At 54.9% G+C, this 288358-nt stretch overlaps 1 protein-coding gene across 5 annotated transcripts; it reads left to right on the top strand.

Moving 5' to 3' along the window:
• The first annotated feature begins 98094 nt into the window (after positions 1 to 98094).
• Positions 98095 to 273814, top strand: LOC144947085 (neuroligin-4, X-linked-like). 5 transcript variants are annotated; one of them, XM_078876270.1, is made up of 6 exons: positions 98095 to 100426; positions 162390 to 162449; positions 170032 to 170181; positions 238647 to 238832; positions 259062 to 259851; positions 268832 to 273814. In XM_078876270.1, the coding sequence occupies exons 1-6, from the start codon at positions 99901 to 99903 to the stop codon at positions 269730 to 269732; spliced, it is 2613 nt and encodes an 870-aa protein (XP_078732396.1). In that variant the 5' UTR covers positions 98095 to 99900; the 3' UTR covers positions 269733 to 273814. The 5 variants fall into 5 exon arrangements, with proteins under 5 accessions (XP_078732396.1, XP_078732394.1, XP_078732398.1 ...); XM_078876268.1 differs by having other exon boundaries at positions 238647 to 238859; XM_078876272.1 differs by lacking the exon at positions 162390 to 162449.
• The last annotated feature ends 14544 nt before the right edge of the window (positions 273815 to 288358 follow it).

Below are 288358 nucleotides of genomic sequence, written 5' to 3'. Positions count from 1 at the left end.
AGTCACGAGAGCTTCAAATCTAGAATTAGTCTGTAATTCTCCATGTTGTGCGATGCTCAGCTGAGGGTTCACGTACTTCGTCATCGTCCATGGTTCTGATCCGTACGTCACAGCAGCTGGTGGTGCGCACCGCTTGGAAATGTTCTTCTCGGACACATTGTTGTGTTGCTCTTAGTGATGAAACGTCGTTTTCTCTTCATTTCGATCCTCACTCCTTTCGGTAATTGCCCTGGGAATACTAATTTTGGTTGTCCTATGAACATACTCGGCAGCACCATGTGAATAGGGGCCGTTCATAAATGACGTCACGCGATTTTGGACGATTTTTGACTCCCCCCCCCCTTCGTCACACGGCGTCACAAAAAGCTAAACCCCCTCAAATATGACGTCACAAAGCTCTGCCCCCCTCCCCCCAAATAAAACATGCTTCAAATCGCTTTAAACTATTGTCATTGTAGTGCGTATTTAATGTGGCGCTGCACTCTGATGTTGTAGGAGAAAACATTTATTAAAAAGTCTATTTAATTAAGCAGAACGTGTTGTCGATATTTATTTAAAGTTGCGCATTTTGATGTGACGTCCCATTTCTCAACCCCCGCCCCTCGTTACACATCGTCACAAATGTCTACCCCCCCCACCCTAGGGGCGTGACGTCATTTATGGACTGCCCCATATGGAATGTCCACCACTGGCTGAGAGCTGTAAACGGGAGATGAGCACCACCCCCAATGCCCCTTTGAGCAGCAGGATACCACTCCGACTTTACATCTCATACTCTTCCACAATTCGTAGAATTGAGTCTAGTTCACTAAAAAAAGAAAGTCCATATACGTCTTATCTTATTCTATATTTATAGAACGCCTGAGCTCAAGGCGCTCTATAGCAGAGTTAAAATGCGGCAACGAAAACCGCGTGATGTCGATGGCGAGGGGCAGTCCGAGGTGCGAGGGTGGAGGAATGAGTGACCGCAGCAGCGGGCGCGTGGGGGTCACGGAAGGGATCCAGGGGAGGGACGGAGCCTCTGGGCAGTTTCGCTCAATGGGACAGTTGATTCCAGTGGAGGGGTGCAAGGAGGGAGACAGATCGAATTCGAGATTGGGCACAGGGAGATTGAGGGACAGAGACAGAGAGAGACAGAGAGAGACAGAGAGACAGAGAGACAGAGAGAGACAGAGAGAGACAGAGAGAAAGAGAGAGACAGAGAGAGAGACAGAGAGAGACAAAGAGAGACAGAGAGAGACAGAGAGAGACAGAGAGGATTGGGAATGAGGACCATGAGGAGAGGGACGTCAACATTCGAGATGAGCAACTCACGGCCACCTCCTCTCTGTGCCGGCCCGCGCGTCCACGGACCCTCACGGACCACATGGACCCACGCGGACCCACGCGCGCGTTTGACGGACGCGCCGCTATCGACGGGCGAGCGACCCCGTGACCTTCACGGTGAATAAAGCGGACGGATTAAACACGCCGACCTCGCCGGACTCGGCACGCGGGGCTTGTAGAGGTCACGGGGACGCGGCACTCGGCCCTGGGGTTGAGAGGTCACGGGTTCCTTGATAAGAGTTATTGACCCGCGCTCCGTGTGACCAGCGCGCCCAGCCCATCGCGTCGCTCATCGTCTGACGGAGTGGTCCCGTGGGGGGGGGGGGGGAGAATAAAAACACCCCCCCTCGCCACCCCAAAAAATACCGCGCTTATTTAATTTACGACCGCGCAGAAAGGACCCAGGGCGATTAACCCGCGGGTTTGCGACGGCACCGCGCTACCCAAACATCAACAGCGGCGATTCAACGCAACGCCCCCTGACATTTCAAGCCAGCGTCGCCAATTGAGAGGAAAGCGACGCATCTCGTGCTGAGACCGCGGAGCAAACTAACCGCTGTGTTGATAGGACGCGTGAGATGGGAGCATGGCATTTGTGGGAGATTTAACTGTGGCGAATTCACGGGAAATCGCGTAGTCAAAGTGTGGGCACGCCCCCCCCCCTCACCCCCCCCTCACCCCCCCCATCTTCCTCCTGGACATCTGAGCAGCGTGTGAGAGTTGGACAAATCGCCTCTATCGAGGGCCTCTCTGGAGCTCCCTCGAGTGGAGGCCGTTCTGCCACTCGTGGTGTACGCGAGCACTTGGGGCGCTGCGCTTGTCGAGTTGGATTGTGAGTGGATGTTGGTGCCTCGTATATAAACGGTGCCCCCCCCGATGCCCCCCTTCCCCCCCCCCCTGTATGTCGCTCCGTGAACTCTCGAGCGAGTTCCACGCGGCACTGCACGGGTGTTGGGCCAGCGACCACCCCCACCTCCCCAACCCCCCCCCCCGCCGCACAACACGCGCAACATGGAACAGTCTGCTGCCTTTGCTGTCTGTAGCTGACCTCGTGGAATGTTCCACATGTTCACCGTGGAGGGGGCGGGGGGGGGGGGTTAGCTGACAAGATGCACGTCGCTGTTCCGTTGTTCCACGTGCAGTTTAAATTTAGCTGCGAGTTTTTTCACTTTAAATTCGGACGGAGAAGGTCACGTTAATTGACTGCGATGCCGGGCTTGTTTTCATTTTAACGAGCACATGCACAGCAACGTTTGGTCAGTGATCTTGGGCAAGCGGGGTAGTGGGGGGCGGGAATCCCCTACGCCGTTCCACTGCGCCCATGACCCGCTCGCTCGGGGGATGCCTCGCGGGAGATGTCCCTGCGTCTCTGCCTGCTCTGAGTTGTGGACCGGCTGCATGCGGCTCCGAGCGCAGTCTGGCGCTGGGGACCGCACAAGAGCGACGCGCTGTGTGACGGGCGCCGCACGGCGATTCGATGCGACTCGGTGACGGGAAAAGTTCGTTTTAGAGAGCGGAGTTCATCACTCGCTCGCTGGCTCAGCTTCGCGGTGCTGCACCGGTGTGGACATGCGCAGTGCCCCTTTCCCCGTGGCCAGAGCCGCGTATAACTTTGTCCACCACGACAAGAGTCGGAGAGGATTCCTGCTCACCGTCGATGCATTGGTGCTCGTCACCTTGCGCAGAGCAGCCCAGCAGAGCCAGTGGTGGACAATTGCAACATTGCCCACAGGTGCGGCCCCTGTCTCGTGGTGCCGGGCGGGTCGCGCGCACGCAAGAGGAGGCGGCCGCCGCTCACGGTTATCCCACGGGATCCTGCGCCCGTGGGATTTCCTGATTACAATCAGGTGCGCGTCGCATCGGACTGCGGCCCTGATTACATCATCACAATGCTGCTAATCGCCTGATTGGTGGGAGAGAGCGTGCGTTGCGTTGCCCAGGGTGTCCCTGGGTAATTGGCTCGGCCGCTACGATTTATAAAGCGGCCGTGGACATACTGAGCGAGGTGCCTTCTCGTGTCGGAGAGGAGCGGCAGTAGTCGCGTGCCGTCTGGGGTCTGGGTCTCTCTCTCTCTCTCTCCTCTGGGTCTCTCTCTCCCCTCTGGGGTTTCTCTGTCTCTCTCTCCCTCCTCTGGGGTCTTTCTCTCTCTCTCCCTCTGGGGGTCTCTCCCTCCTCTAGGTTCTCTCTCTGCCCTCTGGTGTCATCTCTCCTCTGAGTCCGCCGCTTCCTACACGCGACGCACAAAATAATAATCGTCAGCGTCGTGGTGGGGGAAGTAGCAGCGTAAAAAGCCGACAATTCACGTCCGTGATTTAACTACGCCACCACCTGTAATCCTATTGTTATTTGTAGACATTCCATCGGCCCACACGGCTTTTTGCGAGTGCACAAGTTCAGCCACATTGGTTCAATGGGAGTACGGTCTGGGCTGGCTTGAATCGATGACGAGAACTCCCAGATGTTCTGCAGGCAAGGGGGCCCTCGGCTCGACACGGGTCCTTGTTGGACGCAGCGCTCGAATACGCAACATAAACTGGTCACGGGGCGTGCGGCGGTGTTGAGTGACGCTGTCGGCGAAGATTGCGGGACGTGGCAGCCCCGAAGTTACAAGCAAAGAAAGCGCACAACACCCCCCCCCCCACAGCCTTGAATAGACTATTGAGGCAAGCGCTGTTAGCGAGCGCCTATGGTGGGTGGCCAACACCACGTCCGGCCATCTCTCTCCTACTCAGTTGAGGCCGAGTGGACGCACTGGAGGCCAAGGTGCTTGTTCAGATATTCGTCGCTGTTAATGATCGCCTGGATTGTAGCGCGCTCACCACTGCCACCACTGCCACCGCTCCCCAGAATCTACACGGAGCGCGTGCACGCTGCAAAGGAGATATTCTGTCATTGCCGAGTGGACCACGCCAGCCGGGGCATTACCGCCATGCACACGTAGCGATCGCGAATCAAACCACTGAATAAAAATTCCAGCCGTGCGGCGGCGATTTTAGCATCGGTTACAATTTAGCGAGTAACATCAGCAGTAGTAGTAACATCATCCTCAGCAGCATCCTCATCAGCAGCAGTAGCAACATCATCATTATCATCAGCAGCAGTAGCAACATCATCATTATCATCAGCAGCAGTAGCAACATCATCATTATCATCAGCAGCAGTAGCAACATCATCATCAGCATCATCATCAGCAGCAGTAGCAACATCATCATTATCAGCATCATCATCATCAGCAGCATCGTGTATCCGCAGATGAATGAAATCCCCCTCGTGCCTGCATCGTTATCATCGACATCATCATCGCTCATGGTTCCGCGTGACGACAGTGGGGGATAACATCGGTGGCTAATGCTGGTGGAGGGTGACGTTGACGACGGGAGCGAGGAGGCGAGGCTAATGAGGGTCCAAGTCGGTGTCGTCCAGGACGTCGGCGGAACTTCCTCCGCGCGTGCGCCGCCGGTTAATTCATTGCCGGGGCAGCTTTTATTTATTTATATTTATTATTGTTATAATTGTAAAAAAACAAAAAACCCAAAATCGGTGGCTCTTAATAAGTTATATTGGTTTGTTAATGAAGCAATTGATACTGGACCGAGTCAATAAGAGCACAGAGGTGCGGGCAGCAGGATGGGGGGGGGAGTCTAATTGCTACCGGTATCGATCTCTCCGCTGCGGCTGCGCCTCCTGAGGGAAGAGGAGCCGCTCGCAATGGGGGAGGGGGGGGGGGTCGTGCCATGGGTTGGCTGGAGATTTCGGGACTTTATATTCCACGCGGTGGGATGTTAAGTCACACACGACGACGATGGCCATGGTGGTGACGATGGGGAGAGCCGTCGCCTGGCTTCACGGTCTGACAGAGAATTGGGGACGAACCGGTGAAATATTTCCGTGCCCAGTACGCCACGGCATCACGTATACGCGTAGCCGTGTTTGTGATGATTCACGTTGCCCACCCGTTCCGGTCTCGACCAGCGGACCCCCCCCCCCCCCCCCCAACGGGAACTGTGAAGCCCCCTGCAGGAGCGCTCATTGCAGCCGGGACGCGCTACGGCCGCCGTCGCCACTGCCGCTCCCAATCACCGCTCTCACCGACTGAGCGCGGAGTTGTCGGGAATGGAGGTGGCGGAGACATCGCGTAAACAGCCTTCCGCAGTCCCAACTCCACTCGCGGCGCGGTGCTGGAGCCCGCGGCGGTGGAGGAGGCTGCCAACTCCTCTCCGGGTCTCCAGGTGATGACGCGCGCAGGTGGATCGATTGAGAAACGGGAATGCGCTTATTCATCATCCACGCCTTCTCAAATGGAGACCCAAAGACTCGCATAGAGACCCAAAGGGACACGCACAGATTCGCATCGAGAAACACACAGACTCGCACAGAGACCCATAGACATCAACGGATTCCTGAATCTGTCTGTATAAAGCTTAGAGTGTTCACCCCCTTGCATGCGATGCCTTTACATGGGTTTCCACAATAGAAAAAAAAAACATGCACCCATCAAAGAGAGTTGTCCAAACATTCCCAATGCAGGACCCTCCTGAGAAGAGTCTTGAGACTCAGTGAGGCTTTCCTGGGTAAACAAAAGGGATAACGCACACACACACAGAAAGACAAAGCAACATTTCCACCGTATCGCCTGAATAGACTGTTGGGGCAAGTGCTGTTAGCGAGCACCTATGAAGGCTGGCACGACACACGAGGGGGTGGGTGGCCAGCACCACGCCCGGTCGCCTTTGTCTTCCCAGTAGCCATGTTTTTACGCACCGCACCAGGTACTCATTTGAGACTGAGTCGACCTAGGGGAGGCCCAGAACCGGACCAGATAATCGTCACTGGTGTCGGCCGTGAGCAGGAACCAAACCCGGGTCGCCCGATTCGTAGCGCAGCGCGCTAACCGCTCCACTACCGCTCCCCACACACGCACACGCACGCGCACACATACATGCGCACACACATACGCACACACACGCATACGCACACACACATGTGTATGTGTGTAACGCTGCGAACAGCATTTCACCGTTCCCAGCTCTGAATGAAATGAATAGAGGATGGCTGAACTGAGAGGCCCTTTATTTAGTGAGGAGCGGCTGCGATCGATGCCGCTGATCAATAATTGTAATTACTGCATTCCCCAAAGTGTTCATTATTTCATAGTTCTACTTGGCAATTTCGCACCCGCTGCATGCGGCCTTCACATTTAAATAACCACAATTCGGCCTCTTCCCCGACCTAAAACAGCCACCGGGCAGCATCCACACATAGCGCCAGGCACTACCAGGCAGCACCAGGCACTACCAGGCAGCACCAGGGACCACCACGAGTCACCAGGCAGTACCAGGGCCCACCAGGCAAGACCAGGCAGTGCCAGACAGTACCAGGAGGCACCAGGCAGTACCAGGGACTACCAGGCAAGACCAGGCAGTGCCAGACAGTACCAGGGACCACCACGAGTCACCAGACAGTACCAGGGCCCACCAGGCAAGACCAGGCGCCACTGGTAGACCGCCAGAATGCACCAGGCAGTGCCCGGGCCCACCAGGAGGCACCAGGCGTTACCAGTGACCACCACGAGTGGCCAGGTAGCCGGCAGCGCAGTAAGAGCTGAGCAGCGCTCCCTCCTGCCAACGTCTCCACCGCTCCGCAGCTCTGTCCACTGCGAGGAGGCGAAGGCCTCCCCATGCCGCGTGACGGATAGCGACCGATCGTGGTCGGTGCGAGTTGATGAGAGTGGGGAGCCTAGCGGAGTACGGTACAACCAACGGTGGATATCCTCCGTAACCGCCTCTCCCATGAGCAGCGTCTCCGCACCTGTCGCTGTACGCGGGGCCTCCCGTTAATTGTCGGGTTGCGTGCCGCGTGTGTTCTTCGGGGTGATGTCCGACGTTTCGTTCCATGGGCTTGGAGCTCCTCGACACGTGTTATTGTATTTTGACCTCTTGTTTGCCCAGGAAAGCCTCACCAGGTTAGCATAGTAGGTGAGGAGGGAGGGGGGGGAGCGATGGCTGTTGCTGCTGTGTGTTTTACCAATTCGGTAATATTTCGGTGTTGTCATTGTTTCTCATTTTGACAAATGTGGACCATGGCGCTGTGCACACAGCGGCCTACTCTTGCGCGCGACGTCACGGGATCGTCAACGTCCACCGTGAAGCAGGACGGCACGTAGTGTTTGTGTTTGAATTCATCGTTGTCAACAATACACCCGCAGTGTTAATCGGGGCGGCCGCTGAGCTCGAACCGCGTGAGTCGCTGTAACAAGCCGCTCGGCCCACGCGGCTGTTGAACGCAGCGCCGGTTACAAACGCCCCCCGTGACAAAGCACAGCAGCAGCAGAAGCAGCAGTAGAAGAATAAGCAGTAGCAGCAGCAGCATCAGAATAAGCAGTAGCATCAGAAGCAGTGTCAGAATAAGCAGCAGCAGAAGCAGCATCAGCATCAGAATAAGCAGCAGCATCAGAATATTCTCAGGTTTTTTCGGTAAAGTCACGTAGGTAAAAACATTAAAATTAATGAAAGTAAAATAAAACAAAACAAAAATAAAATTTACGACGTTTCGGAGGCAACACAAGTCTCCGTCATCAGGTGGGACCGTCACAGCCGAATTAGCTGCATCAAGTGAAGCAATGATTCAAGATGTAATCCCTTATAAGCAAGTTGAAGGGAGGTGGAGAGGGGGGGGAGAGCTTATCAGGCTGTGGTAGCCAATGAATGGAAACGTATCGGGAGGGAGGAGGAGCGGTGATCAAAGACTGCACGCAGTGCTCAACACAATGAATGGAGACGTGTCGGGACGGAGGGCGAGCGGCGATCAAAGACTGCACGCAGTGCTCAACACAATGAATGGAGACGCGCCGGGACGGAGGGCGAGCGGTGATCAAAGACATCACGTAGTGCTCAACACAATGAATGGAAACGTGGCGAGCGGTGATCAAAGAACAATGAAGAGATTACTGTTAAACACTGTGGATGTTAACACTCGGTGAAGTAAATTAAAATAGTGCCTGTCAGATAAGATGGTCCAAAAAGTGTAATTAAGTCTTTTTTGCGTGGTTAATAACATCTTTCCAGTGATTACTGAGTTTGTACCCATCATCACGGTTGAAATTATGTCTGTGTTTGTATATTTGTATGGCTTCGTGTACAAACCTTTGATGGTAGCCCGGAGGTTTGCAGAGAACCTTGGTCTCGGAAAAGACAATTTCATGAGAGCCCGCCGAGTTGTAGCAATGATCGGCAACGGCCGAAGAATCAGTTCTGCCGTGTTTCAGATCTGACTTGTGCTCGCGGACACGATCAGCAACATGACGTTTTGTTTCTCCAATGTAGCAATCACCACAAATGCAACTCAATTTGTAGACTCCAGGATACTGTAAGTCAGGAACGACATCCTTCACAGATGGAATCAGATCACGGATTTTATGCACTGTACTGAATCGGACTTGGATCTTATGTTTGTTTAGAATTTTGGAGATCTTTTTGGTCACGCCTGCTATGTATGGTAACGTGATAGTTTTGGTCGGAGTTTCATGTGGTTGTTTCTGTGTGGTGGGAGAGACAGCTTGGCGGATAGTGCGGTCAGAGTATCCGTTCATCCTGAGGGCCCGATGTACATGTCTTAATTCATCAGTCAGGTGGTGTTGGTCAGAAATGCCATGAGCTCTGTGGTATAGCGTTTTGATGAGAGAATTCTTTTGAGATGGGTGGTGGTGGGAATCCGGTTTCAAGTAGGAATTTGTGTGGGTGGCTTTCCTGTAGACAGAATGTCCCAAGGATCCGTCAAGCCTCCTCTTAAACAGAATATCCAAGAATGGTAGTTTACCGTCTTTCTCCACTTCCATGGTGAATCTGATAGATGGGTGTCTAGAATTGATGTGGTCAAAGAAGTGGTTCAATTCTGGGAGGCCATGTGGCCAGATGACGAAAGTGTCATCCACATATCTCTTCCACAGGGAAGGACGCAGGGTGGATGTCTGGATGGCGTCTGATTCAAACTTTTCCATGAACATGTTGGCTATAACTGGTGACAAGGGGGAGCCCATAGGGGTACCCTCATTCTGTTTGTAGAAGGTGCCATTCCAGGTAAAATAGGTGTTGGTGAGGCAATGCCTAACCAGCACAGGTACATCAGAATTCAATCCATGTTGGACTAAGTCCTCAATTATTGTTAGGGTGTCCGGTACTGGGACTTTGGTAAACACAGATACTACATCAAAGCTGACGAGGATGTCATCAGGAGATAGTACCATGTCCTTAACCATAGAGACTAATTGGGTTGAGTTGAGTACTGCCGAAGAGGTCTTGCCTGTGAAGGGGAGCAGAGTATCTGATAGAAAACGGGCTAGTTTGTACGTCGGAGAGTTTATCGTCGACACGATGGGTCGTAGCGGGGTGCCTTCTTTATGGATTTTGGGAAGACCATAGAGTCTGGGAGGTCTTGCCGCCGATGGTTTTAGAGAGGGACGTTTGCTTGGTTCGATTAGGGAAGTCGAACTCGTGATGATACTGTTGGTTTTTGTCGTTAGGCTTTTAGTGGGATCATTTTTAATTTTGGAGTAACTCCCATCATTAAGCAGGTCCAGGATTTTGTTGTTGTATGAATCTTTATCCATGATGACCGTGGCATTGCCCTTGTCTGCCGAGAGGATGACTATATCATCTCTCTTTTTTAAATTCGCGAGTTCAGAGCGTTCGTTTTTGCTGATGTTACTAGTGGGTTTCTTAGCATTCTTAAGAATAGTAGCTATTTCAGCTCTTGCTACATCCGCATGGATGTGTCCTATGCCTCTGAGGGCTACATCAATCTGAGAAATCATATCCTCTACTGGTATATATTTAGGGGTGACGGCGAAATTTAGTCCTTTGGCCAGTACCGTTTTTAGATTGTCAGAAATTGGAATGTTACTCTGATTAATCACGGTCTTGTTAACATCCAGCTTTGCGATGTGTGGCTCTGGTTTCTTTTTAGATAGGAGGTTGAATTTAGAAATCAGGTTAGCTTTGCATTTGGCTGACATTGAGTCAGCAGAAGCAGAAGTCATGTTATCAACGTGGTTCCAATCAGAAGGTGACATTTTTTGTGTTAACATTAGATGTGTTTGTAAGAGAGTCTTGTCTAAATTATCGAGTTCAGATCGGAGTAACCTTATTCTCTCCGAGATTAGTGATAGGCTAGCTTTTCAACCTCCTATCTAAAAAGAAACCAGAGCCACACATCGCAAAGCTGGATGTTAACAAGACCGTGATTAATCAGAGTAACATTCCAATTTCTGACAATCTAAAAATGGTACTGGCCAAAGGACTAAATTTCGCCGTCACCCCTAAATATATACCAGTAGAGGATATGATTTCTCAGATTGATGTAGCCCTCAGAGGCATAGGACACATCCATGCGGATGTAGCAAGAGCTGAAATAGCTACTATTCTTAAGAATGCTAAGAAACCCACTAGTAACATCAGCAAAAACGAACGCTCTGAACTCGCGAATTTAAAAAAGAGAGATGATATAGTCATCCTCTCGGCAGACAAGGGCAATGCCACGGTCATCATGGATAAAGATTCATACAACAACAAAATCCTGGACCTGCTTAATGATGGGAGTTACTCCAAAATTAAAAATGATCCCACTAAAAGCCTAACGACAAAAACCAACAGTATCATCACGAGTTCGACTTCCCTAATCGAACCAAGCAAACGTCCCTCTCTAAAACCATCGGCGGCAAGACCTCCCAGACTCTATGGTCTTCCCAAAATCCATAAAGAAGGCACCCCGCTACGACCCATCGTGTCGACGATAAACTCTCCGACGTACAAACTAGCCCGTTTTCTATCAGATACTCTGCTCCCCTTCACAGGCAAGACCTCTTCGGCAGTACTCAACTCAACCCAATTAGTCTCTATGGTTAAGGACATGGTACTATCTCCTGATGACATCCTCGTCAGCTTTGATGTAGTATCTTTGTTTACCAAAGTCCCAGTACCGGACACCCTAACAATAATTGAGGACTTAGTCCAACATGGATTGAATTCTGATGTACCTGTGCTGGTTAGGCATTGCCTCACCAACACCTATTTTACCTGGAATGGCACCTTCTACAAACAGAATGAGGGTACCCCTATGGGCTCCCCCTTGTCACCAGTTATAGCCAACATGTTCATGGAAAAGTTTGAATCAGACGCCATCCAGACATCCACCCTGCGTCCTTCCCTGTGGAAGAGATATGTGGATGACACTTTCGTCATCTGGCCACATGGCCTCCCAGAATTGAACCACTTCTTTGACCACATCAATTCTAGACACCCATCTATCAGATTCACCATGGAAGTGGAGAAAGACGGTAAACTACCATTCTTGGATATTCTGTTTAAGAGGAGGCTTGACGGATCCTTGGGACATTCTGTCTACAGGAAAGCCACCCACACAAATTCCTACTTGAAACCGGATTCCCACCACCACCCATCTCAAAAGAATTCTCTCATCAAAACGCTATACCACAGAGCTCATGGCATTTCTGACCAACACCACCTGACTGATGAATTAAGACATGTACATCGGGCCCTCAGGATGAACGGATACTCTGACCGCACTATCCGCCAAGCTGTCTCTCCCACCACACAGAAACAACCACATGAAACTCCGACCAAAACTATCACGTTACCATACATAGCAGGCGTGACCAAAAAGATCTCCAAAATTCTAAACAAACATAAGATCCAAGTCCGATTCAGTACAGTGCATAAAATCCGTGATCTGATTCCATCTGTGAAGGATGTCGTTCCTGACTTACAGTATCCTGGAGTCTACAAATTGAGTTGCATTTGTGGTGATTGCTACATTGGAGAAACAAAACGTCATGTTGCTGATCGTGTCCGCGAGCACAAGTCAGATCTGAAACACGGCAGAACTGATTCTTCGGCCGTTGCCGATCATTGCTACAACTCGGCGGGCTCTCATGAAATTGTCTTTTCCGAGACCAAGGTTCTCTGCAAACCTCCGGGCTACCATCAAAGGTTTGTACACGAAGCCATACAAATATACAAACACAGACATAATTTCAACCGTGATGATGGGTACAAACTCAGTAATCACTGGAAAGATGTTATTAACCACGCAAAAAAGACTTAATTACACTTTTTGGACCATCTTATCTGACAGGCACTATTTTAATTTACTTCACCGAGTGTTAACATCCACAGTGTTTAACAGTAATCTCTTCATTGTTCTTTGATCACCGCTCGCCACGTTTCCATTCATTGTGTTGAGCACTACGTGATGTCTTTGATCACCGCTCGCCCTCCGTCCCGGCGCGTCTCCATTCATTGTGTTGAGCACTGCGTGCAGTCTTTGATCGCCGCTCGCCCTCCGTCCCGACACGTCTCCATTCATTGTGTTGAGCACTGCGTGCAGTCTTTGATCACCGCTCCTCCTCCCTCCCGATACGTTTCCATTCATTGGCTACCACAGCCTGATAAGCTCTCCCCCCCCTCTCCACCTCCCTTCAACTTGCTTATAAGGGATTACATCTTGAATCATTGCTTCACTTGATGCAGCTAATTCGGCTGTGACGGTCCCACCTGATGACGGAGACTTGTGTTGCCTCCGAAACGTCGTGAATTTTATTTTTGTTTTGTTTTATTTTACTTTCATTAATTTTAATGTTTTTACCTACGTGACTTTACCGAAAAAACCTGAGAATATGAATCATTGCAGTCACGAAAGCTTCAAATCAAGAAGCATCAGAATAAGCAACAGCATCATCAGAAGAAGCAGCAGAAGCAGCAGCAGAAGAATAAGCAGAAGCAGCATCAGCCGCATCAGAATAAGCAACAGCATCATCAGAAGAAGCAGCAGAAGCAGCATCAGCATCATCATAATAAGCAGCTGCAGAAGCAGCATCAGATTAAGCAGCATCTGAATAAGCAGCATCAGCAGTGTGCAGTGTCCAGAGTTTCCTTCCCACCGACGACCCCCCCCCAAGCGCCGCCCTAACTACCCCATCAGAGGCCCCGCCACGCGGCCACCGTGCCCGCTGGACTCGCACCCCCCCTCACCCCCCGACTCGCTCCCGATGCTCGACCACCGCTCGCCGGCTACCGGCACGCGGGCCGTGCCTGGCCCGCGTCCATGATGATCGGCGGCCGTAATTTGGCAGGGGGCGTGCGGGCGGCCTCGGCGTGTGGCCGTGGGCGTCCATTGATTAGCCCTGCGCTGACCCGCGAAGCCAAAGGGAGCGAACACAACGCAAAGAATGCTCGCGACTCCGCAGTGGTACAGATAACGGCTCAATCAATGCGGCCAATTATACAGACAGGCACACGCTCACACATACGGCCAATTATATATGCACACACATGCACACACACGACCAATTATATACATGCACACACACATGCACATGACCAATTACACACACACACATGCGCACGCGGACAGCCAATTACAGACATAGACACGCGCGCACGGCCAATTACGCACACACAGACACAGATCGCCCGTACAGCCTCGCACAGACTGTTAACAGACTTCAGAGGAGCGCCTATTATGGTCGGCATACGCGGGGGTCGGTGGCCAGCACCACGCCCGGCCCCCTTTTTCTCCCCAGTGCTGATGTTAACGCACCGCCACCAGGTACTCATTTAAGGCTGAGTCGACCTAGCGGAAGCCCAGGACCGGTTCGATTAATTTACACTGTTATTGGTCGTGCACACACACGCGCACGCACGTGAAAGCTATTGTGCGCAAACGTGACAGACATCAAGTGAGTCACACACGCACGCAGCCAATTAGCTACACATACACGTGACAGTGACAGACAGTGACGTTATGGCAAGCTTCGGGGCCACTTCCTGGAGTCGTGGAGTTCTTCCATTACGAGTACATTTCATAAAAGCTTGTTTAAAAAAAATGTTTTTTGTTAAAATATTACTTATTTGGGTTCCGTGTTAAAGTGAGAGTTCGTGTCGCGTTGCAATTTCTCCTCCGTTGAATGAGCGCAGACCACAGCGCGCACAGCAAGAGCTCTTGGCCCAGCGATCCAGAAGACCGCCAGCTCAGGTGGTGGTCAAATGACGACATTGCCACACATTCAGCTGAGCGCTTTCGTGCGTGCAACTCTGCGCACGTCTGCGTGCTGTTACGTCCGTTTGTCTCCAGCCTGCATTAGCTCGTCTGTTGTGGTGGAAGTTTCTCAGCATTTACAGATGAGAATGAGCCACTCCCGTCAATCCACTGCTGGATGAGGGCATCTCCCCACACACCCTGCGAGTCGTGGGGAATCGCGCCCCTCGCTCTACAGCGCCGGTCTGCGGAAGTGCCCCACATTGTAGGTTGAGAAGTATCTAGAAGAACCCCCCCTCCCCCAAACACTCAGAGCTACTCACAGATAGATTCAGGAATCTATGTCAGCCGTGGAGCGAGCGGTTACGGCTCATCCCGTGACCCCCTTAGTGGCACGGGGAAGTCTACAGGGCCGATGCTGCGCCGTTCCCTGGCCAAGGCGCGTGAACTTTGCTTGGCAGGCAACAGCCGGGCCCCGGGGTGACTTTGCGGGCGGTCAGGCGGCAGGCAGCGCCGCGGTCTCCTCGCGAGGATTTTCTCCGAGTTCCCGAGCCTCCGATTCCGCGGTGTTAATGAAACGGTTCACCCTCCATTGCGCTTTTGGCGCTTTTCGCCGATTTACCGGCCCGTGCCACCTCGCCACCGCTCCTCCGCGAGGCTCTCCGCGACTGGGCTCGCGCCCGTTGCGCGGCGATCGACGGCGAGGCGACACCGCAAGCGCCCTCGAGATCCCGCGCGTCCCTCTTGACAGCAGTCGTTTTGCCGACGCGAGGCCGCTCCCGTTCCTTACCCCCCGTGACCCCGCGACGATCGTTCCCGTCCGCTGTGGTGCCCGCGCTGGCTTACACCGGGCGCCATTGGCTCGGTGAAATCGAACGCCGCTTTGTGTGCGAATCGGGACCCTAGGATGGAATGCGCATCGCGCATCTCAACAATCATTATTTCCTCCATTTCCGAATGAAAACACAACGCTCACGTGGATGCCACTTGACATTTATTCCACCGCGACGCAGATGCGCGCAGATCCGAGATGTCCTCGTTGGCTTTGCCCCTCGCGCCGCGGACAGCGTGGAGCGTGCGCGCCCACGGAGAAGAAAATCCACCGAGCAGCGGTCCCGATAATTGAGACTCGGTGCGCTGCTGCTGCTGCTGCTGCTGAGGCTGAGGCCGTCGTGCAACAGCCGCCAGGAGCAAAGCAAGGAGCCAGGAATCGCACGATAAATCCACGCGTGCGCAACGGCCTCTTCCCCAACAGCGGAACGCAACGGGGAATCCCAGCGTGCCGTGCTTGCGCCGCTGACTACATCACCGACTCCATCGAATGTCACGGTTATAATCCACCCGCGTTGAACGCGTGTGGCACAGGCTCGAGATTCGAACGCGGCCGGCCATCCGGGGTGAATGCCGCGGGTGGATTTTTTATAACCGTGACATTCGGGTTCACCGTCTGCTTCTTTTTAAAAATAAAAAAAGAGTCTGCCATTGCGTGACGACGTCACGGTCCAACATTTTCCACATTTCAAAAATGACACCGCAAATCGCTCCATTGAGATATGCGCGTGACCAACATTGACAGAACCCTCCGGAAAATAGAGACTCGGTGAGGCTTCCCTGGGCGAACAAGCGCCTAAACGGCATAGGGACAATAATGTCAACAACAATAAGAGCAATATCAACAACATTAACGCAGTGTTCGTGCACAAGTGACGCCGCCGCGTCGCCGTGCGGGAAGTGGCTGCTTCGCTCGCGCCGTCTCCGTTGCAGGGGTCCGGCCGCGTCGTGGGGAGATTAATTAGCGAGCTGGAGGCCAGGACGAGCTCCACGAGTAATCTCCCTTCCCGTCCGCGGCGTTGTTTCAACTTTATAAGCGAGGCGGTGCCGAGCTGTCGTGTTAGCACGCGTCTCACCGGCTGGGCCTGCCACGGTCACCCCCAGTCACTGCGGCATTACTCCCTCCCCTCCCTCTCCTTCCCTTCCTCCCTCCCCACCCTCTCCTCCCCTCCCTCTTCCTCCCTCCTTTTTAATTGTTGTTTATTTTTTTATTTTTCCCCCCCGTTTTTTTAACGATCAGACGAGAAAGATGCTCGGTCTTTCGGCACTTTGCTTCGTTCATCATGTCATTTTTTTGCTTATGTGCTCCCTTTTTTAATCAAAGATATAACGCGGGTTTCCCGTGTAACATTAGTCCCATTGTGTGTTACTCTGTTCATAGACACCAACAAGAACACAAATCACCCTCAAAAACCCATCACCAGATCCCCTGCTGCTGCGCTACCAGCACCATAGCTGCGAAGGCACCTGCCTGACCTCCCCCCCTCCCCTCCCTCACCTCTCTCTCCTTCCCTCCCCTCCCTCTCCTCCCCTCCCTCCCTCTCCCTCCCTCTCCTTCCCTCCCTCCCTCTTCTTCCCTCCCTCCCTTCCTCTCGCTTTGCTCGCTCGATCGCCCTCGCTCGGTGGCGGTGTGGACGCGGCTGCCCGTGAAGCATCGGTCACTAAGCGGCTCTCCATTCCCACAGCCCGAGCAGTCGTCGTCGTAACACATGGCTGCGATTTGGCAATCAGTCAGGGGGTGGGGAAACCCGGTAGTCCACGGGGATGTACCCGGCCCACCGCCGCACTTTTGGAACGGCCGGGCACGTGGCATTTATCCATCGCCGCACTAATCGGGTACCGGGGGGGGGTATTTTTTGACCTACCAACACCACTGTCACTGCCTGCTGTCTTTTTTTTTTAATGATAACTTTGCTTTAGGTAAACCCCCACCTCTCGCTCACTCTCTCGCTCACTCTCTCGCTCACTATCTCGCTCGCTCACTCTCTCGCTCACTCTCTCGCTCACTATCTCGCTCACTCTCTCGCTCACTCTAGTTCTGCACGCAGCCCTTCTCGCAGTCCGACGGCCTCCGACGGGTAGCTCATAACTGCATGCAGAGCTCCCCGTCATCTGCCACTGAGTACACGGCCTCCTACATCGCCCACTGATCCTTGAAGGCCGGCACGGCGTGGGTCAGCCGCGCATGGCGGAACTCCAGCCACACCCTGGCTCCGACCAGAGCGCGGAAGATGCCCAGGCTGCTGGCCGGACGTTTCCCCTCCAGGGCCACCTTCCTCGCCCTGTATATGGCGAGCTTGGCACAGCCGACGAGCACGTTGACCAGCCCCTGAAGATGTTGGGGTCCGTCGCCCTTTTGGTATCCAAAGATGAGGACCGTCGGGGAGAAGTGGAGGCTGAACCTTAGGAGGATGTTTCTCAGGACCTTGAACAACAAGTTCAGGCTCTTGCACTCCACGTATTGGTGCGCCACCGTCTCCACTTTACCGCAGAACCGGCACTCCGGTGACGTATCGGTGAAGCGCGCCAGGGAGGCGTTGGTGGTGACGGTGCCGTGGGCGATGCTCCAGCTGAGGTCACCGATGCGGTTGTACGTCGGGCTGGAGTAGAGTTGCCTCCAGCGAGGCCTCTCCGGAGAGATGCAGGGCAGGGCTTTCCTCCAGGCATGGTCCTTGTGGCTCCTCAGGGTGTCCTGTTGGTGAAACCGGACCATGTAGGAGTAGAGCACCTTCCTCTTTACATTTGCGAAGGCCACCTCCGGTAGGTTTTCCAGCCGGCACAGGTTGTGATCCGCCTTCGCTTGTCGGCATTGGCGATGCAGTGGCACGACGGAGAGCTCCGGTGGAGGGGGACCGAGAGGGGCCTCGTCATCCCCAACGCCGATGGGGGGCGTTCTCCCATCCCCTTGGCTTCGGCCAGGATCCGGGCAGCCACCCGGAGCGACTGCAGCCCCTTGTCTTTGCGGCCATGTCTGCTGGTCCGAGCCACCGGGCCCATGTTCCAGGCTCCACCAGATCTCCCATCCTGGTGAGCCGCGCATTGGTGAGGCGCCTCTCCGTGCCGGGGGTGGCGGTGGTGGATGGCAGCTTTGTCTGCGGGCTCCTGAGGATCGGTTCGAAGACCAGATCTTCGGCCGATCGCGGTTGGTTTAGCCTCCTGACGGCGAGGGAGCTCCACGTCTGCAGGACGCTCCTGTAGAAAGGTGGCAGCTGCCCCAGTGGGAGGCCCTGCAGGTCCAAGTAGAATAGTTGTTTGGAGCACTGCAGACCCCCCAGCTGTTTCAGGAGGAAGGAGGCCGTGACGCTCCAGGCCGGTGCAGGGGCGGCGTGCAGGAACTTTTGTGCGGCCTGCAGTCGGAAGGTGGCCAGCTGACAGCTGACTCCGCACGCACTCCAGCCCGTGACCACCCTCGTTCAGTGGCAGGGCCAGGACCCTAGCCGCGACCCGGTGTCGTCCGCCCGACCAGAAGAAGTCGAGGACTCGCTTCTGAAGCGCGTTGACGAGGCGCATGGGGGGGGGGGTGCAGGGAGAAGAGTCGGTGCCACAGCATGGACGTCACCAGCTGGTTCACCACCAACGTCTCTGTCGCTGCTGTCATTGCAAGGGCCTGTCTATGGGTGTACACGCCGAGGTTTCCGTGTGGCCTTTCGGAGCTACGTGGGAGAATCCCCCCCCCCCGCGCGCTGTGCCGGCCGTCGCTTACACCGCAACCTTCCCCGGACATACGCAAATTCGGTCATCACACGCTGCACGCACCTGCTGATTGGTAAACACAAAATTGCGCACCGTGGTAGCCGCGATGACTGGCACCTTCAGCAGTCTTGCGCTGGTCGGTGCCGCTGATTTTGGGGACCGTCGAAGCCGACGTGGAGATGTTCGCTGAAGGAATCCGAGGGAGCGATGGTACCTCATCATCATCGCGGCACCATCGCACGCCTCTCTGCGCCGTGCGCGACAAATCTCACCAGGGGCCTCGCTCGCCAGACACTCCATCCCGTCGGACCTATCTCGTAGGGTCTAACTGAAGGAAATTAATTAAATCGAATAAAACTGAAATACTGTGAAATATTCCGCGGAAGCTATAAGGTATGATTAACATTGCTATTAAAGGCGATAATGGCTATTACGCAGCCGCGGTTGTAATGGTGGCAGCTATTAAAGGTTTAACCCTCTTTGAGAGTCGGTGAATAACGAGCCGCCCGGCCAAAATGAAATGCGACGGGCGGTGAGATGCGACGAATTCTTTGGGGGCGATCTTCTCTCTCTCGTCCCCGTCGCCCGTGAACGGCGCAGACGATTCTCGCGGTCGCAGAGTCGCCCGGGCCGCGACCGACACAGGGGTGGTGGTGGGTGGTGGGGGTTGAGGGTGGTGTGGGTTGGGGGTGGTGGGGGTTGAGGGTGGTGGGGGTTGAGGGTGGTGGGGGTTGTGGGTGGTGGGGGTGGTGGGGGTTGAGGGTGGTGGGGGTTGAGGGTGGTGGGGGTTGAGGGTGGTGGGGGGTTGTGGGTGGTGGGGGTTGAGGGTGGTGGGGGTTGTGGATGGTGGGGGTGGAGGGGGTTGAGGGTGGTGGGGGTTGAGGGTGGTGGTGGGGGTGGTGGGGGGTGGTGTGGGTTGGGGGTGGTGGGGGTTGAGGGTGGTGGGGGTTGAGGGTGGTGGGGGTGGTGGGGGTTGAGGGTGGTGGGGGTTGAGGGTGGTGGGGGTTGAGGGTGGTGGTGGGGGTGGTGGGGGGTGGTGTGGGTTGGGAGTGGTGGGGGTTGAGGGTGGTGGGGGTTGAGGGTGGTGGGGATTGTGGGTGGTGGGGGTGGAGGGGGTTGAGGGTGGTGGGGGTTGAGGGTGGTGGGGGGTTGTGGGTGGTGGGGGTTGAGGGTGGTGGGGGGTTGTGGGTGGTGGGGGTGGTGGGGGTGGTGGGAGTTGAGGGTGGTGGTGGTTGAGGGTGGTGGGGGTTGGGGGTGGTGGGGGTTGAGGTTGGTGGGGGTTGAGGGTGGTGGGGGTTGAGGGTGGTGGGGGTGGTGGGGGTTGAGGGTGGTGGGGGTGGTGGGGGTTGAGGGTGGTGGGGGTTGGGGGTGGTGGGGGTTGAGGGTGGTGGGGGTTGAGGGTGGTGTGGGTTGAGGGTGGTGGGGGTTGAGGGTGGTGGGGGTTGAGGGTCGTGTTAATGACCACGAGGGGTAAATGAAGCGACTCGCATTGCCGGGTTCCATCGCGACTTCTCTTCATTTTCCAAACTCCACCGTGGGATTTGCGACGCTCGTCAGCGTTGTGCCGCGCCGGCTCCGTTCGCCGTATCGTTATTGTCGACAACATCGTTACTTTCGCAGCAGCAGCAGTAGCAGCAACAACAACAACAGCAGCATTGACAACATCAACAACAGCGAACACCAACAAAAAAAACCCCCAAACTGTCGGAGCAATAACATTTGTGTAACATGCTCTCCGGCATATTAAACTGCGCCCCTATCCCGTGCTCCTCGTTCCGCCACGCGCGTTATGGGCAATGCTTGTTGCATGATAATGACGAAGCCTCGCAGAGGCATCATCTCGCGATGATTTAACGGACGCGGATTAGATGAGCGCGGCTTTGACAGCTTCACGGCCGAGGAGTGTCCCCGGCGCACAGCTCGTTACCCATTACGGCCGTGTCCGAGTGGCACAACAGCGGTAATCGCTCATTAGTCGCGCGTTTAAGAGCCGCGGTCGGGCGGGCGGTCGGGCTGGCGGGCGGGGCGAGCGCCTAAACACGGCGCCTGTGAGCGCGCTTTGAAACAGCGGCGGGTATCTTCACTGCCGCAATCTCACAGACCCCCCCCCCCCCCCATGCCTCCCCGCCCCGTCACGGGCAGCCCACACCGCACAGCCGGGTAGCTCTGATAAATGCCAATTTTTTTTAAAGAGCTTTATAGCTCATAGGATTCCTCCGGTATCAATGAATATTCTGATTAATCTGATCTCCCCAGCGCTCTGCTGATCGCTTAAAAGATGGGGCGTTTGATGCAGCACGTTCTACTGGACATCTGTGAAAACTTCCCGACACGGATGTTCAACTTCTGTGCGTATGTTGAACTTATTTCGCACTGTACGTAGCCAACCGTGCTAATTGGCGGTATTAAAGAGATGCATAGTTAATTGGATTCCTGCAGTATAAATTAATATTCTGACTCTGATCTAACAAAAAATTGTTTACGCTTATTTATACACAGTAAAGAGTCTCAATAATCTTGCTCAGGAGGGTCCTGCCAATTGTTTGCAGTGGAGGCGGTGATGTTGCTGCTGTATCCCGATTATAAATTCGTCCCAGAGACTCCCACAAAGGCTCGTATGGAGACACATCGACTCACACGGCGACAAATGGACTAATACAAACCCATAGTTATCGATGAGAGAGCCCAGCACTGGTGCATAATCATTACCACCACGAGTTACCTGCCGGTTCATATTGTCTTTTAGACACGAAAGACTTACACAAATATCCATAGAACAGCAAAGACCCAGAGACTCACACAAAGGTCCATAGACTCGCACAGACCCAGAGACTCACACAAAGATCCATAGACTCGCACAGACCCAGAGACTCACGCAAAGATCCATAGACTCGCACAGACCCAGAGACTCACGCAAAGATCCATAGACTCGCACAGATCCAGAGACTCACACAAAGATCCATAGACTCGCACAGACCCAGAGACTCACACAAAGATCCATAGACTCGCACAGACCCAGAGACTCACACAAAGATCCATAGACTCGCACAGACCCAGAGACTCACACAAAGATCTATAGACTCGCACAGACCCAGAGACTCACGCAAAGATCCATAGACTCGCACAGACCCAGAGACTCACGCAAAGATCCATAGACTCGCACAGATCCAGAGACTCACACAAAGATCCATAGACTCGCACAGACCCAGAGACTCACACAAAGATCCATAGACTCGCACAGACCCAGAGACTCACACAAAGATCCATAGACTCGCACAGACCCAGAGACTCACACAAAGATCCATAGACTCGCACAGACCCAGAGACTCACACAAAGACCCATAGACTCGCACAGACCCAGAGACTCACACAAAGATCCATAGACTCGCACAGATCCAGAGACTCACACAAAGATACATAGACTCGCACAGACCCAGAGACTCACACAAAGATCCATAGACTCGCACAGAGACCCAGAGACTCACACAAAAATCCATAGACTCGCACAGACCCAGAGACTCACACAAAGATCTATAGACTCGCACAGACCCAGAGACTCACACAAAGATACATAGACTCGCACAGACCCAGAGACTCACACAAAGATCCATAGACTCGCACAGAGACCCAGAGACTCACACAAAAATCCATAGACTCGCACAGACCCAGAGACTCACACAAAGATCCATAGACTCGCACAGACCCAGAGACTCACACAAAGATCCATAAACTCGCACAAACCCAGAGACTCACACAAAAATCCATAGACTCGCACAGACCCAGAGACTCACACACAGATCATAGACTCGCACAGACTCAAAGACTCACACAAAGATCCATAGACTCGCACAGAGACCCAGAGACTCACACAAATATCCATAGACTTGCACAGAGACCCAGAGACTCACACAAAGATCCATAGACTCGCACAGACCCAGAGACTCACACAAAAATCCATAGACTCGCACAGACCCAGAGACTCACACACAGATCATAGACTCGCACAGACTCAAAGACTCACACAAAGATCCATAGACTCGCACAGAGACCCAGAGACTCACACAAAAATCCATAGACTCGCACAGACCCAGAGACTCACACAAAGATCCATAGACTCGCACAGACCCAGAGACTCACACAAAGACTCATAGACTCGCACAGACCCAGAGACTCACACAAAGATCCATAGACTCGCACAGATCCAGAGACTCACACAAAGATCCATAGACTCGCACAGACCCAGAGACTCACACAAAGATCCATAGACTCGCACAGACCCAGAGACTCACACAAAGATCATAGACTCGTACAGACCCAAAGACTCACACAAAGATCCATAGACTCGCACAAAGACCCAGAGACTCACACAAAGATCCATAGACTCGCACAGACCCAGAGACTCAAACAAATATCCATAGACTCGCACAGACCCAGAGACTCACACAAAGATCCATAGACTCGCACAGAGACCCAGAGACTCACACAAAGATCCATAGACTCGCACAGACCCAGAGACTCACACAAAGATCCATAGACTCGCACAGACCCAGAGACTCACACAAAGATCCATAGACTCGCACAGAGACCCAGAGACTCACACAAATATCCATAGACTAAAATCCATAGACTCGCACAGACCCAGAGACTCACACATGGACCTATAGACTCGCACAGAAATTGCCCAGCAATGGAAAGTGGCCATCATTGGCGCCCAGTCATTCCCACCACTCGTTGCGTTTTAATTAATTTGCCGTTTCATTTTTTCGCGGGCGTCACTCGAGACTGGGGGGCTCGTGACGTGGCCGAGCGGGCCCAGCGCAAAGGTCCGTGTCCCGGGGGTTCGTGGCCCGGGGTTCGTGTCCCCGGGGTTCGTGTCCCGGGGTTCGTGTCCCGGGGTTCGTGTCCCGGGGTTCGTGTCCCGGGGTTCGTGTCGCGGGGTTCGTGTCTCGCGCGACGCCGAGGAGCTAGTGGAGGATTCCCGGCAGCAGCAGCAGCGGCAGCTCGATGGGATGGAGGGGGCGTGGGATTATGCCTTCAATTATTAACGCAGTATTTATTAGAGGCACATCCATTATTGAAATGGCGCTTTAACTTTTCCCCGTCATCTCGCTTTGCGCGCGCGGATGACAGTCCCGCATCCCTCCCAATCACCGCATTACCGCCCTTCGTCGTAGCTAACAAAGCAAATGCAAAGATCCCCCGTCCGGCCTTTAACATGCTGTCGGGGCGAGCACCTCTCTGAAGGCTGGAATAACACACGAGGGTGTGGGTGTCCAGCACCACGGCCGCCTGCTTGTGTCTGCCCAGCGCTTTCACACCGCACCAGGTACTCATTTAAGGCTGAGTCGCTATGGGGGATACAGAGGATTGGGTCAAATATTCGCCACTGGTATTGACCGTTAGTGGAAATCGAATTCGGGTCGCTGGGTTCGTAGCGCAGTGCTCTAACCACTCCGCGACCGCTGCCCCACTCACACTCTCGATTCTGTCTCACGACCAATAACGGTGGTGGCGAATATATGAACCAGTTCTGGGCCTCCCCTAGGTTGACTCAGCCTCAAATAACTACCCGGTGCGGTGTGTAAACATTCAGCACTGGGGAGACAAAGGTGGTCGGGCGTGGTGCTGCCACCCAATGTGTGCCGTGCCGGCCTTCATAAGTGTTCGCTCACAGCACTTGTCCAAACAGTCTGTTCAAGGCTATACGGGGGATTTTTTTATCTTTGCGAGTGCGAATGTTCGTCGGTCCGTCTGTCTACCGTGCAGCTGTCGATCTGTGCCGTGGCCTCGCTCGGCTCATTGCTGAGCAGTGGAGAGGGAGGTGGCACGGGTCGCCACAGCCACCACGAAAGCCATACTGGATGCGGTGTGCCGGGTGCGGAAATATTTTCCACGTGGCCAGCTCAGACGGACCCGGCCGGTCCCCCGGGAATAAATGAGAGGTGGGAATGGGTGAGCGGCGAGGGCAGTGGAAGTGAGCGGCGCTTGCTAATGAGATGGCGCGGTGCGTGCTGAGCCAGGTCTGGCACCGTCTCAGAAGATGGATCGGTGGGGAGATGTGCGTCTGAGTCTTGCGCTTCATTAGATTGTGAAGATCGCGCCTTAATGGACAGGGCTGCGGCAGGGCAAGAGCTTTGAGCTGACACCGGGGGGAGAGGGAGGGCAGCGATGCGAGAGCCTCGCCTTGTCTTGATATCGCTGCAGCCTCCACTTGATTCGGTCCTTTTGATGGTAATTGATTTAAAACCATTATATTCCATTGTACTCTATCTCTGACCTTTCACCTGACAGCTTGTTTATATCTGAAAAGCGATAACGCGCCGTAAATTGCTTGATGCGCTATCTCAAATGTAATTTATCGGCACCAGGGGGTGGCAGGGATTTCGATGCAACGGAGCGAATTAAAAACAAAAATAAAACTACCGGCCCCCCAAAATATTCATGAGCGGCGGAGGAGGGGTGGTGGGGGGGCTGCAGGGCGTTGCAGTGGTAACAGTCGCGCCTCGCAGCACACAGGACCCCGGGTTCGATCCCCGACCCGGGGTGTCGTTCTGCGTGGAGTTTGGATGTTCTCCCTGTGTTCTGCACGAGCTTGCTCCGGTTTCTCTGCTTTCCTCCCATAGCTAGAAAAAACAAAGACCCCCTCCACGCAATGTGTAATCGGTATTGGCCAAAACAAAACAAAAACCCCATCGCAATGCTGAAAAACTTCCTGCAAATTGCTCCACTGGGATAACGCAGCAGCAGCAGCAGCATCAGCAGCATCAGCAGCAGCAGCATCAGCAGCAGCATCGCCGCCGCCGGGCGACCGCACGGCGCCGAGAGGGAGGCGGCCTGCGTGCCTTTGGGCCACGCGAGGCCGCGACCGGTCGCGCGGTGCGTGGCCGGAGGCCGTCGGCGTGCCGTGCCATACCGTGCTGTGCTGTGCCATTCCGTGCCATACCGTGCCGCCCCGTGCAGTGCTATGCCGTGCCGATTCTCGGCGGGGCCCACCGTTGGTGCGAGAGACGCGGCCGCTCCAGCCAGGGCTTTGTGACAACATCTGAATTCGGGCCCAATGTCCATCGGTTAGAAATACAACGGCGCATTGTGCGCAGTGTATGAATATGAAACAGCGCGTGGCAAAACACATGGGCCGCGGTCGCTTATTACGGCGACTGTGGCTATATTTTTAAAATGTGGTCACATTTCAAAAGCAATTAATCACTCTGGCAGCAGCATTGCATCACTCGGGCTGCAGTACATCACCTCCGGGTCCTGTACACGGCGATTTGATATTAATTTTCAAATTCAAATCTTCATTTTCAGCTCCAATAATAGGGGAGGCAGATCTCGGGGGGGGGGGGGGGGGGGGCGGGTGGGTGGGGGTGTGGAGGGGGATGTTAATAAGCAGTGGAGGAGAAGGAGGTGCCGCTGACAGCAAGCGGTGGCCCAGCTGCCCCGGAATTCACGGCTGGCAGGTGGTCACGTGGCGGCTTGGACTATGGGTTGGTGGATCACGCCATGATGGGAGCCGCCGAGCCACATGTGTTTTGCTTGTTTGTTATCAAGTCTGATCAATGCCCGCACGCGTAGCCGTCTCGTGATCTCGGCGCCGCGTTACCGCAGCGTCAGCAACAAACGCTCCCTACGACCGACGGCCCCTTAAATGCCACCCGATCTCATCAGATCTCAGAAAAGCTAAGCAGCCTTGAGCCTGGTCAATACCTGGATGCTTGACCACCAGGGCTTGCCAGGTGTGGGAGCAGCGTGAAAGGACCCGAGCGAGGGCAGCGCCGTCACTCCCCGCGAATACTGAGGGCTCCCTCCGGGGTTTCCAGTATCCTCCCACACGAAGCCGAACTCTCATTGGTGGCACAAAGCGCGTCCAAAATCAGCCTCGAGTGTCCGCGGGGGCTTTGCTGGGTTAATAATCGGCGTCGTTGTCACTTTCTCACCCCCCACCACCACCACCGCCACCCCACACCGTTGCGTTGCGTCCTCAAAGCTGCAGAGGGGCAGTAAAACGATAGTAAAGGTGATAAATGAAAATGAGCCCAAATGCTCGGTGACAGCCTCCACCTTGGGGCCAGTGAGGGCCCATGTCCCCCCCCCGCCCGCCGCCACATCCACCCCTCCGCGTGTGTGCGTGTGTGAGCCCCCCACCTACCCACCCAGCACCCCACCCACCCAGCCCCCCACCCACCCAGCCACCCACCGAGCCGCGTGCGCGCGCGTTTGGTGAGAGGGGCGGCCGGGAGATGTTTCTTCCCGTGAGCGTTTGAAGAGGCAAAGAGGAGGATGAGGGGTGGGGGGCCTTATCTGTGAGTTCAGTGTCCCAAATGGTGGGGGGCCTCACGGCGAAACGGAGAGATGCCGCGATCGCCACGCGGCGCGGCAGCGATCTCCGACCACGGCATTACACGCAGATACCGGCAAATACGTCATCTCTGCTTATCGCTAAAGGCGCACCGAAAATTTCATAAATATTAATGGGCAAATACTTTATGGGTCATTCCTTATTCTAAGCCATGCGAGGGCTCGCTGTTCAATCATTGCGGGGAATGGAAAGGGCTTGATGCGGGGCCGATAGCCTCCTTTCCTCCACGATTTACATTTTGTTTAGGATTTAAACATTGACCGACTAATGAAAGCCGAGCATCGTCAGATTTATTCTCGAGGCAGCTCGTGATGCCGCCACGTGGTGGGGGGGGGGGGGGGCTGGAGGCGTCCTGCCTTCACCGGCGTCCTCCCCTCGTTACTGACAAGCGCCGCTTTGCTTCTGTTTGACGATGTTAAGGCGGCGGCGCTGCGCGCTGCGCCGTGCTCCTCGCGGCGCGCGTGCAGGAGACGACGCGGGTCCGATCCGCACGCTGCCCACGGAGCGGCGAACCCCAAAGTTCGATTCCTCGCCAGGGCCAACCAACAGCGGCGGCGAGTGAATCAAACGAAGCCGTCCCGGTATCTCACCGCTTCGCCGAACCCACGCTGACCAGTGCGGGGAAGTATGGTCAAGCGACCCCCGTCGACTGACACGGCCGTCATCCAGCAGCACATTGACCAAGGCCTGTCAAGGAAGCACTGATGATTGTGTAGCACATGCGACACGTGACGCAAGTCAGCGCTAGGCTCCGTGTATGTCAAGAGACAGAACAGGCTCGGCTCGCGTGTTTATTAATGTGAGTCCGCTGTCAATCACTCGCGTCGCCATGGAGACGCCGGGCAGTGATCCCAGCGGCAGCAGCAGCAGCAGCTGACGACCCCAGCTGAGAGACGCCTCCAGACAACGGTGCCCGGCAGTTCATCCTCGTAATGGTCAATCACCCTCTGGGAAAGTCGCGGCATCGGGAGCCCTTGACCCAGCAGTCCTTTCGACAACGGTGCTCTTAGCGATGTCAACGACAATGATGATGGTGATGATTGTCACATTGGAAACAACTTCTGAAAGGCACCGCATAGGTATTCGCAGTTGCGCTCGAGTATAGCTCACCGATGTCCGACGTTTCGCTCCACGTGCTGGGTGGCAGCCTCGTTGGGGAATGAACGTCGGAGGTCGCGCCGAACGAGACGCGGTGCGAACCGAGATCGGGCGCGTTCGGGGCGATTGTTCCATCGCAGTCGAGGTCGGTGACTCGTGTGGCTCACGGATGGCGCAGGTCCACCGGACCCAGCGGGGTCGATGAAATCCCATGGCTCGTGGTGGCCTTGTTGTGCCATCGCACCACCTCGGCCAAGCTCAAATCCCAGCAGTAAACCGGCCGGATAAACGACGTTTCAGGTGGCCCGAGTGCGCTGTGGCTCGGCTCCACGCGCGGCTGTCTGGGACGATGCCGACTGCCCTGTTGCTGTTGCCCAAGGAGTGGGGTGGGGTGCTGTGTGACCACGGCCATTCGAGGTCACTGCGGGTCTCCTGTGTACGCAGCTGCTGCTGCTGCTGCTGGAACGTTGGCAGTGAGGTGGTGGTGGTGGTGGTGGCATCATCAACGGCTTTAGCCGTGATGGCATCTCGACAGTCTGGATCTGTGGTAGGCTGTGAGTAGGTGGGTGGCACGCGTTGACGTTGACGTTGAGTCGGCAGCTCTGGGAGTCCTCTCCCCTCCGAGCTAGGGAGGCGGCCGCGTCTCCGTGCCGGGGTCGCTGCTTGACCCTCGGGGCCGGGCGCGCGCGTTCCGACCCTCGCTCGCGACATCGAAGCGCGTCCCGCGCGGCGGTGCCGTGACGTCGAGGAGGCGTGCGTGGCCCTTTAATAGAATTGACTTTGTGCGTTTTTAGGGAACACGAGGAGGGGGGGGGGAGTGGAGGGAGTGGGGTGGGGGTGCGAGGTGGAGTCAACATGGAGCGGGGTGGCCCTGTTTGCCAGCAATGGTCGCGCAGTATTACCGTAAAACAACGCGACTGCTTTCTGTCGACGCGGAGGAGAGGAGCTGTAGGAGCTGTAGGAGGAGGCGGAATGGCTGCATCCGGGATGGCCCGGGCGGTCTGCGCGATGCGGCGCGCATTTTCAATGAACGCGCTCGTGCAAGGGTCGACTGCCCCGGCAGCAGCAGCCCGTTCTAGACGGGGCACGGGGTACCCGCACGCCTTGTTCTGGGGACGCTGAGAGCCCTCACTTTTGCAGGGGACGACTCCTTGGGAAACGTGCGATGGGTGGAGGTCTGGAGGTTTGTTACGGCACTGCCTCCGCGCTTCGATCAATTGCTGGCAGCATCGTAGCCGAGGTGTGTGCGTGTCCATCCGTGGGTCTCTGTGTGAGTCTATGGGTCTCTGTGTCAGTCTATGGCTCTCTTTGTGAGTCTATGGGTATCTGTGTCAGTCTATGGGTCTCTGTGTCAGTCTATGGCTCTCTTTGTGAGTCTATGGCTGTCTGTGTGAATCTATGGGTCTCTGTGTGAGTCTATGGGTCTCTGTGTCAGTCTATAGGTCTTTGTGTTAGTCTATGGGTCTCTGTGTCAGTCTATGGGTCTCTGTGTGAGTCTGTGGGTCTCTGTGTCAGTCTATGGGTCTTTATGTGAGTCTATGGGTCTCTGTGTGAGTCTGTCGGTCTCTGTGTGAGTCTATGGGTCTCTGTGTGAGTCTGTGGGTCTTTGTGTTAGTCTATGGGTCTCTGTGTCAGTCTATGGCTCTCTTTGTGAGTCTATGGGTCTCTGTGTGAGTCTATGGGTTTCTGTGTGAGTCTATGGGTCTCTGTGTCAGTCTATGGGTCTCTTTGTGAGTCTATGGGTCTCTGTGTGAGTCTGTGGGTCTATGTGTGAGTCTATGGGTCTCTTTGTGAGTCTATGGGTCTCTTTGTGAGTCTATGGGTCTTTGTGTTAGTCTATGGGTCTCTGTGTCAGTCTATGGCTCTCTTTGTGAGTCTATGGGTCTCTGCAAGGGTCGTTATCTCAAACCAGGCACCACACTGTTACACCACTAAACGTGCACAGCCAAGGGGTTCTTGCGTGTGCACGTTTAGCTCACAGTTAGTACCACATAAACTACATTATTTTATTTTACCAGTTAAGGCCTGGCCACAAATTATAGCCCAACGAAGTGGCTTATCACGTGGACATTTATAGCAGCCAAACACTCTAAACGTGTGACGTTGATTCTAAATGTGGAGGGGAATAAACCGGAGGGCTCGGACACAAATCCACGCGATCACGGCGAGAGAGAGAGAGAGACACCGCAACCTCCAAATATACAGCAGCAGGCATCGTCAGGGTCGGCATCTAACCCACGAGGTAGTTAACATCTCCTAGCCACCGAGATGATGATTATGAGAGAGAGAGAGAGACACCGCAACCTCCAAATATACAGCAGCAGCAGGCATCGTCAGGGTCGGTATCGAACCCACGAGGTAGTTAACATCTCCTAGCCACCGAGATGATGATTATGAGAGAGAGAGAGACACCGCAACCTCCAAATATACAGCAGCAGGCATCGTCAGGTCGGCATCGCACGCACGACCCCCTCTCTCACACGAGGCGAGGCAGTTAACATCTCCTGGCCACCGTGCCGCCACCGGATGGATGCACGCGCTGCCCGCGGCCCAGCGGCGTCCCCACGATGGAGCCTCCCTGAGACCCACGCGCTCCCGGGGCTCGGGTGGCGCCAAGGCCGACACGAAGGCGCCTCCCCCCCGCCCCATCGTCGCGGATTTAGGATAGGCGGGTGGTGGTGGGGGAGGGGGGAGGGAACATTTTATTATGGCGGACTTCAATTTTCCAGGAATTGATTGGGAGCTGATTGAATCTCGGACTAAAGGGGAGGAGGAGAGGTGAGAGGGAGGGAGGGAGGAGGGTTTGAGGCAGCGTGAGGTCCGGGGGCGAGGTTTATGGAGATGAATCAGAATCGTGTTTTTTTTTTTCAAAGCAATTTGTAGATAGCCCAGCGTGGCGGGGCGCGCCGTATCGGATCGAGTCCCCGGCAAGGGACGCGCGCGGCACGGGCAGCGGAGAAGCGCAGGAGGAGAATGCGCTCCGAGGCGACGGTCCTGGCGCCGGGTCGACCACAGCAAACTCATCCCTCTAGAATTGCGCGTTGTGTTCAGTCTGTTCACCTTCCCCCGCACCTCCGATGTGCACGGTTGCCTACGTACGGTGCGAAAGACGTTCGTGCCATGACTGTCAATCACAATGTTTTTTTTTTAATCTCAGAGCTGGAATGTAGCCAAATTAAGTGCAACCCCAAATTTCAAGTGATGGATATGTGTTGGTGACCGTATGCAAACGATGCAGGTAATAATTCGCCAAATGATCCTCATGGCGGTACCCCGGGGTACCAAATAATACAAAATGGCCGAGGCAATTAAATATTTTATTTCTGGGACGCACAATTTTTTCTTCCAGGGGTGTACTTCACTCCGCGATTGGGGTACAAATACGAAATCAGTGCTACTCGACGATGTCGAAACGCCAAACATCAGCATAAAAAATATCCGTTATCGAAAAATTAAACTGGAAACTCATCCCTCTAGAATTGCGCGTTGTGTTCAGTCTGTTGACCTTCCCCCGGTTGCCTACGTACGGTGCGAAAGACGTTCGTGCCATGCGACTGCCAGGTGCCGAGACGCGCGATGGTGCCACCCCTGTCCGGGGCTCCCAGCTCCCTCCCTCGTCGCTGCCCCTCATCTCGACCCCGCTGCCGCCACTCCCGTGACTGGTTGCCGCTGCCTCCATCCCTGAACATGCCTGAACATGCCTGAACATGCCTAAACATCCCTGAACATGCCTGAACGCCTCTTAACCCTGCGTTGTCCTCTCCCAAACGTCGCTCTTCACCCCCCAATCAATACAAAGCTCCCGCTCCTCCCTGCGATCTCATAAGGCCAAGCGTCACCCTGGTCAGAATCACCCTCGCTGGTTGAAATTCCTCCCGTAATGTGGATGTGGCTTTTTTATTATTTGTGCCCCGAATTTCTAATCGCGAGATTTGCCGTACTTTGCTCTTGTCATTGTGGTGACCCGGGCGACTTACTCCCGCAAATGCGACTCGCCCTAGTCTCTCGCGAGTTCTTCGCCCAGAAAAATAAAATGAAATGTTAAAGAAACCTGAGACGCGTCTGAGATGTAGCTCCATTTAGATGCTTTGCAGATGTCACGTTGTGTTAAGGAGAGTGTGGAAGGCCAGGAAAAGCCTGAGCACGCGTGACGACGAGCGGCAATGGCAGTGCTGTCAGGCTGAGCAGCACGGGAATCCTGGGGAGGGGGGGGGGCGGTCAGGTTTGTGAGGTCAAAGCCCTGAGCAGCCCAGGTGACAATAACATCGTCGCCATCGTCGCCCTGTTGTGCTTGTGCTGTGACCAGCTCATCGCACGAGAAGCCACTGCCCGTTACGCGCATCACGCACGAGGCACGGACGCTGCACGTGAAGCAGCTTGTGATGCCATCGCATGGATGACCAGACTCAACGCGTGGCCATAGAGTTCTGTCGGTTGCTTTTCAAATAGCACACAACAGAGAGAGGGAGAGAGAGAGAGATGGTGCAGAGTCGGTGCAGCGTTGATGCAGCATCAGTGCTGTTGTCATAGCGACCTTCGTTTGGCTCCTGGGTACCGGAGAGAATGCAGCCGTAAGAAGCCGGGTCGCGGAGCGATGGAGCGCAGGTGCAGCCGATGCTGGCAGGGATCAAGAATGCAATTGACCCTCGGGGCTACGGGGCAGCGCGCGGGATGGATTTTCCTCGACGCGGTGCGAGAGGCGGAGAGGAAACGGCGCCGGACGGCCAAGGTTGGTGGAGATCACGTGGGAATCTTCGACGAAGGTGGCTCCGCGTGGCCGCCGCCACCGCCCGTTCGAGAAGACCGCGATCACCGGAGCCCGATGATCGGTGATCGCCCGCGATCAGTGGCCGAGACTCAGCAGCCGGTGGCCGGTGGCGATGAAGCGCGTGACCACTCGACGATTAAAATCGATTGTTGTTGAAATTTTCGTGTCGTCTCGCAAATTTTCGTGAAGGTCATTTCGGCGACACGTCATGAGCCAAAGTATCCACTGGGATACTCTCGCAGAGCAGTAAATAATCACGTGTTAGAGGAAGGTCCGCAGAAGTGGATATTATGGAGCTACCTCTGAGACCCCCTCCTTCAAGAGACCTCTGGTTCACACAGTAGAAGGGAGCACTTTACTATCCATGTTGCGTGACTGTCAATCACAATGTTTATTAAATCTCAGAGCTGGAATGTAGCCAAATTAAGTGCAACACCAAATTTCCAGTGATAGATATGTGTTGGTGACCGTATGCAAACGATGCAGGTAATAATTCGCCAAATGATCCTCATGGCGGTACCCCGGGGTACCAAATAATACTAAATGGCCGAGGCAATTAAATATTTTATTTCTGGGACACTATTTTTTCCAGGGGTGTACTTCACTCCGCGACTGGGGTACCAATCCGAAATCAGTGCTACTCGGCGATGTCGAAACGCCAAACATCAGCATAAAAAAATATCCGTTATCGAAAAATTAACCTTTGAATAGTGCATCGTGTACAGCTCGTCGAGATGAGTCAATTGCCGCATCGCCGATCATCAAAAGACTCAAAATGACTGCGTCACGGACATGATGCGAGAGCCGGGGTGCTCTGGTACCCCGGGGTACCGCCATAAGGTTCAAATGTAGCGATGCAACTCAACGATTGATAATTGTTTTCGTATAGTTTCTGTCCCCCCTCATTCATCTTGTCTGTTGTTTTTGTGTTGTTGTCTTCTGTGTGTGCATCGTTTTTTGATCCGTCACGTTCACTGCCAATCGAGACTTGATGCAAAGTCTCGCGGCCCGCACTTGATTTCACGCTCATTGACGAGACAAGTACTAACGGTAACAAAAAACGAAATGAGGCGACGACGAAGAATAATGTTCTTAACTCAAACCGTGACCCGCGGACTGTGACAGTCCACGGAATGGCTGTAGGGGGGGGGGTGTAGTTTTTTTTCATTAACGAGCTCCGCCTGAGCGCCGTGCTGAGTGCAGCAGCCAAACCTCGGCGGAGATCGTCCATTAACAGCACGATCAAGACTCCTCACTGCCAGCGCTAATGTCCTTCTCACCTCTCTCCTGTCAGCGGCTCCGTTGCGCGCGCCGCGCTGAAAGCCGCGAGTCGGTAATTCGCGTCGTGCCGAGCGTGTGAATCGGCCGGCTGAAAGAAGTCTGCGGGGAAGTGGGGCTGAAAGCAATGGAGTTGATGGCCGTCAGAAAGGGTCAAACGTCCTTTTTTTGGAACCCTTCAGAAGTAAGCGGGCTTCTACTTAGGAGGAGAGTATGTCGGAACACATCATGCAGAACCGTTGCCTTGCCAGAGTGGCATTAATATTGGAACGTCCTTCTGCCGGGCGCTAGTCCACCGCAGGTTTCGTGCGCACCGCTGGAGTTTCTGAGTGGATTGCCGGTGCGCTCCGCTTCGCCAGCTTCCACTTTGTGTTTTCAGTGGAAGTCTCATCGTGCAGGAGCCACTGATGCGTCTTGGCAGTGATCGCTCGCAGAGGAGCGGCGCGGGACTGAGAGGTGCTCACGCACGGAAATACTCGGAGCTGCGCGGACCTGTCCGATGACCGATGCCGGCAGTGTCGAGATCGGCCCGTGTGGGAGGTGGCCGTGGTTGGGTTTATCGCGTCACGTGGCTCTTGCCTACGAAGCCGCCGCGCATTGTGTGGAGGTGTTTGTTATCGGTGACGAGCGGCAGCTGTGTCAGGACGTGGTGGATGGAGCACGCCTGTGGTCCCGCGCTTTGCACGCGAGGATGGGTGGAAGTCATGGATTCGTGAAACTCTTAAACACGTGTTGGGCTGCAAGATAGCTGGAAGTATTATCTCCTCATTCACGTGGGTATGCCGGTGTGCATCCACATGAAGCCAAACACTCATTCAGTTGTATCGGCCAAACATCCTAAATTGCAGGACCTTGTTGAAAAACTATGCTTAAGACTCAGGCTCTCCTGGATCAACAAAGGACACGGTCGTTCGTGTCACGATGGCACTAAAATCATTGGGCAGCAGGGTGATGGCGCCGTGGTTACGCGCGTGCCTCACAGCAAGTAGGTCCCGGGTTTGATACCTGACTCGGGCACCTTTCTGCGTAGAGCTTTATGCCCTCCGCGCAGACTCGCAGCCGCGTGTCCCGTTCATGCATGTAACGTCCATTACAAATGAAGTGGCAGACGTAGAGACGACGTAGAGGCGACGGAGAGACGATGGAGAGATGACGGGGAGGCGACGGAGAGACACGCGCATGCTCCCTCCAACTCTCTTGGCCAGCGCGAGGGATCAAATTCCGAGCGATCCGTCACCTGGCTGTCACCGCACTCTACACGTGCCTGCCCGGGCCCATCTGTCGGGTTATTAGTCTGCGAATGCGCCACCGTGGTGCCCCCCCCCCCCCATTCACGCGGACGAGCTGTTAAGAGAGTGTCGCTCTTTTAACAATCGAGTTCACGCGTGATTTCTTGACAATCGTCTAAAAAAACACGATTTTTGGCAGCTTTCAGGACTTTGGGTTGGAGTACAAAGTTTAAGGCTTCAATCACGGGCGTCATTAGCATCACGCGGTAATTTTTTAAACATTTGTTTAATTGGCAGTTACGGGATAAAGTTGGATACTTTGGGCAACCGGCTTACAGGATATGTAATTTATAACCGTGTCCGGGCATGTTTAATGGCCGCTGCCAAAGTTACACTTCCGCGATTGTTTATAATTAATTTTTGTTCAGAGGCGATTCCAAGGTGAGCGATGGCAAGTCGGCCAGGAAGCGGCGAGCGGCAGGGCCCTGCACCCGGAGCGACTGCGACGGCGTCTCGCTGCCCGAGGCGCCACGCGTCCCACGAGGTGCCACAAATCCCCATCGCGCCACGCGTCCCCGCGCCGCACGCCCTAACCCCATCCCGACTACGCGAAGCGCTGTGAGGCCCTCAGGAAAAGAAAAGGTTCCGTGCCTGCCCCCTGAGATGAGCACTCTTCCCACCGGGAAATGAAAACCGGAGGCAGTTGTTCCGGCGGATGTTTACTCCCAATGGATCTCGCGGTTCCCTTCGTCAAAGCTCATTCCCATACGGAGCTGTGAGATGCAAGCGAGCGTCCTGTCGTCAGAAGAACCGACTCAATGATCCATTGCTGTGCTGCCACGTCGGGGTCACTTTGCGTCGCCAGCCTATGACACCTGACATCCCAGGTAGTCTCCAATACAATTGATAACCGAACTAAACTCCGCTTAACTTCAGAGACATGCCGAGCGTGGGCGCATTCAGAATTATTAAAAGTTTATGAATTAAGGTCTTCCGATACCGTGGGGAATTTTGGGGTTTAATGTCCATACTCTTTGGTTTTTTCGGCAAAGTCACGTAGGTAAAAAAAAATAATAAATAAAATCAGGACGTTTTGGGCGCAACACAAGCTGTCACTAAGTTGTTCCCACCTGAAGAAGGACGCTTATTTTGCGCCCGAAACGTCGTGATTTAATTCATTTAATTGTTTTACCTACGTAACTTTACCGAAAAAAAAAAGAGTATGAATCCTTGCAGTCACGAAAATTTCAATTCTAGAATTCAATGTCCATACTTCTCCATGCCGGTCGGTACGCTTCAGCTATCACTCGCCACTGATGTTAGTCGGGAAATCAAACGTGGCGTCGCTGCGGTCTTAGCACAGTCCATTAACCACTACGCCACCGCTCCACTGACCACGATCGGAACCTCCGAGTTTGCGAAAAGCGTGCGGTGCGTACTCACTGTGCGCAGACAGACACACTCCGTGGTCCGCGTGTGTGTGTGCCTGTGTGAACCTTACTCATCAATAAATGATCAAACCGGTGGAGATCTCGGGTTACCGATCGCTGTATAAATACAAACAGAATATGGAAGATCAAGCGGCGCGGGCTTCGTTTAAACTGTGGCCTCGGAGTCTGGCGGGGATCGGGAGTGCATTATTTAGACCCCCGCCCCCCCCCCCCCCCCACAGCCGCAGGAGCCGCGGTCCCGGCTCGGGGAGTTGGATAAAAGTTGCATGAGCCGGGCCGCCGTGCAGGTTGAGAGACGAGCCTCAAACTCTCCGCGGCTGCCGCTCGTGGCCTCTGAACCGCCACGATGGCAGCGACGACGACGACGACAACGACGACGATGATGATGATGATCCATAACATAGGTTTTTTTGTGGTTAAATTACGTAAATATGAATGTGTCGTTAAACCCGCCACCACCCGACGCAGCCAATTGGTAAGGTTTGCCACGTCAACAAAGAATGGCCACTTGTGAGTCAATCATGTGCGCGACATCATGATGGTGATGATGGTGGTGGTGCGTTGTGTTGGATGGAGCGCCTTCCTTTACGTCAGGGCGTCTTGCAGCGCATTACGCTACATCTCAGCATCTCAGGACATTTTAAAGGAGCCACCTCCAGTGGCAGCGCAGACGCGGGGGTGCACATCTCACGGATAACGTTTAACTCGCGTGCCGAGGGTTGTCTGCGCTATCCACGCTGCCTCTTCTCCAGGATGTCTGCAGCATCACCGGAGAGGCCACGGGGTTGCCAAGCTTCACCCGAGATGAAAGAGGAGACGGACACACGGCCACTGAGACTCGCGCGACACGTCTGAGCCATGGCATGTCAGCGGAGACCCACATGGTGGAGGGAGGCCTTCACCCAGTGGTAGATTTACCTTGGCCTGTGATGATGACGCTTTAAAATTGTTAACCGACCGGGGGTGGTTCGGGGGTAGAGCGAGTGGCTCGCAATCGTCGGTGGTGAACTCAGTCGATCATCAGCACCCTCCGGCGTCTATAAAATAGGCGCACGCTTTGCGCGTAAATCAACAGTGGTCGTCTCCTGGTGGGAACGCCGCCCTTGCCATAGAAACGTGGAATTTCCACCTCTGACTCGGGGCTGTAAACGGCGGCGAGCACTGCGAGCGGCAAGTCGCTGCCGCGGCGTCGTCGACAGCTCCCGCCTGCGGCTGCCACAACTTAGTCACCGATGCCTCCTGCTGCCTGCGAGTCGCTCATTGTCCTCCACGCGGGGAGAGGCGCGGGGTTGGGGGTGGGGGTTGGGGGTGGGGGTTGGGGGTGGGGGTTGGGGGTGGGGGTTGGGGGTGGAGGTTGGGGGGTGGGGGTTGTGGGTGGGGGTTGTGGGGTGGGGGTTGGGGGTGGGGGTTGGGGGTGGGGGTTGGGGGTGGTGGGTGGGGGTTGGGGGTGGGGGTTGGGGGTGGGGGTTGGGGGTGGGGGTTGGGGGTGGGGGTTGTGGGTGGGGGTTGTGGGGTGGGGGTTGGGGGTGGGGGTTGGGGGTGGGGGTTGGGGGTGGTGGGTGGGGGTTGGGGGTGGGGGTTGGGGGTGGGGGTTGTGGGTGGGGGTTAGGGGTGGGGGTTGGGGGTTGGGGGTGGGGGTTGGGGGGTGGAGGTTGTGGGTGGGGGTTGTGGGTGGGGGTTGTGGGTTGGGGGGTGGAGGTTGGGGGGTGGGGGTTGTGGGTGGGGGTTGTGGGGTGGGGGTTGGGGGTTGGGGGTGGGGGTTGGGGGTGGTGGGTGGGGGTTGGGGGTGGGGGTTGGGGGTGGGGGTTGTGGGTGGGGGTTAGGGGTGGGGGTTGGGGGGTGGGGGTTGGGGGTGGGGGTTGGGGGGTGGGGGTTGTGGGTGGGGGTTAGGGGTGGGGGTTGTGGGTGGGGGTTGTGGGTGGGGGTTGGGGGTGGGGGTTGGGGGTGGGGGTGGTGGGTGGGGGTTGGGGGTGGGGGTTGGGGGTGGGGGTTGTGGGTGGGGGTTGGGGGTGGGGGTTGTGGGTGAGGGTTGGGGGTGGGGGTTGGGGGGTGGGGGTTGTGGGTGGGGGTTGTGCGTGGGGGTTGGGGGTGGGGGTTGGGGGGTGGGGGTTGTGGGTGGGGGTTGTGGGTGGGGGTTGGGGGTGGGGGTTGGGGGGTGGGGGTTGTGGGTGGGGGTTGGGGGTGGGGGTTGTGGGTGGGGGGTTGTGGGTGGGGGTTGTGGGTGGGGGGTGGGGGGTTGGGGGGTGGGGGTTGTGGGTGGGGGGTGGGGGTTGTGGGTGGGGGTTGGGGGGTGGGGGTTGTGGGTGAGGGTTGGGGGTGGGGGTTGGGGGGTGGGGGTTGTGGGTGGGGGTTGTGCGTGGGGGTTGGGGGTGGGGGTTGGGGGGTGGGGGTTGTGGGTGGGGGTTGTGGGTAGGGGTTGGGGGTGGGGGTTGTGGGGTGGGGGTTGGAGGTGGGGGTTGGGGTTGGGGGTGGTGGGTGGGGGTTGGGGGTGGGGGTTGGGGGTTGTGGGTGGGGGTTAGGGGTGGGGGTTGGGGGGTGGGGGTTGGGGGTGGGGGTTGGGGGTGGGGGTGGAGGGTGGGGGTTGGGGGTGGGGGTTGTGGGTGGGGGTTGTGGGTGGGGGTTTGGGGTGGGGGTTGTGGGTGGGGGTTGGGGGTGGGGGTTGGGGGTGGAGGGTGGGGGTTGGGGGTTGGGGGTGGGGGTTGTGGGTGGGGGTTGTGGGTGGGGGTTGGGGGTGGGGGTTGTGGGTGGGGGTTGTGGGTGGGGGTTTGGGGTGGAGGTTGGGGGCTGGGGGCTGGGGGGTGTGAATATCTTTTATTTAAATTTTTTTATTCACTTTCTTTTTATTATTATAATTTTTCTATCTACGTGACCTTACCGAAAGAAACAAACAATATGAATTCCTGCAGTCACGAACGTGTTAAGTCAACATCTCCGAGTGTTCACGCCGCCCGCGTCGGCGCTGCTCCGGGGAGCGTGAATGCCAGGAGCGGTGTGCCCCCGGCCTGCCCCGGGGAAAATCCCTCGGCCTGACCCCCGCGTGCTCCCCAAAGACAAACGCCAGGAGAGTTCGGGCCTCCGCCCGTTCCAAAAAACCGCGATGCGGCCTCCGTCACTCGCACGGGGATTCCGCACCACACGAGGGAGTTCTCACAAACAGCGGCAGCAGGGCAAAGCAACCTCCTTCCTGGCCCCGCATCGTAGCGCGCGAGTTCCATTTTATGTTTGCAGCGTCATTTGTAAAAGTTCCATCTCCCAGAGGTAGCGCGTAAAGAGTAAGGCCGTTTCCAGCCAATGAATGAGTGGATATGCTACGCGTGGCAAGAGACTGGAGCATCTGGAGAGAAACCACGCGTGCGACGATGCAACACTCTATCCCGTTCATAATCAACGTTTTTGGGTCAGATCGCGTTATTTATAAACGTGTCGTACCCCTCCACCACCCGACACGGCCAATCAGCAAAAAGGTGTCACGTTCACAAAAGACAAATGGTTCACTACTTTAGCCCACCGGTGTGTTGAAGAGTGAATCCAAAACATTTACAGTTTTTGAGTACGACGTTTCGCTGGTAATTACATCCAGCATCATCGGGCAATTCGCGAAAGCCTACGTGTTAAAAACTCTATCCCGTACCAATGGGACAGGTGGAGATTAGTCCACAGGTGCTGTACCGCCTTCTCCCGGCGAACCAGGATTCGGCCCCTCTTCGAGTGCGCGCGCGACCTTTGTGCGGTGATCCACCAATCCGCACCGCTGTCTCCACAGCGCTGCGTCACAGGCAGCCCACGGTGCGGCGCGGCCACCGCCCGACGTGCATGCCACGTGATCGCCACACGGCACGTGCTATCTTCTCGGTCTTGTTCAGGCCACCAACGCAATGGAGCTGAACGCGTGGCCGTAGCTCGCTTAGGCCAGCAGTTGACAAAACGGACTCGAGAATCGAACTCGGTTTTGCTGGGTTCGTAGCGAAGTGCCCTAACCGCTGCTCTACCCCCCCCCCCCAAGGCTGCATGACCACGCGGCCCACGTGGGCTTCGTGAGTGAGCGGCCCCTCACGCTTCGCTTGGTCGGCTTCTCATCTCGTCCGCGTGGGAGCTCCTCTCGCTCTCTCTCTCTCTTCCTGCGCTGGATTTCGGAGCCCTCCGATGGGTCTCGCGTTTGTCCGCTCCGGATTTGTGCGAAATGAACTGGGTGTCTGTTTTTTTTGCTCGCCAACAAAAGATGGCCAAATGCCATGTTTGCATTCGTGTCATCCTAATCCGGCGTGGAGACAGCTTTACAATTGTGAACCCACACCGCCTACACCACACACACACACAGCCACTCAGCCACTCAACCACCTACACGCATGCACAATCGACAAATACATTCAAGCATACGTACGCCCACGCATACGTTACACCCACCCACTGGAAAATCCACTCAACCACACAAAGACGCAGACACACGCCTAAACACATGCGCGAATCGTACGCCCACGAGGCCTCATCCACACACCCACATAATGACTTACCTGCACAATCACCCATACATACACACACACATTCCCCACTATAGCCTCAACAGATTGATGGGGCAAGTGCCGTTAGCGAGCACCACACGAGGCGGTCTTTGTCTCCCTAGTGGCGATGTTTACACACCACACCAGGTACTCATTTGAGGCTACGCCGACACCCACACACTCATCCACAAACCTACACGCGCAGACACACACACACAGACACCCACCCACACCCACGCACTTCCATTGCTGGAGAATTCAAGCCACGTTCCCGATGACCAAAGCAACGCTGCGTCAATACCAACGGAAGGAGAGGGCCGCGTGCGAAAACCCGCGTAGCCTTAAACAACAACAACAGAAAAACCACCCCAGAAAATTAGAAACCCCGGCGCCAAGTTTGTAAACAAAGCAAACCGCATCGAGCGCGAGCGGAGAGCAGAGAGAGCGAATGCGGTTTTAATGAAATTCGCATCTCGCCTGCGCCGAAAAGGTCGCCACGCCTCGTCTCTGGGCCCCTTGGCGCCGGGGTGCGAGACCCCCGCGTCTGGGGGGGGGGGTTTGACCCCCGCGTCGGGGGGGGGGTTGACCCCCGCGTCGGGGGGGGGGGTTTGACCCCCACGCTGGGGGCAGCAGTGGCCCCGTCCACTCGAACAGCAGCCGAGAAGGAGCAGCTGCCACACAACAAAGACAAAGATCCCCCGTGTAGCCTTAACAGACTATTGGGGGCAAGTGCCGTTAGCGAGTAGTAGCACCTATGGAGTGCCGGCACGGCACACGAGGGCGTGGGTGACCAGCACCACGCCCGACCACCTTTGCCTCTCCAGTGGGAGCGATGTTTTTTTACGCATCGCTCCCACGACAGCATCAGAAGCAGCAGCGTTCATGGCGGGCGATTTTAAGAGGCGCAGCTTCTGAGCCGGGAGAGAGGGCATGCGTGGAGTCATCTCTTCATTTGGCGTCGTGGTTGCTGCGTCGTGTGCGAGCGGGCGTACGCCCAGGAGAGCCACAATTTAGCTGGGTGGGTTTCAAAGAGGAGAGAGATGTGTTGGGTTTTTGGGGGTTGTCGTCGTCGTCGTTGTTGTTGAATCGCAAACAGACTGGATATGGTACCTTCGTGCGCTCTCTGTCAAGGAAAATAAAAGCCAAACGAGAAGTGCCTCGCAATGTGTGGATTCCCAGCGGCGACCTATTCTCCGCTCCGTTATGTCGACTCATTAATCTGTGCAGCAGCAGCAGCAGCAGTAGGAGCAGCAGCAGCAGCAAGCAGCAGGAGCAACGCGGATATGATTATCGCGATTCCTCCGCTCTCCTCGTCCCTGCTGCCTCTTCTCATATCTCTCTCGCACCTGATCATGAAAAAATAAGCGTTTCTTTTCTGCTGCTGCTCTATTTGCATATGGGGGTTTCTGGCCTGCCCGCGCTCCTGCAATGACAAAGACGCCCCGTGTCGCCTTTAATAAGCTGTTGGTGCGAAGGGTTGTTCGCGAGCCGACACGGTACCCGGAGGTGGTGTTGGGGTGGCCATCACCACGCCAGATCATTTTTGTCTCGTGCAGTGGCGATGTTTACGCATAGCGCCAGGTCCTTATTTGGGGCTGAGTCGACCTAAGCGTCGCTGGTGTTGGTGGCCGTGAGCGCGTGGCTCGTACCTGCCACGTCGGGTCGGTGACCGCGACATGACCGCTCCCCCACCCACCCCCCGCACGCCCCAGAGGAGTTGTTCCTTTGTTTTTTGTTCCCTGGCGTCCGGTTAATTTCGCTCCAACGCCGACCGGCCGGCCGGCGGTGGGCGCCGAGAGCCCCGGGGGAGATTCGTGGGATTCGGGGCCAATCCCCTGGGGTCAGCGCAGTCGGGGAACCTGTGGCGACAGCTCTCTATGAAGGGCCATCTCGTAGTCGTCATGTGCAGTGCGGCTGTCTTGTTATTGTGGTCGCCTTTCGAGAGACAAACGACGAAACCATTCCGCAGCGATCTCGGCTTTCCGACGGAAGTCGTTCGCCGTGACACGGAGACACCCCCCCGGCCTGGAAGTCTGGGCCCTTCTCGACGGCAGTGACGTGCGGTGAGGTCAATGGCTGGGGAGGTACAGAAATGACATTCATAACACAGATCAGTGGGAAAATCTTCATATGTATTTGATTTGATTTTTTTTTTACTTTTCGTAACAGCTATTTTCATTGGCGTATGACAGATGAGGCTCTGCCTCCCCTGCCTCCCCTGAACGCACGTCTCTGCTGGACGGTGCCGTGCGGCTAACGGCACGCGCGCACCAAAGATCTCGTCGGCCTTGCGCAGACCACCAGCTCAAAAGAACTGAGGGCGTGGCCGGGGGCATTGCTGCCGTTTCGACCGCTGGGCTCGACGAGTCAGGGACTCAGGGTCGCAACCTCTGGGAAGGGTCGAGACGAGCGGAGCGCAGCATCCCGCTGACGGGAGGACTGCGTGAGTGACGCGTCACCGTGGGCGGTGTGACGTCTTCGTCGTCGTCATCGTCGTATCAAAAATAAGAATGGATTGAACCATACTCTTAGGTTTTTTCGGTAAAGTCACGTAGGTAAAAAATAAAATTAAAATTTATAAAAGTAATAATAGAAACAAAATAAAGTAATACAGTAAATCTAGCTGTGACGGTCCCACCTGATGACGGAGACTTGTGTTGCCTCCGAAACGTCGTGATTTATTATTTTATTTTGTTTCTATCATTACTTTTATTAATTGTAATTTTATTTTTTACCTAGGTGACTTTACCGAAAAAACCCTAAGAGTATGAATCCTTGCAGTCACGAAAGCTTCAAATCTAGAATGTATTGAATCCTTTCTGGCCATACAACAGGAGTTGTGTGAAGATGTCCCAAACACCATACAGAAACCCTTTTTCAAGGACTCCAGTCTGCATCAACCACGCACGGTACTTGTGGTGAACACGCAAACGAAACATGCGCTGATGATTATACCATACAAGTTGTCTTGGCCTACGCTGGAGACGGCCTTCTCTATGGCCTCGTCTCACCAGTGTCACACCAGTGAACAGTAACAAAGACAATCCACGTTTCAGAGCGTTCATAGCTCGACTCCTTGCAAATGGTATCATCTATTTGGTGTTTGAACATCTCAATACCTCCCGGTATATTGCCAGAAAAGGTAGAGCCTATTCTTACTTTTCATTTTTTGATACTGGCACACAAAAAAAAGGTCCCATGCAATCATCATCATCATCACCCCCATCGGGCACCTTCTAAGAAGCTAGACGTTGAATGTCCCTGCGGAGACTTGACGCATCTCGCACGACGGCCACCTCGACGGGAGAACGAGGCTGGCCACGAGGTCGTTCTAACGGGCCCCTGACACACGTGGCCCTCGTTCGGCTGAATTTCGTCCGAGCCCGAGTGCTGTCCAGCTCCTCGCGTGAACATCGAGGCCTCGTCGGCTACTCCCACCCCCTGCTCACAGCCCTACAGCAGAGCCAGCGGCGGCAATCTACATCCGTATGGCGGAGATGGGTCTATCCCTAGCGACACAGCTGTTGATTTCCCCACTAAATTGATGGTTATTTAGATTTGAAGTTTTCGTGACTGCAGGAATCCATACTCTTTGGTTCTTTCGGTAAAGTCACGTAGGTAGAAAATAAATAAAATCCCGACGTTTCGGGCCCAACACAAGTGCCAGTCGTCAGGTGGAAACAACCACATCAATAAACAATTGCTGGGGCCCATCCCGGCACCGCGCAGAGCGTGCAGCCTGCTCCCCCTCCCTCCATCCATCTATCCCCCTCCTCCCTCCATCCCCCTCCTCCCTCCCTCCATCCCTCCTCCTCCGCCCGCCCTCTCCCTCCTCCCTCTCCCTGCTCCCTCTCCTTCCCTCCCTCCCCCTCCCTCCCCCTCCTCCGACCCCCTCTCCCTCCTCCCTCTCCCGACAGCTCACAGACTCCCGTGCCCTGCGCTGTTTACTTATTCATTTGCGCATGGCCGAGGGAGGGGAGGAAGGGGGGGATGACCTAGGGAGGCGAGGGGGGAGGAGGGAGGGAAGGAGGGGAGTGAAGGGAATAAAGAAATAACGATGGCGGGAGTGAAGGGAGGGAGTGAAGGGAGGGAGTGAAGAAATTGAAGGAGGGGGTGAGGAAGGGAGGAAAGGAATGAAGGCGGATGGCAGTGGCCGTAGCGGAGTGAGTGAGTGAAGGAAGGTTGGCTGGACGGGGCGGGTGATGGGCTGCGTGGAGCTGCCGGGGCTCACTCTGTCGCCAGCCACCCCCCCCCCCCGTGCTCCCTGAGAGGCGTGGAGCACGAGGTGAGGCGGCCTCCGTGAGCTTAGACTCGTACCCTGAGTCTCCCCAACACCCCCTCCCCCTTCTATCCCTCCCCCTCCATCCCACACCCCTCCCCCTTCCACCCCCCCCCCCATCGCCCCCTCTATCCCACACCCCCTCCCCCTTCAATCCCTCCACCCCACACCCCTCCCCCTTCTCCCCCCACCGCATCCTCCATCCCACACCCCCTCCATTCCACACTCCCTCCCCCTTCTATCCCTCCCCCTCCATCCCACACCCCCCCACCCTCCATCCCACACCCCTCCCCCTTCTCCCCCCCCCCCCCACCACCACCGCCCCCTAGCATTCACCGGCGCGTCAGCCCTGTTTATAACTCCGCTCGGGAGGGGGAGAGAGGCCATGCACGGATTCCCATTTCAAACTAATTTTCAGGTGTCACTTGGAACCGAAAGGTGTTTGCATATTGGCTGTGAAGCAGCCCCAGGTTTGTTATGATGACTGCCCCTGCCGCTGCCTGCAACCCAACCTCACCGCCAATGCGCACGGATCATGCCCAGCCGCTCGGCAGATGAGCAGGCCTGAGCCTGACTCGTCCATGCGGGCAACAATGCCCGGACACACCCAGGCGATGTCGCCTCGGGCTGCGAGCTGTCCAGGAGGTGGCATCACAGCGGTCGATAACACTGTGTAACACATTTTTGTTTGTTCCTGGGTAGTAAGTGTTATTTCCGCATGCTTATGCCTCACAAGTACAGAAAATGGCGATTATTCCCCACAAACTTTGCTTTTGTGACCAGGACAGTGATATTTTGAAATGTACCTATTTTCCAGAACATTCCAGATAGATTCAGTGCTGAGTAAACTTGGTACAATTTCTAGAACATTCTAGAACTTCCCAGTAATATAAATAGTAGTATAAATACAGGGGCCTTAAGGCCACCAGTTCAGTTTAGTTCCAGCTGCCTAAGTGGATACATATCTGCATTTTCCTGAGATGGCATCAAGAGGCTGCAAGCATCCGGCAGATGCAATTTGCTATGTCTGCGGCCCATTTATCAAGACAAGAGCGAAAAAGTACGCTGTGGAAGCATCTGCTAAGATGTGTGAGGCCTACAAGGCATATTTCGGTATGCCTGTCGGGGATAAAGACAAACCCTGGGCATCTAATTTCACCTGCGGGCAATGCAAAAAAGTTTTTAATTTTAAAATGTTTTGCAATTTTCAATGTTATTGAAAAAATATATCATATATGAAAAATGTTGCGAGAATCTCTTACACATTAGTCATGGGTGAAATAAATATATTTTTGTAGGATGGTACAGAGGGGAAAAGAGAGCCATGAAGTTCGCTATCCCAAGAATTTGGCGAGAACCCACTGTCCACTCAAGCAACTGCTACTTCTGCATGGTGGACCCTTCCAAACGTCGGACGGGCAAGAATGCACCTGCTATCATGTATCCGGACCTTCCTTCATCCATCACCCCGGTGCCACACTGCCATGAGCTCCCCGTACCCTCTCCTCTGGAGAGAGAGCAGCCGTCTTTAGAAGAGAGCAGCAAGTCAGAGAGCGAGGAAGACGTTGTAGATCCAGATGACAATTTCAGAGGTGGAGCTGAGGCGAGAAACCCATGCTACCCCAACCAAAAAGACCTTAACGACTTGATCAGAGATCTTGGTCTCACCAAGTCCAATGCCGAGCTTTTGACGTCTAGGCTCAAGCAGTGGAACTTGTTGGATCAAAGTGTGCAAGTCGTAGATCAGAGGAGGCGTCACCAACCTTTTTGCAGCTTCTTCACCCGTCAAGATGGACTCTGCTTTTGCTACAATGTGACCAGTCTGTTCGAGGCAATCGGAATCGCCTGCAACCAGAATTAGTGGCGCCTCTTCATTGACAGCTCATCCAGGAGCCTCAAAAGCCGTACTGCTCCATAATGGTAACACTCACTCGGTACACCTCAAAGAGGATTACAACAGCATCAAGACCTTGCTGGACGCCTTGAAGTATGATGAGTACGGCTGGGAGGTCATCGGAGACTTCAAATTGTGGCATTCCTGATGGGTCTCCAAGGCGGTTTTACCAAGTTTCCCTGCTATCTTTGCCTTTGGGACAGCAGGGACACCAAGGCGCACTACCACAGGCGGGACTGGCCACAGCGGACCGAGTTCTCTGTGGGGAGGAACGTCAAGTGGGAGCCACTGGTGGACCACCGGAAGGTGCTGATGCCACCACTGCACATCAAATTGGGCCTTAGGAAACAATTTGTCAGAGCTGTAGATAAGGAATTGGCAGCCTCCAAGTACCTTCAAGACGTCTTCCCTAAGCTGTCTGAAGCAAAGGTCAAAGCCAGTGTCTTTGTCGGACCACAAATAAAGAAGATCCTGGAGTGCAATGAATTCCCCAAGAAGCTCACTAGTAAAGAGAAAGCGGCTTGGAACAGCTTTGTCGCAGTGGTTTGTGGCTTCCTTGGCAATCACAAGGTCGAAAACTACGTGGAGCTGGTTGAGACTCTGATGAAGAACTACGGCACAATGGGCTGTAGGATGTCCCTCATCTTGATAAATTCAAGGATAACATGGGAGCGTACTCGGAAGAGCAAGGCGAGAGCTTCCACCAGGATATACTGGACTTTGAACGCCGCTACCAAGGACAGTATAACGAGAACATAATGGGAGACTACATTTGGGGGCTGACTCGTGAAAGTGATTTCCAGTAAAATCGTGAATCTAGAAACACTATTCATTTCTAAATCTCTTGTCGTAATTTTTATATTACTTTAATATAAATACATGTTCATTTTTATTAATGTTGTTTTTCCTGACTCTATATGAACGAAAAGACACATTCGCCCGTTTTCTCATTGAAAATAGTGACATTTCCAAATATCATTGTCCTGGTCACAAAAGCAAAGTTTGCAAGGGATAATAATAGCCATTTTTTCTACTTTCTAGGCACAAGCAATTACGAAAATACCCCTACTACCCATGAAAAAATATTGTGTCACATAGTATTATTATTAAATCCGTTTATGCAGAGATGTGAGTCTTGCAACCGCATCGTGTCCGCATGAAATGTATCTGCGTTCACCTGTCTCCAACTACGTGAAGTCAAACTCTCAGCATGGACCAAGCATCACAATGTAACAGCAAGACCCTCCTGGAAAGGAGAGTCAGCGAGGTTTTCCTGGTTAAAGGGCATTGTTGGTATTGCCACATTTCACCCACCCACTCAATTATATTTTCTGGAGCGCAGTCCCGAACAACTCTGGCAGAAATGTATCCTTAGTGTCGTGGTCGTTTGAAGACGCGCATCTGCGTGTGAGACACAACGACAAAGATCCCCCGTATAGCCCACGCACACTTGCGGCAAGTGAAGTTAGCGAGCAGCAACGATTTTCAAACACCGCACCAGCTACTCACGCAATGTTCCAGTCGAATTAGGGCAGGAGGCCCAGGACTGGTTCAAGAAAATCGTCACCGGTGTTGGTGGCCGGTGAGCGGGAATCGAACTCGCATGGGGTGGTCCGTTGGCCCGCTTGCCACTGTGTGTGCGTGCGTGTGGCACGCGTGTCTCGTGCAAAGCGCCCCGCTGTGTACACTACTGTACCGTGTGCATTGCTGTGTGCTCAGGAATTAACTTTGGCCACAGAGCGGTCGCTTCAGACGTCATGTAAATGTGCGTGTGCTTCAGTGGAGCACAAAATTAGCATTGCTTGGGTCCGATGTAAATTATTGCGCTGCTGGCAGATTAGCAAGGAAAATGTTTGGAGCAGGAAATTACCGCGGCTTATAAATTATGAAGGCTCTCTGCAGGTGAATTGTTTAAGCTGCCTCCAGTTAATTTAACATGTGCGTCTCCGCTATCATTAATCAGCCGGGGCTAAAGATGACTTTGAATTATTAGTGCTGTTTCGCACAGATAAACCCGCCAAAGTGGTGAATATTAGAATCGGCCGTTGGAGATTGGTCATTGCTTCCTGGGTAATTGTGCAATGGAATATATATATGGGGAGAGAGTTGTGGGCACGGTGGTAGTGGGGTGGGAGGCTGTGGGCACAGAGCTGGAATATATCGTGCGTGCCACTGCCTTGGATCTGACGACTTGACATCAATGCCACATACACAGGTGTGTGTGGCATTGCACGTACGAAAGCTCCCAGCCTTATCCAGACCACCAACTCAAAGAGTTGAGAACACGTGGCCACCCCAACCACAGGCAACAGTGAAACGGTGACGCGACTCTAGACTGGGTTGGCCCTCTCGACTCGTCACAGTGCAGTCAGTCATGTCATGTTCACTGCTGCCGCATGCCATCTGCTGCAGTGACTCTTTGCCTCGCGGTCCGCCCCCATTTGGGACGGCCCCACGTTTTCTCGACTCGTCGAGTCCAGCGGTCGAAACGTCAGCAATGCCCGGCCGCACCCTCAGTTCTTTTGAGCTGGTGGTCTGCGCAAGGCCGACGAGATCTTTGGTGCGCGCGTGCCGTTAGCCGCACGGTACTGTCGAGAAGGGCGAATGACTTCAGACGGAAAACCGGGATCGCTGCGGAAGGATGTCGTCGTTTGTGTCTCGATTAAAGTAACGAAGACACTCGACTCGTAAAGTAAAATAAAAACACACACGCGCACGCATTGCAGCGATGGATTTTTTGTCTCTTTCATTTAATTTCAAGCTCCTAGTGACCTTAATGACACCCTCGACAAACAGAAATGAGCGAGTGCGTGCGTGGGAAGTGGAATTTACCGGCTGGGTTTAATTCGGCATGAGTGATATTGCAAATGCGATCGATATCGGTGATTTAATTAGTGACGTTATGCGGTGTGCAGAGAGAGAGATGGAGAGAGAGTGAGTGAGTGAGAGGTGGAGAGAGAGTGAGTGAGTGAGAGATGGAGAGAGTGAGTGAGTGAGAGCTAAGGAGAAATGGAGAGAGAAACTTTTACTTTTAAACAACTTTTATTGCCGCCAGCAGCAACAGCACTGGAGGCGATTCCGATACGAAATACACAGTCACCAGCAAACATAACAAACACTATAAATCCTCGCCCTGTGGCGCTAAATGCGCCACAGCACGTGGTCATTGTGCGCGCCACGGTGACGAGCGAGCGCTTCAGAAGGTGAACACGAGGGTGCCGTAAACGCTGGTACAGAGAGGGGCTTGTCCGGCTCCCCAGCGTTCGAGGAAGACATGCACATCACCGGCATGTGTGTGGTACATGGCGGGCTCCAGCCGGAGCCGCGCCTAAAGCAGGCCCCTGAACACTGGAAGCACAGAGCAGCCGTCAATATCATATTCCAGCGTCTTTTTAAATCCTTTATTAAAATTTTTATATTAAGTTCGCTTGCTTGCTTGCTTGCGTGCTTGCTTGCTTGCTTACGACCGTGCAAATCTTTCGGTCGTTTTTTAACACACTTCCCGTGATCCAATCGAGCTGATATTTTGCACACAGACTCGTTGTGCGAGACAATTAATGTTCGTGAAAAAGAAAATTCAAAAATTTTACACTTTTAGGCAAACATTTTTTATTTTACATTTATTCAAATAGAACTCATTCATGGCTTTGGTTGAACGTCACAGTGTAGGAGCCCAGAGCGTAACACCTCCACAGGCCGTGGCGGAGTAGCGCAGTTGGTAGTGCCCTCGCTTCCCATGCCAAAGGTCGCGGGATCGATCCCCGCGTCCTCCACAGGTGAATATATTTTTTTATCCTTTATATTAAGTTCGCTTGCTTGCTTAGGACCGTGCAAATCTTTCGCTCGTTTTTTAACCCACTTCCCGTGATCCAATCGAGCTGACATTTTCCACACAGACTCGTTGTGTGTGACAATTAATTTTCGTGAAAATTTTTTTCCAAAATTTTACACTGTTTAGGGAAAACAAATTAAATATTTAATTACCAATTGCTTAATACTGGCAGACAATCATCTGACCCATAGGTGGCAGCCATCTCAAGCCAGAGGACGAGAAGACTCTAGCCGCCACGCATATAAAGGATTTATAGTGAAAAACCTTGTTTTTACGGGTTTATTTGTTCCTCGTTCTGTACACCGCCATCTTCGCCTGAGCACAGGCGAAGTTGGCGAGGTCATGGCGCTTGTTAGCCAGGTAAGGCACCCCGAGAGAGAGATAGAGAGAGTGAGAGCCAGAGAGATGGAGAGAGAGTGTGAGAGCTAGAGAAAGAGGCTTTTTGACTTTTAAACAACTTTTATTGCCGCCAGCAGCAACAGCACTGGAGGCGATTTCGATTCGAAATCCACAAAGTCACCAGCAAACAAATGAAATATAAACGCTACAAATCCACGCGCTGTGGCGCTACAAGCACCGCGCACAACACGAAATAAAAGTCACGTGGTGGTGGTGGTCATCGCGCACGCCACGGTGACGAGCGAGCGCTTCAGAAGGTGAACACGAGGGTGCCGTCCACGCTGCTACAGAGAGGGGCTTTTTCGGCTCTCCAGCGTTAGAGAAAGAGAGAGCGAGAGAGATGGAGAAAGAGTGAGTCACAGCCACTCTCCCCCTTGACTCAGCAGCTTCTTTCATCATCGGATCTGTCCGGTCACGGCAGATGCGGCGCTTAACGAGGTAATGAATATTAATTACGGTAAATACGAAATCCAATTAGTCACAGTTTCAACAGCAACAACAAAAAAAGACCTGAACGGAAAGTTGTTTTATTCCCCCGAGTCCATTGTGGAGTGGTCACAGTTTGCCGGGGTCAAAATGACGTCGGGGTCAAAGTGATGCCGGGGTCAAGGTGACGTCGGGGTCAAGGTGATGCCGGGGTCAAAGTTTGTCGGGGTCAAGGTGACGCCGGGGTCAAGGTGATGTCGGGGTCAAGGTGATGCCGGGGTCAAAGTTTGTCGGGGTCAAGGTGATGCCGGGGTCAAGGTGACGCCGGGGTCAAGGTGACGTCGGGGTCAAGGTGACGTCGGGGTAAAGGTGATGCCGGGGTCAAAGTTTGTCGGGGTCAAGGTGATGCCGGGGTCAAGGTGACGCCGGGGTCAAGGTGACGTCGGGGTCAAGGTGACGTCAGGTCAAAGTTTGTCGGGGTCAAGGTGATGCCGGGGTCAAAGTGTGTCGGGGTCAAGGTGACGCCGGGGTCAAGGTAACGTCGGGGTCAAGGTGACGTCGGGTCAAAGTTTGTCGGGGTCAAGGTGATGCCGGGGTCAAAGTGTGTCGGGGTCAAGGTGACGCCGGGGTCAAGGTCACGTCGGGGTCAAGGTGACACGAGATCGTGGGTGCGCCGTTCGTGCGGACGGCGACTCGCCGTTTTGCTCGTGCACTTTATTGGATTGCCGGTAAGGAATATTCGCGTGGAGCCATTCCCCTGGACTTGTTTTAGGTCGCGATTGCTGTTTTCAGACGCTGTGAGGATTTGCCGAATTGATTTGCTGCGAGCCAAACAAAAAAAAATCAACCGCGACGGCGTCATCCCCGGCTCGCGCGACGCGGCCACATCTCCAGAGTCCCGAGGGCACGGGTGGTCTCAACCGCGGGTGTCTTTGTCTTACTCTGCGCCGTCTCTCTATCTCTCTTGCGCGGACAATGCGACGTGAAAGCCCCTCTGTTGATTTTCCGTCTCAGAGGACTGAGAGGAGGCATTTGATTAAAAAAAAAACCCACCCAAAACCTCGGCAGCACGCAGGAGGGCCGCTCGTCATTTACCAGCTGCTCACGCGAGACCGCCTTCCCGCACGAGTCGTCTGATGGAATCGCGTTCTTTCACTCGGTCATATCTCGTACAGAGCGTGCAAAGTGCCCGCACGGCGCGCCCGTGGCCTGCTTCAAGACGGCGGACCACGGCTGGGGGGGAGGGGGCTACTCACGTCGAGGGTGAAATGTAATAAAATGTTATGTCGTCCTGCAAATGAACGTGTTGCGTTCTCTCGCACGTCGGGGAAAGCCACCCCGAGCCCAGGGCCCTTGCGGGCCGTGTCCAGGCGGCCTGTCCGCGCGCCCAGGGGTGCTCGTGAAGACCACGAGGGTTCGGATGCGCGGGCGTTCGATCCGTTGCGGGCGTCCGATCCATCCGCCGCGCCGACAGCCGCGGCACGCGCCGTCCCCGGCCCGACAACAGCGCGGCGCTCCCAGGAGCGATGGCTTCGCTGTTTTTGTCGCTTCCTCTAGAAACCGTGAGCGCGCGCACGGCCTCCGAGCTCGGCGCCAAGTCCTCTGGTGGCCTCAACTCGCGGATAACAAAAACAACATTTGAATCGCGCAACGAGGAGATGTCACAGAGCCCCCACTGATGAGAGCGCTGAACGAGTCTCCTCCTGTAAACGTGGCGTCGGACTCCGTGTCCACTGCAGCCAGATGCAGCACCCGCTCTCACTGTGGCTGTGACCCTAACGTGGCCCTGAGACGTGACACTCAGCTGGCCATGAGACCAAGATCCGCTATGGAACTGGATGTATGTATCATCATGGGACCTCCTTTTCCAGTGTTAAAATATAAAAATAGGTTTTCCATTTTTTTTCTGGCAACAAAACAGGCGTTAAGATCTTATGGGTGTGTGTATGTCAAACTTCTTTTTCACCGTATGTAGCCAACCGTGTTAATCAGCGGTGCGGATCTGGGAACCAGACTCGCGTAGAACCGATTCCCTGTCTGACTGTGGCCCCAGGAACCGAGCTCCACTCTGGAACGGGAAACTGGACCCGCGTCTGAATTAGGCGCGGCGATAAACCTCTGCGAGCGGTCCACAACACGCACACGCGCACACGCGAAATGTTACCAACGTTGCCAAGCGCCGGCTTGCGCTTATTGTGCAACCAGTCGATGCATCTCGCTCTGCGCTGCTTGATTTTATCGGACCTTTATTATTAAACGCAGCGCCGCGATGTAAATTACGCTGCCGCTGCTGTCAGGAGTTCAATACCAGCCAGCGCTTTATCCCGCGCGGCCCGTCACGCTGCCGGCTGGGCCCTCGCCAACGCGGACACCACCGAAGGTGCCGGGCAGGGTGCGGGCCGGCAGGTTGCGGCTCACTCCCGCACTCGCTCGGGGCCCAGGCTGCTCTCGCCCACGTCTCGAGCGCTCCGCCTGAGCGCAGACTCCTGGTTCGAGATCCCTCCATGCTCTCTGATCTTGCGCGGTTCCCCTTGCATCGATGCTCTCCGCGGATCTATCTTGAAATCGTCAAACAAAAGGCCTCCCCCTTCTTCTGTATATCCTGGCCCTCTTCGCCAGCGTCCTTCGGCCCCTGGACGATATCACTCACGTCCTTTACCCCTTTCGCTGAATGTTTGCACTCAGACGTCTCTGCTGCTGCTGCTGATCTGGCTCTAACGCGCCATGCCTCATCACTATCGCTTTCCGTCCAACTTGTGTGTACTCAGCACTCGGCAAAAGTACCGCGTGTGCGTTCGCCTAAATCGATACAGATCCGTTCACCCTCGATGGGCGCCTCGCAGCGGCTCCGGGCAGCGAGCGGAGCCAGCCGAGGCGGGGGGCTTCAGCCGTGCGGGGCCGCGGCCGTGCCACGATTCGCGTGAAGTTCGCGGCTGTCGCAAACGAACGCGGCGCGCGGCGCGAGGCAGCGGCCCCCCACGTTGCGCGGGGCCCCGCGACGGACGTCGGCTGCTGCGCGGCGCGACGTCGCCCACGATTCGCGTCAACGCCGCCGCCGCTGCTGCTGCTGCTGCTGCCTGGCGGTGACGGCTCTGCACGTGGCCTGTGGTCCAGCACTGCGGAGGCAATGCGCAGGGCTGGTGGGTCGCACAAAGGTTGCGAAACTTCCTTCCCGTGGGCGTCGGGGAGGGCGCCACATCTGGGCTCTCCACGACAAGGCAGTACGGCAAACAGAAATGAGGACTCCACTTAACATATAGAGGCACGCAGAGCTTGGGGTATTGTTGGCACCGGCTCCTGGCGTGGCTGCCTTCCCGCCTGTCCGCAGTTTCTCGTCGCGCCTCTGAGTCGTTCTCTCTTTCTCGTGACAGCAGCGAGCGCCAACACGGCGCGGCGCGTTACAAGTTGACATCATCATCGTTGTGGTTGCTGCCGCTGTTGTTGGAGGTACGCGGCTTCAGCAGCGCCGCACAGAGGGTCCAGGTTGCCCGCGGCAGAGTTCCACGTGGGGGCAACCTTGTTAGATCATCCATACGCCCGGGGTGAGGCCCTCTGTTGTGTGAAGCTCGGGAAAATGTCGCCCCCCCCTTCCCCTCCACCGCCCCCCACAGCCACGACTCCGTTCGGCAGTGCATTGTAAGTGACTCCTTTCTCGAATGACTGCAGGCATCTCGTGGCACATTGACACCCCGAGCAGCCGAGTCTCACGCACCCCGCCGTGCTCGTATCGCGAGGGTGCCGATCGACTTGCTGGACGGCGGCTGCCCGCACGGGAGTGGACACCGGTTGACATCTGCACGGCGGATGAACCAAACTCAGGAGGTGGTCGCCTTGTCCCGTGACCCCCCCGACCCGCCGTGCCCCCCCCCCCCCGCCGTGCGCGCTGTGGAAGTGGAGAGGGTCGCGTCTGGGGGCCGTCACGGGCGCGCTCACAGCGTGCGGAATGTAGCGCAGACGACAACAAAAAACCCCGAGCCGAGTCATCTTTTTTTCTGTCGTCGTTGTAAACGACTGTGCAGCTCATCTCCATTCGCGAGTTCCTCGGTGGTGGTGCGCGTCGAGACTTTTGAGTCATTTCCGCACAAATCTTGGCACGGCGCGCGGACGTCAAGAGAGGCGCCACTGAAGCTCGTTAGGGCGATAAACCAGAGGGGGGGGGGGGGTGGAGAGGCAGAGCCGCTCACGAGGAGCGCGCCACGCGACGAGACGGCTCTGTCCTCGGGTGCCTCTCTGAAACGACGGCACGACAAACGACGCGTCCGCGGTGAGCGCTTCTGATTTTGCTCGCATCGCATTCGCTGCAAAATGTAAAATATCTAAGGTTTCACCCCCCCCCCACCCGCCAACTCCGTGCAAGCGCGGCGGTGTCACACGCGGAAAAAAAGTGCCCCGATTTTGTTCCTTTTCGGTAAATAATTGCCGCGTCTCCGGCGCGAGCGAGCGGATGAGAGCGCCAAGTGTCGCGGCTAAATCACGACGCCGTGACACGGGAATCCCGGTTTATCTCGCCCAGAGAGACGGCCCCGCGCACGCCGAGATCGCCTCCTTTGTCCTCACTCACACGGGACGAGCGGGGAGGAGGAGGAGGAAGGCCGCGATCCGTCAAGATGCATTACAATGACAAGGGGCCTCTGGGACAAGGCGCTGGGATTAGTTGATCGCAGAGTGACTGTTGGCACGGCGAGGAGGGCCCGCCGTGTCGCGCCGCCTCTGGCGCAGAATCCTCTGCGTTGTCGCGCGGGCTCCGGCGTGGTGGTGGTGGGGGGGGGGGGTCCCCCACGAGGGATGGAGTTGGCCGCCGATCGAGCCGCGTTTTAAAGACGCGCGCTTCACTGATGGCTATTTGGTAGCGGGTTTTTTTTTTTGGACGATTGGCGATGTTTAATCACACTAAACAAACCTCACCCACCCCACCCCACCCCCCCAGGCTTCCGATGCGTTTAGATGAATTTAAATATCTCGCGGGGCCGGCTCGCAGCTCGTGAATTCGCAAGGTTATCACGAAGCGGGCGTTGGAGGAGGCTATTCGCACACTCCATTTTACCGCGGTGAATTTGACAACGTCCTTTGATCTCGTTTCCAAGGGAACCGCTGAATAATTTAATCACCTGTATACATTTTTTACGTTATTCACACCGCGATCGCGGTGCTCATTATTCATGTAAACTGCACCACACGGGGAATCGCGTGTGGGCACAGAGGAACTACCGTGTGGCTGGGGGGGGGGCAAATCGGCCTCCGAGAGGTCCACGACCACCATCTCAAGCCCGTCGCCGAAACGTAGCTCATCGTCGTCGTCGTCGTCGTCAGCAGCAATGCTCCATCCACCGCTGGATAAAGGCCTCCTCCTCAAGCCACACCGCCATCTCTCACCGCCACAGAGCGATGGGGAAATCGGCTCGCTGAGTGACTCGTTGCATCGAGGATCGCGAGAGATGGCGACGACTCGGGGAGGCCCTCATCCAGCAGTGGATAGACCATTACTGCTGGCGCTGCTGCTACTGCTGACGATGATGATGATGGGAATTCACCACAACAAATGACGGAAGATCCTACGCCAAGAGATGCCATTCAGCTCTGAAAATGCTAAAGTGTCCCGCCTCCCAACCGCAGAGACGCGCGCGCTGCGCTCGGCCTCCAGCGCAGCGTTCGCCGATCGTCGTCGTGTGCACGCGCACGCGGAGGAGAGTCGCGCGCGCGGCCGCCTGAGAGTCGATCGCGACTCGAGCTCGCTGGAGCCGAGCGGAGCGGCGCGTCTCGGCGTGGGGCCGCTCCTGTGACCCCACGACCCCCCCCCCCACCCCCGCCCCGCCCCCCCGCCCGCCGGTGGCTGTCCCGCTGCGCGACAGCCACCGGCCCTCGTGTGTTCCTCGGTGGTTGTTGTTGTTGTTTTGGGCGAAAGATTCGTATCCCTCGGACGATGTCCGACACACAGCACATTTTTTTCAACCTGCCTAATACGATTTCAAACCGGGTTATCCGAGCGGGATTGTGCGTGGGGGGAGGGGGTGAAGATGTATTTATTCTCTGTTTTGCGCAATCTCCGGCGGCCCGGGTCGAGCCCACGGCTCGCACCGGGCGCCGCCGGGGTTTGAGCAACCGTGGAGGAGACGTTCAGTTGACGCCGCCCGCCCGAGGGCTGCGAGCAAGCGCCTGGGGCGCGTTGAGGAGGGAGCGGGGGGTGGAGACGGGGGGGGGTAGGAGGAGGTGGAGAGACCCCGGGCCCAGGCCGACGGAGGCCGCAACCGTGGCGCGTCCCTCACCCCCGAGTCGCGCAGTGGCGGCGGTGGCGGCAGCGGCGGCGGTGGCGGCAGCGGCGGCGCTCCGCTCGTCTTGACGCAGTCACGGGGGAACTGCGTCAGGCGACGGTTGTGGCTGGTTTTTGTGTTTTTTTGCGATTAATTCCATTCGCTTCGTTGCCACACCGTTTTTTTGGGTTTCCTTTTGTCATTCTTGGAGTTGCCACGTCACCATCGCGAATGACGCGATCCCAGCTCTCGACGTCTCCCCCACGGCTGCGTGGGAGCGAGTCGGCATCATGGGACCTCCTTTGCCAACACCAAAATATGAGAATTGGTTTTCCCTTTTTTTCTGGCAACATAACAGGTGTTGAGATGTTAAAACACCAAACTGAAACCTTTTACAAGGAATCATGTCTGCATTGACCACAATACTTATGATCAGAATGTAAACAAAAAACGTCCTCTGCTAATATATGCATTGCCTTTGAAACTGATTGGTCCACACCAGAGACAGCTTTCTTTTGAGCCTAGTCTCAAAACGGTGTTAGACCAGAGGACGCAAAAATAACAAAAACCCACGACGTTTCGATCGCAACACAAGCAGACTTAAAGCTTTCGTGAATGCAGGAATTCATATTCTTTGCCTCTTTCGGTACGATCGAAGCGTCGTAGTTTTTTTGTTATTTTGCTATTTTCTCTGAACCGATCTACGTGACTTTACCGAAAGACCCAAGGAATATGAATTCTTGCAGTCACGAAAGCTTAACGTCAAGATTTGCACGGGGGATCTTTGTCTTTGGCGAAGGCCGCCCAATCCTCCGGTAATCTTCTCGTCCCGCTTGAGTCTTCTGCTCGTACAGGACGCGTGCATTCGGCGCTGCTGCATGAGTCGCCTCGGATAAAACTCATTTCCGCTCAGAGGGAGACATCAACATAGCGATCAACCTCTTATCAGTGCCCTACCTTATCACAGACCAATTCAGACCTTATTGGCCACCCCGTACTTTTATAAATCCCAACGTTAATGCTACAAAGTCCCATCACAAGGGAGAAACACAAACAAATAGAGGTATTTTGTTTCGGCTCGTATTGAAACGGCTGTACGCCGTATGGACCTGAAAACTCAATTTCCCTGTTCCAGAATACGGGCCAAATCGTACGGGTTGACCGCTATGCACACGCGTGAAATATTTCAATTCCAAAAAAAGCGTGCTTCATCTATGCATGCGAGTTTTTGTGTAAGCAAACATTTGACGATGCGATTTGTCCGGAAACCAAAGGAATGAGCGCGCAATGCCCGCAGACGGTCCCGTCTCGAGTTGGAGTCCCGTCGCCGACTTCCGCACAACCCTCGACGCGCACAAAATCGCGAGCGGCGATCTCGAGGAGATGGACACGAGACAACGGAACGGCTCTGCCACGTGTGGCGAGACGGGCGATGTCTCGCACCTTGTTTCCGGTGGTCTCTAAAGGCTCAGCTGTTTCGCCTGCCCCCCCCCCCCCCACACTTCCCACGTATGACCCAGTGAATTATGGACGTTTCCTAACTCCGTGCATGGCGCACTGGGATCCTTGGATGAATTGCGCCGTATAAATGTCAATTATCATCATCATCATTATTATTATTACGGGCACCTCGGAATATTCTGACAGAAAACAATTTGCGCGCTGTCCGTCAGGAGCCCCCCCCCACCTCCCCCCGCCGCTGACTTCCTCCTCCGTTTGGTTTGCGGTGGGAGCAGCAAGAAGGACGCGGCTCTTCTTCGTCTCGGGGAGCCGCGACTCAAATGAAGGCGCAGGGAAGACGCGCGACGGACGGCTGCGGGAACGCCGCTCGCGGCGTCGTTCCTCCAGGGGGGAGCCCTTTTGCTTAACCTCCTCCTGCCCCCCCCCCCTCCTCCTCTTCCTCACCCAAGGGCATCAAACCCTGGGCCTCTCGTCGTTGTCGCTCATCACGGGGGTTGTAGTCCGAGACCACCCCAGCCGCTCGCTTAATCCATCCTCGCCCCGGTCTTCTCGGCGGGGCTTGTGGGCCTCAAACTCCCCCCGTCTCTTTTCGATTTAAAGCTTTCGTGACTGCAGGGATTCATCTTCTTGGTTCTTTCGGTAAAGTCACGTAGAAGGGAAATAATAAAATAATAAAAATAAAAAAAGTATATTATTTTACTTTATTATTTTATTTTATTATGTTTTATTTGTATTATTTATTATTTCCCTTCTACGTGACTTTACCGAAAGAACCAAGAAGATGATCCCCCCGTCTCTGTCTGACCTTTTGGGCTTTCGTCGCCACTTCAAAGTGCAGCCCCGTTCCTTCCTCCGAGTGGTCGAGGAGGATCGTTTCCTTCCCAGCCTCTTGGCCACTTCCTCCCAGAACTTGCATCGTCGAGTTCGCATCGCCTCTGGGAACGGTCCAACTCACGCCTCTGCTGGCTTCCCTGGATTATCCGGCTCCTGATCCTGTTCTGGAACCTCCTCATTTCCCCGTCTCGTAAATATGTTTTACATCCTAGGCCACAACCCACATGGCCAGAATGCCCAGCCTCCACGTGTCTTCCTTTCTCACGTTCGAGTTTCTGCTACGCTCAGCGCTGCACTCATCACTACACTAACCACTGCACTCAGCACTGCACTCAGCACTGCACTCAGCACTGCACTCAGCACTGCACTCAGCACTGCACTCAGCACTGCACTCAGCACTGCACTCAGCACTGCACTCAGCACTGCACTCAGCACTGCACTCAGCACTGCACTCAGCACTGCACTCAGCACTGCACTCAGCACTGCACTCAGCACTGCACTCAGCACTGCACTCAGCACTGCACTCAGCACTGCACTCAGCACTGCACTCAGCACTGCACTCAGCACTGCACTCAGCACTGCACTCAGCACTGCACTCAGCACTGCACTCAGCACTGCACTCAGCACTGCACTCAGCACTGCACTCAGCACTGCACTCAGCACTGCACTCAGCACTGCACTCAGCACTGCACTCAGCACTGCACTCAGCACTGCACTCAGCACTGCACTCAGCACTGCACTCAGCAGGTTTAGCGAATCTCTGCGACAACATCGACCACTGTCCTCAATAGTGCCACCAACCCTCACAGCAACAACAACAGCAACAACGACAACAGGTACAACAACAACAGCGACTCGGGTGACGGCGTGGCTGGAGGCTGATTGTGGCTGCAGGATGACGGCAGAGCAGTGGCAACGCTCGCGGCTCAGAGCAAGGAGCCCCTGGGGTTGAGTCCCAACTCGGGCACCTCGTTGTGGAGTCTGGATGCTCTGCCCCCTGTTCCGCGTGGGGGATTTCCTCCTAGGTTCGACAGTTTTCTCGCATAGCCACACACACACACCTGGTGCAACTGGTATAGACCACACACACACACAGGGTGCAACTGGTGTGGATGACACACACACACGCACAGGGTGCAACAGGTGTAGACCAAACATCGCAATGCAGGAAAATATCCCCGCAAATGGGTCAAACGGGATCACGCAGCAGCAGCAACAACAACAACATAGCCTCCTCCACGCCCCCCTCCTATCGTGAAATCTCAGCAGCACCCTCGTGAAGGAGCGTCTTGAGTACCGGACGAGGAGCTCGTGATAAACGAGCAGAGTAACGACGAGGACGACGACGACGACGATGATGATGATGATAGATACGAGTCGAGCCCATTGCGCCGACCGCTTTAGCTCTGGCGGAGTTTCGGGCGAGTTTCGCCCTGCGGGGGGGGGGGGGATTGATCGATCGCTGCTCATCGGCCAAACGTGGCCCCGAGGTCCCCGCTTAGGGGAGCGCGCAGCCCATTCGGCAGAGCGGCGGCGGCTGCTCGATTGGGAGCACGGGCGGTAGCGTCTTGATCAATCGCGGCGGCGGAGGCGTCGTAACAACACCAACAAGACGACGCTTCGGCTCGGTTCACCTTTCGCGAGATGGATCCCGTGAGGATCTGCCCGGAGACATCGCAGCCCGGGGGGGCGGGGGGGCGGGCGGGCGGGGGCTGCGATGTCTCCTGCGTGACCTTCACGAGGCAACCAGTCGCCCGCGTGAGCTGCAACATCTGGAGGAGTCGGGGCCGAGAAATCGCGGCGGAGGGGGGCGGGGGACACATCCCTGCAGAACCCAACGCCACGCACGGTGGCATTCACTCGCAAGATGCCCTTTGCTGCTGCTGCTGTTGTTGTTGTTTTTATTCCGTGGCTCGGGGCCTCACACTCAGACTGAGTCGCGAGTTCACGTCCAGGTTGGTGGAAGGGATCATCGGCCCGCCGTCTCCCCGGGGTCGATACAAAACGAGAAACACTTTGCGGGGGGCGTGAACGGCGCTTGCCGCTCCCGCCATGGGGCCGTGGAATTTCCACCGCTCGCTCTGCATGGGGTCGTACGCGGGGAGCTGACCACCGATGCCTCGACGCGTGTTTTAGTAGCGGCGGGCCCCTGTGGCCTTCGCGAGTTTGGCCGTCGTTGATGTGGAACTTCTGTTGACGTTGAGGGCAATGGATTGACGTGCTCGTGCGCCGGGGAGCGGTGGCGCCGCGGTTAGCACACTGCGCCATGAAGCCGGAGAGCCGAGTTCGACTCCCGCTCGCGACCGACATTTAGCGACGAACATTTCGTCAAGCCGGCGGTGTGCAAGACGTGGGGCACTGGGAAGACATTGGCAAGCAGGTGCGGTGTGCAGTGCCGGCCTTCATAGGTGCTACTCGCTAACGGGCATCTACGAGTCGCAAATTGGCTGCAGTATCACGGCAAAGTATGATCGGTGTTTTGATTTAGTGTGCTGATCTTAAAGGTGCATTGAAAAATGTTGATACTCCGACTGATGCTACTGCTGTTGTGGAGTAACTCATGCAGCCAGCTATGGCTGCAGAGTTTGGTAGTACATGTTGTTGACGTCGTTTATTGTGAAAATTCGGCCACAGTTCATATGATCATTGTTTCATTGCTTTCATGGCTTTATTTTGGTGATTTTAGAAAAGTTTTTTGGTTTGGCCATGTTTGTTTGTTGTAGTACAGAGTTAGACTGATGGCCTTAATCTAAGTTGTCTTGTGGTTGTTGTTGTTGTTTGACTTGCATCCCACTGGGATTTTTGCACACAGTGTTGGTGTACGGTACTTTTTCTGCAATATTTTGCTGTCTTTTCTTGGATTTTCTGTTTGCACACAGTCACATATTCACTTTAAGATGTTTTCTTGTTCATGTTTTTGTTTTCTGTTTGTTGCGGTTGCACCCGATTCAAGGGCCGAATGGCTCACAGGGCTATACCTAATAAATGAACTTGAACTTGAACGGAGCTTGTCCCAGCGGTCTGCTCAAGGCTATGTTGGGATCGTTGTCCCATGTGCCACGAAAGTATTGCTTCGTCCTCAAAAAACTGAAGCGAATAATTTGGCGACGCCGCTGCTGCTGCGTTGACAGTTGTGCTCAGCCAACACATTCATCAATAGCACCGTGGCCTTAAGCATTAAAAAAATATACATGCAACGTTTATAACATTGTTAATTATTGAAGGGTCTGTCTGTTACTCAATAGCCGCTAATAGGTGACTTATTCATCTGCCAATTTACAAAACTCGTCATCGGGAAACAAAAATCCGATTCTCATCCATGCCCCACGGAGTCAACACGCGCGCGGTCTCCACTCCATGCCCATCAACTCTGGCGTTTCTGCCGCCTCTCTATCCCTGTGCCATGAAGAAGGTCCGTTGCCCGAAACGTGGCCTAGTTTTTTGGCAGAGTGCGGAGGCGGACAAGGCGAGGCCCGCTGGGACCACTGCTGCCTTCCTTGTAGCAATCGCTCTCCCACGCCGCTTCGCTCAGGCAAACCGGGGGGGGGGGCATCAACCTGACAGGCGCAACAACAACAACCAAAGACAAAGATCCCCTGTATAGCCTGAACAGACCATTGGGACAAGTGCTGTTAGCGAGCACCTATAAAGGCAGGAACGGTACACGAGGGGGGTGGGTGGCCAGCACTACGCCCGACCGCCTTTGTCTCCCCAGTGCCGATGTTTACACGCGGCACCAGGTACTCATTTGAGGCTGAGTCGACCTAGGGGAGGCCCAGTACCGGTTCACAAAATCGCCACCGGTGTTGGACGTGAGCGGGAATCGAACTCGGGCGGCCGGGTTCGTAGCGTTGCGTAGCGCTAACCGCTGCACCACCGCTCCCGACAGTAGCAACGCTCGCTCGCTCGCTCACGCACAGAGAGACAACGACCCCGTACCCCGCTTTGTAGAGCCTCTTAACAGACCGTGAGGGCAAATGCTGGTAGCGAGCACCCATTAAGGCCGGCACGGCGCTCCCAGCCCAGCGCCACGCACACACAGCCGCCTTTGTCTCCCCAATGCTCGTGTTTTACACACACCGCACCAGGCACTCGTTTAAGGCTGAGTCGACCGAAGGGAGGAGGACCAGGAGCGGTGCAGCTATTCGACAAAGATATTGACCCGCGAGCGGGAATCTTGACTCGGGTCGCCGGGTTTCGTAGCGGATTGTTCTAACCACTGCGCCACCGCTCCCCACTCAACAACGGACACGCGAGGTCACAGCCGCTGCTGCAGCTGATGCACGTGGTGCACAGCACGTGCACTCGATCGCTGCTGCAGCTGCTGCTGCCATGATGCACGTGTGCATTGCACGTGCACCCGATCACTGCTGCAGCTGCTGATGCCCGTGGTGCACAGCACGTGCACCCGATCGCTGCTGCAGCTGCTGCTGCCATGATGCACGTGTGCACAGCACGTGCACCCGATCACTGTTGAAGCTGCTGATGCACGTGGTGCACAGCACGTGCACCCGATCGCTGCTGCAGCTGCTGCTGCCATGATGCACGTGTGCACAGCACGTGCACCCGGTCGCTGCTGCAGCTGCTGATGCACGTGGTGCACAGCACGTGCACCCGATCACTGCTGCTGCTGCTGCCATTATGCACGTGGTGCACTGCACGTGCATCAGATCGCTGCTGCAGCTGCTGCCCTGATGCACGTGTGCACTGCACGTGCACCCGATCACTGCTGCAGCTGCTGCCCTGATGCACGTGGTGTACTGCACGTGCACTCGGTCGCTACTGCTGATCGCTGCTGCTGCTGATCGCTGCTGCTGATCGCTGCCATCTCGAGTGAGTTCTGTGTCGTGCGGCGGTGAAGCTAAGCTAATGTAAACTATTTAAAGGAAACTATTTTTAAAATATACTATGTATTTTTATTAAAAAAAAAAACTAAGCTCGACTAAGAACTACTCTAATTGCATTAGGTAAGGACCACTGAGCTATTTGCATCTATTTTCAGAGGTGACCTGGCCAGGCGTAATGACAGCTCGACGAAGTGGATCTTCGCGTGAACATGAATCGCAGGAGCCACTCGCTCTCAACGCGTGGATGTTGAGACTCAAGATCCCCTGGGCGCGAGCCACCAATACCCTGGGACTGGCTGGCGCTGCACCGTCTGTCCCCTGCGGCTCGTTGTTGTTGTGGCTGTTGTTGTTGCTGCTGCTGTTGTTGATGTTGTTGTTGTTGATTTGCCGTGGTTTCTGGGTCCCGGGCTGTGCTTTCCCTCCCTCTCTCCTACCCTCGTGTGGCTCTCATGTTTGCAAAGTCTCCTGGGATGCAATTGCATTCAGATGTTGTACACATTGAATTCGTTGTTGTTGTTGGGTTTGTGGTCTTTATTCTTAGCTAGGTAAGTGCCTGTATGTATGTGTGTGTATGGGGAGCGGTAGTGTAGTGGTTAGCACGCTGCGCCACGAACTTGGAGAGCCGAGTTCGATTCCCGCTCACGGCCAACACCAGTGACCATTATCTGAACCCGTCCTGGGCCTCTCCTAGGTCGACTCAGCCTCAAATTATTGGCTGGTGCGGTGTCTAGTCAACATCGCCACCGGAGAGATAAAGGCGACCGGGCGTGGGTGCTGGCCACCAACTCTCTCGTGTGCCGTGCCGGCCTTCATAGGTGCTACTCGCGAATAGCACTTGCCCCAATAGCCTGTCCCGGTTATACGGGGGAATCTCTGTCTCTGTCTTTGTATTGTCTTCGTGAGAGTCGGGGGTGGGGGGTGATACCCCCGGCTCTCCCACCCCGGTGCTGTGGCGTCACGCGCCAGCGAGCGGTGGTCTCTCTCTGTGCCTCCTGATGGAGGCGGGAGAGGAAATGAGTCGACGAGCTCGGAAGCGGAACGAAAGCCATCGAGAGAAGCGGAAGATTTGTTTCACTGAAACAAACAAAACACAGAAAGGGGAATTTTCGGCGCTTGTTTTCGATTCGTGATGTTTTGTTCGAACAGAAGTGGCCAATGTTCTTCGGGAATACATGCATACAATCTCCTCCAGGAATAATAATTCAAATTGATAATGCGCACCCCATCCTAGACTCCGAATGCGCAAGGCATGAAAAGCAGGAAACAAAGAAACGAGCCAGGGCAAGCGACCAGACGAAAGAGGGAGGCCACTTTAAAGAGCTGCGTTTTCAAAGGAAACTTAAATATATCTTTGGTTCTTTCGGTAAAGTCACGTAGATAGAACATGAATAGATCACGACGTTTCGATCGCAACACAAGCAATCGTCATCAGGTGAGACAAACACAGCAGGAGAACTGCCTCTATACCGAAAGAACCAAAGAGTATGGATTCCTGCAGTCACGAAAGCTTCAAATCAAGATTAAATATCTTCTTGGTTCTTTCGGTAAAGTCACGTAGAAGGGAAATAATAAAAGAATAAAAATAAAACATAATACAATACAATAATAGTTTTTTTACCCTTCTATCTGGCAACAAAACTGACACGTTTTTTTACAAGGAGTCATGTTTGCATAGACCACAATACCTGCAGTCATAATGCAAACAAAAAACATAACTGTATGCACTGTCATCTGGTCCAACCCATGTGAGTCTAGGCTCTAAGGAAAGCTGTCTCGGGTGTGGACCAATCAACTTCAAGGACAGTGCATACAGAGTTATGTTTTTTGTTTGCATTATGACTACAGGTATTGTGGTCTATGCAAACATGACTCCTTGTAAAAAAAGGTGTCAGTTTTGTTGCCAGATAGAAGGGTAAAAAACCAATTATCGTATTTTTTACTGGCAAATGAGGTTCCAACGGTATAATACAATACAATTCACAAAGTGAGAATTGAGTTTCACAAAGTGAGAATTGTATTATTATTGTATTATTTCCCTTCTACGTGACTTTACCGAAAGAACCAAGAAGATGAATCCCTGCAGTCACGAAAGCTTTAAATCGAAATATTAAATATATCTACCGATTCTGATTGCTCCGATTTCAAGTGGCAAGGCTATCCGTGGTTTGGGTGCCACACTGACAACAAAAGGGCACGACCTAGACCTGGGAGTGCTGAGCAGTTGTAGATCAGAAGTTCTTAAATACAGGTAGTCCCCGACTTACGATGGAGATGTGTTACAACGACCCCATCATCGTAAGTCTAAAATATCGTAAGTCGAAGATGGTGATAATTTAGCAAAACAGAGCAATTTACAGTACCGTACTGTATAAACTATATACTGTATGTATTTATTAATTACAATACTGTATTGCCCAGTAACATTTAAAGTAAAAAACAAGGTAAATTCTTAGCCTACCTATATGATCTGCAATTTCATAGAAAGTGTTTTCAGGAAACAATCCTATCTGCTATAAAAACTTTTAACATGCATTGAACGTATCGTATCGTGGTAACCATAAAATGAAATCGCTAAAGCTACGTATCATACATGCGTTGAACGTATCGTAACGTATCATATTGTACTGTACTCACCAAGATTCTGAAACACAAAAACAAGGAAAAAACTACACGCGCTAACACCGTGAGAACTTAACTCCGTCGACCGCTAGTGAGAGTGAGAGGCATTACCACAAAAGGCGGGAGATGCGTACAGAACATCCCGGCAGCGTCCCAACGTACAGCATCGTACACCTCGTACGCTGCTGCGTTTGCCTGCCGCGCGAAATGTAAAATATTTAACAATTTTGTCTTATCACTATCGCCATCGTAAGATCGAAATATCGTAAGTCGGACCATCGTAAGTCGGGGACTACCTGTACCTTGATGGAATATATTAATGTATTAGTTACTTGAAAGTAATGTGGGGTGAGCCCTTTTAAAGTTGTATAGGTTCATAGCAGTATGTTATAATCCACTCGGAATTTAACCGGTGGCCGACGAAGAGAAAAGTGGAGCTGGTGTGATGTGCTCACGGAATGGTGTGCGTGGTGGTGTGAGCACTCGAACAGCTGCGTTCTGAGCAAGCTGGAGTCTGCCCAATACGTCGCTCGGAATCTCGACCAGTGAAGGCGTTGCAGTAATCGAGTCGGGATCACACAAAAGCATGGACCGGTCTCTCCAATGTCAGCAGGTGACAGGAAGCGATGCAATACACACATACAATCTTATTCAGGAATACATACAATCTTATTCAGAAAAATATACAAACTTATTCAGGAAAATATACAATATTATTCAGGAAAATATACAAACTTATTCAGGAATACATCCACTCTTATTCAGGAAAATACACTAACTTCTTCTGGTTGCCGAATGAATACATGGCAAGGTCGCACTCTTTACACAAAAAGTGCTCGCCTCAAACGGGTCGCACTCTTTACACAAAAAGTGCTCGCCTCAAACGAACCACACTACCTCGCTGATCTCGTCCAGGAGCATGAATCATCAACCACGTGGACTCCGGTCATCCTCGCAGCAGCAGCGGCATTGCACGCTGTCAGATGCGCTTCTGCGGCCGTCTGGAACGCTCTTGATTTCGATATTAGGAAGCCACTGGAGCTATGCACTTTTAAATATAGATTGAAAACTCATTTTTTTCCACTGATTTTGTGTTTAGTTTGTTGTCCTTCCACCGCACGGTTGGCTACGTACGGTGCGAAAGAAGTCCAACATACATACATAGATTCATAATATAGGTTTTTGGGTCAGATCGCGTTATTTATAAATGTGTCGTAACCCTCCACCACCCGACATGGCCAAACAATAAAAATGTGTCACGTTTTTCAAAGGACAAAATAATTCACTTCTTTAGCCCACCGGTGTGCTGAAGAGAGGATCAACAGCATTTTAAATTTGAGTAGTACGACGTTTCGCTGATAATTACAATCAGCTTCATCGGGCAAGAATGGCGAAGCTCTCCTGTTGTTTCCGTTCTTAAATAGAGCAGCCTCAGGGTGACGTCATCATTTAATTAAATTCAATCTGGTGCAGTGATTCGAGGCAAGGAGGGGGGGGGGTATTGTAATTATATAGATTGGTAATCATTCAATTGTTATTCATTGGTATTTGTTTCCCTTATAAGGAATTGTAATTGTATTTATTTGATGCACACAAAAATACATACATAGACTCTACCGTTTTCTTGTGCACGGCTTGAAGAGTAGTAGCCACGGGAAGATGAACCAAGCACAGGCACGGAGTCGGCGTCGCTTTGACAACGCACCTGCGTCTTCGTGGGTATAATTTGTGACTGATTAATTAGTTAGTTAAGTAATTAGACTCACGTCGCGGTACGGACGCCAACGGGCAGCTGTGGGGGCAAAACGCACTTTCATTTCGGCAGACAGACACTTTTGCTTGCGTCTCAAAAGCCTCCTCGGGGTGGTGTAGGGGCAACGCTTCTATCGCTGTGCCAGATTTGACACTCAACTTCACAACAGCAAGTCAACTTCACGTTGAAGTATGGCTCGTTTCGGATCTTTTTTTTTATATAGAGAGTTATCGTGACCCCTCACCCCCACCCCACCCACCTCAGTGCACGGACGGATGGACAGAGCCGATGCACAAATGCTTTCAATTGATCTGCAAAGTGGCGACAATCATTGAGCGATTTGACTCTCGCGATAAAGCATCGGTAGGAGCATCGCCACTGAGACTCGGCTCTGGGGCGCCCCGTGCCCAGGCGCCGCCACCGCTGCCTGCGCGCATCTCGAGTCAAACCACGGCGGCTGCGATGCTCGCAGCAGCGGCAAGCCATCGGGCGCCCATCTCGCGCTGTTCGTCCGATGGTCACCGACACGCTCCGAGTTAACGCGGAGCGTGTCGGTGACCGCCCGATGGAAACGGCACTTGACGTAAGCGGCCCAACTCTGGGGGGTTTTAAAGCCACGCCAGAGCCAGGGATTGAAATGCCGCGCGACCTTTCACGCGGACCGAGTCCACCCAGAGGACAGCCACTGGTTACTTCTCCACAAAGTGGCGCTCGTTCCATCATCGGCCCCCGTAGCGATGATGAGTTGAGTCAACCCGCAGCATAGTAGGTGACGTATGAATGTGAAGAATATCACAAAACGCGTCGTTGGCGCTTCGTGCCACTGCACAGCGGCGCTTCTTGTCACAGCGGCTTTCAGCTGCGGCTATGTGTCACCCCCCCCTCCCCTGGACACGTGTCCACGTAGAACACGTGTGCTACGTGGACACGTGTCCTCCGATAGGGTCTCTCAGCGGCGTGCCTTCTCACCGATGATTGGCAAACAAGCTGCGTTAATACTTCTCGCGAGAGAGTGCGCCGGGAGTTCTAAATGGACTCCGTGCAGTCTGGAAAGCCCATTTCAGGGGTAGGCTTGTTGGAGAATTAATGTTGTAATATCGCTGGAAATCCTCATCTGCCGCTGGTCAGGGCTGGTAATTTGTTCGGGGGCTCTGGGAGCGCGACGCGCTGTCAGCCAGCAGCCGCGACACCCATCGGCCGCTTCGACTCGTTTTTATTTTTCTCCCTGAGAACGCGCCGCGCGTTTCGTTTGTGCTGCTCGTCTCGTTGTCATCACGCGCATTAAGCAACGTTTGATTACGGGCGTTCTTGGAGGGTCTTCCAAATACACGAACTCTCCATTATGGGTTTTAATTCGCGTTAAAACGTCTCTGTGTGTGTGTGTGGCTTTCATGCGCCTCATTATGGCCTTTCAAAGGAAGCGACGTCGCCGTTCCGCACTCCACACGCGCGCTCGTTAGACAGGCGGCCAGGGTCCGCGCATCCCGCTGCGCAGAGAGACTATTTTTAAAATATGCAACAATGCTCCCTCCCCCCTCCCCTCCCCTAGCTGTGTTGCTTTCAAATGCAATCTGCTCGCAGCGAGTGTAGGGATGTCAGTGGACAAGCAACGTTATTAACGGCTGGCTTGTGCCGGCTCTCTGTGCCATCACTCTTGAGAACTCCCTGGGGGTCACGGCTCTCGCATGGCCGTGGTAGCGGTGGTGGTGGTGGTGCCGGTGGTGGCGTTGCTGGCGGTGGTGGTGCCGGTGGTGCCGGTGGTGGTGGCGGTGCTGGCGGTGGTGCCGGTGGTGGCGGTGCTGGCGGTGGTGCCGGTGGTGGCGGTGGTGGCGGCGGTGTTGGTGGTGGTGCCGGTGGTGGTGGCGGTGGTAGTGCCGGTGGTGGCGGTGCCGGTAGTGGTGGCGGTGGTGGTGGTAGTGCCGGTGGTGGTGGTGGCAGTGGTGGCGGCCGTGTTGGAGGACTCGAGCCGGTGTTTGATCAGCGCGCTTCACAGCTCGCCCAGGGACGCCGAAATTAGGGCGCTTGAAATTCAACAAAGGTTTCCAAAAATAAAATGCAACGTGAGTTTTTTTGATGGCATTTGTTTGTTTATTTATTATTTACACGATTATCCCGCAGTCTGTGTGTGTTTTTTTTTCTGCGTCCGACCGCGTTGCAGATTTATCGTGGCAAGAAGCCAAGGTTGAAGAAGAGCAATTTCACGTCGGAATTCGACCAAATGCGAAGTACGCGGTGTTGCAGACTCTTTTTTTGTGTTTATCGCTTTGATCCGATTGAATGTTTCTTATTTCACTCCTGATTTAATTTCGACGCGAACAAACATTGGCTGTCGCTCCGTCTCGTGTTTACCGGAGTCACAGACACGCGTCCATTTGATGTATATTTCAAACGCAACGCGGGGATCCATGAGTAATATTATCGTCGGTGTGTTTTTTTTATTCTTCTGCTCGTTATGCTGCCCATTTCCCTCGATCAAGGAGGCCGTGGCGTGTTTGCCTCGACAATAAATCCTCACGAGACGGACAAAAACTAAAAACCCGAGCACCACATTTGGCCGTCGGCTGCTTTGGCCTTGAGACGGCCGCGCGAAAGTGCGACCGGGACCCAGCCAGACGGCCGGCAGGGGCCCAGTAGGGCCCAGCAGAGGCCCACTAGAGGCCCAGTAGAGGCAGGCTGGGGGCCAGTAGAGGCAGGCTGGGGCCCAGTAGAGGCAGGCTGGGGCCCAGTAGAGGCAGGCTGGGGCCCAGTAGAGGCAGGCTGGGGCCCGGTAGAGGCAGGCTGGGGCCCAGTAGAGGCAGTCTGGGGCCCAGTAGAGGCAGGCTGGGACCCGGTAGAGGCAGGCTGGGGCCCAGTAGAGGCAGGCTGGGGCCCAGTAGAGGCAGGCTGGGGCCCGGTAGAGGCAGGCTGGGGCCCAGTAGAGGCAGTCTGGGGCCCAGTAGAGGCAGGCTGGGGCCCAGTAGAGGCAGTCTGGGGCCCAGTAGAGGCAGGCTGGGGCCCAGTAGAGGCAGGCTGGGGCGCAGTAGAGGCAGGCTGGGGACCAGTAGAGGCAGGCTGGGGCGCAGTAGAGGCAGGCTGGGGCGCAGTAGAGGCAGGCTGGGGCCCAGTAGAGGCAGGCTGGGGCGCAGTAGAGACAGGCTGGGGCCCAGTAGAGGCAGGCTGGGGCGCAGTAGAGGCAGGCTGGGGCCCAGTAGAGGCAGGCTGGGCGCAGTAGAGGCAGGCTGGGGCCCAGTAGAGGCAGGCTGGGGCGCAGTAGAGGCAGGCTGGGGCCCAGTAGAGGCAGGCTGGGGACCAGTAGAGGCAGGCTGGGGCCCAGTAGAGGCAGGCTGGGGCCCAGTAGAGGCAGGCTGGGGCCCAGTAGAGGCAGGCTGGGGCGCAGTAGAGGCAGGCTGGGGACCAGTAGAGGCAAGCTGGGGACCAGTAGAGGCAGGCTGGGGCGCAGTAGAGGCAGGCTGGGGACCAGTAGAGGCAGGCTGGGGCCCAGTAGAGGCAAGCTGGGGACCAGTAGAGGCAGGCTGGGGCGCAGTAGAGGCAGGCTGGGGACCAGTAGAGGCAGGCTGGGGCGCAGTAGAGGCAGGCTGGGGCCCAGTAGAGGCAGGCTGGGGCCCAGTAGAGGCAGGCTGGGGCCCAGTAGAGGCAGGCTGGGGCCCAGTAGAGGCAGGCTGGGGCCCAGTAGAGGCAGGCTGGGGCGCAGCAGGGCCCGGCAGAGGCCCAGTAGAGGCAGGCTGGGGCCCAATAGGGGCAGGCTGGGGCGCAGTAGAGGAGCTCGGAGAGAATGGAGGGGGGTGGGGGCTGTACCCATGCCCGTGGGCTCGAGTCGCTGCGCGGCACGCTGAGACGCGCGACTCACGGCCCCCCCACCCCACCCCCCCCATGTCCTCTCGCGCGTAGCAGCCCCGCAGCGTTGTCGGCACAACACAAAGTCGCGCTCCCCAGAGTCGCGCACTTTTCACTTTGCCCCCCCCCCGCTCACCGTAAATGATCTGCGGCAGTGGATCGGCCGCAGAGAGGAACTCCGAGAGCGGATTCGGCTGCAGATCGCCCTGAGCCCCCCACCCGCCACAAAGTCACATCCCTGCGATGCTGCTGCCACTGTGGGGGGCCATACGCGCCGTGGGGGGGGGGGGGGGGGGGATCAGTGCCACAGATCCACCACTGGTCACACGAGCTGCTTTACTGCGAGAGAATCGGGTGACCACACACCACTCGTGTCCAGAGATCTCACTCCACCACCACCCACCCACCACTCGTGTCCAGAGATCTCGCCCCTCCACCACCACCACCCACCCACCCACCACTCGTGTCCAGATACCTCGCCCCCACCACCACCACCACCCACCCACCCACCACTCGTGTCCAGATACCTCGCCCCCACCACCACCCACCCACCACTCGTGTTCAGAGATCTCGCTCCCCCCCCCACCACCCACCCACCACTCGTGTTCAGAGATCTCGCTCCCCCCCCCACCACCCACCCACCACTCGTGTTCAAAGATCTCGTCCCTCCACCACCACCCACCCACCACTCGTGTCCAGAGATCTCGCCCCTCCACCACCACAACCACCACCCACCACTCGTGTCCAGATACCTCGCCCCCCCCCCCCACAACCACCACCACCCACCCACCACTCGTGTTCAGAGATCTCGCCCCTCCACCACCACCACCACCACCCACCACTCGTGTTCAGATACCTCGCACCACCACCACCCACCCACCACTCGTGTTCAGAGATCTCGCACCACCACCACCCACCCACCACTCGTGTTCAGAGATCTTGCCCCTCCACCCACGCGCCACCCACGCGGGATCCCCATTGACTCTGCCGCCTGCAGCTCCCCGCGTGCTTCCCCCCCGAGGTCACTCGTGCGGCGGTCCCGGCTCTCTGTCTGAGCAAGACCACGGCCGTCCGTCGGAGTGAAGGCATCGCAGTGCGTTGCACCCCCTTCGCCCTGCTCCATATCCATGGCTCGCGTGGGGCTCGTACAGCGCGCGTGTGTGCACAGGTAACGTGCCGTGTGAGTGGCTGTGTGGGCGTGGGTCTCTGTGTGAGTGTGGGTGTGAGTGTCTGTGTGGGTCTCTGTGTGAGTGTGGGTGTGGGTCTCTGTGTGGGTGTGGGTCTCTGTGTGAGTGTGTGGGTGTGAGTGGGTCTTTGTGTGGGTGTGCGTCTCTGTGTGAGTGTGTGGGTGTGAGTGTCTGTGTGGGTGTGTGGTGTGAGTGTAGGTGTGGTGGGTGGGTCTTTGTGTGAGTGTATGGTGTGAGTGTGTAGGTGTGGGTCTATGTGTGAGTGTCTGTGTGGGTCTCTGTGTGAGTGTGTGAGTGACTGTGCGGGTGTGGGTCTCTGTGTGAGTGTGTGAGTGTCTGTGTGGGTGTGGGTCTCTGTGTGAGTGTGTGAGTGTCTGTGTGGGTGTGGGTCTCTGTGTGAGTGTGTGAGTGTCTGTGTGGGTGTGGGTCTCTGTGTGAGTGTGAGTGTCTGTGTGGGTGTGTGGTGTGAGTGTAGGTGTGGTGGGTGGGTCTATGTGTGAGTGTGTGGTGTGGGTCTCTGTGTGAGTGTGTGGTGTGAGTATGTGAGTCTCTGTGTGAGTGTGTGGGTGTGAGTGTCTGTGTGGGTGTGTGGTGTGAGTGTAGGTGTGGTGGGTGGGTCTTTGTGTGAGTGTATGGTGTGAGTGTCTGTGTGGGTCTCTGTGTGAGTGTGTGAGTGACTGTGCGGGTGTGGGTCTCTGTGTGAGTGTGTGAGTGTGTGAGTGTCTGTGTGGGTGTGGGTCTCTGTGTCAGTGTGTGGTGTGAGTGACTGTGTGGGTGTGGGTCTCTGTGTGGGTGTGGGTCTCTGTATCAGTGTGTGGGTGTGAGTGTCTGTGTGGGTGTGTGGTGTGAGTGTAGGTGTGGTGGGTGGGTCTTTGTGTGAGTGTGTGGTGTGAGTGTGTAGGTGTGGGTCTATGTGTGAGTGTGTGGTGTGGGTCTCTGTGTGAGTGTGTGGTGTGAGTATGTGAGTCTCTGTGTGAGTGTGTGGTGTGAGTGTATGTGCAGGGGTGGGTCTCTGTGTGAGTGTCTGTGTTTGTGTGGGTATTTGTGTTGGGAGCGGTATTGCGCTGCGCTATAAATCCGGGCCCCGAGTTCTATTCCCGTTCACGGCCAACACCAGGAACGAATATCTGTTCCGGTTCTGGCCCACCCCTAAGTCGACTCAGCCTCAAATTAGTCCCTGGAGCGTTGTGTAAACATCGCCACTAGGGAGACAAAGGCGGCCCGTCGTGGCTCAGACCACCCACCACCTCGTGTGCCATGCCGGCCTTCATATGTGCTTGCTAACAGAAATTGGCTCAATAGTCGGTCAAGGCTACACGGGAGACCTTTGTCTGTATCTGTTTGAGCGTGCCTCGGTGTCTGTGTATAGTTTCATATTGTGTTTTGACTCCCGTCTCACGTGTTACATTTCATTTAGCAGAACGGCTCCGAGCGAGACGCCTTAGTCTCAATGGGCACCGCCGACTGACTTTAAACCACGAGGCATTTTGCAATCTTTGACTGACGAACGAGATGAGCGATGGGTTTTGGGGGTGACCCCCGGCCAGGATTTGAACCCGAGGCTCTGAGCGAGAATGTCCGGACCGCATCGCCACGGTTTTTATTCGTTTATTTCATTATTTTATTGTATATCACAAATCGCACTGTAAATGTCCGCGTGTTTGCCCTAACAGCTGTTTACAAGCACCTGGGTGGCTGGGCGGATTACGTTCCCGTGTCCTCGGTGCGTGCACTTGCCCCTGAGCACCTCTGCAGCGGTGTCGCGACTCCGAGAATTGATTGCTTATTCCTGCTAACAAGGCTCTGCAATATTTGCCCTGGTGCGCACGTGTGCGTGTGTGTGATTGTAGGTGAGGAGCGGTGGTGCGGTGGTTAGCGCACTCCGCTACAAACGCAGCGGAGCCGAGTTCGATTCCTGCTCACAGACAACATTTGTGACGAATATAAGGAGCGGTCCGGGGCCCTCCCCTACGGCGACTCAGCCTGAAAGGAGTACCTATAGCGGTGTGTGAAACATCAGCATTGGCGAGACAAAGGCGGGCGAGATGTTGCTCTGGTCACCGACCCCCACGTGTGCCTTGCAACCATCATCAATAGTTGCTCGTTAGCACAACCCCCCCCCCCCACAACAGCCTGCTCAACTCTACGTGGGGAAATCGCCGTGGTGGTGGTGGTTGTGTTTATAGATATGCGCGCGTGTGCGTGCGTGTTTTTGGTTGGGCAGAGGTCTCACTCCCAATCAGTCGAGCGGCATTGTCTTTTCACGGGCCATGGAAAACATCAGCGGCGAGCGAGCGGTGGCAAATGCGCCAACAACGACCAAATAAGGGCAGTAAAGGCCACATTCAGTCGGTGCGTTATTGTTGTCGGTGTGTGTGTGCGTGTGTTATGTGTTCGCGTATGCCCGCGTGTTCGCGTGTGTACGCGTGTTCACGCGCGCGTGCGTGCGAAGCGAGTGGACGCTGTGTCGATGGCGGAACGCCCCCGTGGCTCCTGTGCCGTACAGCGGTGTCAGTAAACCAAGAGGTCTTCTTCCTCCTCCTCCTCCATCTCCTCCATCACGCGTCGCGACCCCCCCCACTCTTCCCCCCGAGTTAAGTCACCCAACATGAAGGTGACATTTTACCACATCCCGCGCTACTACAAATATTTGCACGTGGTCGCGATAACAGCACCGCGTGCATTCGCTCCGCAGCAGCAGAGGCAGCAGCAGCAGTAAAAACAACAGAAAATGATGATAATAAAAAAAAACACAATCTTATTGCGAGCACCGCTACAGTCAATAATCTAATCAGATCTATTAGCCTCAGCTGTGGCCAGGCTGCTCCAAGGCCCCGCACTAAAATCGCCGGAGAGCTACAAAAAACGGGCACAGCAGCTGCTGCGCGCTGATACAACGCCCGTAATTGGGTTCAAATGCGAGTCGCGGACACTCGGAGGGGAGCCACGGATCTTGGAGGCAGCAGCGGAGCAGGAGGAGACAGGAGCAGGGAGCGTCATCGGCGTGGGTTGCCTCTCGGGGAGAATTACTCCCAACCCCGTTAAGGGTTGGGAAGCATGAGCACCTGCCCTGCAAGGATGCTTACAAGTAATTAACAGATTTTGAATGATGAGACGGGATGAGTTAATTTATTTTTTCTCTGCCCAAATGGCTCCGTTTGGATTTGATTCTCATATTGTCAAGAAGCACTTCGTGGTGGGGCTGAGAGAAGTGGGCTCGGGATGATGGGACCCCCGTGGCCACGGCAAAAGCAATTTGGAGTTTTATTTTTTTTATTGATTTATCGATTAAAAAACAACCGCACCCCCCCCCCCCAACGTTCGCAGTGGAATAAAGAGAGGGACGCGTTCGCCCTTCGCCGCTGCGCCAGCCGCGGTCTCTGAACTCGGCAAAGGGGTTACAACGCGAGCGGAAGGCAACACAGCTCCTGTGGTTGGCAGCAGTGGTGAAGTATGACAGGAATCGACGTGGAAGTGCGTGTTGTGATGGGAAGCGAACACGTCAAGCGCGGCTTGACGTGTTCGCTCTGCCGGGTGAATCTCCGTACCTCCGATGAGCACGGTTGGTTACGTACGCTGCGAAATGCGTTCAACATGATGAGACAGTAGGAATGCGTTTGACCGTTTCTGGAAATAAGTCAACAATTGAAGCATTGCATCTTGGCCACTGGGGCGACCCCCCCCGCCCGGCCCGCACCCCTGCCAGACACCTTCACCTCTCCGCCCCTCCCTCGGCCACCATGCCCCCTCCCATACCCCCCCCCCCCACTCAAATGGCCTCCGTGCATCGCGACCAGAGCCTTCGTTCACTCGTTGGACGCGGTTCCCACGGTCGTGGCGCGCGTTGCTCTGCGTGCGGAATGTGGGGGGAGGAAGGCGGCGATCTGTCCGTGTCGCAGCCACGGCGACGGGCCACCGTCCGGGGTCAACCCGCCACGACTTGCATCTTCAATGACCCCAACTGCTCACGGTCGCCGTTAGCGGCAGCCGTGGTCAAGCCAACTGCTGGACCAAGGCCTCCACAAGCCGCCGTTAGCTATCACACATTGTTGTTGTTGTTGTTGTGAAATAACAATCCCCGAATCCGATTGTACCGCTCCATCTCCGCAGTAAACGGACTCCCCGGACAAGGTTAATGCATTGGCCGCCGTTCCGTGGTTATTCGTTCAATAGCCGTGACGCGTCCTGCCAACAAGCCCCGCTGAACGTTCTCAACAATTTGATTATTTTTCTTCAAGCTGCGTGTGTTCTCTAATCCACGCGTTCCCCCCACCCCCTTCTCTCTCTCGCTCACTCGCCAGTGTTTCGTTTCCATCTGCGGGCGGAATGAAAGCGTTCCGTGACACCGTCTCGGCAGCCACGGGCTTCGGGCTGCAAGTTGAGTTATGCCCCCTCTCGTCCATTGAGAGATACTCACAGGAGGAGGAGGAGGAGGAAGAGGAGGCCGCGCCGGGGTCAGCCCGCGGGTCCAGGGGCCGCATTGTAATTCAGTCGCGTTGCGACCCCACAGAGGGCGATTGTCCTTCCCGCGTGCGCCGCACTCCGACCGCGTTCACCCCGCGAGTTCATAACCCACAAACACACACGGGGGGGGGGGGATGCTGGGGGGCCACCACTATCTTGCCTCCCCCCTCCTCCCCACCCACCGCCCCCCACACCCTGGTAAGAGTGTCCCGTGAGGATTGTTCGGCTCTCCGCGGTGTTCGCTCTCGCAGGCGCTCGCTCCTCCGTCATCCACGTTGTGAAACCCAACACTCAAATGAAGGCGGACGCAAGAGTCAGTGACATATTTCTTTTCAAGTGCGGGGGGGGCGTTATGGCTTTGGGGGGCCCCCTGTACATTCAGTTCCTTCTCCTGACGATTGTATCACCGCTAACCTGCTGACCTGCCCATACTGGACACCAGTGAAACAAAGAGCTTCATAGCTCATCGGATTCCTCCAGCCTCAATAACGGTTCCGATACTGCTCAGCGCCCATTGCCAAGTTGGCCACCTGGACCATCACAGCCGTGTCGAGAGACGTCAGGGTCGGCTCGAGCAGAACGACGCGCTGCTGATGTCGGCACTGAGCCGGTGGTGATGCTCGAATCTCGGACTGGCCCGCGGGACTCAGTCCTACTGCAGCAGTCTTGCATCTCAACCATTGCTCAGCTCTTGGATATTTTTTGGGGGGGGGACACTAAAAAAACCGAGTGCCTGGGTGCGGCCTCCTAATCTCCTGCGTTAAGCGAGCCCCGCTAAGAATGTAAATAACAAGACGCGTGCTATGAAGAGGAAGAGCCATCGGCAGAAAATGTCACCGATTATATACGTGAGGTTGTTCCCTTTAATGCCAAAGGGCTATTGGCCACCGCGTAAAGAACAAGGGCGTTGCGTGACCGGGTAGCTAATCCGACACCTTCTGACTGAAGCCGACGGAGCGAGCTCTGCTCCAGGCCCGCTGGCATGCCGGCCGGCCGGCCAGCAGCGGGCCGCGGTCACCTCGCTGGGCTCTACCTCCTGGGCATGAATTTGAATGAACGCCGAGAGCGGAGTTGCCTTGTGCGCCAGGGAGCGGCTGATTCGCAAACGGGGGCCGCCCGCCCTCCGCGCGGAGTTCGCACGCTTGCACGTTTGTACACGCGCGTGTTCTCCCCCCTGCGCTACACGGGTCTCCTCCGGGTTCTCCGCTTTCCTCCCACAGCTAAGCGCAAACGCACACACGCACGCGATGTAAGTGGTATTGGCCCAAAAAAACCCCATCCCAAATGCTGAAAGAACAGAAAAAACCAGCGCCTGCAAATTACTGAATTGGGATCCCACAGAGCAGCAACATCGCGTTCTCTTACTGAACACACTTGGCAGGAACCCTCCTGAACACGAGCCGTGAGACTGGGCCAGGCTCTGGTGTAGGGGGGACGCGCGGCGCAGGAGACTAACGATGACCAGCCGTGGGGCTCGGTGCCGTGGGGTCGGCGGCCGGGTTGTGGGCTCCCCGGAACGAGCGGGCCCCGCCCGCCGGTGCCACCTCGCGAAAGAGAAGCTGCGGGACACACGGACACGGGGGTCGCACTCCCCACCCCCTCTGTGCCACTCCGGGGGGGGGGGGGGGGGGGGTGCGGACATCGCCACCGCGATGTTTGTCCAAGTGTGAAATGAACGCGACGGTGGAGCTGCGTGCGGACAAGGCTCCCGCCTCCCCTGGGATCCGGCCACGGCAGCTTTTATTCCCCGCCCATTACCGAGCGGTGGATACTGCCCCGTCAATATTTTGCATTTAAAAGTTGATGAAATTTAAGACGTGATTGTAAAATATTGGCCCGCAGCACCTGGGATTTACACTGAGTGAGCGGTGTGCGCGGTTCGTTTGTGCGCGTGTGTGTGTGTGCACGATGTGTGCACAGCATTGCGTGGTGAATGTGTGTGTTTGCACGGTGTGTGTAGCGTGTCTATGTGCTGACTATGCGTTCTAGGTGGCGTGCGTGTTGTCTCTGCGTTGCGTGCTCGTTGCTGGGTGTGTGTGTGTGCGTGATGAGGTGGTGTGGGTGTGTGTATACTGGGTCATGTAGCCCGCATGCCCAGCCACCGCATGGCTAAACAGCTTTTGTTCGGCCGGATAGGGCGCGGCACGGGCTAGAGAAGAGATGGAGTGACGTGGTACAGGAGGACGTGGAGCTGAGTGGACTTGCCGATGACTGGTACCAGCGGTGTCAAGATCGGCCTCTGTGGAGGAGGCTCGTGATGGACGCTACTGGGAAGTTGGAGGCAGTCGCCCTCCAACAGCAACGGAGGGCGGAGGAGCGACGCTCCTCACAACAACGAGCGGAGCGCCGGGTGGCTAAAGCACAGCAAGTTAGCACAGTAGGGGGCACATGTGGTGCATCAGCCAGTCATCTTGGTCGTCTTAGTCAGTCGACCCGTGGCATCTGGGTCTGCCCCGTGACCTCCTGCCAGCGGGCGTTCGACACTTCACGTGGCCTCAAGGTGCACATGGCCTGGCACAAGCGTCGTGGTGACGTCACCGCCACTTAGTGGCGAATGGCGGTTGTTGTTGCGTGATGAGGTGGTGTGTGTGTGCGTGACGAGGTGGTGCTGGGAATCAAATAATGAAATAAAGTCCCCCCACATCCCCTGTCTAATTGCATCTCCCCGCCCCCACCATTTTTCAAAGCCCACCACGTGCGCGTCACGTGCTGAGCGGTGGTCGACCCGCGTCACGTGCTGGGCGCTGTGCTGAGCGCTCGGTCAAGCCCGCGGCTCGCCGCGTGGGCCGCCTCCGCGAGTGAACCGCGGCAGCGGCCGTGTCGCTCGGCTCCCTCCACGAGCAGCTGAATGATCGAGTCCTCCTCACTCTGCTGGGCCGTCGTTATTCCTCGTGCGTTAGAGGGGGGGGGGGGGGTGAAGGGGGTGGTGGGTGGCGGGGGGACGCGTTTAACTCTCGCGGCGAGCGTCACCGTAGCTGGCAGCCGGCGTTGTCACCGCCTGTTGCGATGGAGCTTTGCTGGCGACGAGTCAGCGCACGAGTGTCCGCGGGTCGCGTGGGGTCGCCGTGCCCAGGGGCTTGAAGCGATGCTGCCGCTGCTGTTGCCGCCGCCGCTGCTGCCGCAGGGACCCTGGCAATGACGCGGCCCCTGCGGCGAGGTGCTTACTGTAGCGCACAGGTTGGCGGTTCGAATCCGGCTGCCACCCTGGTTATTACCGCGAGTGTGTTAACCGTTTAAAAAAAATACAACTCACCGTCTGCTTCAGAGTGGGCGTTAATTATCCCGTGGTGGCATTCGCAAGAGTAGGCGAGTGTGTGCGCGGGCGTCATGGTACACATTTGCCAAATTTGAAAAAATTCCCGCAAATTTATTCCATAAAGCGATAAGCAGTCCAACTCCCCTCCGACTGCGAAAATTTGGCAGGACCCTTCTGAAAAAGGGTTTTGAGGCTCAACGAGGCTTTCCTGGGCAAGCAGGCGGAATCAAAATAATGGTGCAATACACCGCGTGTCTGACGTTCACGGTTTTCCGTACGTCCAGAGGCGCCGGAGACCACGACAGACGAGCGGGTAAGGCAGCCGCGGCACGGCGCGACAACAATTGTCCAAGCGCTGGGGCCTCTATTGGCCGGGTGGGTCGCTGGCTTTGATCTTCCACCCTAAGCCACATCCGCACAAACCACGGCAGATGCGGATACCCGATGCACAAATGTAAAAAAAAAATATCCAGCGCGGTGCGAGTTCCGGTCATCCAGAGCACACAACGTATAACGACGCAATTCCCAACCCACAGATACGAAGAAGGAGACATCATCACAGCGATGCCACCCCGCCTCTCCCGATGCGGTTAGCTGGATTGACCACCTGAACGTGAAATTGTTGTTGATGCTCTCCATATACATCACCGGCCATACGGAAGAATAAGAAGAGGAAGAAGACGAGGAATAAGAAGATAACGGTGTGGTTCGATTGAAAGCTTTCGTGACTGCAGGGATTCATCTTCTTGGTTCTTTCGGTAAAGTCACGTAGAAGGGAAATAATAAAATAATAAAAATAAAACAATAAAATAATTCTCACGACGTCTGACGCTGTCAGACAGCGTCTGACGCTGTCTCCCCCACAGACCTGTTCTTCACATGAGGACGGCTGCTTGCGTTGTGGCCGAAACGTCGTGAGAATTATTTTATTATGTTTTATTTTTATTATTGTATTATTTCCCTTCTACGTGACTTTACCGAAAGAACCAAGAAGATAACGGTGTGTGTGTTTATACGTGCGGGAGGAGACCGCAGAATCACGGAGGCCTACCCACGGGTGATCCGCTCCGCTGGCCCAGCGCGGTGACCAGGCGGAGCTTGAGACGCTGAGGCCATCGGGCATCCAGCAGCGAGAGGGGCCGTCCGTGACTGCTCGTCTCGCTCGTTACACGCCCCTGGGCTGAGTTCAACATTCACCTTCACCGCGTCAGCAGACAAAGTAGTCCCTTTGTCTCTTGGAATGTAATTAATGTCACACGCTATTATCAGTTCGTCTCTCTCTCTCTCTCCCCTTGCAGTTTATAATTTGCGCTCAAGAAATTATGCAATTTACAATATGTGCAGAAGGGAAATGATTACAATGCAGCGGAACTCCCCATTTTACCGACTTAGCGATGCCAATCATGAGCTCGGCTGTGATATTGCCATGCCGGGAGGCACGTGGTTGGAACGCACTCACCCTGGACAGAAGCACTTCCCAATTGGGAATCGAGTGTTGTCACTGTGCCGCACAATTGCATTGAAACTCATCTCTGCCAGCCCGCCTATTATCCTCTCTATTACCGTGCTGTTTGACGGTTGATGCCATGGATTGATCCCATGGATTGATGCTGTGGGTTTGATCTTGTGGGATTTATGTTGTGCGTTTGATCTTGTTGAACTAATCCCGTGTGATTGATCCCGTGGGATTGATCATTGGGAGTGATGCTGTGGGTTTGATCCCGTGGGACCAGTCCAGGGGGATAGATCCCGTGGGACATATAGTATCCCGTGGGATTGATCTCGTTGATGATGGCTTGGATCCGTGGATCTCTGCCATCGTGCAAGGGGAAGACGGCACCTGAGCAAATTCTTGCGTTGCATCCACGCGCGTCAATGAACGACGTCTGGCTTGGTGACCACTGACACTACTATGCGACGCACACACGCGCGCATCTGGGAGCGTGTGTGCTATTTAAATAATGTGATTTCATCTTGGGCGAGATTTTAACTACCTCGCCTGGTATACAAGAGGTGCGTGGGTTCGATCCCGGCCCTGATGAAGCCTGGATGTTCTGAGTTTGCGTGTTCTCCCCATGGTCGCGTCGATTTTTCTCCGGGTTCTCCCGTTTTCCCTCCACATTTAGAATCATGCGTTGAGAGTGATTGGCTGCTGTAATTTCCACGTGATGAGCCACTTTCGTTGTCAAGTCGCTTCCGAAATAAAACTAGACAGCTCAGTGGACCTTTCCTGGTAAAATAAAGAACAGTATAGTGTTTGACTTTCGTGACTGCAGGAATTCATATTCTTCGGTTCCTTCGGTCACGTAAATAGAAAAAGAATAATAAAAAGAAATTAAATAAAAATATAACAATATTTTTGTATTCACCTTATTTTATATATTTTTATTCACTTTATTTGTATTATTATTTTTTCCATTTACGTGACTTTACCGAAAGAACCAAAGAATAACAATGATATAGTTTTAGTTCATGGGATTATTAGTATCATTATCACGGCAGGCAAGAAGCCAGCCCCTCTCTGGCGCTTGCTTTCACACAAATGTCACGCGGCGTTTCATGTGGAGATGGGGGTCGAGATGTTTTTTTTTTAAATCTCACAATCAAAGCTTTCGTTTCATTCCCAAATGCACAACAGCCGAACGAGGGAGAGTGGCCGCTTACTTCTAAATGTCAGCGGCACAAAGACTTTAACCAAAAAAAAAACAATTCAGAAAAGTAAAGCGGCATCTGCGATGAGATGCCGCTTGGTCTAACCCTCCCGCCCATGGGGACCGGGGCGACCCAATGGGGTGGGGGGGTCCGAGTGGCACTACCCGAGATGCAGCCGTCGCTTTGTTTAGCCAGGTAGGGAATTCGAGAGGGCGGTGGGGTCTCTTCTACAAGCTTGGCCCTGAGATGCCGGGCACGCTGGCGCGCATCGCCGGTTAGCGCTGTAACTCACCTGGGAATCACACAAAGCAGAAGTCATAGCCCCCCCCCTCACCCCACCCCACCCACCGTAACCTGCAGGCTCCTTCCCACGTAGGCTTTCGCGACCAATATCAACCATAACACAGGTTGTTTTGGGTTGGATCGCGTAAATATATAAATGTGAAACAGGTGGACTTCTCCACAAATCTGGCTGTCGTCTGATGAAGCTAGTTGTAATTACTGTGCGAAACGTCGTACTCAGATTGTAAATGTTGTGGCTTGGCTCTCCAACACACCGGTGTTGCTGTACTAGTGACGAATTGGCACGTTCTGTTTACGTGACAACCCTTACTAATCGGCTGCGTTTAAGGTGGTGGCGTGTTTAACGACACGTTTATATATTTACGCGATCTCACCCAAAAGAAACTTCTATTATGGAAACTCGTTCCCGTTTGCAGGCCAAGCGCTTCGTCACCTTGTGGAACTTGACGTGACACCAGGGCCGGGCCTCAACCTCGCCTGCTGGGCCAGTCGCTGCCCAGGCAATCGGAAGGTCTGTGTCCCAGTCCTGTAATTGCTGTGACCGTGGGATTAAGGCTGCGGTGGCTGTTATTGCCCGTGATCATTGGGAGTTGGGCCCCATGCGGTGGTTCTGATACTGTGGCATTAAGGCTATAACGGTTGTGTTATATTTTGATGATTGGGTTCCGTGTCCCGCGCTGTGATTCCGTCGCCGTGGGATTGACGGTCTGTGCGCACTCACTTCGTGCAGAAGTGAACAGGTACCGGCGATGCCATGAATTGTCACTCTTCAGGGCCATGATTTGATTCAAGAATCGATGTGTGTGTGTGTTTTTTTCTTCTGTCCGGTTTGTACTCACCGTCTGGCACATGCCGTCTTGTGTTGTACCATTTGTTATATCAGCCCAGAGATGGCACGAAGCACGTCGCTTGTATTAAATTGAAATCGCCGGACTCTTAGGCACACAATTTGATCCATCTGCAGGCAGCGTGCCTTGAGAGCAAAATCACTCCCGCCGTCGCCATTCGTGCCTGCCTCTTGATTCCTTCATTCCGTGGTCAATAGCTGATTCCGCTTATTTGATGTCTCCACCGCCAAGCTGACCCCCCCCCCCACCACACATACACTCCGTGTAACCGGCATCGGCCAAAACATCACGATTCTGGAAACGTTAACCGGATGTTACTCGATCGGGATTGCAAAGCAAGCCGTAGTCACACCACCCGCCCCTTACGACGACGAAAACTTGACAGGACCCTCCTGAAATGTAGTCTTGAGACTCTCAGTGAGGCTTTTGTATGGTAAACCAGTGGAATGATAATCGTCATCATAATAATAATGATTGCATTGGCCTGCGAGATTTCCTTTTTTTTTAATCCTTTATATTAAGTTCACTTGCTTGCTTGCGCGCTTACGACCGTGCAAATCTTTCGGTCGTTTTTAACCCACTTCCCGTGATCCAATCGAGCTGACATTTTGCACACAGACTCGTTGTGCGTGACAATTGATTTTCGTGAAATTTTTTTTCCAAAATTTCAAACTTTTTTGAATTTTTTTTTTATATTTAATTACCAATTGCTTAATGGTGGCAGGCAACCATCTGACCCATATGTGGCAGCCATCTCAAGCCAGAGGACGAGAGGACTCTAGCCGCCACGCATATAAAGGATTAATAGTGAAAAACTTTGTTTTTACGGCTTAATTTTTTCATGGTCAACAAAAGTGCCTCGAATTGGCACGAGCAGCGTCAGAGAATGTGTTCTTACTAGTCCAGCCCTCAACTCTCTGGCCATGACAATGTTGTCCGTGTCTTTGTGTTCCGTGTCTTTGTGTTCCGTGCCTTTGCGTTCACGTCTTTGCGTTAATGTCTCGTTGTGTTCATCTCTTGCATCATTTTTCTTCTCTCGGGATGTGCACCTGTTGCGCTCGAACGACCTACAACATCTCCCGGCCTCCTGGAGATGTTCCCCAACGAGAGAAGGTTTCAAACGGATCCATAATCACACAAAGCTCCCCCGTATAGCCTTTAACAGACTGTTGGGGCAAGTGCTGTTAGCGAGTAGCACCTATGAATGCCGGCACGGCACACGAGGGGGTGGGTGGCCAGCACCACGCCCGACCACCTTTGTCTCCCCAGTGGGGATGTTTACACACGCCGCACCAGGTACTCATTTGAGGCTGAGTCGACATAAGGGAGGCCCAGGACCGGTTCAGATAATCGTCACCGGTGTTGGTCGCCAGGTTCGTGGCGCAGGCGCGCTAACCGCTACACCACCATAATCACACACGCGCAGACATACACACACGCAGACACACACACACGCAGACACACACACACAGACACACACACACACACAGACACACACACACGCAGACACACACACACGCAGACACACACACACACGCAGACACACACACACACGCAGACACACACACACGCACACACACACACACGCAGACACACACACACACGCAGACACACACACACGCACACACACACGCACACACACACACGCAGACACATACACAGACACAACAACAACAACCGCCATTCGCCACTAAGTGGCGGTGACGTCACCACGACGCTTGTGCCAGGCCAAGTGCACCTTGAGGCCACGTGAAGTGTCGAACGCCCGCTGGCAGGTCACGGGGCAGACCCAGCAGGTGCCACGGGTCGACTGACCGAGATGACTGGCTGATGCACCACCTGTGCACCCTACTGTACCAACTTGCTGTGCTTTAGCCTCCAGGCGCTCCGCTCGTTGTTGTGAGCGTCGCTCCTCCGCCCTCCGTTGTTGTTGGAGGGTGACTGCCTCCAACTGCTCAGTAGCGTCCTTCACGAGCCTCCTCCACTGAGGCCGATCTTGACACTGCTGGTACCAGTCATCGGCAAGTCCACTCAGCTCCACGTCCTCCTGTAGCCCGTGCCGCGCCCGTTTAGCCCCCTCGATCCGGCCGAACAAAAGCTGTTTAGGCATGCGGTAGATGGGCATGCGGGCTACATGACCCAGCCAACGCAGCCTTGCCTGCCGGAGGAGCTCACCGATGGGACTTTGCCCAGATCTTTCAAAGATTTGTGAGCTCCTCACACAATCCAGCCTGGTTAAACCCAGGATGGATCGTAGGCAGGCCAGCCTAAATGTTTCCAACCGGCGAAGACACACACACACGCACACACACACACACGCAGACACACACACGCAGACACACACACGCAGACACACACACGCAGACACACACACGCAGACACACACACACGCAGACACACACACACACATACACAGACACACACACACACGCAGACACACACACACGCACACATACATACACATACACACACGCACACACACACGCAGACACACACACACGCACACACACACACGCGCAGACACACACGCAGACACACACACACGCGCGCAGACACACACACACACACACACGCAGACACACACACACGCACACACACACACACGCACACGCACACACACACGCACACACACACGCACACACACTCAGACACACACACAGACACACACACACGCGTGAAACACATGCAAGAGCTCCGTGACACGCGTGTGCCTTCTGGGAGCTCCGCTAAGAGACAGTTTTTTTTTTAATAGGGACATATGGATCACAGGACCACCTTGACATGAGAGAGACGTTTTGTTCATTCTCCTCGGGCATGGCGCATCGCTCGACGGCGTGACATGCGATGTGGAAGGCTGGTGACAGAATGTCAGCTAAAGGTGGGGGCCGGGGAGCCTGCCTAGAGGGCGCATTCCGTGGAGACGGAGCGAGGGGGATCGGCTCGTGCGCAGAAGCGAGATGGATTTTGGGGCATCGCAACACCCCGAGATGTGGAGACAACGTCGGGTAGGCCTTCATCCAGCAGTGGAGAGATAATTGCTGCTGCTGATGATGATGGTGATTGACGACTCTGAAGTTGTAAGCGGCCGATGTACACACGAGGGAGGGCTGAGATACATTCTGCGGTTATCTCCTGCGGTAATTAAGCAATCTACTACATTTTAATGATCCTTGTAAATACACAACGGGTAATGCGCAATGCAAATAGGGGTATCTAAATTGTTACTCGGCTGCGAATGACTCCGAGGAGGAGGAGGTGGTGGTGGTGTTGGTGGTGGTGGTGTTGGTGCGACCGCGAACGAGATAAGGGCCGAGCCGCGCACACTGCAGGGTGACCTCTGAGCGAGTGCGACATCGGACGAGCAGCTGCAGCTGCAGCAGCAGCAACAGCAGCAGCAGTTAATCACGGCTCCTAACCACAGGAGGCACGGAGAGAGACTCCGCGGTTTCCTCTTCGAGGGACACCTCGGACTACGCCGGCAACGCAGCGCGCATGCGAATTATATCGAATGTACAAACGACGAGAAAACCCAGCGCAGTAGAGGCATTAGCGCAGGCGGGAGACACCCAGATCCGACAGACAGACACACACACAGACACACACACACAGACACACACACACAGACACACACACACAGACACACACACACAGACACACGAGCACAGTTGCCTGCAGCGCCGCAGCTACACAATCTCCCAGCCAGTTCCAAAAAAAACTGAACACGTGGCTGCGTTGTCGTTGAGACCAGCGGACTCGAGGATTTGAGAAAAATCGTGGTCGTCCTAACAACGGGCGGCGGCGGTGTGGCGATGAACTCCTCTCGATACGCGGGGGCTTCCAGCGGCGAGCGGCAACCTCGTCACCGGCGCTGCGCTCGTCACGTGCCGCGCAGCGCGACGCGGACTCGCAGAGCGGCCGCGCGTCGCACGGCGCTCGACAGAAACGGCGGCGCGGGGTTCGCGCTGCTGCAGCTCTCGCCCGAGAGGCGGGGGAGCCACGGGCGGAGGGGAAAGACGGAGGTCTCGAGACTCCATCTGAACACGGGCGCAGCACGGGTGGATGGGGGAAGGGAGTTGGAGACTGGGACCCATGCGGCGCGGCCATGGGGTGGATGTGGAGGAGCAAAAAGGGGCCCTCACATAATGGGCAATATAATAATACGCAATGATATTGATGATGCTGCTGCTGCATGGCGTACCCTCCGCTGTGAATTTCAAAGTGAAACGGCTCGGCACGGCTGGTCCCTCCGGGCGCAGGTCGGGCGCCGTTACTCAACGTTCGACGCGAAGGGAGAAATCGCGCCCCGCCGTCGATGTGGACGCAACGAAGAACGAGGCGCTCCACGCAGGCGAAGGGCCCGACCCGCGGGGCCCCCAGGGGCTCGTCCGGGACGCCGAGGGACGGGGCCCCGGGACGAGTCCCGGAACGAGCCTCGGGCGAGGAGGCGCGTGGGAGAAACGCGTCCCCAAGATGTCCCCGTCGTTCATCAGAGCCGGGTCAATTACTCCGGACGGTGATATCACAATTACAATTACGCCTTCTCGACGGCAAATACGGGCAATTAGGAAACAAAGCGAGTGTAATTGGTTTTAAAGTGACACACAAATTACTCGGCACTACAAAAACCCCATTTACAATCATAGGGAGTTCACAAATTGCGATTACTGTAATTGCAATTATCATTATTCAGTGGCTGTTTATCGTGCCGGCAATGATTGTGTATTGTGCTACGCGGCGCCCACCACTGCCACTCCAACATCTTTGGCGCCTGCAGCGTGGCTCTCTCTCTCCCTCCTCCTCCTCCTCACCGATCGTTACCCCCGTCAGCTCCACCGCCATCAAGCTCGTGATGCCCTCTTGGGCTGTGCCCCGTGACTCAGCAACGGCACTCGCGAGCGGCACGCGGGCCCCCACGCGGGAGTGGTCACCTCGATGGCGCCGCTCGCGACAGAGAGGGCTGCACGGTGGTGGCACCCGTGTCTCGCGACAAACAAGGGCCCTGGGTTCGATTCCAGACTCGGGCGTTTGTCTCTGTGCGGCGTTTGTGTGTCTCCTCTCCGCCTCTGTCTTGCGTGGGTTCCCTCCGGGTTCCTGGTGTTGGTTAAACATTCCAATATTGATGATATGTTGGCAGATGACTCAAATGGGATGACACAGCGACTTCACCCCCAACTGTGAAAATATGGCAGAACCCTCCTGAAAAATGTTGAGACTCAATGAGGTTTTTATTGGAGAGTAACTGTCAAATTATCGCAGTAGGGGAGGGGGAAATGTTACTGCCGCTGTTTGACCCCGATTGGGATGTTTGGCCAACTCCAGTTACATTCTGTGAATCTTTTTGGTTCTGGAAGGACACCAAAGCACCCAAAGGGAATCCATGCAGAACGGGGGGGGGGGGCGGGGCGGGGGATATATAAACTTCACACAGAAAGGCATCCGAGTTGGGAATCGAACCCAGAAGCTTTTATTTTACTGTGAAACCCGAGTGTTACCAACGACCTAATTCAGTCCATATTCATATTTTTCATTGAAACCCACCCTCCTCCCTCCTCCCTCCTCCTCCTCCGACGTGCCAAGAGCCAGGAGGAGGAGGAGAAGGTTTCATGTCCGTCCCAAACGGCGTCTTAGCCACAATAAGCGCTCCGAGCGCCACGGAAGCTGCAGGTGCAGCGGGTGTCGCGTTCATTGGAGGGATGCGCATTCAACAGCGACGCAGCAGCAGCTGCAGATGCAGCAGCCGCTCCTCCTCCACCGGGGCGAGGGGCGAAGCCGAATCGAGCGACGTTCGGCCCCTTTTGTCGATCCACTGCTGGATGAGGGCCTCGCTCACTCGCTTCCCACTCCACGCGTGTCCTGTGCGTGCTCTGCCCGCTGCTGACTTCCGTGCAGCCTATAGCAGCCTGCTGTACACGGTGGTCGTCTATCTCATTCCTTGTGCCAGGCCCACGCGATGCCACACTGTGGGATGCCACATTCGGCTCGGGATAGCTCAGAAGGGGCCCACGGTGTCTCCCAAATCCACGGTTTCTCCCAACTCCACGGTGGCTCCCAACTCCACGGTGTCTCCCAGCTCCACTATGGGTACACTGTGGCTCCACTATGTCTCCACTATTGCTCCACTGTGGCTCCCAACTGCACGGTTTCTCGCAGCTCCACGGTGGCTCCCAACTCCACGGTGTCCCCCAGCTCCACTATGGCTCCACTGTGGCTCCACGGTGGCTCCAGGGTGGCTCCCAACTCAACGGTTTCTCGCAGCTCCACGGTGGCTCCCTGGTCCGGAGAAGCGCGGAGGCCCAGGGGGAGACTGCGCCGTGAGCCCGGGGGGCGGGGGGGGGGGGGAGCGACAGCTGGGGCCGCGCACGCCGAGCAGCCGGTAAATCTTGGATTATTGCTGCATTATATACACGCCGAGCGGCGTTATTGTGGCAATTAATGTCGTTGGGGCGCGGGTGGCTCTATGCAAGACGAATCGTTTTACTTTCGCGCTGAAGTGTTATTTCTGCCGGGCGTGTATTTATCGTAGAAATGCCTTTTCCCCATTTCAGCGAGAATGCGTGATCAGTGGCGGGGGGGGGGGCGCTCCGTGCGATTGCTGCGCGCCTCCTCGCACGAGAGCCCCCCCCCCCAACGCGATCGCTCACCGCGGCCCAAATTATTGCGCCTCGCGATGCCCCTGCGCGGGTGACGGCGGCCGCGCCGCTAAACGCCGCGTCGAGCAGCGACCACGCGGCCACCTCGTCCACACGACAAACAATCCGCCGGTGGAGATTATATTTATTTATCCGTAACGACTGATGCTTTTTTGTTTTTACGCCGGTTTCATTTTAGTGCGACGGGGTTGGGCCGGGCACGGAGGAAACTCGTGACATCACGGAGCGAACGCTCGGAGGGGGTGGGGATGATGGAGGGGGAGTGGGGGCGGGGGAGGGGGGCTCGACTCGCCCGGCCCCCTCCGGGGGGGGGGGGGGCAAGGATGCACGAGGCAGACCGGGGGTGGCAAATTTGAGACGCGCAGTTCGCAACGGTGACCTCCCGGAGTTCGAGCTCAGGGATTGCGGCCGCCTGCGGATGAACCCGGGAATTCGAGTGCGGCGACTTGGTGCTGTCCGCCAGCCCGGTCGCCGGTGCTCGCACGGGGAGCCAATTATAGGCAGCTTGGTTTTCCATTTTGGGGAAATTTCAGCTGTCAGCGTGACACATGTTGCGCTCGGTTGCCATGAGGCACACACGTCAGTCGCAGGGCGGGCGGGAAGGACAGGGCCCCCTATTGTGGCGAGAGGCAGATTAAGGCATCTCAGCAGTGGTTCTGCGACATCAACTTCCCGAGACCGATCTCTCATACTGGGGGGGGGGGGGTGCCTCACCGTGAGTTCCGAATGGAAATCATTGGAGCGCAATTTTGTTTTCGAACCAACGCCAACCGGGCCACGGGTACCAGAAGCAATGCACCCGTCTCTCTTAACGACACATTCCGCACATTTTCCACTTTCAGGTTTGTTGTGTTCACCCCCCCCCCCCTCTTTCATTTCTGCGGGGAGCCGTGGAGAGGCTGCGCATCTCACAACTCGTGATTGACTTGCGCGTGAGATCGCATTTCATTAGCGAGGCGAGGAGCCCGCGGCGCGTCACCCGGTGTGGAGTCGAGTAATGACTCTGCGGATGCGCGTGCAGGGAACGCCGACGCCGCGGAACCAGCAGCAGCAGCAACAGCAGCAGCAGCAACATCAGCAACAGCAGCAGCAATAGCAACAGCAGCAACAGCAGCAGTAGCAGCAGCAGTAGCAACAGCAGCAACAGCAGTAGCAACAGCAGCAACAGCAGCAACAGCAGCAGCAGTAGCAGCAGCAACAGCAGTAGCAACAGCAGTAGCAGCAACAGCAGCAGCAGTAGCAACAGCAACAGCAGTAGCAGCAGCAACAGCAGTAGCAGCAACAGCAGCAGTAGCAGCAGCAGTAGCAGCAGCAGCAGCGACGTGTCCGTGTGACTGCACCGTCATTCTTACTCATTGTGATGAACGCTTTGCATTTAATTGTTTAAGCAATGCCCGTGCACACGTTGGGGGGGGGGGCGGGGCGGGGGTGGTGAGTAGGTGACATTTCTAAATCAATTAAATTTCCTTTTTTGAATTCGTTGTCGAGGTGTGGGAGCTGTGAACAAATCCCGCCAGATCTTCGGAATGTGTCGGGGGTTGAGTGGTGCGGCGCGGCAGGGCGGTGGTGGCACGCGCGCGCGCCTCCTCGCACCTGCAAGGGGCCCAGGGTTTATTCCCGACGCGGGCTTCTCCTAGGTGAGGACCTTGCATGTCTTCCCCCGTTTCTGCATGGGGGGGGGTCCCTGGGGGGGCAGGAGGGTGGTTCCCTCCGGCTTCTTCAGGATTTATTCCGTAGCTTTAAAGAAAACAAATCTCACGCGCATCTCCGATGAGCACGGTGGGCTATGTACGGTGCGAAAGAAGTCCAGCGTGCACACGTACACACGTGGCCGTTCGCCACGCACACACACAGGTTGCCATAGTGCTGCCGGGCCACGTGGCGGACAGCAGAGGGCGGTGTAATCCATTTTGCACGCCTCCGCATCTGCGCTGCCCGCATTCGCCAAGCCGCAGTGACCAGCGTGGTGAAGTATGGTCAATTAGTCACCCCCAACGACCCGCGACGGCGCGGGGAGGCCCTTGTCCATACCAGGTTCGACAAAACAGGCTGTGCACGTGGCTGTGGGCGTTGTGGTTGTGACCGTCGCATCTGATGCTAGTAGCTGGGACTTGTGCTGGCGAAACCGGTTATTGGAAGGGCAAAGTGCACCTAGCCTGGCACAATCGCTGCGGTGACGTCACCGACCATGTAGCAGTGAATTTCGGCCGTTGCTGCGTTTGCGGGTTGTTGTCTGGCGGCGTGAGTGTGCGTGTGGTGAGTGCGCGTGTGGTGACTGTGGCTGCAGGTGGTTGTAGCAGGTGATGCCAGGGGGTGTGCCGTCGTGATGCTGTGAGATTGTGCAACGCTCCTTCTCATTCTGATTCGCCTGGGTGCGACGGGTCGAGTTGGAATAAACGCGATCTCGTGTTCCCGATTCAGTGTGTTACCCTGAGAATGGATGTAATTGGCGTCCGGGGGAAGTGCCAACGCTTAACGAGCCTCGATCGCGATGTCCTCGGCTGGGCGATTCATCACTTGCGTCTTCGTGACGCGGCGCGGGAATCGCGTCTCGAATCTCGCTCCCCGCGGCACCCCGCGCGAAACGATGGTCGGTGACGGTCACCGCGGGACCGCCCATCCGGATGGAAGCAGAGTTCGCGACGCGTCGCTCCATTGTCCGACGAATCTCGCTGGGCCCGTGTGTGTGTGTGTGTCATGGACGAGCTGCGGCTCCGTGGCTCAGCATCGACACGCGTTTGCCAAATATGCCACGCACATTCGTCTCACGCCGCCGACGGCTGCTCAATTATTCATTTCGCTCTGAAGGCAGAGCACATGCTCTGCCTTGCGTGATAATTAACATATGGCTCTGGCAGTATCAGACTGGGCATCTACAAAACAAATTCAACGATCGGGGTTATTGTTTTAATTATTCATTTTGGATGTTTGGGGATGATGATGATGATACAGTCGTGGAAGGTATTTCACGAGGCCTGCTTTTGAGTGCGGTGCCTGCCTAGCAGAGACGCCCCACGTGGCACGCACAGCATGACACGGTGACACGAGATGTGTGTGTGTGTGACGCGTCGATGTCACCCCACGTATCGGCCACGTGCAATGACGACACTGTTAATTGCGGATTTCCAAGGTTCGCGTTTATTTTGTGTAACCAGCGCGATAATTCGAGAGGGAGAGGCCAAGGACAGAGGCTCGTTTGCAAGAGTCACCTGCGTCACCAACACGTGAAAGAGCAAAATGAACAAATACAGTTAAGTACGGCGAGGAAGCGAATGTAACGTCGGTGCAAAAACAAAAATAACAACCGTGTCGCGTGAGCAATAGAACATATTTCACAAACATGAACCCACGTTTCACGATGCGTCAGTCGGCTTCGTGCCGATGAATGCGAGGCCAACAACGCGATCAATCGCTGACTACTAGACTACAATCGATTCTGCAGATAACGGGAACAACAGTGCAGGCCCGACAACCACAAGGTTCGAACAAGGCACACAGAAACTCGTGCAAATACCACTCGGCCCTCGGAGCATTATGGAAACACCGTCAGCAGATCGCGAAAAACTGCGCTGTGGTCATCATGTCTTGGATCGCCATCAAAATAAATGCAAGCGAATGTAAACTAAAAACTCAGCTACAGTATGAAACTATTTCTTCTTATCTTACCAGGTCAGGCTCACTGAGCTTTGCAGATCTTTTTCGGAAGCGACGTGGCCACAGATGGTAGCTCAACGAAGTGGCTTACCACGTGGACATGTACAGCAGCGAAACACTCTAAACGCGTGATGTTAATTCTAAATAGGGACGGCAATGCGGTAATTTATATACATATATTGGGGGAGGGACACATCCCCCCCACCAATATTGAAATATGCTCAAAATGTCCCCCCCAATATATTGCTATAAAATCGATTTCTGTTTATATGATTGTGGTTATGGTTGTACTTTATTCATCCCTAATCTCTGCCATTACATACAATGAAACAGAGCAATGTAATACAATACACTATTAGACATTATTGTAAAAATTAAAAAAAGTTCATCCTATGTGTTAGTGAATGTTTTAATATTTTAGGCAGGAAATGGCAGGAAATTCGTTTTCAAATTAAGATTTTTTTTTTCTTCTGGAAGACCCCCAGACCCCCCAATGTAGACTCCATGGTTACGGCCTCGATGGATGGAAAACCCGGAGGACCCGGAGACAACTCCACGCGCCGCGTGCGTCGCCTCGGCGGCCTTGCGACGGCGGTGGCGACCCGCGCGCCACGTGGAGCCGCCCCGACTCCAGGGGGCGACACCACAGCACGCGGAGCCCTCGTCTCGCTCGCTCCGCGGCGAACATCACGACCCCCACCCCCACACCGCACTGCAACAACACGGAGCCACACGGACGCGCCGAGACAAACACCGCGCACCGGCGAGTCGACCCCGAGCTCCGCGTCTGCAGAGGAGCGCGGCGCGGCCGCCGACCTCCCCCGTCGACCCCCGACATTTCAGTCGGGGGTCGACTCAGCCCATCGACCACCACCACCAACATCATCTTCACTGTTAACATGAATACAGCACCACTTTGTGGGAGGCCATCGGTGATGGCCACATGGGTGGACTTGGTCCCCGCCCTGAGAATGTGGAATAATGCATCGCTAACTCGCTCGAGGCTACCAGCGAAGATGAACGCCGCTCGAGACTGCGATCGTCGTTGTGACGTTGAGTTCGGTGTGCGCGAGCGCGTGACAGCGCGTGGGGAGCGGGGCGTAGTGGGTAGCGCGCTGCGCTACGAGATCAGTGTGTCAATCACGCTCACGGCCAACACCGGTGACGATTATCTGGACCAGTGCCCGGTCACCCCGAGGTGAACTAAATCTCAATTGAATATCTGGCTCGATTTGGAAAAATCACCACGAAGGAGACAAAGGCGGCCAGGCGTGGTGGTGTTGGCCACCCACCCACAACTTCGTGTGTCGTGTCGGCCCTCAAAGTTGGTCGCTAAAAGGACTTGTCCCAACGATCTGTTGAGGCCGCACAGGGGAATCTGTGTCTCTGTGCGCGTGTCACCGCGGGGCCGTGCCCAGGGGCTGCACTCACAACCGCGAGGTTCAGAATCCGCAAACTCCTCCTCGTCATCATCTGCGTCCCGCTGTCCCCTGAGCCACGGTGCCACCTACTCCTGGAGACCACTGGAACTTGAGACACCTGGCCCAGAGGACAAATAGACCCCGAGCTTCATCATCACCATCGTCACCGGCCATGAGCAATCGGCTGCTCGACGGAAGCCTCCACAATCAGTCGCAAATCTCTCAAAATCCGGCGATGTCCAAATCCACCGAGCATCTATCCGCAACGCGAGCTCCGTCTCTCCGACGGACGTCCTCTCGGACGCGTTCCATTCCTCGGCCGTCACCCCGCCACTATCCTCCACCCTGGGCTCTGGTGCTGCTTCTTCACATGCGAAGCGATCGGTAATTGACCCCGACATGAGATTATATTTGTGTTGCTCGTCGTTGTCGTAAGGAACCGGCTCGTCCCGTGAGAGTGTGTCCTTCTCGACACCTGTGACCCCGGGGACAGCTGACCCACGTAGCCGAAAATCTGCGAGACGCCTCGCACGTGGGGAGACCTCCCTGGCCCTGGGTCCAGAACAGGGGACCGGGTCTCGCTACGGGCCCCCCGTACGCGAGACGCAGCCGAGACCGCGCGCGAGATGCGGGGACCGGGATCCAAAAGGCGGCCCCTCGTCTCTTCCCCTTCCGAGCCAATGACGCTGCGCCTCCTTGTCAGAGCTAGAGACGGCGAGGGAGAGGGGGAGGGGAGAGAGGAGGAGGGGGCATCTCTTCACGAGTTCTCCCTCGTGAGGAGCGCCGCTCTCGCTCCCTTTGAGATGCTAATGCGCAGAGGAGCGCGCAGCGCGCTTTGAAGGGATCGGGAGAGCGGCTCTCCGGACTGGCGACGGCTGCGCGAAGAGACGAGGGCTAGGATCGCGAGGAGGAGATCACGACCACGAAGAGGAATAAGACCGCGAGGAGGAGGAGAAGGAGGATCGACGAGGAGAGAGGAGGAGGGAGCCCGGGCAGTGCGGATTCGCGCATCGCTGCCGGGATCCGAGCGAGGCGAGTGGAGGCGGCTTCGCGCGCGATGCCGGCGATGCTGCGGCTGATGGTGATGATGTAGATGACGACGACGACGACGACGGCGATGATGGCGACGACGTTCCAGGGCGATGATCATGCGCCGCGAGTGAGCGAGCCGGAGAGAGCGGGCCGTGACGTCACGCGGGCGCGGTAACGCGCGGCGCTGTTCGCCGAAGGCTCCAATCTGACGCGACGCGGCGGGCGGGGAGCCGGGACCAGCGCTGAGCGCCTCCCGCACTCGGCGACCTCCCTGCTCCCTCCCAGCGCGCCTCCGCGGGCAGCAGCAGCGGCAGCAGCAGCAGCCGCCGCCGCTCCGTAGCGCAGCTCGCCACCGCCGTCGCCTTCCTGCCGGGGTGAGGGAGAAGGAGAGAGGGAGGGAAGGGAGAAACATTCACCGAGCAAAGATGCGCGGCGCGGAGGCGCGGAGGGAGGCGCCGCGCCGCAGGGAGTCTCGGGACCCCACGGGGTCTCCTCCTCGGCTGCCTTTACCTCGGCTGCCTCCACGGCCGCCACCGCTGCTGCTGCTGCAGCTGCTGCTGCAGCTGCTGCTGTTGGGGCTGCTCGCGGCCGCCCCCGCCGCCGGGCAGTCCACGTACCCGACCATCACCACCAACTTCGGCAAGCTGCGCGGCGTCCGCATCGTGCTCAACAACGAGATCCTGGGCCCCGTGGACCAGTTCCTGGGGGTGCCCTACGCGGCGCCCCCCGTCGCTGAGCGACGCTTCCAGCCCCCCGAGCCCCCCGCGGCGTGGCAGGGGGTGCGCAACGCGACGCACTTCGCGCCCGTGTGCCCGCAGACGATCCGCGGGGTGCTCCCCGAGGTGATGCTGCCCGTGTGGTTCACGGCCAACATGGACGTGGTGGCGCCGTACATGCACGAAATGAACGAGGACTGCCTCTACCTCAACATCTACGTGCCCACGGAGGACGGTGAGGGACACGCGCGCGCGTGTGTGTGATGTTCACGCGTGTCCGTCGCGTAGACGTCGTTCACGATGCACGCGTTCATGATGTCCACGCGTGTCTGTGTGATGTCCACGCGTGTGTGTCGTGTACTCGCTCACGATGTTCACGCTCGTGATGTTCACGTGTGTGTGCCGCGTAGACGTCGCTCACGATGTTCACGCTCATGATGTCCACGCGTGTGTGTCGTGTACTCGCTCACGATGTTCACGCTCATGATGTCCACGCGTGTGTGTCGTGTACTCGTTCACGATGTTCACGCTCATGATGTCCACGCGTGTGTGTCGTGTACTCGCTCACGATGTTCACGCTCATGATGTCCACGCGTGTGTGTCGTGTACTCGCTCACGATGTTCACGCTCATGATGTCCACGCGTGTGTGTCGTGTACTCGCTCACGATGTTCACGCTCATGATGTCCACGCGTGTGTATCGTGTACTCGCTCACGATGTTCACGCTCATGATGTCCACGCGTGTGTGTCGTGTACTCGCTCACGATGTTCACGCTCGTGTGTGATTAATAGGCGCGCAGGTGATGGTATAGGTGAGCCAACTGCGATGTACACGTGCGAGAGATACATGCAGGGGCCATCTACACGTGGCTGATGATGCACACGCGTGTGTGTGTAATACATACATGGGGCATGTACAACGTGTGTGTAATACATACACGGGGCAGGTACACGTGTGCGTCTGTGATTAATACACGGGGCATGTACAACGTGTGTGTGTGTGTGATACATACACGGGGCATGTACACGTGTGTGTGTGTGTGTAATACATACACGGGGCAGGTACACGCGTGTGTGTGTGTAATACATACACGGGGCATGTACACGTGTGTGTGTGTGTGGAATACACGGGGCAGGTACACGTGTGTGTGTGTGATTAATACATGGGGCATGTACACGTGTGTGTGTGTGTAATACATACACGGGGCAGGTACACGCGTGTGTGTGTGATTAATACACGGGGCATGTACACGTGTGTGTGTGTGTGTGGAATACACGGGGCAGGTACACGTGTGTGTGTGTGATTAATACATGGGGCATGTACACGTGTGTGTGTGTGTAATACACGGGGCAGGTACACGTGTGTGTGTGTGATTAATACACGGGGCATGTACACGTGTGTGTGTGTGATTAATACACGGGGCATGTACACGTGTGTGTGTGTGATTAATACACGGGGCAGGTACACGTGTGTGTGTGTGGAATACACGGGGCATGTACACGTGTGTGTGTGTAATACATACACGGGGCATGTACAACGTGTGTGTGTGTAATACATACACGGGGCATGTACAACGTGTGTGTGTGTGATTAATACACGGGGCATGTACACGTGTGTGTGTGTGATTAATACACGGGGCATGTACACGTGTGTGTGTGTAATACATACACGGGGCATGTACAACGTGTGTGTGTGTGATTAATACACGGGGCAGGTACACGTGTGTGTGTGTGTAATACATACACGGGGCATGTACACGCGTGTGTGTGTGGAATACACGGGGCATGTACAACGTGTGTGTGTGTGTGCTATGTACGTGACACACTCGCGCGCGTTGTGTGTTGTAGTCGATACTGAGCCCGTATCGTGTTCACGCGCATTCTGTGTGTGTATTGTGTGTGTGTAGTGTGGGAGTATTGTGTGTGTATTGTGTGTGTGTAGTGTGTGTGTATTGTGTGTGTGTCCATTGTGTGTGTATTGTGTGTGTATTGCTTGTGTGTTGTGTGTGTGTATTGTGTGTGTTGTGTGTGTATTGTGTGTGTAGTGTGTGTGAATTATGTGTATTGTGTGTGTTGTGTATGTATATTGTGTGTGTATTGTGTGTGTTTTCTGTATTGTGTATGTATTGTGTGTGTTGTGTGTGCATTGTGTGTGTGTATTATGTGTATATATTGTATGTGTATTGTGTGCGGTGTGTGTATTGTGTGTGTATTGCGTGTGTGTATTCTGTGTGTGTATTCTGTGTGTGTATTGTGTGTGTATTGTGTGTTGTGTGTGTATTGTGTGTGTGCATTGTGTGTTGTTGTGTGTGTATTGTGTGTGTATTGTGTGTGCATTGTGTGTGCATTGTGTGTATTGTGTGCATTGTGTATGTGTATTGTGTGTGTATTGTGTGTGCGGTGTGTGTTGTGTGTGTGCATTGTGTATGCATATTGTGTATGTATTGTGTGTATTGTGTATGTGTATGGTGTGTGTGTATTGTGTGTGCCTTGTTGTGTTTGAGCTGTGTGTGTGAGCGAGTCAGCTTCTTGATTTATGTTCGGCGGACCGTGTTACGTAGCCTCTGCATTGTGTGTGTTGTGTGTGGGTGGTGTGTGTGGGTGGTGTGCGTTGTGTGTGGTGTGTGTTGTGTATGGGTGGTGTGTGTGGGTGGTGTGCGTTGTGTGTGGTGTGTGTTGTGTGTGGGTGGTGTGTGTGGGTGGTGTGTGGGTGCTGTGTGTGGGTGATGTGTGTGGGTGGTGTGTGGGTGGTGTGTATTGTGTGTGGGTGGTGTGTGTGGGTGTTGTGTGTTGTGTGTGTTGTGTGTGGGTGGTGTGTGTTGTGTGTGGGTGGTGTGTGTGTGGGTGGTGTGTGTTGTGTGTGGGTGGTGTGTGTGTGGTGTGTGTTGTGTGTGGGTGGTGTGTGGGTGGTGTGTGTTGTGTGTGGGTGGTGTGTGTTGTGTGGTGTGTGTTGTGTGTGTGTGGTGTGTGTTGTGTGTGTATGGTGTGTGTGTGTGGTGTGTGTGGGTGTTGTGTGTGTGTGGTGTGTGTTGTGTATGGGTAGTGTGTGTGGGTAGTGTGTGTTGTGTGTGGGTGGTGTGTGTTGTGGGTGGGTGTTGTGTGTGGGTGGTGTGTGTTGTGTATGGGTGGTGTGTGTTCTATGTGTGGTGTATTTGTGTCTATTTGTGTGTAGTTGTGTGAGTGTGTGTCTCTGCGTGTGTGGTTGGTTAGTATGCGTGTATGTATGTATGTGTCTTTTACTTGTGCGATGCCCCTGGGGAGACAAAGGCGGCCGGGCATCGCGCTGGACACCCACCCCCTCGTGTGCCGACCTTCGTAGGTGCTCGCTGACAGCACTTGCCCTCAACAGAGTGTTGAGGCTACGCGGGGGATCTTTGTCTTTGTGACATTGGCCGTCTAAATGAACGAGTTGCATCTCTGTGTGTGTCTGTGTGTGTGTGCATTTCTGTGTGTGTCTGTGTGTGTGTACATCTCTGTGTGTGTCTGTGTGTGTGTGTGTCTGTGTGTGTGTGTGTCTGTGTGTGTGTGTGTCTCTGTGTGTCTCTGTGTGTGTGTCTCTGTGTGTGTGTCTCTGTGTGTTTGTGTGTGTGTGTGTCTCTCTGTGTGTGTCTCTGTGTGTGTGTCTCTGTATGTGTGCGTCGCGTGTATGTGTGTGTCTCTGTGTGTGCGTTGCGTGTGGGTCTGTGTGTGTGTGCTGTGTTGTGTGATTGTGTGTGTGGTTGTGTACGATCGTTGTGTAGATTGTTGTGTAAGCTGTTGTGTTTGGTTGGTGTGTATTGGTTGTTGTGTATGGTTGTTGTGTTTGGTTGTTGTGTTTGTTACCTCATCATCACCACTGTAACACCCTCACCACCGTTACCTCATCACCACGGCAACACACTCACCACCGTTACCTCGTTACCACGGTAACACCTTCACCACCGCTACCTCATCGTCACAGCATTTTTCATCTCAGAACTATGGGCTAATTAATCACATTATCCCCATTGCACATCTCATGTTGCCATTGTCCCATCACGTGACGCAGTGAGTCACTTGGTCACTTGCTGTGCACTGCATTGTCTCAGTGTGCTCCATTCGCATTGTGTTGTTACCGCTGCTGCTGCTGTTACTGCTGCTGCTGCGTTATCGTCACCGTAGTGTAAGAGAGTGGAGGTGTTTTAACTCGACCACTGTGCGCTCTTGTGCGGCTTTTGGCGCGCCTGAGTGCCGACAAAGTCGCCGGTCGTCTCAACGCGCGCGACCGTGTGATGTCTTTACTGCTGCTGCTGTTGTTGTTGTTGTGGATGTTGTTGTGGATGTTGTTGTGGTGCAAGGGGGAGAGTGAGGGATGTGTGGACTGCTGATGTGGATGTTGTTGTTGTTGTGGTGCAAGGGAGAGAGTGAGTGATGTGTGGACTACTGTTATGGATGTTGTTGTTGTTGTTGTGGTACAAGGGGGGAGAGTGAGGTATGTGTGGATTGTTGTTGTGGTCGTTGTTGTTGTTGTAGTACAAGGGGGGAGAGTGAGGGATGTGTGGACTGCTGTTGTTGTTGTTGTGGATGTTGTTGTTGTGGTACAAGTGGGGAGAGTGAGTGATGTGTGGACTGTTGTTGTGGATGTTGTTGTTGTTGTTGTGGATGTTGTTGTTGTTGTGGTGCAAGGGGTAGAGTCAGCGATGGGGAGCTGGAGTTAGAATCCCGTGTCGCTGTTTGCTGGACTCAAATTCATCGTGTAGCCAAACTGCAGCAGCCGCAGCAGCAGCATTAGTTGCAATGGTTATCGACGTTACAGCAGCAGCAGTAGCAGCGGCATGAGTAGCATTGTTATATGCAGAAGTAGCAGCGTTCGCAGCAACAGCTGATACTGCATCAGCTGTAGAAGCAGCAGCAGCAGCAGCATGAGCGACAGTAACATTTGCAGCAACACTAGTATCTGCAGTATTCATATAATCTGCAGCAGCAACATCGGTAAGAGCTTTAGCGGTATAAAAAAAAACCCAGTATTATCAGCTGTAGTAGCAGCAATTGAAGCTGCAGCATCACCAGTAGCATCAGCATGAGGCATAGAAGCGCCTGCAACAGCAGTAGCTGCAAAATCCGCATCAGCAGCAGCTTCATCAGCAGCATTAGCAGCAGCTGCAGCAGTAGCATCATTAAGAGTTGCAACAGGAGTAGCAGCAATAGTAGCTGCGGCATCTGCATCAGCAGTATTAGCAGCATTAGCAGCAGCTGCATCATTAACCGGTGCAACAGGAGTAGCAGCAATAGTAGCTGCAGCATCTGCATCAGCAGCATTAGCAGCAGCTGCAGCAGTAGCATCATTAACAGTTGCAACAGGAGTAGCAGCAATAGTAGCTGCGGCATCTGCATCAGCAGCAGCATCTGCAGCAGCTGCAGCATTAACAGATGCAACAGGAGTAGCAGCAATAGTAGCTGCAGCATCTGCATCAGCAGCATTAGCAGCATCTGCAGCAGCTGCAGCATTAACAGATGCAACAGGAGTAGCAGCAATAGTAGCTGCAGCATCTGCATCAGCAGCAGCATCTGCAGCAGCTGCAGCATTAACAGATGCAACAGGAGTAGCAGCAATAGTAGCTGCAGCATCTGCATCAGCAGCATTAGCAGCATCTGCAGCAGCTGCAGCATTAACAGATGCAACAGGAGTAGCAGCAATAGTAGCTGCAGCATCTGCATCTGCAGCAGCAACAGTCGGGGGCAAGCGAGGCTAATGGGGCAGGCTCGCCCCGTGTGCATCAGCGGCACGGCGCGCGAACTGCAGAGCGGTGTCGGATGGAGCTTCCGCGGATTTCTTTTGTTTTCTTCATCTTGGAAGGTGCCGAGCGCTGGCGTGGGGGAGAAGGGCGCTTGTGTCGCTCGGCGGCGATGATCCCGTGCCCAGGGATTCATTTCAGCCGGGTCTCCTCGGGGTCTGCGCTCGAGTCTTGCAGTGACATTTTGCTTTCCGTGGAGTTTTGGCGGCGAGGGACCCGCAGAAGCCATAGAGTGAGCGAGAGAGGCGAGAGAGAGAAGAGTCGTGGTAATTGAGTTGAGATGATGGCAACCCCGGTAGTTAGCCCTGCAGGGTGACCTTGGTGAGAGGGGTGGCGAACGGACTCAGGGCGGAGGCACGGCACTTTAAACACGAACTCTGAACGCGCGTTACACGCTGCACCGAGTGTGAGTGATGATGATGACACGATGTGCTCTCGTCTGGGGGTCTCTGCTCTGGCTCTCTGCACCCCCCCTCCACCCCCCCGTGAGTGGGGGGGGGGGGCTGGGACCACCCGCGCCCCCCTTGACCTCGGTTGCACGTGGAGTCGACGGACCTTTCCCACTGCTGCACACAGCCTGTACACTATCAACCATTAATACCAACACCACCACCATCATGCATTCCAACATCAGCATTGATAAAACCATCATTATTAATACCACCATCATCATTAATACCACCATCACCACCGACACCATCATTAATACCATCACTATCACCACCACCACCAACATCATGTATACCAATATCACCATCATCATTGATAATACCATTAATAATACCACCATCACCACCGTCATCATCATTAGGATATCACCATCATCATTGATAGCACCACAATAATTAATACCACCATCACTATCATCATTGATAGCACCACAATTATTAATACCACCATCACCACCATCATCATTAACACGACCATCACCATGGTGATTGGTTGTGTTGAGTGGTGAATGTGTTGAGTGGTGGCTATGTTGAGTGGTTGTGGTGAGTGGTGGCTATGGTGAGTGGTGGCTATGGTGAGTGGTTGTGGTGAGTGGTGAATGTGGTGAGTGGTGGCTATGGTGAGTGGTGGCTATGGTGAGTGGTTGTGGTGAGTGGTGAATGTGGTGAGTAGTGGCTATGGTGAGTGGTGGCTATGGTGAGTAGTTGTGGTGAGTGGTAAATGTGGTGAGTGGTGGCTATGGTGAGTGGTTGTGGTGAGTGGTGAATGTGGTGAGTAGTGGTTATGGTGAGTGGTTGTGGTGAGTGGTGAATGTGGTGAGTAGTGGCTATGGTGAGTGGTTGTGGTGAGTGGTTGTGGTGAGCGGTGGCTATGGTGAGTGGTTGTGGTGAGTGGTGGCTATTGTGAGTGGTGAATGTGGTGAGTAGTGGCTATGGTGAGTGGTTGTGGTGAGTGGTGGCTATGGTGATTGGTTGTGGTGAGTGGTGAATGTGGTGAGTAGTGGCTATGGTGAGTGGTTGTGGTGAGTCGTGGCTATGGTGAGTGGTTGTGGTGAGTGGTAGTGGTGAGTGGTGGCTATGGTGAGTGGTAGTGGTGAGTGGTAGTGGTGAGTGTTTGTGGTGAGTGGTGAATGTGGTGAGTGGTGGCTATGGTGAGTGGCTGTGGTGAGTGTTTGTGGTGAGTGGTTGTGGTGAGTGTTGACGGCAGAGACTCAGCAGCTCTTCGACGCGCAGCTCCCGCCACCAGAGTACGTCTTCATACCCGAGAAAATCCGACGAGCTATGAAGCTCTTTTTCACAGATGTCCGCAGATGTTCCTCCATCGGCACGGCGCCACTGCGTGAAATCCGTCACAGCATGTCGCGCGTGACGCGCCGTGGGCCACGGCTGCGCAACGCGGCAAGTGTCCAGGACATCTTTGCCCGGGAGATGACGATACAGCGATGGATTCTTGAATCTATCCGTGCGTGCGGAGCGTGCGGAGCGTCAGCCCCCTCGGGTGCGCGTGTGGGGGTCATCTCCACGTCGCTTCCGGTTTCCTCCCACGTGGAGAAAACCGCTCATTCGTGTCACGGGACAAGCACCGCGGTGTGTCAGGACCCCCCGTGCACAAACGAGCCTGGAGAAGCCATCAACCGCGGCGGCGCTTTGAGAGGCGTCCGTGTCGGGCGGGAGTCGCTGGCGAGCGAATCGGGCCGCGTAAAGGGGGACGCCGCGCCAGATGGGCTGCAGGCCCCCCCCCCCCCCTTTTCCGCCCCCATTCGCTCCACGTCGTCTCGCCTGTTAATGCTCTTAATTAAATTACTCAATAAGCGCTCGAGTTAATGAACGACAAAACACCCGCGCGGCAGACACGAGAGGGCCGCAGGTGCAGCGCGTTCCAGCGGCTCCGCGCTCCGGTGTTTGCGGAGGAGGCCACAAACTGCGGCTCGGGCCGTGCAGTCCCGGGGGGCGAGAGGGAGGAACGGGGCGCTCCTGTGGGAGGGTTTCGGGGGCGCCGGAGGCCCTCGAAGCGATTCGGCCTGGCAAGCTGCAAGGGGCAGCGTGCGCGCGCCCGTCTGGCGGAGAACGTGCCCATACCACGAACACCGCCATCGTCATTGTTCATCGACAAAAGCCTCGCTCGCTCTTGAAACTACTTTGCAGGAGACTCCTGCATTCCTCTGTTTGGTCAATGAATGTTCAATGAGTCGACCCACCCACCCCCTCCCTCTTACCGCGAGTTACTCAACCCGCACTGGGTCGCCTCCTCCACCCGGAGCTCGTGCACCGTCACCGACGCAAAGTGCCCCTCCTCGATGCATCAACACCGGAGGGAGAGATGATGGGCCGAGTCAACCCCAGGGCAGGACTTGAACTCGCAACCTCAAAGATTGCGAGCTGCGAGCTCTACCACCCATCTCACGATTGCCGCGGGCCATGTGATGGGGATTCTGGCCAGCGGGTTTTTGGTGGACGTGGCTGGAGGTGGTGGAGGACCCAGCGGGTGACTCGCTCGGTCGACACCGTCCGTGGTGTCGTCACTCTTGGCCTGCGGGGCATCGCCAGCGGTCGGAGTTTTGTTTCGAGCGAGCGGCAGTCGGTAAACGAGGAAGCGCGTCCCCTTTTATAATGGCAAATGGACCTAAATGCATTATCTAATTTTACACACTGCTGAATAGGACCAAAGTGAATTAGCATACAAATGCGCAGTAATTCAGCTTATCTTTAATGGTGTGATTGCCACGGTAATGGTAGCAGTGGAATCGGAGACGCTGGGCACCTTTAATGCCGCAAAATCGCATTTGTATGGAAATGGTGTTTGCGACGGAGACGCGTTTATTGTGCAAACGCCGAGAATCAATATTGGTTACGATACTATTTATATGAGCGCGACAATAGAGTGACGCGAAGTCGGGGACAATGCCCTGTAATGGATTCTAATCACATCACAGCGAGCTCGGTTATCGCACGTGGCAATGATTCCACGGCCATCGTGCCTCGCCACGCGGTGACGTGAAGGACTGGGGCCCAGCCGAGCAAGGCGCTCGACTCGCTACCCGGGAAGAGCTTGGAGAGGGCAGCCGTGTCCGCGGGGCCCATAACCCACAGTATCATTGTCAGAATGAGAATATTTATTTTTTGTTTCCACCGGAGAAGTCCGATGAGCTACAATGCGAATGTGTTTCACTCCTCTAGATATGCGCCGCCGATCGGCGTGTTTCTCGGGTCATTCATCACTAGATCGAGCTTTGCTAATGATACAAATAGGACTCTACAGTCGCGGATGAGCCCTGTTGCCGTTACATCGTCGTGTGTAATTGTTCACAAATGGAAACCGTAAAAATGTGACGTCAGAGCAACGTCGCCATGACGACGCGCTGGCCAATAACTTTAGATTTTTGTTTTCCTCGGCAACGACACCGAAATGTCTTTTCACACACCCAGAGACGCGGCCTCAATTGGCTTTCGTGCTGTCACCTGTAGCCGAGACATCCATCAGCCAAGTCACCCATCAATATATTAATCCATCCATTCACCCATCAGCTGAGTCACCCATCAGCGAGTCGCCAATTTGTCTCGTCAATCGTCAGTCACGTCACCAATCAGCTGAGTTCTTCATCAGCTAAGTCGCTCGTCGCTTTATGCACCCAACTATTCCCTCACCGGACTAGGCAGCCATCAGTTGAGTCTCCCATTGTGTCAGCTACCCATCAGACCGGCCACCCATCTACTCACCGTTCAGCTGAGTCCCTCTCCCATCAGCTGAGTCCTCCATCAGCTGACAGTGCAAAGCACCAGCGGGAGATGAATGGAGGCGGTGAATGGGAACGCGCCCCTGGGATGATGGGGGGGGGGGGGGGTCTCACTGTGAATGGGAACGCGCCCATGGGATGATGGGGGGGGGGGGTCTCACTGTGAATGGGAACGCGCCCCTGGGATGATGGGGGGGGGGTCTCACTGTGAATGGGAACGCGCCCCTGGGATGATGGGGGGGGGGGGGTCTCACTGTGAATGGGAACGCGCCCCTGGGATGATGGGGGGGGGTCTCGCTGTGAATGGGAACGCGCCCCTGGGATGATGGGGGGGGGTCTCACTGTGAATGGGAACGCGCCCCTGGGATGATGGGGGGGGGGGGTCTCACTGTGAATGGGAACGCGCCCCTGGGACGATGGGGGGTGGGGGTCTCACTGTGAATGGGAACGCGCCCCTGGGACGATGGGGGGTGGGGGTCTCGCTGTGAATGGGAACGCGCCCCTGGGATGATGGGGGGGGGGTCTCACTGTGAATGGGAACGCGCCCCTGGGATGATGGGGGGGGGGGGGTCTCACTGTGAATGGGAACGCGCCCCTGGGACGATGGGGGGTGGGGGTCTCACTGTGAATGGGAACGCGCCCCTGGGATGATGGGGGGGGGGTCTCACTGTGAATGGGAACGCGCCCCTGGGACGATGGGGGGTGGGGGTCTCACTGTGAATGGGAACGCGCCCATGGGATGATGGGGGGGGGGGGTCTCACTGTGAATGGGAACGCGCCCCTGGGATGATGGGGGGGGGGTCTCACTGTGAATGGGAACGCGCCCCTGGGATGATGGGGGGGGGGTCTCACTGTGAATGGGAACGCGCCCCTGGGACGATGGGGGGTGGGGGTCTCACTGTGAATGGGAACGCGCCCCTGGGATGATGGGGGGGGGGTCTCACTGTGAATGGGAACGCGCCCCTGGGACGATGGGGGTGGGGTCTCACTGTGAATGGGAACGCGCCCCTGGGACGATGGGGGTGGGGGGTCTCACTGTGAATGGGAACGCGCCCCTGGGATGATGGGGGGGGGGGGGGGGTCACCCCCGCGATGTTTACACGCGAGGGCCAAGATGTAAATGCGTCACATATTTACACAATTTTACACGCGCTCGTGTAAGTTATGATTCAATTTAAAATATTTGCGCTTGAACACACCCAGAGCTCTCTGACGCCGCTTTTTTTTATTGACCTTATCTTTTAAGAATATTTATATATCCGCATGTAAAAAATATATTTATATATATATACGCACACACACAACCATATAGCCTCACACGGCCATAGGCGGATTATTTATTGTAATGAGTGATGGCGCTGCGCTATCGGCGCCGGGGGCTGCCACGGACTCGGCCCCTCCCCTCTCCCCCCGCCCTCCCCCCGCCCCGTCCGCCGGTGGCTCGTGTACCCCCCCCCCCCCCGAGTGTTCGTGTGTGTGGGGGGGGGGGGAGCGGTGGCGCAGTGGTTCGCGTGCTGCGCTACGGACCCGGCGACCGGAGTTTGATTCCGTCTCACGACGACCAATAGCGGTGGCGAATAATTTGAATCGGTGTTGAGCCCTCCGCTAGGTAGACTCGGCCTTAAATGAGTACCTGCTGCGGTGTGTAAGCATCAGCTCTGGGGGAGACAAAGGCGGTCGGGCGTAGCTACTGGCCGCCCACGCCCTCGTGTGCCTTTCCGGCCTTAATAGGTGATCGCGAACAACACTTGCCCTAGCAGTCTGGTGAAGGCTATACGGGGGATCTTTATTTCTGTGTGAAGATCACCAGGAGCTCCGTGTTCACGTGCGGTTCGGCTCCCACGCTGGGTGTGATTCCCGACTCGAGCGCGTCTCTGCGTGGAGTTTGAATTCTCTCCCCCCCCACCCCCGTGTTCTGCACGGGTTCCCTACGCGTTCTCATGCTTGAAAAAGAAAGGCCACACACGCAGACGCACAATGTCACTGTTATTGGGATTCATGTGGCAACGTCGTCCCCCGACTTCGAAGACTTGGCAGGACGCTCTTGAGAAACGAGCTGAGACTGGGCGAGGCTTCCCTGGGTAAAGCAACCGCGGTGGCGATAATCGCAGTTAAATAATCACGCTTGAAGCACCCACTGCAGTCACTTGTGTCAATGCCACAGGCTGTGGCGCAGCGGCTGGGCTTGACGCTATATTTAGAAACGGCGTCGTTGCCAAATTGAAAATGATGCAACCCACCCCTACTCTAGTAACAGATTAGTGCAGATCAAATACTGGCAGCGATGGATGAAGCAAACAAAATTCTAGATTTGAAGCTTTCGTGACTGCAAGGATTCATATTCTTAGGTTTTTTCGGTAAAGTCACGTAGGTAAAAAATTTTAAATTAATAAAAGTAAAGTAAAAAATAAAATAAAAATCACGACGTTTCGGAGGCAACACAAGCCTCCGTCTTCAGGTGGAACCGTCACAGCCACGATAGCTGTATCAAGTGCTGTGACTATCGTGCTGTGACGGTTCCACCTGAAGACGGAAGCTTGTGTTGCCTCCGAAACGTCGTGATTTTTATTTTATTTTTTATTTTACTTTTATTAATTTAAAATTTTTACCTACGTGACTTTACCGAAAACAACCTATGAATAGCAAACAAAATAAAAATCGTTTTACTCAAAGCTGTAAACAAATACTTCCCAGTGCTCGGCCCCATGTGGCCATGGACCTGCGTAAAATTAAGTCACGGGCCCGGGTATTAGGGATAATCGATTAATTGATTTCAAATCGAAATCGCAATTTGAAACAATGCGATTAGCAAATCGCAAAGGCTGCGATTTTTTGCGATTTAAAAAGTCCTATTCCTTTCTTATTGGAATTGTTTAATTTTGTATTATTATAACTATATTTATTTAACCTAACAAAAGCTCCATGTTTGATTGTTCTATTTCAATTAATTTTTTTATAAATACATGTTGGAAGCAATTAATATCTTTTAAGTTCTCATCCTTGCATGATAATTTTTAGAGCAGTTCATATTTTGATGGTATCATGTGGCAATGCTCCATCACATGTTTTAAATCTATTACACAGTGAATATTGAACTGAAGCTTGACTTAAAAAAATATAATCGCAAATCAAATCGCAATATCTGTCAGAAAAATCGCAATTTGATATTTTCCCAAAATCGTTCAGCCCTACCGGGGGGTATCGGCCGTGAGCCCGTGGCGTTGGCGAGCCTCGCTCGGTGTGCTGGGGTGTGGACACGGGGCCACGCTGGGCGCAGGGAGGCACCTGTGGCTGGCTGGCTCCAGTCGCAGTGGATGTCATTTATTATCTTAGGTTTTTTCGGTAAAGTCATGTAGGTAAATATAAAAATTTATAATAAAAATGATAAAAAAAATGGTAATAGAAAAAAATGATAAAAATGATAATAGAAATAAAATATTATTGTATTCCTATTATCATTTGTATCATTTGTATTATTTATTTTTATATTTACCTACGTAAGTTTACCGAAAAAAACCCAAGAGTATGAATCCTTGCAGTCACAAAAGCTTCAAATCTAGAATGTAATTTATTTATTTAAAATTGTGTGTGTTTTTTATTGTTGCTGAGCTCATTCACAAAGGTCCAAAAATGGCAAGCGGCCAGCACCAAACTGCTCTCTTAAAGTTGTGGTAGATAAGGGTGCAACGCTTTTGTTGAATTGAGCGAGGTCATTTACAGAGCTTGGAGAAAAGAGGCGATCGGAGGGAGTTCCGAGGTGGAGCGGTGCGAGTGAGGAAAGCAGAGAGAAGTGAGATGACCTGCAGTGTGGTGAGTGCGTGGATGAGTTGGGCGAGTGAGTTGGTGAGTGGTTGGATTAGTGAGTGTGTTGTTGTAACCTTTGGTATGAGTGTTGGGTGAGTGATTGGATGGGTGAGTGAGTGAACGAGCCAGTAAGTGGGTGGGTGGGTAAGTGAGCGCTTGAGTGTGTGAGTGGGTGAATGAGCGAGTGAGTGGGTGTGTTTCTGTTATCGGCAGTGTGGTGGTTAGTGGTGGTTGAACGAAGTGGGGATGACACGAAAGGGTCTCTGGGAGACCGCGTGCTCGACACAAGCCGAGGAATGCACGGGGGCAGTCGTCATGCCAGTAGCAGCAGTCACCACGATGGCAGCGGATTCGTCAACACCACGCGGTTTCCCATGGCGGTGTCGAGCGGCCACTCCTGGGCTCCATGTCGCATCGTCCCTGGAGAGAGGACAACAACTTGCATCGCGACCGCGCTGCTGCGGCCCGGCAGGACGAGGCTGCCGACTTGCCGCCGCCCCGAGCGCGCCCGCCAAACGCCGAGTGACAGTCGCGGTGTCACGAGCGGCTCTCTGGCGCGAAGGTCCCCTGGGGGACCCGTGGCTAAACGCTGCAGCAGCTGCTGCTGCTACTGCAGCCGTGAGCGCCGCGTGTGTCTCAAGCACCTGCCACTCACCGGCGTGACCGTGTGGCCGACTGCCAACGCCACCACCGCCCCGACTGGCTGCGGCCAATTGGGTGTCCCCTGGCTTCGCCCGGTGACACGGAATAGATTTCGCCGACCCAGAAAATGTTTCTGCACCCGGAACACGACGCCCAGTGTAGAGCCACTCGCTACGGCTGTGCTCGTTGTCTACTCCTCCAGTCGACCAGAGGCACGCAGAATGAAGCTCTTCCTGGTTGTGAGCTCTGCAAAGTTCGAAGTAAAAGCAAACGGGCCGGATGACTCACGGTCGTTTGAAATCAGTTTGATTGATGAGCGTCTTCAAACCTGGTGAGAACCCCTCAGCATTTACGGCGAAGACGTCACGTCGAGTGGATGAGCGCGCGGCGCCTTCGCGCCAGGGCCAAGAAGGGACGGATGGTGGCCGTGGTCGAGACTCACGGCGGAGTGGCAGCCGAAGGAAGGAACGCGCACGAGAGGGGCGTCCGCCGCGGAGATGGAGCGACGAGGTCGGCTCCTGTCCATGAGCCGGTTGGATTCTTACATCGCAGGGATTGTGACAGATGGTGACAGTTTGGGTAGGCATTCATTCAGCAGTGGATTGATCATGGCTGCTGCTGCTGATGATGATGATGAAGAGCTCATTGGAGAAAACATATCTGTGTCAAGGGACACGTGGGTGAACATGAAAACTCTCAAAAATCGAACCAGCAAACCTCACTTGAGAAATTAAAGCAGCAGCAGCAGCAGCAGCGATGCTCGGCGTTGCTCCTCTAATTATATCCGGGCTTTCCACCACCCAATTGCCAGGAGACGAATACACTCGTGATTGTAAAGCTGCAGCCAACAGCGAGCAGTGCATCCACCCGGTGACAGAGAACGACCGGCGAGGTGATGTCACACAACTGCTTGTGACGTCACCTCAGTCGGCTTCTCTCTCCACGCGTGGCTTATCGAGCGCGTCGACCAATCCGATGCCTGGTGGTTTTCTCAGAGCCGGATTTTTTTAATTCTAAAAAATCCAATTGATTACGATGGATTTATTTTGTGTGTGTGTGCGGTCATTGGATGATCGGGCTGATGGCGGTCGACTCGCTGTGGTTCAGCCCCGGCTGGGAGGCTTGAACCCGGGTTCAGGCTCAGGATCGCAGCCGGCTCAGGGCTCTCCCACCCCCACCCCCCACACGTGCTTATGTCGATGAGAGAATCTCTTGGGGAATTCGCGTTTCGCACTGTCCATGCAGTGGCACGGGGCAGGGGCGTGCGTTGTCGTCCCCTTACGTCAACGAGCGGCGTCACTCTGTCCGCATGAAGCAGTCACGGCCAGTCCTGGCACGCGCGGTGACGTCGCATCTGCTACGGGAATTGCTGCCTAACTCGGGCCATTGGCTCCCGACGGTGTTCATTTCAGGACTTAAATCTGTTGTAATCGAAAACTTACGCAAGAGGTGTTCGTCGTTGTTGTTGTTGTTGGTGGTGGTGGCAGTGACGATTATTTGAACAGGTCCTGGGCCTCCCCTAGGTCGACTCAGCCTCAAATGAGTACTTGGCGCGATGTTTAAATATCGCCACTGGGGAGACAAAGGCGGCGTATTGCTTACCACCCACCCCCGTCGTGTGCTGTTCAGGCTTTCATAGGTGCTCGCTAACAGCACTTGCCCCAAGAGTCTGTTAAGGCTATACGGGGGATCTTTGTATTTTGTGATAAGCGAGAGGTCCACGCTGAGGCACGTCTCGTTCAGCTCAGAGTTTGGGCCATTCGAGGTCCCAGTGACGAGGCTCCCCGGCTCGGAGCGGGGTGATCCGGGCGCCCCCCTCGCTGGGCGGGGTGGCTGGCGCGGGGGGGGGGGGTGGAGGGGCTCCTCCTGATGGAGCCGGCGGCAGAGAGCTGAGCTCGGGATGCGGGTGCAGGCAGCGGGACGCTGGGACACGTGGGGACATGGAAACACAAGCGAGAATTTGGCCAAAAGTCTCAATTGAATGTGCGAGTGGGTGATCGTGGGTGCGTGAGTGGCTCTACCGACATCTCCTCCGCGAGCCACCAATGAACCTTTGTTCGCGAAACCTAAAAAAAATATCTTAAATTGACTTCCAAGATTGCGTTACAGTGACATTGAGGTGACCACACGCCGCCATCGCTTCCTTCCTTCTGCCAGATCTGGTCGTACCCTACGGCCGTCGCCCCCCCCCGCCCAAGGTCCGCTCTAAGAGCCTCGTGCAGCCCCCCCCCTCCTCGCTCGTGTCTCACGAAGCCGGGAGGAGTTCGTGTGGCGCGGCGCTGGTGGTGCTTTCACGCGGAGGTTTCCACGGGATTACGAGGTCGCTCCCTGGAGACGAGAGGGGGGTCGGGGGTCGCGGGTGCCTTGCGAGGGGCACCCCCGTGCGCCATTCATTCACTCGCCCACTCACTCACTCACCTACCCACCCACTCACCCACCCTCTCTTTAACCCACCCACCCCCTCATTCACTCACTCACCCACCCACTCACCCACTCACTCACTCACCTACCTACCTACCCACCCACCCACTCACCCACCCTCTCTTCAACCCACCCACCCCCTCATTCACTCACCCACCAACTCATTCACCCACCCACTCACCCAACAACCCACCCACCCACTCGCCCACGTACTCACTCACTTATCCAACCACTCACCCACCCGTTCACTCACCCAGCCTTTCTTTAACTCACCCACCCCTTCATTCACCCACCCACTCACCCAACAACCCACCCACTCACCCAGCCGTTCACTCACCCACTCACTCACTCATCCACTCGCTGATGAGCTGTGTGTGAGGAAGCCGTGCAGTGTGGTAGTGGGCTTGCTGATGAGCTGTGTGTAGAGGAAGCCAGGCAGTGTGGTGGAGGGCTCGCTGATGAGCTCTGCTGAGCACGATGTTTGAATTCCACAAATCGGTCTGGGCCGTTTCGACGTTGAAAATGTTCAACGCGGGTATCGGAAGTCGAGAAGCGACCGGGAGAGAGAGCGAGGGGCAGAGACGACGCGGGGGAATGGAGCGTGGGGGGTGGGGGGGGCAGAGAGATGATGAGAGCTAGAGGGGGAGAGGCAGCGCGTGAGAAGTGGAGTCGGAGGAGATCAAAGCGAGAGGAGAGAGAAGCTCGCGTGAGCGCCGCTGGACGGATGGGGCGATGCTGAATGCGGACGAATCGCTGCCCCAGCGCCGGGCGCTAAGGGGGGCAGGAGGCAATGATGGGGCGGGAGGGAGAGCAAGCATGTGGAGGGGGGGGGGGTGGTCAGAGGATAGGGTGGGAGAGAGGTAGAGAACACAGAGAGAGGGAGGAGAGGCAGCGACAGGGAAAGAGTGGAGAGAGCAATTGCGAGGGAGAGAGTGGGATAGGGTCGAGGGAAGGATGGAGAGAGGGTGAGAGGAATGGAGGCAGAGGAGAGGGGGGGGTCAAAGGGAATAGCAGAGAGAGGAGAGGGTGGGATGGAGGGAGAATTGAGAGGGTGAGAGGGTCAAAGAGAATAAGAGAGACAGAGTGAGAGGCGGGGAGAGAGGGACGGTGAGAGGGAATAGGAGAGAGATACTGGAGGGAGATGTGCGCTGAGTGGCTGGCTAGATAATAATTAGATGCGAAATGTCCCCCGTAACTTGCGCATTTCCTTACACAAACCCCCTACGTGGGGGGGGGGGGGGGGGGTACACTCCAGATGGGTTTGCTGCGCCGATTCCTGGGGGGCTCATGCCGTGAATGAGCGGTGGGAGCCTCAAGCTCCTGTTTCAGGAGGGTCCTGCTACTTTGTTCGCAGTCGGGGTGCAATGCTGCTGCTGTGTGTGTGTGTGATCCTAATTGAGTGGTTCTCGAGTGACGTTTCGGCATTGGGATGTTCGTGGCCAATAGCGGGAACATTGAGAGTGCGGGGAGCGGTGGTGCAGCGGTTAGCGCGCTGCGCTATGAACCCAGGGACCCGAGTTCGATTCCCGCTCACGGCCAACACCAGTGACGATTGTCTGAACCGGGCATCCCTTATGTAGACTCAGCCTCAAATGAGTACCTGGTGCGGTGTGTAAAAACATCGTCACTGGGAAGACAAAGGGGGTCGGGCGTGGTGCTGGCCACCCACCCTCACGTGTGCGTGCCGGCCTTCAAAATGTGCTCGTTAACAGCACTTGCCACAACAGTACGTTGAGGCTATAAGGGTGATCTTTGCCTCTGCACATTGAAAGTGTGGGTTTAGTTGCAGCGACGTCACCTGTGTGACTGGAGGGGTTTTCGGGGAGGGGGGTATTTGACGAGTAACGGTGAAGCAGCTGAGTCATCAATTCGAACCGAGCTCCGTGAGTCGGGACGCAGTTGCGACGCTGCTGCACCACGTGGTCTTCCTGTGATCCAGCTGTGGAGGCACCAGCGAGGGTTGGTGGATCACCACACAGAGGGTGTGAAAATCTCTTCCCGTGGGCGTCGTGGAGGAGCCGTGCCCTGGCTCGCCGCGAGAAGGCAGTACAGCAACTGGACTAATCGCCTTCTTTTTTCACCACCACGTGGGGGATAGAGTGTTTCCCCCTCTCACAAGGCGTGTGGTCACTTGTAGCAGCAGCAAGACGTTCCTGAAAATATGCCTACGACTCAGTGTGGCTCTCCTGGATTCTAAGTAATACTCTAAAAACTATTGAAACTATATTCTTTGGTTCTTTCAGTAAAGTCATCACGTATATATAAAAAAATAATAAAAAAATTAAAATTAATAAAACCCAACAACTCACTACGTTTCGATCGCAACACAAGCGGTCGTCCCCCCTTTTTCTCCGCCTGATGACGACCGCTTGTGTTGCGATCGAAACGTCGTGAGTTGTTGGGTTTTTATAATTTTTTTAATGTTTGTATTATTTTTATTATATAATTTTTTATCTATGTGACTTTACCGAAAGAAACTGCAGTCACGAAAGTTTTAAGTCAATATTAAAACTATCTTGACTTAAAACTTTCGCGACTGCAGGAATTCATATTATTTGGGTCTTTCAGTAAAAGTCACGTAGATAGCTTCAAAGAAAACAGCAAAAAATAATAACGACAAAAAGTAACAACGTTTCGATCGCAACACAATCGTTCGTCATCAGGAAGACGAAGGCTTGTGTTGCGATCAAAACGTCGTAGTTTTTTTGTTATTATTTCTTGCTGTTTTCTTTGAAGCTATCTACGTGACTTTTACCGAAAGACCCAACGAATATTAAAACTCGTTTTGATTTTACCAGGTAAGGCCCCACCGAGCTATGTAGCTATCTTTCAGAAGTGACCTGGCCACAAATAATAGCTCAACGAAGTGGCTTATCACGTGGAAATGTATAGCAGCCAAATACTCTAAACGCGTGTCGGGATCGAACCCATGACCTCCTGCATACCAGGCGAGGTAGTTAACATCTCATAGCCACCGTGGCGCCCATGAGGGTGATACACGCATCGGGCTAACGCGTGTCAGACCACGATACCGATTTCCGCCGTGTAATCGCGTCAACAACTTTGACAATGCAAACCAGATTGGTCAACAAACAAGAGCGATGACTCGTACCAACGAGACGCGACAAACGGCATCGTGGCCGTCAATCGCAGCAGAGGTGTCACGCGGCCAACGAGTGCGTGCGTGCATCGCACCCAGAGACAAAGACAAAGCCCCCCCCGTATAGCCTACAATAGGCTGTTGGGGAAAGTGCTGTTAGCGAGCATCGAATAAACTAAACTATTTTTAAATGATTTATATTAAGTTCGCTTGCTTGCTTAGGACCGTGCAAATCTTTCGGTGGTTTTTTAACCCACTTCCCGTGATCCAATTGAGCTGACATTTTCCACACAGACTCGTTGTGCGTGACAATTAATGTTCGTGAAAATTTGTTTCCAAAATTTTACACTTTTTAGGACAAAAATATTATATTTAATTACCAATTGCTTAATGCTGCCATGTAATCATCTGACCCATAGGTGGCAGCCATCTCAAGCCAGAGGACGAGAGGACTCTAGCCGCCACGCATATAAAGGATTTATAGTGAAAAACTTTGTTTTTACGGGTTATACTTGTTTTAAATGTATTTTATCAGGTAAGGCCCACTGAGCTGTATAGCTCATTTTCAGAAACGACCTGGTCACAAATGATAGCTCAACGAAGTGGCTTATCGCGTGGAAATTTTTAGCAGCCAAATACTGTAAACGCGTGTTTCTAAATGTGGAGGGGAAAAACCGGAGGACCTGGAGAAAAATCAACGCGACCACGGGGAGGGAGACATGCAAACTCCAAATATACAGCAGGCGTCAGGGTCGGGATGGAACCCACGACCTCCTGCATAGCGGGCGAGGTGGTTAACATCTCGCAGCGATGCCCGACGCTCCTGATGAGACGCTGAGTGCTGAAACCGGCCCAGAGTTCGACTTGTTTAGAATCAACGCTGCCGACGTGTTCATACACTCCGAGAAGGAAGGCCGCGTGGCTTGTGTAGAAGCGTCAGGAACACTTTTGTGTTGTTTGTGCACGTGGAGCGAAGGATGAGCGAGGGAGGCACTGCACGGTTATTGTGTTATATATCTTCTTTATTTATCTTAGTTATTTATCTTAGTTGTTTATCTGAGTTATTAATTTTAGTTATTTATCTTAGTTATTTATCTAAGTTATTTATCTTCGTTATTTATCTTAGTTATTTATCTTCGTTATTTATCTTAGTTATTTATCTTAGTTATTTATCCTAGTTATTTATCTTAGTTATTTATCTTAGTTATTTATCTTAGTTATCTATATTAGTTATTTATCTTAGTTATTCATCTTAGTTGTTTATCTTAGTTATTTATCTTAGTTATTTATCTTAGTTATCTATCTTAGTTATTTATCTTAGTTATTCATCTTAGTTGTTTATCTTAGTTATTTATCTTAGTTATTTATCTTAGTTATCTATCTTAGTTATTTATCTTAGTTATTTATCTTAGTTATTTATCTTAGTTATTTATCTTAGTTATTTATCTTAGTTTTTCATCTTAGTTATTTATCTTAGTTATTTATCTTAGTTGTTTATCTTAGTTATTCATCTTAATTATTTATCTTAGTAATTTATCTTAGTTATTTATTTTAGTTATTTATCTTAGTTATTTATCTTAGTTATTCATCTTAGTTATTTATCTTAGTTATTTATCTTAGTAATTTATCTTAGTTATTTATCGTAGTTATTCATCTTCGTTACTTATCTTCGTTATTTATCTAAGTTATCTATCTTCATTATTTATCTTCGTTATTTATCCTAGTTATCTATCTTCGTTATTTATCTTCGTTATTTATCTAAGTTATTTATCTTAGTTATTTATCTTAGTTATTTATCTTAGTTATCTATCTTCGTTATTTATCTTAGTTATTTATCTTAGTTATTCATCTTAGTTAATCATCTAAGTTATTTATCTTCGTTATTTATCTTAGTTATCTATCTTCGTTATTTATCTTAGTTATTCATCTTAGTTATTCATCTTAGTTATTTATCTTAGTTATTTATCTTAATTATTTATCTTAGTTATTTATCTTCGTTATTTATCTTCGTTATTTATCTTAGTTATTTATCTTCGTTATTTATGTTCGTTATTTATCTAGTTATTTATCTCAGTTATTTATCTCAGTTATTTATCTTAGTTATTTATCTTAGTTATTTATCTTAGTTATTCATCTTAGTTATTTATCTTAGTTATTTATCTTAGTTATCTATCTTAGTTATCTATCTTCGTTATTTATTTTCGTTATTTATCTTCGTTATTTATCTTAGTTATTTATCTTCGTTATTTATCTTAGTTATTTATCTTCTCCACAACGAACCCCGTTGATGATTTTGAGTTAAGTGCTACTTCAGAGCTTCGAGAACATCGCCTTCCTCGTCCCGAGGCGTTCGCTCATCGCGGTGCACGCGCCGTGCGACCCCTAGGAGGAGGGCGCAGCGGTCGCTGTTCGTGGGTGGTGGTTGTTGTTGTCGTCGTTGTTGTTGTTTTAAAACTCTTGCTTGGCTCTGTGTTGAACAACGCGAAGTTACGACTCTGACTCGAGAGCGCACGGAACTGAACGCTCCACGGAGAGCTGAGGAGAGAAATCGGCCTCACCCCAGACCCACCGCGGCCTCACCACGGCCTCACCGCGGACTCACCGCGGCCTCACCACCGGTGCTCGACACGAGTCGGTGGCGGTGCATCCTTCATTCTCATTCCCTGGCTCAGCCTGCAGCAGCAGCAGCAATAGCAGCAGCAGCAATAGCAGCTGCAGCTGAGATCCTTCACTCTGCAGCAGCATCAGCAGCAGCTGCAGCTGAGATCCTTCACCCTGCAGCAGCAGCAGCTGCAGCTGAGATCCTTCACTCTGCAGCAGCAGCAGCTGCAGCTGAGATCCTTCACCCTGCAGCAGCAGCAGCAGCAGCTGCAGCTGAGATCCTTCACCCTGCAGCAGCAGCTGCAGCAGGCTGAGATCCTTCACCCTGCAGCAGCTGCAGGCTGAGCTGAGATCCTTCACCCTGCAGCAGCTGCAGCAGCAGCAGCAGGCTGAGCTGAGATCCTTCACCCTGCAGCAGCAGCAGCTGAGATCCTTCACCCTGCAGCAGCTGCAGCAGCAGCAGCGACGCAGCGGTGACACTCCCGCCTCACAGCGAGAAACCCTCGGGTTCAATTTGGACGCCTCTCTGTGTCGAGTTTGTACGACCTCGCCCTGTTCTACATGGTGGCTTCCTCCCGGTTCAGCAGCTAAAACAACGAAGAAACGCACCCACACAATATCAACTGGGAGTGGCCAAACATCTCGATGCTGAACGATTACCTGCAAATTACTCAATCGGGATTACACGCAGCAGCACCAGCGCCAGCAGCATCTCCCCCCCCCCCCCCACTGCGAAAACTTCGCGGGACTGTTGACAAAGAGTCTTGAGACTCAGCAAGCGGCTTCCCTGGGTGAACGAGGAGACTTGGCACACCGCACACCGCACTCTCTATCGAGACCGCCCCCCTTCAGCGCTATTTGCCCACCGCAGCAGTGCGGGCGGGCGAGCGAGGGAGCGAGCGAGGGAGCGATGCTGGCGGGGCTGGCGGGTGGAGGCCCCGGGGCAGGCGGAGGGGAATAGCGCCGATTGCGGCGAGGGGGGCTGCGGGCGAGGGGCGCCTGTGAGCGTCGCTGCCGCGCGAGCGGCTCCTCTAAGTGATCCCCGTGCGGCGGCCGTGCTGCTGCTGTCAGCTCCGCCTCGGCGCGTGCGTCAAACCTCACGCCGCCACCGCCGCGCGCCTCTGCGCCATCGCTCTAATTTGGGCCCGCGCTCAAATCGATGAGCGGCCGCGCGTGCGAGAGGTTGGGGTGGTGGGGGGGGGGGGCCAGGCTCGCCTCGCCGTGGCCTACTGCGAGCCGGGCCGCGTGACCCCCGAGGAACCTGCGTGACCTGGGAGGCCCAACACGGTCCGGGGACACCCCTGGGGAGCCCCGCGGAGGGTCGCCGTGGTCTCGGTGAACGCGCTGGCATCGCCGTCTGGGCGTCGCTGTGGCCTTCGCATGTATGTTGGACTTCTTTCGCACCGCACGTGGCCGACCGTGGTGCGGGAACCGTAGGCGGCTTACGGACGCCAGCGTTCTCGAGGGCACTGTGAGTCGGTGGGGTCTCAGGGTCCCCCAGGGCGGTCTGGTGGAGCCGTTGTGGCATTGCGAGCCTGGCGAGGCCTCGATGTGCGGTAGGGGTTACCGCCTGTCCTGGTCTTCAACCTCGGGACATGAAACATTCATTCTCAGCGTTTGTGCCGAGTTGCGTGCCGTCCACCCCTCTCCAGGTATTGTGGGAGATTCCCTTTCCCCCTCGATGTCTTGCCGGCAACCCGATTGTGGAACCACGGTGGCCTTCCGACACTCGCGCGGGTGTCATGTGTGGCCTTTGGGGGGAACAATGCCTTGGAGAGTAGAGTGGGGGGGGGGGGGAGGGGGGGTCCCTTGCATGGCCCCGTGGCCCCGTGGCCCCCCGGCGTGAACTGCCCCCGCACGGGGCTAATGGAACCGCCACACACGCCGTGCGCCGTGATTTACAGAACTTTAATGCAACGTGATCTAAATGAAGCTAAAGATAATTTCCCTGAAGGCCCGCTCAGAGAAATGTCGGCTGACGTTAGTAGTTTTTTTATATTTATTGTTTGTATTATTATTCACATTCTGAGAAATATGCGCCGTAAAATATAAAATACGCCCGGTATTGTGCTTCAGATGATTGCAAAACAAAATTGGAACACAATATAGCGAGCATTCTGGGTGTAAATATCATCAGGGCAAATTAAACGACATTTGCGGGAAAGCGCCGCTTACGTTTCTAGCCGCGCGGCATCCTCGTGGCGCGTGGAAGAGAGAGGGGGGGGGGGGGGAGAGAGGGGGGAGAGAGAGAGGGGGGGGGTGTGGGGGCGTCCCGGCCCCATCCGTGGCCTCGGCACAGAGGCTCAGCCAGGGTTCACCCTCCCCGATTGCGTCTCGTTTGGAGATTCTCGTTTGGAGCGTTTCGTTTGAAGCGGCTCGTGTACAGCGTCTCGTTTGAAACGTCTCATTTGGAGCATCTTGCGTAGAGCGTCTCGTTTGAAACGTCTCGTGTAGAGCGTAGAGCGTCTCGTTTGAAACGTCTCGTGCAGAGCGTCTCGTTTGAAACGTCTCGTGTAGAGCGTAGAGCGTCTCGTTTGAAACCTCTCATTTGGAGCATCTTGCGTAGAGCGTCTCGTTTGAAACGTCTCGTGTAGAGCGTGGATTGTCTCGTTTGAAACGTCTCGTTTAGAGCGTCTCGTTTGGAGCGTCTCGTTTGGAGCGTCTCGTTTTAAACGTCTCGTGCAGAGCGTAGAGCGTCTCGTTTGAAACGTCTCATTTGGAGCATCTTGCGTAGAGCGTCTCGTTTGAAACGTCTCGTGTAGAGCGTGGATTGTCTCGTTTCAAACGTCTCGTTTAGAGCGTCTCGTTTGGAGCGTCTCGTTTGGAGCGTCTCGCTTGGAGCGTTTCGTTTGGAGCATCTTGTTTAGAGCATCTTGTTAAGAGCTTCTACTCTCGTTATAGGCCGAGTGTTGACCCTTCACCCCATACCGCCCTGCGCCAGGTCCCCTCTTGCCTCCTCGACTCTCCCTCCCTCTCTTCTCTTCTTGCCGCTGAATGTGAACACGCACTCCGTGTGTGTGTCCGAGGTGCGTGTTCGCGCGTGTGTGTAGGCGTGCGTACGTGCGTTTGCTGTTCGCTTAAGCTACGGGGCCCGTTGGCACAAAGCGGCAATTTTGCGATATTGCTCACAGCTCATTACACGCTGTCATGGAGCATTATGGGCGTTCAATTAAATAAATAAACACGTTCAACAAAGTCCATCTCTACGCACTGTAAAAACATCTTATTCAGACCATCGGCTCATCGGCCTCGCAGACAAATGTTTTGCGGTAAGATTCGTTGAAGCTGCCAAACTCTGGACGGGTTTCGAGCTGTTGGGTTTCATCAGCAGTCAGGCCCGTTAATAAACGCATATATACCGCCGGTTGACCAGTATATTATTGGCAAGAGAACTCTAATCACACAGCGACATTTGTTTTGACAGGCCTGACTGTGCTGCTGATGAGACCAGGGATGTCGAAACTCGTCCACTATGTGAATGCTTGACTGGACGCTGCTGTAAAACACCCTGGCGACCAGGCCGATGAGGCGAATGTGTTTGGCACGCGAGAAACGGACGCATGGCACGCGGTTTTATCACACGCGATGTGGTTGTTCACGCGCGCAATGCAGTGGCTTAAGGTGGGGAGGGAGGGGGTGGGTTGTTGGTGGATAATGAAAATCCGGAGCCGGTAAGCGTAAGATGAATGAGCCTGCAGTCATGTGAGGTCACTAGGAGGCAGTAGATGAAGTAGGCGCGTTGCCATCTGTGTGGAACTCGGCTGTTCTTCCCTTAATCGCGTGGGATTCCTCAAGGCACCGCGACTCCACTCTCCACACGCGAACACTCACAACGGAACCGGTGAAGCATCGCAAGCGGATCCCGAATGGAAGTCCTGAGACTCATTGAGGCTTCCCTGGATAAACGATGATGATGGTGGAAATGCCATGACAACAGCGATGCGTGGGTGCGTGTGTGTGCGTGTGTGTGCGTGTGCGTGTGTGTGCGTGTGTGCGTGTGTGTGCGTGTGTGTGTGCGCGTGTGTGTACGTGTGTGTGCGTGTGTGTGCGTGTGTGTGTGTGCGTGTGTGAGCGTGTGGGTGCGTGTGTGTGTGTGTGCATGTTTGAGCAGTAGTGTAGTGGTTAGAGTACTGCGCTACGAACCCCGCGGCTCAAGTTCGATTGCCGCTCACGGCCAACACCCAGTGACGATTATCTGAACCGGTCCTGGGTCTCCCCTAGGTCGACTCAGCCTCAAATTAGTGCCTGGTGTGGTGTGTAAACATCGCCATTGAGGAGACAAATGCGGTCGGGCGTGGTGCTGGCCACCCACCTCCTCGTGTACCGTTCCGCCCTTTATAGGTGTTCGCTAACGGCACTTGCCCCTACAGTCTGTTAAGGCTATACGGGGGATCTTTGTTTTTTTTATGTGTGCGTGTGTTCGGGCTGGGAGAATTTATTTCACCCCCCGCCCCCCAGCGATCCATTGACTTTTCACGATCAGCTCTCGATTTCGCACAGCTCATTCGTTTCCGGATCAGCACAATCCTCGTAGCTCGTGCGCAGGAGCCGACCTCGTCGCTCCATCTCCGCGGCGGACGAACCCTCTCGTGCGCGTTCCCTCCTTCGGCTGCCACTCCGCCGTGAGTCTCGACCACGGCCACCGTCCGTCCCTTCTTGGCTCTGGCGCGCCCTCCCGAAGGCCCCGCGCGTTCATCCACTCGACGTGACGTCTTCGCCGTCAATGCTGAGGGGCTCTCACCAGGTTTGAAGACGCTCATCAATCAATCTGATTTCAAACGACCGTGTGTCATTCGGCCTGTTTTTGTTCCCACTCCGAATGTTGCAGAGCTCACAACCAGGAAGAGCTTCAGTCTCCGGGTCTCTGGCAGACTGGAGTAGACAACACGGGAATAATATCCACAGCCGTTGGTGGGAGAAATACTGAATATGGTGTGCTGGTTGTGGAAATATTTCCAGGGTTGTCATCTTAACAACCCCGGCTGAAATGAAACCCAGTGACGGTTCATGGCAAGAACGAGTGGGTCATCTTCTTACCGTCTCGTTTGTAATATTTTCTGTGCTTTTGTTTTCTGCAATATCGTCTGCCCCATTCGTTCAAACCAACGTATCATTTGCGGAGTGTTTGCGTAATCGATACAAAAAAAGTCGATTTCTTACACCCCCAACGTGAAGCAAGCATCGTGGGTGAGCGGTGGAGCGGCGAATTGCCACACGCCGTTCACAATCAGCAGGCTGCAAGTTCAATCCCCGGTCAAGGTTCGTCTCAGCCCTTCATTCCTTTGGCGTCACTGAAATGCGTAACCACTCTGTGGGAAGTCGGCAGGGGTGGCAGCGATATATATATATATTTTTTATCTTGCCCATGTCATAGGAATGTGGAATTTCCACCACAGTCTGAGCGCTGTAGGTAGCAGGCGGGCACCGCTGTACACTCATCTGAGCTGGAAACCACTCCGACGCACGCACGCGCACGCACGCGCGCACTCGCTATGTAAATAGCGCAGTCGCTTTTCTCTTCTGGCACCGAGCCAGCTTCTTGCAGATGCAACAGCGTTGCGTTTGTCCGCCGGCCCAGCGTGCGCTCCTCACGTCTGAGAGCCCCGGTGACGATGACGCCGAAACGCAATGAGCTGCGGCCACGGGCGCCTGGCGGCACGGCGCCGTTGCTTTTGGGACGAGAGCTCCTCGGTGTTTCTGGGGGGTTTTGTTTGTTGCCAGACTCACACTCACACAGGCCGCCGTGGCCGCTAACGTCGGCGAGCGGCGTGCGCGCTGCGTTCCTCCAACACCCCCCACCACCAACCCCCCCCCCCACCACCATCACACCACCACACCGAGGGGGCGTCATTTGTATTCCGAGCGAGTGTCTGGGTGTTTACTCGCTCCGTCTGTGTGGGGGCGTGGGAGCTGTAAAAACAGGCCAAGGGTTCTGTGGAGTGCGCCACAATCGGCGGATGCAACGAACGATCGCGACGATCGGGTGCCGCGATTGTGCCGTGACGGGGAGGGGGCTGGGAGGGGGTGGGATGGGGTGGGGGGGCAGATGAGGGGATGGGGGGGAGGGGGGTAGATGAGGGGATGGGGGGGAGGGGGGCAGATGAGGGGATGGGGGGGAGGGGCAGATGAGGGGATGGGGGGGAGGGGGCAGATGAGGGGATGGGGGGGAGGGGGCAGATGAGGGGATGGGGGGGAGGGGGGGGCAGATGAGGGGATGGGGGGGAGGGGGGGGCAGATGAGGGGATGGGGGGAGGGGGGGGTGCAGATGAGGGGAGGGGGTGGAGGGGGGGGGGCAGATGAGGGGACGGGGTGGAGGGGGGGGTGCAGATGAGGGGAGGGGGTGGAGGGGGGGGGGCAGATGAGGGGAGGGGGTGGAGGGGGGGGGCAGATGAGGGGAGGGGGTGGGGGGGGGGCAGATGAGGGGAGGGGGTGGAGGGGGGGGGCAGATGAGGGGAGGGGGTGGAGGGGGGGACAGATGAGGGGAGGTGGTGGAGGTGGGGGGACAGATGAGGGGAGGGGGTGGAGGGGGGGGCAGATGAGGGGAGGGGTGGAGGGGGGGGGGCAGATGAGGGGAGGGGGTGGTGGGGGGGGCAGATGAGGGGAGGGGTGGAGGGGGGGGCAGATGAGGGGAGGGGGTGGAGGGGGGGGACAGATGAGGGGAGGGGGTGGAGGGGGAGGGCAGATGAGGGGAGGGGGTGGAGGGGGGGGGGCAGATGAGGGGAGGGGTGGAGGGGGGGGGCAGATGAGGGGAGGGGGTGGAGGGGGGGGCAGATGAGGGGAGGGGTGGAGGGGGGGGGCAGATGAGGGGAGGGGGTGGAGGTGGGGGGACATATGAGGAAAGGGGGTGGAGGGGGAGGGCAGATGAGGGGAGGGGGTGGAGGGGGGGGCAGATGAGGGGAGGGGTGGAGGGGGGGGGCAGATGAGGGGAGGGGGTGGAGGGGGGGGGCAGATGAGGGGAGGGGGTGGAGGGGGGGGGCAGATGAGGGGAGGGGGTGGAGGGGGGGGCAGATGAGGGGAGGGGGTGGAGGGGGGGGACAGATGAGGGGAGGGGGTGGAGGGGGGGGACAGATGAGGGGAGGGGGTGGAGGGGGGGGGGGCAGATGAGGGGAGGGGTGGAGGGGGGGGCAGATGAGGGGAGGGGGTGGAGGGGGGGGAGACAAGGAGAGTGCGAAGGCCGCGTCTGTCCGTCAGCTTCGGCTCGGCGAGACAAACGCCCGTCGCCTGTGGAGGGCTGCAGCAAATGGACGAAGATTTATGCCCCAAATGCTGTCTCGTTCCAGAAATTAAATCTTGCCACGAGAGGGAAACTTCAGAAGATGACTTTAATTTAAACGTGCGGCGGAATTAATTCAAAGGCGTTCGATTTCACAGGCATGGCCTCCTGTAGCCGCGCAGAATTACAGCCTGAGCCACCACGGAATATCTTAAGAGGTGGGGGGGGGGGTCAGTCACTGCGCCGTCACCGCGGTCACACCGAGGGCGCCGCTCCTCCTCATCCGCCCGTCGCAGTGATGGCTGACGATGGCGCTCACGCCCCGCGCGACCCACACACGCGGCACAAGCGCGGGCCACAAGTGTGGAGCGACGTTCTCGCACTTGGACTGCGGCAGCTGCAATGAGTCATCTCCTCCGGGCGTTGTTCACGCCGCTGTTGAGGCCACTCGTGTGCCCGCCGCGCTCTCGGTGGCACTCACGCCGCGGGGAGCGCTCTCGGGAACATTGCGATCTGGGACCGCGGTGGGAGGGGAACGTGGCGGGGGAGGTTTGGAGTTAAGTTTCCAAATGCATCACCTGAATTGAGCAGTTAGAGCGGTGAGTGGAGAGTTGGGAGAACGAGAGTTTTGAAAGCTGGCAGGGTCGTGACGTGGGTCGCTTTGTGTGAGTGGAGACGAGGACGATTCCGTGAGTAGGAGATTGAGGGTCGGTGATCTGTAGACCTGGGGAGTGTGTCGGTAATAGAGACGCGCCTGTGGCTGCCAGAGCCGGTGTGGGAGGCGAGTGTGAGACGGGGGCCTGCAGTGGTGGGGAGACCTGGCAAGGAGTTTGATAACTTGGAGGCGCTCCGTTGGGTCGCAACTCGTGATGAGGACGAGAGCATTGCGACGATGTCGCTCGGTGGCCATCCTCACTTGCACGGTGGACATGGAGAGCGAGCGGGGTGGACGTGGAGAGAGCGAGCGGGGTGGACGTGGAGGGCGAGCGGGGTGGACGTTGGAGGGCGAGCGGGGTGGACGTGGAGGGCGAGCGGGGTGGACGTGGAGAGCGAGCGGGGTGGACGCGCTGACCGATGGGCGACTCGACAGAACCAAACTCCAGGTTGCGTCTTTGGCAGGGGGCTCTTCAGACATGGTCTTGGGAGCGTAGAGGGATTGTTTGACGCCTTGTTGTTGCATTTTAACAAAGTGTACTTTTGCTGTGAAGCCCCGGCTGGCTTTGTTGTATTTTTGTAGGTCGTGTAGGCGGCGTGTGAAATTGTTTCATTGCAATCAGCGCAATTAAACTCGGCACTCAACCCTCGATCATCTGGCGTAAGGAGGCGGGAGCGGGGTGGGGGGGTCGATGTGTCCCAGTTTAAACGAGAGCGCGGATAAATAACGAGGTGCGGGTGAATTCGGCTCTAGCGACGCTGCCGCCATCGTCAACCTACGGAGAGCGAGGAGGGCGGGGTGGGGGGTTGAAGGCCCGGATCGCGCGCCCTGTCGTGATCGCCTCTCGGTGTTTACTCATCCAGCGCGTGTTGCGGCCACGCGGCCACCGAGTTGCTGACCCTCGACGAGTGAGGAGCAGGCGATGATTAGCGCGGTTCACGCGGATTGCCCCAGCACGGGGCAATCCGCCTGCGGGATAACCAGTCCTCGGGTAATGGAGAGGGAAGCTGTACCTGGACACAGGAAGAGCAGACGTAATTTTAAATGGCTCAGAGGTCAGCGCAATGGGCGAGTACCGCCGAGGGTCCTGGATTCGAACCCAGGTCTCAGCCACCCGTGGCTAGCGAGGTTCTCAAAGCTCAGAGAGGCGATGTCTGGGCCAACGGTGACGGCACGTAACCTTAAATTTGGCTTTCAATTAACTTGGCTAAATTATGAAAGCTCCGGGATTTAAAATAATTATTTGTTTGAAAATTAATGATTCATCTCTCTGCAAGAGACGCAGAAAATATTGGGAGGGAGACAACGTCGTTGTGAAGACACCACCAGGCCCCGCGCTCCATCTCCACGCCGGCGCCGGGACCCTGAGACGGACATCCCTGAGAGAGATGGAGCGGCGAGCGCGGAGTGCCGTGCAGAGTGTCTCGGCGCGGAGCGTCGCTGGGGGCACGGCTCCGGGGAGGCCGCTGCACCGACACGCCAGAGGCGCCATTGCGCGAGTGATTAGCGCCGTTTCTCTAATCCCCGGCGTTTTCTCTTCTGTGAGGCGTGCTTAGCACCTCGATCACCTGCGGATTAGAGAGGAGATCGCGAAGCAAGCGAGAGCAGATGTGAGCCGTGACCGAGCCATCTGCGGAGCGCGGCGCGCCAACGGTGGCCGTGCTCGGCGTGTAATGAGAGCGAACGTTCGATTTCATCGGCGAGCGTCGCACCTCCACCGTGGAGGATGAGCGTCAGCATTGGACAGGGCCACGCGGACATAGCGCAGCTCCTGGAGAGGCGGGGGCTCGGGGGTTACCCGGGGGAGCGCCGTCTGGGTCAGACGGTGGTATGGCGAACGTGATGCTTCTTCTTGCTGGTTAGAGGTCAGAGCTCTCTCTATGGTGATGTGGCAAGAGGTCAAAGGTGATGCTCTCTCTCTATGGTGATGTGGCTAGAGGTCAGAGGTGATGCCCTTTCTCTATGGTGATGTGACTAGAGGTCATGCCCTCTCGCTCTATGGTGCTGTGGCTAGAGGTCAGAGGTGAAGCCCTCTCTCTCTATGGTGCTGTGGCGAGAGGTCAGAGGTCATGCCCTCTCTCTCTATGGTGATGTGGCGTGCCTGGTCTGATCTCGCCGGCCGGCGGTGTCCAGGGTGACAGAGCTCACGCGGCGGCGCGCGCGATCTCGGCCTCCTCGTCAGAGTCGCCACCTCGCCGCCGGCGTTTGCCGTGCGCCAATCTGCCCGGCACCGTCACCGTGTCCTCCTTCTCCCCCCTCCCCCGACCTCTTCCTGGAACACCGCGTTCAGGGAGAGTTGCCCAGATCCACTGCTCATTGTAGTGCAATCGCAAGGCCGGGGAAATCCAGCACTGGGGGGGGGGGGGGGGGGGTGTCACTGATGGTTTTGTGTGTTAAACGAAAGTCACTTGGATGTGTTTGGCCGATACCAGTGCTTGTTTAACTATTGGAGAGAAGTGGCTGGACCCGGAGAAACCACACGCAGGACAGGGGGAGAGTGAACAAACAACCCCCCCCCCCCCCCACAGAGAGAGGCGCCCGAGTCGGGAATGGAAGCCCAAGACCTCCTTGCTGTGAGGGGCGAGTGCCACCGCTGCCACCCTGCGCCAACGCTCACGCGCGCTGGATCGCATCGCTGCGTGTAGAGATCACGGCTAAGCGGGGAGCCTGCATTGGGATGCTTGGTTTAATTGCTTTTGCGTGTTTGAAGAAATCGGAGTAGCCGGAGAAAACCCACACGGGCGATGGGGATTTCACTCAAAGGGTCCACGCGGATTGGGTCAAGGGCCCACTTTCTGTACTGCCTTCTCCCGGTTACCACGCAGCCCGGCGGGTTTTTTGGGAGTTTCGCTTTGTGATCCACGAGCGCTTGAGCTGTAAGCGCTGCATCACAGGCGCGAGCTGTCACGCCTGGCCCTGGCTCGCTGAAGGGCGGTCGTCATCTTTCCTCCATCTCAATCACTTCTCCTCGGCCGTGACTTCTGTCTGAGCTCCCTGTCACACTGCCCCGTGTCCTTGTCTCTCGTCCGTCTCACTCACTCACTCACCCATTCACCCACTCGCCCACCCACCCACTCACTCGCTCTCTCAACTCTCATCTAATATCTCCCTCCGTTACAAGTAAGACAAGAGGCCAAGAAACCGCTACGTCGGCGATTCTTTAAAAACATAAAAATTAACAACTCTGCCCCACTTCTTTATTGGGGAAATGGCACGGTCCGGCGGTGATGAATTATATCGCTTTGCTTTGCTTTGCTCTCCCAGTCGGGGCAGCTCCCGTTAGCCGAATGCCTGCCTCCCGCGCAGGGGCCGGCCTCACCAGCGGGCGATTAAAGCGCCTGATTAATAACGTCGTGACGTGTCTCCGCACACAAAGACCTACTTTTGAAAAGAGAGCGCCGGCCATCGTAAAGATCCGCTCGCCCGCTCGTCCGTGAGCGGGGTGGGGGTGGGGGGGGGCTCCTCCCTTAGGTGGCCGGAATGTTCGGTCACCGTCTTCCCCGCCCTCTCTCCGTCCGTGGAGCCGGGTGGGTTTTTTTTCGTGTGGAGACGATGGCAAGTCACGGTGAGAGCACGACGGGGGGGGGGGGGGGCACACGGTGCCCCGGCTCGGAGGGCACTCCTCCGTGTCTCCGTGTGCCGCATGCGTGGTTCCGTCCACGGTCCCGGAACAATGGGAGTGCGTGCTGAGCTTGTGCTTTTAATGAGGTGCTCGCTGTTCTCTCGTGGGTTTATTTTCCCCGTGATGGTGCTTGACAGCTGATGCCCGCGGTTCCGCGCGTTGCTTCGCATTGAGTCTCCCCGGCTCCGCGGGCAGCAGCAGCAGCAGCGGCACCTCTCCAGTCGGGGTCCGTGCCGCTAGGAGGAGGAAGCTACGAACTCTGATTTGTGGTTGTAGAGTTTAGGGTCTAGGGTCTGAGATGAAGGGCCTGGATAATATGGTTCACAAGGTAGGGTTTCCACAATAGCATATGGGATTTAGGCTTCGGGCTTGTGGGCTGTGGCCTGTGGAGTTTGGGTTAGGGGCTCGAACTATGGAGTTCAGGCTTTGGGGTTCAGCTTATGGGGTTCAGGCTGTGTGTTCAGGCTGTGGGGTCTGGGCTATGGGGTTCAGGCTGTGGGAATTAGGCTTGCGACTGGGTCCGCTCTCCACTCCTAATTGGTGCTCATTTGCGAGGTGATTTCTGGAAAACGCGACACAGATTGTGAGCCATGATTATCCCCCCGTGGCAACATTGTGCCCCATTTTTATTTAACCGAAATCAATGTTTTATTTTACCTCTCAGAGTGTTCTCAGTAACGATGTCTTGTCGGGGCAGCGCCGCGCGATTTCATTTCTTTTTTTACGTTTAATTGGTTGCTCGGAACATCTCCATCCAAAATTGATTTCTCCCAATGCCGGATACGGCGGCAAAGGGGCCGGCGTCGCCATCGTCGCGCGTGCTCCGACCGCAGGAATATTTTCATCTCGTGGGGGACCTCTCCGTTTAATTACCGGGTGGAGGGCACTATCAGCGGCACGCACCGCGTGGCCCCGAATATCGCGCTATCCCGGATCGCGCCCGCGCCGCCAGATAACGGAGTCTCGAACGGCACCGGCGAGCGAGAACAAAGCGGGAGAGGGGTCGTCGCGCGGACCTCTGCGGCGCGCGGCGCAGCTCGTTTCCGCGTGCGTGCGGATTTAGCGGCGCGATGCCGATTTGGCATTCCGGGACTCGTCATCGCCCCCAACGCCGCGCCGGGTTCAAGTGGAGGAGTCGAGGAGAAGTCACGAGCGCTGGGTTTGTTTCCAGTGCAATGACCACGTGACGGAACTCGGCCCGGCTGGGTTGACCCGCGCGCGCGGGCAGCTCCGGTGGCTGCTCAATCGCGCCGATTGTATCCAACGCGCCCTGCTCTGAACCGTTTGCGATTGGGTAGAATCTTATCCTCCTTCAAACGTATTCACCGCGTCCAACAAGCAGTTATCCTACAAATCTTAGAAGACGCGGCGTGCGTGATTATCCTGAGCGTTAATGGAATAGATTATGTGGCAGGCAGTGCGCATCGTCACCCGACCAATCAAAATTTTTTTTTAAGTGATCTTCGTTTCTAAATTAATGGCTCTGGTTTGAGAAAAAAACCCCCCAATGTCCCGGGCACCTGGAGTGAAGAGTCTGTGATGTCTGTGACATCTGCTGTGGAGGAGCGACTCGAAGCCTTCCCCCCCCACCCCCTCCACCCACCCCCCACCCCCGAAAGGCCACAGATTCGCTCGGCTCGACGATCGCGAGGCTGGGGCCCGGCCTAAATAAACACACACGTGGTCGCGTGCACGACGCGACTGGCATTGGCCGAACTTCCCGACGATGGCTTCTAATTGCGCTGCAAATGACTCACTGGAGATGACACGGGGCAACTACATCGCCCCCTGCAGCAAACACCTGGCAGGCACCCTCCTGAGCAAGAGGCTCGGGACTCCGCTAAGCCTTTCCTGGGCAAACAAGCACGGTCATCATTGAACACACACGGTGTGTACATCTATATAATGTATATCATCAACTGAAATCGTGTTGAAGTTCAAGTTTCAAGTTGTATTGATTAGGTAGAGCCCTGTGAGCCATGCGGCTCTTGAGTCGGGTGCAACCGCAACAAACAAAACATGAACAGAGGACATCTTAAAGCGACGACGCGCAACAAACCAGCAAATCTTCCAAAACAAACACGAATCCGTGCGGTGGCAACTCCACCACCACCACTACCACCGCCGCTGCTGCTGCTGAGCAGTCGTCAGCTGCTGCTGCTGCTACTGAGGAATCTCGCCGAGGGAGTTCCCCCCGCCCCCCCCCCCCCCCTGCGTCGGCCGTGACCTCGCCAAACGGGGACCGACATCTGAAGGGGTAAACTACGAGGGGCCTCCCGTCACCGAGCAATGCTTTTGACCTTGGTCGGCTTAGAGGTGAATTCTCCGTCGGTGACGAGGTGACGAGGAATCAGCCCCGGCGCCCCCCCCCCCCCACCGTGACTCGCGGTGCTAAAATAATGATGAGGTAATGCGCGAGGGATGATTGCCTGATATAAAATCTTGTCTGACATTTGTGTGGAGATTAGGCGGAGGCGGCGGCGACGGGGTGACGTGCAGCCCGCGTTTAAAAGTGTGGCGCGGGCATCATTTATTTATTATTTGTCAGAACGGCAATGGGGCGGACAGACAGAGCAGCTGGCGGAAAGGTCACAGCTGCATTAATCAAGTGCCGGGGCCCCACGGGGGGGGGGGGGCCCTCGGCAAACCCAGCGCCAGCTGCGGTGCCATCGTGCGTGAAACATATGCGATTGGACGAGGGTGGCCGTGAGCTACAAGTTTCATTCCACGGTGCCTCTCCCCGCGTCCCCGTCCGCCTGGTGGACGGCTTCGTTCCAACTCCGGTTCGCCGGCGAGGGAGGCCCGCGTGCCAACGTCGTGGGGACGTCGCGATAATCTGGAGGGGGGGGGGGGGGGGGGTGGGCGGCTCGGTCTGTTAGAAGGCTTCGGTCTCGTGGAGTTTCGCGTCTTGCCGTCAAGCAGTGGCACCCGTGGCACTGAGCTTCCCTCACCACGCCCCGGGCTGCCACGCAGGGGTGCGGTGGCGCGCGCGGCGTGCGCGGTGGGAATGACCACGTGCCCGAGCCTCTCGTCCCTCCGCTCGCCCGCCCGTCTCGGCGCTCCCGCTCCGTCGTTACCGTCTTCGATGGGCGCCACGGTGGCTAGGAGATGTTAACTACCTCGCCTGGTATACAGGAGGTCGTAGGTTCGATGACGACCCTGATAATGCCTGTTGTATATTTGGAGTTTGCGTGTCTTTCTCTCTCTCATAATCATCATCACGGTGGCTAGGAGATGTTAGCTACCTCGCCTGGTATACAGGAGGTCGTAGGTTCAATGACGACCCTGACAATGCCTGTTGTATATTTGGAGTTTGCGTGTCTCTCTCATAATCATCATCATCACGGTGGCTAGGAGATGTTAACTACCTTGCCTGGTATACAGGAGGTCGTAGGTTCGATGACAACCCTGATAATGCCTGTTGTATATTTGGAATTTGAGTGTCTCTCTCTCTCTCATAATCATCATCACGGTGGCTAGGAGATGTTAACTACCTCGCCTGGTGTACAGGAGATCGTGGGTTCGATTCCGACCTGACACCTGTTGTATATTTGAAGTTTGCGTGTCTCTCTCCCCGTGGTCGCATGGACTTTTCTCCGGGTCCTCCGGTTTTCCCTCCGCATGTAGAATCAACATCACGCGTTTAGAGTATTTGGCTGCAATACATTTCCACGCAATAAGCCACTTCGTCGAGCTATCGTTTGTGACCAGGTCGCTTCTGAAAAAGAGCTATTTAGCTCAATGGGCCTTACTTGGTAAAGTCAAAAAAGTAGTAGTTTGTTTTTAATTTTAGAGGTATTCTTTAAAGATTGTTTGCCCTTTTGTGGATTTGCGCGGAGCTCAGAGAACCGAAGAAAGTTTCGTGATGAGACGGAGCGGCTGTGTGGCGCGCGATGATGAACGAGTGGCAAGCCGCAAATGAGGCACCTCACCCTGTTACTTCATGAATTCGGTGTGGCGATATCCCCCTCAGCCGGGATTATAATCAAACTTCCTGCATATTTCTTCAAATCCACACCACCGCGTTCCATTAAACATTGCTGCATTTTAAATCGACCTTTTAACGGCCACCTCCACTCAAGGTCTTTGAGAAATCCACTCGGAGCGTCGTATTAGAATAATGTTTGTGTTTGGGCTCCTTGCAGCCAGAGGCAGTTGCAGTGAGAGAAGGAGGATGCGGGGAAGGAGGGCCCCGTGAGCTCCACACAGATGCAAATGTGAATCTCTGCAGCTGCCTGCTGCGCCTTTGCGTGCCCGGGCAGCAACTCGGGAGGGCCCAATTCCCTCGGAGGGGTTCCACCGCTTCTGCACCCCCCCGCACCACCACCCCCTCCTCCTCCCGCACGCCCCCACGCCGTTGGTTTGTCCCGTCGGGCTGCACGGCCCATGCATCGGCTCCCTCTCTCGCCGTCCTCTCCGCTGCGATCTCTTTCCCACGTCTCTGCCTCCCACCCAAGATGCTCGAGCGCCCGTAGCGAGGCGCCGCTCGTCGCCGCCGCCCGCCGTGCGTGTGGGAAGCGTCGCGTCCCCCACGCGGCCGCGCGGTTTGACGAGACGCGGCCAGGGACGGCGCTCGACTCAAATCCGCTGCCACGCGGTGCCACGCAATCTCAGCGGTGCCACGCAATCTCAGCGGTGCCACGCAATCTCAGCGGCGTCGCGACCCTGCGGGAGCTGAGCAGGTGGCTGGGTTCGCGCCGCCGAGGGAGCGAGGTCCGCGAGAGTCGCGATGTCCAAGACGGCCGAGCGAGGAGTGCGCGTGGCGCGCGAACTAAGGCGACGGCGCCCCTGGCGGGGGCCGCGATCGGCACGGGAGGTGGCCCTGGGTCAGACGACCGCTCGCGCACAGCGGGGCCCGGCGGTTATTTTAAGCCGCGCCGAATTACCAATTGATCGAAGGGGGCATCCGAGGAAAATGTGGAAATGTTTGGTAATTTTCGAGCCGAACAATTGCCTTGTAATTGACGGGAGTGGGCTGCGATGTTTGCCCCCCCCCCCCCGCCCGTAACGATCCGTAAATGGGTCAGTTGGCCGATCGATAAATAAATGTTATCTTTACAGTTATTCTGTCTCTCTCTCTCTCGGGAGGTGGGGGGGGGGGAGGTGGCGGTTTCAAGTGCGATGCAGAACGGGACGAGAGGCAGACAGAGAGATAGCAGGCAGCAGGCAGCAGGCGTTCAATCAAACAGGCAGCCAAAATACAGAGAGACACACGCGGTGACGTGGACAGACAGCCAATCAGAGCCAACAGGCAGCCTCCCACACACAGCACTAGAGACAGCCTCACACAGCACTAGAGACAGCATCCCTCCTTCACACGGAACGGCGACGTCTTTCATCGCGGGCCGCCCGAATGAACGCTGCTCGCTTCAGAAACCATTCCCGTGCCTGGCAGTCCCAGAGATTTTGACACCGAGAGCCCTGGCCAAGTCTTCCGAGCGACCTAATAATTTGTAAAAATGCTTTTTTTTTGCCAGGTGTTGAACAATTTGTTTCTCAATATCATTTGGCCTCTGGCCAACGGAGAGCGTTAAGCGTTCTCGGGGTACTTTGGCGGAATTAGTTCGACGCGCTTGTCACAGAGCCTCGTTCTCGAGAAAGCATCGTGCGAGCGACGTTACTATTATTACACGTTTCTCTTCGCGCGTTACGACAACAAAGAAAACTTTCAAATTCCGGATAAGGGGCCGTCCATAAATGACGTCACGCACCTAGGAGGGGGGGGGGGGTCAGACGTTTGTGACGATGTGTGACGAGGGGGGGGGTTTGAGAAATGTGGCGTCACAGCAAAATGCGCAACTTTAAATTAATATAGGCAACACGTTCTACTTAATTAAATAGACTTTTTAATAAATGTTTTCTCCATCAATATCAGAGTGCAGCGCCACATTAAATACGCACTACAATGACAATAGTTTAAGCGATTTGAAGCATGTTTTATTTTTTATGGAGGGGGGGGGGCAGAGCTTTGTGACGTCATATTTGAAGGTGGGGGGGATCTGACTTTTTGTGACGTCGTGTGACGAAGGGAGGTGGGGGTCAAAAATCGTCCAAAATCGCGTGACGTCATTTATGGACGGCCCCTAAGCGCGCGACGCGTCACGGAGGTCACGGGCGGCTGCGCGGCGTCGACCCGCGCCGGGCAGGTGCCCTCGTCCTGACGAGGACCCCCCCCCCTCCCCGCCGTTGCGGTCCCTCGTGCGCCGGCGATGGCGGGCAGAGCAAGCCGCTCGACGCGAGCCGAGCGTCGGACGTTGGCTCCTCGTGTCCACGAGGGGTTTCTGCGGGCACTCTGGGGGGGGGGGGGAGGGGGGTGGGTGGGTTCCAAGCCCAGCACGGCACGCGCTCGTTATAATGGATTGCGTCAAATGCAGCAATTCCTCCTGGGAGCCTTGAGACTCTGTGAAACGCGCCCGCGATGTGGTTTTGCCCGATTCGTATTTTTCGAACGAGGGGTGCAGCGAGGCAGTGGTTAGCGCACTCTGCTATGAATCCAGTGACTCGACTTCAATTCCCAGCATTGGCTAACATCACCGGCGAGGCATGTCACGACCGGTCCTGGGATCACCCCTGACCACCCCGCACTGACCAGAGTGGTGAAGTATGGTCAGAAATGACAATGACGAACCTGCTCTGGGGACGTCTTCATCCAGCAGTGGATTGAGACGAGCGCTGTACACGTGGCCTGTGTGTTCACGCCCTCTGTGTGTTCACGCCCACAGTGTGTTCACACCCACAGTGTGTTCACACCCACGGTGTGAACACACCCACAGTGTTCACACCCACAGTGTGTTCACGCACTCTGTGTGTTCACACCCACAGTGTGTTCACGCCCTCGGTGTGTTCACACCCTCGGCGTGTTCACGCCCTCGGCGTTTTCACGCCCACAGTGTGTTCACGCCGTGCGTGTGAACACACTACCTGTGTGTTCACGCCGTCCGTCTGTTCACGCTGCTGCGTGTTTCAGCTGCGGGCGCACTTGGGATGAAGGAAGGGTCCATGGCAGTGCTCCTGTGAGTCAGGCCCTTAATTGCGGTAGGCGGTGAATCGCGCGGGATCTGTTCAAGAGCGCTCGTCACAATGAATCAGGAGGGGGACGGAGACCCCTCCAAGCTTTGATGTTCTCGCGCTGTGGGCGGCTACGTGCTCGTGGAGTTGCCCCCGTAGACTTATGTCAGCTCCATCTCCATTACTAATTAATTATCATTTTCGCCCACTACAGCGATGGGGGAATGTATTTTTCATCGCAGCCCATTCATGTTCCTGACAGCCGCAAGCCACATCTTTATTTTATATCCCTTTCCTTAACGTGCTCGCGGATACCATCAAATTCTCATTCGATACCGAGTCGGGCGTAACCTCTCGCATCGTGGACGTGTGTGTGTGGGGAGCGGTGGTGTCGTGGTTAGCGCTACGCTGCGCTACGAACCTGGCGACCCGAGTTCGATTCCCGCTCACGGCCAAAATCGGTGACGATTATCTGAACCGGTCCTGGGCCTCCCCTAGATCGACTCAGCCTCAAATGAGTATCCGTGTGTGGTGTGTAAACATCGCAGCTGGGGAGACAAAGGCGGCCGTGCGTGGTGCTGGCCACCCACCCCTTCGTGTGCCGTTCTGGCCTTCATAGGTGCTCGCTAAAAGCACTTGCCCCTACAGTCTGTTACAGGCTAGACGGGGGATCTTTGTTATGGGGGGGGATGGGGGGGAGGGGTAGTGGATGAAAGCGAGGATGAGTGGGGTCACGCAGGGACCGAACCTTGACCGCGGTCTTCTGATGCGGCTGAATTTAGATGCCGGATAAATCCCGGGCGAATTAAACTCCGCGCCGTCTAACAGAAGTGGCTCGGAGCGCCGCTGGGCACAGGGCGATGGGAATGGAGGCTGCTGATGGTGAGTGAGCCTGTGTGCTTTAGATTGTGTGTTTCTATTTGACTTTGCGTTTCGCGTTTTTTTGTGTGTGTGTGTTTCGCATGGGTTTTTTTTCCCCTTTCAGTTTAGCATATTTTCTTTGTATATACGTGTGTTATTTGTGATTGTTTGTGTATGTGTCTATGGATTCTGCGTTTGTGGCTGCTTGCGTTTTGTCTTTCGTTTGGTGCGTTGCACGTTCGCGTTCCTCGTGTCTCTCTGTGCGGTTGTCTCCACGTTGTCTTGAATGAACAATTGAGGTTGTTGCGCGTGGGTTACCCCCCCTCCACCCTGTCTCTGAGCTTCAATGACCTTGGTTTGACCAGGTTCATGGTGCCAGCCAAACGGAACGCGCCAGTCTCCCTGTGCCCGTCCAGAATGAGCCGCTAATGCGTAATGAGCAAGCGGCGATCTGCCCACAACCGAGTCACCCGGCATGTGACCAGTCTCGCAGGGTGGAGCCTGGGTCCTATCCGGAACGGATATCACCAGGGCTTGGCAGGTGTTGCAGGCAGGGGGCTATATTGTGTGTCAAGTAGATGGCACGGCTGAGTGTCACCACCAATTTAAACAGCGTCCTGTTATTCCACCGCGTTCTCCAGTTTCAATGTAACCGGCATTGGCCAAACGTCCCAATGTTGAGTAAATTGCCTGAAATTTTCTCAATTGAGATCACACACAGCAGCAGCAACATCGCCCACCCGACTGCGAAAGCTTGGCAGGACCCTTCTGAAGAAGAGCTTCGCGACTCAGTGAGGCTTTCCTGGGGAAAACGAGCGGAATAATGATTACGTTACTGATAACGAATGCGATGGTGAGGTTTTGTTGATGTGTTTTTCCCACGGTGGCTCTGGTGGTGGTGGGGGGAGGGGAAACCAGGTCAGAGACACTCACTCAGTCCGCAACCATGGCAATCCCAGTAAGTCTGCGACGTTGATCCAACGTTGCCATGTGGTTGGACTAATATTGAACCAATATTGGAATGAAAAAAAACAATATTTCATGTTCACTGAGATGCTGGGTTAGATGCCAGTGTTCAGCCTGCCCTGGCTAAACCGGCATCCCAAGTGTGGAGAGTTCACGGTCTCGGCCCGGTCACCAACGACTGAACTGCACTGTAACATTTGAGAGCATTACTTGGTTTATTTTAATCGCCATTGGCAACGAACACTCTTTGCCTGGGCATCTTGCATGGCTTGCCGTCGTGGAGATCGCAGGCGACCGAGAGGCATTGACGTCACGCTCTGGGAGCCGTTCCCCGTCACGAGGCGATGTCACACTGCTCGCTCCGGAGTTCTCAGTGGAAATAAATTCGTCTTATGGCACCGACAGCACAGATGCGATATCATTGGTAGCAAATGTAAAAGGTCTCAATGTGTTCGCACATCATGTACTAATGAACACACGCTTCGTGTGGTGGATCGTGTTTGGTTTCGCATGCGACTATTTAGTCTGTTTTAAGTGCCTTCGTTTATCGCCTGCTTTATTGCGATGTGGCAGCAAGAGAGCATTTGGGTTGCATCTGATTTTGACGTGCCGGGGCTCGTTAGCGCTGCGGGAACGCACTATACTTGGACACATCGCTGGCGGCGAGGCAACGGGCTATGGCACGTCACGGCCGACCGTGGCGCAGAGAACCTCGCAACACTGCAGCCTCTGGAGGCGCACTGGACGAGAATCTCAATCCCGCACGCGAAGGAAGCCACGTGCCCACGACCGGGCAACTGGGCCGAGCCAGGATTCCCACGGTGGCCTTACCTGGCCAAGCGAGCTCTATTCGGGTCGTGCTGCCAGTCTATACCGGACCACGTAGCTCACTTTGCCAAGGGGGGTGTGTGGGGGCGGGTTACATACTTTGACCCGGGCCGCCCTCAGACTCAGCGGACACCACGTGGGGTCTGCGTGGGGAACAGAGCATGCGGTCAATGGCGATCTCTCGAGTCGAGTAACTCCCTGGGCTGCTCTTACAAGTAAACAACTTATTTAAAAAAAAAACCATGGAGACAAAAACATCATACGGAAAATTCTCGTGGATATTAGCTTTGTGTAGCGTAAATTAACGCATGCGTGCGTTAAACCTTGCTGATAATGCTTTTGTATTGTGATCGTCTCCCTCCAGCTGTGGAGGGGATGGGAGTGGGAGGGAGGGAGGGGGGCAAATGAGAAGGGGCCAAGGCCACAGATCTGTGCCTGGGGACAGGACGAGTGGCATGCCAGGCCAGTTTCATTTATTAGGTGGAGCCCTGTGAGCCATTCGGCTCTTGAATCGGGTGCAACCGCATCAAACAAAAACCAAAAACATGAACAAGAAAACATCTTAAAGTGACTACGGTCAAACAGAAAAATCCAGGAAAAAACTGCAAAAGCTTCCAGAAAAAGCACCGTATACCAACGCTGTGTGCAAAAATCCCAGTGGGATGCAAGTCAAACAACAACAACAACAACCGCAAGAAAACGTATATTAAAGCCATCAGTCTAACTCCGTACGACAACAAACAAACATGGCCAATCCAAAAAACGTGTTTGAAATCACCATGGAAACACGGCATTAAAAGCCCAATCGTGAGCAGCACAGAAGCAGCACGGCCACCCTTTGCCAAATCTTGTGCGAGGTTTGGTCTTGTTGTAGGCCATTACTACCTGTTCACTTTGCTACGCCTGGGCTTATTTTCATTGGAATGGATATTGCAAAGAAGTGGCTTTGTCGATTAAAATAAATTCGTGCGTTCGAGACTCATGGATTCTCTCGCGTCAGAAACGGCGATTGACAATGGAAGCAGATCCTATTTGAATGGGTCAAATAAATGTTGATGGAGGTCTTCGTCTTGAGGCGGATCGATCGTGTCGACATTACATTTAGGCTCATGGGGCAAGAAAGCCCCACGCAGAAGAGAAGGGAAAATGTGAAACAATGTAAAGGAGAAGATGTAAATGAAACGAAAGAACTCGAGAATTCATGGAGCCACTGTGGCGGAGGTAGTGGGAGCAGGAGGGGTGAGTGGTTAGGATGCCTAGCGCGTCGCCTTCGTTGCTGCTGCCATAGCGGGGCATGAGCCAATCGGAACAGTAGGGCGCTGATTAGAATGTCGCTATGCCTGGTGGGGTTTCGTAGGGCTGTTGTTAGTTTAGCAGTTGATCGTGTTACGAAAGCCTCTGCCTGGACACGCCATCCCAATGGAGTTTAGTCCTGCTTGCTCACCCTATCGTGGACGTGTCATTGCCACCAGCCACGATCAATCCGCTACTGGGTAAATGCATCCCTCCGCCACCGCCATCTCTCCCAATCTTGCGACACCACAGTCCATCTCGTACCTGCACACGAAACGATTCAATCGACAGAAGATCAAAGCAGAAGGATTTCTCCGCATCTCCGGATGTCCGCCTGATGATGCGTGTTGTAATTACTGGTGAAACGTCTTAGTGGAATGGTAAATGTTGTATTCTTAGGTTTTGTCGGTAAAGTCACGTAGGAATAAATAAATAAATAATAAATGATCAATAATAAAAACGATAGAAGAAATAATAGAAATAAAATAATTATAATATGTTATTATATTAATATATTATATTATTTTATTTCGATTATTTCTTCTATTGTTATGATGACTCGGCATTTATGTATTTATTTATTTCTTTATTTTTTGCCTACGTGACTTTACCGAAAAAACCTAAGAGTATGAATCCTTGCAGTCACGAAAGCTTCAAATCTAGAATGTAAATGTTGTTGTTTTTTTTTATCTCCAACACACCAGTGTGCTGAACTAGTAACGAATTGGTTTGTTTTGTTTACGTGACAAACCTTGCTAATTGGCTCTGTCGGGTGGTGGCGGGTTTAACGACGCATTTATATGTTCACGATCTAACCCCAAAAAGCTCTATTGTGGATCAATCGAGAGCTCAAGCCATTCCCCTGTGAGATTGGGCCTGCACTTTTCAGGCTCCAATTTCAATCGTGAAGATTTATCTGCCCCACCTCTTGGCTAATCACAGGACCGCCTAAATATATAATGTAGAGCTAGAACGATCTGTGACCTACACCTGTGCGCCCTTGTTTCTGCCTCTAGAAGCTGGACAACTCGCCCTTGATTCAAGCCAAAAATCCAGGCTTCTGGCCTGACATGCACACCACGTTCTCAGCAGCCCGCTGCACCGGGCCCTGCCTTTGCTTAGCAAACTTCTGTTGTTGTTTTTTTCCTCCTCCACAATTATGAGCGAACAAGAAAACAGAATTGAGCAGGTTTGATTGAATTAAGTTTCAGCTCGGAGCGTTTTCTCATTTAGAGGCTGTTTAGCCATGTGCAGGGCATAATGCTACCTGCTAATTGGGCTGTCAACTGTGGGGGCAGCGTGCGTGGCGAGCGCCGCGTAACGAGCCCATCTGATGTCTGAATTCAGGGAGAATGTGGACTCCAATTAGCGTTGCTGGCAATTGATTGCAATTGAGTGCATTCTCGCTGTTTTTTTTCCAACAATCCCTGCTGGATGCAGAGCTTTGTGGACCTTAATCGACACCGCGGAGACCAGGCCCGGTCCTGTAACTCTGTCTTGGCGTACCGTTCATTCAGCTAGATGAGCGGCTCCCAGAAACAGCGACCCCTTGATTTCAGCACTCCATGGCACTATAAAGCCTTCACACAGTGGCTTTAAACACACATGTCCTCTCGGTAATTTCCTCATCTGAGTTCTGGTGAAATGGCTCATGAATTTGGAGTGACGCGTTTTTCGGACGCTCCTGCCACTTAAACATCGTCGCATATACATTAACAATTGAAGTCTGCCACCCGGCTTTTTAAGCACTCAACGTGGGTCTCGGGGGTGACTCGACCCAGTTGTGATCGTGTGATGCGCCGGTCACTGTGAGTGTGGGAGCCGTGGTGGAAATATTCGTGTGTGCGGTGCCATTCGTCCGTTCCCAGCGATCGCGTGAAATATCGTTCCCCGTCTCGCGCAGGAAATCACGTTAAAGGAAACAAATGGCACCGCTGCCGGGAAATGTGTGCAGCTGTGTCCCCTAATAGAGCAGCGGTAGGCGGCGTGGCGCCAGTACAAACCGAACGTTCGCTTTAAATTATTGCCATAAAAGGCCACTCGATTGCGATTACGCGGAACCCAGCAAATCCTGCAATGTCGTGGTCGCTGGGAAATGAGCGATCGCACCGAAGCCACCGGCCGAATCGCTTGGAGCACGATGAATTAACAACTCGCTTGCGGTGGTTGGCACAAGTAGCGCTGACCCGTGGCAGTTATTGTTTAACAAAAGGCTAAAACCACTTCAGTTGCTAAATAAAAGTTGAGGTGAACGGCAATCTCGCTCGCCGCTGTCACTCACGGGCCCTCTTGAGAGCCTCGGGAACGTTTTTGGTGTCAGGCTCGCAATTTATGGGCGGTTTCACCCTGCAGCTCTCCTCGGGTCACGAGCGACTGTGACCGGCGGCCAGGCGCCAGCTAAACGTCGCTCACGCCCATCAGAGAGCGGACGGTTGTAAACATCTTCACGGGGGGAAATTGAAACCCTCGTGGCAGTGAGCGATGCCGTGGTCGCACAGCGCTCTTGAGTGGGGAAGCCGTGATCGAGCTGCTCGGGGCAGTTAGAGGGTCCGCGGGTTGTGTCCGCGTGTTGATGCAGCCGCTGGTGGCGGGCGGTTCTTTTCATTCCACGTGGGACAGACGGCGGTGGCTTTACCTTGCGATTGTTAAGATCATTGCTGCTGTCCCATTTGTCTACGCATGCAGAGCCTCACCGAGCCTCAAATCTCTTGCAGGAGGGTCCTGCCAAGTGTTCGCACTTGGCAGGACTGCTGTGTGCGTCATCCCAATTCAGTAATTTGTGGAGAAACAATTTAGAATTTCAATAATGTGGGCCATGACGCTGCCACTCAATGGCCTACTTTTTTAAAATGACGCCACTGGATCCTAAACATCCACTGTGATGCAGACGGGCTGTTTATTTGCGGCTAAAACATCCACAGTAATAACCAGCATGGCCTGTCGGATTCCAACCGCGAACCTCGGTGAACACACTACCACTGAGCCAGGTCACCGCACCAATCGAGGTGACTCCCTCGCCAGCCGTGGCCAATGCTGCCACTACCGTTTGTTTAGGTTCAATCAGAGGAGCGCGTTAGGACCCGACTTTGTGACTGCGAACTGGCAAGGCAAACCGGAGCCATCCACATTGTATCCGCGTCTTTACTTGCGCTGGCAGGGCATGGACAATCGCTCTCGCCAGTGAGTGCCAAGTTCACTCCGGTGCCGTTGATTGAGTGGAGCCGCGTAATCCTGGCCAGGGCCGGGGTGAATCTGAATCCCATGCCTTCACTGGCCTCAGCTCGGGCACTGCCGTCTTATCTCACTTCAGATATCACCAGCGCAGGTTATTGATAGCGCCAGATAAATGAGAAATCTGCCACAAATCCTGTCCTCCATCCCACAGCTTTCCCCGCGAGCAGCAAGTGAGTCCCAGCATTCACCTCTAACCAGACGCGCAGAACCATGGCCACGGGCCTGCATTGGGCCCATGCCTCTCAGGGTATCTTTTTTCTTCATATGGATTACCTGGGGCGCTGGATGGAAAGTTTAATATTTAATTTAGGTGGAATAAAAATATTGCTTCCTGGCACGTGGCTCTCTGAAAGGGTCCGCGTGAATCCAGGTAAGGTCAGGTGATTCGTCGGTGTTGTTTTTTTTATTCGGCTGAATTTTTCATTCCCTGGCCCGCGGCGAGAGAATGTGGTTCATGGGTGACCAGGGGGCACAGCATCCAGAGTTGGGAAGAGAAAAGGGGACGGAGATTAGAATAACAATCTCTGCGGAGGCAGCCAGAAGCATTGGCGCTCTTGTTTGTGTGCATCCTCCGTGTTCTGCAGGGAGTGGAATATAAATAATGTTTATTTTATTCTCATAATTTTATTCCAATTGTGCGATTCAGGTCACGTAATGAGATGAAGAATCCATTTGGATTCCTGGCCGAGAGCAGTGCATCACCCTGTCGTAGAGAGTGGAGAGAGATTTCACGGAACTTATTCTGAGATCTTGTGACCTCACGTATACGCTAGTGGGTGCGCTTTTTCATGCCCCCTTCCAAAAATTAATTTGCGTCGCATCGCAGTCGAACCAAAAGAAAAAAAGAAAATTCTTCAACCTTGAATTTTAGCCAAATGTATTGAAACAAACTCATTTTTGTTGTTTTGTTGTGTGGTCACTGGTGGCTTGGCTGAGGCAATGAACTCACCCCACTTGAGAACGCAGGGCTCACCGCATGCGCCTGAAATCTGGATTCAAACCCAGCGTCTCTGCGGTGCTGGTTCAGTCCTCTGACCCCTGATCCGTCACAATCTTCCCAGTGGGCGCCACATTTCAAGAGCCGCGTCTTGAGTCGCCACTCACCACTCGAGATTGGTTGCTAATTTATATCGTCATCATTAGCCATGGTCAACCCACTGCTGGATGAAGGCCTCCCTAGCCCGCTGGCACCTCTGGGAAAAGAGAGCTTCACAACTCATCGGATTCATCTAGTCTCAATAAACATTCTGATTCTGATCGCTCCATCTCCTCGGGTGGGCGTACCTCTGGCGACCCCGTTCCATTCCTCGGCTGTCACGTGGTCATTTGCTTGACATTTTAAGGAAACGTTTCGTCCCCTCCGTGGACGCGGTTGGATGGCGTTCGTGGCTTTTGTTTCTGTGGGGGGAGGGGTGGGGGGGCACTGCCCGCCGTTTGCTCGCAACAAAACAAGTGTGCCGATGAAAGCCGCTCGCCGGTTCGTGGAATTCGCGCGGCAGTGCGGGCGCTTCAAGTAAATGAATATTGGTGACGAGCTGCGGCATATCGTGTTGTTGTTGTTGGTGTTGTTTATTGTGCAGGCTCGTGGGTGGAGCGATGATAGAGGTTGTATGCTGTTTTTTTGCACGATGATAGATTAACAGACGCAAAAAAAATAAACGTAAATAAATGATTTAATGCATTTATAAACTTGGACTTGCGTGTGCATTTAACTAATGAGGCAATTTAAAAAGGCTTTACCTCGTGAATTATTTGAATGATTTACAGCTCCGCTACCCGTAAACTGCGGCGCCAATGGCCGCGCGTACCAACCTCCGACTTCCAGGCGTTAATTGCGCAGGTTTTATGCCGCAATAATTGTGGCGTTTGATGCATTGTGTTCTGTTAAATTGCATATTAGGGGGTCTCTGCAGTTGCCACGGGCACACATCTTAACCCCTGTGTTGACAAACGCTCGCCCGCCGAGCCTCTGGTGCGAGGCGACGTCCAGCGGCGTAGCTGTGGAGCGCGCCGGCGGTGCAACTGCGAGGAGGCGGGGGGGGGTGTGCACATGCCGGAGTGGGCCATGCGCCGGTCTACGAAGAGGGGGCGGGGAGACAAGGGAAGGGCCCCGTTTCATTTCTCACACCGGAGGGCGCTTACAAAGCCCCGCTGCGGTGCTGTCGGCAACTGGCGGCGACCTGGTGTCCTGCGTCGAAACGATTGGCGAGTCGGCGTCGCCGTCAAGGCGCTCCTCTCCCTGTTTGACCCGTGACCCCGAATGTTGAGCCCTGCGGATGGCTTCGGGGCTGGGCGGGCGGGACCTACAGGCCGTGAACAGTGTCGTATCCGCCACTGCGAGCAGCATCTTGTCAGCACTAGTCGGGTACTGGAGGGGAACGCTTTCGACCTGGCAGCATTACTGGGACGCTGTTAGCGCCGCGCTAAAAGCACGTGTGGTTGACTTGAAAGTTCAGTTTTGGCCGTCGGCGAGGAAGAGGCTTTCCATGCCCGATGTGAGGACTGTGGCCCTGTCTTGAGTGGCGCTCGCGTGGAATGAGAGAACCCCCGGTCCTCAGAGTCGCCGTGCAAGCACCTCCCCCCCCCCGCCCCCCTTTCACTCGGGCCACAGAGTCGCTGGGCACCGAGTAAGAAGGAGGGGAAATAACTTTGTCAATCCACCGCTGGATGATGGCATCATCATCACACCGTGTCAATCTTGGGGAGTGTTTAGCCAAGATTCACTCCGCCGGTCAGTGTCATCTGGTGAAGGGAGGACCCAGAACCGGTTTACATATCACTCGTAACAGATGGCAGCCGTGGCGGGGAATCAAACTCGCGTTGGTAAGTTTATAGAGTAGTCGGTGCCCGAAACACTGTGCCACTACCCCTCTGCCGATTCGAATCAGCATGTATTTGGGTCCATTCAATAAGTGCACGGTTACACCGCAATAATGCACCTCAAAGGCCACTGCGTTATGCGTCGTGATCTCTGCGTTGGGCGTTGTGATGGCTGCGTTGGTTTGACGGCAGAGTGCTGATTATACATGCGGTGGAATCTGGTCACGGCGTGTCTCACAACAATCAGAGGTTGCATACGATAGAATATAAAGGACATACGTAAGTGTGTTGAACTTTTTCTCGCGGGCGGTCACGCCGGGTGGGTCGGCTGAGGCTCTGGCGTCTCCGCCTCCGCGCCGGCCCCCCAATGATGGATTGTTCTAAATGTCTTCCCGAGTCGATCGCGGGAACTAATGCGGTGATGCGGGCGGTGATGCGGGCGGTGATGCGAGCGCTGCTGATAATTTAGCATTTTTGTTGCAGTGGCTTTTAATGTTTTAATTCCCGTCGTCGTTGGTTTCTGTTTGCTTGTTGTAATCAATGCCGCGGCGCTCATGCTCGCGGCGGGACTTGTTTGTTTGTTTGGCATCCGGCGCTCGAAAGAGCGCTCTGCCCCCAGCATCCACCCTCCCCGAGGCCGATTGAAGCGGCTCTCTTAAGTATTGGTGTAAATTAAACACACAACAAAACAATGACACCTTTTTATTGTCATTGTTTTACTGCAGACATATTAGCGCGAGGCGCATGGTCTGACGCCGCCGGTGAAATGTTTGCGGCAGCGTGAGAAAGCAACGCTCTGAATTCAGTTTAACACGCAGTAGGCTTTCGCGACCAATACCATCCGTAGTAGAGGCTTGTTTGGGTTAGATCGCGTAAATATGAATGCGTCGTTAAACTCGCCGCCACCCGACACAGCCAATTAATAAGGTTCACCACGTAAACAGAACGTGGCCAATTCGTCACTAGTACAGCACACCGGTGTGTTGGAGAGCCAAGCCACAACATTTACAATTTGGCTGCCGCCTGATGATACCGGTTGTAATTACTGGCGAAACGTCGTACTCAGGTTGCAAATGTTGTGGAGTTGCTCTCCAGCACACAGGTGATGCTGTACTAGTGACGAATTGGCACGTTCTGTTAACGTGACAAACCTTACTAAGTGGCTGTGTCGGGTGGTAGTGGGTTGAACGACACATTTATATTTACGCGATCAAACCCCCCAAAAACCTATATTATGCTCTGAATTCACTTTGGGACGATTTCGTAAAGCGGTCCGGCTACTCGAGGCTGCTTCCAGCTCCTGTGGGGGTTGTGGGCCGAATGGAGATTCGGCGGGCAGCACGTGTGAGGAATGACACATGTGCCTGTGGGTGACTGTGTCTGCGTCTGCCCGCGTCTCTGTGTGTACGCGTGTAAGGAAGCGGTAGTGTAGCGGTGAGCGCACTGCACTACGAACCCGCTGACCCGATCCCTCTCACGACCAATCAGAGTGGTTCACATCTGAACGGGGCCTCCCGACTGCTGCGGTGTAAACATCAGCACTGGAGAGAGACACAAGCGGCCGAGCGTGGTGCTGGCAGCACACCTCCTCGTGCGCCGTGCCGGCCTCCATAGGTGCTCGCGAACAACACTTGCCCCAACAGCCTGGGCTGTATGGGGGCTCTTTGTCTTTGTATACGCAGCGTCTATGCGTGTGCGCCTGCATGCACCCACCCACACCAACTCACAGAGTTCCACCCCATGCCACCGGGCATTGCGAGGCAAATTGCATCGCGGTGGGGGGAGGGGGAGAGACACTCCGAGCGTGGTTGGTGGCCATTCCGACTCAGCAGCGCAAACCGCGACTCCTGAGACCCCCCCATCTCCCCCGGGCGCAGCGTGAAGCGGCCTCCTCCGCACGCGAACTCGGGGGAGGCCGCGCGCGGGGATGACATGAAGGAGACCTGGGGGAGGCCGCGTGATGACATGAAGGAGACCTGGGGGAGACCTGGGGGAGGCCGCCGCCGCTAAAATCCCCAGTGGCTCGCGCGGGCGTTCATCTGGGGCGCGGCAGCCACCCCCCCCCCCCCCCCGAGCACAGATTTGTCGGTCGCATTAGCGTCGGCGGCGACGACGACGCTATGGCCCTGGGTGCAAGGCAAGAGACATTTCCCTTTCCAGAATTAGAGGAGTCGGGATAGAGGCGAGCACGGAGCGTTCAGAGTCCGCGTCCGCGTTCGCGTCTGAGAAGCGGAGCGCGAGACTTCGATAAAAAAAAACAAAAAGCGAAAATATCTTGAGTTGAGAAGCAATGCGGTTGTTAAAACAAATTTAAAAGACGTGGACAATTTGTTCTCATTCCCGCGGAGTTCGTGGAGAGGTTTAAACCGCGCCGGAATCGACGGACGGCTTTGCGTGGGCGCGCCGTTAAAAGACAAATACGTGATAATTTAACGCACCCTTTTAAATGCCTGTAAAAAAATAAAACACAGTTCTGGTACAATGTCCACACGTGTAATTAGTGGTAAAATAACACGTTCTCGGAACGCACCTGCACGCGTGCACACTGTGATTTTGATGGCGCTTTAAATGAGCTGCAAGATTTACGCGTACGTACGCGTTTGTTTTGTTTGACAAAAAATATGCAATGCGTTCACGCATACGTGTGGTCTCTCCTGTATTGCATTATTGATACGTTATGTTTGTTTTCTATGGAAGCGTCCGGAGAATGTTAATGCCTACCTGAGTTTCCCCTACCCCGGGCTCGTTTCGCAGTGCCGTCACGACTGAAGCAACCGCGCCTCGGCAATGCCGTCCTACGATCTTTATTTTTAAAAATAACCACGATCTTTATGAAAACTAAAATAAATAAAAACCACATCGCTCAGAGTTCAGACCAAGCGCCGCCTCCGTGCCTCCAGCCACATTAATAATAATAACAACAACAGAATAGTGTACGACACAACACTGGTGTTTCATTTTAAGTGCTCGTGGCAAAGCTGCATTGTTTATGTCCACAATTAGTGACGCGGGCTCTGCTAGCTTCTTCGGGGCATTGCCCCTGCCCCGGCCTTCACGGGCTACCCTGGCATCCATGAGCCTCCCCTAGCCTTCCCGAGTCTACCCAAGCTTCTGTGCGCCTCTCCTCGCCGTTCTCAGACTCCAAGAGCCTCTCCTACAACGTCCCACAAACTCCTCCCGATCTCCTGGAAGCCTTCGCCGGCGCCTCCCAGCCTCCTCCTCTTCCTCCTGCAGCCTCCCGCACACGCACCATGGGGGTGGACCCCCGATTGCAACACCACTCGATCCCCTCGCAGATGCAATGCAGCCATTTATTAACCCACTTGCTGTACTGCAATTCCTGGTCCGGCTACACCATGAACGGGAGCCGGACGGGGTGAACACGTTTACCGCACTATAGTCGCTCGTGGTGGAGCGTTTGAAAGTTGGATTAAACACATTGTCCTGCGGAGGGAGCTGGTAGGAACGTTGGGTTGCTCGGTCAATGGCCAGGGTGAACGGCGGCGTGGTGAATTTCGCAAATATGCCCGACTGTGAGGGCGGGCACAAGCCGGCGTGAGTAGGTTAAACGTTGAGTTTTATAAGGGCACCACGGAGTGACCAGCCCCTCCCCACCCAGCCCCACCCCTCCCACCCCCCACCCAGCCCCTCCCCACCCTCCCCACCCAGCCCTTCCCAACCCAGCCCTTCCCTGCACGACGGACGGACGCAATAATCCCCTGTGGGCTGGTGTAACCAGGAGGTTCCTACCAGTACCAGCTGCTTACAGTAGGTCGGCCTGTAGCGGAGGGTTTTCAGCTGGGAGAGCGAGAAAGAGAGGCATGGCAGGGGAAGCTGGTGGTGCATTCCTCAGGGTTCAGGGGGGACTGCTTTGTGCGCAGGGCAGCCGAGTCTGCATGCGCAGCCGTGTAAATTTAGGGGATTAAAAAGGAACCCGCGCGATGTTTTGGTTCGAGCCGAGCGCGTGGCTTTTGTATTCGCGCGTAATTGCAAGTTGGAGATGGACAGTCGGCACGGCGCGATGCATTCCATTGATTTCCTTTCGTTTTATCTCCTCTCTCTATTTTTATTTTCCCCTGGCACGAATCCACCTGTTCCCGTCTCTCTCTCTCTCTGCCCCAGAAATTGATTCGGTCTTGTTGCTTTTTGTCTCGCGACTGCCAGCGCGCCTTAACGTAAGTAGCTGCGCTCTCCCGGGGGGATTCGAGTGAATTCGTAGAATCCAGGGGCAGCGCTGAGGCTCCGAGGATGACGAGGCGATGAGGTGGCGAGCCAGGAGAGGCAAGGGTGTCTGCTTCTCACTTCACGTCGCACTTTTACTCTCTTTCATTCCGCTTGTTTACCCAAGGGAATCTCAAGGCTCGTTTTCAAGAGTGTCCTGCCAAGTTTTTCTATTTTGCAGTAGCGAGGCGATGTCGCTTCCGTGTGTAATCCCAACTGAGTCATTTGCGAGGTCTTTTTTTTTGCATTGGGATGTTTGCCCAACGCGAGTGAAATCGGTTTTTTATTAGTTACGAGAGGAAATCGTTGAACCCGGATGAAACCCATGCAGACCAGGGGGGGGGGAGGAGAACGCACAAACTCCACGCAGAAAGGCGCTCGCGTCGGCAGTCGAACCTAGGGACTTCTTGCTACGAGGCGCGAGCATTTCCACCGCGCTGCCACCGGCCCTGCAGCCGGACTGACGCCGTGCGTGATGCGGCGAGACGACACTGCGGTTTGCGTTGTTGAGTTACTGGGATCTCTCTCTCGCCGGGCGGGGGTTAACGCGGGTGTCGTGGCCCGGTTCCCTTTAGGAGCAGAGTCCCTGTTAACGACGTTGTAATTGGGATTCAAGGTTACCATTAACATCGCCCGGGTCACGGCAATAACGCAACAAAATTGGCCTTGTTTCTCTCAAACAAAAATTGTCATCCGAGGGTGCGGCGCGTGTCGAGTGCGCGCGCGCCGACATCTGCAATGCCCCCCCCCCGGGGGGGCCGGTGGAGGGCCGCCAGGCAGAGCGGGCCCAGCTCGCGTTGTGGGGGGGGGGGGCAGAGGCCTCCTCGCCGCGCCGCGTCTGGGGCCCGCGCTGTGGGCCCTGGCGTCTGTGCAACCCGTGTCGTCTGGGTCTCTAGGTCCGCAAGAAAGCGCCTTCAAACGTATGAACGGTAGTCGCAGGAAAGCCTCACTGAGCATCACGGCGGTTTCCATTTTTTTTGCTTTTGCAGAAGGCTGTCTCCGGCCTCGGCACGTTCGGGTTATTTTTCGTGGCGAAAATGAAAGTGGGAGTTTGCCAAGAAAAAGCGAGAGAGAGAAAAAAAATAGGGCCCACGTGCATGACGGGAGAATGCTCAATTCCCACCTCGCGCCGCCGACTGAGATGCTGGGAGAGCGAGGCTCGATGCGTGGATCCGGGCAGCACCAGCGAGGTCGCCCCCCCCCCCTTCCCTTCGTTACCTCGGTTACGCTCGAGGCAAGCACGGGCCACTGGCCTCCTGATTGCTTGATTACTCGTTAGACGCCTGATTGCTTGATTGTGTGCAGACTCGTTATGCACGCTGCATTGCCTGCTCTCGCACTCAACACAAAATTGCTTTAATAATTGTCGCGAGAGCTATTATTATTATTGGTCTGCCAACAGAATAACAGTCCTAACATACCTTGTACACGGATATTAACGAGCCTTTGACTGTTATTAAAACTCACAGACGCACGTTAATTATGCAATTATTTTTTTGTGGGATTGAGGGGAGGGGCGCTCAGTTAATGTGAATGAGAGTTTAACGTCGCTAATCTGCTCGTCCGCCGCTCTGCTACGCGCGCATCGCGTTGCGCACGGGCAAGAGTGTTGGAGGCCGCGGAGCTTCGCTCTGCAGGCGCCTGTTGCGGCCGGCCGCGCTCTGGCTTAGGCCGCCGACCCAAGGGAGTTGAGAGAACCTGGCCGAACCCAACGGGGACTCGAGCCTGACGACCGTTCATGGGTCTCTCATCCTTCGCTGAGAGAAGACACCGCTCACATGGATCCGTCCCCGGAGCGGTGGCTCGCTTAGCGCCAACGGATCCTGCTACCCGCACGGCATCCGCCCCGCGCCCGATGCACGTACCCCACACAGCGAGAGGGCTCAGACTGCCGCCCCCACGTGGCCCCGCACAGCGACAGGGCTAAGACTGCCGCCCCCACGTGGCCTCCTGCCGACGTGACGCGAGAATTCGAGCTCCGACTGCGAGCCACGGCTCCGCTCCGTTCCACGGCTCCCTGCGAGCGCTGCGGTGATTCACGCGAATGCCCCCCCCCCTCCTCTTGCCGCCCCCCACCGACCGTGTGGAATGTCGAGCTGGGGGGCGCCCCCCCCCCCTTGCCACCCCCGCGCCTCGCGGGATCAAAAGTGCAGCTAATGAGGCGAGCTGGGGGGGGGGAGGGGGGTCAACCCCCGGGGTCAGCGGCCAGCGCCACCTCTCGCCTGCAGTGCGCGAGCCCTCTTTGTGATCACCGTCGAGCTGATCCGAAAGAAGACATCGCTGATTTGCACTGCGGAGAGCCGCGTGTGTGTGGCCGCCACCGCCTTTCACATGGCCACCCCCACGTCTTTGTTCCTTGGCTGGCGGCGGTGTCACCCGCATCGCCTCTCCGCTCCCCCACTGGGTCCAATCCAAGAAGCGCGGCACATCGGGATTAATTACAAGGCCTGTTACTGGAGCAACTTTCGCGAGCCGCCTCAAACCACCACCAACACCAAAGATAAAGATCCCCCGTATAGCCTTAACAGACTGTAGGGGCAAGTGCTGTTAGCGAGCACCTATAAAGGCCGGAACGGTACACGAGGGGGTGGGTGGCCAGCACCACGCTCGACCGCCTTTGTCTCCGCAGTGGCGATGTTTACACACCGCACCAGGTACTCATTTGAGGCTGAGTCGACCTAGGGGAGGCCGAGGACCGGTTCAGATAATCGTCACTGGTGTTGACTGTGAGCGGGAATCGAACCCGTGTCGCTGGGTTCATAGCGCAGCACGCTAACCGCTACACCACCGCTCCCCACCAACACCACCACCGCAGCCACCACCACCACAACCGCGGCTAACACCTCAACCAGCACCACCAGCAGCACCACCACCACCGCGGCTAACACCTCAACCACCACCAGCACCACCACCACCGTAGCCACCACCAGTACCACCACCGCCGCGGCTACCACCTCAACCACCACCGTAGCCACCACCACCAACAGCAGCACCACCACCACCGCGGCTACCACCTCAACCACCACCAGCACCACCACCACCGTAGCCACCACCAGTACCACCACCACCGCGGCTACCACCTCAACCACCACCGTAGCCACCACCACCACCAGCAGCACCACCACCACCGCGGCTACCACCTCAACCATCACCGCAGCCACCACGACCACCACCACCGCGGCTACCACCTCAACCACCACCAACACCAGCACCACCACCACCACCGCGGCTCTGGGAGGGCGGTTGAATCAATGTCGCTCGCAGGCCGCGCACGAGGATCGCTCAATCCCCTCGACGATGTCCCGACCTGTCCGTGCCGCCTAAGGCCGCGCGCAGCACTGATGCGAATGTTGACGATTGTTGTTTCTAACGGGCGACTTTGAGGTCCCCGCTATATTTGCTTAATTTAATTAATCCCGCTCGAAAGCAGCGAGCCTGCGAGAGAGAGGGAGAAGAGAGCGAGCGAGCGAGAGAGAGAGCGAGAGAGCCGGCCCACGGCGCGCGCGTCTGGGCCATGAAGTCATGCGGCCTCTATAGAAGAATTGCTCAAATGTTAGGGGAGAGGTCACGGAGCGGAGCTCGTATAAAGGCGAAGCGGCAGTGAGTCAGCGAAGCCCGCGCCCATCTCTCAATAATGAGCTGGCTCCCAGCCAGCGCTGCCATGGCAACCGTGGCGGCCAGGCACAGCGCTCCTAACGCTATCTCCTAATCCTCAATAGAAACTAAAAAAAAAGAAAATCTCATGAGAACGCAGCCCCTTGGTTTCAACAACTCGGGTTTTCAACAAAGATTGGTGTGTGTTGCGAGTCTTTTTTTATTCATTTGTACTGGAACCTCCCAGGCCCTAACTCTATTACACAAAACACTTCGGGTGCGCGCCGTGTGGAAGCCCTGGCGCGGCGCGAATTCCCCGCGTTTACGATTTCAGTGGCTGCACTTTACCCCGCCCGGCCCCTCGTGGATCCGTGACGGGCTCCGTCCCTCGGCGATGGGCCCCGTTTAGCAGCGATCGGCCTCGTCTCTCCGCTATGGGCCCCGTTTAGCGGCGATGGGCCCCGTCTCTCTGCGATGGGCCGCGTTTAGCGGCGATGTGCCCCGTCTCTCCGCGATGGGCCGCGTTTAGCGGCGATGGGCCCTGTTTATCAGCGATAGGCCCCGTTTATCAGCGATGGGCCCCGTCTCTCCGCGATGGGCCCCGTTTAGCGGCGATGGGCCCCGTCTCTCCGCGATGGGCCGCGTTTAGTGGCGATGGGCCCCGTCTCTCCGCGATGGGCCGCGTTTAGCGGCGATGGGCCCCGTTTATCAGCGATAGGCCCCGTTTATCAGCGATGGGCCCCGTCTCTCCGCGATGGGCCCCGTCTCTCCGCGATGGGCCCCGTCTCCCGGCCGTGTTTCCCCTCTTCGTGAGCCTCCAGGGCTCGCGTCGCGTTACGAGTCTCGCGGCCGTGCCGAAATAATGTTACATCAATGGCAGCGGTTCCTTTTAAAAGCTAATTGCCTGCAATGCAGCTCAGCCTTCACATTGGAGCCTGCTTCAATATTGATGGCAAGAGGGGGGGGGGTGGAGGATACAGGGGCATGTGGTGTTTTTTTGTTGTTGAGTGTGGAGGGCGCCCAAGCAATTATGAGAGGTGAAATGGGTGCTCGATTGCAGATGGAGCAGGCAGCCCCGTCGCGTCTCTGTGGAATGTGTCGCGAGTCCACGACGCTGGGAAAAGTGGCGCAATGGAGGAAGGGGTTGTGCAATAATTCATTCGTAGTTTTTTCATAACGTTTGAATCCTCCGTGCGATGTTCTATTCATTCGTATTTGGACCACATCTCGGGGCGCGGTTGTTTAATTGCGGCAATTTCCGGTGCATGGACGCGTGCAGAAACATGAAAGCCATGAGATAAACCCGCATCCTTCTCCAGTCAACGGCCAATCGTTGTGGCCACGTCAGTGTGAAAGGACGAGTCCCGTGGACCTTTTGATGTCCACGGGTGGTGAGTTCTAAGTCTGCCTCGGTTACCCCATAGTGATGATAGGGTTTGTACAGCCACTGACTCGAGACATCATTTGAGCGACGAATTCTTGATGTTTCATGTGGTTTCCCCAGATCATAAATACAGGATCACTCCTCTTATCCGTGACCCAATTACCGTGACCTCTATTTTCTGCGGGAGCCGTTGGATCTGCCAAAGCCCATGTTATTCGTGGCCCCTTATTATTGGCTGCTATCCGTGACTATCCGCTTTTTTTTCTTGCGGATAATTTGGAGTAAATTCGCAGACAACATCACCGTGGATGATAGGTATTCTCCTGTATATGGCTGTTGAGTGACGGTCGTGGAGGCAGGAGGTGTGGATAGAGGCTGGGGCCCACATGCCTGCCGTGGGCGCACGTGATCGCGCGCGCCGACGGAATAACCAACGCGTCCCTCGCCTTCAACTCAATTGAAGATTCAAGTGAATTGCCTCTGACGTAGGCACGTGCCTTTTTTTGTTGTTGTCGCTGCTGGATTGAGAGAATGCTGGAGGAGTGTTTCTTCGCGGCGTGTGACTCCGAGAGTCATCGGCAGAGGGGTTCTGTGTGGCGAGTTTGCGTTCGCGTCTCTTTGCCTGATTGGTGGCACCTTCTGGGCCGTGTGCCCGCACGTTCCCGATTTGCTGGTTTTCTCCCCAGCAGGATGCCTCCGCAGTGGGAGGTTTGCATCTCACGGGCCTCGTTTTGTGGTTTAACAGTTCAGTCGACGCGTAGAAACCACGCATTAGAGAGAAATGCGCTATTATTCCTATCCCTAGCCATAATCCTACACCTAATGGTAACACATAATCCTACTCACAACCCCAAATCAAACCACTAATACCAACACGCTAATTCTGCTTACCCATAAGCTTAGGCCTACATCTAATATCTACGCTTATCCGTAATACTCGGGGCTGCCTGGAAGTTACTGGAAGCCCGGGGCTGGAGGGTTGGAATGGCCCCCTCATTAATTAGCGAGACAACAACAACAACAATAGGCTCACTTTGGGGTGCCCTCGTTTGCAGGAAGCAAGGGGGGGGGGGGGGTGCTGTCTTGGGCCCTGTTTTGGGCGACCCTGCTAACACTCTGCGCGTCGCTCTCTGGGTGCCGCCTGCACCGTTTCTTTTTTGCTGACTCATTGAGAGTAGCCCCGCGCGGCCGTTTTACACAGACCGCGTTATTTGGCTTCGAGCGTCTTTGAAAGAGGAACCCGGTTATAAAAGGATGCGTTTGAATTCAGCACGCTGTTTTGGATGTGATGAATGGAGTACGAAATTTTACAAGCAAGTGCTTCGTCCATCGTTTGAATCATTTTTTTTTTAATATAGTGAAGGTGGTGTAACCCTTTTCCCACGTAGTTATATCTTATTACAGTGTGGAAAGTGAATCGTTGAAGCGTGTGTGTGTTTTATTGAGTAATTATCACTGTGCAATGGACAGGCGGGTGTAAGACGTCTGAGCTGATGTAATCGTGAATGTTCCAGCGTGAGTTCGTTTTGTGACACAGGTGGGGGGTTGAGTGTCAAGGAACCTGGAAAACGGCATGAAAATAATCATCATATTTTTTGTTTAAATATGTGCTCCACGCGACACAAAGTACTAATCCGGTTTTTTTCAAACAAAAATGTAAAGGTCCATTTGTGAAGTGTGGGTTTTTTTGCGAGCATTGATCGCCAGCCATTAAAATGTTCACTAACATGTCTATTAATCTCGCACAAATGTGAAATGTCTCTCTCTCTCACTCTTTATGTCACCATTTTGCTGATATCAATTTCACGAAGATGGCCGCCTCAGACTGCTCCGTTCGTTTCCCTCCGGGGGCCCTCTCTCTCCCTTTTTTGTGAACCTCAAAAGGACACCATCGGTGAATACTTTTTGACGCCTGTACCTTCTAAATTACTTTTTTTCACGATCTTGATCTTTTTTTCCCCCCCGTTGTACTCCCCGCTTTTACATCCGCTCCAGGAGCCAACGCAAAGAGAGCAGCAGATGATTTAACAGCTAATGATGGCGGGCAAGATGCAGGTATAATTGTTTTTTTTTTTGTCCAAATCGCATGATGCATGACAAGCGCCTCGTGCCGTACGCTTTTTCTTGTCTTCTAATCAAGTGCATCTTTTTTTTTGCACTTGAGTCTCTCGTGAAAATGAACAATACGAAACACATCGGAAACCATGTCTCTACGTTTTTGTGTGTGTGTGTGTGACATCGGGAATTTCAATCGTCACCCGCCGTGTGCAGTGTTATGCTCGCGTGGTTTGTTATTTACTTGAGGTAATACCACCGCTGCTTTGTGTTTGGGAAGGTTTGTGCATGCTCGACGTGTTTACATTTTGACAATGCGTACCACCGTGTTTGTGCTGACGAGCCGCGCTCAAAGGGGAGCTCGTGAAGCCCGGCCGCGCACCCTCCGGTGGGCAGCCGGCCACGGGGGGCCACCCCACCCCCCACCCCCCCGCGGCCCGGCAGCTCCTCACCGGCCCCTCGGGGCCTCCGCTTGACAATCGAGCGGGGTCCACAGCGAAGTTGGGTTTCTTGGCTCCGGCGGTGTCACAGGGCGCCCGTTGCTGTCCCGCCGATGCCTCCGGCCCCGTGGAGGCCGCTGCGCAGCGGCGTGGAGCGAGTAGCGGGCGGTCGTCGTCGGCTTCGCAGCGTCAGGAGACGGCCCCGCGTCTCCCGCCTCGCCCGAGAGCGGTGGCACGCGCCACTTCTCTGCAGCGCGACGCGTTTGGCATTATTTTCCGAGTCATCCTTTTCATTAAAAGAACGGCAACAATCCCCCCGTGTTCTAAAATAGCCCACGGATGCAGATATCACAGAATTACCTCTGAGATCCCTTGAAGTGGCCTCCTGTCTGCACACTAGGGGGGGGGGGGGGGTGCAGACTCTCCTACACGCAGCTCTATGGACGTATCTTATTTGATCACGTGGCAGTCAAACCGAAATGTATTTTATTAATTCTGGGAGGTTGGTTTTGCCCAATTTAAGGGAAAGACCGAATTGAATGCGCTGATTTTTAGTGTGCCAGTCATTGGTGACCAGCATGTCACCATGAACTCGCTACAATCGAAGGCAGGCGGTCTCAATCACGGATTCAAACCAGGATCCCAGCGGCGCGATGGCTCAGAGCCCCGAGTCACACAGCCACCTCCGTATTTTGCAGCCATCGTCTTAATGATCACGTTCGTAATGTTTAATAATATTATCTGAGCCGCACTGGGGGGGGGAAACCGGGCATGGTCGTTGGCGCTTTAAAGTTCGCAAAAATATCTCCAAACACTTGAGCTCTAAATGACGGCCAACATCCACATTGTTCACGCGAGGGGCTGACAGGACAATGAGGACCTGTACACGTGCCCCCCCCCCCACCATCTAGTTTACCTCCACCACTGCGCCGCAGAGGAATGTCTATTCCGTGTTTATTTTTGGTGCGCGGAGCTTGGCAGGATAATGGGGTTGGCGCACAATCTCGCTAACAGCAATGAGCACCGGGTTAGAATTTGCGGCTGCGTTAAGGAAGGGTGGCAAGTGAAGTGATCGCCTTGACAAACAGCCGCTCCTAAGAGCAGCGCCACGGGAGCGCCGCTGCCTCTCTGACAGCAGCCGACAGGGCCCGCACCTTCTCGCCTCCGCTGCGCTGCGTTCCGTGGGCGGCGTTGCCGACGTCCAGAGAGAGAGAGAGAGACGACGTCGTCTTGTCGGCTTAGCCGGAACCTCCGCGTTCGCGCCTTTCCGCGGTCGCGCGTTAAGTCACCGGGCGGCCGGCCCTTTAATTTCCGCCGAGGCTGCTGTTTGTTGCGAAGCAGTCCGCGTATTTACGTAGCTGAGAAGAAGAAATACCCACGGGGCCGGCACGGCGCCGTAGCCGCATGACAAATGGACTTCCGTGGTAACCGCCTCTAGCGCGTTCCCTCGAGTCCATGCTCTTGGAGTCCAATTGCAGTGTCACCCCCCCCCCCCCCCCGCTTCGCTTGCTGCAAGATTCCCGTGAGCGCGCAGTCACTACTCGGCTGATGCTGCTGCTGCTGCTGCGAGCAGATGATGCCAGCGTGCGCTGCTGTCAGCGCCTGATTATCGTCAACGTAGTGGGCGACGTTCTTGCAGTCGATCGCAGGCCATCCCCGGTGGGCGTTCATGCTACGTCGGAAATAAATAATTACGATAATACTTCCCTTTTACTCATTTACTCACCCAGCCTCGGTGATAAGGAACGTTCACGGAGTGCGACGCCCTCCGATGCCAACCAAATGGAATCGGTGACATCTCCTTCAGGTGCGGAAAGACGCTGCGCCTACCCTTCCAGACGCCACGTGTTGTTTATTCTTCTATTTACCGCGGCGATCAACCCTCTCTCGACGCCACGGAGCTCTTTCGATGTCACTTTTCCCCGTTGGAGGACCGCATCAGCCGAGGTCCGGCCACTGGACGATCGCTTCTTCCGCACGAGGGCAGAATTTGTCCAGAGAAATCTCATCGGATCGCGTTCTTCTGGATCATCTGGATGGCGATCTCTCCCAACGGGCGGATAATATCCTGAAGCTCCAGTCCCTCACACGACGCAACCAGTGCCATCACCTCCTCGGCTCCAGAATGTCACCGAGCATGCATGGTTCGAAGCGGGACCCATCGATCACCGGCCTGAGTCGCATCTCTCACACCGGCTCAGTATTGTCTTGAAGTGAACATCTTATTTTTCAATAAGAACTCTCAACAAGTTGTGTAGGACCGTGGCTGAGATGAAGCGACATTCGCGAGATGTGCCACCCATCACGAACTGCGTCTCAATCATCTGCTCCTGTTGATGGTCGCGGCGGCATCATGCTCTGTAGACAATTCCAGACCTCCCTTTCCCAGGCGACAGACTCTAGCTCTTCCTGGGGAATTCCCAGGCGTTCCAATGCCAGCCAAGTGACATAGTCGTCCCGCCAGCGTGTCCTGGGCCGGCCCCCGGGTCTTCGCCCAGTGGGACGTGCTGCTGCCTGGTAGAGTTCCGAGGGGAGTCTGCCTAGGGCATCCTTTACCAGGTGCCCGAACCACCTCAACTGGCTCATCTTGATCCGGAGGAGTAGCGGCTCGACTCTGAGGCTCATTTAAAATAATAATGAGAAGAATAATCGGCCTTTGGGCCATGAGGGCCGCATCGATTGTCACCAGTTCTGTTCTATCTCCGACGAACTGTTAGACGGACCTTGAGGCCTCGGTCGCAGAGCAACAAAAAAAACCAACCAACGCAAAAGGTGTGGGGAGGCAGAGCCATTAAAAAAAAATCGAAACTGGAGCATCACACACACCGTGAATATTCATTGTGAGTCCCAAGACACATCATTAGGAGGGTCCTGCATTACAATGGTTGGCGCATTCCAATTATGGCATGTGGGAGGACATCTAAGGACCTGGAGAAAACCCACCACGCACAGCAGGGGATGACATAAAATCTCCGCAAAGATCGATTTAATCTGCGAGGAGGAGGTGGGGGTTCTACTGGGACGTATTCAGTCGATTAGCTGCAGGAAGTAAATCTGGATTCGGGAGTTGACAATGAGAGAGAATTAGTTGAAGGAGGAGATGGAGGCAAGACTATTGTGGAAAAGACCGAGAGGAAGAGAAAGAACGACGACGCTGGACGATGATCAACAAGGGGGCGGATGTGCGGACAGACGAAGAGAGCAGTGGCGCACAGAGCGACATGGAAGATGAGAGTCGTCCCTTGGAGCTGTCTACGGACAGCACATGTCACACGTGAAATTTTAGTCCACAGATAGATCTAAGGCAATGAATTATTCTGCTGACCGAATGCATTCCGGTTCTGCCGTCCTATTAACCTCGCAGCCCTCCGTCTGCAACACCTGCCCAGCCCTGGTGGCCACCTATTTATGTACGCACCAGGCTCTTAACCTTCTTAGCCTGTCAAGGTCACGCACATTCAAGGTGATATTGTCGTTGTGAAGGGAAGACCACGCACCGGCCTCAGTGACCGTGGCTCAATCTCCAAAACAGTTGACTGCCCCAATATTCTGCTCCTGGCTCGCCGCCCATTGATCGAGCTCGTGTCCCTTCATCGATACACATTTCCGCGCCCCACGGGAAGTCGGCGAGCTGCTGTGCCAGGTACCACAATGCACCGCTTCGCCCCGTGCCGAGGCCCGGTGCCACCCCCCTCCTCTGGAATTGAGTGAGGCCACTGTGGTGAGAGTAATGTTTGGCAAAGTGACATTGAGGCCAGATGCCTGGTGCCTCCTCTTTATGGAAACTGAGGCCACCTCGCTGAAGCTAATGTGCGGCAAAGTGCCATCGAGGCACACGTGGCAGAGAGCAGCTGTTGGACTGAAGAGGCCCTGCCCAGAGCCGGCTCCGCCAGGGCCCATGGTGAGCGTGGGGCCGCAGTGGCGAGCTGCTGGCTACCTCCTCGGCGTGCGGTCCTACGCGCTCGGGCTCACTCGACCGGGACCAACCACCAGGGCCCTGCCTGCCAGAAGCCCAACTCCTCACAAACTTGTCCGACAGCTGTATCATTCCCCCCCCCCCCCCCTTTATTGAATTTGGATTATTTTTGTGTGCGATATGTTTTTGTTCTCGTTTTGCTTTCGTTTTTGTGGGTCTGTTTACCATGGGCATGCGTCATTTGGTTTGTCATCTGTGTTAATTATTCTCGTGTTGTTTTCTTTAATTTGTGCGTCTTGTTTAGCTTCAACACTGACATCGGTGTTGCTGCGCGGTGTACTGTGTTTGTTGTGACCCAATTGTCCAGTTAAACAAATTTGCGAGAGACGCCTATTCTCATTGGCCCCATCACCCAGTCATAAATAATGGCCATTCATCTATCAACGTAATAAGTCTGGCTACATTCATGAGACCGCCATCGGACAAATGCACATCCAATGAAACATTCTCGCGCCGGCGTCTCATTAATTTCGCTCTCCTGTGTGGATCGACCGAGTCCACGGCGTCACTGCGTCACCTTGCACCCCACTTCGACAGCAGAGAGAGAGCGAGAGAGCAGCACAGAGAGCCGTGCGCTACAGAAGCTCCCCCCTCGCTCTCTCCTGAACCTAGTGCACGGCATTTCCCTGCGTTCACTTTGTGTCCAGCGACTCGAAGCGCGATGAAGTTGCAGCGCTGCGCTACGGGGTCTTTGTGCTTCCGTGACCAAACATAAATGAGTGGGGATTTCCATGATAAAGGACCCACTCACAAAACGCCTTCTGTTTTCAGACGTTTCCCCTGGGTTCTCTTGCCATATGTACATTTATGAAGCTGAAACCATTTACAATAATACATTTTTTTTAAACTCTTAGGCCCAAGCACGTGCGAAACCCGCACGGAAACCCGCAGGCCCAGAGATGGAATGGCACCGCTTGAGGACCCACGGGCAATCGGCAGACGCTGGTGCCCGAACGCGCGCGCGGTGCGAGAAACGCCGAGCGGCGGCAGCAGATCGGGGGGCGAGGCGCACGCAAAACATTCTAATGAGCGCGCCTCGCAATTAACATGCTGCTGCTCACTCACAAACCGCAGCGCCGAAACTGCCGCTCGCGCGCGCGCGCGGAGGCGGCGGCGCCGCCGCTCAGAATCCAAATTCGGCTGGAAAACCAGCTGCTCGCGTTGGAGCCGTGAACTCAGCTACAAAGCTCAGATCTGCCCGCCCCTACAGCGCGCAAATCTTTCCAGAGTCGGGGGGCGGGGGGGAAGCAGAGGCCTAATTGATGCGATGAATGTGTTCTCTGTGTATGGCCCCTGGGGTGCGCAGCCACTTCTTAAACACGAAAATACGGAAAGGTTGCGTCTTCGCATCGCCCAGACAGCTTGTTACGAATGTTTAATGTAGTCATTCTGTATCAAAGCTGCCCGGAAATTCTCTGTACGTCATGGGTACAATATATATATTTGATACTTTTAACGTTAGGCTTGGGAACAAAGCGTTGCACAAATGTGCACGATACTCAGCATTTAATTTCTCACCGAAATTTTTTAACGGCGTCGTTTTTTTTTAGTAGGTGGCCAGTAGCCACAGCCATACAGCGGGAGGTGTACTGGACGTGGTGTGTCGGTTTAAATGAAACTCATTCCACTCTGCGGTGAGCAGTGATTGAGTGCCGCGCGCCAGGGAATTCAGAGAGCGGCCCCCAGCCCGAGTTCACGACCAGACTCTCAACGCAAGGTCACGCAAATTGCCGCGAATTCAAACATAAAACCTCATCAAGAGTAATTCCGTGCACGCGGCCGGACATTGCCGCGCTTATTACCGCATTTTTAATGCCAAAACCACCTGGCACATCTGGCCGCGCGCAATCCGCAGACCCCCGCCGGCTCGCGGATAGCGCGCTCCCCCCTCTCCCCACCACCCCCCACCGCCCCCCCTTAGAAGCGAAAGGCCCTTCAGGGACGCCATTTAAGCGTCATCGCTCAATAGCGAGTGTGCGAGTAGGTCGATGGGCGCACCTGTGCCCGCCCGAGTCGTCTCCGTCGCGCTCGCCACGCTCGCCGGCCGCGGCACTCGCCGCCCGCCCGAGCCTCCTCGAGTTCAATAATTTGGCGCGAGACGGAACTGCCCCCGGCGACAGATTTGTGGCCCGTCATTAAGAGGCTGACCTTGAGGCCTCGGTCGCAGAGAAACAACAACAACAACCATAAAACCAACCAACGCAAAAGGTGTGGAGGCAGAGCCACCGGCGTTCCCGTCAGCGGTGGCGCGCTGCGATGGTGCTGCTGCGCCCGGGGCTAATGGAGTGGGGGCCGGTGCCGCAAAAACGGATTATGAGGTGCACGTCCCGAACATAGCGAGCGACCCGAAGGTGTTTAATGAAAGGAGGTTGGCTCCGTGGGACATTTATGGCCCGATTCCAAGGCAATTAGGGCGGTCCGTGCGAGTTGTGGCGCAGCGGTTTGGGCGCCGTGATGTGAACCCTGCGACCCGAGTTCAACTCCCGACTAACATCAGTGGCGAGTGATGAACTACTGTAATGGGCTCTCCCCTCCCAAGCCGCCTCCGCTTCACCAACTCGCACCGGCGAAGTATGGTCAAACAGCCCACGTGACCGACACACGGCGCGTGGTGGCCTTCATCCAGCAGCGGATAGACAGAGGGCGATAAATTATCGTTTTTATTCGGAGGTGCCTGGCTCGGCTCGCGAGTGGAGGCGAGGCAAGAGCCGTGCCCTTCAGGGGACGTCACCCCACCATCGTGAACATCCCCCTCGGTTAGCAGTAAATCTGGCCGCACCGTGCAGTGGTGATTGAGGGTCAGCTCAACCCATCATCCCTCGGGGGGGGGGGGGGGCATTAAAATAGGTACCACTTTCCGTAGATATGTCAACAGCGGTTTTCATTTTTGGAAAGACGCATCACCGCCATAGGAGTGTGGAATTCCCTGGCCCACGTCTGGAAATGGGAAACGTGAGCCACTCCACTTTGAGCAGGAAACGACGCCGATGTTTTGTTGTTCATCGCCAGGCCGAGGTCGTTGCAAGTTACCCGTCTCAAAATTCACGCCACGTTTACTTCAACGCGTCCGCTCGTGGCTATTGCCGAGCGCGCCTATTCGCGATACTAACAGCCGTGCATGTGCACGGTGCGTTCTTTGGTGCGTGTGCCATGTCTCCCAACGCAGACATACGCGACAGTGGGCCCAAGGCGGTCATGGTGTACGTTCACGGTGGCTCCTACATGGAGGGCACGGGCAATCTGCTGGATGGCAGCATCCTGGCGAGCTACGGCAATGTCATAGTGGTCACGCTCAACTACAGACTGGGCGTCCTAGGTGAGTGCCGCGTACGGACCCGGGGCGTACGGAGACCCCCCCACCCCCACACACACCACACCCCCGACGGAGATCGCGTCACGCCGGCGCCGTGAGCTGCAAAACCGACCGGCAGGCGAACGAGCGGCGAAACGGGAGGCCCTGGGCATCCGTGGGGCGAGGGGCGGTGGGAGAGGCCGCTACTGCGAGCTGGTTTTGCTGGGTCTAGGGGTCAGGGTGAGACCAACGTGTTCATTTGGAGAGTTGGCTCCCGCAGCTACGAAATCAGCTCGCACCCCCCCCCCACACGCGCTCTCTTCCCCGCAGCAATGCTTCGTGGCCTTTGTGGGTTTTGGTCGCATGTTGGTCGCATGTTGGTCGCATGTTGGATTTCTGTGCTCACGGCGCCGTGTTTTATAACCCCGAGCTCGTCGGGCCGAGCCGGCGCCGTCACCGATGTGCAACGCAAACTCGCTCGCCCCGCCACACTCAGCTCTGGCACCCACATGCGGCCCACGCAACTCTGCGGCTTTCGCGTAATGTTTTTCAAATTTGCCTGAAGGTGACTGCTGGTTGCCCCCCCCTCCACCAGCTCCACCCATTTTTTTAAATACACATACTTGGTCACGCCCACTCAGCTAACTAGCTCCGCCTCCATCACTCTAGTAGCTCCACAGAATTGAACACACGAACAGAACATTTTAAACCTGCAGCACTGCTTCATGGGAAGTGACGGGACAGAATTTATTGAACCGGCACATTGCCTAGCTTTAAACAATCGATGTAATTAATCGTACGCACGGGTCCTTTGCATAAGAGCAAACAAAACACTCAACCTCATTCCTCCATAACCACGCCCCTTACAACATTAGCCGGCATGCAGTCGGCTGACGTTTCAAGCATGAAGCCCTTCGTCAGAGCAGGAGAAGGAAGCGATGGGGTTAAAGAGGTCGATTGGCTCACAGACTGCACTGCCCGGGGCTCTGAGCACTCTGCGATGGGAGACGGCATAAACTCGTAAGCGTTGCCCGTAAGTGGACGATCGGTATATCAATCAGAGCATTGCAGGAACGATGCCAATTACGTTGGCATCGCGAAATCGTTGGCATCATTCGCGATTCCAGGTGGCGAGGAAGAGCTATATGATTACATTCGGGTGTAGGTTTTCGCAGCCGATCGATTATGATTCGTAACAAACAACAAACAAACGAAAAACTCAAAACATTCGGTGTAGTTGCGTCAAGTGGTGGCGCTTGTGCACCGCTTAGCGAAACTTGGGCACCACTGAACGAACCTCGTGCACCACTGCCAACGCAGCAGCATCGCCAACTAATTTACGACATTTTTTGACTGTGTCCGTGCGGCTGAGGGTTTCTCAATAACACAACACTTGGTTCGATCGCTAGGTGGCCTTAGCCAATACTCAATGAACGAATCAAGAGCGAGGAGATTATGAGCCCAGGGCGTGAGAGACACCAGGTGCCAGAAACACGGTGACACCAAGCGAATGTGGAACGCGCACGAATGGTGAACATCGGGGAAGCGCCTCGTCAAGGGGCTCTGTTCGCTCACAGCGCTTCCCGCAAATAGACGTCACGCACACACACACAGCCCCGTAGGCTTGAGCTCTGTAATTTTTTTAATGTAAATGTCATTCAAAAAATGTGCAGTTACGGTGCGCTAAAGTTGCCCGCATTTCCACGGACGAAGATACAATTGGCTCTCGCCCCGCCGGGCATCCGCGATGTCTCGAACGATGTTGGGCGCCTGGCAGAGCGAGCTTGGGCCGTGCTAGACCAGTCGCTCGCCTCTGTATCTCTCTCTCCCTCTCTCTCCCTCCGCACTGACAGAATACCCTCGCGTCGGTAGCGTCGAGAGAAAAAAACGCCGCAGTTTCAGCATCAAAGGCGTTACCAGCGCCCGCTTTAGCAATGTCTCTCTCTCTCTCATGGCTCCATTCGCCCCGGGCTTCTCGGGGGGATTCATCTCAGAGCGCCAGGGTCTCCAGCCTCCACCTCTTTGATCGCCGCCTTCGTGGTGGCTCAGGCCTGGCCCGTGACTCTCACGCGATGGCCCCGGTAGCCGTTCCGCTTTGTACGCGATGACCTGCAGCAGCCATCTTGTAAGATGTCTCGTCTTATCATGCATTGATATAAGCGCCTTGGCCAACGCGCTGTACGGTGAACTCACTACGGTGCACCATGATTGGCGAGATGGAACGAGATGAGTGGGTGGGATATACTTGTAAAATTGTGGTGGTGGTGGCGGTGGTGGTGACGATGCGCGGAATAAATGAAGATGGAAATGCGACGAGTGGATTGATGACGGGCGACCATGGGGAGTGGTGGGGGACAAGGGAGACGGCGTTACGATGCAGAGCGCCGAGTGAGGCCGCGCAAGGCGGGCGGGCGTCGTAGGGGGCAGGCGAGCGACGCGGGAGAGGTCGGGCCCCCTCCCCTCTGATGTTTCCTTCGCCGGCTCCTCTTGAGTCAACCCCAGACCTCGTGCCCCTCCTCCGCTCGCGCGCGGCTCGCCACGTCTGCCGCGACTCTTCCTCGGCGCATAAAACGTCGTTAGGGTTTTACAGCGGTGCCGCAAAAAGGAGCGACGTCGTTCAACAAGCGCCAGACACATACAGAGAGGAGGGGGGGGTAGCGGGGCGATTCGTGGATCGTGAAATGCGATTCGTATTTTTTGTAAGAACGCTAACGGATACACTTTGAATACCTTATAATTCCTTTTCGCCATGGCAACAAATTATTCTTCTGCACGCGCACGCTGCCGCTTTATAGATACGCGGCTGCACAGATGAGTGTATTATTATATTTACGGAGCATTGCCTTCTGGGGGCATGCGGCTGATGTATATGGGCGAGGTTTTGTGGGAATCCATAATGGGATCTTGGGATTTTTTTTCTATCCCCGCCCCCCCCCCCTCTCCCCCCGCCTCGGTCCTTCCTCCTGCGTTGCCATAAATTTGGTTCATTTTGTGAGTGGCCAGGAAGAAGACGGTCCCAACGTCCGCCCCGCAGTCAGCGCCGGGCAATTCATAACCGCACGCTGCACATTCTCCAAAACGCCGCTTCAATGTCAGCTTCGCGCGAATTTACGATAGAAATGCAGTGATCCGGATCTCACCACGCGATTCATGGTTCCCCCACAGGCCGGGCTAGGGACGCATGAACTGGTGGGGGTGGGGGGCGGGTGGCGTCCCGGGGGGGGAGGATGGAGTCCCCCTTCTTGTGGAAAGAGTTCGAGGTCCGAAAAAGGAGTTAAAGTCGTGTGAACGCCGCTGTAAATGTGCTCGCGGAATTAAAGCGCGCGATGCACGAGTCCCATTTAAGAGGACCATTTAAGAGGACTATTTAAGAGGACCATTTAAGAGGACTATTTAAGAGGACTATTTAAGAGGACCATTTAAAGTTTAAATCATCGTTCGCCTGCTGCAAGCCTCTCCGGTGCAAGTTCTTCGTCGTCCGCAGGCGCCGACGAGGTAAAGCGCCGCCTCCTCGTCCTCCTCCTCCTCGCCCCTGGCCGCCTCGCTCCGCTCCACGGCTCTCTCGCTTCGCGCTCGCTCGCCTTGTCGCGAGGTGCTGATTAGCTCTTTGCACTCCAGCTGTGATGCCGATAGTAACTGTCTGCCACAGCCTCTGCTTTGTTTGGGGGGGGGGGGGGCGGGGTTTGTTTGTGGCACAAAGTGGCCAGCTGCGGCCAAGGTTTTGACGGGGCCCACCGCTATGGGGGTGGTGCCATCATGGCGGGCGCCACGTGCCAGTCGCCGCTTCTCCGCTCACAAATGACCCGTGAGAGATCCCACACTTCGTTTCATCTATCGCCCTTGCTCGGCCGCTTGTCCTTTTTACGCAACTCGATCCCCGTTGTGCCATCACTGTGACGTCACGAGAGGAAGAGTCTACTGGGATCTCTCACACGGCAGTGCAAGCCCAGCCCCCCCCCCGTCCGCCCGCCCGCCCTGTGTGTGAATGAACGCTCGCAGAAGTGGACATCACAGAGCCACCTCTGTGATCGTGACACAGCAGGGGGCGCACTTTCTCACCCACCCGCTACGTATGTTTGTCACGTGACAGTCAAGCGGATGTTTGAAATTCACAGAGACGAAAAGTTCGCGGGATTAAGTGCGGTCGCAATTTTGTTACTTGATTGTGGGTTTTTTGCGTGCAGTCATTGCTGATAAGGCTGAGCCCGTGGATTCGCTAGCCCTGAGAACCAACGTTGTCTCACAGACGGTCGCATGGATTCCACTCTAGGATCTCACTAGAGATTGACGGGCTCATTGCTCAGCCATCTGGATTATCTGTCTAGCCACCATTATCATTTGTTAGACATTTCAACATCAGATGGAAATAAATAAATAAAAGTGGTCTTGATATAACAACTCAAATATGTTTTTTTACTCCTACCAAATTCATCAAAATAGTTTTGTTCCAATGTAAGTGACGTGAGAGTTGACACGGGGGTTTTAACTTTGTTAAAATTAACTTCTAAAAAAAAACGTCATCACACGCCTCGGCTCGACGACAGCCGCGTGCGTCGCCATTTATTAACCTTTCTGATTTTGGGGAATTTCATTTCAGTCTTCATAACTTAGTTTAGAACAGAACTGAAGCTTATGTGTAGAAATTAACTCATGATGAAGCTGTCTGCAGTCCCAACGTGTGATACAAATTATAACGTGATATACAGGGGTAGCGTATTGCCGTATAACAAGCAGTCTGTTAATTATTATTATATAGGCACTGATGGTAATGCTGAGCATATTAGATTTAGCTCTTAACGTGAATTTATTTTTCAAATGCAGGCTTGACTTTTTAGAGAGTTCCCTTGAACGTTGCGTTTGACTAAACTTGAAGCCTCACTTTGTGTAGGGCGCTCGCCAATAACTACGTAACCTTAAAATACAAAATATACATAATAGGTGACGTTTCAGGCAATAGCCCTTCCACATGACACATACCCAGAGAGGCCAGAGAGGTAGAGACTGCACTTAACACCATGGGGTAACTGCACCACTCAGCTGTTCAACATTACCATGAAGAGTGCACACTCAGAGCCGGAGTTTTACACCACAAACCGCCGCATGAAAGCACCCTCCGGTCCCCACCGCCCGCCTTACTGGCCCCGACTGTGTATACGAAACTTCTAAAAGGGGTCAGGCAAGAGGCGGCACCTAGGGTGGTTACCAGTAGTGACTGTTTGACAGCAGCAGCAGCAACAACAACACAAACTCAGTGGCTCAGGGCCAGCGGTCAAGACGAAATGGACGAAACATTTCAGCAAACTCGAGGTGCCCCGAGCACTGAGCTGGCTACCAATTGAGATCCTGGGTTCGAATCCGGTCTTTACACCGGGGTGCATCAAGTGGAGCGAGTTAAAACTAGACTCAAACTTTATGTTATTTTTTCAGGTAAGGCCCACTGGGCTGTGCAGCTCTTTTTTCAGAAGCGACCTGGCCGCAAATGATCGCTCAACATCGTAGCCTGTCATGTGCAAATGTATAACAGCCAAAGACTCTTTGTGAATAATAATAATAGGGGTTTTCCCCTTTTTCCTGGCAACACAACTTAAACCTTTTTACGAGGAATTATGTGTGCATTAACCACAATACCTGTGGTCAAAATTCAAACAAACAACACACTCTGATAATATATGCATTGTCCTTGAAACTGTGAATGTTTCTAAATGTGGAGGGGGAAACCAGAGGACCCGGACAAAAACCCACACCCTCACGGGGGAGAACATGCAAACTCCATATATACAGGCATCAGGGTCGGGATCGAACCCACAACCTCTTGTATTCCAGGCAAGGGAGTTAACATCTCGCCACCGAGGAGCCCACGTTGATGGCCTCAGCCCGCTCAGCAGTGTTTTATAAACATAATATCATATAAAACTATCATATAAGTAATTTGGTTATTGTGCTTGGTTTGGCCAAGTGGTATATTTACGAATAAAAAAAACAATATCCGATTAAGACTGCCATGCGACAAACGATCTCATGGCAGAGCGTGTGGGAAAGTGCCCGTTCGGATATGCAAAGGACGAACATTCAATTGAAGAATGGTTGGCGAAATCGCTCGTGCACAGCCATTTTCTCTCCCACAAAGCACTGCTCTGAGATTTCCGCATGGGTTCCTCGTCACGTGATATGATGCCGACGGTGCAATTGTAAGTACATTTTGGGCAAATGATCACAAACGCATTTAAGAAAACTGCGCCAACCGCTCTGGCGAGGGGGTGTCCTGCTCAAGTGAGCACTGCGGCAGTGGTGGAGGTGTCCACATCCCCATGCCTCGGGCGAGTCTATCGACAGCATGACCATCGTTGACCTCCCCACAAAGTGGTACTCAATTATCGACCCGGGAGTGATAATAAATCGAGGAGTCAATCGACAATCAGGCTGTGAACTCGTGACCTTCCGCTTCCTTGACCGCTGAACAGCCACCGAGCCGGGTCCACCTGGCTAACTTCCTTGAAGTCGTTGTGTGCCGCGAACGGGCCGAGACGATCTCTCTCTCTACGGAGGGAACGAATCGGCAGGGGGCTCCTGTGGGTCCCCTCTCTCCAGGGATACGTGAAGGAGGGGGAGGGGTGGCGAGCGGCGTGTGGGCACAATGCCGCGTTCCCCTCACCTGTCGCTCGCTCGCCCGCGTTGTTCTCGCGTTCGCACGTTCGGGAGAGTGATTAACAGTCCCGGGATGTGGCCATGAACATAAAAAATAAGTGGGAGCTGTAATGGGATATTTGTGCCGCGTAAAACATCCATTACAAGGTTCACCTTCGCTAACGCGTGTGTTCACGGGCACGGGCACGGCACTTCCACGACGCGCGTCTCTCGGCGTCTGTTCCCCGTTAATGCGTAATGGCCTTATTAAGTGTGTCATCATTTGTGATTCGCATAACTAATTAATTAACTATTGTAATACAGACACGGGCAACGCCAGCCAGCAATCACTCCGAATGTGACCGATGTAAAACTCTGGCCCTGTCCGTAGTTTGCACGTTAAGGCCTGGGGTAATTGAATTTGTTTTTTGAGCAGTGCCAATTGAAGAATGCAAATGTCATCTTCGGACAAATCCTGAGTCAAATCGATGGAAGAATTAATTTGGTTTAGCGGCTTTATACGATCATCGGATGTGCTCCCTGCCGAGGGGAAGTTTTTTTTTCTCTCTCTCTCTCTCTGGAAATAACCGCGCATTTCATTATCGGGCCGCAGGGCTTCTTCCACCCGCGATGGGGCTCAGCCCAGGAGAACGGCGACCACGTGGTTACCAAAGTTTTGATTCACTTAACGGCGGACGTAACGAAGTTTCCTGTGACGGATTTAATTTCGGCGAATGTGTGAAGATTTCTTTATTAATGCCCTTAGTTTTTGGAAGTCTTACAAAACAATACATGGGTGGAAAAAGTTTTAAATCCAACGGAACATTACCGAACAATGCCCTCGTTCAAGTTCTGTTAATCCTCACTATAAATAATTACGGCCGTGTAAACTAATTGTTCTTCCATACGAGCCCGAGCGCGTGCGCGCTTAGATTGTATTTATTTTAAGGTGCTTTGCAGAGCTTGCAAAGCACCTTAATAATAATAATCCATCACTGCAAGCGCCTTCGCCTCTCTAATCGGGTGCTGGAGGGCTATATTTTCGACCTGGCAAACGGCACCGTTCTATTCCTGGCGTGCTCAGTCATTGCTGCCGCCGCAAGCTCGGCGCCCTCGTTTAGTATGTTTCGTGTATCGGACGATGACGACGACGGTGTGTTGCGGGAAAGCACTCGAACGTCATCATCGTCGCCGGTGGGTGAGGAAGAGGCTCCCCGCACCTGACGTAGGAATTGAGAGATGTGGAGAGAAACCGAGGAGGGGTGGGTGGTGGGGGGCTCTGCGTTTGGGGCCTCAAACTCCCTCTGCCCCAGGCCTGCACGGCCTCCCAGCGCCAGAGGCGTTCCCCGTCTGCCGCGTTAATTGAAGCCTCGCGGAGCGGCGCCCGAGATTTACGGGGTGGGGGTGGAGTGGGGGGGCGTGGCGGAGGCGACGCGCCGTGCGTGCAAACGTGGCGCGCAATCGGACGCGGTGGCACGGCGTCAAGACGCAGACGAAGAGAAGTTTAAAAAAGACGTCAAGAATGGAAATAACGCAGGTGCACGGCACGCAAGTAGCCTGATGTATGTCACATCCAGGAGCTCCGCTACAGCGCAGCCAGACATATGGCGGCATCATCTGCAGTTTGTGGTCGGATCAAGATACCATTTGTCTTTGGAGATGTTAACAGCTGCCATAAAAACACAATCTGTTTACCAAAAGTCGCCCATAAATTACCGTGGCCGCGGTTAAAATCCACAAAGTGGGGAGGGGTAACCCTTTGCGCTCCGGGACGCGGAGTTGCGCTGGCGGCGGCCTCGCGTCCTGCGGTGTCGCCCGTTCGGGCCGAGCGTTGATTCCTGCCCGGCCACCAATCGTGGGCCGGTGGTGACGGATGGGTTTTCATCGGGGGAAGGTCAGTGCCTAATTGGCGTGAGGCGTGCGTGTTGTGATGGTTTTACCCCGCAGTAACCCTGGCGGGAGGGGGGGGGGGTTTAAACAAATCGCTACTCTCAGCCACATCGCTATGGATTGGTTATTGCCGGCACTTAAATCTCACGCGCGATTGGACCGGAGCCATCTTAGCAGGTGCCTCCACCCTTGAAGAATTACGCCCGGAGTAAATACCAACAACAACAACAACAACGACACGAACGTTACAGAAATATATTCATGGATATAGCGGTATGACTCCTGTAACGCTACAACGTAGAGACGACGCCACGGTCAGATTTAAAAAAAAAACTGAATAATTTCTCCCGGCGAAGGCAAACGAGTGGAGGACATTCGCGTGTAGGCATTTGCGCTTCGGCGCGAACGTGTTTGTTTCCGTATTAAAGTGCCAGAGTGTGAAGAAGTCCATCTCCTCGCCGCGCCGGAGATTAGTCCCTATCGGATTAATTTGCCGAGGCTGCGCGCATGCGCGAGCGCGCGGTGCAACGCGCGTGAATCATTCATGGCGCGGATGGGGAGCGGTGGGGGAGCGGTGGGGGAGCGCGTCCGCTCCGCGCTCGTTAGGTCCTGGCGCGAGCCGTCGAGAGGGCGGCGGGGCTGCGATGGAAAGGTCAAAGGAGCAGCCTTGGTCGGCTGCTCGTATCGTAAACTAGAAGAGTGTTTACCGCGGCCAGCGATGCGCCGGCTCGCCTTGCTAAATCATGGTGAGCGCCGGGCGAACAGCGCGTGCGCCTGTTAGTCCGCCACCGCGGCCTCGACGCTTCATGGAGACGCGGCGCCGGCGGTCGTGGCCGCAGAGGCGGGCACGGCGCGTTCACGTCGAGGTCGTTAGCCGTGGCGCCCGTTATTTTGGCTTCGCGTGCGACGATCGCACCCCCACAACTGGTTTAATGAGACCCTGGGATTCGGCGTTGTGTGTTTCCCTCCGATAATGTTTTTGGTCGAATTGTGACCGGCTCGTTAGTATGATTGATTGATTTTTTCTGTTTAATTTGCGCAAGTTTTGTCCACTCCATTAGCTTCAGTGTAACATTGGAATGCAATTTGCATACATTGTGAATAATCGATAATCACGCGCCACGCTACTTGAAGCCGTAAGAATCGATGTTAGCCGGTGAACCATTGTGCTCCTGATAGCAGTCGCGCAGATTGAGCTACAGCAGCCGCAGGATTAACGATGACAATAAAAGTGATTATCATAATTTTAATGTGCTGTTATGATTTAGACGCCCGCTGGTTTCGGCCCGATCATTAGGGCTGCCTCCACTTCCCGTGGCTTGAGTGCAACCACTGGCATCTGTGCGGTCGGTGGAGTATTTCTTGCAATCGCCAAATAAAGGAAATTGAGAATTAAATTTACGTGATATTACATTTCCAATTGCCGTCTATCGCTCTCCAGATTCCAGAGCCGCCTGCTCGTTTGTGAGCAAGCGCGCCTCGGGCTGCTGGGCCCGTGCGCGCTAAATCATTTATTCAAATGCCCTCTGCAATCCAGCTGCCTTAATAATTGATTTCGTTGAGTATTGAGAAATAGGCCATTAATGAAGTTGAAATGCTGATTGTATTTGAATAAATCAAAGCGCTTGAGGTCTACAAAAAAAGCTTTCAAGGGTTTTCAGTCACCTGAGGTCCCCCTGCCCCATGTGGCGTTGTTTTACGAATGTCACCGCGGGGTCGGCTCCAGATCCTCTCTGGATGTGGGGCGGGGGGGGCAGCAGTAGAGCTGTTGTGTTGGGGGCCACCAGAGCAGTCTTCTTTCCATCGGCTCGTGTTGGCGTCGAGCAGCTGCTGTAAATCGTCCGTCGGGGTGGTTGAGTCCGATGATTAACGCCAGGAGTAGCGGAGTGTGATGAATCCTCCTTTTGTATTTTTTTAAATCGGGCATTGAGTCGTTACCTGTTCCGTGAGTCTGTTGTGCGTGGTGACCACTGCCGGAGAACTGCCTCTACTTTCCATGTGTGCACCGAGTGCCCGCTGCTGGTGCTGCTGCCATGGCTTGTGTGCAGTGGACGCGGCTCAGGGGTTGTGGCTGAGAAGCTTCAGGGCGGATATCTCAGCCAGGGATCTTCTGCGTCGTCGGAGATTTCACGAGGAGGTGAATTCTCGCGAACTTCCGTTCGGTTTCGCAAGCACGGCCAAGGTTGAAGCTGCTCCGTTGAAGGTGAAGCACGTGGTCCACGACTAAAGCAGTGATTCGCCACGAGAGGAGGGGGGGAGGGGTTAGTGAACCTGGAGTGGTCAAGGGGACATTGTTATGAGAAACAAAATTTGTGAGGTGGCCGGATTGGCATAGGGGGTCAGGGGTCAGAGCGCTGAGCCGTGAAACCGCTGAGATTCAGGGTTCGAATCCGGACAGTCATCCCTGCTTACACGGGGTCCCTTAAGTGGAGCCAGTTGATGGCCTCAGCCCACTCACCAGCGACTGCACGAAATAAAAAGAACCACTATGGTATGAAATATGTTACGTCGTTTACTTTGGAAAAAATCCAGATATGGGATGTTTTTTATTTCACTAAAATGTGATTGATGAACGAATGCTGTACGCACACCGCGTGGATAAATAAAAATACCAATTGAAGGGACTTCGAACCGGTCCTTTGATTTGATCTTTCGGCACCGTTCACTGTCACAGGGTGGTACGCTGCTCGCTGCGACGGTACCAAACGGAGAAAAAATAACCGTCCTCAGATCGTGAGAGGACAATGATGGTGGGATTTTAATATATTTGGGAGGAGGAAGTCAAATGAATGCACGATGTCGGGCTCAAGGCGGCTGGCTGTGCTGGCACAATTTGGATTTGGAGGCGAGAACGATTGTCCACTGTACTTGCGTTTCCTGCCACGGATCGCCGCGGTCGTGCGGGTGAGCCGAGTGCCGGGAGGAGAGAGCGCGGAGCGTGAGTTGACTGTGTGTGGCCGCTCGGCTCGGTGTGGATTATCTGTAATCACTTGGGCTGTCAGGCTTCATTGAATTGAGGGAGTGGGAAGCGTGCATGCGCTTGATTCATCACCTTAATGCTCTTATCAATCAAACGTGGCAGCTCGGGATTGATTGGGCTCTGCTCCTCGACAAAGATAAGCACTATAATCCCGCTGCGTTCACACTGCGTCGTTTTGTCGCTCGCCACGCTAGGCTGATATGCAAGAAATTAAAAAATGTGGCCAGATATACGAGTCGGCGTGCGGTCGGCACTCTGTTAAAGACGGAACTACGGGGGGACTCAATAAACTCGGAGCGCTCGTGATCGATCGCCACGTCCTCTCCCGGCGGTTCGCTGGCACTGCCGCGCGTGCGTGGACAGAGAAGATGGGTTTTTATTTTATTTTAAGAAGGCGGCGATGATTACATCGCGGGTCAACAGCCCTCGCGCATCCGTGTGACATGTGGCCCAACGCGCCCCGTGATTTTCATGCGGTTTTTGGGTTTGAATTCCTCTAGAATATCCTGCCACGTGCCACGGAAATTCACAAAGCGGAGGCAACCGTCTGCATAATTAATTACGGCGTAAACAAAAGCCGTCTGTGCCGCGGCCGTGAGAATGCGAGCTCCGCAGTGATGTCAGCAGCAGCATCAGCCCACAATGCACCATTCTGCTCGACACGGCACGGACCGCAGCCCCAAGGATCCCGTTTGCACAGCAGTGACGAAGCAGCGTTGCTTTCAGTCTTCAATGTTTTTAATTTGATGACAAAAATGTAATGAGTTATGTTCTGCCCTTTGTCGAGCTATTGCCGGTTAAAGGCCTCTCTGAGCTGTGCCGGTCTTGGGTGTTGTTTGACTGCACTTCAACTGGTTAGTTGGTGCAGTCATATCAGCTGTGGGTACGGGTTCATGGAGCAGTGTGAGTTCATGATGCGGTCACCACCGACAAAATGTTGCTGTTGGATCGGCCGGAGTTGAATCTGCCAGCAGTGGTAGCACGCGGCATGCGAAAGCTGAAGAGAGGAACGGCTGTAAGCGCGGCCCGACTCGGCGCAACGCACTCGGATTGCGAGCGGCCGCGGAAGCACGCATGCCACGGGAGCAGGAGACGTCCACTGGGGGGTGTTCACTCGTGAGACATTCACTCGGGAGATGTTCAGTGGGGAGACGTTCAGTGGGGAGACGTTCAGTGGGGAGACGTTCAGTGGGGAGACGTTCAGTGGGGAGACGTTCACTCGAGAGAAGGTGGCAGGGGAGAGGTTTACTCGGGAAATGGTCACTCGGGAGATGGTCACTCAGAAGCCGTTCACCCGGGAGACTTTCACTCCGAGTCGTTCAGTCGGGAGATGGTCACTTGGGAGACGTTCGCTTGGGAGTCGTTCACTCAGGAGATGGTCACTTGGGAGAAGTTCACTCGGGAAACGGTAACTCGTTAGATGGTCACTCGGCAGACGTTAACTCGGGAGACGTTCATTCTGGAGATGGTCACTCGGGAGAAGGTGACTCGGAAGCTGTTCACTCGGGAGATGTTCACCCGGGAGACGTTCACTCGGGAGATGGTCACTCAGGAGATGTTCATTTGGGAGACGTTTGCTTGCGAGTCGTTCAGTTGGGAGAAGCTCACTCGGAAGACGTTCACTTGGAAAAATGGTCACTCGGGAGACGTTTACTCATGACATGGTCACTCGGGAGATGTTCACTGGAGAGACGTTCAGTCGGGAGATGATGACTCAGGAGAAGGTCACTTGGGAGAGGTTCACCCGGCAAGACGTTCACTGGGGAGACGTTCAGTCAGGAGATGATAGCTCCGGAGACGTTCACTCGGGAGACATTCACCTGGGAACGTTCATTCGGGAGATGGTCACTCCGGAGATGGTCACTCGGCAGACGTTCACCCGGGAGACGGTCACTTGGAAGACGTTAACATGGGAGACGTTCACTCGGGAGAGGTTCAATCGGGAGTGTTTCACTCGGGAGATGGTCACTCGGGAGACTTTCATTCGGGAGACGTTCACCCGGGAGACATTCACTCGGAGTCATTCAGTCGGGGAATGATCACTTGGGAGACGATCACTTGAAAAACGTTCAATCAGGGAGATGTTCACTCATGAGACGTTCACCAGGAAGATGTTCACTTGGGAGATGATGACTCAGGAGACGTTCACTCGGGAGACGTTTGCTTGCGAGTCGTTCACTCGGGAGACATTCACTCGTGAGATAGTCACTTGGGAGATGTTCACTCAGGAGATGGTCATCCCGCAGACGTTCACCCGGGAGACATTCACTCAGAGACGTTCACTCAGGAAATGATCACTTGGGAGACGATCACTCTAAAGACGTTCAATTAGGGAGATGTTCACTCGGGAGACGATTACTCGGAAGACGTTAACATGGGAGACGTCTCACTCGAGACATGGTCACTCGGGAGATGGTCACTCCGGAGATGGTCACTTGGAAGACGTTCACCCTGGAGATGGTCACTCGGCAGATGTTCACCCGGGAGACATTCACTTGGGAGATGGTCACTCAGGAGATGTTCACTTGGGAGACGTTTGCTTGCCAGTCGTTCAGTTGGGAGAAAGTCACTCGGAAGACGTTCACTTGGAAAAACGGTCACTCGGGAGACGTTCACTGGGGAAATGGTCACTCCGGAGATGTTCACCTGGGAGACGTTCACTCAGAAGACGTTAACGTGGGAGACGTTCAGTGGGGAGACGTTCACTCGGGAGACGTTCACCCGGGAGACGTTCACTCTGGAGATTGTCACTCGGAAGACGGTCCCTCAGGAGACGTTCACATAGGAGACGTTCACTCGGTAGCTGTTCAATCAGAAGATGTTAACTCGGGAGACATTCACTCAGGAGATGGTCACTCGGGAGCCGTTCAGTCGAGAGATGTTCACTCGGCCCCAGCGTCAGCCGCCATGCGATGCCCCGTGGACGGGAAGAGAGAGTGACCAGGCACGTTATCCTGATATTGGTGGTTTGACGGAGAGAGCTCCCTGCTGCTAATGGGTGGTTTTGCACCGTCCCCAAGGCGCATGGGTAATCATTGGTCCAATTACCGCTCGTTAGCGCCGCACTCACAAGGACACCCTTCTGTATCTTGGAGAGAGACGCCAACTCATCAGCAAATACATCATCGTAATCATCATCATCAGCGTGACGGTCCTTGCTTGCACAATTGGTGTAAGTTATTTTATTCGGAAGATGTTCGTCAATTCTCACCATCGCAGAAAGTTGTCATCTCATCATTTACGCCCCGCGTCACGTTTTGGTCTCTCATAATCCCACACCCTCGTTTATTGAGTTGTGTCTAAGTGACCTTGGAGACATCGTGCTTGATGGAGACACTTAGAGGTTAATGTATTGGCTGGCGGCGATTGACCCGTGATGGTTAAGAACGACCCCGAAGAGATGAGGCTCAATTGGTCAGATCACTGAGTTGGCACGGCTGAGGTCCTGGATGTGAACCTGGGTTTTGGCCGTTTGTGATGAAGCTGAGTCTTCAGGGTAGTGCGTTGATAGTCTCAGCTTATTCATCAGTTATAATTATTGGACACTTTCCAGCTCTGACAATGAAATACATTTTGGGGTTGATTGGCATCACACAATAGTGGTATGGCATTTAAAAGCTGCAACCCTTGTGACTTCGGTTCTGGGACATCGTCAGCATAGCGATACACTGCGAGCTATGAGAGTCAACATGAACAGCAATGTATTTATTTCATGACATAACACCAATATCACTATTGGTTGATAAATAGCGGTTTAAAAAAAAGCCAATCCAAAATAATTTTCCCCAGTGAAATAAACACTCAACCGGCCACATCTCACTGAGTAGAAGTGGGTTTTTTTTCATTTTTTAACTATGAAGCTATCCTTAAACCCACGCTTCCATCCGTGTCCCAGGTCTCCGAGTCATCTCGAGTGTCTGCACGCCAGGGTGGGCACGGGGGCCCCACGTGACCCCTGGCGCCTTCTTCGTCATCACCCAGGGCCCCTCGCTCGCGAGCGCCACCACCGCGGGCGCCGCGTCACAAAACTGCGTGAAACTCGCGATGGCCAAAGTGGCCCCTGCCAAATCCGGATTAGCGCTATCACGATGTCGTACTTGCGCGGCGTGGAAAACGCTCCCATTATGTCCGAGCCGCGGCGCTCACACGCGCCGTTGACACTGAGCCTCAGCCGCGCCGGGGACGTTTCCGCTGGCCACGTGCAAATCGTCCCTCTCCTGTGAACGCGCCGACTCCGTCGTCTCTTGTCGAGCATCTGCACAGCGCACGGGCAAGCCGCGCCGTGCCCGCAGCGAGTTCCTCTGAATTGCGGTTGGCAGAGGTTGAGATAAAATTTGTGTTGTGTTTGGCGATGGCCCCCGAAACAAAAATGATTTGTTTTTGATGCGGCACCCTCCTGTGCGCCAGGACGTCTCGGAGCGCCGTACATCGCATCTCATCGCATCTGAAAGTGCACCGCCATTGGCGGCTGATCCTATGGGTGGCACAGGGTGACTCGGCACCTGGCCCGCAAACGGACATTTGTCTGCCTGTAGCGGGCCACGACTGCCGCTCTGCGTGCTCCCAGTTGCTGTGGAGCTGTCACGCGCGGCCGGCGTTTCCTGGAAGGGAGCGGACCGAGCGTCTCGGCGTCGAGTGCTGCTCGCTCGCATCTCGATACTGCGCTCGGAGGGCACCGCGTGGGCGAGAGGCGGTGACCCCACGGAAGCGGGTCCCGTTTTCGAGGAGCTTCTGTCTCCTCTCGGCTTCACGCATCGCCCCCCGCGGTGCGCGGGCGGCGCATAACGGATGGCCGTGGCGCATTGTTACCGCGCATTCAAAGTGTCTCATGCAAATATATTTTTTAATTTTGTAATTGAACCGCCTATTCTAGTCTGGGAGGGAGAAATCAATGAAAAGAATGCATCTAATTTATTGGCTGCAGTATGAATCGGTAACAGCCGTGTTCTGCGTAGGGTGGCAGTTCAGCGGAGACGTAACTCTCCCTGGGACAGCATGATTCATGGCTCGGAGGCAGCAGTTTCTCCTCGTGAGAATCGCCTGCATTATGGCTTAACCCGTTGCTACTCCGTGGCACGCGCCGTTTATTCAACTTTCACAAATAATTGCGCCGGCGCTGTACGAGGAGAGTGTCGCGGGCCACCTACCGCAAGCCGGGCTCCCTCGGAGACTGCGGCTGACCACGCAGCGCGTAGGTTGGAGACTCACGAGGGAGCAGGAGGGCGAGAGGGCCTCGGTATATCTGTGGTTTTGGGGCTTTGCTGCGGAAATGGCCAGGGAGCGGAGCTGCTGTGGCTGAGATCAAAGCCTCGCCTGGTGGCGTGGGGCCCGCTTCATGGAATGAAATGGAGGTGGGGGAGGGGAAGTGGTCGGCGCTGTACATTTTCCACCTCCTCTTCAGAGCTCCGTGCCCTGAGCCCCGGTGCAGTGGCACCGTCCGTGCGCTAAACCACAGCTACGCCGCTGGGTGAGACAGCCAAGGCCACGGATCAGGAAACTATGGGTTGAAATCCCCCTCCGATCGTGTCGAATTGCTTTGGACATCATTCACGGGGTTAACGAAAAGTAGGGCAACACACTGCCACGAGCACTGTCCAGCCCAGCCGCCTGCGCCTTCTAAACAATCACAAGTGCACACGCATACACATATATATAAGTAGCATTCGCTTTATAAAGTGTGCGCGTGGCTGTGCGTGTGTGTGCGAGCGATGTCTGAACCAGCCCTGAATGTCCCCGAGATAAACTCCGCCGCGAGTGCCTGGTGCACGATGCAGGGAATCCTGGCCGAGCGTGGTGATGGCCGCCCTGCCGGCCTTAATGGGCGTTCGCTAACAGCGCAAGAGATAACCAATGTAGGGGCACCTTCGTTAAATGTGTCTTTGTACAACACGTCATGCTTCTGTTTATCGGCAGTGCAGATGACACGGGAAGGCAATTTCTGGCTGGTTAATACTACACATTATCCATCCGTGACGTTGTGAATGTGGCAGTGCGGGTCGTTGGAAAGAGAACACTGGGCCAGGAGGTGGTGCTTTATTCGTGTTTAGTTTGTTATCCTTCCCTCCGATTAGTACGGTAGGCGACGTACGGTGCGAAAGAAGTTCAACATACATACACGGTGGTGGCTACGCTGCACTTGGCCATAATACAGCACTGTGGAGGCATTAGCGAGGGTTGGTGGACCACACTCATGTTGAGAAACTCCCTTCGCCTGGGCCTCCAGGTGCCATACTCTGGTGGCACAGTGTGGACTAATTCCCATCTGTTCCATCTGAACGGGATAGCGTGTTGCCCCTTTGCACTCGTGATTTTTCTCCCACCTGTATAAACACTCATCATTCATTGGCTGAAACACATCTGGGTGTCGCCGTGCCTTCGTGCGATGCGGACGATGCAGCGTCGCGTGATGCATTTGCACGACTGATGCTCCCATTATAGACACCGCATATTATAACTGCTGTCTTTCCGACATCCCTGTTCTTCACCTGAGGACGGCTGCTTGCGTTGTGGCCGAAACATCGTGAGAATTTTATTTTATTATGTTTTATTTTAATTACTTTATTATTTCCCTTCTACATGACTTTACCGAAAGAACCAAGAAGATAACTGCTACTGTTATTATTATTATTTCTGCTTCCGTGCTCTGTCCACTGCACGAGACCCCAGTGGCAGGGGTGCTGCGCGGGGCCGACGCTCGGAGCGCCAGGTGTTGCCCCGCCCGTGTCGTGCCACTGGAATGTCACCGCTGTGGATGAAATGGTCTCCCTCCGCGCGTTCTCACAGCGGCCACGCGATGCCAATTGCCCAAACGGCGACCAAGCAGCCACCACCAGGGTGTCCGCGCAGAGCAGGCGAGGAGAGCCACGCAGATAATTGAGTTGGGTTTATTTTATTTATTGTTCTAGGGCCCTATTTAAAGCAGCTTGAACGTTCAGGAAGCCCCCTTTAGAAGCTTCTGGACCAGCCCCTGGTTCCCCCCATCCCCCGTACTGTGCCCCTGGAATTGCCTCCGGATGGGAGCCGTGGCGCGCATGCCCTCGTCCGCTCGGCCCCGTGCCGTGAACACGCGGCGCTTGCAACAGCCACGGTGTTTGTGGAGGAAGGAATGGGAGCGAGGCTTCTGTGAGGGTGCGCGACGAAACGATCGGCGGATATCTGTGGAGCGTTGACTCTTCGCTGGGTCTTGCAGTTGCTCCCCGTGTTGTCTTGCTCCCCGTGCTTGGAGCTTGCTAAGGGGCCGTGGACACGCGGCGCGAGTCGTCGGACATCCATCGCAGTAAAGTACAACCGGAAACTCATCGACGTGGCATTCTGCTTGAAAATGAGCATTGCAGTGGGGCTCCTCTCCTGGTTACAGCCTCGAGCCAGTGGTGGGAATTACACGTTCTTATGACGAGGAAGAATATATCCGTAGGACAACCACTATTGACTACTTAGTGGTACTTATTTTATTGACCCCGCAGGGACGATAAGCTGAATCAACACCCGAACAGGATTTGAACTCGCGACCTTCCCGGATGGCGAGCCGCTTGCTCCACGGCTGAGCCACGTGGCCCGAGTGCTGGTTTAGAATTCGTAAAACACGAGCGAGTTCACGACCGCTGATGTTGTCAGCGCCGGCGATGGTAGCGGTCATGCCTGGCGAGTGACTCAAGTGGCCCTGCGTTGGCACGCTTGAGCTTACACGGTCGGCGCCGCCGCTCCGAGGACGCGCATGCTAATCGCGTACCTGCCAACTCGTCTCCCAAGTGGCCATCTGGGGAAATCTGCGCCGCGCGTGTGATTGCGGAGAGGCGAGGTGGAGGCCTCGCATCGCTTTTTGTGGTTTGCCCGCGAGTTCGGCTTCGGAGCCGCCCGGATTGGCTGAGTCCCCTCCACCCGTGGCGCTGCAAAGAAACGGCCTCTTTAGTGGCGGCAGCCGCCCTCCCCCCCTCCTCCTCCTCGCCGGCCTGGCGATTTGTCCAGCAGCGAATGCGTTGCTGTTAGTGCGTGGGCCGTCGCGAATTGTCTCAGCGGTCTGCCCCTGGACGCGGTCGGGCGCGTCTGCCTCGCCGTCGGGAGGCGGCGGCGTTTTGCACCGAGAGCTCTGAGGCTCATCGCCAGCCGCGGCGGATTTTATTTCTGATATACGCGGCCACGTTCGGAGACGTTTCAAAGGCTGATGTGCCTCGTGCTTTAAACCAAAAAAATCTGTTTTCGGAAAGAATGCATTAAAGTAGCAGGCAGCATGACATCAAACCCCCATCTCAGTGTGCACCAGAGATAACCATTACCAACATCCTCACTTGCGAAGACTGCTGTCCTCCGGGAGCCTCCGAGTTTCTTGCACCCCTGATGGGTCACGTGACTTTTGTCTGCCCCCATGAGTCACGTGGCCGCTGCTGGTGCCCCCCGAGGAGTGACATTGACACGTGGATGCAGCCGCTGGTGCCGCTGGTGTAGGTGCGCGCGAGACGCCTGCATTGGACGCGCGCGTTGACGCAGAGCTGGATGGGGTCCTGCTCGTGCGATGCGCGCCTGGGGAGAGGCTGCCTTGCCAGGCTTTTGCGTGTGAACAATAACCGCTGCGTCTGCTTGCCCTTATCAATGTCAGTTTAGGCAAAAATGCGATTTAAAATCCCCGGCATCGCCCGCGCCGTCTCGTCGCGGCTCTCTCGCGTGTTGTTCCGTGCGGTTTGTTGCAATATTCATCGTGACACAGCTGAGAACGCTCTGACCCATAACCCATCGCCCCTCTTAGGCGCACTCATTGCTGCCGCGAATGTTCCGCGGTTGTGAGCGCTGCCGCTCAGCGAGCAGGCAAACGCGCGCGCACCCCGGCAGTGTCGATATGATGATGCGTTAAATGCAGAATAAGTGCCGTCTAGTGGGCGCCCCCTTCTGTGGCCCTGTCCCTTTAAAAGGTACTTTTAAACCGGAGTAAAGCATTCGGAATTGGCCCCATTAGCGGCCAGAGATGGAAACGTTCCCAGCGGTGAATGAGGCTCGCGCGCACCGGGGGACAATGTCCCCGATCTCCGACTTGGCCCCCATTTATACGTCCCCGCGGGTGCGACGCGGTGCAATTCAATTTCGCCGCCGAAACAAAAGCGTCGACTCAATCGAGTCCGCGTGGGATGATTGCCCCGGCGAACGAACGCGCGGAGGGACGCGGAGTAGGCGAAGGTCGAGCGTGTGGACCCTGGGCGCATTGACTGGATGTCCGCAACAGCCCAGAGTGGGAACGCCGCACGGCAATGGGCACGCTGCTCCTGACCAGAGGAACGGCAGAAGAGGAGGAGGTCGCAGCCCTCCCCTGGTTGATGTGGCGGCGAACTCGCCCCTGGACCTCTCGAGCGGTGATCGAGGGAAGCGTTGGGCACGAGCGGTGGCAAAGCGGCAGCTCCCGAAGCTCCTGAGCAGCTCCAACGTTTCGTCAGCGATCCCTGCCGCTCGCGCAACAGCAGCAGTAGCAGCAGCAGCATCTCGTGCTGCGTGCGCGCTCGTCGTCGTTGTTCACGGTGGACACGCTGAGCGAGCACATCGCTTTGTGCTGCCGATCATCGCCGGGCCGGAGCACGCGAGCGATAGCGTCGTCAGTGTGGACTCGTGTGAGGAGGTGGCGTTCGCCCGACACCTGCACCATTGAGTCGCATTGCCCGTCCTGTGATGATGTTTATCGTTTGGGCTTACGGCGCTCCCCCTCCAAATGGTGGACAGAAACGGTGGGCATCTTTAAGCTACAGGAATGAGGTGGTCTGTCATCAGCAGAGGATAAAGAGGAGGCCTTGATTCTGGACTCGCAAAGGGACAGGAGTCGACAGTATGGGCAGGTGTGGGAAGGTCGCTTCACACGGTGGGGCCAGCAGACGAGAATGAGCGATTTTCCACTGAGCACAGGGTGGTTTAGAGCTTCAAGTCAGCCTTGATTGCTGGAGCAGACAGGGCACAAAGGGGAGTAGAGCGAGATTAGAGGAGAGAGGTAGGAGAGTGTGTGGAGGGGAGTAGAGTGAGATGAGAGGGGAGAGGTAGGAGAGTGCGTGTAGGGGAGTAGAGTGAGATGAGAGGGGAGAGGTAGGAGAGTGCGTGTAGGGGAGTAGAGTGAGATGAGAGGGGAGAGGTAGGAGAGTGTGTGGAGGGGAGTGGAGTGAGATGAGAGGGGAGAGGTAGGAGAGTGCGTGGAGGGAAGTAGAGTGAGATGAGAGGGGAGAGGTAGGAGAGTGTGTGGAGGGGAGTGGAGTGAGATGAGAGGGGAGAGGTAGGAGAGTGCGTGGAGGGGAGTAGAGTGAGATGAGAGGGGAGAGGTAGGAGAGTGCGTGGAGGGGAGTGGAGTGAGATGAGAGGGGAGAGGTAGGAGAGTGCGTGGAGGGGAGTGGAGTGAGATGAGAGGGGAGAGGTAGGAGAGTGTGTGGAGGGGAGTAGGGTGAGATGAGAGGGGAGAGGTAGGAGAGTGAGTGGAGGGGAGTAGAGTGAGATGAGAGGGGAGAGGTAGGAGAGTGCGTGGAGGGGAGTAGAGTGAGATGAGAGGGGAGAGGTAGGAGAGTGCGTGGAGGGGAGTGGAGTGAGATGAGAGGGGAGAGGTAGGAGAGTGCGTGGAGGGGAGTGGAGTGAGATGAGAGGTAGGAGAGTACGTGGAGGGGAGAAGAGTGAGATGAGAGCGGAGAGGTAGGAGAGTGCGTGGAGAGGAGTAGAGTGAAAGGAGAGGGGAGAGGTAGGAGAGTGCGTGGAGGGGAGTGGAGTGAGATGAGAGGGGAGAGGTAGGAGAGTGCGTGGAGGGGAGTAGAGTGAAATGAGAAGGGAGAGGTAGGAGAGTGCGTGGAGGGGAGTAGGGTGAGATGAGAGGGGAGAGGTAGGAGAGTGCGTGGAGGGGAGTAGAGTGAGATGAGAGGGGAGAGGCAGGAGAGTGCGTGGAGGGGAGTAGAGTGAGAGGAGAGGGGAGAGGTAGGAGAGTGCGTGGAGGGGAGTAGAGTGAAAGGAGAGGGGAGAGGTAGGAGAGTGCGTGGAGGGGAGTGGAGTGAGATGAGAGGGGAGAGGTAGGAGAGTGCGTGGAGGGGAGTAGAGTGAAATGAGAAGGGAGAGGTAGGAGAGTGTGTGGAGGGGAGTAGGGTGAGATGAGAGGGGAGAGGTAGGAGAGTGCGTGGAGGGGAGTGGAGTGAGATGAGAGGTAGGAGAGTGCGTGGAGGGGAGTAGAGTGAGATGAGAGGGGAGAGGTAGGAGAGTGCGTGGAGGAGAGTGGAATGAGATGAGAGGGGAGAGGTAGGAGAGTGCGTGGAGGGGAGTAGAGTGAGATGAGAGAGGTAGTAGAGTGCGTGGAGGGGAGTAGAGTGAGATGAGAGAGGTAGGAGAGTGCGTGGAGGGGAGTAGAGTGAGATGAGAGGGGAGAGGTATGACAGTGCGTGGAGGGGAGTGGAATGAGATGAGAGGGGAGAGGTAGGAGAGTGCGTGGAGGGGAGTGGAGTGAGATGAGAGGTAGGAGAGTGCGTGGAGGGGAGTAGAGTGAGATGAGAGGGGAGAGGTAGGAGAGTGCGTGGAGGGGAGTAGAGTGAGATGAGAGGGGAGAGGCAGGAGTGTGCGTTGAGGGGAGTGGAGTGAGATGAGAGGGGAGAGTTAGGAGAGTGCGTGGAGGGGAGTGGAGTGAGATGAGAGGTAGGAGAGTGCGTGGAGGGGAGTGGAGTGAGATGAGAGGTAGGAGAGTGCGTGGAGGGGAGTAGAGTGAGATGAGAGGGGAGAGGTAGGAGAGTGCGTGGAGGGGAGTAGAGTGAGATGAGAGGGGAGAGGCAGGAGTGTGCGTTGAGGGGAGTGGAGTGAGATGAGAGGGGAGAGTTAGGAGAGTGCGTGGAGGGGAGTGGAGTGAGATGAGAAGGGAGATGTAGGAGAGTGGTGTGTGGAGGGGAGTGGAGTGAGATGAGAGGGGAGAGGTAGGAGAGTGCGTGGAGTGGAGTGAAATGAGAGGGGAGAGGTAGGAGAGTGCTTGGAGGGGAGTGGAGTGAGATGAGAGGGGAGAAGTTAGGCATTGGCGAGCCCGTAGAGGAGCCTTAAGTTGATGAGGGATTGGGTTGGGAGCCAGCGGAGAGATCCAAGTTGCGTGTGGCGACGTGGTCTCGTCTGGCGGCACCACGATCGGTCGTCTGGTCTTGGGAGGAGAGGGATTTGTGTGGAGGCCTTAGTTGCAGACGTCGAGACAGGATGTCGATGAGGCCTTAGACGGGGCTCTGAGCAGCAGGAAGGATATTGCACGTTCGGACAAGGTGGTGCGGACGGAGGAACGAGGTCCTGCGGTGAGTGATGTCTGGGGCAAGAGAACAACAGCCGGCGGCACCTGCAAAGGACAGCTGCGACGATTACACTCTGGCGCGCTCACGACAAGTTGGGACGCACACTACTACGGCCCTTCCATTGTGCAAGCGGTGCGCTCCGAACCACAGCGAGGATATCGCGGTCGTCTTCTGCCCGATGAGAATTCGTAAAACTACCCGTGGCGATGAGCGGGGCGGGGGGGGGGTGCGGGGATACAAAGGGGAAGCGGCACTCTGGGCGCACGTAGCCGGCAACTGTTTGGACACGGGAGACGTTAACGTGGGGCTGGCACGGAACGGCGCCTTCCAGAAGGACACGACGATTTACATCCAGCACGGCTCGCTGCGTGCGGGGAGCGCTCGCGGGCGATGGCTTGCGATATGGGAGGCGTCGTCAAGATGATCGCGTTCCAAGGGAACGGCGCGTCTCCCGCTTGCCGCACGGATTAGCGGAGCGCACGGAGGCCGCGCGGCGCTTATTAATGCGCTGGACGCGTCAAACGCGGCGAGCAAAGTGCGGTAATTTACAATCGATGAGATGCGAGGCTCTGGGGCGTTTGGCCACTGAGAATGCCCGCGCAGTATCGGGTTGCCGCGCAGCGTCTCCCCCTCGCAGTGCCTCGCGAGTCGCCATCAGCGGGCGGGGAGCCCTGGGCAGGAGGCAGCCCAACGCACCGGCGGTGTGCGGCACACACAGGCACACGTGACACACACACAAACACACGTGACACACACAGGCACACGTGACACACACACAAACACACGTGACACACACAAGCACACGTGACACACACACGCACACGTGACACACACACAAACACACGTGACACACACAGGCACACGTGACACACACACAAACACACGTGACACACACAGGCACACGTGACACACACACAAACACACGTGACACACACAGGCACACGTGACACACACACAAACACACGTGACACACACAGGCACACGTGACACACACACAAACACACGTGACACACACAAGCACACGTGACACACACACGCACACGTGACACACACAAGCACACGTGACACACACAAGCACACGTGACACACAAGCACACGTGACACACACAACTACAAGCACATGTGACACACACCTCACACGTGACACACACAACCACACGTGACACACACAAGCGCACGTGACACACACCTCACACGTGACACACACAAGCACACGTGGCACCCACCACCACACGTGACACACACAACCACATGGGACACACAAGCACACGTGACACACACAAGCACACCTGACACACACAAGCACACGTGACACACACCACCACATGTGACACACACACACACAAGCATACGCGACACACACAAGCACACACACAAGCACACGTGACACACACACGTACATGTGACACACCCAACAAACGTGACACACACAACCACATGGGACACACACAAGTGCATGTGACACACCCAACAGGTGTGACACACACCACACACAAGTACACGTGACATACACCACCACACGTGCCACACCATCTTTGACGACCGCTCATTTTCGTGAGGAGTCTTTTTTTATTGCTTTCTAACTCGCCGCAAGCCAACGGAGACGGTGCCACTTTCACAATTCTCACGATAAATCCCGCGAGGGAGATTGATGCTCGAGATGGCAGCGATGCCCTTCGCCAATCGCCTATTTCCAGCGGAATCCTGGGGGGGGCCCTTGTCGCGAGATGACATTCTGGTGGGACCCACGGGGCAGACGCCGCGTCCCTCCAGCCCTCGTGCTCGAGCCGAGACGACGCTCGCATCTCGGCTGTCCGCTCTGGCCTGGAGCGCACAAATCTCAGAGGTTCCGGCCGAGAGCCGGCCCGTTGTCGGCTCAGTGCTCGGACTCAGTGGCGGCTCGGAGCCGCCTTTCCTGCCTCCCACACAAGTGACGCGTTGCTGGAGCGGATCCCGCCGCAGCGGCGTTTTCTCACATCTTCTCCGGCGAGGCTCGGGAGGGCATTGCGAGCGTGCAGCAGCAACGCGCGGCGCGGAAACCCCGCGTCATGAAGAGTCGAACCTCGTTAGCGGCCGTGGGCGAGCGAGGGAGGGAGGGAGCGAGGGAGGGAGGGAGCGGCTTCGTGTCAGCCGCCCTCGCCGTGATCCCCTCGGGACTCTGGGCCACCTGGTCGCCTCATCGCACCTGCGCGTGCACGCCAGCGCGTGTACGTTGGGGGGGGGGGGGTAGTTCAATCTCAACGCTACGCTGAGGTAAGATCCCGGCGACCCGAGTTCGATTCCCGCTCACGGACCAACACCGGGTGACCATTATCTGAACCGGTCCCGCGCCTCGTGCGAAATGAGTACCTGGTGCGATTTGCAGACGTCGCCACTGGGGAGACAAAGGCGGCCGGGCGTGGCGCTAGGCACCCACCCCCTCGTGTGCCGTGTCGGCCTTCATAGTTGCTCGCTAACAGCGCTTGCCCCAACAATCTGTAAAGGCTATACGGGGGATCTTTGTCTTTGTGCGCGAGTGTGCACGTGGGTGCGCGGTTCAAGGTGCTGCATTTGCCAGCGGTATCATTCGCTGAACCCATAACCACCTGGGCGTGCCCCTTGACCTCGAGGTCCACCTAGCCTGGCACAATAGCTTGCTGTGACGCCACCGTCACCGAGTGGCAAACGGCGGCTGTTGTGGTGGAGTGTGTAGCGCCGTTCCGCTGTTGGAGCGCGGCCATCGCCTGGCCACACCGCTCCCCAGGGTTGGGCTCAGCCCGGTGCCCGGTGAGAACCTCGACACTGGGAGACGTAGGAAGGTTGGCGTCGTCGTGCTGGCCTTAATAGGTGCTCGCTGACTGCGCTTGCCCCGGCAGTGTGAATGGCAGCACGGGCTTTTGGCCAACCACGAGGGACTTCGCGCATTTTAACTTTCGCCGACGTTTGCGCCGCAGTCTAAATGCTAATTTATTCGTAATTACACTCTGTGTAGCGCCGACAAAGTTGTAATTCCAACTGCTTAGCAAGTTGTTACCGAGTACACGTGTACTCCAAATTAACTGCAATTACAACCACAAGGCTGCAATTTAACTTAACTGCAGCCTGAGTCGGAGTGAAAAAAAAAACCCTAAATGTTTAAATAAGCGGAGCAATTAAAGCTTACGCAGTGGAGCACGGTAAATAGTGTACGTACGAATTACCAAATAATCGCGCAGCCTCTCTCTCCCGTATGCATGCATGTATGTTGAACTTCTCTCGCATCGTGCGTAGCCCGACCGTGCCATTCGTTGGCGCTGGGGAAGGACCACAACCTGAGCACGAAAAGCAGCTGCATTGTTCACGAAGTGCTTGTGGCGGTAAGCGAGCGAGGTGCCCACTCTCGTCCCCGCGGTCTCCGCGCGCGGCCACTCCACCGTTCCACCCCGGCATTCACCGCTCGACGGGACGGCTCACATATCCTGCGTGACGTCTACCGTGCTGCCTCTCTCTCTCTCGCCCTCCGCCGTCGTTCGCCAACCCGCCCTGACCGGCCTGCTAAAGTATGGTCAAGCAACAACAACAACCTAAACACGCGTGGACTGGCGCGGCGTGGCCGTGGGGGGGGGGGGGGGTTGGGGGAAGGCCTCCACCCGCGCTGTGAATTATTTTGGGCGATTCCGTGGCGGAGGCGTCTTCTGAGACCAACGTCGTCGCGCGGCAGTCGATTGAACGAGGCCTTCGTACGTCCATGGGGTTCCCTCTTGCCGGGCGGGTGAAGGGGGTCTCGCGCGCGGGCCTCCGTCTCGAGGGAAAATCCGTCTCGAGTCACGCACCTCGCTTAAATATTTGATGCGTTTTTTTTCCATCATCATCATCTTCATAACCGGTGTAAATTGTGGCGGCGTTTTCGCAAAGCACAACTTTGTCGAGTCGATCAATGCCGCCCGGCCACGTGATGGGAAAACATTGTTCAAGGGGCGGGGGGGGGAGCGCTGCTTGTAAGGTGAAACCAAACGCGGCGAGGTCTCACTCGGACACTTTTCCATGCAGTCGCCGACGAAGACGCGATGCATCACGGTCCACGCTGACGATCGTTAATTGCTAATTGAATCTTCTCAGATGACACTTTATGAAGTGTGATTATTCCCATTGATTTTATCCCCCCGCCTTTATTCCGGGGGCACATTCTGGAAATATCATTTGACAACTTAATTTGGCTCGCCGCTCGTTAAGTTAATCAAATCTTCAATCGCCGCTCGAATTAAACTATGAGTGCGTTCGTACTAAATCAATGCGCGTCTACATGTTGCGCATTTTGGCGTCACTGCGGTTATCGCCATCGCGGGCCCGCACGTGGGGGTAGCCCTTGGGCCCCGTTGGGCCCCGTTGGGCCCCGATGGGCCCCCTTGGACCCCCGAGACGCAGGCGTCGCCGCATCCAACTACTTCCGTCGGGGTTTGCCACGGGGCACGCGCGATCCGATCCGCCGCGTTCATTTCAACGGACGCGCATCGCGGGAGAGAGCAACATGTACATTGGTTGTTGATTTGAAGCTTTCGTGACTGCGAGGATTCATACTCTTCGTTGTTTCGGTAAAGTGACGTAGGTAAACAATTGAAATTAAAATTAATAAAAATAAAATAATAAAATAATAATAATAATAAAACTTTGTATCGATTTTTATTTCAAGTTTTTACCTACGTGACTTTACCGAAAAAACTAAGAGTATACATTGGTTGTTGTTGTTGTTTTAGTTGCGTTTGTTTGTTTACCCGGGAGAGCCTCGTGACCCCAGTCGGGAGGGGTCGCGGGGAGGGATTTTGCGGCGACCTGCGATCCCATTTGAGTGATTTGCGGGTCGCTTCTCACTGTTGGGGCTGTTTGGCCAAGACGTGGTCTGGTCATATTGCGCTACTGCTGTTTATGTAGTTTGGTTTGTGTATCCTTTCATTACCGGTTATGCCACGGATGACCACGAGAGATGTGTTGGTGTTGTTGTTGTTGTTTTCGCGTGCGATGCCGGCAGTCGGAACGCTTTGATGCGAATCACGTGCGGCAAAAGAAACCGAGCACGCGAGGCCACTTGGTATCAGCCAAAACTACCCAATGATGTAGAATTACAAACAAGCTACTTAGTTAAGATTACACACACAGATTACACACACAGACGACACACAGATTAAACACAAACAGATCACACACACATACAAAGATTACACACAGATTACACACACAGAATACACAAAGATTAAACAGATCACACACACATACACAGAGCACACACACAGATTACACAGATGGCATACACACATATTACACACACACGTATCACACAGATCACACACATATATTACTGTACTCACACACACAAATTGGCAGGACCCTCCTGCTAAACAGTCCTGAGACTCGGTGCGGCTCCCTTGGGCGCGAGAGCGAATAACGATTTCAAAGAGCCGCCGACTGCGGCTCTGATTCGTTTTCCAAACTGGGCCACGTGGGCACGAGATCCGCCACGGCCCTCGGGCGGCGCGCTGCTGATGAGGCCCCTCTGGCTACGGAGAGCCCCGCCTCGAGTCGCCGCGTGAAGATGATGGGACGAGTAGACTTCCCCCCACTCACCCCCCCGGTGCGGAACGTCGACCCTCGCCCGCTAACGCGTTACCCGGCGTCCTTGGCACCCGCCGGAGAAGAGTTAGCGCCGGGCAGCTGCACGTGCCAAGTGTGGGGGGGGGGCGATGGCGAGGGGAAGGCTGCGGTCAGACGGGCACGCACGACCACGGCTGCTTTGCGAGCCTCGCTGAGTGCGAGCGAACTGCGCGGGGCACGTTAGCACGAGGCCTGGCACCGGGCAGGCACTAAGCGAGTGTGACAGCGGCGACCCGAGCGCAGGTCTAACGCTGCTAAGCACGGCGACCGCCCGCCCTCTGCCCCGACACCGCTAAGTAGCTTCCACTTCCCGCGAAGCACTTTGGCTCGCTGCTTGGACCCGCGTCTGCTCACGCTGCACAGCGGCGGTCGCCGGTGACAGCCGAAAGTTGCAATTGATTAGAGTCCTCGGGCGCGAATGGGAAGGGCTCGGCGGTGATGGCTGTACCCTGCTGATGAGCTCGAATGCGTTAAGAGATCAGTTCCCTCTTTGTACCGCTGCTGCATAAATTATTCGCGCGGGGATGGCGCGTGGATAACCTGGAATTTTGTGACCACAAAATACGAATTTTTATACCACAAATTTCTGATCCCGGGCTGTGACCCCAGGTCGCTGTAAATGCATGGGAAGGCGGTGAGCGGCGACGCACGGGGGCACCCACCGCACTCTGCCCATGGCCCAGTGACCCGGAGCGCGTTCGATGTCATCAGATCTCGAAAGCTAAGCAGCGATCGGCCTGGGTAGCGCTTGGATGGGCGACCGCCACCGTGCATGGAACAACAGGTGCTATAGGCTGCCGGGAGGCTCTCCCGTCAGCAGAGGGGGGCGCGGCAAAACCCATCGTATCATACTTATTAGCTCCAATATCTACACCGACCTGCATTGACCAGCGTGGTGAAGTATGGTCCAACAACACCCGTGGTTCCCATGGGGTGGGGAGGTTCTCATCCGGCAGTGTGTTGACAAATCGGCTGCACTCTGCATGTGCATAGGTCCATTTATCCCACTGAGGCTGTGGGTGACGGTGCGATGTGCGGTGGTGCATCGGTCATAGTGCATTGGGGATGGTGCGTGGGTGGTGTGATATGTGGTGGTGTGATGGTGCATGGTATGGGTGAACGGGCAACGAGACATGGGCGATGGTGTGGTGGGGCGGTGGATGATGGTCCAAGGGTCCGCATGGTGTGGGAAGGCTTTGATCTGGAAGCAGAGGGACAGAAAAGGCTGCAGACGAATTCACGCGCACCCAAATCCGCAGCTGTAGATCAGCTGCGCGGGGATGTGCTGCGTGTGGAGCTCGCCGATGACTTCACACGGCACCTGGCAGCAGCAGCAGTATCGGCAGCAGCGGCAACGCTGCTTCCATGACGACTCCACGGCCGGAGTGGCCTGGAGCCGGGCAGCGCCGCCGTCACTCGGTTATTTGTCGCGTTCACAGTTTCCCTGTCCCCCCATTCCGCCGGTCTGTGACCACGGCTCAAGCCCCCCCCCCCTTCTCATACCCCACCTCAGCGTCTCTGGCAAACAGAGCCGCTGCTAGCACCTCGCCAGAACGGCCACGGTGCCGCGTTCGCACCACGCCGTGACGACGGCACAGGCCTCCTGCTCGGCGTGCTGGAGGCCTGTGCCCTGAATGTCGGGGAACCGGGGGGGTGGGGAGGGTGCAGTGAACGCCGCTTGCCGGCGCGGTCGTCACATGTCTGCCGCGCGCATCACGTGGTGTTTGCCACGTTTGCATCGCACGTGGTCGTGTCGAGAACGCATCGCATTTACGGCAGTGGGGGGCGGCGGTGGTGGGGGTGGTGGGGGAGTGGTGGTGGCGGTGGTAGTGGGGGGGTGGTGGTGGCGGTGGTATTGGGGGGCGGCGGTGGCGGTGGTAGTGGGGGGTGGCGGTGGTAGTGGGGGGTGGTGGTGGCGGTGGTAGTGGGGGGGGGGGTGGCGGTGGTAGTGGGGGGTGGCGGTGGCGGTGGTGGTGGGGGGGTGGTGGTGGCGGTGGTAGTGGGGGGGGTGGCGGTGGTAGTGGGGGGTGGCGGTGGTGGTGGGGGGGTGGTGGTGGTAGTGGGGGGATGGTGGTGGCGGTGGTAGTGGGGGGTGGTGGTGGCGGTGGTGTTGGGGGGGGTGGGGGGGACAGTTTTGGGGCTGGAAAAAAAAACGTGTGCCAAGTCGCACACTCCGTGCGCGTGGCGTCTTGGTTTGTTTACGCAAAGAAATGATTCCTGACGGTGTCGCTGAGATGACAGCGCTGATTTCCGACTTGTCCGAGCGAGCGTTTCCGGTGATGAAAGGGCAGCGGCCAGCGCTGTGCCGTGCGGTCTCGCGGTTTCTCCCGTGACATAAAAATAAATATATATAATGACTGCGGAGAGATCCGACTGCTTTTTTTCTCCAACCTTCATATAAGAGCAGGTGAGGTCCCAGTGAGATAGACTGGATCTCATCCCCGTCTCCCTGAAATGTCACGTTCACCTCTTTTTTGGCAAAGGAAGTCTCACTCCCTTTAATATCTCCCCACGCGAAGCCTCAGGGACGCACGGAGACTCGCGCTCACGCACCATTATCCCACCCCCCCCTACGCCGTCGTCGAGACGTTATTAGACGTCACGCTTCATCGCGCAACGCGCTCATGAAAATGTCCGTCGGGACGTGAAGTCGCCCGCCGAGACTCGGCAACGCGAGCCGCTGTTCCGCGTCACGTGGGAGGCGGTGGCCGCGCTCGGTGTTCGAGGCCGTCACGTTGTTGGTCTCGGCGAGTCCCGCGAACCATCGAGCCTCGGCCAGCGAGGCCAGGGCGGTCGACGGCAGCGAGGCGGCCCACGATTGAATAGCCAGGGCTTGGGAATTGGTGTCAGCAGTTCAATGCGATATTGGCACGGGGCAATTAAAGAGACGTCGCTTTGTTCTGCTGTCATTGGGATTCCGAAGTTTTACGGCGCTTTAGGCGTCCTCCGGCAGACGCGGCTCCCCTCCCCCAGTGTTTGTGCTCCGCGCATCGTGGGCAAAGGGTTAGAGGGCTTCGTGCGACTCCTCAAATCGACCGTAAAGCCGCCTTCGGAGACCCCGACGACGGGGTCGAGCCGTCTTCTCGGCCGCCCTCGTTCGCCGCGATGTTCCCAAGGACGCCGTCCCCGCCGCCCGGCCGCGAAACGCGCTGCCCGTCGCCGGTGGCCGAGCGGGGAGTTGCTTCGCGGGCGCCGTGCGGTTCCCAGGCCCCGGCGCGGCGCGCCACGGGGTCGTGCGGGAACAATGGCCGTGCGTCGGGGGGGGAGACAAAGCGCGCGCCGGATTCGCAGTCCGGTCACGTGTGAGCTCGCTGCACGCGCGCGCTCGCTCGCGCGCGCAGCCTCCGCTAATTTCCCAAGATTTCTTTGGTCGAGAAAAAAAATGTAAAATAAATAACTCCCTTGGCTGGGCCGAGGTGTGCACGGGGGTGGTAACGTGGTGGCTGTGTGCGCCCGACGTCGCCCCCAACGCATTTTCGCAGTTTTCGTTCAGAATTTAAAACAACCGTCCTCGTTCACGCTTCATTAGTGCCCGTGCAGCGCGCTCGCTGCTACCTGTGCCCTAACACGCCGCGCCGATTCGCGAATCCTGCGCGCGGTATTTAACAAAAATAGCGAGAGAGACAGAGAGAGAGAGAGACAGAGAGAGAGCTCGGCGCACAGAAATTGCCGTATTCTGGGTCCGAATAACTCCGCCGCCGGCGAATCGACGCCAATTTTCATAACGGCTACAAGATTTCGTTCCACGGCGTTTTCACGCGAGCAGGTGAGGTTCCGCAGACAGCTGAGCACCTGGGGGAGGATTGCGTGAGGTCTCCGCCGACGCTCGGAATATAAATCGCCGCCGCTGTGCGGAAGGCGCTCATAAAACACCTGCATGTATCCGTGTTATGAAAATTAAAGATGGCAGACGGAATGCCAATGAGGGCGCAGGCGACGTTTGATCTGGGAAAGCGGCCGGGGGTAATCGCGTCGCTAAAAGGGAAGAAAGGCGCGAGCGAGCGAGTGAGCGAGCGAAGCTCCGTTCAGCAGCGCCGGTTATTAGCCAGAACAACCGCCGCCCTTTATTTGAGCTCACCGCGCTGTCAAATCTCTCTTTACGCCGTCGGGACAAAAAGGCGGCGTTTTAGACGGCGTGGGCCCGACGCCGGCCGGCTCTGAACCCGACCACGTCCGGGTTTGCGTGGCAAAGGAAATAAAAAGCCCGCCCCCCCAAAAACAAAAACTAATACAGCGGCGCGCCGTTGGGGAAAAAGGGGTGAAAGCCTAACTTGGGATATTCAAAGCGCTGCTCTGCGGGTCCCATTGGGGTTACTGCAATCAAAGCCCTCTCGCAGTGAACGGCAACAATCAGACTATTTGCGGCACATGCCGGCCGTGTGTGCACGCGCGCTCACAATGAGGTGGGGGAGAAGAGCGTTATCCTCGCCTCCTCTGTTCGCGTTGGGGAGGGTTCGCCAGAGACGTTTGATCGGCTCACTCCGGCATTAATGATGTTTTCATTGCAGCTGCAGCGCACAGACTGCCGGGCGGGTGATTGTGCCCCGCAATCTTTCTCAGGCGAATTTGAGCAAATTTTGTGTTTTATCATTTCTCTCTTCTGCAGCCATTCCGAGAGGAGCTGCGTTTTATTTCTTTTGTTGTTAATTTAAATTTGATAAAAGTTTTTTTTCTCTCTCTGTACCTTGAGCAGTGAAACCATCTCAACTGCAGGGACGCCCGGAGAGAGGCAGACCCAGAGTAACACGGGGAGATAGAACCACAGGCTCGAATAGTCACCCCCACACTCACCACGTGACACCCACACTCACCACGTGACACCCACACTCACCACGTGCCACCAACACTCACCCAGTGACACTCACACTCACCCAGTGACACTCACACTCACCCAGTGACACCCACACTCACCCAGTGACACTCACACTCACCCAGTGACACTCACACTCACCCAGTGACACTCACACTCACCCAGTGACACCCACACTCACCCAGTGCCACTCACACTCACCCAGTGACACTCACACTCACCCAGTGACACTCACTCTCACCCAGTGACACTCACACTCACCCAGTGCCACTCACACTCACCCAGTGACACTCACACTCACCCAGTGACACTCACACTCACCCAGTGCCACTCACACTCACCCAGTGACACTCACACTCACCCAGTGACACCCACACTCACCCAGTGACACTCACACTCACCCAGTGACACTCACACTCACCCGGTGACACTCACACTCACCCAGTGACACCCACACTCACCCAGTGACACCCACACTCACCCAGTGACACTCACACTCACCCAGTGACACTCACACTCACCCAGTGACACCCACACTCACCCAGTGACACCCACACTCACTCAGTGACACCCACACTCACCCAGTGACACTCACACTCACCCAGTGACACTCACACTCACCCAGTGACACCCACACTCACCCAGTGACACTCACACTCACCCAGTGACACTCACACTCACCCAGTGACACTCACACTCACCCAGTGCCACTCACACTCACCCAGTGACACTCACACTCACCCAGTGACACCCACACTCACCCAGTGACACTCACACTCACCCAGTGACACTCACACTCACTCGGTGACACTCACACTCACCCAGTGACACCCACACTCACCCAGTGACACCCACACTCACCCAGTGACACTCACACTCACCCAGTGACACTCACACTCACCCAGTGACACCCACACTCACCCAGTGACACCCACACTCACTCAGTGACACCCACACTCACCCAGTGACACTCACACTCACCCAGTGACACTCACACTCACCCAGTGACACCCACACTCACCCAGTGTCACTCACACTCACCCAGTGACACTCACACTCACCCAGTGACACCCACACTCACCCAGTGACACTCACACTCACCCAGTGACACTCACACTCACCCAGTGACACTCACACTCACCCAGTGACACTCACACTCACCCAGTGCAACTCACACTCACCCAGTGACACCCACACTCACCCAGTGACACTCACACTCACCCAGTGCCACTCACACTCACCCAGTGACACCCACACTCACCCAGTGACACTCACACTCACCCAGTGACACCCACACTCACCCAGTGACACTCACACTCACCCAGTGACATCCACACTCACCCAGTGACACTCACACTCACCCAGTGACACCCACACTCACCCAGTGACACCCACACTCACCCAGTGACACTCACACTCACCCAGTGACACTCACACTCTCCCAGTGACACTCACACTCACTCAGTGACACTCACACTCACCCAGTGACACCCACACTCACCCAGTGACACTCACACTCACCCAGTGACACCCACACTCACCCAGTGACACTCACACTCACCCAGTGACACCCACACTCACCCAGTGACACCCACACTCACCCAGTAACACTCACACTCACCCAGTGACACTCACACTCACCCAGTGACACCCACACTCACCCAGTGACACCCACACTCACCCAGTGACACTCACACTCACCCAGTGACACCCACACTCACCCAGTGTCACTCACACTCACCCAGTGACACTCACACCCACCTAGTGACACCCACACTCACCCAGTGACACTCACACTCACCCAGTGACACCCACACCCACCCAGTGACACTCACACTCACCCAGTGACACTCACACTCACCCAGCGACACTCACACTCACCCAGTGACACTCACACTCACCCAGTGACACTCACACTCACCCAGTGACAACCACACTGACCCAGTGACACTCACACTCACCCAGTGACACCCACACTCACCCAGCGACACTCACACTCACCCAGTGACACTCACACTCACCCAGTGACACTCACACTCACCCAGTGACAACCACACTCACCCAGTGACACTCACACTCACCCAGTGACACCCACACTCACCCAGTGACACTCACACTCACCCAGTGACACCCACACTCACCCAGTGACACCCACACCCACCCAGTGACACTCACACTCACCCAGTGACACCCACACTCACCCAGTGACACTCACACTCACCCAGTGACACTCACACTCACCCAGTGACACCCACACCCACCCAGTGACACTCACACTCACCCAGTGACACTCACACTCACCCAGTGTCACTCACACTCACCCAGTGACACTCACACTCACCCAGTGACACTCACACTCACCCAGTGACACTCACACTCACCCAGCGACACTCACACTCACCCAGTGACACTCATACTCACCCAGTGACACTCACACTCACCCAGTGACACCCACACTCACCCAGTGACACTCACACTCACCCAGTGACACCCACACTCACCCAGTGACACTCACACTCACCCAGTGACACCCACACTCACCCAGTGACACTCACACTCACCCAGTGTCACTCACACTCACCCAGTGACACTCACACTCACCCAGTGACACTCACACTCCCCCAGTGACACCCACACTCACCCAGTGACACTCACACTCACCCAGTGACACTCACACTCACCCAGTGTCACTCACACTCACCCAGTGACACCCACACTCACCCAGTGACACTCACACTCACCCAGTGACACCCACATTCACCCAGTGACACCCACACTCACCCAGTGACACTCACACTCACCCAGTGACACTCACACTCACCTAGTGACACTCACACTCACCCAGTGACACCCACACTCACCCAGTGACACTCACACTCACCCAGTGTCACTCACACTCACCCAGTGACACCCACACTCACCCAGTGACCCTCACACTCACCCAGTGACACCCACATTCACCCAGTGACACCCACACTCACCCAGTGACACTCACACTCACCCAGTGACACTCACACTCACCCAGTGACACCCACATTCACCCAGTGACACCCACATTCACCCAGTGACACTCACACTCACCCAGTGACACTCACACTCACCCAGTGACACTCACACTCACCCAGTGACACCCACACTCACCCAGTGACACCCACATTCACCCAGTGACACTCACACTCACCCAGTGACACTCACACTCACCCAGTGCAACTCACACTCACCCAGTGACACCCACACTCACCCAGTGACACTCACACTCACCCAGTGCCACTCACACTCACCCAGTGACACCCACACTCACCCAGTGACACTCACACTCAACCAGTGACACCCACACTCACCCAGTGACACTCACACTCACCCAGTGACATCCACACTCACCCAGTGACACTCACACTCACCCAGTGACACCCACACTCACCCAGTGACACCCACACTCACCCAGTGACACTCACACTCACCCAGTGACACTCACACTCTCCCAGTGACACTCACACTCACTCAGTGACACTCACACTCACCCAGTGACACCCACACTCACCCAGTGACACTCACACTCACCCAGTGACACCCACACTCACCCAGTGACACTCACACTCACCCAGTGACACCCACACTCACCCAGTGACACCCACACTCACCCAGTAACACTCACACTCACCCAGTGACACTCACACTCACCCAGTGACACCCACACTCACCCAGTGACACCCACACTCACCCAGTGACACTCACACTCACCCAGTGACACCCACACTCACCCAGTGTCACTCACACTCACCCAGTGACACTCACACCCACCTAGTGACACCCACACTCACCCAGTGACACTCACACTCACCCAGTGACACCCACACCCACCCAGTGACACTCACACTCACCCAGTGACACTCACACTCACCCAGCGACACTCACACTCACCCAGTGACACTCACACTCACCCAGTGACACTCACACTCACCCAGTGACAACCACACTGACCCAGTGACACTCACACTCACCCAGTGACACCCACACTCACCCAGCGACACTCACACTCACCCAGTGACACTCACACTCACCCAGTGACACTCACACTCACCCAGTGACAACCACACTCACCCAGTGACACTCACACTCACCCAGTGACACCCACACTCACCCAGTGACACTCACACTCACCCAGTGACACCCACACTCACCCAGTGACACCCACACCCACCCAGTGACACTCACACTCACCCAGTGACACCCACACTCACCCAGTGACACTCACACTCACCCAGTGACACTCACACTCACCCAGTGACACCCACACCCACCCAGTGACACTCACACTCACCCAGTGACACTCACACTCACCCAGTGTCACTCACACTCACCCAGTGACACTCACACTCACCCAGTGACACTCACACTCACCCAGTGACACTCACACTCACCCAGCGACACTCACACTCACCCAGTGACACTCATACTCACCCAGTGACACTCACACTCACCCAGTGACACCCACACTCACCCAGTGACACTCACACTCACCCAGTGACACCCACACTCACCCAGTGACACTCACACTCACCCAGTGACACCCACACTCACCCAGTGACACTCACACTCACCCAGTGTCACTCACACTCACCCAGTGACACTCACACTCACCCAGTGACACTCACACTCCCCCAGTGACACCCACACTCACCCAGTGACACTCACACTCACCCAGTGACACTCACACTCACCCAGTGTCACTCACACTCACCCAGTGACACCCACACTCACCCAGTGACACTCACACTCACCCAGTGACACCCACATTCACCCAGTGACACCCACACTCACCCAGTGACACTCACACTCACCCAGTGACACTCACACTCACCTAGTGACACTCACACTCACCCAGTGACACCCACACTCACCCAGTGACACTCACACTCACCCAGTGTCACTCACACTCACCCAGTGACACCCACACTCACCCAGTGACCCTCACACTCACCCAGTGACACCCACATTCACCCAGTGACACCCACACTCACCCAGTGACACTCACACTCACCCAGTGACACTCACACTCACCCAGTGACACCCACATTCACCCAGTGACACCCACATTCACCCAGTGACACTCACACTCACCCAGTGACACTCACACTCACCCAGTGACACTCACACTCACCCAGTGACACTCACACTCACCCAGTGACACCCACATTCACCCAGTGACACCCACACTCACCCAGTGACACTCACACTCACCCAGTGACACTCACACTCACCCAGTGACACCCACACTCACCCAGTGACACTCACACTCACCCAGTGACACTCACCCAGTGACACTCACATTCACCCAGTGACACCCACATTCACCCAGTGACACCCACACTCACCCAGTGACACCCACATTCACCCAGTGACACCCACACTCACCCAGTGACACTCACACTCACCCAGTGACACCCACACTCACCCAGTGACACCCACACTCACCCAGTGCCACTCACACTCACCCAGTGCCACTCACACTCACCCAGTGCCACTCACACTCACCCAGTGACACCCACACTCACCCAGTGACACTCACACTCACCCCGTGACACCCACACTCACCCAGTGACACCCACACTCACCCAGTGCCACTCACACTCACCCAGTGCCACTCACACTCACCCAGTGCCACTCACACTCACCCAGTGCCACTCACACTCACCCAGTGACACCCACACTCACCCAGTGACACCCACACTCACCCAGTGCCACTCACACTCACCCAGTGCCACTCACACTCACCCAGTGCCACTCACACTCACCCAGTGACACCCACACTCACCCAGTGACACTCACACTCACCCCGTGACACCCACACTCACCCAGTGACACCCACACTCACCCAGTGCCACTCACACTCACCCAGTGCCACTCACACTCACCCAGTGCCACTCACACTCACCCAGTGCCACTCACACTCACCCAGTGCCACTCACACTCACCCAGTGCCACTCACACTCACCCCGTGACACCCACATTCACCCAGTGCCACTCACACTCACCCATTGACACTCACACTCACCCAGTGACACTCACACTCACCCAGTGACACTCACACTCACCCAGTGACACTCACACTCACCCAGTGACACTCACACTCACCCAGTGACACTCACACTCACCCAGTGACACTCACACTCACCCAGTGCCACTCACACTCACCCAGTGCCACTCACACTCACCCAGTGCCACTCACACTCACCCAGTGCCACTCACACTCACCCCGTGACACCCACATTCACCCAGTGCCACTCACACTCACCCATTGACACTCACACTCACCCAGTGACACCCACACTCACCCAGTGACCCTCAAACTCACCCAGTGACACCCACATTCACCCAGTGACACCCACACTCACCCAGTGACACTCACACTCACCCAGTGACACTCACACTCACCCAGTGACACCCACATTCACCCAGTGACACCCACATTCACCCAGTGACACTCACACTCACCCAGTGACTCTCACACTCACCCAGTGACACTCACACTCACCCAGTGACACTCACACTCACCCAGTGACACCCACATTCACCCAGTGACACCCACACTCACCCAGTGACACTCACACTCACCCAGTGACACTCACACTCACCCAGTGACACCCACACTCACCCAGTGACACTCACACTCACCCAGTGACACTCACCCAGTGACACTCACATTCACCCAGTGACACCCACATTCACCCAGTGACACCCACACTCACCCAGTGACACCCACATTCACCCAGTGACACCCACACTCACCCAGTGACACTCACACTCACCCAGTGACACTCACACTCACCCAGTGACACTCACACTCACCCCGTGACACCCACACTCACCCAGTGACACCCACACTCACCCAGTGCCACTCACACTCACCCAGTGCCACTCACACTCACCCAGTGCCACTCACACTCACCCAGTGCCACTCACACTCACCCAGTGCCACTCACACTCACCCCGTGACACCCACATTCACCCAGTGCCACTCACACTCACCCATTGACACTCACACTCACCCAGTGACACTCACACTCACCCAGTGACACTCACACTCACCCAGTGACACTCACATTCACCCAGTGACACTCACACTCACCCAGTGACACTCACACTCACCCAGTGCCACTCACACTCACCCAGTGCCACTCACACTCACCCAGTGCCACTCACACTCACCCAGTGCCACTCACACTCACCCCGTGACACCCACATTCACCCAGTGCCACTCACACTCACCCATTGACACTCACACTCACCCAGTGACACTCACACTCACCCAGTGACACTCACACTCACCCAGTGACACTCACACTCACCCAGTGACACTCACACTCACCCAGTGACACTCACACTCACCCAGTGACACTCACACTCACCCAGTGACACTCACACTCACCCAGTGACACTCACACTCACCCAGTGATACCCACACTTATCCAGTGCCACTCACACTCACCCAGTGCCACTCACGCTCACCCAGTGCCACTCACACTCACCCATTGACACTCACACTCACCCAGTGACACTCACACTCACCCAGTGACACTCACACTCACCCAGTGACACTCACACTCACCCAGTGACACTCACACTCACCCAGTGACACTCACACTCACCCAGTGACACTCACACTCACCCAGTGACACTCACACTCACCCAGTGCCACTCACACTCACCCAGTGCCACTCACACTCACCCAGTGCCACTCACACTCACCCAGTGCCACTCACACTCACCCCGTGACACCCACATTCACCCAGTGCCACTCACACTCACCCATTGACACTCACACTCACCCAGTGACACTCACACTCACCCAGTGACACTCACACTCACCCAGTGCCACTCACACTCACCCAGTGCCACTCACACTCACCCAGTGCCACTCACGCTCACCCAGTGACACTCACACTCACCCAGTGTCAGCAGCGACCGCCGTTCGCCACTAGGTGGCGTTGGCGGCGTAGTCGCAGCAAATGTACCACGCTAGGTACACATCGAGGCCACGTGAAGTTGTGGAAGGTTCGCTGTTGAAATGATGTCAAGGGACAGACCGACATTGGCAAATGCATCTATGCTCTCCCATCTCCTCACTCGCCCACCCTCCTCCACATACCCCCACCCTCACCCACTCCCGCACTCACTCATCCCGCACACCCACACGCACGCTCTCGCTCGCCCACCCTCCTTCCAAGAGATTCTAATTTCTTACAACGCATCGCCCGGAGCTTAGCACTGCGCCCCGTGCCCTCTGTCACTGGTCTGCGTCACTGCCCCATGATGTCGCTGTCGGTGCTCTTGAAATCGTTGCGAAGACGCCGACCAAGATCATCGACGCGCTCCCTAAATCCCTGCGAACTCTGAGAATCTCTGAAAGCCGTTCCGTGGATAAACGAATCCCGTCGTAGACGCGGTGTTTGCTATGCATCCACCCACACCCCATGTGGCGTCATCCTTCGCCGGATTATTGCTTTGATGTTTTCGTTCAGCGCGGCTCCGAACCACGCGGCGTACTTATGGGGCGCTCCCTCGATGCGGTCCTCGGAGCGCAGCACGTGACCCTGGCCGGTCGGCGGTGCCCGCGAGCACCCGGAGCCCCCCGTCCACAGCTGCCGCAGATTCGCGGTCGGTCCCGGCGGTCTCCTCGGCGATGCGGTCGCGCGTTCGACGCGGGGAAGAGCGCTGTGCCGGGGACTTTGGCGGATTTGACCGCCGCTTTGCCACAACAACAACAACAACGACGAAGCGTGGTGGCTGTGCAAAGCGTCGCTGCTAAATCCGGGGCTCGACCATGCGGAGCGCTTCGCTCGGTGATGCGACGCAATCCGGCACGCGGCGAAGAGGCTCGCCGATGAGCCTCCGTGCGTCCGTCTCGCACGCCGCACACCGGTTTGTGGTTGCGTGTGTTTTTTGTTGTTGATTTGCCCGCTTCGGCTCACTTGCGGCTCGGACCGCATTCTCATACCGAGTCAGAGTGGCCTCCTGGGTGCTCGCGTGGTCATCGAGGCGTCTGCAGAGCCAGTGGGGGAAAGTCCTCTGGGGGGGGAGGCCAGTATATCCATTGGACAACCACGGTTGACTTCCCCACACAAACTAGTACGACATTTACCGACCGCGGAGTGATGATGGCTTGAGCCAACCCGCAACAGGGGTGTGACCTCGCACCCTTTCGATCTGCCGCTGAGCCTCCGCATGGGCTTCTCGCGGTAGGAATGTTTTGTTACTTGGGGAGAGGTGGGGGAGGGTTGTGCAGCGGAGTTGTGTGTCGATCATTCCGATTGTGAAACTGGTATCGTACACACACAGAGTGAGTCCAACCCTTAACGTTTTGGATTGCTACCGGACGGGGAAATCGGCACTGACTACATCCGCGCCGGGCTTTAATCGCACGCCCGTCCACCGCCGGGAATAGCGCGCCGCCAACGCGCCACGTGCCATTAATATTCGGTCGGCAAAAATGCGGATAATTGCATGCTTGATTCACACCTGGCTTAAACACGTTTGGGAAATTACACCCGAGGAACCGTTCATGGCTGTTGATGAGGGCGCTAGCGGCGCTTGCCGACAGAACTCGTGAGTTGCGTGGAGGAACATCATGGAGGAACGCCGTGGAGGAACAGCGTGGAGGAACAGCGTGGAGGAACATCGTGGAGGAACAGCGTGGAGGAACAGCGTGGAGGAACAGCGTGGAGGAACAGCGTGGAAGAACGCCGTGGAGGAACAGCGTGGAGGAACATCGTGGAGGAACAGCGTGGAGGAACAGCGTGGAGGAACAGCGTGGAGGAACAGCGTGGAGGAACAGCGTGGAGGAACAGCGTGGAGGAACAGCGTGGAGGAACAGCGTGGAGGAACATCGTGGAGGAACAGCGTGGAGGAACAGCGTGGAGGAACAGCGTGGAGGAACAGCGTGGAGAAACATCATGGAGGAACAGCGTGGAGGAACAGGGTGGAGGAACAGCGTGGAGGAACAGCGTGGAGAAACATCATGGAGGAACATCATGGAGGAACATCGTGGAGGAACAGCGTGGAGGAACAGCGTGGAGAAACATCATGGAGGAACATCGTGGAGGAACAGCGTGGAGGAACAGCGTGGAGGAACATCATGGAGGAACATCGTGGAGGAACATCGTGGAGGAACAGCGTGGAGAAACATCATGGAGGAACATCGTGGAAGAACGCCGTGGAGGAACAGTGTGGAGGAACAACGTGGAGGAACAGCGTGGAGGAACAGCGTGGAAGAACGCCGTGGAGGAACATCGTGGAGGAACAGCGTGGAGGAACAACGTGGAGGAACAGCGTGGAAGAACGCCGTGGAGGAACAGCGTGGAGGAACATCGTGGAAGAACGCCGTGGAGGAACAACGTGGAGGAACAGCGTGGAGGAACAGCGTGGAGGAACAACGTGGAGGAACAGTGTGGAGGAACATCGTGGAGGAACAACGTGGAGGAACAGCGTGGAGGAACAGCGTGGAGGAACAACGTGGAGGAACATCGTGGAGGAACAGCGTGGAGGAACAGCGTGGAGGAACAGCGTGGAGGAACAGCGTGGAGGAACAGCGTGGAGGAACAACGTGGAGGAACAGCGTGGAGGAACAGCATGGAGGAACATCGTGGAAGAACGCCGTGGAGGAACAGCGTGGAGGAACAGCGTGGAGGAACAGCGTGGAGGAACAGCGTGGAGGAACATCGTGGAGGAACAGCGTGGAGAAACATCGTGGAGGAACAGCGTGGAGGAACAGCGTGGAGGAACAGCGTGGAGGAACAGCGTGGAGGAACAGCGTGGAGGAACAGCGTGGAGGAACAGCGTGGAGGAACAGCGTGGAGGAACAGCGTGGAGGAACAGCGTGGAGGAACAGCGTGGAGGAACGCCACGCGGATGGGCGGCCGCAGCGCGGGATCCGCTCAGATTCCGAATATTTAGCAGCAAAATAATCGAAATAATTTAAATAATCTAAACGCGCTGTTGATTTGTGCGGAGTGTACCGCTGCAGGGCGCTGTTTGTTCTAGTGCTGTGTTCCTCGTACCTTATTCCTTATTTATTCGCATCTATATTTGATGAAAGGCGTTCATTTTTATCGATTATGCGGCTGTGCTGTTTGTTTGTAACGCGCGGGATGATTGTGTTTATACCTTCCCTTTGCCTGCGTCCAAATGCCCTGCTCCTCCGCGATCTCTGCACGAGACCAGGATGTCTCTCGCTTGGTTGCAGACTTCACGTGCATGAGTGCGTGTGCGTGAGTGCGTGTGCGTGAGTGCGTGAGTGTGTGCGTGAGTGTGTGAGTGTGTGCGTATTTCATCTTAATGGGAGCAGTGGCAAAGGAGTCAGTGCACTCCGTTAAGAATCTGGTGAGTCCCGACCGGGCCTCGTCTAGGTCGACTCAGCCTTAAATGAGTATCCGGTGCGGTGTAGAAACATCAGCGCTGGGGAGAGAGAGAGGCGACTTCGCGTGATGCTGGCCACAGCAGCACCTGCGGTGTCGCATTGCGCCTTCGTAGGTGCTCGCTGACGGCATCGTCCCCAACAATCTCATGCCGGCTACGTGGGGAATGTGAGTGAGTGGTGAATGCGAAGTTGCTTGCGCCGTGAGCACCAAAAGCCGCGCGCTGGGGTTGCGCGGAAACGGCCCTGGCGACTCGCTCGGGCGGCCCCCGAGGGCGCCAAGAGGAATGTGGAGTTGGGATCGCGCCGAGCAGCGGCGTGAGAGTGCCGGACGACGGCGCGAGGCCGGTGCTGGGAGGGACGCGGTCGCACTTCGGACCACTGTGACCCAATCGGCATTTAGTGTTCGATCGATTATTCAGATTTCATATTCATGATTTCCGTGCTATTGGATTGTGCGTGCCGGCAATCGATTATTTAAGTTTTTTGTTAAATCATTATATGCTCATCGAGGCTAATGGAGCAAGTGAGACCGAGAAAACATTACGGATGGGGTGATTGATTGAGCCCGCTGTAGTAGGAGGAGGAGGAGAGGTCGTGGCCAGTGCCGCACATTCACTCCGTGTGCTCGGGGCTTGATAACGAGCGACCAGGGAACGCGTTGTTCTGGAGCGACTTTAATGGGAGCGACTTTACTGGGGAGTGGGGAGTATCCTGGCCTGTCACGCTTAGGGGCCGTCCATAAATGACGTCACGCACCTGGGGGGGGGGGGGGTCAGACATTTGTGACGATGTGTGACGAGGGGGGGGGGGGGGTTGAGAAATGTGACGTCACATCAAAATGCGCAACTTTAAATACATATAGACAACACGTTCTACTTAACTAAAAATACTTTTTAATACATGTTTTCTCCTACAACATCAGAGTACAGCGCCACAATAAATACGCACTACAACGACAATAGTTTAAAGCGATTTGAAGCATATTTTATTTTTGGGGGCGGGGTCTGACTTTTTGTGACGTCGTGTGACGAAGAGGGGGGGGGGGGAGTCAAAAATCGTCCAAAATCGCGTGACGTCATTTATGGACGGCCCCTTAGTTTTGGGGGTGCGCCTGTCCTGGCGCCCACTGCAGACCTGCGAACCCAGGGCCCCCAGGTTCCCCTCGGGTCGCCCCGTCTCCTTCTCCTTCCTGCGTGCCGCATCGGGAGGGCGAGGCTGGCGACTTTCTAGCTGCGCGAGTTGAGCTGCTTGGAAGTCGCTCCGTGGCGCCCGGGGTCACCGCCTCGGCTCCGTGTGTACCTCGTGCTGCTGGGGAGCGTTGGGCAGCGATCGGCGAGGGCGGCGATGGGTGGAACTGAGAGGAACTCGCCGCCGACTGAGCGGCAAACCGCCCTGGCTCCGAGGGACCATCACTGAGCTCGCTCCGGTCCGGCGCTGCGGCGTCTCCCGTGGTACCCCGCGGGTCCCCACACGGATAGCCGCGTGTGACTCGGAATGAATCGTAAATTAAATATTACATTCGGCATGGGGGGGGGGGGGGGGCACAGCGAGAAAAAAAATTATCGCCCAAACAGAGACATGCATTATTGGGCGAAAAAATTGCAGGTTCGAGATTCAAGTCGATTTGTGTTTAACCAGGTGGGAAATGAAGAGACCAGGAGGGTCTCACAAGTGACCTGGGGTTCTCGGTAGGTCGCGGGGTCTAATGAGAGCGAGGCAGCTCGGGTCGTGGCTACGGTGGCGGTGATTGAAGCGGGTTGCAGGGTCGGGTCGGGCCAGGTAGCCGCAGGTCCGGCTCAGGTCGCGACTCCAAGAGGCTGGACCCGTGCGTGACTCGAAAGCCGCCGCGCATTGAGACGTTTCGCTCCCGCGCTCCATGAATGCGAGGGCTCTGAGCAGCGACTTAAATGCGCGCGGCTCCCACCCCCATTCACGCGATCCATGCTACGGTGGCCACTGCAAGTGGTGCCTAAACGGATGTGATGGAGGGCATGGAGTGTTCAGATTAAACACCTGCGGGACGACACATTCGACTTGTAATCGTGTCGCGATGATACACGTCTCTTAGCTTTACTTAATACAATTACCGAGCAGCGTTTCCCGATTACGTCATACTTTTTTTTTTACTTTCATTCTAATCAGTGTCCTAAAATTTGTAATCGGTGTCAACATTTTTCCGCGCGATCAGAACGCCGTGAGAGAGAGAGACGTCGTTCACGGCACCGCGACGGGCACTGCGTGTGCCCGGAGTGGATTGGATGGACAATTTCACCTTGGCCCCTCCCCTCCCTCCATCCCCCGCGACTATATAATTCCTCGTCGCAGCCATCTCTTAGACACACTTAAGCGGTTGTGCTTTCGCTACGTTGTCCCCCACCTGAAGAAGGACGCTTGTGTTGCGCCCGAAACGTCGTGATTTAATTTAGTTGTTTTTATTTTTAAAAAATTACCTACGTGACTTTACCGAAAAAAACAAAGAGTATGAATCATTGCAGTCACGAAAGCTTCAAATCGAGAATGGACAATCTCTGTTCACTGCCATAATGCACACAAAGACAAATATCCCCCCTCCCCCCCTAGCCTCAACAGACTGTAGGGGCAAGTGCTGTTAGCGAGTACATATTGATGCCGGCACGGTACTCGAGGGTGTAGGTGGCCAGCATCACGTCCGACCGCCTTTGTTTCCCCAGTGGCGATGTTTACACACTGCACCGGGTACTCGTTTGAGGCTGAGTCGACCTAGGGGTGGCCCAGGATCGGTTCAGATAATCGTCACCGGTGTTGGCCACAAGCTGGAATCGAACTCGGGTCGCTAGGTTCGTAGCTCAGCGCGCTAGCCGCTACACTACCGCTCACAACAACAACCGCCATTCGCCACTAAGTGGCGGTGACGTCACCACAACGCTTGTGCCAGGCTATGTGTACCTTGAGGCCATGTGAAGTGTCGAACGCCCGCTGGCAGGAGGTCACGGGGCAGACCCAGCAGGTGCCACGGGTTGACTGACTGAGATTACCGAGATGACCGAGATGACTGGCTGATGCACCACCTGCACCCCCTACTGTGCCAACTTGCTGTGCTTTAGCCACCCGGCGCTCCGCTCGTTGTTGTGAGCGTCGCTCCTCCGCCCTCTGTTGTTGTTGGAGGGCGAGTGCCTCCAACTGCCCAGTAGCGTCTTTCACGAGCCTCCTCCACTGAGGCCGATCTTGACACCGCTGGTACCCGTCATCGGCAAGTCCACTCAGCTCTACGTCCTCCTGTACCACATCACTCCATCTCTTCTCTAGCCCGTGCCGCGCCCTTTTAGCCCCCTCTATCCGGCCGAACAAAAGCTGTTTAGGCATACGGTGGCTGGACATGCGGGCTACATGACCCAGCCAACGCAGCCTTGCCTGCCGGAGGAGCTCACCGATGGGACTTTGCCCAGATCTTTCAAGGATTTGTGAGCTCCTCACACAATTCAGCCTGGTCAAACCCAGGATGGATCGTAGGCAGGCTAGCCTAAATGTTTCTAACCGGCGAAAATGCTCCATTAGGGGGGTCCACGTTTCGCAAGCGTAGAGAAGGGAGGGAATGACCGTGGCCGAGAAGATCTGAAGCTTCGTGTGGAGCGACAGACCAGGTAGCTTCCACACAGCGTTACGCAACCGATGAAAACACATTGCTGCTCGACTGATTCGGAGTGAGACCTCTACTGTTAAACCGGAACCGGTCATGAGCACACTGCCCAGGTATGGGAAACTCTCCACTCTCTCTACAACTGCTCCATTACCGATTGGGAGTTGTGGTGGTGGAGTGTCCGATGGTATAAATTACCCAGGCAGGTGCTTCGTTTTGGTGGGGCTGACGGTAAGGCCCCACCTCTTAGTGGCACGCTCCAGTTTCAGCAGCAGCATCTCCAACTCCTCCTCTGTATGAGCAGAAATTACCAAATCATCGGCATACATAACGTGGTTGAACAATAGGGAGCCATCCCTTGACCGCACCCGGGCATCGATCAGCCTCCTATTATATCTGTACCAAATGGAAATTCCCCCGGTACAGCTATTGAAGGCTTCACGAACTACGTGGTCAAAATAGATGTTAAATAATGTGGGAGCCAGAGGACATCCCTGTCGCACCCCAAGGTGTACAGGGAATGGTTCTGACTCTCGGCCACGTAGTTTTACCCGGGCCCGATCACCATCATGAAGGTCCTTATTGATCGTGAGCAGAGGGTCAGGGACTCCGAAAGCACGAAGAACAACCCAGAGCCCAGGCCTACTGATGGTATCATAGGCCTTGACCAGGTCAATAAAGCAGAGATGTAGGTCTTGTTGGAATTCCCTACACCTCTGCTGTAGCAGACGGACAGAAAATATGGCATCTGTGCAGGACCGCCCTTTCCTGAAACCGCATTGGGGCTCCGCAAGCCTCTCCTCAGCGTGCCTAGCAAGACGATGTTGAATAATCCTTGCCCAGGACCTTTCCCGGCACACTGAGGAGTGAGATGCCCCTGTAATTGTTAGTGTCTGTGTGGTCCCCCTTCTTAAAGAGGGGGACCACCAGGGCATCCTTCCAGTCCTGCGGAACCCGTCCAGTGGTCCAGACTGTTGTTATGATGTCATGTAGGGCAGTCTGTGCACAAACACCACCCTCCCTCAGCATTTCGCTTGGGAGATCATCTCAACAAATGGCACCTCAGCCAGCCACTCACAGGGGGTGACTTTTTCTTCCAATATTTGAAGCACCGCAGCCTCAGCAGGGTCATCCACACTTTGTGCCACGATGTTTTCCTGGCTGAGGGATTTCTCCTCCCCCAGGACCTCACAGAAATGCTCAGCAAATCTGCAAACCTGTTCCTGGGGGTCGGAGATTGGATCAACGTTTTTCCCCTAATGATGGTAATAGGTGTGGCGATGCAGGTCACTTTTTTGATGGAGTTAAATAGAGATTTGTGATCGCGGGCCACTGAGGCAGACTCCATATCCTCAGCAACCCGCGACCACCACCCATCCTTGCAGCGCCTCACGGTTCTCCGAACCTCCGAGCGAAGGCTCACACACATTCTCACACACACATGCACACACGTTCACACACACATACGCTCACACGTGCACACACGTTCACACACACGTTCACACACACAGGCTCACACACACAGGCTCACACACACACGCTCACACACACTCACGCCCTCACACACACACGTTCACACACACAGGCTCACACGTTCACACACGCTCACACACACACGCTCACACACACGCTCCCACACACGCTCTCACACACATGCACACACGTTCACACACACACGTTCACACACACACGCTCACACACACACATGCACACACGTTCACACTCACACGTTCACACACACACGCTCACACACACACGCTCACACACACACATGCACACACGTTCACACACACACATGCACACACGTTCACACACACACGTTCATACACACACGCTCACACACACACATGTACACACGTTCACACTCACACGTTCACACACACACAGTTCACACACACACGCTCACACACACTCACACGTTCACACTCACACGTTCACACACACACGCTCACACACACACATGCACACACGTTCACACACACACGCTCACACACACGCCGGGCCTTGCTGCCTGCAGACGGCGGCGCGGCACAATCCGCTGCACTGTGCTCCAATGTCTGTGGTTCCCGATTTCACCAACCCGCACTGACCAGTGTGGTGAAGTATGGCCAAGAGGGTTCATCCAGCAGTGAATTGACAAAAGTGCTGCTCATCGACTTGCGTTCGAGTCCATTGAGCTCATTGGTGCATGTGTGGCGGTGTGACGTGTGACGGTGTGACGTGTAACATGTGACGTGTGACGTGTAACATGTGATGTGTGACGGTAATAATGGAGGACGGTGTGATGTGTGACGGTGTGATGGGTGATGGTTTGACGTGTGATGTATAATGTTATGATGTGTGACAGTGTGATGGGGAACAGTTGTGATCGGTGACGGTGCGATGGGCATTGCTCGCGCAATCGCGGCCCTTGACACCTCGAGGTGGGAGCGCGCACCATTCGCGCGATCCCCTTTGCGACGAGACGCGCCTTTATTTCCGTCATTACTAAAGCTCTTAACGTGCAAGTCTGATAGACCTCTGACCCCGTGCAATCGGCGTAACCCTCGGAGCAATGGAGACGGCGGGCTCCGCGAGCCCATCGGTGGCGCTGACACGCGGAGTAATTGAACCAGCGAACGAGTCGGTGCCGACGCGCGCGGCACCCTTCTGGGATCCAGACGAACGTCGCCGCTCCGTGCGCTGAGCGACGCGCGGCGACTGGCCACAGCCACTTGCGCGGAGCCGCAGTCTGAGCGCAGCGCGGCTTGTCCCGGACACGCGCCCGACGTAGACGTCATCAACCGCGGGCCGTGCTAATGAACGGCGTCGTTTATTTTCCGAGTGGCGCCCCTTGAAGGGCGCTTGGTTTACGCGTGGGTGTGCGTGCATCTGCGCGCGTGTATCTGTGTGTACGTGTGGATGTGCGTGCATGTGTATTGAGGGGGGCGACGTCCACCCCACCGCCCTCGCTAGGCAGGTGGGGCATGACGCCCGCCCCTTGCGCTCCCTCCTCCACCGCGTCGGTCGGCTCCCACCGGCTCCCCACCGACCGAGGGATCGGGCCCCCGCGCTAGCGCCCTCTCCGAGGGACATGCTCGTACTGCTGGCTCACCGCCGCACGGAGTTAAACCACACACCCGTGCACACCGCGGCTAACGCATGGGGGGTACGAACGCGGGCGATTATCTCTTAACGCGCGTGCACACCACAGCCAATGCTAACGCGGCGCACAGCGGTCCGCCCACTCAGCCGCTCCACACACAAATCGCAGACACCACACCGATGCTCTGTGCTAACTTTTATTCGCGGCGCGAATACACACTGCTTGGGGGAATATTTTGCGAGAAGAGCCTAGCCTAGCGCTGCCTAAGTGCCCAGTCCCTCAAACGCCCTACCACGTACCTCGTAGCTGTACTCACGGCGTCGCACGGACGCTGTGAGAGTCGGAGGGAAGAGGACGAAAAAAAACCCTTGCCTATCACAGCCTCGTAGCAGAACTCGCTGGCATCACACGGATGCTGCGAGCGGCTCGAGGAGGCAGGACGACAGGGAGTGGGTCTTGGGGGCCCAGAGGTTGAAGACGAGAGACCCCAAAATCGTCCCGGGGCTACTCTTTTAAACCCTCGGGTGACGTCGTACCACGCAGCCAATTGTGCACTTACCTGCGCGGTCACTTATCTGGACCCTCGCTTCCATGGCCTAATCCCCTCGCTTCAAAGGGCCGGGATGGCGTTCGTCCCACGTGACGAATCGTGCGCCCACCTGTGGTTACCGCCCCCCTGTTACCGTGTCTCTCCGTCGATTGCTGCGGTGGTAGCACCGGCCAACCATTGTCCCTCGTTGCTCGGTGTCTGGAAGGGCGCCCGGCTGGCGAACAACACACAGCCTGCGAGCGTGTATTCGGTATTCGGGCCGAGATGGGGGGCGGCAGTGGCGCTGCGATTCTCCTGGCCTCATGCTCTTCTTGCTTAATATTCCATCCTCTGTCCCCCCCCCCCCCCAATGTCGTGAATAACTTATTGTGGTTGGCCCAGTGAACCTTTTCTTTCCGCGCCCATACAATTTTAAGCCAACTCAGGGGCACCGCAATGCGATCTGTCCTGCGGGGGTCGGCCAATCTCCTGGCACCGGGAAACCGCGGGACTTTCCTCCTAGGACCCTTCGGATGAAAACCCGTTGTGCCAGGCGATCCCCGGCCAGGACACTCCGTGTGTGTGCTGCGTGTGGGTGCTGCGTGTTGTGTGCTCAGTGTGTGCTGCGTGTGTGTGCTGCGTGTGGGTGCTGCGTGTGTGTGCTGCGTGTTGTGTGCTGCGTGTTGTGTGCTGCGTGTGGGTGCTGCGTGTGTGTGCTGCGTGTTGTGTGCTGCGTGTGTGTGCTGCGTGTTGTGTGCTCAGTGTGTGTGCTGCGTGTGTGTGCTGCGTGTTGTGTGCTGCGTGTGTGTGCTGCGTGTTGTGTGCTCAGTGTGTGTGCTGCGTGTGTGTGCTGAGTGTGTGTGCTGCGTGTTGTGTGCTGCGTGTTGTGTGCTGCGTGTGGGTGCTGCGTGTGTGTGCTGCCTGTGGGTGCTGCGTGTGTGTGCTGCGTGTTGTGTGCTGAGTGTGTGTGCTGCGTGTTGTGTGCTGAGTGTGTGTGCTGCGGGTTGTGTGCTGAGTGTGTGTGCTGCGTGTTGTGTGCTGAGTGTGTGTGTTGCGGGTTGTGTGCTGCGGGTTGTGTGCTGCGTGTGGGTGCTGCGTGTTGTGTGTTCAGTGTGTGCGCTGCGTGTTGTGTGCTGCGGGTTGTGTGCTGCGGGTTGTGTGCTGCGTGTTGTGTGCTGCGTGTTGTGTGCTGCGTGTTGTGTGCTCAGTTTGTGTGCTGCGTGTGTGTGCTGCGTGTGTGTGCTGCGTGTGTGTGCTGCGTGTTGTGTGCTGCGTGTGTGTGCTGCGTGTTGTGTGCTGCGTGTGTGTGCTGCGTGTTGTGTGCTCAGTGTGTGTGCTGCGTGTGTGTGCTGAGTGTGTGTGCTGCGTGTTGTGTGCTGCGTGTTGTGTGCTGCGTGTGGGTGCTGCGTGTGTGTGCTGCGTGTGGGTGCTGCGTGTGTGTGCTGCGTGTTGTGTGCTGAGTGTGTGTGCTGCATGTTGTGTGCTGAGTGTGTGTGCTGCGGGTTGTGTGCTGAGTGTGTGTGCTGCGTGTTGTGTGCTGAGTGTGTGTGTTGCGTGTTGTGTGCTGAGTGTGTGTGCTGCGTGTTGTGTGCTGAGTGTGTGTGCTGCGTGTTGTGTGCTGAGTGTGTGTGCTGCGTGTGGGTGCTGCGTGTTGTGTGCTGCGTGTTGTGTGCTCAGTGTGTGTGCTGCGTGTTGTGTGCTCAGTGTGGGTGCTGCGTGTGTGTGCTGCGTGTTGTGTGCTCAGTGTGTGTGCTGCGTGTGGGTGCTGCGTGTTGTGTGTTCAGTGTGTGCGCTGCGTGTTGTGTGCTGCGGGTTGTGTGCTGCGTGTTGTGTGCTGCGTGTTGTGTGCTGCGTGTTGTGTGCTCAGTGTGTGTGCTGCGTGTGTGTGCTGTGTGTGGGTGCTGCGTGTTGTGTGTTCAGTGTGTGCGCTGCGTGTTGTGTGTTGCGGGTTGTGTGCTGCGGGTTGTGTGCTGCGTGTGGGTGCTGCGTGTTGTGTGTTCAGTGTGTGCGCTGCGTGTTGTGTGCTGCGGGTTGTGTGCTGCGGGTTGTGTGCTGCGTGTTGTGTGCTGCGTGTTGTGTGCTGCGTGTTGTGTGCTCAGTTTGTGTGCTGCGTGTGTGTGCTGCGTGTGTGTGCTGCGTGTGTGTGCTGCGTGTTGTGTGCTGCGTGTGTGTGCTGCGTGTTGTGTGCTGCGTGTGTGTGCTGCGTGTGGGTGCTCAGTGTGTGTGCTGCGTGTGTGTGCTGCGTGTGGGTGCTCAGTGTGTGTGCTGCGTGTTGTGTGCTGCGTGTGGGTGCTCAGTGTATGTGCTGCGTGTTGTGTGCTGCGTGTGGGTGCTCAGTGTGTGTGCTGCGTGTTGGGTGCTCAGTGTGGGGCCAGGGGGGAGTCGCAGCACTGGCAGTTGCTCCGCGGCCGTGGCACCGCAGTATCTGTGCGCAAGTGTGGTTGTGTGTGTGCGTGGTGTGTATCTGTGCGCACGTGTGGATGTGTGTGCGTGGTGTGTATCTGTGCGCACGTGTGGGTGTGTGTGTATATATCTGTGTGCACGTGTGCGTGTGGGTGTACGTGCGTGTACGCGTGTGTATCAAAATTTGATACGTTTTCTCGGTATAAGAAAAAGAAAAACAACGTCACTTAAAATGAAGCTTAATTTGCAGTTAGATATTTTTGGCAGCCTTTTCAATCGCGCTACCATGCCTCGTGCTGCTCGCAGCTGCTCCACGGGAAGATGAGTGGCCAATTGTTCGCGGACTCGATCGCCGTCGTTGCCGCTCCCTTGCGCGACGCCGTCCGCTTCGCCTTCGCAGGCAAATCGCTCGGAAACTCCTCGCCCGGCACCGTGATACCGGCACCCCGTGGCCATCACCGTGCCCGTCACCGTGATACTGGCACCGGTGGCTGGACGTGCGCGCGTCCCGATTGTCGTGTCGGGAGACGCGAAGGCATTCCCATGACGAGGCGACAAAACCAACAACAAAAACATCTCAAGTGCCGCGGCGGAGCGCGCTCGACAATAAATAAATATATATAGCGCCGAGAGATGCGTTCATCTCGACTGAAATAAAGGAGGGATTCTGCCAGAAGGGCATGGCCATTGTGGTCCTGTTATCAACGGCGCACACTTGTGGCTCAGGGAGCCCTGCAGCTACTGCTGTCGATTCGCACGTTCCTCCTCGCTCGCTCCACTACTCCGCTTTCTCGACTCGCGCGGGCACTGCTCTCGCGCGGTGGTGGCCGGCGGATAAAAAAATATATATTCGTGGGGCACGGAGACACACGGGGCAGATATTTCGTCCTTCTGTTACATATTCGTCTCCACATTCAAGAATGCGGAGAGGCTCCCTAATACAGGCACTGAGGCATCGGTACTCATCTCCTGATGATTACAACCCTCAGCCAGTGATGGAAATTCCACATTCCTTTGGTGGGGGCTCGTCTCTCCTTAGGATAACCACCGTTGACCTCTGTTGACTTCTCCACAAAGTGGTACTCATTTTACGAACCAGAGTGGAAACTCGCAACCCTCTCATTGCCAGCCGCTCGCCCCACCGCTGCGACAGCCGGTTGGCCCGTGCCTCATTCCGTGGCCGTGGCTCACGGTGACTCACGGTGGCTCACAGCCTCTCACAGTTGCTCACGATGGCTCACAGCATCTCACAGTGGCGCAGGTGACGAGCGGGTTAACCAGGTGACGATGTTGTTCGTGGTGCTCCCCGGGTCACGTGGGCGGTATTTGCCGTTGAATCCTCAACAATCGACTGCGGTGGGCCCCGAATATGGGGCGCGGTGTCTACGGAATGACCGCGCTTAATTGCAATCATCGTAACCGAGCACTTCAACCATTACGTGCAGTAAATTAACTTTTACAGCTTGAACATTGCAATCAATAATCTCAGTTTACAACAAATCTAACAAAGCTATGTTCAGCGAGCCACTCCAACTTTTCAATGATTATAGGATTTATGTTTTATATGAATTGTGAAACAAAGTTTGGAGAGGGTTTATCACCGAGGCATCGTGATAAATATTGTTTAAGGTTTGCGCGCGACGCTTGGCGATTGAGACGAAGATGACGAAGCCGTTGGCGGAGCGACCTGCCCGCGTGCGCTTTTGCGCTGCCAGCGATCTCCGGCTCGAATCACCTCGTCTGGTGCGGCCCTCTCACCGTTATTGGGGGTTTTTGTTTGTTTGTTTTGTTTTCACCGTTCCGCACGATCCACTCAATGCCCTCGGAATTAATGCTGCGCTCGTGCAGCCAGCGCGTGGCCCTCCCCTGTCACCTCCCTCCTCCCCCATCCCAAATCCGCCGCGTGGCAATTCCCACCGCGTGCTCGTTAGAGCGGCGCCTCGGCCGAGCAGTGGCGAGAGAGAGAGAGAAGGCGGCGGCCTTCGGAACGTCACGGAAACCAAACTCTGACATCGGCCGGGCGGGTGCCCAAGCGGCAGAGCGAGCGAGGCAGCGAATCTTCGCAATTGGAAGGTCGCGAGGTCAACTCCGTGTTGGGGGTTGACTCTGCCTATCCCCCCCCCCTCTATCTCCCCCCTCCCCCATGGAGAACCACTACGTTGTGTGTGGCAGTCAACAGTGGTTGTAGTATCGCTAGACTTGCCTCCTGCCAGAGTCATGTAGGATTTTCTCCTACTGGCTTTGCAGGGCTGCAAACCGGCCAGGGGCATTGCCTACATTCTAGCTTGAGCTGGAAATCACTTTGACCTTGACTTTTATCGAACAGACCTTGCGCCTTCCAGTCTTGATCTTTATGTGTCCCCCCGGCTTGGCCATGTGCAGCCGAGTGCAAATGGAACGGGCAACAGGTTGTGAATAATTCGTTCCGCCAGCTTCTAAGCAGTTGCCATGCTAGGTTACCCTTGTCAGTGTGCACAGATTGACAAAGTGTTTACGCCGAGTGTGTGCGCAGTGCTTTGCCCCGATCCATACAGCAGCAATTACAAGGCACAAGTGGCAGTGCCTAATAGAAGTATGCATTATTGATCGCAGAATGAACGGAGCTTTCCCGTTAATAAGCCGCTGGGTGAGGGCTGTATAGGGTGAGCGAACCTCGTTTCATGTGAGTTGAGACATCGTGATCCTGTGGACGGTGAGGCGAGCCCGGTGAGGTGAGCCTGCGCGCAGGTGAACCGAGATCTCTCAGCCTGATGCCCCCCCCTTCCCCGCCCGCCCAACATCGTTGAGTATCCAAGCACCCAGAGGTCGGTGGATGTTGTCAGATGTCACTAAATGTTTTGGACCATCGGCGGAGATATAAGTTATATCATTGATTCTCATTACATGACTATCACTCATTCTCCCATTCATTCAAAACGTTCATAATCTCCTGTCATCAGGTTCGCTTTTACCGCATTCCACGCGTCATCACAGGTGTTCCCCCATTGCTCCCGTCGAATCTATTTCAATCACCTCACCTCCACCATTACACTCCACGCCTCGTGCCGTCGGTAATTCTTTGCATCGCGCCTTGGTTTCAGGCGCCACCTAAATTCCGTTAAGATAAAAGATAAGAAAGGTGCCATTTCGCACGAGGCGTGTTTCACTCACCCTCTGGAAGATTTTTGATTTAAAGCTTTCGTGACTGCAGGGATTCATCTTCTTGGTTCTTTCGGTAAAGTCACGTAGAATGGAAGTAATAAAATAATAAAAATAAAACATAATAAAATTATTCTCACGACGTTTCGGCCACAACGCAAGCAGCCGTCCTCAGGTGAAAACCAGGTCCGTCGAGGCGACATTCAGACTCTGTCGCCTCGACGGACCTGGTTTTCACCTGAGGACGGCTGCTTGCGTTGTGGCCGAAACGTCGTGAAAATAATTTTATTATGTTTTATTTTTATTATGTTATTACTTCCCTTCTACGTGACCTCCGGAAGATGTGGAGATGGCACTCACTCGCTAGCGACCTTCAAGATCCCCTCCATGGACCCCCCCCCCCACCCGTCTTCTCCCTCTCATCTCACTCTACTCCCCCCTTCCAGAAACCGAGGCCTTCATTTAAAACCTCCATTCGACCTCGTCGCACTGGGAGGTCGCACCTTTTCCGTTGCTGGAAAACTCTCCCTCCCTCGCTGGCTCTCAACATGGTTCGCATTTTTTTTCAAAGGTAAAACTTAAAACAACCTTCCTCCTCTGCCCATGACTATTTCCGAACGTCTTTCATCGGTACAGAAATCATCGTTGTCAACACCCTCCTCTCCCCACGTGTCCTCCCTTCTCTCTCTGTTTAAAACTTGGCCAATATTATCCATAAGAGGTTTTTTTTTTCTTTCTGGGGGGAGGGGGGTGTTAGATCGAGTAAATATAAATGCGTCTCTCCCCTTAGCTGTCAACATAGTTGACTCTCACATTATGTTTCAAGTCAGCGGCTTAAAGAAACCTTCCTCTGCTCCTCCGCCGATGGCAATTTGCAAATGTCTCTTTCATCGGTAGAGAAATCCATCTCTCTCAGCAACCTCGTTTCGTGCCCGCGGTGACATTCTCATTCCTCCTCCGTCTCAGTCATCGCCCCTCCCCCTCTCCGCTATTGTCCCCCCATTGTTTTCTGTCCGCTTTGTGCAGCTGTGCATGGCCCCCCACCCTAAGCCTCAATGTAACATTCGTGTCACGTTTGGCTGTCACTTGATTTAATGCTTCAATCATCGATGCTTCTCACACTCGCCACCATCGCGAGAGTGAGCTTGAGCTTTAGCCGTGCCTATTAATTACCACACGGTAGATACAACTTAATACCGTCAGATTTCACTCAATATTGCAGAGGTATCCTTGGACACCACATGTTGGCCATTGTTAAAATACAACGTAACAGATACACACTCTTCAAACCTGTGTGAAACAGCCCTGGACATGTCGCTACGATGCAGCAGCCGTGTGTTTGTCGATGTTGCTTTTACGCCACCGAACTGTGGCGCAGAGCTCTCCCAGAATGCACGCGCGCACGGCGGGAACGGCGTTCGTGGTTTAAACGATCGATTTTTTGTTGTTTGCCGAGGTCCGCGGTAATCACTGACGTGGAGCCTCGGAGCTGGCCAAGGACCCCGCCGCTAAACGGGGTCTCGCGCGCCCCCCCCCCCCCCCCCCATTCAAACCCGGATCGCAATTTACATAATTGCCAAATTCGAAACCCTCAGTTTATTGAAACCTTTCTGCGCGCGTCAAAATCCCGCGATCTTCGAGGGGAGAATCGCACGCGGCTTCGCGCGCCGGTGACCCGGGCGGGGCTCGCGGACACGCGGCTTGGTCGGTCGCGTTGTGTCTCCCGAATCCATCGGGGCCGAGCGCTGGCCCAAAGAGGGCAGCACCGCGCGTGATCTGCTGGAGCCCGTCCGCGTGCGGCCGGGCTCAACGTAGTCTCCTCGCACGCATGGGGGTTTCTCCGGGAGCTCTGGGATTCTTCCCACATGCAAACCCCCCCCCCCCCCCAACCACCCCCCTGAGAAAAACAACCGGCAAAGCCACGCCGATACGTCGCTTCTTCCACCCCCCCACCTCCACCATAAAGCCACGAGGCCCCGCAACATACACGCCGCGAACATTTTATCTGACGCCCATCGACGATGCGTGGGCGCTTGCCTCTGCGGTTGCCACGGGGACGGAGGGAGGCCCTGCGGAGTCGATGCCCGGCCGAGCGGCTCGCGCAGCCCGCCGGTGATCGGAGCCGAGCGAGCGGGGCGCCGCGGAGAGGTGTGAGAGGAAGGGAAGTGGGGGGGGTCAGGGTGGGTTTTATTTGTCCCGGAGTCTCCCTCGCCGCGCAGGCAGCTTCTTCCGCGCGCCCGCACCCCGAGACGGGATTCGCACGCGGCTCGAGGGAAGGGCAGGGAGGAGGGCGGGGAGGGAGGGAGAGGAGGCAGTGAGGTTCGGAGGAGAAGGGAGATGTGTGAAGTAAGACGTGGAGGCAGGACGTGGAGTTAAGGGGAAGCAAGGGGGAGGCCAGTCCAGAGGTCAAGAAGCCAGGGCAGGAGGGGAGGCAGTGAGAGACATTCGGGAATGCAGGGAGGCAGGGACCAGGTGCGGGGAGGGAAGCAGGGAGGGAGGGAAGAAAGGTGGGGAGCAGAGGGGAGGGAAGTAGGGAGGGAGGGGGGCAAGGTGGGGAGCAGGGGGGAGGCTAAACTAAAGCGTGCTGACCACAAATGATAGCGAAGTGGCTAATCACGTGGAAGAGGCAGGAAATAATAGATGGGTGGGGGTGAAGGCAGAGACGGGGGGCAGGGAGATGGCTCCCGCCGCGTTCTCGTGCCCCCGAGGGCCCCCACGTCGCCCTGGAGAGGGGGGGGCACTGGAGCGAGGCGACCCCCTGGGTGATCTCTAGGCCCAAACCACGACGCCGGTAAACAAAACTCACCAGGCACTGCCAAACCCAACACCGCAATTTCTCCTACTTTACATATTTCCACAGCGGTCTTTTCAGGCAAGCATACTTTTGTTCCTAAATTACAGCAATTTTCTGGGTGGCTGGAGTGCAATATCTCTACGGTAATGACTCCGTCTGGGGGTGTTTGTCTGGTTTGTGTTCCACCTCGCCAAGTTGCCCTTTGTAGGCCGCTACTCGATGAGCTTTCATCTCCTTACTTAGATTTTTGCCTGGCGTGGTTCACGGAGTTCCTGGTGCGAAGTGTTGGATCACAATACTACGTGTACTTCCAGAGCGCCATCTAAATGCACTGCATCTCACACCGCCACTGGGAGAGTGAGGCCCTCATTGCGACCACGAAGGGAGGTGAGACGGAGTGTTCTTTCAGATGAAAAAAAAGACGGGCATTCGAGTGGTCCCCACGACTCCGTGGAGCAAGAGGGAAAAGAAGACCTAAGGCCAGACATCGAGAGACTGACAGGGCAGATGTATGGGTCTCTGTGAATCTGAAGGTCCCGATGTGACGCTGTAGGTCTCTAGGTATCTAAGAGGTTAAGGTGGGAGACTGTCAGAACAGGTCTATGGGTCTCTGTGTGAGTCTATAGGTCCCCATGGGACTGTAGGTCTTTAGTTATTTAAGAGCGGATGGTGGGGGACTGTCAGGGCAGATCTGTGGGTCTTTATGCGAGTCTATAGGTTCCTATGGGGCACTGTAAGTCTCTGGTTATCAAAGAGCAGATTGTGGAGGACTGTCAGGGTAGATAATGGAGGTGGCTGCCTGTCGACTGCGCAGAAGTTGCAGGATCTGGTGGAGGGTAGGCAGCGTTGGCAGCGAGGTGCGGTGGTGGCTTCAACGGCTTGGGCCGTGACGATGACGTCTCGTTCTTGAAAGGGGGGTGGACAGGTGGGGAGAGGAGGGTGCTGACAACGATGATTTCTGTACCGATGAAAGACGTTTGGAAATAGTCACAGGCAGAGGAGAAGAGGAAGGTTGTTTGAAGTTTTAACTTTGAAAATAAATGCTAACCATGTTGACAGCCAGAGAAGGAGGGAGAGTTTTCCAGCAACGGAAAAGGTGCGACCTCCCAGTGCGAAGAGGTTGGCTGGAGGTTTTGACTGAAGGCCTCGGTTGCTGGAGGGGGGAGTAGAGCGAGATGAGAGGGAGAAGGCGGAGGTCGGTCCTCGAATGATCTTGAAGGTCGATAGCGAGGGCAACCTTGCAGTTGATACGGTACTGGATTGGGATTCGGTGTAGGAATCTGAGTGTCGGCCGGCATGGATCGGTGTCGGTCTCCACTGGACGCGGGAGCGTGGCCACGGCACTCAACGTGGACCGTACTGAAGGTCGCGATGACTTTACTGCCCTTTGAACGACCTTAACTCATTCAAATTATCATCTGGCCCAGCGATGATATTATTCAGGCTTGCAAAGGGCATTCGAAAAGGGCATTCGGCGGTGTTGTGATGGCGACTCGCGGAGCGGCTGTCCCCTTCGCCACGCGTGTGTAAACAAGACGCTTCTACACGAGACACGCGCTCGCAAGTTCCTGCCCCCACAGCACGGTTGGCTACGTATGGTGCGAAAGAAGTTCAGCACACGTACCCAAAGGATGCTGGAAAAGTGCTTGCGTGCCCCGCCGGCCTCGAACCGTGCCCAGAGCCCTCCCCGGCGAACGCGAAACCAGCGAGTGGCAGCGCTCTCGTGGTCACGGGGCTCCGCGCAGTTTGCACCGAAGGCCGTCTTCGTGACTCCGTCCGTCGTTCTGCGCCGCCGTCTCCCGGAGGAGCGCGCCCCTCGCCGACGTGCCAATCTGGCGTCCGTCGCGGGCCTCGGGCCGCCCTGGCCGAGCCTTCCGCGGCAAACGAGCGGCGAACGCTTCGATTTGCCGCCCTCCTGCCCTGCGAGTTCCCGCGTCACGGTTGGCGCGAGCGCGATGGGCACACGCGGCTCGTCGATCGTTGCTCGTAAGCCGCCGGGGGCCCAATTAGACCGTCGCCTGAGCCGCGGCTCGCAGGTCACACCGACGCTGCTGCCGCTTTCGTGCCGACGGATTTCTTTTTTTCCGTGGCAAACAGTTTGTCGTGCGCCGAGTGAATTGAAAGGGGTTGTGTGTGTTTTGTGTGTGTGTTACTTTCCTCCGCACGAACCCCTGACGGCTGTCACAGGCGAGCGCCTGCGGGTGCAGCGGGAGCCTGACTCGCGTCTAATCGGCCCTCTTTGTTTTGGGACCCAAATGCCAATAATCCACTTAGCTCACGCGGGCAAATGAGACGCGCTGGAAATATACTTGGACGAACACAAAGATTCTAAATTCGACAGGCCGTGTTGATTCTCACAAATTAGCAGCAGCCTGCTGGGGCCATGCAGATGCAGCGATGATGGCGGGGGGGGGGGGCTGGCCGATCATGATGAGGTGAGGGCGCGGAGGTGGTGGAAGCCGCGGCATGGACTCCATGCCGCCTGGGCCCCGGGGCCTTGCAGGAAACGATTTTTGAGGTCAACGCGGATGCGCTCGGCTTCCCGTTGAGCGGACGAGGGTCCCTTATCGCAGCATCCACCGCGGTCACCGCAGCGCTCGTTCACAGCCGTTTGGGACTCAGGGCGCACTGCCAACCATCTAAATGGAAATGTTGGGGACTATCACGCGCCAATAACATATGTTTTCAAAATTAAAACGTTTCTTAAACGCACCGTAAAATGTCAATAAGCCTTGAAATCGACCGACCTGATATGTATTGGTCAGTCTCTATGGTTGTGCAACAGGCAGACAAATATAGAGGGCCACGCGGACCGCAGTGTGAGAAGCGCTGCTCTCAAGGATCCACCGGCGCATTGCGCAATGCCTCGACGACGAGCCACAGACTTGACTCGTGGGTTCAGCGGCTTTCGGGGCACGCCGGCAGAATTGGTGGCAACGTCGGTGCGCCCCGCACGATGTGGGGTGAGTGCCCTGCCAGAATGCGGCTAAAATAGGGCAATGTCGGGGCACGCTTGGCAGCACGGTCTCAGTGACAAAGAATTAGATGAAGCCCTCGTCCTGCCCCACCTCCTCCCCCTTCTCTACTTAGCTCGGCACCCGGATCCCTTCGCCCCAGTGGGGCCCGGGGCAGTTGCACTGCCTGCGCACTCAGTAGCTACGTCTATGATGTAGGCCACCCCCCCAGCTTCGTCCTTTTGGCCAAGTCACAAAATGTGCGACACGCAGACCCAGCGGGTGGCAGCGTTTAATATCGAGTTGAGAAATGAAGCCTTGGGGGACGGAGGGAGGGGGTGGGGTTAGGGTAGGGGGAGTGTGAAGGTCGCCTGTCGACCTCACAGCGGCTGCATGATCTGGCAGGAGGCAGGAGTTTCACGTTCATTTGTTTCACCAGGTGAGAACTCAAGAGAGACGAAGGATAGAGTCGCATCTGCCAGAGTGACCCCGCTTGACCAAAACGACGAATGCTAAATTAACCATTCATAGCCAAGGTTTTTGGATGAGATCGCGTAAATAAAAATGCGTCGTAACCTTCCGCCATCCGACACAGCCAGTAAGGTTCGTCACGTAAACAAAACGCGCCAATTAGTTCATAATTTAAGCCCACCGGTGTGTTGGAGAGTAAAATCACAACATTTACAATTTGAGTAGTACGACGTTTCGCTGGTAATTACATCCAGCATCATCGGGCAAATCGCCCGATGATGCTGGATGCGATCTAACCCAAAAACCTTTATTATGAATAATACCGGTCGTGAAAGCCTTCTACGTGTAAAAGAAAAAAAACAGTCAAGTGCATCAATGAAGCAAATTAGAAATCGGCACACAAAAAACAACTACTGTGCCGCGTGAGAAATCGAAAGTACTGAATAGACATTAATCATTTGTTAAATAATAAATTCACCGTCGCGTGAGTCAACTCGGTCAGATTAGACTGATCATACCACAATGAAATTAAGTTACAGAAACATTAAACAGATACAGGGGATGACTGTTGCAAGTATATGACAGATGGAGGCGATTGCCAATTGCGGAGGCCGTCGGTAGCATCGGCCTCGATAACATCTTGGCCTTGACCTCGGCGCCAAGATGTGACGCGCGTCTTGGCGGCGCTGCGAAGCGGGAATTTGCTCCGCTCTTCACCGCGAGGAACGGTTTTAAAGAATCGCAGTGAATTCACCATTTAGCGGCAATCAGCAACCTTCAAACAACACAGCGTGTAATGACACACGGCCGCAAATGTGCTAAATGGTAACCCTCTCCACACGCAGCAAAGGCTCCCCGGACTAATTAACACGTGCGGGCCAGGTAGCCTGCGGTAAGCCAGCGGAGCAGTGCGGGGCACGCACACCTGTGCTTGAGTGCGCACACGTGTGAGGAGCGGTGGGGCAGTGGTTAGCACACTGCGCTCCAAACCTGGCGAGCCGAGTCCGCTTCCCACTCGTTGCCAATATGCGATGAATATGTGAACCGGTCACGGGTCTCGCCTAGGTCGACTCAGACTTGAATTAGTACCTGGTGCAGTGTGTAAACATCACGACTGGGGAAACAGAGGCGACCGGGCGTGGTTCTGGCCACACCGACTCCCTCGTGTGCCGTGCTGGCTCTCATAGGTGCTCGCTAACTGCGCTTGCCCAAAAAAAGTCTTGTCAAGTTTCCGAGGAGATCTTTGTCCTTGTGTGTGCGTGTGCGGCATAACAGGGTGGGCGGAAGGGGTCATTCGAGGGAAGACGCGTTCCATCGAGAGGGATGGACGAGTCGAGGTCTGGGTTTAATCAAATAGGAACCCTTGAGATTCCTGATCTCTAGTGCAAGGGGACCAGGGGATTCGCAGTGGTGTAGAGCCGCGTGTGAATGTTCTATCGGCAATGATCTATCGTGCAGTGACGGTGCGTGTGCGTGCCGGGTGTGTGATATTAACCTGCTGGTGGCGGTGGTGTTGCTGCCGAGGAAGTCAAGTGGAAACCAAAACGAATATCCTTTTCTCGTCACGGCTCAAGAGCTTGAGCCCACGACCCAGCCATTTGGACAGACAACTTGAGAGAGAGAGAGAGAGAAACAGAGAGAGAGAGTTGCACGTAATTTAAAATTGTGGGATTGGGTCCCTGACTCAGCGCTGAACACAGCGACCTACTTTTGTAACGGGAATCTCAAAGGTGCACTGCCCCGCAAAAAACGCACACGCGTTTGGAAGCTACCGAGCGCTCGCCGGCATCGAACCATCGACTTGGAGAGAGCGTCCCGGAGACAAGCTCTCCCACCGCCCGGGCGACCCCCCACGAAACCCCCCGGGCCCCCCCCGGTCATCCCTAACGACTCTCGACGGCCGCCACCGCCCCCAATCCAACTCGGCTGGTCGGGTGACGGCGCGTGGCTCCGCGGGTTCGCAGTTGCGGCCGTCGCGGCTGCCGAGAAAGCGCACGACGGCGTTTTGTTGCCGTCGGCGTGATGCTGGGAAGGGCGAAGGGGGCCCGCGCCCCGCTCTGCACCCCGTGGCCCCCGGCATGCGGGTGATGGATGAATGCTGCCTTCTGGCTTGGGAAAGAGCCCCCACCGCCCCCCCCCCCCCCCGTGCTCGCCAAGTCTGATGGCCTTGGTCTAGCCGCTGATAGCTGCACACAATTGGCGTGTGTTCTTGATTCAGTCGGGCTCAGCGCCGGCGATAGAGAATCGACGAGAGCCCGCGCGTAAGTTGCTGACTGGCACGCCGAAGGGAGCGAGCGAGCGAGCGAGTGAGCGAGCGCTCCGGAGGGTCGGTAACGAAGCCCATCGATTGCCGTGGGAGACCTCGATCGCGTTTCTTCTGAGACGGCCGCTCCTCCGGCGAAGGGCAGCGCCGCCTCCGCAGGGAGCTCCGAGTGGGCGACGTTTCGGGGACTGCAACGGGGTGGGGGGGGGGGGTCCCCGCCGTGCAGTAGATTCGTGACAAACAGGGCGCGTCTTCACGCCAAGTGCCAGGCTCAGCCGCGCCGAATGTAGCGCTACGTTGCGCTGTGGTTTTCCCAGGGAAGCCCTCGCCGAGTCTCAGGGCTCCTTTTCAGGAGGGTCCTGCCAAGTTGTTCGCAATAAGATGGGCGATGTTGCTGCTGCTGGTGCTGTTGCGTGATACCCAATTGAGTACTTTGCACGAAATCTTTCAGGTTTGGGATGTTTTGGCCATTACGAGGCGCATTGTTAGATTGATTTTTTTTTAATTTATGGGACGAGACCGGAGAACCCAGAACGAACCCCATGCAGAAAAGGCGGAGAACACGCAAACTCCACACAGAGGTGCCCAAGTGAGGGTAACTGTCAAACAAGGATAGGAATGCGTCTGCCTTGCTGATTCTTGCCGTTTGCGGTTTCTTAAAAGCATGTTGCTCAATCCCCGGGGCTACCGAGTGCCGTGTTTCGCTAAATGGGATTAGCGAACGCCGCTAGAGAGGTCAGAACCTTTAGCAGTGAGTCACTAAGTAGACACGCAGACGATACCTCTCCTTCACGTATCGGTATCTCCACATCAAAAATAAAATAATTCCCCACGCAATTCATCGGTCCCACAGCCTTCTGAGAGCGCATCATTTCAGCAGCACTGATTCAGCACACGTAAAACTCTGGAGCGGTTTCAACACACAGTGTCTCATCAGCAGACAGAGCCACCCACGGTAGGGGCCAAGCCACCACGGTCCCTTCCCATGACGTTCACGATATGTCTGCGTGTGTCTGCGTGTGTGCGTCATGCGTGTGCAGGTTCATTGTGGGGAGTTTTGACACAGTGGCCGGCGGCAATTTACTTACGAACCCGGGGACCTGCGTTTGATTCCCAGCCACGGCTCACATCCGTGGCGAGTGGTCTCAGAACCGGTCCGAGGCTTCGAATAAATGCCCTTAAACGCATGTGTAAGCGTCAGCGCTGGGAAGACAAAGGCGGCCCGGCACAGTGCTGGCCAATACCATGCACTTGTGAGCCGTTCCCAATTTAATTGGTGCTCGCTGACTGAACTTGCCCCGAAAGTCTCTCAGCATCATTGTCTTCGTGCGCGTGTAATCTCCGCTCGTGTTCGCCCTCCGTGTATCGCGATGCACACGGGATTTGTGCTTTTAATTGATTTTTGGCGAAAAGCTGGAGGCGATGAACGTGGCTCGTGATTCATAACAAACCGCCGCTACACGTGGCCGCAGCGCGCTACACGGGGAGGCTGCCTCTGTGGGTTGCGCGGTTTAATATTAATGTGAATGGTTTCTGGATGGGCAAGTTAAAAAAATGCTTTGCACAGATGTGTGTGTTTTTTGAAAGCAGTAAAAACCGTCCGAAGCGATGCTGCCAGTGTTCTAACCGGGCATGTGTCTGTGTGTTTGTCTTTGCAGGGTTCCTAAGCACAGGTGATCAGGCAGCTAAAGGGAATTACGGTCTCCTGGATCAAATCCAGGCCCTGCGCTGGATCAGTGAGAATATAGGCATCTTCGGGGGTGACCCGCTCAGAATCACTGTGTTTGGGTCGGGCGCTGGTGCGTCTTGTGTCAACCTACTGACACTATCGCACCACTCTGAAGGTAACCGTTGGAGCAATTCAACCAAAGGTATTCAGCAGGCTGATAATTTTGACAATTTTGGTGTCTGCATGCTCACTGCTCCCCCTCTCTCTCTCACCTGTCGTGGCGTGGTGGATGCTCGCGGAGGGGGCGGCTGTTCTCTGCCTTTGCTCTCTCTCTCTCTGTCTCTTCCCTCCTTTCATATCCCCCCGACCCCCCTTCTGCCCTCTCTCCCTCGCCCCTGGGAATTCGCGGGCCAGGGTACGCTTTGTCACATAAATAATAATAATATAGGGGAAGTATCTCACGATGCCGTAGAAAGCTCAAGTAATTTCAAGGAAACTGAAAATGCGCGCGGCTACAGGCGATGAATGGAGTCAAATAGAATCAAGCGGTTCACATGAAACGAAAATGCAATTTCAATTAAACGCACGAGGATGTAGGTGGGCAACGCAGGTCTGGGGTCAATTGAGGACAAATCAGCACCCCCAGAGTTCCATGGGAAGAGTACGCCAAGAGAGCCCTTGGCCTTGAACCTGGTTCAAGTTAAGATTATATTTTAATTGTTGACTTTCAGCCAATATTAAAAAAATCACATTGTGGTTTGGGCCCCACTGTAAAAAAAACACCGGTCTGTGGCTGGATTGACAGAAAGGGGCATCGGGAAAGTTGGCATTCAAATGAGATTTTTTGTTTTGTTTTGCATTTGGCATTTTCATCTTCAATGACGCGAAATTGCATTTCGGAAAAGGCAGCCTCAAATGTAATTATAGCTTATACCCCTGTCACTTGACAGCACGGAACATTTGTCACGTTGAAACATTCATTGCAATTCAATACGTGAATGTTGATTAAACATTTTGCAAATTAGGCATTTTCCAATTAACATTTCCCATGAATGTGCCCGACGCTACGCGATGATGTTGGCGCAGCGTCTCCCCGCCGCACGGACGCCACGATCGTCATCGATCACGTGACGGGCGTCACACGCGCGCAGTCCGCGTGGCGCTCCAACCCTTGAACGCTCCCGCCGGCCTAAGCCCTGAACGACGATCGATTACTTACTTGCACACGGCATTATTAATGCAAACCGCGGCCCAAAACGCTGAACTTCCACAAAGCCTGGAGGCTTAGGCCCACACAGAGTCGCATCAGCATTAAACTTCCGACAAGATTAGAATCGGGTCAGAATAAATGCAAATAAAATCCCCAAGCTAAACTCACCAGAGATGAGAAACTCCACTGACAGCGTCCCGATGGTGGCAGTGCTGCAAAACGACGGCGCACAGACGGCGCTGACGAAAGACGTCGAGCCCGAGAGCAAAAATAACACCAAAGCGCGTCGAGTCATCGATCAAATAACAACCTCGGTGGACGCGAAACGCCACCAATCGTCAATGTCAAAACGAGCATCACATGCTGAACTGATAATTGCGCCAAATCCTCGCCAGTGGGCGTTGAGGACGTGGCCAGGCGGGTGCCACGAGATGGTAATGTACTTGCAGGAAACAGAGGGAGAGACACGCGATCACGAACACGTACAAGGTAGAAAATAAACACCGAGCCCGCAGTAAAATAAGGGCGTTCCGTCGTATCCCTTCCCCGTGGATATCGTTGGGCAGGAGTCGCCGCAGTGCTTAGATGACGAGCCACCCTGTGACCTTTGGCTCTGCGTGGAAGCAGGAGTGGAGCAGGCGCGGGGAGCAGCGCACGACATGCTGGGTAGGGCACGAAATTATGGGAGAGCAGAGCATGCTGGGTAGAGCATAGTATACGATGTCGGGCAGCGTCTCCTGATCTTCCCACCCAACCTCACTTCATCCCCATCACCCCTTCTTCCTCTCCTCTTTCTTTCTCCTTCGTCTATGTCCTCCTCTGCCTTCTCCTCCTCTGCCTCCTCCTCTGCCACTTTGCCCATAAAGCGCTCTCCTATATCTGCTCATGAACCAGTTACTTTGGATGGGAATTTCAATCTGGGCGATCACGAGACATTTTTCAGAAAATCTCCGAGGGAACGCAATTCAGATCCGATTGGCGGTTGCACAATTTCGCAACAACAAAAACAACAATCCGGAATGTCTTAAACACTGCAATGCTTCACACGTGCGTACGTTGCGCAAAAAAGAGATGTACTGCGCACATACGCGCATACAATACGCGTTAATCGAATTCCCATTTTGGCGTCGGTCGCATATAGATGCGTGTACGTATGTGCGCAGCACGCAGAGCGTATCCATTGTCTGGTTCAGTCGTCCTCTCCCGTCCTCTGAGACTGCGCATGAAGCACCAAAGTGTCCATGAAATGCTTGTGCATGCATGATCCAAAATTGTCAAAGCACTGACCGGCGCCCCCCCCATCACCCCGTCCCCGGGGGGTGCTTTCTCCCCAGAGGCCCTGCCGTGTGTCCGTGCAGTGGTCTTAATTGGCAGCCCCTCTGGTTGCTCTCCGACACGTCTCTGAGTGCACCCTTTGCATGCTCACCGTCCCCTCCTTCCAAGCATGCATTGTTTGTTGTTGTTTTTGCTGTTGTTTGCTTTTGTTGAGAATACTTTGTCCATGCTGTTCCCCCCCCCCCCCAAGGCAACTAGGAGCTCGGGTTTGCTGAGTCGACCGTCCGTTCGTTAGCGCCCGAGCGAGCCTTTCGCTCGTTAGCTCAGAACGGACATGTTGGGATGCCTTCGCGCGATCGCCGGACTCTCCCGTTGCACCCTGGCGTACAGTACAACTAACCCCGCCAAAGGCGACGGTCGTCCCGTGCAGACACAACGCACGGCGCCCGTGACGTTTTGGCCACGATTGGAATTTTTGCTCTTTTCTCTTACGGCATCACAATTCCCAATGTGCGCGCAGAACCACTGCGACGCCCTTAACTCGCAGGTGCGCCGCTGCCTGCGCCACGCGTGCCCTGCCCCCCCCCCCCCCGCCGGCCGCGTACCCAGGGACCCAGTCTGCTGAGCGCAGCACCACTGACGGGAAGCAGCTGGCAGCCTGCATTTGTTTGCCTTTGGATAATGAAACTGCCAAGTGAGCTCCGAGCGCGACGCTGCCCGCCCGGCGAATACAACGCCCGGTTTAGAAGCTCGCACGCAAAGCAGCCACCCCCCCCCCCCCCCCCCTTCAGATTGCGAGCGCAGAAATTCCTGGCATCTCGACGCGCCGGCCAATCTCCTCTCCCCGAGCGTCTCTCTACGATCCCGAGTACAGCTCACGAATCGCATTTCCCCGTGCGCGTCCAATCGCCGGCTCTCCATTGTGTTCAACATCGCTGCAATCTGGAAGGGGCTGACGCTCGACGGTTCGTGGACGTCGCGGCTCGCCTGCGAATGTGCCCGACGAAACGACGATGCGCGCCTTCCTTGCCACGGCCTCGTCGCAACAAAGATCCCGGGAAGCGCTTTGTCGGCTCTCGTTAGCGCGTCGAAGCCGGTGCCTGTAAACGCGGCCGCAGTGGTCGATGGCAGCGACCGAGGCGGCTGCGGCGGCGGCGTCGGCCGGCCCGTGGCTTCACGGGGCGTCTCGTCACGCGAAGGCGGCCCAGCGTTGAGTGACGATGGGGTAAATCAGCCGAGTGGGCGCTCCGTCTGTAACGAGCTGACAGGCGGCTTCGCGTTCGGTGGGAGGAGGCAGGTGGCCCCCCGTGTGCGGCCACCTGCCCGCGGGCAACGCGTTGACGGGGCGGCCTGGAGCAAGCGACCGGTGCCGCGTTACCACATTTACCGTGAAGCCGGCCCAGGCCGTGTGGGGCAGCCCAGCAAGGCGTGGCCCCGGACCCGACTCGTCGAGAGCCGTGGGGCTCCACGGTCCCCGTTACCGCCCCCGCGCTCCTCATCCCAGTCGTTCCGGTGCCAGGCTGTAGTTTGTATTTGTTGACCGAAGCAAGGGACGCAATTGACGGTAAAGATTCTCCCATTCCCATTGACCCCACGGTGCCGCGACTGGGCCCGAGCGTGTCCCCGGTGAGATAATGCGGCTCTGGCCACTAACCGAGGCGCGCAGCCCACGCAGAGCGAACCGCGCGTGCTCCGGCTTGTCCCGTCCCGGCGTGGCAAGGCTCCCGTGGGACGCCGCCGGGTCAATCCCACTCGGGTCACGCCGAGCCAGCACGCTTCCAGTGTCCGTGGGAACGTGGCATGAGGGCGTCGTCAGTCTGTGTACGGCAGAGGAAAAGAGGACATGCTGTCATAATGACCGACAACATTGGGTCTATAATGAGCATCTGCTTCTACAGATTGGGAATTCATATCCCGCCGCAGAAACAACTGACAGCAAGACCATCAATCGTGTTGCAAATTAAAATCCGCACCGCCGTCTCGAGAGAGAAAGAGTGTGTGTGTGCGTGCGTGTGAATTAGGCATAGATAAAGCATTTAAAATTAGAAATCAAAATTAGACACAATCACTCCTATTAGAGAAGAGAAAAACAAGCCCTGTTAATACACCAATGGTGTTTCTGTGGCAATTAGCGTGTAATGGCAGGATTTAAAATAACCATCGCGTTAAAACTCTCCTTCAAAGTTGCTCTCTCAAAGCCCCCGTGCCTCTCGTGCCTGCGCGCGCGCGCGTCCGTGCGCATGCAGCCACGGACACGCGCGTGTGTTGGGAAATCAATGAAGTGATCAATCGTTCCGTCTCTTAGTCGGAGGTTTGACCGCCATGGATTCCCATCTCGTCCTTGCTCCGTTCTCCTGGGGAATTCCTGTGTTTTGAGAAGGCCCCATTCCTTTATGTCATCAATCCATTCCCGTCGTTATCACCGCCCGTTCTCTCTGTCGATCTGTGCCGTTAGAAGCATTCCGCGGACTCGCAGGCTGAACACCACGTGACCAAAATGCGAACATTGTCTTCTCACCAGCGCTTACATCGTCGCAGCCAATATTATGATTCGTGATAGATTTTTTTCGTGTGTAAAGGCCACGTAACGACCGGCGCCAAATCTGTATCATTAGGGGCCCTCCACCGAATCGCTAAACTTGGTTACGAGGATTGAGCTGAAGCGGTAACACTTGGCGCGTTGTTAAAGTTTGTACACACGTGACGGTGACGTTGTGATTTGTTTGGCTGCGTTGAGTGGCCGAGGATTGCTTTGACAAGACTCGATTCTTGCAGCTCGCTACTCTACGGGACGAGTGGGGAAAGAAACAAAACATTACCAAGCTGCAGCGTCTACAGAATTATTTGGCACCTGCATTGACGGGTACGGCAAGATCCGGCCGTGTCCGTTCAGTGCTAGTTGAGCCGCATTGCCTATCGGCTGCCGAACGAATACATTGTAATGTCGCACTCATTACACACAGAGTGCTCGCCACAAATGAACCACAATCCGAAGGAGCGTAAACCATCACGCAAACTCCGGTCGACCTCGCAGCGGCTTTTTGTGATAAGCATCGAACACAGACGGCCAACGCATCTCGCAATTTCAGATGCGCTTCTGCGGCCGTCTGGAACGCTCTTCCTTTCGATATTAGGAAGCATCTGGGAGCTATGCACTTTCATAGCTAAATTTAAAACTCATTTCTTTAGAATCACTGTGTGTCTTTAGTTTGTAATCCAACTGCGCTGACCTCCGATTAGCACGGTCGGCTTTACGCACGGTGCGAAAGAAGTTCACCATACATACAGAATGACGCAGATTTGCTCAGATCGCAATTTTCCGATCGAAAGACCCAAAAATCACTCACGATGAATTTTCTTCGGATTTTTTTTTCCTCTCCCCGAACTCACGCCCAGCCGAGAACCCCCCGGCATGTATCTTCCTCTCGCTCGACTTGGCTGGGCATCGCTATAAATGCGTGCGCATATTCTGGGGTAGGGGGGGGGCTTTAAAGTCGCCTTTCCCGTCCCGCCGCCGATTGCCCACTGCACCATCTGTGACCCCATCCCGTCTTGCGCCTTCAGCTCACTCGTCCTCTCTTCTAATGTTGTCCCATACTGTCTGGGGTGTCCGTTGCACGGTGGCGAGATGTTAACTACCTCGCCTGGTATACAGGAGGTTCCTGGGTTCGATCCCAACCCTGACACCTGCTGTATATTTGGAGTTTGCGTGTTCTCCCCGTGGTCGCGTGGAATTCTCTCCGGGTTTTCCCTCCACATTTAGACTCAAATACTTTCAACACGCGTTCAAAATATTTGTAACTTTCCACACGATACGCCACTTCGTCGCGCTATCATTTGTGGCCAAGTCACTTCTGAAAAAGAGTTACATAGCTCAGTGGAGCCTTACCTGGTAAAATAAAAAAATATATATATACCGTAGTTTAGTAATTAGTCTTAGTTAATCATCCCCATTTCCGAAAGTGGTGATATCCATTTCTTCAAACGTCTACTCTTGGCATTTGCATTTGTCGCTTTGCACCAATCTGAATTCCAGTCCGAATTCCCCCTGAACTCGATGTTTGACAATATCAGCCTATCCTTTGGGTCTTTCGGTAAAGTCACGTAGATAGGTTCAAAGAAAATTACAAAAAACTACGACGTTTCGATCGCAACACAAGCGTTCGTCATCACGAAGAGGATAACGGACGCTTGTGTCGCGATCGAAACGTCGTAGTTTATTTGTTATTTTCTTTGAACCTATCTACGTGACTTTACCGAAAGACCCAAAGAATATGAATTCATGCAGTCACGAAAGCTTTAAGTCAAGATTTAACATCGGTCTAGGCCTGCGGATTATCTTTGCCCTCCGTGTCAGAGTTCAAGTGACCTCTGCATCGCGCCGGTCTGTGCTTACTTCGCTCGGTTGAATTGTCCGGCGACGGAGGCGTCTGCGAAGACCCGGGGGGTCTTGTCCAGCTGATGTGTGCAGATGACTGCAGTTCGTGTACAGCAGACACGACGGTGCTGATGATGAATTTGATAACGAAAAGCAACAAGCCAGCTCCTCTACCACCTGCCATCAAAGCTGGACATTTGGAAATTTAGAGGTGGGAGGAGTACCGGGCAAGAGGCAATGCTGATATCCAAGCTGGGCATTACATTGATAAACAGCAAAGCGAACTCATGGATCAGAGGACAAACACAAATTAGAGACATTGACTGGTATCGCATTGGCAAATCATTAGGAGGGTCGATGGCCAGTGGACGATACTGACCGTGGAATGATGGCCGAAGAAGAGAAACACTTCCAAGAGGACGAGCACATTGGACACGAAGCTACGAACGTGGCAGATGTGCAGGCGTGAGATGGACCGTGGCATCGCATGGCCGCAAAGGCTTTGAACCCAATAGTGGATAGAGGATGGCTGAACATGGTATAATCGTTGGCCACCACGTTGGGATTCTCCGAGCGAAGCGGTACATTAATTGCTCGAGGTGCTAGCACTCTTTTCATGCCGTTACGAGCAAATTTCATAATTTGCCTCCCGTTTTATCTCGTTATCGAGGACGCACAGCGCTCGGAGTGATGCGGATACTTGCTGCTGCGCGTCGCGCTTGGCCGCTTCTGTGTGCCCACGCCCCTCTTTGTCCACGAGCGTGTCTCTATCTCTCTCAGTCGCAAAGATCGCATGGCGCGCTCTCGTTTTATTCCCGTGTCGGCGTCCGCCCGCGTCTCGCGTGCGGCCGCGTCCGAGTCCCGGCGCCGCCAGAACGCGGCCGGGGCGACAAAGTTCCGCTGAAATAATCAACGCGCGCCGATAATAATCGTGTCACCGCGCTGATGTCCGCCAACCGCCTTTCCCTGTAAGGCAATCAAAACTTCCAGCTGATCCGCGCGGCTCCGCGACATCGAGCCGTTCCGTGCAAAAAATAAAATTGGACGAGCGGCTATAAACCGGCGCATTCTTCCGAGCGAGAGCTCAATAAGATAAACAGGCTTCCTGCCTAGGCACGGCGGATCAATGCGCCGGATCACAACAGTCGATGCTCGCCGCGTGGAAGGCTTCTCCTCGTCGACGTTGTTTATATTTCTCCCTTCCCGGTCGTCACCGCGCCTTCGGCCCGGCGCGCGCTCGGGGGGGGGGGACGGCCCCCCACCCTCGAGCACGGAGTCCTCCTCGGATGCGGAGTTGGGGCTGGGGGGGTGAGAGGGCTCTCGAGACACAACGATAAGCATCTCGGTGACCTGGCGGCGGGGGGTGGGGGGGGTCACCACATTGACAACAACAACAACAACAACAAAAACACAAGCAAACAAAAATGGAACGCGGCAATGAAGCGAGTAGACATCGCGAGAGAATGATTGGCACCGCGGGGCCGGGCAGCTGTGCTTGCCGCTTAAAGGGCACGACGCGTTTCCGTGGAAATCACAGCATCACGTGGCGCGCGTTGTGACAGAAGTCGACGCGTTTGACATGCGGGAGGGTAGGCAGGTCAGCTGGCTTACCAGGCAATGAACACCCCCTCGTGAACACGCAGGATGACACAAACCTTCACACATTGCACAGTGGCACCGCGGCCTGTAAAAAGGCGACGTTTCAGCCAACGGGCGTTCTTCACAAGGACATGGATGTAGAATGGTTATATCTGTGATGTGGGGCGAGTTGTGAATGGAAAATACGACTACGTATTTCTTGACGGGCGTGTGCTGAATGAAGCAGGCGCGATGTCCGTTTTGGGCTCAGTCGTGGGGATGGTTGTGGGTGAGTGAGCGAGTGAATAGAAGAGACACAGGGAGTTGACAATTATCATCGTGCAGTCCGTGCCGGTAAGACTGTCATCATCTGAACACGAACACGAGTGTGACTCGGCTCTAGGGCAGTCCTCAGAGGGACTAACCTTAACTCGCGACCAGGTCAGCGACCGCTGATAATTTTTTTTTTTAAAGTGATTTTCACCACTCATTATTCAGGATGCGAGGAGCGGTGGCGCAGTAGTTAACGCGCTGGTGTGGTGTGCAAAGACCAGCACTGGGGAGACAAAGGTGGCCAGGTTGGTTCTGGCCACACGCCCCCCCCCTCCTCCGTGTGCCATCCCGGCCCTCGTAAAGGTGCTCGCTAATAGCACTTGCCCCAAGAGTCGGTTAAGTGAAACGGGGGGGGGGGGGGGGGTCTGTCTCTTGGAGTGCCCATCGGCTCGTCCGTTTAAGGAAAAACTGCGTTCATTTGGGGCATCACAGTCGCATAGCAGTTTGTTGTCTAAGACAGCGGCTCACTGCAGACTCGTCCTACCTGTGTACGGCCCAAGAGAAGCCGCAAAAACAAACGCACACAATATGAGGCCATGCGCTATAGCGTCGTTGGTGTTGTTATTGCCCTGGCTTCGAGTCCACGTGCGCGCGCGCGCGCGCAGCGTGGGGCGAGGGATTGAGGTCACTCGCGCTCGTCCTCTAAGATTTGCTCTTCACAGAGCTCTAACCGTGCCATTACAAAGATCAAATAATGACCCCTTCGCACATTCTGGTCCAAATAGCACGGCCCTCGTCCTCCTCGATAGGCGCCCGCGAAAAGGGGACGCTTGTGTGCACACGCGCGTGTGTGTGTGTGTGTGCGAGGTGTGTGTGGGGGTGTGTGTGTGTGAGGTTTGTGGGAGATGTGTGTGTGTGTGTGGTGTGTGTGTGTGCGAGGTGTGTGTGGGGGGGGGCGTGTGTGTGTGAGGTTTGTGGGAGATGTGTGTGTGTGTGGTGTGTGTGTGCGAGGTGTGTGTGTGTGGGAGGTGTGTGTGTGTGTGGTGTGTGTGTGTGGGAGGTGTGTGTGTGTGCGAGGTGTGTATGTGTGGGGAAGGCGTGTGTGTGAGGTTTGTGGGAGATGTGTGTGTGTCTGGGAGATGTGTGTGGGAGGTGTATGTGGGAGGTGTGTGTGTGGTGGAGGTGTGTGTGTGTGAGGTGTGTGTGAGGTGTGTGTGTGAGGTGTGTGTCTGGGGGGGGGAGTGGTGGCGTAGCGGTTAGCGCCCTGCGCTACGAACCCGGCTACCCGGGTTCGATTTCCGCTCAAGGCCAACACCAGTGGCGATTATCTGAGGTAGCCTTGTGCCTCCCCTACGTCGACTTAGACTTAAATTAGTTCCTGGTGCAATGAGTAAACATCAAATTTGGGGGGGCAAAGGCGGCCAGGCGTGGTGCTGGCCACCCTCCCATCGTGTGACATTCCGGTCTCATAGGTGCTCGCTAATAGCACTTGCCCCAACGGTCCGACAAGGCTATATTGGGGGTCTGTAGCAGTGCGCACACAGGCACCACGAATGCCAAAACGGTTTAATTCGCGCGGGAGCAAACGGTGACGGCACAGCAGCGCGTGGAATTATTTGCCCACTACCAGGGTCACTCGTTAAGTTTTTGTAAACATGAGGCTCGGCAAAGCCCCTCGCCCTGTTTGCAAGTCAACAGAACAGCTGAAAAACGGCCACACAATGTGTATAAACACTCGCCAATGCCGCAATATAAATGTAAATCCCTCGAGTTTCACTCAACAACTGCACGTGTTACTCGTGCGCCGTTTAACGCAAAACTCATTTGACGATTTTGCCGATGCTCGTGTCTGTGAAACAGCTCGCAGACACTGCCCGTGCCGCTCGTTCGCCTCGTTCGACGCCGTCCGTTTGTTGGTGGCTTGAGGATGGCTCTCGGCCAGGGCGCTGCGTGTCCGTGTCGAGTCGCCTGGCACCGGGTTCACCCGGAATCTCGTTCCCACTCCTCGCATCGGATATCGCGAGCCAAGCCAAAGCAGGGTCGGGCGCAACGAACGACGCGTCGGTTCGTTGCGCGGAGATAACTCCGCAAGGTCAAGACCGCGCGTCGAATGGCAAGAATTGGCGCCGATGTCGGTGGCTTTGGTGGCCCGAAGCCCTTGCAAGCGGTTCGTCACTGCGCGGCCCCAGCCTAACAGCGCTCCCAACGTGACGTCGGAGGAAGATGGAGCGAAGCGTTGGGCGCGCTCTGGCCAGGCCGCCTTGACAAGTGGGAAAAGTGGCTTCGAAACGCGAAGAGGCGTTGCGCGTCGCCCGTGTATCGAGCGAGGCTGCTTCTGATTGGCCGCATTAGTCCCCTTTGTGTCGCATCGAGTGGCCCAGGTGTGCGCCGCCGCAATTTCCCGCGCACGTGGGCGTCATTGATTAGCCCATTACGGAGCTCCTTCGATCAACATCTTGTTCTGCCCCCGCTTGGTCAATGCTCAAATTTGCATCGCCGCTCTGCCCGGGGTGCTCAGCTGGGCTCCGCTGCGGTGCTCGGCGCCTGCAACTGCGTCCCATCGCGAGCCGGGCATCGGCGTGGGACATCTGGAGTCTCCGAGTCGCTCTGGATTCGCTCCGCCGTGCCCCTCGTGGGCAGCAGAAGGCACCGCGGTAAAGCACGTGACCTCGCTTCCCCTGCGTCCGCCCCCCCACCACCACCCACCTCCACGAACACGCACTGACCAGCGTGGTGAAGTATGGTCAAACGACCCCCCCCCCCCGAGCCGCACGGCGTGAGGAGGGCCTGGCTCAGCAGAAGGGGTGGGCTGACGAGGGTCTGGGCACGCGTCCTCGCGCCTTGCGACGATCGCCACCTCCCAGGCGTCGCATCGTGGCGCAAGAGCAGCGGCCCCCCTGCCCCCCCCCCCCGGCGCTGCGCTTCACTCCGTCGCTCCGCCACACGGCGCCCAAGAGCAAGGAGTGTAATGGGGCTTCCCCCTCATCAACATCACCCCCCCACCACGACCACCTCCTCCCACCTCTTCATAGCCCGGCGCCTGGCTCCCTTTATCCCGCCGGTCATGGTGCAGTTGCACCGCCTGCGCGCTCGATAGCGACGCCACCGGTGGACGTGGCCACTGTCATTCAGCCTCCGCCTCCTCAATACCTGGCTTGCTTTGTGAGACACGATGGATGTCAGATTCCCGTGATTGCGCGTTTGCACGCTCCGATCCTGTTAGCGTTCGACTTTTTGTTGTTGTTCATTGTTCTGTAGGATTTTACATTTTAATAACGTTCATGATTTCTAATTCATTTCCTAACTAAACCCGGGTGTCTGTGCTTGCGCGATAACATTCCTGGCCAAGCCCAAAATCACACAACTTGGTGTCGAGCAGCGCGGTGGAAATCCTGGCCACATACTAATGCTGTCATTTGTTTTGTTAATTTAACAGCCCGTGCCTGATTTAAAGTGGTAATGTTGTGCAATTCGTTAATTTTTAATTAGGGGCTTTATTTACCGTTGGACTAGAATGCATTTGTGGGGCGGCTTGCGCTGGCGCCATGAAAGCCGTTTGCGATTGCGCCGAGCAGCGGCAGGAGGAGAGTGACGACGCAGCGAGAGGCCGACGGAGCGAGCGAGCGGCGGCCAATCCCTCCAACGTGAACAACGAAAGCAGCGAAGGCAGAGCAGCCGTGACATTGCAGGGGGCATGAAGAGGGGTCAGACACAAGGGGGTCAGGGCAGGGGGTCAGCCACTGTGGGTACCATGTGGGTTTGGGTTGGGATTTGGAAAACAAGCAGACATTTTCGCTGTGGCTAAGAGACACCCACGACATTATTGGGATGCAAATTACGGAGGTGTGATTCTGCATTTGTTGACGTGTCTCCCTCGAGCCAGGTGACACAGTTCCCGGGTTTCGCGGATGGCGGGGCCTTGAAGGACACGGCTCGGGGCTGAGCCAGTAGAAGCCGGGAGCTGCGTGGAGTTAATATCGTTACAGCAGTCGCCCCGTTTAGCTAAACGAATGTTGAATGGAGTTTGTGAGCACCACATCTGACACTAGGAACCATTCCCTAGGAAGGCAGCCCCCAACTTCAACAGTGTGGCCGTGCCCCCTGGATCAGAGGGGATCTGACACAAATAATAAGACCAGAGGATCAAGCACAGGGGATCAAAGGGATCAGGGACAGGGATGAGACTGGGGATCAAAGGGATCAGACACAGGGACGAGACACGGGGATCCGAGCTTCGTACTCGGGTTAGCGAAGCCGTGACTGGTGCAGGGAGGGAGGGAGGGCACGGGTGTAGGGTGGGGGGAGGGATTAATTAATGGGCAGATAGATGGACCGATGGACACAGATCGATGGATGGATGGAATGAGTAAAGGATGGATGAATGAATAATTCATGGACTGACAGATAGACGTGGGTCAATAAATTAATAATACAGGTGGCAGTTAATAAACATCGCGGCGGGGAGGGCTCTGCCCTCCGTGCGTGCCCCCGCGCCTCGCCTGCACAGATCCCGGGGGGCACGTTGCCGTGACTGATTGGTCGAAATGGTAACGGCCTTTGAGATGTCAGTGTCCATTTTTCTAACTAACTTGTAATGTAATAAATTAACATTAAGCCGAGCCCTAATTTAAGAGCCGTAATTTTGATTTATTACGATTAGTATAAGGGAAATTAATTTATCAGGGCCTCCTCTGAAGGTTAACGAGGAGATTTTTATTCAATTTTTGTGGAAAACATCGCGCTCGTAGCGAAAAGCGGCGGCGGCGGCGGCTCGGGTGGAGATGTTTATGGAGGAGGCTGCCAAGCTTGGGCTCCTGCTACTGCCGCTTCCGCACGTGCCCTCTGCAGTGCGCTTGTTTTCACTCCAATCAACAGGAGATTGGCGGCCGTGCGTGCCTCGCGTTCGGAGCCGTGCCGCTCCGAGGCCGCTCCGAGTCCGCGCCATCCACTCAGCTCCGGGAGTTTTGATTAATGGCGGGGCACAAATGCATGTCGTCTAATTTCAATACTCAGATTTAATTTCGAATCAAATTTTTCCGTGATACGGTGCCGAGTTGCGTTTAATTTAACGTGCCAGGCACGTGGCGGCTCCCTGGCGTGTGCGTGCGGTGTGCTGCGTGAGGAATGACATCTTTGAGAAATACCAACACTTCCAGAATCCGTGCGCCCATAGAATCCAGGCTCTCACTTTCATAAAAACAATACGACAAAAAAAATCAGCGAATGATGAGGTCGACGGAAAGTCACGGAGGATGTGCGGCGATAGGGCCTCTTCTCGGCAGCGTCACAGTCCGGGGCCGCAGTTGCGTCACCGCGACAACGCGCACGTGGCTCGTCGAGGGGGCCCTGACCACGTGCATTAAAAAAAAAAACCTCTCAGACCACCGACCGGCGCCGCTGCAGACTTTGGATTTGAGAGTTGCTGTGCGGGCGGTGACCGACCAGAAGGGGCTTGGTGGAGGAAGCTGTCAGGAGTGCAGCCTCCAGGCAGGGTCGGATTAAGATTTTTGTAGGCCCTGGGGCTACAGGTACTGTTGAGGCCCCCAGTAATATTTTCAAAAGGAAAACAAAGTTAAAGAAAAATACAATTTATTTATACAAGGCTAACAACAAATAATATTCAGCATTCACAAATTAAATTACTTTTCACTTAATCCCTGGAGGCCCTCCAGCTGGCGGAGGCCCCTGGGCTTGCAGCCCCTAAAGTCCCGTGCCTTAATCCGGCCCTGAGTCCAGGCCGTGGCTTCTGGCCCTGCCTCCAGGCCGCGGCTTCTGGCGTTGTCACTCTCCCGAGGCGGTCCCTTCCCTCGGGAGCAGTAGGGACGAGCCGAGTCGCTTAGATTTTACGTTTTGAAAATATGTGCTGGAGAACCTTTTCAAAAGATTCTCGTTTAAATTCGAGGGGGCTTTAACACCATATTTAAATATCACGGACGAAAGTGATGAGACGTGGCCATGAATCAGCCAGGGGCCGATGGGGTTCGCCTGCCCTCTCTCACACGCGCATGGACCACGCCGCCGCCGCCGTTATTTAGAACTCGTGATTCATATCCCGGAAACGCAATTTGACATTCGGAGCGGCTCGGCTAACGATGCCCCCGCGAAGGCCCTCTCCGCCGCGGGCCCGCGCGGCTGATTGCCGCAGAGCGGAGGGGGGGGTGATTTTTCAGCATTAATCGGACGCGGCGAGCGCCGTAATTGAAGCCACCTCGCCGTGGCGACAACGCCGGCTCCGTGCGTCACCGCCTAGCCACGGGACCGCGCGTACCGTGCAGTTCCCTTGCGGGTGTCGATCGGCAAATAATATCACCGCGTCTGCTGTTTAACAACCACCCCTAGGCCGGCTTCTGCAAAGAAATATATTAACTTGGAAATGCATTATTCCACGACGTATGTCACGGAACAGAATTCAAAATGAGAAATTGCAGTGGATAAAGGTGTATTTAAGAAATCCATATCGTGGGCTATATGTGTCCTGAGTCAGTTGCGAATAATGCATCATCCCAGGAAGGGAACATGCAACTGGATTGCACCGTCACAGATGCGTAGCAGGGCCGCGTGTCACAGCTACCCTTGCGCGCGCCACCGCGGCTGCGAGCAAATAAAATTCGCATTGTTTCGTCGGAGAGGTCACGGGGGGGGGGGGGGGGGGTCGGCGCATCGCGGCTGCTCCGCGCGGTCGTGAGGCGCCGTTGCCTCCGTGCGCCACCGCATGTCCAGCGAGAGTCATGCACGGGGGTCACGTGGGATTAAAACAGAACCCCGTCGACGCATCTCGCTCAGCAACATCCGGCTCCATACTCGAGTTCGTTGTGTGTCGCCAGATGATCGCTCGCAGAGACCAGGATAGAGTTTCATTTGCTAGAGTGTCCGACATGGGTCACCGAAACGAACAAAGTTACAACACCAAGTACAGTAATGAAGCAAATAGAAATCAGATCAAGAACAACCACGTTACAGGGGAAAAAAATCGAAAATACTGCGCAAGCATAACAAAATATTCAATAAATCTAATTTCCCGTCGTGAAAGTCGACAAGATAAATGACATTCTAAACTGTTCATAGTACAATTAGGTTAAATAAACATTAAAATGGAATTAGGGTGATGATTACACTAGGATATAAACAGACAAGGATATTTGTCAAACATACGTATCGATTGCCCAACGAGACCCCTTCCTCTCGATGCACCGGCGCGCCCACCAAACCATCCTGCCCCAAATGCACCGCGGGCCCTTTGGTGGAGCGCAAACAGCTCCCTGGGCACGCCTTCGTCCAACGTCGCGCCGTCTCGCGCGCACAGCCGCCGCCGTTTTCACTGCAGAGAGACGCGAGTTCCGTGTCGCCGTGCCGTGTCGGATGGCTCCGAAGCGCGCGGGTTTTGTAGCGTCAAGCGAGGAGGGCCTGACCCAGCCGCCACGACGAGACCCAGCCGATCCATCCCGCGCAGCACCGCGAGACGCGCGATCCCCCCGCCGCATTTGCGCGCCTCTTTATAGAGGGAGGATTACCACACGTTAAACCGTTTTGGGTGGATTACAAGCACTTCTTTTTGGGATAAAGCTCAGGATTAGGCACTTTAAACACGAGTACAACTCTATAACCAGGGTGGGTACGCAGATTGTCGGCGAGCACGCGGACGGTGCGGGACTCCGTCGGTCTGCGCTCCCAGCAGCTCCGTGCCCGTGGCTACCGGGGTGGGTGCTATGTGCCCGCGACCGCTCGCCAGCCGTGCCGGTCACGTGCTTTACCGAGCGAGCGTCTGGAACGCCGAGTGGGGAGAGCGTAATCGCGTTTTAAAAGACATCGCCCGCCTCGTGCCGTGCACTGAAACATTTATCAAAATGAAGAATTGAGGAAAAAAATCTTTAATTTTTAATTAGTGTATTACAAACAATGATGGTTAATTACTGTTTTTATTAGTAAGTTACGAAAAAGAAAACTGCCGAGTTAAAAGGATAATTTCAATAAATAATTGCCATGCCTGTATTAAGTGGCAGCCAATTATGTTTGCAAAGGGCTTGATAATGTTCATTAATTTGGTGCCCAAATTTCTCCGGCAGCTTCTCTATTAACTTCACAGCAATATTGATAAAGCTCTAAGGCCGCGTGGTATTGTTTCATGCACAATACCCAAATGAATCATTCATTGCAACGTTGTACTGTGAACTTTTTTGCATTGCTAAATTCCTGCAGAGGATCAACCAGCAATCTGCTGTGGTGCTTGATGGCTCCATTTGAACAGACTGGCTGGAAACCAGCCATGGACTGCAAGCGAAACGCCGTTATTTTCTGAAACGGTTGTTCTGTACTGTCGTGTAAACGCAAGGGAGGGCAGGTGGGTGAACGCATAGAGGTGCCATGGAGCGGCTGTTGTGCATAAGCAGGTGGCCCAGGTAGGCAGAGTAGCTGCTGGTCTTTGACGGCTGCCAGGTGGTCCCGCAGTGGTTACACTCCTGCCGCACAGCAAGAAGGACCTGGGTTCGATTCCCCACTCGGGGTTTGTATTTTCTCTCCCAGTTCTGCGTGGGTTTATTCCTGGGTTCCCCAGTTGTTTTCCCATAGCTTAAAACAACATAATTGGTGTTGAGCACACATCCCACTGCAAGACTCAGTGTTGTTTCCTGGGTACATAGGCTAAACGTTATGACATGTTGGTCATCACGAGACAGGAAGAACCTGTGGAAGGTCTTCCCCACCTCTCTTCTTGCGACGACTCCCATACCGCGTGTCAATTTTGCCTCACGTAGGCGAGGTCCGACCGACACTCCCACGCCCCACTCCGACCGTCACTCCCACGCCCCACTCTGACCAAAACACTCCCACGCCCCACTCTGACCAAAACACTCCCACGCCCCACTCTGACCAAAACACTCCCACGCCCCACTCTGACCAAAACACTCCCACGCCCCACTCTGACCAAAACACTCCCACGCTCCACTCCAGCTGACACTCCCACGCCCCACTCTGACCAAAACACTCCCACACCCCACTCTGACTGACACTCCCACGCCCCACTCTGACCAAAACACTCCCACGCCCCACTGCAGCCGACACTCCCACGCCCCACTCTGACCAAACCACTCCCACGCCCCACTCTGACCAAAACACTCCCACGCCCCACTCTGACCAAAACACTCCCACGCCCCACTCTGACCGACACTCCCACGCCCCACTCTGACCGATACTCCCACGCCCCACTCTGACCGTCATTCCCACGCCCCACTCTGACCAAAACACTCCCACGCCCCACTCTGAACAAAACACTCCCACGTCCCACTCTGACCGATACTCCCACGCCCCACTCTGACCGATACTCCCACGCCCCACTCTGACCGACACTCCCACGCCCCACTCTGACTGACACTCCCACGCCCCACTCTGACTGACACTCCCACGCCCCACTCTGACTGACACTCCCACGCCCCACTCCGACCGACACTCCCACGCCCCACTCTGACTGACACTCCCACGCCCCACTCTGATCATCACTCCCACGCCCCACTCCGACCGACACTCCCACGCCCCACTCTGACCGACACTCCCACGCCCCACTCTGACCGTCACTCCCACGCCCCACTCTGACCAAAACACTCCCACGCCCCACTCTGACTGACACTCCCACGCCCCACTCTGACTGACACTCCCACGCCCCACTCTGACCGTCACTCCCACGCCCCACTCCGACCGACACTCCCACGCCCCACTCTGACTGACACTCCCACGCCCCACTCTGACCATCACTCCCACGCCCCACTCTGACCGTCACTCCCACGCCCCACTCTGACCGACACTCCCACGCCCCACTCTGACTGACACTCCCACGCCCCACTCTGACCGTCATTCCCACGCCCCACTCCGACCGACACTCCCACGCCCCACTCTGACCGACACTCCCACGCCCCACTCTGACTGACACTCCCACGCCCCACTCCGACCGTCACTCCCAAGCCCCACTCTGACCGACACTCCCACGCCCCACTCTGACTGACACTCCCACGCCCCACTCTGACCATCACTCCCACGCCCCACTCTGACCGACACTCCCACGCCCCACTTTGACCGTCACTCCCACGCCCCACTCTGACCATCACTCCCACGCGCCACTCTGACCGTCACTCCCACGCCCCACTCTGACCGTCACTCCCACGTCCCACTCTGACCGACACTCCCACGCCCCACTCTGACTGACACTCCCACACCCCGCTCTGACTGACACTCCTACGCCCCACTCTGACCGTCACTCCCACGCCCCACTCTGACTGACACTCCCACGCCCCACTCTGACCATCACTCCCACGCCCCACTCTGACCATCACTCCCACGCCCCACTCTGACCGACACTCCCATGCCCCACTCTGACTGACACTCCCACGCCCCACTCTGACTGACACTCCCACGCCCCACTCTGACCGTCACTCCCACGCCCCACTCTGACCGACACTCCCACGCCCCACTCTGACCATCACTCCCACGCCCCACTCTGACCGACACTCCCATGCCCCACTCTGACTGACACTCCCACGCCCCACTCTGACTGACACTCCCACGCCCCACTCTGACCGTCACTCCCACGCCCCACTCTGACCGTCACTCCCACGCCCCACTCTGACCATCACTCCCATGCCCCACTCTGACTGACACTCCTACACCCCACTCTGACCGTCACTCCCACGCCCCACTCTGACTGACACTCCCACGCCCCACTCTGACCATCACTCCCATGCCCCACTCTGACTGACACTCCCACGCCCCACTCTGACTGACACTCCCACACCCCACTCTGACCGTCACTCCCACGCCCCACTCTGACTGACACTCCTACACCCCACTCTGACCGTCACTCCCACGCCCCACTCTGACCGACACTCCCACACTCCACTTTGACTGCCACTCCCACGCCCCACTCTGACCGTTACTCCCACGCCCCACTCTGACTGACACTCCCACGGTCCGCGTCGTTGGGCCCTATGCCCTCAGGCCACTGTGGGCAGGAATAGATTTTGTTGAGTGATTCTGTAGCCATTGTCCCAGCACTGATGCAAATGTCGAGTTGGTGATGTTAACGGTTTTTGTGATTTGCCCTTTGACCGATGTCACTGGGGGTATCGATCCGCTTACATTACAGGCTTGAGACGAGGTGCCTAAACAGTGGCAGGAATAAGACAGTCGCGTGTCATGCCTCCTCGTGCCAAGGCCGCCCTTGCTACCATTGCAATTTCCCGTCTTAAATTCTGTATCACTTTGTGAACTTTAGCAATGGAACACTGCACAAAACAACTCGTGGGTCTGTAAGATTGTAGCAACGTCTATATCCCAATTGTGAAATGAATAAAAATATATAAATGTACCTTACGTGCTTTAACGAGCTTTGCGATTTGAAAATGTGAATATAAATTGTAATTGTCCTTCCTCGTGTGGCCTGCTGTGTCACGCGGCCTGCGCATGCGCCCGTTTGTCTGCGAGACCCAGGGGTCGGTTGCGTAAACAACTCGAGAACTTCATCTCCGCCACAGCTGCTGAATTGGCATCGAGTCGGGGGGGGGGAGGCGGAGACGTTCACTCGAGGTGTTGCACGCAACGGGCCGCCGGGCTCCCGGTTCTCGCCCGGTTCTCGCGACCAGTCTGCTGCCGCTACTGCATAAGCGTGCGGTTCCACCCATACCCCGCTCGCCTCTCTGCATCCGCAGGACTCTTCCAGCGAGCGGTGACCCAGAGCGGCACGGCGCTCTCGTCCTGGGCCTTCAACTACCAACCCATCAAGTACACGCGCATGCTGGCCGAGAAGGTCACGTGCAACCGGCTGGACACGCACGACCTGGTGGAGTGCCTCCGCTCGCGCTCCTTCCACGAGCTGGTGGCGCAGGAGATCACGCCCGTGCGCTACCACGTGGCTTTCGGGCCCGTCATCGACGGCGACGTCATCCCCGACGACCCGCAGATCCTCATGGAGCAGGGCGAGTTCCTCAACTACGACGTGATGCTCGGCATCAACCAGGGCGAGGGCTTCAAGTTCGTGGAGGACATCGTGGACGGCGAGGACGGCGTCGCGGCCAATGACTTCGACTACGTGGTCTCCAACTTCGTGGACAACCTCTACGGTTACCCGGAGGGCAAGGACGAGCTGCGGGCCACCATCAAGTTCATGTACACCGACTGGGCGGACCGCGACAACGCGGAGACGCGCCGCAAGACGCTGGTGGCCCTCTTCACGGACCACCAGTGGGTCGCACCAGCCGTCGCCACGGCCGACCTGCATGCACAGTACGGCTCGCCCACCTACTTCTACGCCTTCTACCACCACTGCCAGAGCGAGATGAAGCCCGCGTGGGCGGACGCGGCGCACGGCGACGAGATCCCGTACGTGTTCGGCGTGCCCATGGTGGGCCCCACGGAGCTTTTCCCCTGCAACTTCTCCAAGAACGACGTCATGCTGAGCGCCGTTGTCATGACCTACTGGACCAACTTCGCAAAGACTGGGTGAGGAAGCCCCTCCCCCTTCGCCCCCCCCCCCCCCCCCCGTGTTGAGTGAAGGTCGACCGCCTCCCGTTCGATGCCACGAGATAGGCACCCACCTCTCATCATTTAATTCATAATCATGCTCGTTCATTATAATTAAGTACACTTGGTATTTACGCCGTTTTTATAGCACAAATGCTACCGCGAACGTGCTGTGCTTTTCAGACGCGGTCTGCAGTGTTATTCGTGTCACGAGACAATTCCGTTGAGTCTCGCTCGTAGTGAACTGGTTACAGGATGCGCCGCACGCGCCTGGGATCGCCCCTCAATTTAAAAAAACGGAGTTCCCTCGTCCCGGAGCGTCGTGCGATGCAGTCGCTAGTCACGTTGACAACATATTACCCCTCGTCAAATCCGCACTAGACCTCGTGACGAAATCGCCGCTTTGGCTCCGTGTCCTCGTGTGGCGTAGCTGGGTGGCATGGGCCATGCCCTGGGGTTTCCGTCCCATTACCCGCAAGCCAGGGCCCACGCTCGGCCACTGCCCAGCCCTCCTGCTGCCACTACTGGTGCCCTCGTCCCGCCGCCCGTGCTGGGTAGGCAAGGGGGCTCGGGGAGGGGGGGGGAGTTCAACTACCCACCCGCTACCCCTCTCCGAAAACGAAGCGTCTGGCAGCCAGAACACCAAAGCAGAGAAGCTGTTTTTGTTACATTATGAAAATGTAATCCGTGTTGTTTTTTCTAAAGGTGACAGGGCAGAGCTAATTTAAAGAGGGTACTCTGGGGATAGTGTGACACATTCCATGTACCATTTGCCAACTCATTGCAATGTTATTATTATTACTTTTGTTGTTTATCCAGAAAAGCCTCACTGAGTCTCAAGACTCAGTGAGGGTCCTGCCAGATTTTTTGAGTAGGGGCAATGTTGTTAATGTGTGATCCCAGTTGAGTAATTTTCAGATGGATTTCTTTCATCATTGGGATGTTTTGGCCGATACCCGTTACACTGTGTGCGTTTTTAGTTATGGGAGGAAACTGGAGAATGCGGAAGAATGAATTAACTTGTATTTATGCCATGCAGATCCCAAAACCCATGCAGAACATAGTGACAATGTACAAACTCCACACTTTAAAGGCACCCAAGTCGGGATTAGAACCCAAGCCCTCTGTATGTATGTTAAACTTATTTCGCACCGTACATAGCCAACCGTGCTAATCGGATATGCAGTGATGCACTGCCGCCTGACGCACTAACCCGTACCATGCACACGATGCACAACCCGATGCGTTAATTGTGGCGTGGAGCCGCAATGCGCTGCGCCATCGTCTCTGCCATCCACAGGAGAGGAGGCCTCTCTCTCTCTCTCTCCCAGCTCACGTGACCACCGCCAGCGGCCGTGGTTGTAAATCACCGCCGGCCACGGCGAGACGCGGGCCGTGAAGGCGGAGATTTATTGCCCGAGAGCTGCAGGTCGCCGGTCGTTTGTCAAACTTCCGTCGAGCCGCTCGCTTACCGAGCGGCGCGGCGGTGCCGAGCAGAGAGGGCCTCGCCGCGGCCCCGGGAGCGCGGTCGGCTGGAGGCCGCTCACCCGATTCGGCCGCCCGCGGGCGCGCGAGCGCTCATGCGAAAGCCGTCCCCTCCCCGTGGAGTGAGAGCCGCGGCCCCCCCTCCCTGCGCCGCGGCTTCTGCCACTGCTGTAGTCGGACCCGTCCAAAGGGCCCCGGGGTGGCCGCTCCATTTCGCCATACCCTAGGGACGGATCTGGCTGTGGTTATTGAGAGCGCAGGCGGAGCAACTGCACCGGAGCCCGTGGGCCGGAGGGTCCAGATGTCGTGCTACAGTTAATTTTGTACCAGTTAGGGGCAATTCTTCTGAGCCACGAATGTTCATGGCAGATGGATTGAACGTCGCGACCACTGTCGGGTGCTTCTGTTACCCCTAGAAGAACGCGGATAACGGGATTTATTCTCCATGCTATTCTTATCCCTGAAAAAAAGATGATAGGAGTGTTGTGGATAAATCAGGGGCTGCAGAGAAGACTATGGATAGGGGCAGATTCACCACCCCTGATATGGGGCAAAACGAAGGTGAGTGTCGTAACCTGTCCTGGGTTTCCACGGCGCGGTGTAGGGGCGGCCCACTCCGACCGGCGAGTGGCCCCTTGCCTCCCACAGCCACAGGTGGACCTTCCTTCTTGCGCTGGCACGCCGAGCATCGCCGAGACGTTTAACAGCATCAGCGCTGCGGCATTTGTACCCTTCCGAGGGATGGCCCTTAACAGATCGCAGCTGCGGCGCCAGACGAATTTATTTAAAAAGAAAATCGAGTAATTCCCGAAGTTAAAACTCTCATGGAAAAAAAGTTTAAAGCCTCTGCTATCAGCAAATGGGGTGATGGGATTAGTATTTCGGGGCGTTTGTTTGGCGGACGACGGCACGCATGATGAGTCTTATCGTTAGCCCAGTGGCGCACCACCGAATGGACATGCCGCTTCCCAGTACCTGCGATGCAGCGACCGTGGCTTTTGTGCCCTGCCACCCCTCCCCACCCCCAACGTGTCCTATTGAACACAAAGGTTACACTGAATGGCATGGCCTATAGGCCACAGATGGCTTTGTCGTGGCACGAAAATAACACGCGGAGAAGGGAGGCGAATGAGGCTCTCACTCTCTGCAGATGAAAGTCGGCGGCGGAGGTGTTTGTGGCTGTAATGGGTGAGCTAAGCCATCTCAATACCAAGTAACAAAACTCATGTACTTTAATCACCCAGGAGAGCCTCGCCGAGTCTCTCCTTGGTAAATAAAGTGCATTAGTTTGCCATGTAGGAGGAAGCCCGAGCACACGGAAAAACCCCCATGTCATACGAGCGGGCAACAGATAAAGCTCCTGCCCACAGAGATTCAGGGATGCGTCGCTGTGCTCCTGGCCACCTCGCAGCCTACAACACCTGGTATTCCCTGCCAGCCACTGATCCAAGTACGAACCAGGTTCAATTCCGCTTAGCTTCTGAGCCTGGTATAAATCAGACACATTTTGGATGATGTGGTCAAAGGGGAGCCCAAGCAGGATCACTTCTGGGACCGCGGTCCGAGATGTTTCACTTTCGGTAGCTCCCACGTGGTGCCCTCGTGGTAAGCACCCATGGTTGACTCGTGTGATGAGAGGGGAGGGTTGGTGGCAGTGGCGTAGCCGTCGAGTGTGCAGGCAGGGCAACTACACTGGGGCCGGTGTACCGGAGGGACTTGGGCTCCCCGGCCTAAAACTAGAGAGTGAGGGCCGGCGATTGTATTCCTCGCACCGAGGCCCTTGCCGAGCGTGCTGCGCTGCCGAGCGGAGACGATCGCTCTGTGGTGATGGCGGCTCACCATGACGCCCGCATGTAGTGCCGCATGTCTGCGGCATGAGCGGCGATAATCCGGTAGAACGGTGGAAATGTCAGCGACGCGTGCCATTGTGGCTCAAATGTCACTTGGGGACGCTATCTCCCTCGCGCCGGTACCCGGGGCTCGCCCGACCACCGCGCCCGGCCTGACTCTCTCTATTCTGGTACCACCCTCACTGCTGTGCGCATTCTCGCGTTAAACGCGATTGCTGAGCAACAGGCCCAAAGGCAAAACAAACGCCAAGCGGACAGCAACCGACTGCAATTTGAAAGCTGTAACAGATAAGAGTGCAACGCGTTTTGTTGAATTGAGTGAGGTCGTTTACAGAGATTGGAAAAATTAGACGATGGGAGGGAATTCCTAAGTGGGGCGATGTGAGAGAGGAAAGCAGAGAGCGAGAGAGAAGGGAGGTGACCTGCAGTGTGGTAAGTGGGTCAATGGGTGGGTGAGTGGTGAGTGGGTGGGTAGGTATATGAGTGGGTAGGTGAGTGGTTAGGTGGGTAGGTGGATGAGTGAGTAAGTGGGTAAGTGAGTGGATGGGTGAGTGGGTAGGTGAGTGAGTGGGTAGGTAGGTGAGTGGGTGGGTGTGTTGTTGTGAGCTGTCCTGTGGTGAGTGAACACACTGTGAGTGAAGCGGAACCGTGGATGCTTGTGGTGCGTGAACCACAGTGGAGGCGTTGATCCCCCAGAGCTGATGTCCGGATTGTTACACCGCAGCCCTCCCAAGTCCGAGTGATTCCTGCTCAAATGAGCGTTGATGCATTGGTACTCATCCACTGCTTACAGCCCTGAGCCAGTGGTGAAAATTCAACAATCCCATGACGGGGACCAGTATATCTAGAGGGAAACCACTGTTGACTTCTCCACAACGCGGTTGCTTGTATTTGATCAACCGCGTAGGGATGATGATGATGATGAGCTGAGTCAACCCCGAAGCAGGAGCCGAACTCAAGACCATCCAATTGCGAGCCGCTCACTCTGAGCAACGTGGGCTGGTGGTGGCTGGAGAGGTTGCGACGGTCGTTAGCCGATGACGCATGGCCATCCATTAGGCTTGCATTGATGCCTCGATTCATCAACTGAGATTGATTCTCGCGATACACTCATAGGACGGTGCGCGCGAGAATCGATTATTTACAATTTTCACAAATTGCATGAGAATATATATGCGTGGCGTGCTGAAGTTACATTTAGTCGAATTAACCAGCTGAAAGAACTGTACAAATGCAATGTAAAGATGTAAAAGGATACAGATGAGATTGCAATGTCATTCATACGTCGAATCGCGACCCCATCATTTACCAAATTGCTGGGAAAGTAAATCGTTGCTTGTGTGGAATCTATCACAACACGGACCGTGTGTGTCAGTGATCAGAGCTTCGGGCAACTCCTATCCTCTGGAAATCCACCAGTCCTGTTGTTGGGTGTACCGACGGCACCGGGCAGGACCACCCATTTCGTTGTTTTGTTTACCCAGCAGAGCCTCACTGAGCCTCGGGGGATCTTTGTTGGGAGAGGCTTGCCAAGTTTTCGCAGTCAGTTGCTGCTATCTGAAATCCCAATTGAGTAATGTACAGGTCTTTTTTCAGCATTGGGATGGTTTTTTTTTTTTGGCAAATTTGCAGTTAAATTCTATGGTTTTCATTTAAGCTGTGAGAGGAAACCCGAGAAACCGGAGAAAACCCATGCAGAACGGGGGGAGAGCATCCACACATCGTGCAGAAAGGCGCACGAGTCAGGAATCGAACCCGGGCGCTGCTTGGCTACAAGGCACGAGTGTCACGACTCTGCTGCACACGGCTATCCAAGCGCTTGCTGGCTCTGTGACGAGGTCACAGGTGAAGAGCATCGGCTCAGGATTACATTCCCCTCCCGTGACGACGACGCCACCACGGAGTGATTGCGGAACAGGTCCCCATCTCTCCCACGGGGGTGCCAACGCACGCTCCATCGTTGTCGCGAGACAGTTTGAGCTGCGCTCCTCTGTGTCTCTGTAACGTTGGGAATCGGTTCCGCACCGCGTGTCTCATAACGTTCGGTTACAGAGCGCTGCGACGCCTCCTGTGGTAGAACACAGCCCACGGCAGTGGCAGCAATTAGGAGGCATGACGCACGGGCTGTGACGCACGGTGTGTGTCACACCTCACCACCGCTCACCACCCCTCACCCCCGCTCACCCCCAGGAAGCCTGGCCTCACTTCCCTTCGAGCCTCTCGGCTGAGACGAAGCCCCGCCACCTCGGAAATGTTCCCGACCACGGCGAGCGCTTGCGCTCCTCAAAGCGAGGTTAATTGGTGCGCTGTGCGTGGGGTTCCGTGGTGCCGTGGGTGGATTGGCTGGGAGTGGAACCGCAGGCAGTCGCTCTCGCGTGCTTCATCAACGGCATTGCAGATGAACGATGGTAATTTGTAGCCTCTCCCCATCTCTCGTGATGGACCCGTGTCTTCTCTACTTGAGAACGATTCAACCTGAAATTAACACTTGTGGAAAGTTCTCTTCATCCCCGACCGTCCGAACGAAATCTCAAAGCAGTGGATGGACGGCAGCGAATGCCAAATGGGGCTGGGTTTTTGTAGTGCAATCTCCGGGGCTACGGGCTACGGGGGCCCGCGTGGCATAAATATTCGGGGCCGCCCTTCTCTGTGCGTTCAGCGTCATGCCGCTGTCAAGAGGAAGGTGATTGGATGTGTGGAGGATTGTTTTCAGCCATGGTCGCCGTTGCGGAGGAGCCAGAGCCTCGTCTCCATGACGAGCGTGGCCTGGGCAAAAAGGAGGCAACTTTTCTCGGTGCCTCACACAACAGAGGGCCCCCACCCCTTGGCCTCCAGTAAACCCAGAGTGGCCCTGTCCACACAAGGGCACACCCTGTTGCGCTGTCCTCACCGGGACGGCAGCAGTGCGGCCTCACCGAGTGGCACACGATAGATACTTCACCACACTGGCGAGCACGAGGTGTTGCCCAGCACACTGGGCTCTGCGGGGCGTGAGCGCTGGGTCTGCCCATGATGGATGAAGCCGCGCTCTGGCGGTGGCTCCGTGAGCGGGAGTCTGTCGGCTGTGACTCTTGAACGTCGCCGTGGCACCCGTTTATAATTTACGAGGACACGGCGCGTGTTGTGGGGTTCCTGAGTAAACCCTGGCACTATTTGTCTCAATAACGTCGCCCTAATGATGATTATTTCTTCAACCTGCCACGGGAAATGGACTTTGCTCGCGATGATAATTGCTCCATCGTCATTAAGCCAAAAAGTATCAGAGAGTTATGAAAGCGCTGCCTTCACCATCATTTCTTACGTAATCCTCGCCCCCCTTATTTCGATAGCAAATACAGTGCGTTTTTTTTTTATAATTTGCTATAACCATTAGTAAGAGTAAATAGCCTGCAGGGAGTCTACTGCATTTTCAATTTGTGAATATATGCGATGCATTGCTATTCACGGCGTCTCTATCACGTTCGCAGCTCCTCTTGCGAGTGTCCCTTCAGAAGACATGGCCCCTATTGTCAATCTGCTGATGGCCTCCCCAATGCCGTACGGTTCATGACAGCTATTTGACCATACTTCATCACGCTGGCCAGTGCGAGTTGGTGAATGCAATGATCGTTGTGTGAGATCGTCGTAAAGTACAATGATGGATTATGCAGTGCTGTTTTCCGTGCATGGTGGTCGCCCATCTAAGCACTGTCCAGGCTCAAAGCTGCTTAGCTTCCGAGATCTGATGAGGTGGGGTGCATCCCAGGTGATTAGGTCACAGGTGAGGGCTATGAATTATTTTCTAACTATCAAGTGAAGAATTTACCAGTTACATTCGCTTTCTCACTTAATATCCTCCGAGTCGCTGTTAAACTGGAATGAGTGGCACATGACCAATAGAAGTACCTTGGATGTGGTGTGCCGGGTGTGGATATATTTTCTGGACAGACCGCTAACCACTGTGATTTGCCCACGTTGCTGCCGCTCCTGGTGGTGTTGGCACACGCCACGGAGTTCAGACCGGTGGGCACCTCACTTGGCATGAAGGCACGGGAATGTGGGAGGGCTTAGGGCCTGGGGTTAGGGGAGCGAGGTTCAGGGGTCAGAGACACGGGAGAGTGCGGATGTGATGGGGGTGCAGAGAGATGGGGACACAAAGACAGCTGGCATGGGGGCACAGAGGCATGAGCGTACAGAAACATGGGTGGGTATGGCGAACAGGGACACAGGGACGCAGGAGGCTTGGGACACTGGGGCAGGAGCTGCATTTTAAGTGACGGAGCCTGGGTGTTTTTTTTCTTTCTGCGCCGTGCTAGAGTCCCCTATAAATCTCTCCCATTCAAATGTGGCGTAAAGGTTGGAGCCAAGGGTTGAGTGAATTAATAATTAAAAGAGATGCGGAGCCTAAGTCGTGCAAGGGAGGGAGGCAGAGCGGCGCAGTAAATCCTGAGCGAGGCCACCGCAAAGACGCGCCGCATTTCCCTGATTGAAACGTTCGGCCGAGCGAGGAGCCATCAGAGACAGAGCCCCATGGCCCCCGCATCAGCTGGGACCGCACGCACCGCAACACGTCGTTGAAAGCGGATGGGTGGGTGCCCCTGTTGAGGAGTAAAAGTCGCTGGGGGTCACGAAGCTGCCACTCGTTTGGCTGCCGCTCCACCGTGTGCCCCGGCTACAAGAGTGGCGACCGAAGGATGTGCCGCGCCTGAGATGTTCGTTCGCCGCAGAGAGGAGGCATGACATTGGCTCGTGTGCAGGTGCTGGATGGATGGTTGCAGCATAGATTGTTTTAAATCATTAATAAGCACTTAATTTCCAGCCAGACACTGTGTTACGTGGTATAGTTTACAAGAAATTCCATATCATAACTACGAATTAAAACTGACGTTTTATTTTATCCGGTAAGGTCCACAGTGCTATGTCCATATATTTTTCAGAAGCGACCTGGCCAGAAATGATAGCCCAATAAAGCGTTTTTTCACGTCATTTTTTTTTATAGCAGCGAAATACTCTTAAATACTGAGCAGTGACTCCAATACTCCATTCAAACTCAATAGGAAGGAGTAGGTTTTAAATATAGGAGTGGATAATGCCATTTATTTATTGCGCAAAGCCTCAGAGTTCGAAAACATCACAAACCATCCCAATGTTTTGGGATGTTTGTCCAACTCTACTAATGAACATTTGGCATGCGGGAGTTAACCAGCATGCCCAGAGATAACCACCGCGTCTGAGAGCGTGACACTCGGCACATCCACGTGTGGACCACCTCACATCCCCTCGCCTACAACACCTGGAAATCCCAAGAGGTCGCCCGTCCAAGCACGAATCGTGCTCGACCGCCGCTGAGCTTCTGTGATTTGACAAGGTCGAATGCGTTCAACGGTGATTTGGCTGCGAGAGATGCCCAAGCAGGGTTTGAGTTCTCACTCAGCTCGTGTCGGGGAGCCCGTAGACTTGAGCAGGCAACGGAATTGGTAGCCAGAGTTGTGACAATCGGGGTAGCTGACGTGGTTGCTGGGTGCAGATATATTTTCCGTGTCACCGACCCGTCTGAAATGGTGCCCTGCGTCCACGGTCGATGTGTGGCCGCGCGCCCCTCGGTTCTAACGCCCCGTCTGCTGCTCCTCCCTCTCGTTGCGCAGGGACCCCAATCAGCCAGTGCCGCAGGACACCAAGTTCATCCACACGAAGCCGAACCGCTTCGAGGAAGTGGCCTGGTCCAAGTACAACCCCCGTGACCAGCACTACCTGCACATCGGCCTCAAGCCGCGCATGCGCGAGCACTACCGCGCCACCAAGGTGGCCTTCTGGCTCGAACTGGTGCCACACCTGCACAACCTGCACGACGTGTTCCAGTACACGAGCACCACCACCAAGGCGCCGCCCTACGACGCCACGGCGCCGTCGGCAGCGGCGGGCCCTCCGCGGAGGTCCCCCGGCAGCAAGGGCTGGGCGGCCACCAAGCGGCCGTTCTCGGCCTCCGACCCGTTGGGGGGGCGGCCCCCCAAGGGCGAATGGCAGAACCCGAGGACGCCGGAAGACTCGGACGCGCTCGTGGAGGAGCAACGGGACTACTCGACGGAGCTGAGCGTCACCATCGCCGTGGGCGCCTCGCTGCTCTTCCTCAACGTGCTGGCCTTCGCCGCGCTCTACTACCGCAAGGACAAGAGCCGGCACGGCGCGTACCGCCGGCAGAGCCCCGAGCGCAGCGTGGGCACGGCGGGCAACGCGGGCGAGGTGGCGCACACCCAGGAGGAGGAGATCATGTCGCTGCAGATGAAGCGCGCCGAGCAGGGCCACGAGTGCGAGTTCGCCTTCGGTCACGACGGCCTGCGGGGCTCCGTGGGCGCGCCCTGCCCCCCGGACTACGCGCTCGCCATGCGGCGCTCCCCCGACGACGTCCCGCTCATGACGCCCAACACCATCACCATGATCCCCGGCTCCATAGCCATGCCCAACATGCAGCCCATGCACACCTTCAACAGCTTCGCGGGGCTCAACAGCGGCACGCTACCGCACTCGCACTCCACCACGCGCGTGTAGCCCCAGCCTCCGCGGGCACTGCTCGCCCACCTGTGCCCCCCCTCCCCCGCCCCCTCCCCACCCCCCCCGGGAAGCGTGAGTTCGTTCGAAGGTCCACCGGCAAACCCCCCCAGCAAAGTAGATTTTATACTCGTGTCTGGTTTGCGCCGGCCGGCGGGTGCCGGGCAAAATGACGAGAGTGGTGGTCGCAGTGAGGACAGGCCGCGGACTGCACGGCGCGCGGTGTTCATGGCGCTCCACCAATCGGCTGTCGGCTGGCTCCACCGGAGGCCCTGCTCACGATACCTGGACACGATGTGGTTCAAGTTCGGTTCTTTATATGTGCGCGCGTGTGTGTGTGCGCACACGCATTTAGTTTGTATTCACTCTTCCCCAAACGAGAAAGAGGCTCGTGATGAAACTGTACCTTAAACACCAAACAGAGTGCGGTGAGAAGGCGGTGAAGAGGTGGTGAGGAGGAGGTACACGCTGCAAATCAGACTTCTCAGTGGCTGCTGACCAGGGCGATGAACTAATAAAATCTAGCGCACGGTCGTCCATCCAGGCATGTGAAGACCAGGTCACCCCACTTGTTCGCTCGCTCTAACAGAAGCGCAGCCACGAAGTGAAGATCGCTCCGGACGACGACCGTGGTGACAAAAGCACAGAAGCGAACCCCGACGCAGGCTTCACACGAACCCTACAATCGGTGGCCTCTGGCGCGCGCACCGCGAGTTGCGGTGCCATGAGGTCGTGACCAGCGCTCACGCATCGGGCACGACGGCCACTTGCCCACGTGGGCCTCGCGTGGGCTCCGCGTGGGCCTCGCTGGTCCCCGCGCTCCCGGAGGGTTTTTCTCTGCTCGCTCATGTGTACCGCGCTATATAAACCGACGGTTATGTTCTGGCGCACTTTGAGGATTTTTACGAGGACGCACGGACCCGCTGTACAGACGTGGCACCGCTGCCACCGGCCGGTTTTGTACCGCGGAACAAGGGAGGGGGGGCACCGCTCGAAGCTCCGCGCGGCTCCTGCCACCTCTCGCGTGTCGCTTTGAGGAGAGCGCAGGCGCGCACGGTCCCCACATCCCCCCGTCTGGTCGGGACGCGTGGCCGCGGTGGCCGCTCAGCGACGCCGAGGCTCGAGGATGCGCACGCGATGCCACGGCCTCACTCTGCCGGCCTCCCGGACGAGCCTCCGCGGGGCAATGCAGAGCGCCGCTCGTTCAGCCGCCAGCCATTCTCGACCCATCACCCACCTCCCGTCCCCCGTCACACCGCTTCTGCTCTCGCTATGCCGACGTTGCAGTCGGTGCACTGTATGTGCATTTTCCAGTGACGCATTGTGGGAAACCAGTGTACAGTCCAAGGGAAAGATAATCAAATATTACGGGCACTTTTTAACGCTTGATTATAACTTTTCATTGATTTAACTTGTCTTTGAGGGCTGTCAGTTCTGTCTACAAAAAACAGCTGATGCCCCTTAGTTCATCTCCTTATATCCTATGAATCCCATCTCCCATTCTCCATATTTCCATGCAATTCCATCCCTCCATCTGCATGAATATCTCTCTCTGTTGCCTCGACCCACGTCTCCATTTCCCCCTCTATATTTGTTTCCCCATCTCCCCAATCCCCTTGTCTGCTCATCACACCATCTCCCGTCCCTAGCCTATTCGTCTTCTCATCTCTCGTGCTGTCGTTTCCCTGCCACCCACCCCACTCATCGGGGCCGCTACCGCCCCAACTCTGAGCCTCGGCCCCTTGCAGTCAGAATCCAAACCACAGAAGGGGAGACGGGGGGCCTCCATTCCCCGTCGGCCCGGCCAGTGCTCCCCGTGCCCTCGCGGTGTTCCTGGGAGTCTGGGAGACCCCTCACCACCCTGCCCATCGCAACCACATCACTCCTCACTCCCACACAAGCATGGTGCAGTGATTCCACATCGCAGCTCGCGTCAGGCCACCGCGGCCACATGCACTGGGGCCCACACATGCCACCCTGCTCCTTGTGCAATCGACTGCCAAAAGAACTGGCGCTGTTGTTCCCGGCATTCGGAAGAGCGGGGGGTGGGGGCGGCTCAGCTGCGTGATTCCGTTTGGGGTTTAAATTAGAGATGAGGATTTTGAGGAAGCGAGGTCACGGGGCGGTCTACCGCCCCCGCCGGAGCGCGAATCGTTTAGCGCATACGCCACACATTAGCGGTGCAATTTTGTAGTTAAACTATTATCGCGATCAGCCTCTTGTGAGAACCGTAGCCACAATGAGGCTCGTCACCACAAGACTATCATTGTCCTCCCACACACGGCGGATCAAAACGCCATTGTCAGTTTTCAGCATTTCCAGCGACGTGTCTCACGATTCGCTCGGTGAACAAAAACGGGAATGCATTGATTTTTGCCCCCGGCCCGTGGCGCTGACAAACGGCCTGGCAAGGAGTGGCAGAGGTCCTGGAGTGGCGCACAAAAAACCCGACGAGTCACGCTCGTGAGGAAAGGGCTGGGGGAGTGGTGAGGCAAGCGGAGGGGCAGCGGGGAACACGGAGAGCAGCGGTGAGGCCCCGAGGCATGGTGGAGGCCAGGCAGTTGTTGAGAGACTGCAGGGGGCAGAGGGCAGAGGGCGTCGTGGCCAAGAAAGCGATGGCTCTCCCCGTGTCCCCGTGGAGACTTGGTGACGCCTCGCACGCAGCTTAGGGCCGCTTCCCTGCAGAATCCAACACAAACCCGACACCGCACAGAGCCCACGGTCGGGTTATTTATTTATTATATTTAAGGAGTGCTTTTCGAAGCACTGATCCCTTTGACGGCCACGCCCATACGGGTCGTGACGACCAGGAGCTAGAGAGCGGAGCGAGGGGGGGGCGTGAGACGCCACGCTGGGCCGCACACACCGCTGGGGCAAATTGATCGTTGCCACATCTGCGCCGCGGTAATTTGGCAAACGGGAAGGCCAATCGCATAGAAGCGCCGCGTCGTAAATTATCACACGCGGTCTGTGGAGTGGCACCCCTCGGGTTAAATGATAAGCTTAGTTTATCGCGAAGTCAACAGGGTTCAAACTCGACTGTTTCTTCAAACGGCGATTGGCGCCTCAGCTCTTGTTTGACGTCGTTGAGCTGCCGCACGATGTTTGTCCTCCCCACCCCCCACGCCAACGAAGCCGTGGCCTCCTTGCACGTCCGGGTGCGAGGGCAGTACCGAGCTTGGGCCGGACGTGAGCCTCCCCGCCACTCCCGGGCGCCCCTAGCCCACACGAGGGCGATGCTGGTGCCGTGAGCACCTGAAATTAAACGTGGGCAGCAACCAAAAAAAGGCCACACGTTGCAGTCGGGAGGAGAGGTGAGCAGGTTTTGGGGTGCAGCTCAACAGCCAATCACTGGTCCTACCGCTTACCCCTATCTCAAGAGCCAAGCAGCCACGGGTACCAGCCCACCCAATTACCATAACCTTGCCATTAACCAAACCTGTGTTGTTTTTTGCCAGCGCCTCATTTCATTTATTGTTGGCCTCTCTGTTTAAAAAAAAATCCCACCAGATGGCTCAGCGGTAGAGCGAGCGGCTCGCGATGAGAAAGTTGCGAGTTCAAATCCTGGTTTGGGGGGGTGGGGTAACGCCCATCATCTCTCCCATCGGGGACTATAAAATTAGTACCATTTCTGTGGGGAAGTCGAAAACGGTTGTGTTATTGAAGGTCTCGACCCCACCACAGGAATGTGGAATTTCCACGACTTGCCCCTTACAGGGCTGTAAACGGGAGATGAGCACCGTCCCGGTGCTCCGTTGAGCAGCAGGAAACCACGTTGTGCTTGACGTGTCAGCCTCTTGGTGCTCACAGCAACGCCACCGCCGCTCTCCCTGCTGCTGAGCCAGAGGTGGAGGAGGCGCCGGGGTTGTGCTGCCACTCACTGGGGGAGCAGAAGCACTGTTGTGTTGGAATGAAATGTTTTATGCTGAACTTTTTTTCTCCCAATATATTGTAAACGATAACAGGAAATGCATATTTGTCATATATGTGTTATCATAGGCGTTTAGATTTTGAATAGTTCAGTAAACCATTGTTAAGTTAGACGCCCAAATAAAACAACATTTTGAATATTGGATTTTATGTCATTTCGTTTTTTCCCGCTGTGAACGAGCAGCAGCAGCAGCCGCATTAGGGCTCCAAATGAACCTCATTCACGCACGCATGGGGTGGAGACCCGCACCGAGAATCGGGGCCTAAAATGAATGTGGCGTGCGCTCATCCTGTCGGTTCCGTGGCTAGAGGTCTAGGTGCTGCTCTGCACTTCATTGCTGGCTGAAGGGCCTCAGCCAGAGCGAACTCTGGAGGGTGTTTGCTCCACTCTTCCTCGCCGGTACAGACGTGTCGGAAGAGCTCGGAGAACCCACGCTTTACCCCACCCCGCACGCGACCTGCCGATCAATCGACCGCGGCGACGGTGAATCTGATCAATTGGAGCGGCCGTTCCAACCGGCAGGCGAAATGGAACCGGTGACCTCCAAACTTTTCAGTTTCAATTATTAGGTATAACCCTGTGAGCCATGCGGCTCTTGACTCGGGTGCAACCGTAACAAAACAAAAACATGAACAAGAAACATCTTAAAGTGACTACACGCAACATAAAATTCCTGGAAAAAACAGCAAAGTCTTCCAGAAAAAACACTGTATATCACAACGCTGTGTGCAAAAATCCCAGTGGTATGCAAGTCAAACAATAACCATAAGACAATGTAGATTAAAGTTATCAGGCTAATTCTGTACTACAACAAACAAACATGGCTAAATCAAAACGTTTTTACTGCGAGTACCATAATGCCACCATGGAAGCTCCCGCCATTCCAGCGCGCGCGCGTGACACGTGGCGAGGTGCGGCGACGACGACGTCACTGCCACCGCGCGCATACAGACCACGCCCCCCCGGGCGAGAGGTCATCTCCGTTGTGACGTCACGTCCGTGTCTGTCGGGGGTGGTGTGGCGATGTTCTTTACGTCCTTAAAACAAAAACAAAAGTATGACATTGTTGTTTTCTGCAAGACATTGTATAGACAGTAGAATATGCTTTGTTTATCTTTTAATGAATCAAGGTGTTTAAAGAGTGACCGTGTTCCTCGTTTGGTTTGTCCCTAGGGGGTTCGGGCTACTGCTGTTGATGTGGGCGTTTGGGAGGCGCTTGTAGGGAATCATCTTATCTGTATTTATCTATTAACTGTGTGTATCTATTATCTGTGTGTATCTATTATCTGTGTTTATCTATTATCTGTGTTTATCTATTATCTGTGTGTATCTATTATCTGTGTGTATCTATTATCTGTGTTTATCTATTATCTGTGTGTATCTATTATCTGTGTTTATCTATTATCTGTTTATCTATTATCTGTGTTTATCTGTTATCTGTGTTTATCCGTGCAAATATCTGCTTCTGTGGGGCCTCCTCTTATCCACGGACAAACACGCACAATGAGATGAATTTAGCGCTTCCCAGAGGCCATTCCCTTGTGACTCATCTACGGTTGAGGATGGACAGGAGGAAGAATTCGTCACCTAATTTGGGGAACCACTCTTCTTATCCGTGGACAAACACGGATAACAGAAACGTGTCCCCTTGGTGTGATTCGGGGAGCGCGGTGAGTGAGAAGGGCAAGATAATCGTGGCAATGGCTGAGCAAGCGGAGCCTTCTCACCGCACGGTGCATGAATAACTAAACTGACCGTGAATTCATGGGCAAGCGCAGTCTTCGTACTTGTCCTGCCAAGCCGCCACGGCACCGTAACAGCTGCCTGGGGTGGAGCGATGCTGGTGGGGCGCGCGGGCGGACAGGCGGACGGACAGGCGGGTGGACAGGCGGGTGGACAGGCGGGCGTTCGAGCCGTGCTCAGCGCTCCGCGTGCTGGGAGGGAGGAAGGTGGTGGGGGGGGTTGACGGACGACGCGGGGAGCGGGAGGTCGCGCCGTTCCCGGGCGTCGATTCCACGGAGCGAGCGACGCAAGGGGCCGGGACGAGGAGGAGGAGGAAGCTGCTACAGCCGATCGCGCTCCTCGTCGCCTCACACCGTCTCCCGTTACACGACCATGACCCTCGCCTCATTGTCAACCTCCACGTCGCTCCACCGTCACCCATGACACTACCAACATCCATCGCATTACCGACCATGGCACTTGCACTGCCATCGCACACGACCTTCCCTGCCATCACTGTCGTCCTCGCATCACATTACCATCATCCATTACGCTACCACCAATCACCCTTCTCCCTAACAACATTCTGACATCATCCTCCCATCACCATCACTCTTGCCTCAACCTCCCAACCCCTTACCATCAGCCCACGGGGGCAAGCTGATGGGAGTTCCTCTGCTAATCCTCCCGCTTGCGTGTCTGCCCCATGGGCTCCCGACATTGATATGCGGCGTGCATCCTCACTGTGCAGAGAGCGAGGGAGGGAGAGAGAGATCTGTGAATTAGCGAATATGCAATATCACTTTGCCTCACATCTCACGAAAGCCGTGCAGACACCAAAGGGAGAGTCGGTGGAGGCTTGTGCCTCGGACCCAAACGGCAGTGGCCATGCCCGCCTGCGGCACTGGGCTTGTGCCGTGCGTTCCATCCGTTGTCGTTTTGCCGATTGTAATTGGTGGAGAGAAACCACGGTGTCCTGCTGCCAATGCCATTAACTATTTAAGTCGTGGGGACATGATAGTTTGGCTGTTTTGTCATTTGCGTGTGATAAGTTTGATCACGGCCACTGATCACAAGGCGCCCCCGAGGGCCCTGAACGCAGGGCAGCCAGCGAGAGGCGACGCCAACAGCTTTTGACGGCCCCCCCCCCCATACCAGAGGTCGCAATCGGGTACCCGATACCCGTACCCTACCCAATACCCGGCTCCCCGTTTGCGACCCTGGTGCGGCCGGGTACGGGTAGGCCGTGAGTCACTGGTGAGTAACCATTTGTCACTCATTTCCCAACGTCTTGTTTCTTCTCACAATTCAAGTTCCTAGAATCAACCCACCCGCGCCTGCAACATGGCTTCATCCCAGAGGTCGCAATCGGGTACCCGTACCCTACCCGATACCCGGCCAGGTACGGGTAGCCGGGTATCGGGTAGGGTATGGGTACGGGTACCCGTTTGCGACCCTGGTGCGGCAGGGTACGGGTAAAGAATCAAAACCCGTTTGCGACCTCTGCCCCATACTCGCCGCGTTCAACCGCTGGACGGTGTCATGACGCAACAACGTTCCCTCCTCCTTTCTTCATGCCGCTCGACACATCGGAAGGTTTTCCAACGTTGTTCAATCCTTGATGTTCATCTTGATAAATTCAAGGAGAACATGGGAGCGTACTCAGAGGAGCAAGGTGAGCGCTTCCACCAGAATATACTAGACTTTGAACGACGCTAGCAAGGACAGTAGAACGAGAACATGATGAGAGACTACATTTGGGGGCTGAATCGTGAAAGTGATTTACAGTAAAATCGTAAATCTCGGAAAACTACTAACTTCTACATTTTTTGTAGTCATTTTTGTATTACTTTAGTATAAATGCATATTCATTTTGATTCATATGTTGTTTTTTCTGATTTTATGTGAACGAAAAGACATAAATTATCCCAATTTCTCATTGAAAATAGGTACATTTCAAAATATCACTGTCCTGGTCACAAAAGCAAAGTTTGTGGGGAATAATAGCCATTTTATATACTTTTTAGGCAAAAGCAATTCCGAAATAACACTTCCCAGAGATAGATTGTACCCTTTCTACAAGGAATCAAGTTTGCATTAACCACTCATACTTGTGTTGAACATGCAAACAAACAAACATGCTCTGATAATATGCATTGTCTTTGAAGTTGATTGGCCTACACCAGAGACAGCATTCTTTATGGCCTAGTCTCACCAGTGTCAGATCAGTGGTACAGTGAGGAAAAATAGTATTTGATCTCCTGCTGATTTTGTACGTTTGCCCACTGACAAAGAAATGATCAGTTTATAATTTTAATGGTAGGTTTATTTGAACAGTGAGAGACTGTTCTCCCTTGGCCTGGGACTCCATGCAAGATCTCACCTCGTGGAGTTGCAATGATCATGAGAACGGTGAGGAATCAGCCCAGAACTACATGGGAGGATTTTGTCAATGATCTCAAGGCAGCTGGGACCATAGTCACCAAGAAAACAGTTGGTAACACACTACGCCGTGAAGGACTGAAATCCTGCAACGCCCGCAAGGTCCCCCTGCTCAAGAAAGCACATATGCATGCCCGTCTGAAATTTGCCAATGAACATCTGAATGATTCAGAGGACAATTGAATGAAAGTGTTGTGGTCAGATGAGACCAAAATGGAGCTCTTTGGCATCAACTCAACTCGCCGTGGTTGGAGGAGGAGGAATGCTGCCTATGACCCCAAGAACACCATCCCCATCGTCAAACATGGAGGTGGAAACATTATGCTTTGGGGGTGTTTTTCTGCTAAGGGGACAGGACAACTTCACCGCATCAAAGGAACGATGGACGAGGCCATGTAACGTCAAATCTTGGGTGAGAACCTCCTTCCCTCAGCCAGGGCATTGAAAATGGGTCCTGAATGGGTATTCCAGCATGACAATGACCCAAAACACACGGCCAAGGCAACAAAGGAGTGGCTCAAGAAGAAGCACATTAAGTTCCTGGAGTGGCCTAGCCAGTCTCCAGACCTTAATCCCATAGAAAATCTGTGGAGGGAGCTGAAGGTTCGAGTTGCCAAACGTCAGCCTCGAAACCTTAATGACTTGCAGAAGATCTGCAAAGAGGAGTGGGACAAAATCCCTCCTGAGATGTGTGCAAACATGGTGGCCAACTACAAGAAACGTCTGACCTCTGTGATTGCCAACAAGGGTTTTGCCACCAAGTACTAAGTCATGTTTTGCAGAGGGGTCAAATACTTATTTCCCTCATTAAAATGCAAATCAATTTATAACATGTTTGACATGCGTTTTCTGGATTTTGTTGTTGTTATTCTGTCTCTCACTGTTCAAATAAGCCTACCATTAAAATTATAGACTGATCATTTCTTTGTCAGTGGGCAAACGTACAAAATCAGCAGGGAATCAAATACTTTTTTCCTTCACTGTATCTTGTTAAACATATATTAAAAGAGATATTGCCTACTTTTAATGTAATAGATTTCCTTATATATGTAGAGGAGAAAAATACGCGGTGCGCACAGTTAAGTGGGTGCAACGGAGGGCAACAGGTGTGCACGTTGCAACATTAGGTTTGCACTGACAAACCGACAGTAGTTAAGGGGAGAAGCGGGTGCAACTCAGGTCGAACAGGTGCTACGCTGTGACCGGAGGTTGGTGCCTAGGAGACGGGAGATGGGGGGTGAAGATAAGAGATTAACGGGCCAACTGGCGCCGGGCTGGCGGCAGCTTAAGTGGAAGCACGTGATGACTCGGGATGAGCAGGGGGATATAAGCGGGAGTGTGCGTGAGCGAGGGGAGTTGTTGCCGGGAACCAAGAGTGAAGACATCTCGCCGCTGCCGCTCCTGCCGTCAACTGGACCTCAACCCTCACACCGTCGCCGGGCGGGTGTTGGCTGAACCCCCCGCCCGGGACAGACGGGTGAGCGGGTCTGAGGGAGCGTAGGTGAGGGCAGCGGTGGAGATGCGAAGACGCTGTGTGCGGAGTCGCTGAGTGCGAAGACGCTGTGTGCGAAGACGCTGTGTGCGGAGTCGCTGAGAGAAGACGAGCCGAGGCGATATAACGAAGAAGCCGAACCATCCAAATGAGTCTTGCAACGGCAAGCTCCGGGATATGGTCCTCGAAATCAACCATGGGTGTCGAGTCTTGCAGAGGAGAGGGGCGATGTATTTCTAAGTGTTGAGTTCGGCGCTAACAGACGGAGTATCGCTGAAAGATGTATTCTACATTTCTCCTGATGTTTTGAGTCACTTGCAGAGCCAAGGACTTGCGATGAGTTGCATGGTACTAAGCTATAAGAATTGAGAGAGTTTTGCAGAGTGAGTGAGGAGCAGCGACGAGCAGATCACAGAAGTAGTCCTCCTGCAGGAAGGGCGGGGAGCACCAAGGGTGGTCGCGCAAACCCAGGCCGCTACTCACAGCACCATCAGCGCAGTGGCTAGCGACTAAGCACGAGCGTGCTCACTCGGGAGCCCCGAGCACAATCCAGCAGAGGTCGAGCTCAAGGGAGTTCTGCGAGTGGCAGACTCCGGGGATTGCCCCCCTCGTGACCGGCAATTGATAGGGAGCTCTGCATCGGCAGAAGCTACGCATCTCGGGGAGTTTTTGTTAACCTCATTTTTATATGCGTTATTGGGAAAGACTGCAAGCCAAGGCTTGTACTCGCAGCGTCGCAATGCAAAACGTGGGGAAGAGTGCTGTGAAGTATGAACCACTATCCTAGGTGGCGAGGTCGCTGTGTACAGCCGACACAGACGATCATAGTGTGACGATCGTTCCGATTGTGCTCTGATCAAAGAGAGAAACCTGGAGCAACCACTATTCGTGAGAGTGCTCAGGAAATCGCCAACCCACAGGCAAAGGATAGTTGAGGGTCGAATCAGAGACTGACACGGAATGATATAACCTGATCTGTCACGTGTCCACTGAGCAGCGTACGAGTCGTACAGACAACTGCCGGAGGACTCTCATGGACTGGGGGAAAGACGACGGGCGCTGTCTCTCCAAGCCGTTCCACAGTCGACAAGGATCAACAGTGTCTGGTGCCAAGGGGGGTGACGCGCTGCAGCCAGCGGACGAGCGGCGAGCGCTATCTGGCGACGGGACCATCGACGCAGACGGAGCCGGAGCCATCATCCCTGCCAGCACCGGCACCGCCGTCAGCGTGAGCGGCGTGCCGACTTGGCAACCACCCCAGCGGTGGAGAGAGACTGACGGCGCAGCCGATAGCGCCGTGTGTTCAACACACGTACATACGCCGACCCAGCGTCCCGGCTGGGGACCTGAGGTATTTGCGTTACAAGGAACGCTGCACGGCGGAAGCCACTGATTCGTCAGAATCACAGTTCAACTCAAACCAGACTGCCCGATATAATTTTATTGGACTTCGTGGTGACTGCCCTCCCCCATACACACACACACAACACGCATATCGGTACGAATAAGATTGTTCCAATACGTTGTTTTTTTCGAAACGGGTTGCCGTCCCAAGGTGGTGTGTTAACTATTAGCTGATCGTGAAAAGCATTGTTCTGTCCCTTGAGTTGCATGAATACGGTTTAGAAATATTGTAGTCACTTATTTTATTTTATCGCTTAACCTTACCAATTAATTAGTTGATGACACACTCATGAATACTATTGTCTGGAGATATTTATTTTGATCACAGAATCTTGTCCGCGAATTAATTGACGTCCCATTAGCCTATTGAAAAGCATCTGTTAGCCAAACCTCCACACCCGCGCGTTCACTGTCCTTTCGGGACATTTCTTTAATTGCATAACCTTACCAATGGATTCATTGATGTCTTCTTTTGCCATTGGGCACATGTTTCTTTAGCACGGTTCCGTATGAATATTGTCAATTTTAAGGACTTTCCCTATCGTCATGCATGGTGATGCTATGTGGGGGTCGCTGGCCCCCGAGATCCCTCCCTCGATAATGCTAACGGCCGGGCTAACATCATTACTCGCCCCCCCCCCCCCCCCCCCGCTGCTAGGCGAACCGCTGCTGGGTTCCTCACCCATGGTGTGGGAGCCGTCGCTCGAGGATTCCCCTCCACCGCGGGTCCGCGTAGTAAGCATGGTTAGTTACCGAGTAGTATTATGCCCCCCTTCACGCTACCACGATACCTCCGTTTCCTAATCGCGCACCTGTAACCCACACACGGCTCCACACGCGACACCCTCTCCACACCCACACACAGCTCCACACGCGACACACCTCTCAACGAGATCACACGAGGCCACGATCAGCTATTAATGATTTATTGTCTGCTACCTGGGACTTGTTAAATCAGTACGTATCGACGAGGCTGGCCTATCCTACTACCCCTGGACCTATTCCCTATTTATCGGCTTACGATACCCTTTCACCTTGCTACTCACGGTTCGACGTATTCGGCGTCCTGTGGCTTTTCCTCTATGCTCGTCTGGATACGTCACGCGGACGTCCGGAGGGCAGAGCTGGGAGCCGTCTTGAACGCGGGCCTCTTGAAGTGAAGTGAGATCGCTCTACCTTGCTACGCTCCCTTTTATCCTAATTCCCAGACTCAGGGCCCCCCCTTCCCACGTACTCTTCGCTCCCTCCCCTGCCATGTGTGCGGCATATGCTAATCAATCGCTTTCCTATGCAGGGTGCCTTGGTTATGCAAATTATGCGGCGGCGTCCATCACAAAGGCCTGCTGTAGAAGTTAAGCGCGGAGCCTCCGCATGTCTCCACCACTTGCCCCATCAATTGCGCACTATGCGCCCGAGTCGCCTCTTTGATTATTTGCAATTCCAGCTTTACCCTTTAATTTCCCCAACAATGGCACCTACGCACTCGAGCCCGCTTTGGCACGCTAAACTATGCCGCCCCGTCCCTCCTCTGCCTGTCTCGTCGACATGTGGGGGTGTGTGTGGGGGATGCGTTTCAACTGCGGTGGCCGAATGCCCCTCGCCGCGACCATACAATCTTAAGGCCGGTCGCAGCGCCGCGGTGCGAAGTAGCGTCGGGGGAGGTCGTCCAATTCCCTGGTCGCCGGAAACCATGAAAGTTAATCCCGATAAGGGCTTCTCGGATAAAAACCGGTCGGCCAGGTGACCTCTCCTCGGAGCTCTATGGGAGGGGGAAATGTGTGCGGGTGTGTTTATGTGAGGTGAGGTGAGGGGGACGCGGGGTTGGCTCCGTCGCTTGGTGGTGGCGAGGTCGTAGATGGGGCGCCTGCTGAACGGCTTCGTGGCAGCGGCATCACAGCTACTCTGACGAGTTAGCCTATTGTTCTGTTGCTCAGTTTTAACAAACGTAACCATTGAGGGTTAATTGTACGGATCGATGAGTAGGACATCTACAGGAGTACTGTGGTGGCAATTCCGATCATAATTGTGTTCGCATATTAGAGTGTTTTTAGATATTAAAGTTGCTTAACACAGAAGTCTGAGTGGTTCCTTCCATAATAACCTTACTTATAAGAACTGTATTCTGCTGCGAGATCTGAATCCCGAGACCAGACGTAATTACACTAAAACATAATCAGTAAAAGTTAAAGCGAGAATCATTGTATTATCACGATTGGTAATACGCCCCGAGACAACGAAGACGAGCCTCATTTGCATAATTGCATACACTTGCATAATTTCATACATTTGCATGATAAATAAAATACATCTTTTTTTGTATTACGCTCGGTAATACACCCCTAGACAACAAGGCCGAGCCTAATTTACATATTTACATACATTTGCATAATTTCGCGTCTTTGCGTAATTTCATAAAATTACATATTATACTTTTTACATTTAATTTTTTTCAAAACACAACATATACAACAGGTCCCATGATAGTTTATTTTAAAAAAAAATTATTAACTGTCAACAGCCAGCAACACTATTCTCCCCTTAAAAATAGAGGCTTTTTGAGGTTAGATCGCGTAGATATGTGTCGTTAAACCCGCCACCACCCGCTCATTGCCGTGGGGACCTCTGCTTCTGTTCAACTGTGGTGCTCAAGAACACGTTTAAAAGTGGCCCAGAATTCAGTGACAGGCATTGAATTATGCCCTAAAGTGAGAGACAGGCCTTTGATGTACCACCACAGCCACCACAACAACAACAACAAGATAATTTAGGTCCATTAGCTGATGGGCCTTTTGCACCAATTGTTTTTCAGCACCATTTGTTTGAGCAAGGAGGGATACAAACAAAAACCCTGGGCTGGTTGAAATTTCGAGTCTCATCAGCAGACTGTATTCTGGCATGATTTGGCTATCACACGTGGCAACCGAGCTGCATTTGTTGAGCAGGTTGCAGCACAACTTGATGATGAGACTGCGGCAGTAGAAACTGGACTCGAGTTTGCTGCTTGTATGTACGTTAACCCTGGTCTGGATACGAACTCCACAAGGCTGTTTAAAGCTTGCCCGATTTATCTCCACCTTTCACATCTAAAACAACATCCTGATTGAAATATGAATTGTTTCACGAAACGGTGCAGTTGTACCTGTAATTTGATACATTTTAAATGTTACGTTCTTTTTTTTTGTTACATTTGTGGGCGGATATAAAGGAATGTGTTTGGCTTTGTGTGTTTTCAATTTCCATGACACAAATCTCAAATTATAGGTCGTTTTGACAGAACCTTCATCCACAGCCATGCAAACGGCACTCTGCTCGTAAAGGCAGGCGCACCATATAAATGGGAATTATATTTTCTTTTTTCTACATCTGCCAAAGCCATTTTTCCTCCCGACCAGTGTTTTAATTTAAACCTCTCCCCAGCATTTAAATGCACCCTATCATGAGCGTGCGAAATGTACTTTGCAAATCGCACGGAATGATGCTTATTTTTCTCATGCACTCCAGAAAAATCCCCCCACCACTGTTTACAGCGGCAATTTACGGCGTAATTTACATCACCGGTCCCTCTCCGTGATCGCTGAAATTATTTTCAGACGTAATTTACGATTGCAATTTAAGTGCAAATTTAAGAGCAAATAATTTAATTCCAGCGACTGAGCCTCGACAAATGACAGGTTTTTTTTAAACGTTCAGGGGTTGTAAACGGCTGCCTGAGAGCATTATTACTCTTCGCGTGGAGAAATAATGCGGCGGAGTCGCGTGAAGGAGCGATTTCCCGTGGCACGCGCGGGTCCTGTTCGCACGCGCACTGCCACTGCCCTCTCGCTCTAAGCGCGCAATAGCCAAAAGTGGTCTGTTCAACGCGTTTTCTTTGTCCCAACACGTGTGTGTGTGGTGACCCTCGCTCTGAGACTCACGTAGCGCAGTGTGACTGACTTGGAGACGTAAGTTCTTGTGAGGAAGTTATTTTATTTACACCGAGCACACTTTGTACAATACACACCCTACACTTTTCAATTTAAAGCTTTCGTGACTGCAGGGATTCATCTTCTTGGTTCTTTCGGTAAAGTCACGTAGAAGGGAAATAATAAAATAATAAAAATAAAACATAATAAAATAATTCTCACGACGTTTCGGCCACAACGCAAGCAGCCGTTCTCAGGTGAAGAATGAGTTCATTCTTCACCTTCTTATTTTATTATTTCCCTTCTACGTGACTTTACCGAAAGAACCAAGAAGATGACACCCTACACTGTTGCACACTCCTCTGTCTCTCGCTTATACGCAACTCTACACTGGTTACTAGCCTACACACAACACTGGCCGTCTGACACCACTGACGGCACTGAAACTAAGACAGCCAACTACCGTCTAGCAGCGCAATGTCAAGTGACGAGGACCGCGACGAAGGCGGCGAGACGACAGTGATGATGGTGACGATCTTCAACAGCAACGACGGGGACCCCACTCCAAACGACAGCCCCGAGGTCCCCTCCCAGGACCCCTCTTATACTGGGGGCGTGGCCTGGTTCCGTCCTGGCCACGCCCCCTTCTGGAACCTTCTAGCGCAGGGGTCCTCAAACTACGGCCCGCGGGCCACATGCGGCCCGCTGAGGACATTTATCCGGCCCATGGTCACTAATTGGGCTGCGCTTGTGAGCACTAATTGGGCTGCGCTGGTGAGCACTAATTGGGCTGCGCTGGTGAGCACTCATTGAGCTGCGGCGGTGGGCACTCATTGTGCCCACCGCACTGCGATCTGTGAACAAAACTGCAGGTGTAATTAACGGCACCCGCACCACTGTGAGCCTGGGGTAAAAGCGGAGTTCCCCCAATCAGACTGCATTGATGGGCAGTGCAGTCTGTATGTCTCTGTGTGGGCAAAGTTATTGCTGGTATATTGTTTTTGTAGCGCTGTATATATATATTGGTATTTTACTAATAGCAATTTTGACTCCCTAGGAAACAATGATGTCAAGAAAGAGAAAAATTGACTCGGAGTGTAGGATATTCAAATAACAGTGGACTTATGATTACTTTTTCATGCAGTACAAGGAAAGAGCTGTGTGTCTGATATGCCAGAATATAGTGTCTGTGTTCAAAGAATACAATTTACGTCGACACTATGAAACTCAACATAAAGATAAATATGATTGTTTGGTCGGAGAAGTGAGAAAAGATAAAATATTAAAACTGAAAAATACATTAACAACTCAGCAAAATACTTTTTGTGAAGCAGAAGCAGCTAAATATTTCATCACTGCGAGCAAGTTTTCAAGTTGCCAAGCTAATAGCGTGCACTGGCAGACCATTCGTGGAGGGAGAATTTGTTAAAGAATGCCTTCTTTCTGTTGCCAAAGAGATGTGTCCAGAGAAGGCCGATTTATTTAGTACAGTGAGTCTTTCAGGACCTACAATTACACGGAGGATTGAAGAAATGGGAGACAATTTGCATCAGCATTTGCAAAACTCCACAAAAAAACTTTCCTATCTTTCCTTGGCACTCGACGAAAGCAATGATGTTCGTGATTCTGCACAACTTCTAATTTTTATTCGTGGGACGAATGACTATTTCAAAGTCACAGAAGAGCTTGCTGCACTGCAAAGCATCAAAGGAACAACTACAGGAGAGGATATCTATGAAAAGGTTTGCCAAACTGTGAATGGTTTGGAGCTGAACTGGGCTAAACTAGCCAGCGTGACAACTGATGGTGCTCCTAGCATGGTGGGGTCTAAGAAAGGAGTAATTTCTCGCATTAACCAAGAGATGGACAAACATAACCATTCTCATCCAATAGCCATACACTGCCTCATCCACCAACAAGCGCTGTGTAGTAAATCACTGAAGTGGGACTCTGTTATGAAAATTGTGGTATCTTGTGTTAACTTCATTAGAGCTCATGCACTAAACCACAGACAATTTCAGGAATGTGTCTGAGCTAAATGTTGACTATGAAGATGTTCTGTACCACACAGAAGTCCGTTGGCTGAGTCGAGGGAGAGTTTTGAAACGTTTCTATGACTTACTTCCACAGATTACAGCTTTTCTGCTTTCAAAAAACAAAGAAGTACCAGAGCTCAATGATGCAGAATGGAAATGGCACCTTGCCTTTCTGACAGATGTAACAGAGCTACTCAACAGTTTCAATGTGCAACTTCAAGGAAAGGGGAAGCTCATCTGTGATATGCAATAACATGTCAAAGCATTTGAAGTAAAATTAGGCCTCCTCATCAAACAAGTGAAGGAGGAAAACTTCTGCCATCTCCCCACAACTCAAAATCTATTAGCGGAAAAACCATTGGTTGCATTCCCAAACAAAACATGTGTGGATTCACTGGAAAAATTGCAAAAGGAGTTCCAATTTAGATTTAAAGAGCTTCATCTCCATGAACAGGACATACAGCTTTTCCGTAACCCATTTTCTATTGACATTGAAAATGTGGATACAATTTACCAAATGGAACTGGCTGAACTGCAGAATTGTGACTCTCTGAAAGACGCATTCAAGTCAAGCAGCCTTCATAATTTCTATGCATCTTTCCCCTCTGAGACATATCCTCATCTCAGGAACCATGCACTCAAAATGGCAACCACCTTTAGCAGCACTTATGTCTGTGAACAGACTTTTTCCAGAATGAAACATTTGAAATCTACAACCAGATCTAGACTAACGGATGCACACTTGCATCACTTGTTACGACTAGCAGTGACAAATATGGAACCGGACATTGACCATCTCATTAGCCAAAAGCAGGCCCATAGTTCCCATTGAAATCCTGGCAAGTTTGTTGATTTAACTTTACTTGTTCTTCATTTTAAATATTGTATTTTTCCCGTTTTGTTTCTTCACTTCAAAATAAGATATATGCAGTGTGCATAGGAATTTGTTCATAGTTTTTTTTTAACTATAGTCCGGCCCTCCAACGGTCTGAGGGACAGTGAACTGGCCCCCTCTTTAAAAAGTTTGAGGACCCCTGTTCTAGCGGGTTCTCGATGTGACCCTTCCGTGACCTTTCCCCTAGAGCCCTCTCGGGTCTGTCACGTGGCCTGCTGTCAGTCAGGGCTGCTGTAAGCTGCAGATCCCCTTCCCTGCTAGCAGTCAAGTGCTATGCTGCTACGTGACCAATTCTATGTCAATACAGATGTACTCTCCTGCTATCGATCAGTCCGGTATCTCTAATGCTCTGAAGAATGTTTAGTGTCTAAAACGTGAGCCTAACTGCAGAATATGTATTAAATTAATATTTGTCAAAAGGTAGCGTCACTGGTGATCGATGTTGGGTTCCCTGGGGTTGTGAGGTGACCAGCAAATGGCAATGCTGAATGGCACCCTCTCAAATCCATCGCGAGTGTTTTTCTGGTTCTCTAGTTCCCTCCCACATAAAGCAATGTTCTTACCCGGTCCTACCAGACATCTGTGAAACTAAGCTTGAAAGCTCATCGGATTCCTCCAGTATAAATAAACATTCTGATTCTGATTCTCAAAACACTGATTCATGGAATTGGCCAAACGTCTCAATGCGGAACCCATGACGATCATAAATGTTAATTGGCAAAATAATTGGCTTTTTTAACAATGCCAATTCAATTAGACCTGGGTTTATTTCTCAGATATAGCGATAACGTTCACAGCACTG

The sequence above is a fragment of the Lampetra fluviatilis genome, chromosome 43 (genome assembly GCF_964198595.1).
Source record: "Lampetra fluviatilis chromosome 43, kcLamFluv1.1, whole genome shotgun sequence".
NCBI lineage: Eukaryota > Metazoa > Chordata > Hyperoartia > Petromyzontiformes > Petromyzontidae > Lampetra > Lampetra fluviatilis.
The sequence above is the reverse complement of the archived record's forward strand: the minus strand, read 5'-3'. Positions and strand labels throughout refer to the sequence as shown.

Excerpts from the sequence above, each read along its gene's own strand:
- LOC144947085 (XM_078876268.1), top strand. The coding sequence starts at position 99,901 with ATGCGCGGCGCGGAGGCGCGGAGGGAGGCGCCGCGCCGCAGGGAGTCT. Across the intron at positions 238,860-259,061 it reads TTGGAGCAATTCAACCAAAG|GACTCTTCCAGCGAGCGGTG; the intron begins GTATTCAGCAGG and ends CTGCATCCGCAG. Across the intron at positions 259,852-268,831 it reads ACCAACTTCGCAAAGACTGG|GGACCCCAATCAGCCAGTGC; the intron begins GTGAGGAAGCCC and ends CTCGTTGCGCAG.